This window comes from Euprymna scolopes, chromosome 34 (assembly GCF_053919585.1).
Source record: "Euprymna scolopes isolate OS-2025 chromosome 34, ASM5391958v1, whole genome shotgun sequence".
NCBI classification, from domain to species: Eukaryota; Metazoa; Mollusca; class Cephalopoda; order Sepiida; family Sepiolidae; genus Euprymna; species Euprymna scolopes.
Window position 1 is genome coordinate 70,923,721 of NC_136515.1, and position 288,358 is coordinate 71,212,078.

General features: G+C 34.3%; 4 protein-coding genes across 7 annotated transcripts; 2 read left to right on the plus strand and 2 right to left on the minus strand.

Moving 5' to 3' along the window:
* The first annotated feature begins 17,194 nt into the window (after positions 1-17,194).
* On the plus strand, positions 17,195-92,728 carry LOC145259279 (thiol S-methyltransferase TMT1B-like). The gene is made up of 2 exons (XM_080117143.1): positions 17,195-18,596; positions 83,416-92,728. Exons 1-2 carry the CDS (start codon positions 18,066-18,068, stop codon positions 83,647-83,649), a joined length of 765 nt encoding a protein of 254 aa, XP_079973269.1. The 5' UTR covers positions 17,195-18,065; the 3' UTR covers positions 83,650-92,728.
* An 11,357-nt stretch (positions 92,729-104,085) lies between these two features.
* LOC145259281 (thioredoxin-like protein 4A) lies at positions 104,086-111,869 on the minus strand. 2 transcript variants are annotated; one of them, XM_080117146.1, is made up of 2 exons: positions 111,737-111,869; positions 104,086-104,586 (listed from the first exon to the last, which is right to left on the minus strand). In XM_080117146.1, the coding sequence occupies exon 2, from the start codon at positions 104,562-104,564 to the stop codon at positions 104,136-104,138; it is 429 nt and encodes a 142-aa protein (XP_079973272.1). In that variant the 5' UTR covers positions 104,565-104,586; positions 111,737-111,869; the 3' UTR covers positions 104,086-104,135. The 2 variants fall into 2 exon arrangements, with proteins under 2 accessions (XP_079973272.1, XP_079973271.1); XM_080117145.1 differs by having other exon boundaries at positions 111,719-111,853.
* Positions 111,870-112,089: 220 nt separating this feature from the next.
* Positions 112,090-151,396, plus strand: LOC145259280 (NADH dehydrogenase [ubiquinone] 1 alpha subcomplex subunit 9, mitochondrial-like). Its single transcript, XM_080117144.1, has 11 exons — positions 112,090-112,222; positions 118,225-118,398; positions 120,601-120,698; positions 123,023-123,114; positions 123,332-123,494; positions 128,078-128,186; positions 131,112-131,179; positions 137,345-137,421; positions 138,176-138,271; positions 142,176-142,242; positions 151,084-151,396. The coding sequence occupies exons 1-11, from the start codon at positions 112,177-112,179 to the stop codon at positions 151,258-151,260; spliced, it is 1,167 nt and encodes a 388-aa protein (XP_079973270.1). The 5' UTR covers positions 112,090-112,176; the 3' UTR covers positions 151,261-151,396.
* Positions 151,397-156,582: 5,186 nt separating this feature from the next.
* LOC145259282 (dynein axonemal intermediate chain 7-like) lies at positions 156,583-232,907 on the minus strand. Of its 3 annotated transcripts, XR_013864149.1 has the most exons (20): positions 232,770-232,907; positions 221,258-221,324; positions 217,354-217,448; positions 213,281-213,385; positions 211,243-211,383; positions 204,204-204,290; positions 201,084-201,253; positions 197,902-198,053; positions 194,599-194,684; positions 188,848-188,986; positions 186,438-186,581; positions 182,226-182,565; positions 178,673-178,779; positions 172,556-172,722; positions 168,894-168,980; positions 165,667-165,738; positions 165,286-165,435; positions 161,555-161,653; positions 160,067-160,204; positions 156,653-156,846 (listed from the first exon to the last, which is right to left on the minus strand). XR_013864149.1 is itself a non-coding variant. In XM_080117148.1 (19 exons), the coding sequence occupies exons 1-19, from the start codon at positions 232,770-232,772 to the stop codon at positions 156,709-156,711; spliced, it is 2,319 nt and encodes a 772-aa protein (XP_079973274.1). In that variant the 5' UTR covers positions 232,773-232,907; the 3' UTR covers positions 156,583-156,708. The 3 variants fall into 3 exon arrangements, 2 of the variants coding, with proteins under 2 accessions (XP_079973274.1, XP_079973273.1); XM_080117148.1 differs by lacking the exon at positions 160,067-160,204 and having other exon boundaries at positions 156,583-156,846; positions 201,084-201,223; XM_080117147.1 differs by lacking the exon at positions 160,067-160,204 and having other exon boundaries at positions 156,583-156,846.
* Positions 232,908-288,358: the final 55,451 nt, after the last annotated feature.

A 288,358-nucleotide genomic window follows, 5' to 3' on the forward strand; every position in this document is an offset into this window, starting at 1 on the left:
TGAATCACCTGATTGGATATGCTTGTACATAAATACAAGCCCTCAGTCCAACTCAATCTGATGTCTGTCTTGTGCATAAGCTGGACCCTTGGTAAGTGTTGCTGCTATTATTATTATTGTTGTTGTTGTTGTTGTTGTGTGTTATTGACTAACACAGTTCTTTTGATTATTCTACACGACTCTGATTACGATTCCCCAAAAACTCATGAGTGTCTCCCATATATATTGAGGTATGATGTGGGGTGGCCAATCCTGTCAACACAACTTTCACCGACCTGCCTTGTGACCCCTACTAGCATGCAGGTGTAACACACCCATCAATCGAAGTCAACGAGTTTGAAGCCTATCAGTTTTAACCTTTTGACCGCTTTGCAGTTAACTTAAAAGTTGGTTCAAGATAGTACCGTGTTAACCGCGTTATTGACATACAATACTTTTAAAATCGCTAAAAAATTATAAAAAAGATTTTCTATTTATAACAGAATTTCTTGATTAATTTACGAGAATTTTGGAATATGGAATTTTGGGTTAATTTGAGAAAAGTCCTTCAATGCTTGCTGTGGGCCTGTCAAACTTAAACTAAACATCATTAAAAACGTATCCAATACAAAATAGTCCCAAAATAGTATATTTTTTTTTTATTTTAATAAATCTTAATAATAAATAAGCAAACTTTTGGGAGAATATTCTGTATTGGAGACGTTATTTTTTATGATGCTTGATTTAGTTTGAAGTGCCGGGAGACTTTGCTTGAATTTAACTGAAATTTTTGTTCCATGATGGCTACATACATATTTTTTTAATTTTTTAATTAGGTTTAACTCTGAACTCGTACCTATTATTTTAATTAGGTTGAACTCTGAAATTGTACCTATTATTTTGTATAATGAATTTGTGTTTTGTCCCAAATTTAGGTATTTTTGCTGTTTTAAGAAATAATTAGATATGTTTTTTTATTATTTTTTTATAAATAGAAATTAAATAAAATTAATTAAGTGTCATCGTACATTTAAAATATGAAATACACAGGATGACTTGTTTGGAGTACTCTGCCCTTCCACCCAACTTAATTATTTTTTTAATTAACTTTTAAAACAAATAATCTATAAATATAAAAACAAAAATGTATGTATGTATGTGTGTGTGTTCGCTTTTTCTGTATATCTACAAAGGCTTTTTTCAGAGAAGCAGTTGGTCGGTGCACAACTTTTAAAAACTTTTTATATCACATATAAATCGTAATATCTCAGAGTTAACAACGAAGCTCGCCTGTCTATTTAATTTGCTCGATTTCGGGAAGATAAATATTCAACATTTGTCGCTCGCCGCATGTGGGTTAGTCTTTTTCCTATAACATCTTGAGAAAATAAAAATAAAAAAAAGCGTTCTGCAGTAAATGAAATACTATCCCGCAGTCAAACTTGACCTCATTAACTCATTAAAACGGGCACCTGCCAAATCCAAGTAATTAAATAAATTCAAACGTGTTTCCATTAGCATCTTGCGGTGGGGCAATGGTTAACATCGCATGTTTTTTTTTTTTTTCACACTTTAATTTATTTACAACTTTGCCTCAACAATTCGGGTTCGATCCTCATACTTACTTTTTTTTTTAACCCCACCACCCACCCCCGGAGTTTCCACACACACCTCCAAACACCCGGGCAACGCCGGGTACCTCTCGTTAGTCTATATATACACCGGGAAAAATGTGTGTGTGTGTGTTTGCATGTCTCACAAAAACTTTTGACAGAGGCGACAGATTCTCATCAGATCAGTATTGTTTTGAAGCTCAATGTCTTGGACGCCAAATATAAAAAAATTGGCCAAAAACATTATTTCCTTCACCTTCAACTAGGCAGGTTTCTTCAAAAAGGGGGCGTTTTTTTTTGCGTCACCATTTTTGCAAGTACTCGTATTGGTTGGATTGACTTTGCTTAATTTGAACGCTTTCGACTTCCGGTTGCATTATGGAGCATTCGTAAAACGTCAGATTTTCTTTCACTTTCTTTTCCACCTTCGTGTCATGGGTTCGAGCCTGCCTGTCTACTACGACTTTTTTTTTTAACACCTCTCTCCACCCTGGCTGCCTACAATTGTTTTGATTCCCTCCCCCCACTACTACCATTTTTTTTTTATCCCTCTCTCCACCCCCCCCCCTACTACCACTTTTTTTTAACACCTCTCTCCACCTGGTTTGCTTACTGGTGTTTTCATCCGCCCCCCCGCTACTACCACTTTTTTTAACACCTCTCTCCACCCGGACTTCCTACTGTTACACGCACACACCTCCACACCCGGTCGGTCAATGCCGGGTACCCCTGCTAGTATTGAATAAAATCGAATTGTGTTTTTTTTTTTTTTTTTTTTTTTTTTTGCTATAAATGCATTTTTTAAAAGTCATGATGAAATAATAACAGGGTATTTGCATTGTAGACAACAAAAAAAAACACTTATATAACAAATAAGTCTTGTCAAATGCAAGATATATTACTTTTCTATCTACTCGGATAAGTTTTTTTTGTGTGTGTTTTAACATATTTTGTGAAAGGTCGGTGACCCCCAATAGGGATCTCCTTGTCACATACACATCAATCCTCGGTCACGGACCCTAATGTGACCGTGTTCATTCTTTGGGTTGATAGGCTGCTGCTGCTGCTTTGTCGATCTGTCACACTGGAAATGAATCAATTTCATGCCCGCAAAAGAAAAACAGACTGTTCCGTCAACCATGCAGCATACCAGCTGGTTCTATAGGCTGTTTATCCTTTCCATTCAAGATAGTACCGTGTTAACCGCGTTATTGACATACAATACTTTTAAAATCACTAAAAAATTATAAAAAAGATTTTCTATTTATAAAAAAAAAATCCTTGATTAATTTACGAGAATTTTGGAATATGGAATTTTGGGTTAATTTGAGAAAAGTCCTTCAATGCTTGCTGCGGGCCTGTCAAACTTAAACTAAACATCATTAAAAACGTATCCAATACAAAATATTCCCAAAATAGTATTTTTTTTTTAATTTTAATAAATCTTAATAGTAAATAAGCAAACTTTTGGGAAAATATTCTGTATTGGAAATGAATCAATTTTATGCACGCAAAAGAAAAACAGACTGTTCCGTCAACCGTGCAGCTGCAGCATACCAGCTGGTTCTATAAGGCTGTTTATCCTTTCCATTATTACTGCACCTGTTTGGAAAGAAACACATATAGTTTGAACTCGAGTTTAAATAACAACCACCCACAGGTGATGGTTTTCCACATCAACTTGTCACCCGAGCTATTCCCCTTCTGGGATTTAGAAGTTAAAAAAATTCAAAAAAAGGTCAAAAATTAAAAAAGTTAAAAGTTCAAAATTTTAAGAAAGTCTAAAATTGGCAAAGTCTCGTTTTTCACCAAGATTATAATTTCTCTCTCTTTTTTTTTCCAACACAATTATAGTTGTTTTTTTTTTGTTTTTGTTTTTCAAGATATCATGAGAGTGACTCCTTTATTTTTTATTTTTTCAATAAAAAAAAAAAAATTATAACACAATTATAAAAGTCACCCAATATTTCTCACAAATTTTAAAGTCACCAGATTTTTCAATCGCCCACCATAAGGTTACACATTTTTTTTTTCAATTGGAATTAGAAAAATCACTTGAATGTCCTTTTTATTTTGTTTTTTCATAGAACTATTCACAAAAATTATAAAAGTCAAAAGTCACCCAGAATTTTTCACAATTTTAAAAGTCACCCATCGTTTTTCTTTTCAAAGGATTATAAAAATCACGTTTTTTTGTCATGCATTATTGTAGATTAAATGCTATATATGTAGTTTTTAAAAATAGAAAGATATAAGCCTATTTTGTTTCCTATCAGCGATTTAGCGGGGTTAGAAAAGGTTGGGTTTGATAGGCGTCAGACTTTGACAACCTAGATAGAATGCACTGGAATTTAGGGGTGACACGGGATTGTGGTCATAGGCTTCCGGTTGACGACCACATGTGGAGAGTGGTTTTGGGCAGCAGAGAAACCAGACAGGAGATTTCAGGTCTCTCCCCAACAACCAGGGTCCGAGATATAGGATGGCCTTGAATAAAAGATTGAAGCTTCAGTCCATCTTGTCATTTATGAATCTGCAGTGACTACACCCCAACGAGATGGAGACCAGCGTCCAAGAAGATATTATCCGCTGGCCAAGGCAAGCAGGTATGTTCACTATTGTTGCACATATACACCTCGGAGACTTTCAAGGCAAAAGAAACTGTGTAAGATAAAAACACACCCACACACACATATAACAGTGAACTGCACATAACATACGTAAGAGCATACACACCCACACACATATATGTAAGAACATTGACAAAAATAAACGATTAAATAAATAAATAATAAATAAACACGCAAACACCATTTTTAACATTATGAAAGGTCATTTTTTTCCAACAATTCATAAATAAAAGTTACTCAAAAATCTTTCAATCAAAATTTATAAAAGTTACTCAGTGTTTTTTTTTAATCAAAATTTATAAAAGTCACATGAGTTGATAGTCTACTGCCCCTATTCTGGGTAACTAGTACCCACCTTTTATTGAACTAGTCTACTTTCCTCTCACCTTAACCGGTCACAATCGGGATGCTCCTTGGCAGTTCATGGGTCAGTGTCCTACAAGAATTCCAACAAAACAGAAACGGAGAGAAAAGAGAAAAAAAAAAAACAATCAAGGCCATTCTCAATGAATCCGCATCTCATTCTCAGGAGTGGTTTCGACATGTGGGCTGCCTTCCCTCTGGTTGCTCGTCAGGAACTGGGTTTTCTTCAGGTGGGGTCATCTGAGCTACAGGTGAGTTTGGACCGGAGTTACCTCTGCTATCAGCGCAAACAGCCTTGAGGTGCTTTTCGCAGTATCTCATCCTCACTCAACCTCTTACACATCACACCACACCACTGCCACACTTGTAATCTCAGACCATGACCGAGGTTTGACACGTATTAGGGCTACCGACCTATCACATTTGGTGCTATGACCAGGATACCATAATACTTTAACAAATAAAATAATCATAGCTGCCCGGCATTCTCTAGTGTTTTGGGAGCCTCAGGCCCCCACCCCCAGTTACATCACAATTTTCAAGGACTTTTCAAAGTGTTTAAATGCTTTTTATTTCATTGAAAATATTAACTCCATTTATGGCTTTCAATTTCCAACCAAGATGGCTGCCGTCTTGTCTATTTTGTTTTTGACCTGGCTGGCCTAATTTTAAATTATCACAATTTTATTTTTTGGGGAAGGGGGTCATGATTGAAGAGTTTCGTCTGCAGAAGGAAAATATTTTTAGAGGGAGGGGGGATTTTAGTTATGGCGGCCGCCACTACTCCTCCCCCATTGTTCTCCCCCCCCCAAAATCAAATTATAAATGAGACAAAAATAGACAGAGATTTGAATATTTATTACAAAACTACCCAAGGTAGTTTTCTGATAAAGAAACATAACTCTTGTATCCACAATAATACTCTACAATTTCAGAACAATGTATTTCGATTTTATTTTCAATATTAATAAAATATTTTAATAATATTTTTATTAAGACTTAAAAATAATTTAAGAGTATTTATTGGTTCTCCAACAAAAAGGAGGGTGGACCTGTAAATTTACCCTTGTCCGTTTGTCCGTTCATCTGTGCGCACTTTTCTCAATAACTATGCCTTGGAATTTTCTGAAATTTTGCACAAACATTAAACATGATATGAATAAAAAGTAACAGGACAAAATTTCTGGGAAAACTCTGGTTGCACCCCTAGGAGTGCCTTTCATATTAAAATGGCTAAAATTGACACTTTTGTGCTTATTAAAAAAAATTGGTGCCTTGGATTTTTATAAAACTTTCTGAAAAGTTGTAATTAACTGATTTCTATATAATTTTGATTGTCTATACTCCGCGATAACTCTTGGGTGTGTCCTAGGGGATCTTTTAGGGCTAATAAAAATACTCCATTTTTGGGACCATTTTACTATATTTGTCGAAAATTTTCTGTGCATGTCTATTTAGCAGATTTGCATGGTGTTGAGCTCAAATTTAAATATGTTAAGGTGTCTGGGACTTTTGGGGCTAAATGGTAGGGGGGGTGCAAATGATGGACTTAGTCATTTCTTTTTTTGCATGGTGCAGAACTCAAATTTACATATGTTAAGGCCTAAAACTGCACCGTTTGTTCATTTTTCACCAAGATTTGACGTCCCCTGGGGACTTTTGGAGCTAAATGGGGTGAGGGCAATTGCTGAACTTAGTCATTTTTTTTTATGCCTTGTTCACTGTGCATTCACGAGGGACCATGCATGCTTCACTTGTTCCTATTTTATTTTTAATATTTCGACGCAAATTTTTACTGAACATGAAAAATACAATTTTTAAGGCCTTTTCAAGAAATTTTAAAGACATTTTCCATATTTTCAAGGATTTTTCAAGATAATAATAGAAATAAGGCCTTTGCAAAGCAAAAGTCAAAATTCAAGCATAGTTTTTCTCTTCAAAAGGATTCCTGTGTTCACTTTTGTTGGAACTTCTGCTGTCTGGATCACTTCAACTGTTGCATTTCAGGAGTTGACTTTAAACATCTCCCCCCCTTCTTTTTTATATCCATGCGTGATGCGCAAAAAGTCAAAGTTTCAGTTTCCAGTGTTGTTTTGTTGTGAAAGGACGTGTTACATTCATTTCTAATTCAAGGAAAAATTTCCTGCCTTATTCCAGCAGAAAACCAGGACATAGATATCATTGAAGGAAATGTTTCTGTGAATGAATCCCGTTTGTGAGTGTTAGGGTGGCACACACACAGATTCTAACAATGGACTATTCCTGGTGTCACTTCCGGTAACCAGTTTCTGCTATCGAGGAGTCTGAACTTGAGACTCAGTGGGAGTGCGTCGTAACCTTACTTTGTCCTTCCAGTTGAGCAGAGTCTCACTCAACCAATATATGTATCTCTATTTTCTGTTCATATATATATATATATATATATATATATTTCAGTTCACTGTTTCCAAGCCTTCGCGTTCTTCTTTCAACATTTAAACCACGACAGTGGGAATTTGATTTAATTCTCAGTTGGAAACTTGTAAAAGAAATTACTGTTTCAGTAAGTCATGTTTGTATTAAAACTTAATATTTACAAAAATTTTAAACACAATTAATTAAAAATCTATGTTGTAACAGAACATTTTGAAATAATGGAATTTTAATCGTTTTAATCTTTTAAAAATTAATTAATTTTCAGGAAGTTTCTTTTTCTTGGCAATTCAACTGATTATAGTATATATTAATTCGAAAAAACGCTATTTACAAAAAAAAAAAAAACATGAAATTTATATAATTTTTTTAATTGCAACTTCAAGGTAATTTTTTGTTCAATACGTGTATTTAAATTTTTTAATTTATTTATTTGAACTCTTATGTTTCATAATAAATAGAAATTTCGATAGATTTAAATATATTTTGTTCAAATTTCGAAAAAATAAATAGGGGGGACATACGCACAAAAACAAATATTTCCCCTCATATATTTTACGGAAACTGCATTTTATATGTAATTTCATTCTAAAATGGATAAGTATCGAAAATTTCACGAAAATCTGACGATTAGTTAGTTGATTTTTGCTAGAATTATTAAATACGGGTATGTTTTCACGTTCGGAATGTCTACTACATGGGAACGTTATTTTAAAGTGCCAATTATGTAAACATGAAACAAAAATGTAGTAGGCAAAACAAAAAAGACGTGATTCAACGATAAACGCTAATAAAAGCCCATGGACGCCATCTTGGAACTCTCTCTTTCGCTCAACCCCAAAACAGACGTATCCGAGGTAAGCTCTACTTCTCATTTTGGTTACTGCTAATTCTGCTACACTCCCCCCTGATCTCATGATCACAAACGGGGCATGGGGGCAGTCTTCTTTGCCGGGTGCTTCTTCGAAGAACTGGAGGCAGCACTTCCTCCCTGTCATCTTCCTCATTACCACCGTTATTGCCGCCAGCTTGTTCCATAGGCTGTGTTTTACAATCAGGGCAGGGACAGGGGGGCAGTATCCATCTCTGTCGGGTACTCCTCTGTAAAGGCAAGACGGGTGGTCCCTCTTCCGCTTCTTCCGTATGTGCATTATATGGCTCTTCATCATCCTGCATCATACTCTCTGCTCGTTCAGAAGACATTGTACTGTCTTCCTCTTCCTCTGATGTAACAACATAATGGCGAGGGCACAGATCTTTCACGTGGCGAAGCACACCGTCCACCAAAATCGATTGAGGGCTGATTACCTTGGTCACCTCACCCTTGCCGAAGCTCGTGGTACATCGATTTTGCGGTCTTTTGATCCACACTCGATCTCCAACCTGGTAAGAGCTGTCCTTGGGATCTGCGGACGCAGTTGCGAGATTGGTCTCCTTTACTCGAACTTCGTATCGATAAATCCTGTTGGCAGGCGCAGTGAAGGGAGATGTGTCGTCTCTTGGTGTGATGTTATACCAGTAGACAGCTTCCTGTGTGGGACAGCACATTCTAGCCGCTATTCGTTTCACTGTACGGTGACATCGCTCCACTATGCCATTCCCGGCTGGAGCGTACGAACAACGGAATCGCAAGTGAACTCCCCATTTATGTGCAAATGCTTGCTGCAGAAAGCCGTGTCATTGTCTAAAAGGATTTCGTGCGGCGAGCCACGCTCGAGGAACACTGTTTCCAACTGATGGATCACGCTTGCCGAGTCCTGCCTTGCCAATTTCCTCCAAATGGAGAAACGCGATGGACCAGAGTCTGTTAGAGTTAAAAAATGGAAGGTGCTATAATGCGTGATATCTATTCCAATTCTTTGCCAATTCTCGTTAACTTCCAGCTTTCCCTTTTCCCATCTGACTGGCGCTGGGTCAATGGACTGACATTCCTCACATTTCCGTATGACCGTTTTAACGGTTGCTTTTGTCGTGGTTGGGCAACTTCTCCTGACAAAGTAGGTAGTGCGTCACACCCCCGGATGTCCACTACCTTTGTGAATAGCCATGATTTGACTCTCATCCAGCTCATCTGTGTGAACCGCACCTATCACCGGGTCAGGCCCGTTTTTCTTTTTCATTGCCTCAAACCATGTCTGTGGTACTCGTGTCAATCGGTCAGCAATGTTTTGTGCTGATGGAACCAGCGTTACGTCCACTGTCAGCCCGTACTCTTTCACGAGCTCCTTTAGAGTGCTTAGTCGCCTCCTAATAAGCATCTCGCTTGCTGCTTTGGTGCGCACTCGCGCCTTTCCAGTTAGTGTGTCCGAGACCCAATGGTATACGCAGACAGAATCTACCACTGTAGAGCCAAATTAATACCTTTCAATACGGCATCCAGCTCGGCTAAGTTGATATGTTGAGAGTCACCTTCAGGTTGCAGCCAACATGCATCCTCCAAGACAGTTTCGTGCATCTCCAAGGCTGCACCAATTGCTAGGGAGCTAGCATCGACCCATACATTCAGCTCTTTGTCATCCACACACCAATTTTCCCGGACCGGATTGTTCCGCTGCACAGATTCCAAGGTTTTGAACATCATACGATGCAGTACGGCATCCCTTGCTTCATCGTCCCAGCCCTTCGTTACCGAACTTACTCTCCTTCTAAGTATTCCACTAGCCACACGAAGCCAACTGCACACCGGAAAGTGCCCGACAAGTCGACCACACAGGGAAAACATTGTCCATCGCGTAAAAATGCTGGGAGCTTCTGGAATTGCATTTCTTTGCTTCCACCGTAGTTCACTGTGTTCCATCCAGACCGTCAATCCCAGCATCCGTGCACCGTCCTTCAACCGCTCCGGGTTCTTGCACTCCAACTTAAACTGTGCTAGGTGTTCTCTTACATGGGTCGTTGGCACCACGTCCTCGTTGACAAAAATGTCATCGATGTAAGCAGATGCTGCACGGCTTACAACTTCTTCTTGAGACAGTACTTCGCTGACAATTGCTCTCATGATCAGGGGAGCCACATTCAAACCGAACCCCAGATGGGTCAGGCAATATTTTTTCCCATCGATTTCCACAGTCTGGTATGGCCACAGTGTCTCATGAACCCGGACTTGTAGGTATGCTCTCCTGAGGTCCAGTAGAGACATGTTAGCACCTTTTTGTCTCCATTCGCGCAGCTTAGCCGCACAAACATCTGCGTTGGCCGTAAACGCGTCTACGTAATGATTTAGCTCCCGGTAGTCCATTACCGGGTGCACTTTGGCTTTGTTCTGCTGCATCACAGCCATCAGGGGAATCAGGCCTTTGGGAGGTCCCAATTTATCCTCTGGGTACGGCACGAGCCAACCATTAGCTATCCAGGTGCGGAGCTCCTGCGTGTATTCTTCACGGATTTCCGCCGGCACTGGGTATTCTGACACTCGATTGTGTAGTCTTTCAGGGGGGTGGTCCTCTGACCACTTCCACGATGCGGTCCACGTTCGGTTTTGATGATCAAAGGTAGCGGTGAAATCTGGTTCATTAATAGAAATGGCTGCGCATTTAATATTTTTCCTGTCGCCCAGCCGCACTGATCTTGTAGGGTTGACAACGACACCGCCCAGAGCTTTTATGGCATCGATCCCTAGAAGTAAGTCAAACCCCAGCGGTTTTACACGCACCACCAACACATCGATTCTGGCAGACACACCTTCATCAGTGGACACAGAGACCGCTCCAACACGGCAGCATGCATGGGACATTCCACCAATCGTTTTGACATCTACGTTCGTTTTTCTCCAAGACCGACACCGGTCTGCATGTAAAATAGTCCTAGAGCATCCTGTATCAATAAGCACCAAACATCGCGTCCCGTCAACCTGGATGCTTATCACCGGGAGCGTCGTGCTCGCATCTTGGTAAGGAAGGAGACTGGCGCTTATGCGTCCTCCCTGTGCTCGTTTCCCGAGCAATTCCGAGCCCAATGTCTACTCTCACCGCAACGGTAGCACCATGCTCCACATTTTCGACAGTCCTTTGCAAAGTGGCCTTTCGTATTGCACTTGAAACAGGTCACACTAACAGGAATATTCTGGGCCCTGTGGTTGTTGGGTGAGCGTGTGGCCGCAACCACATCCTGATTGTGTTCCCCAGTCGTCGTCAAAATTCTTGCTCTCGACATTAGTTCCCCCATGGTCAGGACTTTGATGTTCGGCACCTGTTGAAGAGCAATTGAGATAGCGTCAGGGAACCCAGTGACGAAAGTCAATTTTGTGAGTCTCTCTAAGTCATCTCCTGTGAATCCGGCCAATCCAACCAACTGCCTGATTTTGTTGGCGTAAACATCCACACGTTCGCCAGCCCATCTAACCATAGTTATTTTTCTGTATGCTGCAAACGCATCGTCTGTAAATGCCTCCTTTATCGGGCCTCAATCCAGTCTACTTCTCTTTGATCATCCTCCTCCATTTCTATGTAGAGGGCCAGTGCATCACCTTCCAGATATAAAGGTAGCAGACTCGCTACATCATCCACCTGCTGAAGTTGTGCGACAGGTCTCACTTTTTTCAGCCACGTTACAACGTCTCCCTCGCCAGAGAACGGCTTGATAATATCGCTGCTTATCCGCACCTTCGCCATAGTCGCGCAAATATAGCTTGAAACAAAAATGTAGTAGGCAAAAAAAAAAAAAAAATACAACCAAAAACAGACGGAACAAAAACTCGCTTCTCGCAGACACGTGGGTCGTAACAAGCACAATCTACTCGCCAGAATCACCTACACACAATCTGCAGAACGCCCCTTCTCCTTTCCAGTGTCCTGCCTTTATAGCGGCCGGGAACGACATATTTGCATAATCGCGCGAGAGCAGACGTGATTCAACGATAATCACATTGGGTAAACGCTAATAAAAGCCCATGGACGCCATCTTGGAACTCTCTCGTTCGCTCAATCCAAAACAGACGTATCCGAGGTAAGCTCTATTTCTCATTTTGGTTACTGCTAATTCTGCTACAAAACACGATTTTCGTCTCGCAATTTCATTATTTTCGTACGATGAAAAAATGTTTTTTAAATTATTACTAATTTATTTTGCCCTTTTAAATGGTACAAAAGTTATATTGATAATATTAATTTATAATAAAGTTACATCGTTTTACATATGGGGGGGGGGTAATTCTGTGGTGACTTTTGGAGGTGCCTAATGTTCACTCTTCTTCCAAATTCTTGACTTGCCTCAGTCAAGAAGGATAGTCTCTTGGAAAGGCCGTCACCAGCCCTGGAACATGCAAAAAGCACATTGCTTCTGACTGAATAGAGAAATCTGTTCTAGCTTTGTGAATTTCATATTGTCAAGAGTCTTCACACTATTCAGTTAGAATGTAAAATAATCATGGCTGCCATTAGCCTCACACGGAGAACTGTTGATAATCGTTCAAAAATTGAAAATTAAACAAAATACTGGTAGAAATCGACCGAATAAATGTCATCATGGCATTTATTAGGTCGGTTTCTACTGATATTTTGTTTAATTTTCGATTTTTGAGCGATTGTTGAGAATCCACAGATGACCGTCTCATGTCCGCCATATTTTTCTTGTTCTAACTTAAAACTCGTCACTACTTGTGTTTCAAAGTAAATAAACGCTTTAAAATAAGTTAAAACACGAAAACTTATCCAGATAGGTAGAAGAGTAACTGATCTTGCCTTTAGTAACATTTATTGTTATATAGTCTTTTTTTTTTGTTTTGTTTTTTACCACTTTCGCGTATTACTGTCTATATTGCAAAATGCCCTAATGACGTTATTATTTTGAAAGCCATTCTTGAAATGACGTTTTGTAACTATTCTGTTCTTTCACCTAACAATTTAATAAACAAAAACACTGTAAAAATCGAATCTAACTTGAAAATCCTATCTAAAAAAAGAAAAAATTGCGCAGGCATTGCCTTCTCTCTTTGAGAAGGAGGTTTGTTTATTGGTAATCGTCTGAGGTGCACCTATCGAGGAATGCTGACAGGCTGACCAGGCATTTTTTGTGGAGCAGAGTGTCCCTCTCTGGGGTGCTGACTTTTTAATGCCACTTTTTAACCCGTGTGTCACATTTCTTATAAGAGAGAAATAAATACAAAAAAAAAAAAAAGGCTACCAATTCGTTAGCGACTGTCAATCTAATTTTTTGTTCTTGGCACGTTGCGTTTATCCCAAAGTGAATCGGTTCTTCTTCATTATTGTACCTATTTACAAGGCCTCCTCACGGGACAAAGTTCGACACCAGGGTCGTTTTTTAACGGGAGAATAAAAAATTGTCTCAGTCGTGAAGGACTGTTACTCCACTGAAAGAGAACAAGAAATGAAAACAGATACTACACTTTGTTCTTGGCCAAATTTCAAATGAAACCAATGGTATCCACTGAATTGTTATATCACAGTAATAAACATATCCAAAAATTACAAAAAACGACCAGGTAGCAAATTAATTATACATGAAAATAGTTTTCAAAGACAATTAACGAAAACTGAGTTTTGTAAAAAAATAAAAACAAAAAAAAAACACACACATACACACACACACACACACACACACACACATAAAAAACGGATAGAACTAATCGTAACAAAAAAAAGGGAGGTGATAAATATTTTCTGAAAATTTTTAAATCTTTGGCCAATTTAACAAAACTTAATTTTTGCTAATTGTAGTCGAAAACTGTTTTAAATGATAATTTCTTTTTCTAACTTCTCGTTTTTCGTAATTTTTGGATAGTTTCATTACTGCAACATTACAATTCAGTTGATATCTTTAGTTTAACTTGAAATTCAATATGTGGTGCTTCTATATTTAAATAACAAAAAAATATTGAATTTCGAGTAAAACAAATGGTACCTACATAATTGCCATGTCGCAAATAGTAATATATACAAAAATTACAGAAAAGAATAAGGTAGAAAATTAATTATTCATGAAAAACAATTCCAATACATGTTAAAATGCTTTGATAAGTTTACACACTGAGGCGGACATATTTGGTCATGAGACACGGAAGTAACTCAGTTGAAACAGTGTGACAAAATTTATTCAGAAAACAAAAATAAACATAACATATATACATAATTTATGATTTATTAAAAACTAGCCTGGGTGCCCGGTGTTGCCCGGGTGTTTGGAGGTGTGTGTTGAGCAAAAAAAAAAAAATTTTAGTTGGCAGGCAGACAGGCTAGAACCTATATCGCGAAGGAGGAAAAGAACATGAAACAAAAACAAAAAAATGTGACGTCTTTGCTGTTGCGCCCATTGCCAAACCAGAAGTGACGTAGGTTTAAATTAAGGCTAGTCAATCGAAAAGGGGGGATAACTTTTGAAAATATCGTCGAAAAAAGTAGAAAAGTGCCCAATTTAGGCTGAAGGAATTAATGATTTTTTTTTTTTTATAGGCATCACCACATTATCAAGGCCAAGAGGCCACTCAAGGATAAGGGTTAAAGAGTGTACAGTAGAAATTGGACAATATAGTAATCATTAGTAATGAAAATTTGGTAAATTTGATAACTTATATGGAACGGCTCATCAAGAACTTATTTACTTTAGACTTGAAGACAACCATATTGTAGTCAGCCGGAAAGCAGGAAAACGGAAGACAATTCCACATGCGTGCAGTTCTAAGAAAGAAGCTTTGTTCATGGAATCTACGTTTAGGTTTAGGCACAGATAAAGAGTGGGGGGAATTATTGATAGTGTTTACAGCTAGACGAGTGTTTCTTGTGAAAGTTTGGCGAGGGGGGACCATAGATTGAAGCTCAGTCAAACACTTTCCATGAAAATAACGATACATCAGAGACAAACTTGCAACATCTTCAAGTTTAAAGAAAAAAGTTTGACAAGTTTCAAGAAAAAATACACGATTAAACCCGTGTCTCCAACTTCCAATGTAGACCCCTACTACCATGTCTCCTTCTCCAACATCAGGGGTCTACGTTCTAACCTTCCAGAGGTTGAAACCCAATTACAGGAGACTAAACCAGACCTTTTATTTTTAAGTGAAACTGGCATTGGACAGGCTATTTCCCTAGAAGAGTTCGCAATTAAAGGATAATCAAACTTAACTTCTAAATCTGACCCCCAAGATCGCCATGGGCATGGAATATGTGCCTATATTAGGGATAACTTTCCATGTGGTAGCGACATCTCCAGGGAAGATCCTAACTTACCCTATATGTGCTTCCGGGTTGCTTTAGCTCACACTACGGCATTTATATTTACTCTCTATCGCCCCCATAACAGCGGAGTTACTATCTTTCAAAGCATATCTGAGAAAATTGACCAAGTCCTATCTGCTTATCCTTCAGCTAACATTCACGTATGTGGTGACTTTAATGTTCACAACGTCGAATAGTTGACCCACTCTAACAAGACCGATGATGAGGGGAGGTTCTGTCATGATTTCTCCATTGCCTATGACTTCACTCAGATTGTTCAGGAACCCACCCGTGTGCCCGACAATGACGGCCAGTATGCGAGCCTACTAGACCTTTTTCTCACAACTTGCCCTGAACTATGTTCAGTTTCTGTTCTGTCGCCTCTTGGATCTTCCGACCACTCTGTTGTATCAATTAATTAATGATTGTAGCCAGTTTTTCGATATTTATCGTCCGAAGGGTCGAGCTTCAAAACGATACCAATCACATGAAAATTCATCGCCTCTGTCAAAAGTTTTAGGCAGCCATACATACATAATGGCAGCGAACTCGTTCTCAAGTATTGCCATTACTTAATATATCTCTGGCTCAAATGAGGCAGACATGAGCGCAACTAGCAACACATACCAGACGGTCACTTTTATGAACCTTATATATTCCAGCACATCCACTGATGACCGGGCCCAGGCTGTGGTGCCCTGAACACCTGCCAGGCCAGACACTGGAAGTTCCAGAGCCTTTGTTGTCATTGACGCCCATATCTGCATCAGTCTGCATTGAATGTTTTTTTTTTTTTTTACACAGTGGTCACCACTTATCAAGGCCCAGAAGCCACTCAGGGATAAGGGTTATTGCAAGTACGTACATTACGTTAGTGTGGAGATTTGATGAAGTGTTTACTTCAGGGGCGGTTCATTTCAGGCTACAGCCAGTCTTCTCGAGATACACACTGATTGCAAAATGTGTATTCCATTGCATATCAAGTAATGCCTGTGCTTGAAGCTTTTTATAGTGAGAAAAGACTTTGCACTGAGACAATCCCACTCTCTGAACAACTGCCACAATGAACCAAAAAGAATAAGTTAACATCATTGGATGCAGCAGTCGCCGCAGGTTTTATATCAGGGTTTTCCTTCTTCTAGAGAGATTGTCTTCACCACAGCTTACGGGAGCCCTCTCCACCCACCATGCCATTTGATCCATGACTGGGACTTAGGTTGTTGGGCACCAGAGCATACTCCACACGCCGGTGGGTCATGTAGGGCCTAAGTTCCTCTGGAGGTTTCTGTCAGGGTTACCTCACCCTTAGCCTTTGGTTAAAAGAACCTTGGCCGACAAGGCAGTGGAGGTCCATTTATATAGCTCAGGACACTTGCCGTTCATCAGAGCCCCGTCTGTGTGGCAGTGGTCACGACCTGCAGGTGGGGGTTGATTTGTCTGGGAAAAGCAGTGAAGCACAGTATGACGCTAAGACATCTGTGTGCTTTTAACACACATCCACAGCAAACTTTGACCACCGTATACATACACGCATACATACATACATGATGATGATGGTTGCAACGTCTTGTCAGACGAGTGCCACTCCCTCAGTCACTGAAAGTCCATGAGCCCGAAAATAACCTTTTTTTTCTTTCTTTTTTTTTTATAGTCCTGCCAGCGAATTCATGCGCTCAAGCAGACATAACATTGAAGACGGTCCTTGGCATACATACATATATATACATATACACACATACATGCACATACATACCCATAAACATATACACACATCCATACATACACAATACATATAACACATACATACAAACATACATACACACATGCACACACATATACATCTTTTATATATCTTTTATTCACATACATACATACATTTTAAACAGACAGGTAAGATTTATATTATAGATAACTTTTTTTTTAACTGTTTGAATTTATTTTTTTATATTAAAAATAACTGAACTTCAGGTTAGATTTCCGAGAACTTGAAAACTTAATTACCTCCCCTGTTAAACCTCAAATTCGAATCAGAAGATATTGAAACCAAATCGCTATATTTTACAAATGCCTTTCTTTTTTTTTTCTCATGATTAATTAATTTCTACCTTATAGTTTTCCGTAATTTTTGGATAGGTTACTATTTGCGACATGACAGTTACGTAGGTACTATTTGTTTTACTTAAAATTCAATTTTTTTTCGTTATTTAAATATAGAAGAAAAGCACCCAATATTTTATTGTTCGAATTTCGCTACAGCCTACAAATAACAAAGAAGAACCAATGAATTCTTCACCTAGGTCGCAGACAAACACACTCCGGCGTACATGTTTATTTTTATTTTCTACAAATTAAAAACTCAATGTTTATATAAACATTGTCAACTACGGAACGGAACGTTGGCCCATTCGTTTTGTTGGTACTCATCCGTGTGTGCTGCTGATGTAATAACGTTATTATTTAAAAAGCCATTCTTAACATGGGGAGGGGCAGGTGTTTTGTACCTATTCAGTACTTTAACCTTACAATTGAATAAAAAAAATATCATAAAACTTTAATTAAACTTGGAAATACGATTTTTAAAAATAGCGAGGATCACTCTGCCTTAGCACCGTTTTGTTTGTTTATTTTTTATTTTTTTGTTTTTCTCGTTGCATATGCAGTGACTGAAGATAAAACTATTTACGCCGGACAAATTTAAACACGGGACTATTTGCTGATGACAACGGTTTTTTTTTTTTTTTTTTTTCCTACTGCTATCGCACGCAGAGCGCAGTCTATTCGCTGTTGCTGTCCATATCGCTTGTGTTTACGCTGAGCTAAACCTATAAATTCTTACTGCTTTTTAATCGTAGAAAGTAAACAAAAAATATTTATATACATTTAAATTACCTACCAGACCAATGGCTAAAATCGATATAACTATTTTAAACCTGTTCGCCCGTTACGGTTTGCCGTTTTTAATCGGTTACGTGATACTTTTCCATTTATGGAAGCCCGCGTACAACCTCATGAAATTGAAAATCTTGACGCTCGCCTTGAAGTCGTACTGGACGAAGGTTTATGCCTGCAATCGGAAGGAGCTCGAGCAACTGTTCGCCCCTCTCCATGAGGTTGCGCAGGAGGACGAGGGTCGGAAAGAGACGAAGTTGCGCGTTATGGAAATCGGGATCGGCGAAGGTGCCAATTTCGGGTTCTATCCAGCGAACTGCGAGGTGTTCGGCGTCGACCCGATGTCGGCGGTCGAGGACAAGCTGCGGAAGAACATCGTGAAACACGACGGTCTGGAGCTGAAGTCGTTCGCGGCCGTCGGTGCCGAGGACATGTCGCATATCGACGACGATTCCATTGACGCAGTTGTTTGCACGCTCGTCCTCTGCTCCGTAGAAAATCCCCAGAAAGTTGTCAGCGAAGTAAAAAGGATCCTCCGAAAAGTAAGATTTAAAAAAAATACCTTTTTTTTTTTTTTTTTTTAACGAAAGTACCCATACCCAACATAGTATAAACACCCCAAGAAGCTCCCCGTTTTAAGAACGGCTTTCGGACATAAACACCCCAAATCTCCCCATGTTAAGAACGGCTTTCAAGGTTGAGGGTGTTTATTCCGAAAGCTGTTCTTAACATGGGAATGGTTGAGGTGTTTATACGTCGCTGGGTACTCTCGTAAAAAAAATACCAATACCTTTCTATTATTATTATTATTTGGTAAATTTTTACTTTTCACCTTTAACAATCGCCTTTAAATGACGATTTTTTTTTTTTTTTTTTTTAATTTTCGGGTATGCTAAAATGAATATCACATTTAAAGTTTCCGCAAACAAGTAGTTTTCCAGATATTAAGCCATGTAACTCCTTATATTACACTGGTGGCGGGTGGCCATTTCTGTACGTCAAGCGCGTGCGTGTAAAATATGCGCGTACAAAAATGGTCAGAATTTGGGGGGAATTTTTGGCAAGACTGGAGTTTAGGTGGAAAAATAATCTCGAACCTTTTATCACATAAAAGGAACTAATTTCCCTAATCACCGGTACGTTACTATGTCAATAATATATAAACAATATTGGTATTTCAGAAGTTGTTTTTGAAAACAACTTAAAAAAAAAAAAAAAACTTTTTATATTGCTTTTAATTAAAATAAAAAGGTTTTCGTAGGTTACAATTATGAAAAGTTCTATTCATATTTAAATGTCTTATATGTTCCGTGTTTTGTTTTGTTTTTACACAATGAATACGTTTTTTAATGAAGGTGCTAGTGCAGAGAGTGATTCGCGCTATTTTTTAAATCGTATTTCCAAGTTTAATTAAAGTTTTATGATATGTTTTTTATTCAATTGTAAGGTTGAAGTATAGAATATGTACAAAACACTCTCCCCTCCCCATATTAAGAATGGCTTTTTAAATATAACGTTATTATTTACGTCCGGATCGCTGTATGCACTAGTACCTTAATGATAAACAATACATAAATAGAAATAATAAATTATCAGACTTTTTAAAGTTTAAACAATATTTTTTTAATTAAAAATTGAATCGCGTGATTATTATTAAATTACGTGAGTAGTTATAAACGATATAAATTAATTAAATTATTAAACACGCGTAATATCTTGCAATTTATTATTTCTCTATTTCAAATTTAAATTTATTAATTATAAAACCTTCGGTACTTATGTATTTTTGTTACCGTGCTAAAAAAAAAGGTGCTTAAGATATCGTGGAACGTTCTGTTTAAAATTAAAAAATGTTGTTTAAAAATAAAGAAGTAAAAAAATGAGAGAAAAAAGATATCGTGAAAAAAAAGATCGTGAAACGTTTTAAAATAAATAAGTAAAAAGTTGGGCTTCTTTAAGTTGTTTTCAAAAACAACTTCTGAAATACCTATATTATTGACATACCGGTGATTAGGGAAATTAGTTCCTTTTATGTGATAAAGGGTTCGAGATTATTTTTCCACCTAAACTCCAGTCTTGCCGAATTTTTGACACCCCTAACACGAAACTGCGAATAAAATATAAAAAACTCGTAATTTCTCTTTTTAAAGTGGGTTGTTTATTTTGTTTATAGATTATACTTCCAAAATAAGATATTAAAGTTGTTTTAAAAGTAATAGAAATATTATTATTTTTATTTAAAAAAAAAAAAAAAATAATGAAATTAATTGAAATTTACAAGTTCAGTATTTTTCAATTTTTAAACTTTAAAAATCTATGTTTCTATTGATTCTATTTTTACGATATTTTCAGGGTCAACGTGGAATTGTATGCTTTATCCAATAAACCGAATATAATATTTTACACAAACGTTTTTTTTTTTTAATTCACGCCCCCCCATTTTGAAATGTTTATTAAAAAGTAAATGAAGTAAATAATTAATTTACTCACCAAAGTTTTGTCACAAATTGAAGATAATAGATCAATAAATAATATATTCAAATTTAAAACAAAAAAATGTTTGTTTTTTAGAAATTTACATATAAAGTCCTTTTTTTTAACCACGTTGTTTGTTTTGTTTTTTTTTAATGAAACCTTGGCCCTTGCTTCTTTTAATTGAAAAAAAAATTAGGGTTTGAATTACATTTTTCGAGTAGTTGTTATAAGCTTGGAAATACAGGGGTCGAATTATTCAATATTTTTCACGCAGTTTCTAGGTCATCAGTCTTGACATAAGGAATTACGTTGCTTAATATCCGGGAAACTGCCTGTTTGTGGCAAATTTAAATGCGATATTCGTTTTCAGCATCCGGAAAACTGAGTCGTCATTTTAAAGTTAAAGGTGGAAAGTAAGTAACCATTTTGTGGGGGGGGGGGTAGGAGAAGGGCAATATTTACACTTACTGATTCCACTTCACTCCCGGTTCTCACTGCCACAATAAGAAAGGTTTTTCTTATTTAGAATTTAACCTAAATGTTAAAAAAAAATGCAGACAAATACGTCACAAAACGAAGATATCATATTCCCAAAATCACGTAAATTGAATCGAGTATTTTTTTTTTTTTTTTTTTTTGCTAAGAAAATCAAATTTTATAAGTAAACAAAAAGAGGACTGTCTCGCAACGTCACCTTGCAAAAATCAAAGAAGGCAGATAAGTCCACAATAATTCAAACTTACGAAATCAGCCTTGCAGTTCTATACACTGTAACCACTTTAAATTGCTTAAAAATGATTTTCGATGTCTATTCAAATTGGCACTTATGGCGACAATTAAAACTAAAGAAAATACAGAAAAGTCGGTGCTTGTTAAGACAAATATGTCGTTTTAAGCAAAAGCAATGTTACGTACTTGCTTGACATGTCGAAAATAGTAATATATCAAACAATTGCGAAAATTCATCGAGTAGAACTGATATTGTGGTTTTAGTTAAAAAAAAAAAAAAAAAGAAGTCTATCGCTCTAGACAACAAATATTGCAGTCCTATGAACAAGTAATCTAAAATATTCGTTCCGAATCATGCCCCTCTCCAGTCTATTTTATAACGTTTACGAAAAATGCAATTTTACCCAATTTTCCGTATAATTTTTTTAAAACTATAAACAAGATTCTACTCTACGAATTCTCGTGATTTTTAGAGTTCTTACTATTTTCGACATGTGAGTTAACTCCGTAATATTGTTTTTACTTAAAATAACATGTTTAAAAATAAAAAATCGATCTGTCGACTGTATCTTAACAAGCGCCGAAAAGTCTGCATGTCATATTCCAAAAATCATGTAATTTGATCAATAGTTTTTTACTGACATTTAGAATTTAGTTGTCTCCCTGTTATTTCATCATGTGCGACTCTTAGTCGTAAAATTTGATTATCTTGAAACTACTTGATCAGATTACGTACTTTTTGGAATATGATATTTTCGTTCTGTAACGAGTACATAAAGCATACAAACTTTTATGTAGTTTTTTTTTTTTGTTGCTTTTTTACTTTTAATTACTGCCATAAATGCTAATTTGAATAAACACTTTTTCTCTATAAAATGAAATTACGTAATTTTCGGAATTTGATATTTCCATTCCTTGACGGGTACGTACGTCAAAGATTTTTCTGTATTTTATTTATTTATTTTATTTTATTTTTTTTTTTTTTACATTAGGTCCACCTCCACAATTTTCTTTAAAATTACGACGTAATAGGTTTTCGACTATGCTGAATACGAAAATCACATTTAAATTTTACAGAGACAAGTAGTTATCGAGATATAAAGAACTGTATTGTGCACTGTAATTCTCTGGCAGGCATAACGCATACTCCTACTGCGAAATAGACTTGTTTATCGTGCGCATGCGCGTCAAAACCTGGCCGATAGAGAATTACAATGCAAAATACAGGTCTTCATATATCGATAAGTACTTGTCTCTGCAAAATTTAAATGCGATTTTCGTATTCAGCATAGTGGAAAACTTTGCAGGGTCGTCATTTTAAAGAAAATTGTGAAATTTAAAGAAAAATGGAGGTGCGCCTAATGTAAAAAATTATCATTCCTTAATACGAGGAGGTTTGAAATATATATAGTCCTGAAATGAAATTTTACCCATCACTTTGGTCTTCTGACGGGATCAAAGTTCTGGTCAGCCTCAGAAGACCATCCTCCCTGGTATTATCTCTTCGTTTAGAAGGGTAATTTATTGTCGATCACCCAAGTGCCAAATAAATGTCACGGTGACATTTCTACAAGTATTTTGTATATAAATAGTATTTTTACTTGAAATGCGTTTCTTTCAAAATTCACCATTCTACACAAACACATATTATTTACTTATTATTTTTCATATTGCCAGCTGAACTTAGTGTTAGTGGCAGCGTTAAGGGGGGAGGGATCGTTTGACCAGGAACATTAACTATTCAATGGTTATGTTCAGGTTTAACGAGATAAGGCTGTCTGAAGATATTGGCTTCCTGAGACGAAATGCATCTAACATTGATGCTTTTTGTTTTTCCACTTCCTTTTTTTTTTACATGGCGGTCACCACTTATCAAGGCCCGGAAGCCACTCGGGGATAAGGGTTATTGCATGTGTGGGGGTCGCCTGGCCTTTTTTTGGGAACTGACTTCCTCCACAAATAATAAAAATAAAAATAAGAAATCTTATGTGCAACACAAATGGAGGTTTATTTCCGGAATAGAAATAACAAATAATAACAAGTTAAAACATAGTTCTCAATATTTCAGAGTTCTTTTTTTTTGAGTTCATATGAAAGGTGGAGAGTCTCTTTTTTGTGTTCTTTGAATGTTCAAATATGTAACATAGACAATATTAATGCTCGTCTGTTAAAAGAGAGTATTAATGCGCGGAGCAGTGGAAATGAAATAATTGATGTTTGCACGCGTGGTAAGTCCTAATGAGAAAGCGTTGAATGAGTCGGAAGAGTTTAAAGAGACGAAAGAATGCTCGAAAGGCTAAGAGACTAAAGAGAGAGATTTTGTGTTTGTGCATGTTTATATTTGGTTTGATTGGCTCCAAACGAACTCTAGAAAATCAGTTTTAAAATGTGTCCTAGGAGGAATTCCATTGGACGGAAGACATCACATGGGGTGCTTTCAACTACGTACGCACCTTTGGTATATAAAGGTCACGCCGGAATTTGCGTGGGTGTCATTTTTCATTTTTTTAACGCACCGAAACAATCAATTGCACTGCGCGCCTAAATTGTATTTAACGATTTTAAATTTGAATATTAAACTGTGCCAACTGGCACACATGTACAGTAATCAATGAGATAGTATTGTAGTAATCATTAGTATTGGAGATTTGATAGAGTGTCTTACTTAAGGGGGCGGTTTGTCAGGAATTTGTTTATGTTGGACTTGAAGACATCCAAGTTGTAGTCAGGTGGGAAACAGGCAAACGACAGAGAGTTCCACAGTTGTGCACTTCTAAGAAAGAAGCTCTGCTCATGGAATCTACGTTTGGATTTAAGCACAGATAAAGAGTGGGGAAAATTAATAGCAGTAGTTTCAGCTAGATTGGTGTTTTTCGTGAAAGATTGGCGAGGGGGGGGACCATAGATTGGAGCTCAGATGAGCACTTGTCATGGAAATAATGATAAAATAAAGACAGGCTCGCAGCTTCTCTTCTGTGGGAGAGAGGCTGCAGGGAAGAGAAAAGGGTATCCTTTTGCAAAACTTAATTATGTTCTGCAAAACCAAAAAACAAAACAACCCATCTTTTCCCCTTTTTCCGTCTTCCCATTTTTCCTTTCTCTTTTTATCTGCCTCACTTCCATACTGGTTTCCGAACTTAAAATGTACCAAACATTAATATTGTAACCGTTTTCCCTCTCCCATTGCAAAACTCATTCATGTTCTGTAGGGCAGGAAACAAAAAAATTAAAATCCACTATAAAACAACCAAGCCAAACACTATCAAACTAGCGATTGAAGATACAAAAAGCTTGAAGAATTACAAAATAACTGGAGCCAATATGAATACTATTTCCAAAATAACTGGATTGAGCATTAAATAACCCAAAAAGGGTTGATATGCCGTGAAACAAAACATTCAAACCAAACCAAATCTTCAAATTTAGTCACCCTGTATTTGAAAAGGCTTTGTGGTGCTGTTGGCTGTAAGACAAAACGAGTTTTTTTCAAATTGTATTTTTTTTAAATAAATTAAATGAACTAAAAAATTTGGGTTATCAATTAATTTTTGTTCGTTTGCTTATTTAAAAAAAATACAATTTTTGTTGTACAATCTGAAAAAGTGAAAATGAAAAAACTTGTTTCATTTTGTCGCCGAACAAAACCTTTGTAAACACAGGGTGGCTAAACTTGAAGATAACCTGATTATGCAGGGGTTCAATTTATCATAATACCTTCTTTTTAAGTATTGAAAAATAAATATTGAAAGGGAGGCATAAATTTTCACTCCAAAATGGAATTATTATTGAATATAAAAAATAATGCATGTTAAGTAATAACATCGGTACATACTTAATTTGAAAAATGCATAAAACTATATTACATAATTACGTATCATGTCGAAATTAGTAAAATTTCAAAAAATGTTCTTTTTCTGGTTCATTTTGATACAATCTCTTCTTAGTCACTTCCTAAGGCTAGCAGTTTTTAACATGTCAGTGTTACAGCAAAGTATTTTCAACTAATGCCTCAAAAATGTAACACTTATACGTGAAAGTATTAAGTTTTTTTGTTTTTTTTTTACACAGTGGTCACCACTGATCAAGGCCCGGAATCCACTCAGGGATAAGGGTTATTGCAAGTACATTACGTTATTGTGGAGATTTGATGAAGTGTTTACTTAAGGGGGCGGTTCATTAGGAATTTGTTAACGTTGGACTTGAACACATCCAAGTTGTAGTCAGGTGGGAAGCAGGCAGACAGAACAGAGTTCCACAGGCGTGCAGTTCTAAGAAAGAAGCTTTGTTCATGGAATCCATGTTTTGATTTAGGCACAGATAAAGAGTGGGAAATTTTTCACAGTGGATTTGGCTAGACGGGTGTTTTTCGTGAAAGATTGGCGAAGTCAGAAGACAAATAGTCAAAACTTGTCAGATTCCATCAGCCAAAAGGAACCCAAGATTTACTCAACACACCACCCTGGCCTTTGCCTCCCATTTCCTCCAGTGTCTCAAGAGGAAAGAACTCAATGACTTGCACATCCAACCTTAACCCCAATTCATATCAAATGTCAGTGTGGTTCTTGGCACAATATGTAAAGACATTCCAAAGATGGTTTCTAACAAAGCCATGGACAACACCACAGAATAAATAATAGTATTGTTCCTTAACAGAAAATATCTTATTCCGGCATTACTGTAAATGGATTCAAAACAGACATTAGAAATCTTTACGAATAGTAGGGCACAACGCATCTTGGCAGATTTCATTCTCTGCTGGCGAATTGGACAAGACCAACTTTAGCACATCTAATTCCTTGTGCAATGGGACTCCAACTTTTTGAAAATGGAAAAGAAAAATGCTTGCGTGACCATATTTCAAAGAACTAGTCCAACAAACTGTATTTATATGCTAAACTGTTCTGATTAGTCAATCGGTCAGTTTATGGTAAGCTGTCTATCCAAAGAAAATAGTGCATCAAAATATATGACTGCTATCACATCCCTAAGCTCAAGGAAAACCTTAGAGGCTGTCATTATGAGACAATTGAGAAGATGAAAGAGGCTGTAACAACAGTCATTGACACACTCATACAAAAGGACTTACATGGAGCCTTCCAGAAGTTGTTGGAATGGTACAAGTGTATTGCAGCTGGAGGAGATTACTGTGAAGAGAGACTAGAGTTTTATGTTTCTACTATCAGTAAAACTGCCCACGATAAAAGTCTGGAAACTTATTGGAGGTACCTCGTGCTATACATTTTTGCCCCCCGCCCAGCTTTTTCTTCTCTGATAACTCTCTCTCACAGACATGATGTTGCTAGTCTCAGTCTTTTCTGTGAATATTATTATGACGTTTTTTCAGAATTGTCTGCTGTATTTCCGACTTCTTTTGTTCCATGGCATTTGATTCGTTAGTCTAAACTTGGTCTCCTTCAAATCGCTGTTTTAATATATCATTGTAATATAGCTTCCTATTCCTGCAGATTTTTTTTTGATTTTTTTTTTTTGAGGGGGGGGGGTTTATCCCGCTGACTGTTTTCCTCCTAACTATAACTTGATTTTTTTTTTTTTTTTTAAGACTACAGTCAATAGGCATCTTCTGTTTTTGCGATAACCATCTTTCATTCTTGTTAGCTTCTTACTTACATAAAGTGGCTTTACATCTTGTCTGAGACATTTTTTTCAGATTTAGGGAAAATATTTTAAAAAAAAAAAGAACAAGTCAAACACAAAAAGAAAAACTGTTTAAAATCGTAAATATTTATTAAAAAAAAAATTAGTGCGTGTTTTTTTTTTAATTTTTTTTTTTTTAATTTTTTTTTTTTTATTTTTTATTTTTTTAATAGTAAATTTTAAGAAAGAAATGTCAATGAAAAGTAAATCTATCAACAAAGTATTTAATTCTTTCAAATTTCGGTCCATCAATCTGGAAAAATAAAACAATTCTTTATAGTTGACAAAGATTTTTAGTAAAAAAAAACAAAAACAGCGCGTCATTCCATCTAAATTAAAATTGGTTGCCTCTTCTACAGGGTGGAACGATAAATTTGTCGCCCTAAAGAAAACAACACTACAGCTTTATTTTAAAACTTTTGTTGAAAAAATCAATTCAAGTAACTTGATTATGTAGTAGAGCTGACATCTATTCAATGTAGCCGCCTTCAGCCTCAATCACCGCCTCGATACGAGTCCGGAACTGGGAGCATGCCTTTTCCACAAGTGCTGGCAGGAGCTCAGCGAATACTCAGCAGATGGCAGCGATCAGGCTGGCTTTGGTGTTGTGGGAGGTCATGTTGGTGATGTTCTTGACGTATAACCAAACAAAGTAGTCCAGCAGGTTCAGGTCTGGAGAGGAGGGAGGCCAGTGAGAAAAGTGTACAAAGTCGTAGCACTCCTTCTGAAGCCAAGCCTGGTCTCTTTGGACTTGTGGGCCAGCGCCGAGTCTTGCTGCCACACTTAGTGTCTGCCAGTGGTCACCTGATTGCACTAGGGATCACCACACTTTTCAGCACATCCAGGTACACTTTGCCATGACTTTTAAACTGACTTCAAAGATGTGGCCATCAATTGAAACCACACCAAAGACCATAACCATGGCCGGAAACTTTGTTTTCATCATCCTGGGCACGTCTCTGTTATTCGTAGCAGTCCAGCAATGCATTTTGAAGGTGCTGGCAATGGTCCTATTGCCATAACTTGGATCGGTAGAGAGCATGGGTTGTACAGTGGCACATCTCTGATCTTGCTTGTTGAACATTGTGTCACTTTCAGACATGATAGAAGGCTCCTATCACTCTTGGGATTTGTACACAACTGGCCAACTAGTAGATGGTCTGCAACAAAGAAAGAAAACTGATTTTTATCAAACGGAAATGGAATCATGTTGTCTTTTCTTGGGCGACAATTTTATCGTTCTACTCTGTAATTAACACAAGAATTCCAAGTTGCTTGATTAACGTTATTAAATACCAAACAATTAGAGAATCAACAGGAGTAGTTGTTGCACTTTGTCGTACATTTGTCATGCCTTGATTTGTTATATATAATTAGTAAAACCTGTCAAATTAAAAATGACCTGCAAAAAAGGTTGATTTTTTAGAAGTGATTGACGGGATTTGAACCCTAGGTCGATCTATTGCCAGGCAAGAGGATTGGATAATTTAATCGTGTGAATCAGAAGTTAAAATTGGTCGCAGTTTGAGTTTTCATGAGGAAATTATTTTATGCGAAATCCTGTGAAATGGTTTATATGGAGGAGCGAGAGAGACAAAAGGTGTGCATATGTAAGAGTGAGAGGGGGGAGCAGTAGAAGAGGGAGATAGAGTAAGAGCATAAGTGTGTGTATATTAGAGAAAGCGAGAGAGCATGTGTGCATATGAGAGAGGAAGATAGTGAAAATGTATGTATATTAAAGAGAGTGAGTTATAGACGTCTGCAAATGATAACGACTAAGAAAAAATGTTTGTATGAAAGAGAGGATATAGGGTATAGGTGTTTGTTGATGAGTGTGTGTGTGTGTGAGAGCAATAGAGAAAAAGTAAAAGTGTTTGTAAAAAGAACAAGAGAAAAATATAGATGTTTGTATCTGAGAGAGTATGCGTGTGTATGAGATGGAAAGAGTGTGTATTGTGTATGTGTATGAGAATGTGTGTATGAGTGCGTGTGTGTATGTATATGAGAATGTGCGTCTGTGTGTATATATATATATGTGTGTGAGAGAGAGTGAGTGAAAAAGAAAATGATAAAAAAAGGTGAAGGTCGAATGTACAGACTTCCGTTCATCACCAACGGGAAACCTTAATCTCATGTTCAAAACAAGTCATCTAAATACGTATTAAACGTATTTTTATAAAAACTAGGTTATGGTTAGTAGTGGTTTTATTAAAAAAAGATAAATAAATAAAAAAAATAAAAAACGATTTGTCGCCTATATGGTCGAAAGATAATTAAATGAGAGCGTGTGTACCTTAGCTTTTAAGAGGACGTTGTGTCTTAACTCCTATAAAAAAATAAACACGAATTTAAATTCTCAACTTGATGTTTCATATAACTTAATAGTTATGTACTTCAAAAGATTCCACCAAAGTGTAAGGATTATTCAATTCTTGTCCATAAGAAAGTATAATGATTAAAAAAATAAAAATGGGTAGTTACCTTTTTAAATGCTTCCAAAAGCAAACTTCTATCTTTTCACACCCAACACTCTGATCTCCGATTGCCCCCAATTGAAATGGGCGGCTCTTGTCTTGAGCAAGCATTCTAGCATTCTGATTTGACAAACTTCTGGGACTCCCCTTCACTCCTGATCTAAAACGGAAGACTTACATCAGATCTGTCGCCGAAGCTGCTTCAAAAATGGTTGGATCATTCTACTGCTCCAGAAACTATTTCACTCCCAATGCAATTCTTTACCTATGCGAAGGCCAAATACATCCTAAGATAGAATATTGTTGGTTGGATCATTCTACTGCTCCAGAAACTATTTCACTCCCAATGCAATCCTTTACCTATGCAAAAGCCAAATACATCCTAAGATAGAGTATTGTTGCCACATCTGGGGCGGAACTGCGAAGAGTACCCTTTCCTACCTTGAAAGGATACAAAACCGTCCTTAAGATCCAGTGCGCGAGGACCTTTTTACCTTTTTACTTCCTCTTTCTCACAGAAGACATGTTGCTCTCTTTATTTTCATTGCTGATGCTCGACTGAGCTTCAATCTATGGTCCAACTCTGTAAAACATTTGGAACAAATACTCCCCTAGCTAAAACAACTGTCAATAATTTCCATTACTTTCTGTCAATGCATAAAACTAAACGAAAATCCCATGAGCAAAGTTTCTTTCTTAGAATTATCAATTTGTGTTTCACAGCTGACTATAACATAGTCATTTTCAAATACAATGTAAATAAGTTATTGTTGAACCGTTTTGTTAAATAATCAAACCTTGCCCAAGTTCCACCATAACTGATCATCACGGTATTGTCTCGCACTATCTATCAATGCCTAAAATTAAATGAAAATTCCATGAGCAAAGTTTCTTTCTCCATCTCTGGAACACAATACTATGGGGCTGCTCCCCAGCTGACTATTAAATACAATGTAAATAAGTTATTGTTGAGCCGTCTTTTAAATAATCAAACCTTACCCAAGTTCCACCATAACTGATCATCACGGTGTTGCCTTACATACTACTCAACACTCATTAGCCTTTATCTTTAAGTAGGTCTTTACCCTTCAGAAGCGATGACCTCTTAGTTTATATAAAAAACGAATGATCCTTGAAATAAATGCTGAAAAGTTGAAATATGAGTGACATCTTTTGGAGAGAAAGAAAAACAACCTTACCTTAAGCAGACGGCGGTATGCAAATGCATACAAAGTGACGTCAGTGGCAAAAAAAAAAAGACTTTAAAAAGGGAGAGGACGATCATGAGAGAGATATGGAAATTGTTCAAGATCATGTGAAAGGCATAAATGACGCTCGGGAAGACGATCACATGGTTAATGTTACGGTCGTAACGATGAGGAAATATATGTTGTTGTTACAAAGGAGTTGAAGTTCTTTTCTATTCTTTGGCTTGGTCTCCTTTTGTGACGTAGCCTGACACAATGTGTTGGCTAACGTTACACGACCTCCAGTCTGTAGTGGAATGGGATTGTAAATGGATAGTAACATTCAATGCTACTAAGACTAAACTTGTTTCCTTAAACAATTACATGAAACCTTCTGACCACTGAATGCTATAAAAATAGTACCCTACATGAGAGATCATTGTTTAAACGCCCAGCTTAACATTCACAGGCAACATGAATTGGAACAAATGCATCAAGGACATTGCTAAGGCTGCTGCAAAGAATGTAGGCTTCCTTTATCGAGCGAGAAAGTCACTCCTACCTTAGAGTATCCTATACCTCTACAAAACCACCACTCAAATCTAATAGGTCCTGCACTAGCAGCCAACCTCCATTCTCTGTCCCATCACTGCAATATTGCATATTTGTGCCTGTTTTATAAATGCTTTAATGCTGCTTGGTGGGTTGCTTAGGAGTATATACTTTGTCCTCGAATGATTCTTTAGCCTTGATAAGCGGTGACCCCTTAGTTTAAAAAAAATAGGAATAATTCTCAAACTAAACATTGAAAAGTTGAAATACGAGTGACAGCTTTTGAAGAAAAAGAAAAACAACCTTAGCGTAGAAAACGACCTTCAGTCTGTATGGCAATGGAGCCTTAAATGTTTCCTTTAACAATACTTTGAGGGGGCACAAGTGCAATGAGTTCATCGGAGCACATTTCTTTAAAGTACTTGTAAAACAGACACGGGGATTCAACATTGTGGTGATGAGACAGAGGTTGAAGCTTGATCGATAGTGCAGGACTTATTATCATGGAGACCCTTTTGTAGATCCTGCCTTAGAAGAGGAGACAAGTGATAGATACGCCAGCCCAGGTGTGGCAACAGTACTCCATGCATGTCCTTTCCCGACCCCTCTCTCTCTCTCTGTCGTGTCTCTAACACGTCCTTTCCCGACCCCCTCTCTCTCTCTCTCTCTCTCTCTCTCGTGTCTCTAACACGTCCTTTCCCGACCCCCCTCTCTCTCTCTCGTGTCTCTAACACGTCCTTTCCCGACCCCCCCCCCTCTCTCTCTCTTGTCTCTAACACGTCCTTTCCCGACCCCTCTCTCTCTCTCATGTCTCTAACAAATCCTTTCCCGACCCCTCTCTCTCTCTCTCTCTCTCTCTCTCTCTCTCTCTCTCTCTCTTCTGTGTCTTTAATATGTTCTTCTTCAAACACGGGTCTATTTTATTTCTGCTGTGATATCACATCATACAGCCGGCTTGGTCATTTGCATATTGCTGCTGCTGCTAATCCAGTGTTAGTGGTTACGTTACACAAGTTCCTTTTCTTGTCAAATTTCGTGATGCATTATTGTGTTCTGAGTTGAATATTGTGATGCGCATCAATCGTGAGAAAATGTATTGTTGCACTTTAAATAATCACATTTCAGAGAGATTGCCTGATATTGCCCGGAATCAAATGAGGATCAACAAATGTTTTATACTATCATATTTTATTGTCATCAAAATCTATGAAATCGACCATTTTTCAATCAAATCGATTGATTGCCTGCTCTTGTTGAGGAACCCATCACAGTGCGATTGAAGATTTAAATGCCTCTCGCAGTGACTTAGTCCACAATACATTGTAGTCTACATTGCACTGTAGAGAACATACTGTTGATTTTATAAAATTATTTTTACATGATGGCTTAAATTAAAGTTTAAAAAAAGTTAAGTATTATGGTTTGATTATACTCTAAACAAAAGCATTCATTACGAACGTGCCTCTGTCTTACTGTTGATTTATATTCAGTTAGCCTTTGTGCTTGTGTGATGATAAAACTTAATTGCACTTGTGATGTTAGACTGTATAAAAGGGTTTACTTGGGTCAAAGTCTGACTTCCTTCTTTAATCAGATTTGTTCGATTATAGATTTTTCAATATGTATCATAGGCATTCTGATATAAAACCTATATAAGAACGCTCCCAGATACATCAAGTGGATTTGTTTCCGACTTTTTAAAAAGTCGGTCCAGCCGTTTCGGAATCTGTAGGGAATAAACTCTTTCACACACATACACACAAAGTGTTTTTTCTAGAAAAGTAAATATCGAGATCTGTATGGTTACTTTTGAAAAAAAAAAAATATTTTTTAATTTTTATTTTTTTATTTATTTTATTTTTATTTTTTTAAGGGTTTGAGTTTTAGAGAAAAACTTCCCTCATATTATTTTGATTCTTATTTTGAGTGTCATATTCTCAACGTTTCCATAGATGTAACCTCTGACCTTTTTCAAGTATATCTTGTCAAACTTTGAAATGTTTCTGTCAAACTCAGGAATTTGGACGGAATTTCGAATTATTTATTTTTTTTTTTTTTACATAGGCATCACTACTTAGCAAGGCCATAAGGCCACTCGAGGATAAGGGTTAAAGAGTGTACAGTAGACAATTGGACAATATAGTTATCGTTAGTAACGGAAATTTGGTGAATTTGTTAACTTATATGGAACGGCTCATCAAAAACTTGTTTACGTTAGACTTGAAGACAACCATATTGTAGTCGGCTAACGAAAGCAGGCAAACGAAAGAGTTCCACAGGTGTGCAGTTCTAAGAAAGAATCTTTGTTCATGGACTCCACATTTAGCTTTAGACACAAATAAAGAGTGGGGGAAATTATTAATAGTAGTCTCACCTAGATAGTGAATTTTTTTTTTTTTTTTTTTTTTTTTTTTTTTTTGTGAAAGTTTGGCAAGGGGAGACCATAGATTGGAGCTGAAACGAACACTCGCCATGAAAATAATGATAGAAATTAAAAAATTATTATACTTTATTTTTTTTATTTTTTTGAAGGTTATTAAATCGGCAAACATAATTTCACATTTTATTATTACCTTGTATTGAATAATTTTTTCTTTTTTTTTTTTACTCAATTATACCAATTGCCACTCGGAGCATAAGAAGCTACTATTTGAAATCATGCCTAACAGGGGACTGTATGGGCAGTCGATGAGCAAGATGTTTGTTCTCATTACATTTAAATTTCTGCAGGTTAGTACAGTTAGGGAAATTGATTTCTCTACAAATTTTGTTATGTAAACCCTGTCAGGACTCTTGCTAATGATGCTTTCCTGGAATACTGAGGTGCGGCTAATATTTTCAAATTAAAAAAAATCTAGTGTCTATCAGTAGTGTTTAGTTGACTTTCTTCCAATATTCTGATGTTTTCTAATGATCCACCATCTCCATGCATTTCACTTTATTGCTATTAGATATTTTAAACGATTTTGTAATATTAAAAAAAAATCATCAAATTTCTCTAACTGATGGGACGATTCCATGAACAAGGCTTCTTTCTTAGAACTGCACGCCTGTGGAACTCTGTTCCGTCTGCCTGCTTCCCATCGGGGCTACAACTTGGATGTGTTCAAGTCCAACGTTTACAAATTCCTAATGAACCGCCCCCTTAAGTAACCACTTCATCAAATCTCCACACTAACCTAATGTGCTTGCAATAACCCTTATCCCTGAGTGGCTTCCGGGCCTTGATAAGTGGTGATCACTGTGTAAAAAAAAAAAAATAAAATAAAATAAAAAAATAAATATTTTTCTTCATTCTGATACAATTTTTTTTTTTTTTTTTTTTTTTTTAAACTCGCCTTCACCCCAAACAAGACATATTGCTTGGCGTCTTTGGCCTTCGGGTCAAGATCAAAGTGTAGTATCTGTTCTTCAGATGCTGCATTTCAATTTCTTTTTCCCTGTCAGTGGAGGAGAAATCCTTCACGACTGAGACAATTTTTATTTTCGTTCCTTTTCTCCACATTAAAAAACGACCCTGGTGTCTAACTCTGTCCCGTGGGGAGGCATTGTAAATAGGAACAAGGCATATCGCCACTTGGGCGTAAGGGGTTACTAATTGGGACCATGCCTAAGAAAGATCAAATTGTTGGTTTACGTTGCATTTGAACTTCTGCATATCAGTACAGTTTGGGAAGCAAGTAGCAGGAAGGGAATTCCAAAGTCTAGCTTTTCTCAGGAAGAAGCTTTTATAGAAGAAAGCTTTCTGGCATTTAGAGACCTTAAAATTGAAGGGGTGTAATTTTGTTGCTAAGGGGGTTTGTCGGGAATATGTACATCAAGGGGGCACAAGTGCAATGAGTTCATCAGAGCACAGTCCATTACCGATTCGATTCAAAATTCCAGGTGCCGATGCAGTTTTTGATTCTAAAATCACCTAAATTTTTTTTTTCTGCTCGGCTGAGCTCCATTCTATGGTCCCCCCCTCACCAAACTTTTACAAGAAACACTTGTCTAGCAGAAAACACTATCAATAATTCCCCCCCACTCTTTATCTGTGCATAAACCTAAACGTAGATTCCATGAATAAAGCTTCTTTCTTAGAACTGCACGCTTGTGGAATTGTCTTCCGTTTTTCTGCTTTTCAGCTCACTACAATATGGTTGTCTTCAAGTCTAACGTAAACAAGTTTTTGATGAGCCGTTCCATATAAGTTAACAAATTTACCGAATCTCCATTACTAACGGTTACTATATTGTCCAATTTCTACTGCACACGCTTTAACCCTTATCCTCGAGTGGCCTCTTGGCCTTGATAAGTGGCGATGCCTATGTATAGAAAAAAAATTTTTTTCACCCTAAACAAGGCACAGTAGGGGGCTACTATTGGGGACATAAGTTGCAGGGGTATTATGAAGAGAGATGAGTAGCAAGATGTTTGTTCACATTACACTTGAACTTCTGCATGTCAGTACAGTTGGGAAAACAGAATCCCGGAACGGAGTTCCAAAGTCTAGCAGTTCTGGGGAAGAAACTATTAGAGTAGAAAGCTTTCGTGAACCTAGAGATCTCTACTGTGAAGGAGTGTGACTTAGCTGCTTGTCGGGTTTGTCGGGGGTATACTCGTCGAGGGGGGGTACAAGTGCTTGCTTAATTGCCTAAAAAGTAGAATTTCAACTTTTTTTTTTTTTTTTTTTTTTTTTTTTTAGGGGGTGGGGGGTATTTAGTCCTCCTCTATATTTAAATGTAGATAAAATTTTCTTTGTTAGGTTGGTGCAAAAATAATGTCGTTTATATATATATATATATATATATATATATATATATAGTTGAATGTAAAAAAATTGACATTATTTTTGCACCAGCATAATAATTTGACACTATTCTTAATCTTATTTTTTCTATGTATTAAAGATTTTTGATAAAATCAGTTTCAATTTCATCCATATTTTCCATTTGTGCCATTTTGATTATTACCGTTTTTCCTGTGTCTAAACTCTTGTGATCTATAGCTATGTGTAACCATTTACAGTAGCCTCATTTATTAGCATGGAATTGGAGTTAATTCTGACTCTTGGTCAGGGGTTCGGATTGTGCATCTGGTGGCAATGATAATTTCTACCTTAATGATCCTACATAGTTTGGAATAAAACAAGCCAGAATAAGCATTGATTGTCTGATCTCTTCCCTGTTATTTATTTATTTATTTATTTATTTTGTTCCACTTCGTTTGACAAGCTGGTCAAGTAGTCACCATCAATCCGCTGTTTTGATACCTCATTGTAAAACAGCTTACTATTCCACTAACTTATTTCCAAGAACTGCAAGCTTGTGGAATTCCCTTCCTGTTGACTGTTTTCCTCCTACCTGCTCTTTTCACGACTAAAGTCAATAGGCATTTCCTGTCTTTGCGATAATCATCTTTCATTCTTGTTAGCTCCTTACATTAAGTGGCTTCATACCTTGTCTGGGGGCGATTTCAACAAGGACATTAATATTATTTAATTGCAACATAATCCCTCAAGTTAAATCTTTATGATAAACAGTGTTAGTTTCATTGGTGGAAATTAGCTAGAAATTGATTATTTAAGGGGGACAGCTCAACAAGAACTTGTTTATGTTGGACTTGGAAACGACCATGTTATAGTCAGCTGGGAAGCAGCCCTGCGATATTGTGTTTCCACAGAAGGACAACTCTAGAAAAGAAACTTTGCTTATGGAATTTTTCGCTTAGTTTTAGACACAGAGAGTAGGGGAAATTGTTGGCAGTGGTTGTAGCTAGCTGAGCATTTGCTGTGAATGGCGTCTATTGAAGTTCAGGTGCACTTGAGTAAGGAGGACAATATCTTGAGACAGCCTGATCTTGTAGCACCAGATATACCAAAAGAATATGAGATGTTGGACATTTGTTACCTATGCAATGCTGGATACATCAATCCATACAAAATAAATCTGGTCTCAACTTGTAATGCGTTATAATCTGGTTGTCTACAATGGAGCCATGAATTGAAAGTACACAGTTGTTGCACCATTTTGGCCGGTGGTGATGGTGATGGTGGGGGAGGGGGGTACTACTCTTCTGCTTGTATATCTAAAAGCTAGATCAGCGTGATCTGCTCTTTTATGTTTGCCAATTATCTATATCGAATGTATTGCATAACATGGTCGTTAACAAACAATAAGATACGGCACATTAGCTTGCCGCGGAGTGATTACTCTTGCACCGAGAATATATAATAGCTAGAAGTCATTTAATTTCATTTTGTTTAATAAAGACATTTAATTTCTTAATCATAACACCGCTCAGTTCAAAATTGCTGAACTTCTGGAATCTAAACGTTTTGCACATACAAATTAGTAAGCTTTTTATTTTTCACTAGCATGGATACCCGGCGTTGTCCAGGTGTTTGGAAGTGTAAAAGAAAAAAGTGTTAGTAGGGAGGGAGGCTCGAATCCTGTTATATTATAACCCTAACGCCCTCTCTCGTCCAAGGGCCGGGCCGCATCCGTTGCTATCCTGGTTCATGGGAGCATACTTGTGATGTACTTCTGGCCGTGTTCGTTGCTCCCAGTTCACAGGACCATAGATGCAACCCAGCAGGGTTACATTCTTACTTGTCTAGTGGTGGACCCCTCAAGAGTGACCAGACTCTCACTGGTCACTGGAAAATATCCTTCTGCTGTTCAGGGCACGCGAAATGTGCATGACCCTAAGTCCGTGTGGCAACATTATCGAGAAAGAAGGAAAAACTCTGGGACATTTTTATATAACGAAACAAAATAATTATTCATAAATCGTTTTACACTTGTTTATAGCCGAGTTCTTTGATCCAAGCTTCCTGATGCAGGTTGTATAACTTGAAGTTCCTCTAATTAATTTCCCAGCTAAGAACAAGAGCTTTTCGACTTAGCTCTTGTGAGGGTTTCGCCCCCCCCCTCCCAGGCGGGGTGAGAGCGATGTGGACACCTCGATGCCAGCCAGTAAAAAGACCCTAACTCTAAAAAGCCAATCGTTTTTATAAAACTGGCCTCTTCTCCCCTCTGTCATATTGAAGATTACTTTCCCTTTTTTTTCTCTGAACCTCTTTTTTTCTCTATCCCATTATCTTATTCTTTTTCTTCTCTCATGAGCTCCTTTCTCTATCCCTTTATTTTATTCTTTTCATTTTCTATTTTCTTGTGATCCTCTTCTTCCTCTTTCATGACCATATCTCTCCCTAGGTTCAATTTATTTATTTATCTGTCCAACTAACTTATCACTGGCTTGGTGGCCTGGTTGTTAAATACAACAGGTGGACCCAAATGACATCTACCAGACACCAAAGCAGACCTTTTGAACCGAAGTCATTGTACCTGTCTCACTCAATTAGTAGTTAAAATTCATTTTTACCAAATCCAACTAGAAAAACAATCTCTTGTTCCACGAATCCTATTATCAGATTTTATATTTTCTTTTCATTGAAAAAGATACTATTTCTTCTCTGGTGGACAGAAATCTCATAAACATCTGTTTTTCCTTGACCAAGTGTCAGCATGCCCCCCCCTAACCATACCTTATCCTCTCCCATCTTCATCTAGCTGTATAGGATACCTGGCACTGCCTAGGATCCTGTTACAATATCCTTACTTAAAATCAGAATGCAGCAAGAAACACGCGGTTATGGGTGAAAGACAAAAGGGTTTATTTACAAGGGAATACATGTAACATAAGAGTTTCTCAACATATTTTCTTATTCTATTCTTGTCTTTTTTCCTTCTGCCTCCGTCACGTGAGAGGGTCAATATATCCATAGTTCATTTCATCTATGAAGGGATGTTAGGTTATTCCATTACATCAAATCCGTAAGCAGAAAAGAAAGTGAAAGAAAACGTGACATCTTACCGTTACACTACGACAGCATAGGAAGTGAAAACGCGTTCAAATTTAGCGATATCAATCAAAAAGTTGACTTGCTAGCAGGTGCAAAAACGAAGGTTGGCTGAAAGCCAGTTCAGCTTTTGCCATTTCATTTATTTGTTTCTCCATGATGTTGGGGAAACCAAGCTCCTCTGAAAAAGGGGGGAACTCTCAAATGAATAACAATTGTCTGATATGAAGGGTTTTCTCCACATTGATCAACGCTAATTGCTTTCAAGACGTCCCGGCACGAAAGGCTGCTGACGCCTTTGAATTGGTGAGTCTCACTTTATTTATACAAAAAAGACGAATAAACACATGCGAGGAATAGCGTGAATTTTATAAAAGTCGATCAAAATACATCTAGAGACGACGTCCCTTCGCAAATCGTAGATATTATGATCTAGAGAGTATATAAAATGTTCTGAAACATAGTACCCCCCCCCCCCGAGAACCCCCACGAAAAAAGCCTTTGCTGGACATACAGGAACGCGCATGCCATTTTGCCTTTTATTTTATTTATTTATTTATTTTTTTTTTTACGTAGAAGTCACCACTTATCAAGGCCCGGTAGCCACTCGGGGATAAGGGTTATATATATATATATATATATATATATATATATATATATTATCATTAGTGACTCGCAGGGGTACCTGGCGTTGCCTGGGACATATAAAACAAAGGGAAGAAATGTAGTTGCATTTGAACACGTCTAGAAATAAGTTATGTACGCGTTCAGCGTCCTAAATTCACCTATTAAAAAATATTGACAAAATCATGAAAAGGGTTTAATGTCAATTATTTATTTGTTGTGGATAGACTTCATTCGTTCGTTTAATTGGCAAAGAATAAACGCACAAGCGATTGCCATTTACAAGGGGACAAAAGTCAGCGAGAATTTAGGGGCTATGTACAAAGAGAAACTATACAGGAAGGAAAACCTTGGCTTTGTATCTTGAATCATACTAATTTTTAAATAGTATTTACAAACTAAGATAAAGTTTTACGCATAGTGTAAAAAAGAAAAAAAAAGAAAGTTATATTCAACACTTTGCAAACTGCACAACGTTCATAAATGTGTAAGGGCTAAAAAAAAGAAAAAAGTGTGTACGTTTTCAGCATCCTAAATTCACTTTTCAAAAAACGATAATATCAGAAAATAAAAAAAATATTTTAACCCTGTTTAAATGCAAAAGCTTACCAAGATAAACGTTTTCAAAAATATGTTAAAAATAAAAAAAAACAAAATGTCCGCCATAAGGTGAGTGCAAATGCAAACACAAAAATTAATATTTCTCAGTAAACGCTCTAACCCATTTGGCCACGGCGACAGTCATACCATAACATTGCAAATTTATGTACTTAATGTACCTGGGAGACGAAACGGTTCATGCATGTGCATATTTTATAACCGTTTAGAGACGATTTTAACATGATCTCTCCCCATCAGATTCTGCCGTCATTAGAGTAGAAAAAAATTTATATTTTCTTCTAAATTTTACATATTATGCATCAGTCTCTGTCATTTAAGACAGTACCAGAACCATTCTTATTCAATTTGGATTTTAAAAGTTTTAGCAAAACATACAAACACACACACTACCAGACATCTCCCCTTTATATAAAAAAGATGGGACAATTAATCGAAATATAACTTTTTCAAAGTATCAGGAATTAGTGTTGGAGATGAATAATTCAGGTCCGATTCCAATACCAAAACAATACTAAGTATTGAATACAGGATTTGTTGATTTATTCAGCATATCTATCTATTTATCTGTCTTCCACCTACTATTATATTTAAAAAAAATGTATGTGTGTATGTGAGTTTATTGCCTATGGACTTCGAAACGGTTGGGCCAATTTTTTTTTTTTAAATTTCACAAAAATAATTGATGGGTTTGGGAGCGTTCTTACATAAGTTTTGTGTTTGAATGCATATGGTAATAATCGAAACCTGATAATCAAAAAAGTTTGATTAAAGAATGAAGCCCAATTTTGACCGAAGTTAACACTTTTATACAACCTAACATCACAGATGTATTTGAGAAGTTTTATGCATACACATCTATAGCCCCCCCACCCCCACAAAAAAAGAGCAAACTACAATTAGCAGACATTAGCTTTTGCAAGCCCCACTCCTCCCCTATTGTTGAAATTTTGTTGGATTTATTTTTACTTATTTATTTATTTATTTTTACGCTTATACAGTATGAACATAATAACTAGAGTGATATTCGAACTAGTTCTATCGCTCTATCTGTCTTGCTTTCTCTCTTTCTTCCTTTTCTTTCGGTTTCCTCCTCTGTCTCTCTCTTGGAAGTCAATTTCTCAAATTAAAAATGTCCCCCTAAAAAGACCCTTCCCCCCCTCCCTCCCTAACAAATCTGGTTAGAGATAGGTTCGTATAAGCCAATTTCTCAAAGCTATCCAAAACGGGACTACATGTAAAACAAACCTTATCACGACGACGATGATGATAGCACACCACTCAACAAACAAATAATTTATTAAATTTTCTTTTTCTCTCATTTTATGCAAACACGTTATGCTAATTGCAAAAATATTCATATTTGACATACGCATTAATAGCCCCCCCCCCTAAAATGCATGCATCAGCTTTTGCGACCCCATATTCTTTCACCAATGTTGAAATTGCCCTGGAGCTCTTTTAACGTTTTTGTAAAAGATCAAGCACAGTATTGAAACCCTAAACCAATACTTATGCAAATGATCCATCACAAGATAAACACAATCTGTCCTGAATCCAACCGTTTTCTTGACACACCTGCACCAAAGAAACAAGTGACAGCTGGTGATTTTGTTTACAAAGTTTATGTTTTGGTCAATTCTCATCCAATTAGTGACAGTTATTGATTTTGTCATGTAGCGATTCAGTGCGTGTGTGTGTGTGTGTGTGTGAGCGCCATGATTGGTCTCCATTTAATTCTGTCAGAGTTACTCCTCACTACACAGACGGCAAAAGAGACAGAGGAAAGCCAAGGAGAAAGTGGAGAGAAAATGTTTTTGATTGGACGTCCATCAACCAACTTGCATTCATGATGACACGGGATGCGGAATAGGAGATAATTTTCCAGCTTTCTTCATCTTTACTAATGAGGTCACTACTTATCACGGTCAAAAGCCACTCAAGGATTCCACTTACTGATGCATGTATCAACCCTTATACACCTGTGTCATAATCAAAAATAATGAGAAAACTAGTGGGACCTGTGGAAATTCCACAGCGGATGCTTTCATGTGTAATTGATATTGATGTTGGCATTCTATGGATATTCAGAGTAAATGGAAACACCCTGATGTTGTTGTAGCTCTTTTGTTAAAACGGCAAAAGTATTTATTTAAGCTAGCAGGATGCCCTGCTTTACCAAAGTGTAAAATACGCTTAAATATGATAATTTAATTTATGCAGACTTCATATATATTATTATTGAGTCAATTTTCTATCGATTTTGTATATATAATAAAGCTGTGATTTAAAAAAAAAAATAAATAAATAAACTATATTCTTATGACATGGGTACATCAGCTTGAACCGAAACCAAAACTTATGAAGAATTCTTGGTAAAATTATTTATTACAAAAAATGGAATGCCATAACAATAAAACGACAGTCACTCGGAAGAAAAATGGAATGCAAGTGTGATACACAAAATAACACACACGCTATCGTATTAATATGTGGACTAGTAATAGAAGTATAGCTCTGGTGTCAGACAGATACAAATTTTTTTTTGTTTTAACACTCAATGATTAAGGTTAATGACTGCAAAGTGATAGTGAATTGTTCATTAATGGTGTAAATCGGGTAGAATTGGATCATTTAAGGGGACACTAGCATTGATATTATGATCAATCATACCAGTTATCATAGGCGCCACAGGGCTTATGAAGAACCGGAAGTCCTACCTTACTAATATTCCTGGTGAACCAAGTGCAAAAGAGATCCAGACAATTGCACTTAAGGGAACAGTGAGGATACTAAAAAGAGCTCTCGGTTGGTTTCAATAAAAAGTGGGGCAATGTTGGCAGCTGGTTTGGCTGCCCCATACCCAGCATTACAAACTTCAAAGGAAAAAAAAAAAAAAAAAATCAGAAGCTCCTAGTATCAACGCTGACGTTCCTCAGAGTTCCATCTTGGGCCCAACTCTCTTTATGATCTTCATCAATGATTTCCCAAGTCACATTCTTAGGTTATTCGTATACATTTATGCAGATGTCACCACAATCTATGGCAACACTTCAAAGGGCAATAATGGCCAAGATACTTCTGGTTCTCTCTCTAATCTGATTTTGAACATGTGCTACAATGAGGGGGGGGGGTGACTGGTTAATTTTAATGCATCTACAATCGTTCTGACATCCATCAGGCCACAATCGAAATGAATGGCTCTCGTTTTGGAGAAGCACCATGTCTTGATTAGCTCCTGGGACTGACCTTCACTCCTGATTTGAAATTAAACATCCGAGTAAATCAAATTTGTTTCCAAGGTCGCTGGAGAAGTGGTTGAATCATTCTACCGCTCCAGTAGGTATCTCACTGTTGCTGCATTAGTAATAAATAAGATAATTAGTAATAGAAGTAAAAGACTGATTTCACTTACCGATGTAGAAACCGTTATTCCCGTATCATCATCAAACCTGCGGATACAAAAACCTACTCGGTCACCGGTGTTAATTTTATAAAAAAAAAAAAAAAAAAAATAGTGGCTATATGGGCTTCATAGGTTGAATAGCCAATATGGCAGACTGATTCTGACGTCATGGAGGAATTTAAAAATGCAACATGCGGATGTAGAAATGAAATGCATTTAAATAGTTTCTGCCACACACACACACAAAAAAAAAACCCTGGCTTATTTTTTGCATCTTCTCTTTATCAGACAATGTTTTATCAAAATATTTTGAATTTAACTAGAATTTAAAAAAAAAAGGAAGAAAGAAAACAGCAAACGAAAAGGAAGTTGTGTCTGTTTTTATTATGCGAATATAGAAATAAAATATTTTTATGATGCGGATATAGAAATAAAATATTTTTATTATGGGGGGGATATAGAAATCAAATGTTTTTATTACGGGGGGATATAGAAATAAAATGTTTTTATTACGCGGATATAGAAATAAAATGTTTTAATGGTTTTTGATGCAAAATAAATAAATAAATAAATAATGCAGAAGTGGATGTAGTTTGCTTGAAGCATTGTATAGTATGTAATTAAATAGAATTGTAGAAGGCGGTACACTGCAGAAATAACGGAAAGACACAAGCTGAAGCAGGTGAGAAATTTATTAAAACAACTTATAAATACATGTGTATATATTCATATTTCATAAACGCAGTATATTTATATTTGCACAGTGGTCACCCGGGAAAGTCGGTCTGGTGGTATGTACGTGTAATATAATATTTCGAGAAAGATCTCTTCGTCAGATATTTACTTTACTTTGATAAACGTGCTGTTGTAAGCAGTAACTATACCGCAGCAAATCATCGCTCGGAACATGTGGGTAGTATATGGTTAGGTTTTATTTTTTTCTCAATTCTTATTTTATATTTCTAAATTATTTATTTTTTATTATATTTTATTTTATTTGTTTTTATTTATTTATTTATTTATTTTTATATAACTTCTGCATTCTATTTAAATAATGCAGACTTTTGTGTGTCTTTTTCAAACAATTTTTCACCTGGTGTTATACTTAAATGTATATTATAAATTGTTATTATGGAAGTTACGTATTTCGTGTTGGCTTACCATTTTGCTGGTGCTGTCAGACCAGGCTGTTTGCAGATATTGGCTTCCTGACACGAGGTCCTGGATATGACGTAAAATTATATCCGATGGTGAGGCACCACCTTGCGGGCCTTAGGGAGCGTGGAGCCACCCTTTAATCGCCATTGCTCCCAGGTCCACTCTGACCCGAAGTGGTAGTACCTGTTAGGGTCCCAACTATGGGTTAAATAGAATCTGACTAAAAATATATATATATATACTCCATTAAAAATCGTTCCTCAAAATAACTAGATTCGGCATTAAATAACTTGAAAAAGGTTGATATGCCGTAAAACAAAAACAACCAACCAATCCTGACACGAAATGCACCTAACACTGATGCTTTTTGTTTTTCTACTTCCTTTTGCAAAACTTAATAAGGTTCTGCCAAACCAAAAACAGCAACCCACCTTTTCCCCATTTTTCCTTCTTCCCATTCTCCCTTTTTCTTTCTATCTCCCCTCCCCCACCTCCCTAGTATTATCTCCTCGTTTAGAAGGGTAATTTATTGCCGATCACCCAAGTGCCGAATAAATATCACGGTGACATTTCTACAAGTATTTTGTATATGAATAGTGTTTTTACTTGAAATGCGTTTCTTTCAAAATTCACCATTCTACACACGCATATTATTTACTTATTTTTAATATTGCCAGCTGAACTTAGGGTTAGTGGCAGCCTTAAGGGGGGATCGTTTGACCAGGAATATTAACTATTCAATGGTTATGTTCAAGTTTAACCAGATAAGGCTGTCTGAAGATATTAGCTTCCTGAGACGAAATGCATCTAACATTGATGCTTTTTGTTTTTCCACTTCCTTTTTTTTTTTTTTTTTTTTTTTTTTACATGGAGATCACCACTTATCAAGGCCCGGAAGCCACTCGGGGATAAGGGTTATTGCATGTACAGTAATCAATGAGATAGTATTGTAGTAATCATTAGTATTGGATATTTGATAGTGTGTCTTACTTAAGAGAGCGGTTTGTCAGGAATTTGTTTATGTTGGACTTGAAGACATCCAAGTTGTAGTCAGGTGGGAAACAGGCAAACGGAACTTAGGGTTATTGGCAGCGTTAAGGGGGGATCGTTTGACCAGGAACATTAACTATTCAATGGTTATGTTCAAGTTTAACCAGATAAGGCTGTCTGAAGATATTGGCTTCCTGAAACGAAATGCATCTAATATTGACGCTATTTGTTTTTCCACTTCCTTTGCAAAACTTAATTATTGTTCTGCAAAACGAAAAACCAAAACAGCAACCAATCTTTTCCCCCTTTATCTTTCTTCCCATTTTTCCTATCTCTTTCTATCCCCCCCCCACTTCCTGACTGGTTCCGTAACTTAAAATGTGCCAAGCATTGATATTGTAACCCCTTTTTCCTCTTCTATTGCAAAACTCATGTTCTGCAGGGCAGGGAACAAAAATAAAAAAATCCACTATAAAACAATCAAGCCAAACACTACAAATTAGCGGTTGAAGATAAAAAAAGCTTGAAGAATAAGAATCTTCTGCAAAATAATCGGATCCAACATGAATACTATTTACAAAAGCAACTAGATTCGGCATTAAATAACCCGAATACAACCAAACCAAACTCTACAAATAAATATTTTAAGATATAAAGAACTTGAAGCATAAAAACTGTTTCCAAAATAACTGGATTCGGCATTAAATAACTTGAAAAGGGTTGATATGCCGTAAAACAACCATTTTGATATGGATCTGTTACTTTTAAGACTTGAAAATGTCCCCATTGTTTATCTTGATTGATATTTTACCAGTTACCACACAGTTCTCAACAATCTAAAGGAGAGTTTCCCTAAGAACTTCATATATTTTTTAATTGCACAAAAATGTTAAAATATTCCTTGGTTTTGGGATTGAGTTATATTTGAAATAAAAATACTTTGTTTTAATTAGCCATAATTTGCAGACCAAAACGACATGTAACAATTTTCTGGTTTTAGTTAACTCCTATTATTTTTACTCTTTTTAGCCTGTTGTCATTCTGAAGACTCTGAATTGCTGTGTTATTTTATTAAAATTTCGTTAAAATCAGATTTTTTTTTTTTTTTTTTAATTTATAGTTAAAAGAAAATTGTTTTTACTTTGTTTTTATTTTGTGTTTAATTGATTTTTTTAATGTTTTGTTTTTTAATTTTATTTTAATTTTTGCTTGTTTTTAATTTATTTTTCATTTAAAAACATTACGGCATTGCTTGTGTCACAAAAACGAAAAAGTGGTTTAATTTCTTTACAACTTAATTTTTCCCCTTATGCCATAGAATCTCCACTGCTATAATAATCCTTTATTGATAAGATTATATTTGAGCCTTCCTCTACTATTTTTTTCAGGCCCCAAAATCAGAGTTTAGACCTGAGATCTTCAAAGTTTTTGAACGGGGAATGGGGGAGGGGTGAAACAGTGATGACTTTTTAGAACTACGCAGGCCAAAGAAAAATGACCTGGGCGTGTTTTATACTGTTTTTTACTGATTTATTTATTTATTTATTTACTGATTTATTTATTTATTTATTTATTTATTTTCTTTTCTCATGAGTTTAACTTTTTATTGAAACTGGTTCGCCAAAGTTTCGTTCTTTTAAGCATTTTCTGAATAAAAAAGAAAAAACACCACACAATTTTCACACATTACCATTTAAAATAATTTTTTTGAATATTTTTACGTTTTCCATAAGTACTCTGCCGGCTGGATTAAAGATTTTGGTGGACCAGATCTGGCCTGTGGGTCGTGGTTTAAACGATTGTTCTGATGGTCTTTCCTCTGATTTTTCAACCCAACTTTTCAACCCTGGTATCCCTGTGGGAGAGAAATAAATACCATTTATGTCCACTTTTCCCTGCTTCTCCTATGCACACATCCCCCACAACCCATCCCCATAGAATGTCCACCGCCAGTGTTACAATAATCCTTATCGATAAGTCTGAATTTAATACATTTCTCTATTATTCCTTCAACCCACAAATCAATATAGTCTAGACCATTCTTGTAATGGCTTTTTCTGTTACTTTTCAATCTAACTTCTCGACACTTGTGTCAGATTTCTCACTGTGGGAGAAAAATAAAGGCTATCTATGTTCACTTTTGCCTGACCCTCCCCCCCCCACTCACACACATGCACGTCTCCCATAAAATGTCCACCGCTCGTGTTGTAATAATCCTTATTGATAAGTCTAGATTTGAACGTTCTTTTCACCGTTCACTGCTAAATTGTATGCATTGTTATTATGCAGCCTATTGTGTTGCATGTCTATGCGCAGCAGCTGCAATTGACAGTCGCACAAGACGGATGCGATTTGGATTGCTTGTTTCTTCTTAATGGCTAGGCAAACAATAACCAACATTTAATAAAGTTAAAGGTTAAAAAGTTAAAAGCTGTTTTCTGTTCTACATTGATGTATAGAATCTATTGGGTAGCAACTTAAGCTGCTATCATCATCATCACGACTATCATCACTATTATCGTTGGCATCATCACCACTATCATAATCACTATCATAATCACTATCACCATTATCATCATGACTTTTATCATCACTATCATCATCATCGCCACTATCATAATCATCATCACTATCATCACTATCACCATTATCATCATGACTATCACCGCTATCATCACCATCATGACTATTATCACTATCATCATCACTATCACCATTGTCATCCTCATCATTGTCATCCTCATCATTGTCATCCTCATCATTGTCATCATCACCATCATCATCTGTAACAGAATGCGTGTGAGCATGTAGGAAAACATCAGCAGGAGCATGCAAAGAGATTAGCAGCAGCAGTAGCCGAAAAAGGACATATGCAAATTAGGAAGTGTGTGCGAGAAGAAAAAAAAAAGGAGAAAAAATGCAACACGTGCTCAGAACAGAAAAAGAAAGTCAACGTCGAAGAAAATGGACATGAAGCATTTTTTTTTTTTTTTTTTTAGATCAAATGGCTTCATGCCTTGTCTGGAGCGATATATATATATAAAGAAAAAAAAACATTGTTAATGTGTACTAATAGGCTGGGAGATTCGTGCTCAATCTTCAATTCTCAAAAAGTGAACCAAACCAGAGAAAAGAGTGTCGATCTCCCCTACATCTTGCTGTAGTAGCCAACATAAAGGGAAACTGTTTTCTAGGATGGAATCTAACCATCTAACATTTATTGTTGGTTAGTTTAACTCTGAAGGAATACTTTAATTTATTTTTTTATAAGCTTGACTTGAAATCATCATAATCATAACATACGTTTTACATTGCCTCCGTTAAGGTCAAAAAGTTAAGGTTAGTGATGTTATAAGTTCCATGAACTTACTTCATCCCAACCTCTCTTGCAATAACACTAACTTTAATTCTAACCCTAATCCTAGCAATAACACTAACATAACCCTTAATTCTTGCAATAACGCTCACCTTAATCCTAACCCTAATCCTAACCCCCAACTGTTGCAATAACTTTAATCCTAACCGCTAATTCTTCCAATGGCACTAAACCTAATCCTAACTCTTCCTATAACCATAACCCTAACCCTAACTCTTGCAATAACACTAACTCTATCCCTTACAATAATACTAACCTTAACCCTAACACTAATCCTAACACCTAACTCTTGCAATAAAATTATATTTTAAACTTGTAGTATGACAAACCAATGAAAATTATTTTTTAAACTTAATGTTGGATCAACTGACAGATATAGCCTTTCAAACTAACCTACCTTTGATCAGGTCTTTATTTACCCCTCTTTCGATCAAACCCATCCTTATTACTTTCCATAGTATTTTCTGAGGCTTTCCTCTGCCAACTGACCCTCTTTCCTCAAATGTTCTACATCAACCAATCCATTTATACCTACAAGATCTCCTGTTCTACACACATCTCCCTACGCTGTCAAGATTTATCTTCCTCTGAAGTCATCAGATCTAACACTGTCTTTACTAGTGTTAGGACGATTAATCAGAATCAATAATCTGTGAAATCAGGACTTTTGGTAGTATTGGAATCAGTAAAGTTTGTGCCTATTTTCCGATGCCAAAAACGATTCCTTTAATTATCTTTTTTTTTTTTTTAATTTGATTTTGGTTAAAACAAAATCTCCCACTGCTTGAAGTAATAATGAAATAACAAATATTGTATCGGAATGGGGAATTTATTTTGGAATCGGTAATTGTATCGGAATCGGGAAAAATATTGGAATCATCCCATCACTACTTTATGACTCACATTACACATCCAGCATATCATTCTCATCATGCAACGCATATCCTCAACACTTACTGGGTCGGTTTCAATTCCATATATCATTATACTGTGTACACATGTCTAATAGACGTGGATTTTATAAATAAAACAGATGTATGTTTGTGTGTGTGTGTGTCTGTCTGTGTGTAAATATTTAACCGATAAACTCTTAAACTACTGGTCACATAACACTGAAATTAACAGGAAATAGTAATCAAACACTAAGGACGGTTTATGAGTAAAATCTTTGCTTGGATGGATGAATAACATGTACAGAAATACAAAATGTTCATTTCAACTTGCAGATATATTTCTATTACTTTTACGTATGCACAAATTCATTCATGACTTGAAGAGTAGAGAACATGGCTGGAACACTAAATGTTTTGGTTTCAATTCTATCTGATGGCACCCAGGTCATTTATTTGTTTATTTCTTTTAATCTTTTGAAATCAGTACTATATATATATATATATATATATATATATATATATATATATATATATATAAACTACTTAATTTACTCACATAAATTAATATACGAAAGTATAGATTTATGCGTAAACTTTAAGTATTTACTTTAAAAGTGCTCAATACGTAGGTAGAGCTAGTTAGTAATTTATAAAATATATATGGTGATTAAGCTACACTAAATATTCCACGTTTCATCCATTCTAGGACTCTTCAAGCTTATGCATAAGCCTGAAGAGTCCTAGAGTGGATGAAACGCGGAATATTCAGTGTAGCTTAATCGCCATATATATTTTATAAATTTATATATATATATATATATATAAAGCTGAATGTCTGTGTGTGTGTGGTCACGAATAGGCTCCTATATGGTTGACTATTTTAAAAAACTGATTACATATAATGATAGAAGATGTATCGAGACACAGGAATGAGTATGTTTGATCCTGCAGAACAGTGGTTTATTAAAATTGTGGGGTCTGCGTTTGCGCCTGGTCTACAAAGTATGGAAATAAAAAAATTTAAAAATTAAAAAAACGTTTACAAGTGTTTTTGATATAGATGTAACTAAGAATACTTTGATAAGTATGTTTTAACTGAAATAGGGATGGTATAATAAAATTGTGGGGTCTGCATTCGCGCCTGGCCTCCATAGAATGGAAATAGGCACAAACTTTAATAAAGACTTTTCATATCTATCTGCGTAAGTATACTTTAATAATTATGTTTCAGTTTGAAGAAATATAGTATAATAAAATTCTGGGGTGTTCGTTTGTGTCTGACCTCAGTAGAATGAAAATATGTCACAAAGTTTAACAAGGTTTTTTAATATAGATCCACAAAATATTGTGATAAGTGTTTCAGTGTGAACAGGTATGGTATAATAAATTATGGGGTTTATCTATTTTATTTTTACTTTCATCATATTTTGCTTTGGTTTTGATACCCCCAAATTCGAAGCTATCTCTTTACAACCCTTCCTTTTCATAACCTATCATACTTTCATAAATCAGAGTCCATTTTCTGTAGGCTGTTTTTGAATCCAATCAACGACGGGTACTTTTGCTTGCATATATATATATATAGAACAAGTAGTTAATAAAACATGTTAAAAAACACTTTGAAAAAGAGTTAAAAACATATTTAATTTTAAAAAGGAAGCACAAAATAAGTGGATAATCCTTAATCTGCAGCGTTTCGAAGAAATACTTTCCTTCTCATCAGAGGGTAGGATTAAGCAAAATGCGGGATCAGATTTTGCTTGCAAAAGCATTTGATGAAACTACAAGTAAGTCATAGATCTTACTTGGTAACAAATAGTGAAGCAGAGGGAATATGGTGAAGAAAAAGGTGATTTTATGTGAGTGGATAGTCTGGTGAAGGGTAAAATATCCAATAACGGTAAAATCCCAAAAAGTTGGTTAAGTTTCCAATTCCACAAGTAAAATCCAAGGGAATAGTGTAATTGGAGGATGATCCAAAGCAATCCAAAAAGGCAGAAATCCGTAGAATAATTCACAAATGGATACAAGGAAAAGGGAATGAGTTCAAATAGTTTTAAAAGGAAAGATAAGATGTGCTCAGAAAAAAGAATTTAAAATGACTGTTAAGGCTGGGCTGATGAAGAAAAAAAAATTGAATGGTGATTGATATATATATATATATATATATATATATATATTTCGGCATATAAGAGATTGCAACACCCGGTATCTTATGAAATATTGGTTTTTAAAGATGATTTTTTAACTTTAAAGGTTGTCTTATACGCTGAAATATATATATACTAGCTGGACGCCCAGCGTTGCTCAATCGTATAATACACTTAAACATGATATTTTAATTCCTGCAGATTGCGTATGTCTTATTATAGAATCAATCCTCTATTGATTATTATATACTAGCAGGACCCGTTAACCGGCATTGCCCAGTCGTACAATATGCTTAAACATGATATTTTAATTCCTGCAGATTGCGTATGTCTTATTATAGAATCAATCCTCTATTGATTATTATTGATTACTATATATATATATATTATATATATTACAAGGAATAAATTGCCCTGTTGACTAATTCGCAAAAATTCTTTAAATAAAAAATGATGATAATGTCGTTCATCAAATTATATCTTTTCTCGTGAATTGAACTGATTAATAAGAAAAAATTAAAATAAAATAGTGAGGTACACTCTGGCTTGAACAGGGGACCATTCGATCTGTAGTCGAAAACTCCACCATTGACCTATATCTCCAGATGACAATGGTCCTGTTATTTTAGGAAACGATTTGCTGAGAATTATCTCCCTTGGCCGGTGTCATATAAAATATTACTGTGTAAATATTCTCTTCTATCTATAAGGAAAAAAAAAGACTATTTTTAAGATCAGATTTTTTTTCGATTTTCAATGCTTATTGGATGAATTTCTTTACAAAAGATAACGAGACATAAAATATCTTTGTGTGAAATTTGCAAAAGATAGGCTCAGCTGTTTCAAAACCTATGCGGAAGGAATTCACACACACACACACACACACACACATACAAAGTGACTTTAATATATTTAAGTATAGGCCGGGCGCCCACCACTAGTGAATAAATAATATCGTCTTTCCGTTATGCCTTTTTTTTTTTTTTTTTACATAGGCATCACCACATTATCAAGGCCCAGAGGCCACTCAAGGATAAGGGTTAAAGAGTGTACAGTAGAAATTGGACAATATAGTAATCATTAGTAATGGAAATTTGGTAAATTTGATAACTTATATGGAACGGCTCATCAAGAACTTATTTCCTTCACACGTAGGAAACTAACCGACCAATTTATATGCACTCCTAATACTCATGAATGCTTTCAGAAAATCTGCATTCAATCTTCCCTCCGTTCTTATTTATTGTATTTTACCCATTTTCCCAAAACATATTTAAGCATATTTTACAACATGGCAAAGTCGCCCTCCCTTGCTAGTGAATAAATAAAATAATCTTTGAGAGCATTGTACTAATTTAAAAAAGAATTTCTATTGTAAACTAGCTGGGGGGGGGGCAATATTGCCCAGTCGTACAATACGCTTAAACATATTTTAATTTATGCAAATTGTGTATGTATAGAATTGATCCTCTAATGAATATTATGTGTTACGAGAAATAATTTGCTCAGTGGACTAATTCCACAGAAAAAAATAATAATGATAATGCTGTTCATCAAATTCTGTCCGTGTTTGTTTACAATATCATGTCGGCTGATATTTGAGCTTGACAATGAATAACCTAGATAAGTAATTTCTGATTAATGTTTAGTTTTAAAATATGCAAATGAAGAAATGATTTGTGGCGATTTTTAATGATACATCTTCTTTTACCATAAATTGAACTCTTAAGAAAAAATTAAAATAAAATGATGTACACCAGGGCTTGAACAGGGCTCTACCACTGAGCTATATCTCCAGATGATAATTCATGTTTTTTTTTTTTTTTGAAGAAGAAATGATTTGCTGAGATTTTATTATTTCCTTTGGCCAGTGTAACGTCAAATGTTGGTGTCCTTCTGTCTAGATAGATGGAGAATTGCGCCTAAAGGTTGTCATAAGTGGTGGCAACTGTTGCTGTGACTGAGCAGACCGATGCGGGAGCGACAGATTCTGCCAATGCTGAAGCTGTCCTTTTGTGCCTGTCTCTCTTCTCCTCCCACTCTTCATTTCTTCTCTCCTTGCTCAGCCGGACACATTTCTTGACTGTGATCCTCCAAGAGTCACGATCTGCAGCATAAGATTCAAGGTCAACAGGGTTGATGTTGCCGGATTTTAAGTTCCTTTTGCACACCTCCTGAAATCTGAGGAGTGGTTATTGAGAAAAATGAACAGATGAACGATTTGGGGGCAATTTTACCCCTATAATGCCCCCCTAGGGAGGCAATCAATTATCCAGGAAAATACGTTGTGGCAAAAATTTACTTTCACCATGACGAATATTTGTGCAAAATTAAAAAAAAAAAAAAAAAATCCCAGGTGTACTTATTGAGAAAAGTATGAACAAAAGAATGGGAGTGAATTATTAGGTCCAATTCCTCCTTTGTCAAGGGTGGGGGGTGGGGGGGGCAACAAAGCAACTATTCTCTTAACATATGCTTCAAAGCAATCTTTTACTTGGTGCTTGGTGTTGGCCCGGATGAATAATACCCAAAATTTATTAATTAATATACTGCCCTGTACAGAGGTTGAACTCGCAAGATTCAAATTATGAGATTTTTTTACTCCAAACAGCCACTAATATAAACAGAGCATGGGGAGAAGGATCCCCGGGTTAGTGGGGAAGATTGCTGAAGCAATCTTTCACTTGGTGCTTGTATCACTAAGTGAAACATTATTATGGAATATTGAGATAACCTGCCCCACTAGGTGACTGGACAGTACAATGATTGTCTCAAAGATTTTATAGTTGTAATGCAAGCTTTGAATCAATGCCTCCGTTCAGTCTTGAAAGACAAAGGATACCCCCTGTAGGGGCAGCCGCATGTGTAATTGTGAGGCAAGGGTTGCACAATCACCAACCACACCTCTCCTGAATCGGCACTGAGATATCGATTATACCAGTTATTATAGGTGGCATGGGGCTATGAAGAAGAACCTGAAGTCCATCTAACTAATATTACTGGTGAACCAAGTGCAAAAGAGATCCAGACAATTGCACTTAAGGGAACAACGAGGATACTAAAAAGAGCTCTCGGTTGGTTTGAATAAATCGCAGAGCAATGCTCACAGCTGGTTTGACTGCCCCATATCCAGCGTTACAATCTTCAAAGGAAGCAAACCAAAGAAAAACGGAAAAAGCCGTATTCCTGTGAAGTATGTGTATATTCTTTTTCAAAAAAAATCACTGTTGGCTAAACATATGAAAATCACAAGAGGGGGGGTTGGAAGCCATATTATTGAAGGAGACATTATAATTCCAATGCCGATGATGCCTCTGTTCGGTGTTGAGAAGTTCAGGACGACTGGAAACGATGCTGAGATAAGCGGAGAGCACATACAGCACCTGGAAGTCTCAAATGGTCACCGATCTGATACTGGCCAGGCTCATCGCTGCTTAACTTCAGTGATCTGACAGGAACCAGTGTGTCAACGTGATTATGCTGTATAATGAATACGATGAAGATAAAGGACAGCCATGCATTCTTGATGAGAGAGTTCATCTGTTGGAACGACACAGATCATCCGATCATCCTAGGGATAGTGAATAGCTTGCACTGGGAATTTTTTAAATATAACGCTGGTTTGTGTAGAGCCAGAGTCACTCTCTCGTCCCAATCAACCTGATCCAGCAGCAGGGCAGGGTTAAGAGAGCTGGAGACTGTGGGATTTATTTGCTTCCCCACTGAGCAAATTAGGCACAAGGCCGTTTTTTAATGTGGAGATAGAGGGAGGGGGGAGGGAAAGGGGGGACCAGCTCCCGAGAGGTGGGAAATGGGAGCTGGATAGAAACTGTTGGTATGAAGGGTTGCCCCTACATTGACCAAGGTCAGATATGTGGGGTTACCCCCACATATGGTCTTTGCTTGTCATAGCTTGCAGCATCTGTCGGAACAGATACTACACTTTGATCTTGTCACCCGGGCCCTGGAGGGCGTGCGGGCTGTGAGAGAGCTGGAGACTGTGTGAAATGCAGGAGCTGCCAAAAGTGTTTTTTTTTTTTTTTTTTTTTTAATTGCATTTCCACCTCAAACAAAGCACAGTGCCACTTGTTGAGAGCTACTATCTGGGAAATAATTTGCAGGGGTACTATGTAAGGAGTTGAGCAGCAAGATGTCTATTTACATTACGCTCGAACTTCTGCATGTCAGTACAGTCAAGGAGGCAAGAACCTGAGAGGGAATTCCAAAGTCTAACAGTGCCAGGGAAGAAACTATTAGAGTAGAAGACTTTCTTACATCTAGAGATTTCTACTGTGTAGGGGTAAGACTTTGCTGCTTGTTGGGTTTGTCGGGGGGGGGTATTTATGTTGAGGGGGTGCAAGATCTTTTAGTTTGTCAGGACATCTACCATTAAAATAGTTGTAAAACAGGCAGAGCGATGCAACATTTCACAATGGAGCAGAGGTTGAAGCCTAGCTGACAGTGCGGGACCTATTAGGTTGGCGATTCTCTTTTGAACCCTGTCTAAGAGTGAGAGACTAGTAGCAGGTGCACCATCTCAAATGTGGCAACAATACTCCATACATGGGCGAATGGTGGCCTTGTAGAGGTACAGGATACTCTCAGATGTAAGTAATTTTCTAGCACGGTAGAGAGAGCCCACCTTCTTTGCAGCAGCCTTGGCAATGCTCTCAATGTATCTGTTCCAACTCTGGTATCCCCAAATTGTCACCAATCTGGTACTGGCCAGGTTCAATGTTGCTTAATTTCGGTGACGCAACGAGAACTTGTGTGTCAATGCTATTATGGTGTGTATATAAATATACACACTTTTGATAATGCATGTTTGGTAGTAATTGTTGAAGAAAAACTATGCTAAAGTGCTAATACTGTAGTCCACTTGAACATACACTGAACTAGCAGAATACCCGTCCCGGGATGGGTAAAATTAATTCCCTGAACAGAATAGTGGCATTTATAGAAAACTAGTAAGGTCACCCGGCGTCGCTCGGGACCGTATAAGAAAAATTTTTAACATATCTGTTATTCTTAGAATTGAGGAATTTTTGATGTCTATGTATCATTTGCCATCTTGAGCAAAAGAATATTTTACCTATCCTAGGACGGGTATTATATGTATGAGATAATTGTACTTTCCCTAGAACAGGAAATTTACAGCATATATGTGGAAAAAAAATTCCTTGCCTAGGATGGGTAATATACAATACATATTTAAAATAATTTACATAATTTTCTGATGTGCAAACTTTTCTGTGTGTCACGGGTAAGAGTTGGTTTTTACATCAGAGTGCGATAGTGAAAAAGAACCTTATCAGAATTTTCCAGGCAGTTTATGTAAAATGCGGGAAGGTTTTGAACAAAAGTTTTGATATTTTTTTTTTTTTTTTTTTCCAAACGTTGGCCCATTTTCTGTCTTTTTGTTTTCTTTATAATGAAATATGTTATTTCTGTTATTATGTTAGCACATACAATGAATAATTTTGGGGTGGTTTCAAGTGAAAAAATTGACAGAGTAGTTTGATAGAGACCGTTCCTCAGATAGACAAACAATGACACGTTTAGAAAGAGATAGGCATATCTAATTTGTTGTATGAATAGAAATTACACAGTTATACTATGAGCTATTTGTAGATATAACTATTGAAAAAGAAACGCAACAACATATTATATTAAGGACTAGCAGGGCTACCCGGCATTGCCCAGGATAAAAGCGTAACATATTTGTATGAAAACTTCTATTTGGCAGATGGCGGCAATCAGGTTGGATTTAGTGTTGCGAGAGGTCATGTTGGTGATGTTTCTGATGTATGATCTAACGAAGTAGTCCAGCGGGTTCAAATCGGGGGGAGGGGGGAGCTAGTGAGAGAAGGGTACAAGCACTAAAAATATCCTTTGGTCCGAAACTGCTACAGATTTCATCAGAAGGAGAGGAATAGAATGGACAGAGGAGGAAGCGGGGGACGGGGGGGGGAGAAAAAGGAATCATGTTATGTATCCTCCTCTCTATCATTCTTTATTTCTCCCTTCTTCTCTCTCTCCCTACACCCCCCCGCTTTCTCCTTTGTCCATTCTATCCCTCTCTCTAGCTACACACACTCATACAACTCTCTCTTCATATAGATTCCTTGAGTAATGTCTGTTTAAAGGGAAGTAACTCCTTGATTATAAAAATCAGTTATAGGGCTTTTAGTGTGTACATAACCTGACTGGAAAACTGCCCTACCCTCTCTCCTTCTGATGAATTTGGACCAAAGGATGAATATTTTTGGTGCTATCACATTTTTTTCATAGTATTTTCAAGTTAAATTCAATTTTCATGATATACAGCATGTTCCAGAAGTCTTGGACCAATGATATACAGCATGTTCCAGAAGTCTTGGACAAATGATATGCAGCGTGTTCCAGAAGTCTGGGATAAATGATATACTGGGTGTTCCAGAAGTCTGGGATAAATGATATACAGGGTGTTCTAGAAGTCTTGGAGTTTATATCTACTTAATTACATGCTGAAATGATAAAATTGTTGCCCTAGAAAAGACCTGATTCCATTTCCGTTTGATGAAAACTGGTTTTATTTTTTTGTTGCAGACTATCTACTAGTTTGCCAGTTATGTACAAATCCCAAGAGTGATAGGAGCCTTGAATCATGTCTGAAAGTGACACAGTGTTCAACAAGCACGATTAGAGATGTCCGCTGTACAACTTATGTTGTCTACTGATCCAAGTTATGACAACAGGACCATTGCCAGCACCCACAGAATGCATCGCTGCATTGCCACTAATAACAGAAACGTGCCGTGGGTGATGAAAACAAAGTTTTTGGCCACAGTTATGGTCTTTGGTATGGTTTCAAGTGAGGGCCACATCATGCTACCTCACATCTTCGAAAGTCAACACCAAAGTATACTTGGATGTGCTGAAAAAGTGTGATTCTCTGGTGCAATCAGGTGGTTGCTGTCAGACCCTGGGTGTGGCAGCAGGACTCGGAGCTGGCCCACAAGTCCAAAGAGACCCAGGCTTGACTTCAGAAGGAATACTACGACTTTGTACCCTTCTCTTACTGGGTTCCCACTCCCCCGATTTGAACTTGCTGGACTACTTCGTTAGATCATACATCAAGAACATCACCAACATGACCTCTCACAACACTAAAGCCAGCCTGATTGCCGCCATCTGCCAAGTATTTGCCGAGCTCCCGCAGGCACTTGTGGAAAAAGCATGCGTCTCCTTCAGGACCCGTATCGAGGTGGTGATTGAGGCAGAAGGCAGGTAGAATGGATGTCAGCTCTACTACATAAGCAAGTTACCTGAATCGATTTTTTTTTCAATAAAATTTTTAAAATAAAGTTGTAGTGTTTTCTTTAAGGTGACATTTTAGCGTTTCCTGTATATGCTGTAGCTTATGTTAGATGAAAGCAACATGATTTTAAGGTAAATTTTTCAAGTTCAATTTTGTTTGTGTCTGTGTACATTTCCCTACGCTGTCAATTTTCAGTCTACAGGCTCGAAATTTGATATACAGGGTACTGAGATTTGGGAAAATCCTTGTGATCCGTTTTCGGCCAGAAATTTGGCTGTTAAGGGGTCAAAATTCAACGATTTGATCTTTGAGAACTCTACCAAACTCCTCCGACAATTTTGGGTCTAACACTTGAAATTTTAGATATAGGTTCCTTGGACATGGATCTAACTTAATAACTTGATTTGAGCCCAAAACAAAAAATTTGAAGGGATCATAATAGGGTTCAAAGTTTAAAAAATTAACCGTTTTTTTTTTTTTTTAAATTTTTTTTTTATCAACGTACACCTCCGGGCTGAAATGCTATTATATATATATATATATATATATATATAAATATATATAAATCGGCATGCTTTTTATATCCTTAATAGTTTTGAGATATTTACTGTCCAAATATGTTTATGACTTGTGAAACGCCCGGTATTTGTTCATTAAATTATTAGGTGAAAGTACAGAATAATTACAAAACGCCCTCTCCATGTTAAGAAGGGGTTTCTAAATAATGTTATTATTTCAGTACGGTAACATGGATGCACAAGTACCATATTTCTTCCAAATTTTTTGGTATTATTCATCCGGGGCAACACTAACCAAGAAAATATCAACTTTGTGGGTATTTGTTTGTCATTTTGAGTTTTAGCTGGACATACCTATATGTATACGTACACGCAGAAAACTGCTCTTTATATTATAGATTATAAAAAACGTTATTTAAAAAACAGAAAATATTACTGAAAACATACAAGTTATTTTATGGGTGTTACTTAAATGTAAGATAACAAATTAAATCTGGAAGCTGTATATTTTCACAGTTTTTGCCATAGCCACAAGTGTTTTGGTTGCTTTGAAGTATTTTGACAGTCTGAGCAGAGGTGTGGAGTTGGCAATTTTTTCATTGAACTTTGTTTTTATCAAAACTCAACTTTTCATCAAAGTAATCTACTTCATGCACGTGTTGATAAGTTCAACATTCGAACAGAATTCAAACCAATCCAATAAGCAAGTGTCTGTTGGCACTGGTTTAGAATGGTCTGTATTCTTAGATGCAGGTTTGAATCCTGGTTGGATCTTTCTTTCTTTTCCTGGCCCTATCGGAAATTATGAATCACTTCATTTCCAACTCCTCGCCTCTTTATTAAGGAATCCCAAGTTTTCTTGGCTTAGTATTATGTATCTGTTTCAGGACAGGAATTCCAGATAATAATTCTCTCTTGCTCTCACGCACACTGACTCTGCCTCTCTCTCATATACGCATGCCTATACTCTCTCTCTCTCACACACACACACACACATTGATACTATCTCTCTCTCTCATACACATACACGCATTTATACTCTCTCTCATATACACACACATTTATACTCTCTCTCTCTCTTATATACACACACATTTATACTCTCTCTCTTATATACACACACATTTATACTCTCTCTCTTATATACACACACATTTATACTCTCTCTCATATACACACACACACATTTATACTCTCTCTCATATACACACACACACATTTATACTCTCTCTCATATACACACACACATTTATACTCTCTCTCATATACACACACACATTTATACTCTCTCTCATATACACACACACATTTATACTCTCTCTCATATACACACACACATTTATACTCTCTCTCATATACACACACACATTTATACTCTCTCTCATATACACACACACATTTATACTCTCTCTCATATACACACACACATTTATACTCTCTCTCTCTTTCTCTCTCATATACACACACATTTATACTCTCTCTCATATACACACACATTTATACTCTCTCTCATATACACACACACATTTATACTCTCTCTCTCTCATACACACACACATTTATACTCTCTCTCTCTCTCATATACACACACACATTTATACTCTCTCTCATATACACACACACATTTATACTCTCTCTCATATACACACACATTTATACTCTCTCTCATATACACACACATTTATACTCTCTCTCATATACACACGCATTTATACTCTCTCATATACGCACGCATTTATACTCTCTCTCATATACACACACACATTTATACTCTCTCTCATATACACACACACATTTATACTCTCTCTCATATACACACGCATTTATACTCTCTCTCATATACACACGCATTTATACTCTCTCTCATATACACACGCATTTATACTCTCTCTCATATACACACGCATTTATACTCTCTCTCATATACACACGCATTTATACTCTCTCTCATATACACACGCATTTATACTCTCTCTCATATACACACGCATTTATACTCTCTCTCATATACAAACGCATTTATACTCTCTCTCTCATATACAAACACATTTATACTCTCTCTCTCATATACACACACATTTATACTCTCTCTCTCATATACACACACATTTATACTTATATTCTCTCTCTCTCATACACACACACACATTTATACTCTCTCATACACACACACACACATTTATACTTTCTCTTGTATATACGCAGACATTGATACTCTCCCTCATATACACACACCTATATTTTCTCTACCTCTCATATACACACAACCATATACTTTTTCTCTTTATATACACACACACCTATACTTTCTCTGCATCTCTTATACACACAGCCATAATCTCTCTCTTTCTCTCTCATATACCTAACCTATACTCTCTCTCTTTCACCTACACACCCCTATATCTTTATTTCATATGCATGCACTTATACTCTCTTTCTTGTATACAAGCATCTGTATATTCACACACATACACACACACTGCCTCGTTCATATATAAATACACCTATACTCTCTTTTTTATTTTCATAAATAAATTTCATTATTTTATGTGACCTTGCTCTCGTGTTCTCCCTCTCTCTCTGTCTCCTTCAGGGTGGTGTGTTCTTATTCTGGGAACATGTCTACGCAGTGGGAAAGTTTCCTCTAAGTACCTTGCAGTGGGTCATCACCAACATTTTCTGGTTTGTTCCATTCAGCTGCAACCTTACGCAGGAAGTAGGGAACGTCATCGAGCAGGCAGGGTTCTCCAAACACAAATATGTCAAACGTAACATGGCTGTCATGCCATTGGTCAGCCTCACCCTGTTTGGACATGCGATTAAATGAACATTTCTGTTTTATTTATTTATTTTTTATTTTTTTAACTTATTTTTAAACACCCATACAGACACACTAACATCTCTATGCACATACGGACACAAGTATATTAGTTGGCACAAAAAAACAAAAAAAAACAAAAACAATGCCACCTATGGAATTCGTTAATAATATTAACAGTCCTTTCTATAATTCAGCTATACATGGTACAAATAAACTTCAATCTATTTCTGAGTTTTTGTTACGTCAACGGATCATTAAATCTAAGGGAGATAACCAGCATAGACATAGATGTAGCATAAGCATATTTTGCAAGATATAATTTGGGACACTGAAATAATCAGAACAATGAAAGAATGTTAAATAAAATTAAAAAAAGAGAAAAAAATATGATTACACGAATACTATCCCGGCAAGCATAGGGTGAAGTTGAAGTTAGTCCCGGAAATTTCAACAAAAAGAAAAGTTAATCGCCGAACTTAAAAAATAACAATGTTAAGTAACAAAATAAACTTATTAATTAACGTATTACACAAAACAAAAGTAAACAACCTGTTATAATGAAACAATGTTAATTAATTAACAGCAAAAATAAAATAAACTTGTTAATTAATGGAAATGAGAAATCCTATCACATATTGCTCCCTGATGGCAATAATTATAAGGGGTAATACTTCTCCCTTACCATCGTTTCAAACAAGTTTATTTAATTTTGTGCATTAATTAACATTGTTACATTATAACAGTTTACTTTTGTTTTGTGTAATACGTTAATTAATAAGTTTATTTTGTTACTTAACATTGTTATATTTTAAGTTCGGCGATTAACTTCGCTAACTTGTTTCCTTTTCGTAAACTGCTTCAGCAATTTCCGGAACTCGGCTACAGTAATCGTGTAATCATTTCTTTTTTTCTTTTTTATTTAACATTCTTTCATTGTTTTACTGATTGTTTCAGCGTCCCAAATTATATCTTGCAAAATATGCTTATTTTTGCTATGTCTATGCTGGTTATCTCCCTTAGATTTAATGATCCGTAGACATAAGCGCCCGATCAGCTTTAAAAAAATAGTTACTTCCCTTGGATTGACAAGGGGATTAACGCCCTTGGAGTAGAAGTGGAAGGGGGAGGAGTTAGGCCAGGACACCTTTCAGTCGGACATTATATATATGTATACACATAGACACAGACAACTGCGCTTTATATTATATATATATATATATATATATATATAAGTTATTTTATGGATGTCGTTTAAATGTGAAATAACAAATGAAATCTAGTCTTATATTTCAACTTTTTTACACTTTTGCACCGACTTAAACCTAAATCTAAAGTTTCACATGGGTTCGAATACCCGATACATTAAGTTTCATGTCTGTAGACCAAAAACTCTAGGGGTTTGGTAGGCAAAATTTTGTAAACAAAAATATATACATAAATACATATAGAAAGAGGTTTGTGTTTACTATAACCTTTTTAGGTAAATATAAATCGTGTAGAATATCTGCATGAATATAATTACACGCAATAGTTAAAGATGATCACCCCATAAGAAAACCGAAAAACTAATAAGGAATTAAAATAAATGTTTAAAAGACTATACAAATTTGCTAGATTTTTTAGAGATGAATGCAATTCCAGGACCCATATATAACAAAGTTGTGTTTTCTTTTTAAATAAATAGAAAAATAACTTTTTTCTATTGTTCTTTGCTTCTGGGCCAAGATCAAAGTGTAGTATCAAGTAGGACGTCCCACAGTACGAAAGGGTGAATGCGGTATTATGGTGGAAGAAGATACTAGCTAAGAGAAACTTTTGTTTAGTTCTGGAGTGACAAGGATGACCAACGACCCCCATTATCCCCCCTTTTGAGTTGGCCTTGAGCCTAAGTTTTTTGTTTAGTTTGAACTTGCATTGTAATTTTAGCCTGAATAAAGGATTTAATATCTCAAAGTGTAGTATCTGTTCCGATGCTACTCTTAAGGTAATTTGTCTCTGTTAATGGAGGGTAAACCCTCTATACTGAGACAATTATAATTTTTGGTCCCTATCAGAGATTTTTTTGGGCTTTTTTTTTTTTTGTTTTCAGGGAGTTGGTTTAACCCCATATTAAAAACAACCTTGTGTCACATTTTGCTTCCGTGGGGAAGCAAATAAATACTAATAGAAAAAAGGGTTATTCATATGAATATCAAGACACGAAAAACAAAAAATTATAGGAGTATAGATTTTATAAAAATGTATGTGTGTGAGATTTTATCTGTGTTCAACTGTTTCATGACTGCGCATGCGCGGTTGTGACCTATGACTGCTTCCTTATGTTAAGTATGAGTTAGTTTGAAAACACTCTTTGAAAGTCATGTCAAGCTGGTGTAATGGTTATCGTACTTGATTCATTGTCTTTAGGTTTTAGTTTCAATCTCAGCTCGAGTATATATTTTTTTTAATTTACTTACAAGAAATCAACTACATATTATTTAATTGGAATTCATTATTGAGATGGGTATTATTTATTAATTTTTATTTATTACGGACTATTATCCTCATCTTTTCTTAGTTGTTTCATGACGTTTCGGCCAACTATTCCTCTGGCGCAGTTGATAGAGACGTTGAATCTCTACGGCTCCAGGTGAGAATTGTCTGAAGATAGCAGTTTCAATCCTACGCAAAGCTGGCCAGAGGCTTACTTGGCCAAAACGTGGTGAGATGACAACAAATATGGAAGGCAGTAATTGCAGTGGATGCAGTCAGGAGGTTCAGAGTTCCTATCCGTCGTGGTTACCACCTGACGAAGGCCAGAGGAATAGTTGGCCGAAACGTCATGAAACAACTAAGAAAAAGATGAGGATAATAGTCCGCAATAAATAAAAATTAATAAGAAATGAACTGTTTAGGAAAAAAAAATACTCTTGTGCACGGGTTTCAGTTTCTGTCCATTTTTTTTTTTTTTTTTTCTTTTTTTGAAGAATTTAACGTTATGTTTAATAACTATGGTGTTTCTGTTTATAATAAATAAAAATTTATGCATTAATTAAAATATAATATTTATGCATATTTTACGACCGGGAAATGGCAGGTTTATCTTCTCTTATATCTATATATCTATAAAAGTAAGACGGTGTGAGAGGACAATTCTCAACCTATATACTCAACGAATTTTTGATCTACAGACTTGAAATTTGGCATATAGATTATTCAAACGTTTGGAAGGAAAACTTTTTAATCGGTTTTCATCCAAAAAAAAAAGTGCTAAGTGATCAAAATTGAAAAATTGATACTTGGGGTTATCGGATTTTTATCTGTTTGTTAACAGTTCCACGAATGTTCATGCATGAATGGTTCACATTACTGATTCCTTATATTAAGAATAAGTAGGTTTGAAAACACTTTTTAAAGGCTGTCAAGCTTGCCTAATGGTTATGGTACTTGATTCACTGTCTTTAGGTTTTGGTTTCGATCTCAGCTCGAGTATTTTTTTTTTTTTTTACTTACAAGAAGGGAACTGTTTAGAAAAAAACTTGATACTCACATGCACATGTATCAATTTCTGTTTTTTTTTTTTTTTTTTTTTTTTTTTTTTTAAGGAATTTAACATTACATTTAATACCGGGTACATCTGCTAGTAGTTATATATCTCACTCGTAAGTTGTGGATTAAATTTGTTAACCGTACCCATTTATTCTCGTATCATTTTTACGTGTTTGTTTCGCAAACACACATTCATGGAACCCATCAACACTTGTGCACCAACTTTTAGTTGTAAATTTCCAACAGTCTTTGGCCCTGGATATGACCTTGAACTATATCCGATGGTGAGGCCCCATCTTGCAGTCTTTGGAGAGTGTGGAGCCACCCTTTAATTACCATTGCTCCCAGGTCCACTCTGACTCGGAGTGGTAGTACCTGTTAGGGTCCTAACTATTGGTTAAATAGAAACCGACTTGAAAAAAACAAATATATTCTATTAAAAAATTTTTCTTAAAAATCACTGGGTTCGGAATTAAATAACCTAAAAAGGGTTGATATGTCGTAAAACAAAAATAACCAACCAACGGTCTTTATCAATTTTTCAGTGATGCAGGTGAACACTTTGGTGACTGTCTTGACAGACCTAAACTTTTGAACTAATTTTTTTTTTTTCTGTGAGATGATCTCAAAGATAACATCTGTCTGGACAATCTGCAAAATATTACTGACTTGAAGAGCTCCATCACAGCCCAAGACAAGGCGGTACCCCTCCAAAAAAAAGATGTGCTCACATTTACTTGCCTTCATGCAAAGGTAAAGTTAGACATAAGGTCGGTTTTTAATATAGTTAAAATCCAGCCCCCCCCCCACACACACACCAAAAAAAAAGAGGGGCACATTTGGTTTTGAAACTAAAATAAAATTTGCCTCGGTCTAAGAGGATTTATCCTTCATCGTCCGAGGATAGAAAAGATGAAGTGTTGTATCAGATATTAGATACTATGCAAAGTGAATAAATAAAGACTGTTGGACATATATGAATGACACTTGGTTGACAAGCCAAGCATAGAATGAAGTTTATTTGTACCAAATATGGTTGGATTGCAAAAAAAAAAAAAAAAAAATCTTGAACTTTATTAACAATCCCACAAGTAAAATTTATGAGGGGGGGGTCACCCTATATTTATGATGCATGAGTCTTGTAGAAATGTATTATGTTTTAAAATACAGGGTGTTTCAAAAACTCGGTATCATTTCAGATGTAGATAGCATAGAAATTCATGTATCTATTGTTGTATTCCTGTGGTGTTGTGTATATATTCTGTACATGTATATAACGAGTGTCTTATTGAATGTGCATGTGTTCTTCTTGCATGTATTTATGTGTGATCGCCTAGTTTTCAAAATGTCACAAAACAACTTATCTGGTGCATGTTCCCATATAACGTCAAATAAGGGACGAAATAAACAACTTTGCTTCTTGCCAGACAAAGGAAGTACATACCTTCAACAAAATGGACGAATACCATTCTATGGGATTACAACATTTGACCAATTAGGGAACACGCTTGGCCCATCTTTGGTCTTGTTCAAATGTCGGTCACTCACCTTTCTACCTGAGACATCCAACGTTGTCCGGTTATAATGTAATACTAAGCTAGATTTTCTCAACTGTTTTATTTTTACAAATCCCTAGGAGTATAATGGATCGAATGTCAGGTATGCAGACTAGTTTAATATAATTGTTATTTTCGTGTTTTAATATATTGCAAATCTTTGAATGGATACAATAAGAAGCCAAAGAATGAATTATGGTGGCAGGTTGAAGGTTATGAAAGGTTAATGTGCAGTGTCAGACTGATGACTTCAGAGTAAGATTAAATGTGAACAGAGAGATGTGTACAGAATAGGAGACTGATGGTATGGCCACTTTGAAAGAATAGATGAGATTGAAAAAAAAAAATAAATAAATGCTGAATACATTTCAGTTTTTTTCCTAGCCTGGAGGGATAACTTTTTATGAATGTAAAAAAAAAAAAAAAAAAAAAAAAAAAAAAAACCGTAATATGCGGCTTCAGCACTAGACAAGTTTATAGTGTAATTTAAATCTTGTCCATAGCTGAATACTTCATGCTTTGCTAGGGCTATAAAGGATATTTTTTATCATGACACCATCACTAGATGGGTTGCCAACCACAGCTTAAGAGAGGCTGATCTACCCTCAAGAGAATGATAGACCGTGTCAGTTACCTAACCTGGTATTTTACCTTGTGGTACATACAGCGCCTAGCCTTCCTGAATGGTCACCCACCTGGTACTGGCCAGGCTCAATGTTGGTTAACTTTGGTGATCCGGTGTATCAATGTGATTGTGCTGTATGTTTTATGAACACTGATGATGGCTTCTTCAAGAAAAAAAATTTTGCTTCTTGCATTTCAAACATTATACCATGGGGAGATATGTGATTGAGGTAGGCTGAAACAATTGTATTCAGATAAAAACTATTTTCTTTTATTAATTTGTGAAAATTTGTTCCCTACAGTTAGGTTTACTTAATACAGGGTGACCCCCCAAAAAAACGGGCCCCAACTCTAATTAGGCCCCGTTTCTTAGTGTTTTGTCCGAATGGAATGAAACTTTGGTCATAACTAGTTTATTATATTCAAAACATCACATCAAAACACTAGGGTCTTTGGCCTTTTCTTCTTCGTTCTACAGCATATGTTCTAGATGGCCTACATTTAGCTTTTGTTTTTGTTTGGGGGAGGGGTCACCTTGTATTAATGGCAAAGTCATTAAATGACGGTGGCAAAAAAAAAAGAAATTCTGTGTTTTCTATTTTTGTTTAATCTCTATCTTTACTATTATATAAAAGGAACTTTTGGTGTATGAGTTCGTTCCCTATAGACTCGAAAACGACTGGACTGATTTTTTTTTTTAAATTTCACACAAAGGTACTTTATGTGCCTGGCAGTATTCTTAGATAGGTTTTGTATCGGAATACCTTCAATAAGTATCAATAATCGAAATAATCCAATGAAAGGACGTAAAGGCGATTTTAACCAAAGTTAACACCTTACACAGCCTAACATCACAAGTGCATTTGAGAAGTTTTATTACCAGACAAGGTGAAAGGCCTGATATATAACATCAACAGTAAGTTTTTTGATATGACAGGGGTGGACTCAAAATGAATGTTTCTGTTTAAAGCACAATTGAAGCATGATACTTGACCTTTTGATTTTAAACTTAAATGCAAGCCATTATCACCGCACAAGCAGAAAGGCCAGGCATATAAAATCAACAGTAGGTTCTTTGATATGACAAGGGCGCATTCCAAATGAATGTTTCTATTTAAAGCACAATTGAAGCATAATGCTTGACTGTTGTTTGAAACTTTAATTCAAGCCAATATATTTAAAAAAATAATTTTATAAAATCAACATACCTAATACGTATTTATTTTATTTAGAACTAGCATGGGTGCCCGGCGTTGCACGGGTGTTTTGAGGTGTATGCTGAGCAAAACAAACAAAAAAAAAACGGTCAATTTTTTTAACTTTGACCCTTATTATGACCCCTTGAAATTTATTGTTTAGTGCTCAAATAAAGTTAAGTTAGATCCATGTCCAAGGAACCTATATCTAAAATTTCACGTGTTTAGACCCAAAATTGTAGGAGGAGATTGGTAGAGTTCTCAAAGGTCAAATCGTTGAACCTTGACCCCTTAATCGCCAAATTTCTGCCCGAAAACCAATCACATCGATTTTTACAAATCTCAGTACTCTGTATATCAAATTTCGAATCTGTAGGCTTAAAATTGACAGAGTTATTGCGTAGGGAAATGTACACACACACACACACACACACACACTTTCACTTTTATATATATAGATTTTATTAATATATATATATATATATATGAGAGAGAGAAATGGTATTTAATAATAATGAAAATATTCTTGGAAGAAAATAAAACGATGTTGAATTGATTACGATATTAGAATTTAATGGAATGAGTGAGAATTTGTAATGTTATATTGTGAAATGATGTTGAATTATTTTGAAACACCTTTTACATAATTTTCTTTTTTTTTTTTTTTTTTTTTTTTTTTTTTTGGTTTTACGATGTTGTCGCAAATTTATTGGTTGATTGACAAATGTGAAACTTTTGTCCTTTTTATTTTATTTCTAAAATCTCCTCATAATATTTTGACATTTCAGTGTCTGTTTTTTTTTTTTTTTTTTTTTTTTTTTAAATAAATGAGCTAGCTGTAGTTGCAGTGCCTGGATGGAGACATAAGATTTTTTTGGTGCAAGGTTCAATCTAATTACAAAAAATAAAAAATACAGAAAAATATTCACATATGTCATGAAAACAATGTTATATTCCAAAAATAACGTAAATTGTTCAAATAGTTTTTTATTTATAGAAAATCATTTTTTAACGATTTTTATTAGCAGATCGTAGTCATTATAAGGCTGATTTTGATCTCAGTAGTTTGAATTAAGTTGGCTCTTTATTTATTAAACATGGCGGATAAAACAATTTCTCACTTGCTCATAAAATTTTATAATCTTAGATAAAAGTACTTGACCAATTTATGTAATTGTTGGAATATAACGTCTTCGTTTGGTGACAGGTGCATACACAATAAAGATTTTTCTGTATTTTTTTTTTTTTTTTTTTTTAATTAGGTCAAACTCTGGACTTGTACCAATTTCTTTTTGTCATTTTTATAGATATACTAGCAGGCCGCTCGGCGTTGCCAGGTCGTAAAATACACATAAATATTATATTTTAATTAATGCACATTTCTTATTTATTATAAACATGAATGCTGTAAGTATTAAGTGTAACGTTAAATTACTTTAAAGAAAATGAAGTAAAAAAAATTAAATTAAAAAAAATAACGGAAAGAAACTGAGGCGAGAGCATACAAGTATTATGTCTTTTCTAAACAGTTCACTTGTAAAAAAAAAAAAAAAATACTCAAGCTGAGATCAAAGCCAAAATCTAAGCACAGTGAGTCAAGTACGATAACCAATGTGCTAGCTTGATACGATCTTTAAGAAGTTTTTTCAAACCGACTTATTCTAAACATAAATAAGCTGTCATGTGAATGATTCATGCATGCACACTGGAAAAATGGTGGGATCTTTCTATCGATCCGGTAAATATCTCACTGCTGATGCTATTCTCTTTCTATATAAGAGCCAGGTACGTCCAAGGATGGAATATTGTTGCCACATCTGGGCAGGAGCTGCTAGAAAGGACTTGTCCTGCCTTGATAGAGTTCAAAATAAACTTCGTAGCCTCGTAGATGTCCTTTTCTCTTCCTTACAACCTCTATCTCACAGAAGAGATGTTGCGAGTTTGTCTCTGATGTATCGTTATTTTCATGGAAGGTGTTCAACTGAGCTTCAATCTATGGTCCCCCCTCGCCAAACTTTTACAAGAAACACTCGTCTAGCTGTAAACACTATCAATAATTCCCCCCCACTCTTTATCTGTGCCTAAACCTAAACGTAGATTCCATGAACAAAGCTTCTTTCTTAGAACTGCACGCCTGTGGAATTGTCTTCCGTTTTCCTGCTTTCCGGCTGACTACAATATGGTTGTGTTCAAGTCTTACGTAAATAAGTTCTTGATGAGCCGTTCCATATAAGTTATCAAATTTACCAAATTTTCATTACTAATGATTATTATATTGTCCAATGTCTACTGTACACTCTTTAACCCTTATCCTTGAGTGGCCTCTTGGCCTTGATAAGTGGTGATGGCTATATAAAAAAAAAACAAAAAAAAACAGTTGACAATCAAATGAAAATCCGAATGACCCCCCCCCCCTACGTACCAAAATTTCAATTTTGACCCCCTTAGCAGACCTTTTTTCTGGATGAAAACTGATTCAAGTTTTCCACGTGTCTGAATACCCTAAATACCAAATGTCAAGCCTGTAGATCAAAAATTCGTTGAGTGTATAGGTTAAGTGTCCTCACACACACATTCTCACTTTCATAGATATATAGACTAGGTGGCTCTGTTGACTCCCTGTTGTTTTGTAATGTTTTTAACTTTATTTTTTTTTTTTTTTTTTGTAATTTGCCTCAAACAAGGCAATTTTCTACTTAGACATAAGGACATACTGTCAATTAGATATCATGCCTTCAGGGACATACTAAGAAGGGAGTTGAGCAGTAAGATGTTTGTTGAATTATATTTAAATGTCTGCGTGTTAGGATGGAATGGAAATCTAGCAGTTTAAGGGAAAAAGCTATTAGAGTAGGTTTTCTGGCATCGAGAAACCTCTATAGTGAACAAGTTGGGATTTCGCTGCTTGTCGGGTTTGTAATAAACACGAAAAAAATATTTTAACTTGTCCATACGAATTTATTAAAAAGTTAAATCCCACTGTAAAGAAAGGAAAAGAAAGCCTTTTCACTTGCAATTTATAAATAGATGGCATCTTGTTATAAACCAAGTCGGCCCAACTTTGGGTGAGGAGATGAAAGTATATCTCTATATCTATAAAAGTGAGTGTGTGTGTGTGTGTAAGGACACTTCTCAACCTATATACTCAACAAATTTTTTATTTACAAACTTGAAATTTGGTATTTAGGATATTCAGACATGTGGAAAACTTTTTAATCAGTTTTCATCTGGACAAACGGGTTGCTAAAGGGATCAAAATTGAAAAAATTGGTATGTGGGGTCCTTGGATTTTTATCTGATTTTCAACTGTTTCACGAATGTGCATGCATGAATGGTTCACATGACAGATTATTTATGTTTAGAATAAGTAGGGTTGAAAACACTTTTAAAGACTGTGACAAGCTGGCCTAATGGTTATCGTACTTGTTGGTTTCAATCTCAGCTCGGGTATTTTTTTTTTTTTAACTTACAAGAAATGAACTGTTTAGGAAACACATAATACTTGCATTCATGTCTCTTTATAACTTGAAATATAATATTTGTGTGTAGGCAACGCCGGACGGCCTTCTAGTGTGTGTGTGTGTATAAGTACATACTACCTGCTTCTGCCAACTTGCTATAGCTTCACAACTTTTTCTACTTGAAATACTTAAAACGTGTGTGTGTTCTTATATATGTGCATGTGTGTGTGTATTTATATATGTGCATGTGTGTGTGTGTGTGTATTTATATATGTGCATGTGTGTGTGTTCTTATAAATGTATTCTAATTTTTCAATCTTATCAGTTTGTTCATGCTGGAGAATATGCAAGATGGCGTAAAATTACCCAACTAAATTCTCCTAGATCTTTGGTCAGTAGTGCGGTGTGAGGATGAGCATTATCATGATGGCAGACGACGTTTTTTCTGTTGACTAAAGAAGGTCGTTTGCCAGCCAACATTGGTGAAAATATTGCAGAAAAAAACGAATGATGCTTAGTAAAAGTATTAATATTTTGCATCAATTATCTATCAAGTGGACTATGATTAAAATTAGATATCGCATCTGTTTCAGAAGTTAAATATTGTTTTACAAAAATGCTAGTACCTAGGAGTGCAACAATTAATCGGCATGTAATCAGTAAGCTATTTTGCCAATTAATCCGTCAATTAACCAATTAATCAGTCCATTAATTACTTTTCTCTTTCCTATTAAATTTAAACCATTTCACCAAAATGCCAAGTGATTCATCAGATAGCTCGGACACATTAATACAGTAACGGCCAATTTAATTTAAAATTTTAAATTTAAAGTGTCTGGCTGCTATTAGCTTTTTGCCTTTTTTTTATTGAATCAAATACAAAATATAATTTCCAATTTTTAAATGAATATAATTAAACACTTAGATAAGAAAGAAAAGAAGTTACAAAGAACAATTTCAGTTCATAATTTAATAACTATGAGCTGAAGTTCTGCTTCCACTGGAACATGCTTCTTTTTTTTTTTTTTTTTAAAGGGAGTTACCATTTATCAGAGCCTAAAGGCCACTCAAGGATAAGGATTAGTGCATGCACAGTGATAGAAATTCGGTAGAAGTTACCTCTGCTCTGCACCTGCTACTGCTCTACTTCCTCTTCTATTTTTGCTGCCTACCCCATAGTCTCATCAGTATTAGTTTCTCCATGTTCAGGACATAGCCTGTTCCTCGGAGGTTCATACACATTACCACCTCTCACTCTCCATGGGACACTTAAATACACTGAAGTCAGTTTACTCAGCAGTGTTAAGGTCTCCCTGTCTTTTTTTTTTCCACCATTGAAATGGATCATCACATCTTTATAATATTTGAGCTCTGAGTGACCTAAAGTCCTATCCATTGAGCTAATTTTACACTTGCAATATTCATTTGTATCTGGTAGACTTGATATGATAAATCATCGTTTCAACTAAAATGTGACGTATGTTCCAATTTCGTTCTTCACATTCCTTTTTTTTAAATTTTTTTATTGATATTTTTTAAATCTTTTTCAAATATTTATGTGAATTCTTTCTCATATGATCTACTGCAAACAAAATTTTTATGCATTTAATTATTTATTTTTTATTTGTATTTAATTATTTATTTTTTTATTTGTATTTAATTTGGATTTCTTGCAATAAAATATTTTATACTTTTATCAAGATTTCGTTTTCATTTTGATGAGCATGCGCACTTGGATGTCGAACTTTGCAAACTTGATTATCTTTTTCTCTTCGTCGTTATAATTATAAGGCAGTTTACTTCTTTTTTAAGCAACAACTATTCTCCATGTTCTTATCTATAATAAATAATTGTCAGCTAAATTTTTTTTTTTCAAATGTGTCTTTTTTTTTCAAAACTTGCAGGGCTATCCAGCATTGTCCAGTGTTAAATGTTAAAAATGATGTTAAAATGTGTTAAGTTTCTGATACAGTCCCCCCCCCCATCTAAACACCTAGAAGGGTTTTAGTTCTCTCCCAATGCAAGAACTTGGACACCAGGATCAGAAAGTGGGGATTAGCAATAAACTAACCCCTTTTTCAAAGAGAGAAGGCAAAGCCTGGGAGCGTGGACATTCTAGAACTGCACACAGCAATCAACAGGGACAGAGATTATTACAGGAATGGTCTAATCTCTGTTGATTTTGGGGACTGAGGATAAAAATCCGTAGCCGAAGAAGAGAATTTCTTTTACTTATTCATCATCATCATTATCGGACAATTTAATTCTTTTTAAGACAATGACTATTCTGTCATCTAATTTATAAAACTCGCTATGTCTGTCTGTTTGTCTCCATATTTTCAAACTCTATCTCTTCCAAAACTAAAAGTCACAGTGTACAGTAGTCAATAGGACAATGATGTAGTAATCGTTAGTAGTGGAAATTTGGTAAATTGGATTACTTAAAGGAGACGGCTCATCAAGAACTTGTTTATGTTGGACTTGAAGACAACCATATTGTAGTCAGCTGGAAAGCAGGCAAATGGAACAGAGTTCCACAGGCGTGTAGTTCTACGAGTAAAGCTTTGTTTATGGAATCTCTAAATATAAAATCAGTCTCAAATCTTATCAAACATCTGCCAACATTCTCTTCAACCAATCCTGGAACAGGTTCGAGAGCTTTCTCCATCGGACTAGCATATAAGGCTTCTGATCCTGGTTCAATTCCTGTTGTCCTTCTCAAATTTAAAATAATAAAATTGTTAAAGATATAAATATATACTAGCGGGGAAGGGGTCGGCTTTGCCCGGTCATAAAATATGCTTAAATATGATATCTTAATTTGTCCAGATTTTGTATATAATATTATAGAGTCGTGATTTCAAAAGTAAAAATAAAATAAAAAAAAGTATTCGGGTGCCATCAGCTAGAATCGAAACTGAAAACAAAACTGTAGCATTCAAAGCTGGTGACGCTACCAATATACCAGCGTGACATGCATATGAACTTATTAAAAATACACTGAGATGAATGTACAAAGTGTATAACGATTTTTTTTCAATTTTGACTCCCTAAAAACTATTTTAACCGGCTAAAAACCCATAAAAAAATGGTCTATAAAAAACCCAATCATTTGAGGCTCCTAACGCCGCTCTGCAACTTTTAGTTTCGAAAGAGATAGTTTGGAGATATTCAGACAGACAGACAGACGCAGTGAGTTTTATAAATTAGATCTGCACATGCAGACAAATAACACGTTTAGTTGACTTAGTTCTGCCAAGTTCCATTTTTTTTTTCAATTTTGACTGCTTAGCAGCTACTTTTACCAGCTAAAGACCCATTAAAAGAACAGACCACAAAAAATGCAATCATTGATAGAGTACTGTTGCCACATTTGGAGAAGCGCTGCTCAGAACATTCTTTCTTGCCTCCACAGGGTGCAAAACTGACTTCAGCATCTGGCGGATGATCTCCTTTGTCCTCTCTGCAGCTTCTGTCTCATGGAAGGGACATTGCCAGCCTCTCTCTGCTCTACCATTATTTTCATGACAGGCCTTTTACTCACTTTCACTCTATGACCCATCCTCTGTAAGTCTTTCACGGCAAACACTCAACTAGCTACAACAACTACAAGCAACTTCCCTTACTCTCTATCTTTTCATCTGTGCCTGAATCTAAACGAAAACTCCATGAGCAAACTTCTTCCTTAGAGCTGCTCCTCTGTGGAACACAATATCATGGAGCTGCTTCCTGATTAATTATGACATGGTCGTTTTCCAGTGCAACATGAACTGATTCTTGAATAGCTCTCCTCTAAAATAAATGAAATTTCTAAAACAAATCGAATTTCCATAATGGTATCCACTAACCCTTATCCTTGAGTGGCCTCCGGGTCTTGCTGAGTGGTAACTACATAAAGTAAAAATAAAAAAATTTGTCTCAGAGAATGGAGGTTAGAGACACACATAGTGAGTTTAATGAATTAGACTATATACTGCATATTACCTGGCATTCACAGGTTGAAACATACGGGGGGGGGGGGTTAGTCCCATACTATACAGGGTAGAACAATAAAAGTGTCTGCGTGTATGTATACGCACATATGTTCAGCTAAAACTCCAAATGACAAACAAATACCCACAAAGTTGATATTTTCTTGATTGGTGTTGCCCCGGATGAATAATACCCAAAATTTTGAAAAAGTATGATGCTTGTGTGTCTGTTACTGCACTGAAATAATAACGTTATTATTTAGAAACCCCTTCTTAACATGGAGAGGGCGTTTTGTACCTATTCTGTACTTTCACCTAACAATTTAATAAACAAATACAGAGTGTTCCGTAAGTCATAAACACATTTGGACATTAAATATCTCAAAAACTATTAAGGATATAAAAAGCATGCTGATATATATATATACACTAGCAGGGAAATCTGACGTTGTCCGGAATTGAATGATGATCAACAAATATTTCACACTCCTATATTTTTATTGTCATCGAAATCCGTGAAATCGCCCGGGAGGAAGCTTCACATGCCTCCATGCAGTAACTTAGTCAAAAATCTGTTATTCTGTATTGCACTCAAGAGAACCTACTGTTTATTTTATAAAATTATTTTATATAAACTTCTTTCTTCTAACAAAGAAAAACATTAAGAAATTTACATGCAGAGTTTGAACCTACAGACCACGTTATGCAAAAAAAAAAAAACGAAACCCTATCAACTTACCCACAGTAGAATTTTCATGGCCCAATTTTTCTGTCATTGTTGCTAAGTGACGACATGGAAAAAATGGCTTTATCGATAATAGATAAATTAAAATAACGGTTTCAATTATCGGTAATTATCAGGGGTATTCTGAGACAAAACTTAACTAAGATCACTCCCAGACTTATACACTAAAGTTCTATAGATTTTCAAGAAAATCTGTTGAGCCATTTCGGAGTCTATAAGGAACAAACTCGCGCACACACACACACACACACAAATTTGCATTTATATAATTGTAGATATATATATATATATATATATATATATATATCATAAATATTAAAGTTGAACTTGAAAAATTTACCTTTTTAACATATAACAAGGGTGACACTTTTATTGTTCCACCCTAAATAAAACAACACTACAGCTCTATTTTAAAACTTTTATTTTGATTTTTTTCGATATAAGCTTTTTTTTAAAAAAAAGCTGAAGTGTTGTTTTCTTTAAGGTGTCACTTTTATCATTCCACCCTGTACAAAGTTGAGAATTTGTCGCGTTCACCTCAATATTAAAAGCCTACTTTCTCTATTTAACAATTATTAAAACAAATATTTTCTTAATATACTCAGTCATGGATATGTGGGCGACTTCATGATGGTTAACTAATTAACATATTCCTTTGAAAAAATGAACTCTCATTAATTATTCATTTTTTATGGTTTCTTATTGGCCGATTGGTTTAATTTAACTATTACGCACAGTTCTATTTATGCATATTTTCTATATTGTGCATAATTGCATTGCATTTAGGATGAAAAAGTTCATGCACATATATATATATATATATATATATATATATATATATATATATATATATGAAAAGTTTTCGGGGAGGGGGGGCAGAATTTAATAATGGCTAAATATAGACCAATCAATATAATGATTTACAAAAAATAAAAAATGAAAATAAAGGTTAGCTAACCAGATTTCTTTCTTTGCTCAATAGAGCTAAATCGAGGAAAATACAATGAGAAAAAAAAACAAAAAAGAACTCATGAATATGGCGGGGTGGGGGGAGAAAAAAAAACGAAAAATAAACGGGGAAAAATTACATAGAAACTAAATTAAGTCCTAAAAGATTTTCTTTTTGCTTGCAAAGAGAAGGTCTCAAAGACTTAATAAAATTAGTCTCTAGAATTTTTAAATGAAAGGGCGAGTCCGACTTACTCAAGATTGTAAACATGTCAGCACTGAAGTCTGTGGTACATACATGTTTATTTATAAGGTGGTCGCAAATCGCAGAACCATACGTGTTATTCAGAATATCCGAGGGTGAAAAATTTGCATAACGAATCTTTGATGGTACATGTTGTTTCAAACAGAACTCTAATCTTTGCGATGTTCGCCTTACATAGCGTGCACTGCGACTACATTTAAATAAATAAATAATAGAATTATTATGGTGGGGGAGGGGGAGAACATCTTTGCAAATGGATGACAACATGGGTCTAGTTGAAAAAACAACACGTGGATTCAATGCAAAATAACACACACATTATATATATATATTTTGTGCCGTAACCCTTAAATCGGATTACGTATTTAAATAAAAATTGAAATATTCAATTTTTAGGCCAACGAGAAATGTATCGTTTTTTTTTTTTGTTATTTTATTTTATCAAAGGCAAGATGATCATGATTTCCAAGAGAGGAAGACAGTATAGAAAAAAGAGAGAAAGAAATAGTATAGGAGTAGGAGAGAGAGGTGGAAAAGCACTCAAGCTTACAAGTTGACCGCTTCGTGACCCCTGCTAGTTGCTAAGCAATAAATAAAGAAAAGATAGGAATAAGGAATATATAGAGAGGAGAGAGAAAGAAAGGGAAAAAGAGGAAAGGACACCGTTGGGTACAGAAAACAGTTACCGCTTGGCCACCGTGCCAAATGGGCGTGTGAAATTCTCACTTGACAGCGACAGAGAAGCGAAGGAACGACTTGAAACCGTCACAGGAGATAATGCCAGGGAGAAACTCCATATCAACAGCGAAAGGAAATAAATAATGCCTGGGAGAACAAGCCGGCATCGTCGAAATACAGGATGTTAATTTCACAAACACAGGAGATACGATACCCCAGGAATAACCAAAACATTTGATGGATATAGGAATATCACGTCATGAACTGTCGCCCGAGGCAAATAAAACGAAGGTTAAAGCTCACTTTGAAAGTTAAAAGAATAAAAAAGAGAAAAGAAACATAAAAAAACTGTAAGTTACCTCTCTCTCATATACTTAAGTCAACGAGTTCATATTGCCATTGTTTCGTTTGGACTAACATTTTTTTTTTTTGTTTTGATAGATTTCTCGTTGACATCTTCGGATAGTAGACAAAGATACCCATTCCATATCCTCGTAATTTGTTTTATTTTTTTAATTCTATTTGACCTCATCCCCTCCCTACCAAGGTTTAGTGTTTTGTAATAAAATTTAACTTTGAAAGTTACCATTGTATCTTGAGTTTTTGTTATTTTCATGCGCTGTTTGTTTGTCTATTGTATATTTCTGGTTTTGAAAGAGTCTCCCCATATTTTTATTTCAGCAAGGTGTATCGAACCCAGGACATATATGGTTTAATATTCATTGTATTTTGTGAATGTCTTTTGATTATTTTTTTTATTACAAACTCATGAATGTAGTGTTGTTATTAGTGTTCATTTACATTAATAAGTATAGAATTTGTAATAATATATATCTATATATATATATATTTGTAGTCATCAACAAACAATCCTGTTTCGTTGTATCACAACTCGTCAGTGCCGCTAGACTAGCACCTCTTCCAAGCCGAGGATTGAACCTAGAACCATCACGTTGATAGTCAGCAGTTCTACCGATCGACCCACGAGAGCGGTGCCTGCAAATAACCGTGCCAAATTTATATTTTAAACAAACATTTGCCCACCACTTTTATAGTGTTCAAACCGCTTATTTATAAACAAACAGCGAGCCTTGCGTTTTTCAGCCAATTAAGTAGCAAGTGAGATTATTTATGGCAGTCCTCTACCCAAGGAGGTGACTTAAAATATATTTGTAGTCATCGACATACAGTTCTATTTTGTTGTATCACAACTAATCAGTGCCACTAGACTAGCACTTCTCCTAAGCCGAGAATTGAACCCAGAACCATCGCTTTGATAGTCAGCAGTTCATATATATGTGCTCGTTTTACAAGTATTTTAATGGAATGTGCTCTGATGAACTCATTTCACTTGTGCCCCCTCAACGTGCATATTCCCGACAAACCCGCTTAGCAACAAAATCACACCCCTTCATTGTTGAGGTCCCTAACTGTCAGAAAGTTTTCTAATCTAATAGCTTCTTCCTTAGGATGGCTAGACTTTTGGAATTTCCTTCCTGCTACTTGTTTCCTAAACTGTACTGATATGCAGAAGTTTAAATGCAACGTAAACCAGCATCTTAATCTTTCTTAGGCATGGTCCCAATTAGTATCCCCTTGTTTGGGGCGAAGGTGAGTAAAAAAAGAAAAGAAAATGTATGTATACTAGCATGCGCAGAAAAAAAAATGTATAGTTGACTTATGCTAGACCAATGTCAATGTTTTTGGTCCCCCGACAAAAGGAGGGTGGACCTGTAAATTCACCCTTGTCCATTCGTCCGTCCGTACTTTTCTCAATAACTATGCCTTGGAATTTTTTAAATTTTGCACAAACATTAAACATAATATGAGTAAAAAAAAGTAACAGAACGGATTTTCCGGGAAAACTCTGATTACCCTATAGGAGTCGTTTCGGGTTAAAATGGCTAAAATTGACACTTTTGTGCTTCTTAAAAAAAAATTGATGCCTATGATTTTTATAAAAGTTTCTGAAAAGTTGTAACTGATTTCTCTATAACTTTGTTTGTCTATACTTCACAATAACTCTTGGGGCTCTTTTAGGGCTAATAAAAAACACTCCATTTTGGGGATTATTTTACCATATTTGTCCAAAATTTTCTGTGTATGTTTATTTAGCAGTTTTGCATGGTGCTGAACTCAAATTTAAATATGTTTAGGCCTTAGGGACTTTTGGGGCTAAATTGGATGGGGGGCAAATGATGAACTCTTTTTGCATAGTGTGGAACTCAAATTTACAAATGTTAAGGCCTAAAACTGCAATTGTTTGTCCATTTTCATCAGGATTTGACGTCGTCTGGAGACTTTTGGGGGCTAAATAAGGGGAGGGGCAAATGCTGAACTTAGTCATTTTTTTTTTTATGCCTTGTTCACTGTGCACTCACGGGGGACCATGCATGCTTCACTTGTGGGTTTTTTGGTTTTTTTCAATTTTGACCACTTAGCAGCATTTTTTCTGGCTAAAAACAAATCTAAAGTGTGCATTAGGTCCAAATACCTTTTATATAAAATTTCACCTCTGCATATAAAATATTCAGAGAGGAGTTTGGTAGAGACTTTTCGCACATGCATTGAAAAGGTGCGATCATTACTAGGGCTGGAGTGCTAATTGGTTTTGGTTTTGATTCAAGCTCATGGCACAAAAGTTGCTTTTGTTTAACTTTTGAAATCATTAATATATATTGGGTACAATATAATAATCAATAGAGGATTGGTTCTATAATAATAAATATGAAATCTGTATAATTTTAAATATCATATTTAAGCGTATTTTATGACTAGACAACACCAGACGGTCTGCTAGTATACTCTAATAACACAAGATACATGCTAAAACATACTTTAGTTCTAGGATTGAGTTATGTTTGAAAGAAATTCAGTTCCCACGATTTTTCATTCTCTGTTACTGTTGACCTTTGATGTCTTGTCTATATCATTTACTGTCCTATAAACTAATCACTAGGGCTATGACAAGAGAATATTCTTTTCATTGTTTTGACTCTTGAGTATATATCCGACACAGCGTTGCAATATTTTTGACTATTCATGGTGGTATGGTACCTCACAGTTGGGAGATTCTATTTATAAACACTGCTGCTAGGAACTGACTAATCAAATTAATTCACGTTCTGCTACCAACCAATCAGAAACCAGAATTGCTCCATAAAAATTAAATCTTTAGCAGCCTTGCATATTTTTTCTTCGTGTCAATACGGGAAGAATCTTTTGCTCTGTGGCTACAAAATTATAAAGTCAGGAACCTGTGCAAAACAACTGTCTACTGAGAACCAGTCATCTCCAGAACTTGTATAGAACAACTAAGCACCGGAAACTGTTCTGAAACTAAACATGGGTTACAACTCAAGAGTTAAACACAGTTAATCAACTGAGAACCACACCAATCACTCTATCTAAAAACATATAAGATATTAACTGATATATACTCGAGAGTCAAAATAATGAAAAGAATATTCTCATGTCATAGCCCTACTAATCACTAACATGCACTAGCTAGCATAGGTACTAGTTAACTCACCTACCTGAGTATTTACTAAAGGTGATAATAGATAGAAAAAGGTTGGGAACCACCAAGTTTTAAAAAATCTTTCTTCTATTTTCAGGGTGGCATTTTTGTCTTCTGGGAACACGTCCATGCCTCCAACGACAAGCGGGTGGCGAGATTGCAATGGATCCTCAACAGAGTTTGGTATGTTCTATTTGACGGATGTCATTTAACGAGGAAAACGTCGGAAGTCATCCAGGCTGCGCAATTTACTACTCACGATTTCTCGACCATCACTTTGCCCGTGTTAAGTGTCATCAGCACGACTCTTTTCGGCAGTGCGACAAAATAAGGAGTTCTCGACTCCTTGATTTATTATCTCCCTTGAACACTTTTTTTTTTTGTTTATTAAGATATTTTTTTTATTGTTTGTTTTAAGTTTTTTTTTGTTTTTTCATTCTTGTAGATAATTAGATACCTTTTTTACAATGATACCGGTGCGAAAATAAAAATGAAATATATTTTTCTGGTTTACTAATGAGTGACAATTAATCAAGACCAAAAGCAACTTGAGGATAAGAATTAACAAGATCAATAGATTGTCTGCTAAATGATGAAAAATATTATGAGAGGATTGAAGATATATATTTTTTTTTGTTTTTTTTGTTTTTTCATTCTTGTAGATAACTAGATATCTTTTTTTACAATGATACCGGTGCAAAAATAAAAATGAAATAGATTTTTCTGGTTTACTAATGAGTGACAATTAAGCAAGACCAAAAGCAACCTGAGGATAAGAGTTAGCAAGATCAATAGATTGTCCGTTAAATGATGAATAATATTATGAGAGGATTGAAGATATTAAGTGAACAAAGTTTGATTACATTTCTGAATTTTTTAGATGAGGATTGGTTATTCCTATCATTTGGTTTCTTTAAATTACTGTTCTCATCTTCAGTGTCATTTTTATAATGCTTCGGTCGATGTAACCTCCAACCTTCTTCAGGTATATCTTGTTGAACTCTGAAATCTTCCTGTCAAACTCAGGAACCTGCATAGAATTTCAAATCAAACCTTTCATTTAATTCATGAAGGTAGCATGCTCTTGTTCCATCAGCCACGACTGGATAGAGGTCTTAAGTAATTTGCAATTGTATTTTCAGTCGCCCACACTGAGGATTGAACCTTCAACTTTCAGAAGAAGGTCAATTTTACAGCTGATTTTTCCAAGTAGCCTGTGCCATGGGTCATTGTGGGCACTGAAAATAAGGACAGTAATCCGAAGAATACAAATAATATGAAAGTTTAATTAATGAAAAAAATGGTTTATGACAAGTATTTGTTAATATTGGATTTAAAGACAACCATGCTGTAGTCTGCAGAGAAGCAGTTCCACAGGTGAGAAGTTTTTGGAAAGAAACTCTACTCATCGAAATTATGTTTGCTGTTATGTTTAATTTCACAAAGTCGTCATATTGTGTGAGATATATATATATATATATATATATATATATATATATATATATATATATATATATAATTATTTACTATAACAATTAAATACCTGCAGACACTAGTGTTTCATCCTTTCGGGAATCTTCAATGCAGGGTGTCACGATTAACACCAGTCGATAGATTTGAACCCGGTGACACAAGTCATCTCTGGCTTGATTAGCTAAGACCGTATCCATTCGGCTACTGTTAACCACGTGAAATAAGATTGAAATTAAATATTTTATTTTTAAATGTTTGGGTGATCTAATCAATATACAATGATCTATGCATGAGAGCTAAATTGACCAACTTAATTCAACTAAAAGTGCTCAATGATAAGAAACGAGTTTCTTAAAGGGGCTGACATAATTATTAACTATAATAATTAAATACCTACAGACACTAGTGTTTAATCCTTTCAGGAATCTTCAGTGCAGGGTGTCACGATTAACACCAGTCAATAGATTCGAACCCGGCAACACAAGTCATTTCTGGCTTGATTAGCAAGGACCATATCCATATAGACATTTTTAGTTTCTTCATGACAGGCTTATTCTAAAATCAATGTTTTCCCTTGTTTTAACAGCATAAATTTTTCGATTACAATTTGAAATGTATAAAGTATTTGAAAATAAGGAGTTTGTAGTTTGCTATTCCATCAGTTCTTGACGCAGCTGAACTGGAGCTCCACTGCACCCAGGCTGTCCACTCCATACAGAGATCCAGTCCACTAGACGATTGAGGTTGGGACTAGTGTAGCCTGGTGTTGGTGGCTGGTCAGGTATCTTTTCTAGCCAGATGTCCAGTTGTTTCTTGAAAGTGCTGGGGAACACTCTCCTTATATTTCTTATTGTGGCTGGAATACAGTTGAATTTTCTTGTACAACTGTCGATGAAGCTGTGGTGGATGAGGGATTTGATCCTCTGTGTAGTCCCAGGTGTGGTTTTTATATAGCAAATCCTTCCTCGCCGCTGGTGGTTTTTTTCTAGCAAGTCGATAAACCAAACAAAATGTGTTTCTCAGTGTCCATCATGTTAAGTGAGCTGTAAGATGTCTGTCACTTTGCATTTAAATGTCTGCACATTAGTACAGCCAGGGAATCAGGAAACAGGAAGGGAATTTCAAAGTCTAGTAGTTAAATGAAAGAAACTATTAGAGTAGAAAGCTTTCTGGCATCTGAGGGACCTCTGGTGAAGGAGTGGGATTTTGCTGTTTGTTAAGTTAGTCGGAGATGTTTACGTTAAGGAAGGCATCAGTGCTAGGAGTTCTCATCGTTTCAGCTTTGTGGATTAAATAAATGGTTTCCATTTGAAATTCTATGCGGATTCTTGGGTTCATTGAAAAGATTCTTGAGTTTGACAAGAAACACCTGAAAAGGATCGGAAGTTATGTTGGCTGAAACATTGTGAAAATAACATTCACAATAAGAACAGTAGTTCAAATAATCAAAATAATACCAATTGGATGTTATTGTCACTGTAATGTTGTCCGACTACCAACACATAGTCAGTCGCAAAGTGAACAAGAATAGAAAAGAACTTCAACTTGCTTTTTCTTTGCAACAACGACATTTATTTACTCCTTGTTACGTGATCGTCTTCTCTAACTTGATCTTGAATGTTATCTCATTCTGTGCTTCATGTCTCTCCAGTGAGCGTCCTCTTTCTCCTATTTATAGTCTTTTTTTTCTTTACCAGTAACGTCATTTCGCATGCATTTGCTACGTTACATTACAACGTTTCGACCGATGGAATCTCCGACCTTCTTCAGGTAAAAATGTTTCCAAAACATAAATAATATTCACTCATAATATTGAACACACACACACACACACACACACACATTGTAACCTTAACCCTAACCACATCTTGGTGGGGTGCCGCTCAAAGCAGTCTTTCTTGCTTTGACCGAGCACAAAATCAACTTCGCAATCTGGTCTTTGTCTACTTTATTATTATTTTCATGACATAAGCTCGACTGAACTCCAATCTTTAGTTCCCTGCTTCTTCATAAAAAATTCACGATAAAAACTCATCTAACTAAAACCACTGTAAAGAACTTTCTGTTTTCCTTCCTTTTTTTGTCTCAGAAAGGGACATATTTGTTTGAAAGGCTGAGTGGTCTTGGTTACTGTAATCAGGTCGTACATATCGCCTTCATGAACGAGTGTTCGTAGTCGTAGCTGGCAATATGCTTAAGCTTTAGGCTTTCGGCGTATCTTTCAAAGTCTATTTCCCATGTTGCTATACCTGTTCGTACTTATGGCTTGCACCAGACAATCATACTTTTATGTGAAGGAACCCGGTAGTATTTATAATTATTAAGTCACTTCCATGATCAAAGTCTCTTACCTATATCTTTCCATCCATGGAACAAAATATTACAGTGCTGCTTCACAGCTGACTCCAATGTGGTTCTTTTAAAGTCTAATGTTAACAAATATTTAAATCATCAAATTTCAATCATTGGCAAAGGTATGCTTCAATTCTCACTTGCTAAAGTTGGAAAATGTTGAAAGAAAGAAGTATCACTTATCAAGGCCAAGAAGCCACACATAAAACTGAGATAAGGATGATATAACTATTGAATTATTAAATTAAACAACAATAAAGAAAAGTCCTTGCAAAACTGATTGCGTTTGTGGCTTTAAAAGTTCAGCTATAAAGTTTTTTTTACGTCTAAGAAACAGATGGTCCCTTAGAATGTTCAAAGTTAGGTTTTTCTTTTTTTTTAACTTAGGAGTCACCACTTATCAAGGCCCACAGGCCATTCAAGGATAAGGGTTAATGAATGTAAGGTGGTAGTGTAGTTATTGTTAATGGTGTAAATTGGGTAAAATTTAATTATTTATGGGGATGGCTCAACAAGAACTTGTTTACATTGGATTTGAAGGCTACTAGTTTGTATTCAGCCAGGAAACAGACCAGTGGAACAGTGTTCCACATGCAGGCAGTTCTGGGAAAGAAGCTTTGTTCATGGAATCTGTGTTTAGATTTACGCACAATTAGAGAGTGGAGGAAATCGTATATAGTGGTTGTAGCTAGTCGAGTTTTGTATGAAAGTGTGGCAAGGGAGAACCATAGATTGGAGTCAAGCACTTGCCATGAAAATAGCAACAGAGCAGAGACAGGCTTGCAGCATCTCTTCTGTGGGAAAGAGGTCACAGCGAAGAGAAAAGGGCATCACCGGCTAAGTTTCATAGCCGTGTTTTTTTTTTGGGGGGGGGGGTTACAAAGGAATCACCATGTTATATAGGGGTTTCATTAAAAGAGAGTCTTAGAGTTTGTCGTGTCTTGGAGAGAGAGTCTTTTATTAAGAGGGATGTTGTGAGAGATTGTTCGTGTTATGAAGATATTCATATATATTAAGTGTTCGTTACTTAGAAGTGTAGATATGGAAACTCTTGGAGTGAGGAAACAGTGTTCAGACAGTCTTAGTGTAGATATGAGATGTCGAGACGTGTATGAAAAGACATTTTATAACACAGATATATAGACATATAATAACAATATTCACTTTACCTTTTGGCAGAATCACAACACAAAAACGACGTTTACAAAAACACATGATGGGTTTATTTCTTCTCACGACCGGCCGTGGTTTTCTCATCAAGAATTCAAAGCTTCTCATATAAAGTTTCAAAGTGACCGTCTCGCTTCTAGACGTTCGAATTCCAAACTGCAGACTATCGTCTGTCGTTCTCAACTCCCTCTGAGTTTCTCCCCGTTTCTCCTTTCTTAACTCTCAAGTTTTTCTAACTATCTCTAGAACTTTCTATTTTCCATGACGTCATACACACATGTTCTGGACATACGTGTCCAAAACTTTTCCTTTTTTTACAAAAGGAATTTTAACCTATACTCAGTAACCTATATTTCCAATATGTTAAAAACATGTTTATTAAATTATCTTGTAGCTGCATTCTTTCAATTGAATTTTCATAACAAAATTGACAGTGCACATTCTTTTCTTGAAACTATTTTATCTCTAAGCTGTTTTACATTCCATTTTCTAATTCTCACATGTAATCTATTTCTAAACCTAAATTACGAGGTTCGAATTTCGTCTATTGCTATTTCATTTTCATTTTAACTAAATCTCTCTATTTTTATACTTACATGAAAAGGGGACAGCCCTTATCATGTAACAACCATTTATCAAGACCAGAGGGCACTCGAGGATAAGGGTTAATAAGTGTACAGTAGTCAATGGGACAGTGACGTAGTAATTGTTAGTGGAAATTTGGTAAATTAGATTACTTAAGGGAAACGGCTCATCAAGAACTTGTTTACGTTGGACTTGAAGACGGCCATATTATAGTCAGCCGGAAAGCAGGCAATTGAAAGACAGTTTCACTGGTGTGCAGTTTTAAGAAAGAAGCCTTTTTTCATGGAATCCATGTTTAATGTTTAATCTATGTTGAACTCTATCAAGGTTGGATAGGGCACGCCGAGCAGTTCTTGCCAAGATGTAGCAACAGTACTACATTTTAGGGCCCACCTGGCTCTTATACAGATAGGTAGTCGCATTCAAATTAATGAGAGAGAGAGATGTTGCCTTACTTGTTGACTGCTTCCCATTAACACAAAGAATAAAAATGTCATTGGTCAAGGAGAATCACCTTCCCAGCTGACTTCAACATGACCCATTTTAAGTCTAATGTTAACACATACTTGAATAATCAAATTTTTTTTACAAATCAAATTATTTTATTTTTTTTTTTTTTGTACTCCACCTGGTTTTACCTTCGTTTCAAACTTGTGGTGGGAAGCAAGTCGCTACTTATCAAGGCTTAGAGGCCACTCACGGATAAATGTTAATAAGATTGTTGGTTGGACAATAAACAACACCATGAAAGGATTGAAAAGAATGATTGAAATGAAATCTGCTCACCTTGGACAATCGGACAGGGCATTTTATTTATTTATTTTTTTTAGACTAGAATGGCTGGGCAAAAAGAGAGTTGTTGTATTCATATTAATTACATCACTTCTGTATAAACAAACGGAACTTCCATGATCAAAGTTTCTTTCCAAGAACTTCTCATCTGTGGAACACAATATTCTAAGACTACTTCCCAGCTGATGCCAACTTTTCAAGTCTAATGTTAACAAATACTTAAATAATCAAATTTCATCCATTCTTTCCAATCCTTTCATGGTGTTGTTTATTGTTCAACTGATAATCCTATTAACATCTATCCTTGAGTGGCTTCTATGCCTTGATAAGTGGCAAATTGCTTCCCATCACAAGTCTGCAACATGGGGAAACTCAGATTGAGTACAAAAATAACTTAGCATCGAATGGCAATAAAACAAAAACTGTTGAACATTGATGATTGAAACTTAGTGGACAAGTCAGTCATAGACTGAAGTTTATTTGTACCAAATATGGTTGGATTGCAGAAAGGATTGTGAATGTTATAAATGACTAGTAGGCCGCCCAGCATTGCCCGGTCATAAAATATGCATAGATATTATATTTTAATTCGTACAGAAACTGAAACACGTGCATGCGAGTTCTAAATAGTTCACTTCTTGTAAGTAAGTAAAAAAAATACTCTAGCTGAGATTAAAACCAAAACCTGACTGAGTCAAGTACGATAACCAGCTTGACATGATCTTTAAAAAGTGTTTTCAAACCTACTTATTCTTAACATAAGGAAGCTGTCATTTTCACGACTGTGCATGCGCAGTCGAAGAACAGTTGACAAACAGATTAAAATCCGATGCCCCCCCCCAAGTACCAATTTTTTTTAAATTTTGATCCCTTAGCCATTTTTTCCAGATGAAAATCGATTAAAAAATTTTCCACATGTCTGAATACCGTATATACCAAATTTCAAGCCTGTAGATCAACAATTCGTTGAGTATATAGGCAGAGAAGTGTCTTCACACACACATTCTCACTTTTATAGATATATAGATATATTTACATCTCCTCACCCAAAAGTTGGGCTGACTTGGTTTTTAATAAGATTCCATCTATTTGTAAATTGCAAGTGAAAAGGCAAATTGATTCTTCTTTCTTTTCCTTTCTTTACTGTCAGATTTAACTTATTAATAAATTCGTATGGACTTACGAAAATGTTGATGTTCATATGAATAACTGCAAAAGATTTTGTTTTGTGTTAACAGATTCACTATAGAAATCGTTCGATGCCAGAAAGCCTTCTACTCTAATAGGTTTTTCCCTTAAACTGCTAGATTTCCGTTCAATCCTAACATGCAGAAATTTAGATGTAATGTGAACAAACATCTTGCTGCTCAACTCCCTCCTTAGTATGTCCCTGGAAGCATGTCTAATTGACAGAAGTTTTTTTTTTTTTTTTTACATAGGGATCACCACTTATCAAGGCTCAGAGGCCACTCGAGGATAAGGGTTAAATTTGTTAACTTAGGTGGAACGGCTCATCAAGAACTTGTTTACGTTGGACTTGAAGACGACCATATCGCTTTGATTATCATTACTTCTTCCCATTCGAAAATATTGTATATCTCATGAAATCCTTTTGATGCATCGAAAAGATTTAGAGAATAAGGTTTGTGAGTTTGGAGATGATGATTTCTTTTATTTGGACTACTATTCTCATCTTGGATGTAATTCTCACAAGGTTTAGGCCGATGTAACCTCCGACTCTCTTCTACATCTGTTGTTGCTCTCGAAAATCTCCAGGCAAAGTGAACCTTTTATTCAATCTACAGGAGTAGTTGTTTCCTGTTCTGAGACACAGCGGCTATAAGTTCTAAGTACCGTATATTTCGGCATATAAGACGATCCTTAAAATGAAAAAATCATTTTTAAAAACCAATATTTCATAAGATACCGGTGTTGCAATCTCCAGCCTAGGCTAAACAAACATGGTTCCGTGATTTAGCAGTCGTCTTGTACAATCGATATATGATGTATTTATTAAAATTTGCTCCAAATTTGTACTTCATCTCATCTGACAGTCGCCTTATACATTGAAATATACGGTAATAATTACTTTTAAGTGACAGTCTTCTGGGGTTCAATTCTTAGTAGGGGCGATATTAAGAATACAGAATTTGTTGTTGCATAATGGACAAAGTACTAAATGATAATCTTCTGTAAGGTTGAATGTCCATTCTCATGTGTAAGCGATACAGTAGAACCCCGGGAATACGGTATCCATATTATTCAGATTCATCAAACTACTGTTCTCATCTTGAGTGTGATTTTCACAACGTTTCGGTCAATGTAACCTCGGACCTTCTTCAGGTGTATTTTGTCGCACTCGAAAATGTTTCTCTCAAACTCGGGAATTTGGATGTAATTTTGAGCGGAATCCTACATTTACTTCACGGAGGTAGCATGCTCTTGTTCTGTCAGCCATAATGGAACAAGTAATTCGCAATTATATTTTTTGGTCACTCACACTGAGGATTGAACCTTTAACCTTCAGGAGAATATCACTTTTTACATTTGATTTTTCCAAGTACTCTAACCATAGCGCCACGGGCCCTTGCGACTGTACTGTATTTTGCGACTTGTACTGTATATTGTTACTAATTTTTAATGCTGTATCCCAGGGTTCTACTGTATTAAAAATAAAATTATGAAATATTTAAAACTTTTACTGGCATAGCTGATAGAACAGGAGAATGCTACCCTTGTGGATTAAATAAAGGGTTCTGTGCGAAATTCTATATGGATTCCTGAGTTTGACAGATTTCTAAGTTCAACAAAATACATCTGAAGAAGGTTGAAAGTTTCATCGGCTGAAATGTTGTGAGAATAACATCCAAGATGAAAACAGTAATCCAAATAAAGCAAATATACCAAATAACTTTCCATCTATTAGCTGTATAAATAATGCTAGCGTTGAACGTACATCTAAATGAGGAAAGTTTATATAAAATGTATCGTTGCTAAACTAAAGTCTTTTCTGAATAAATATAATTTTCAAATAATGATTTTGTTTTTGTTTGATTTTTTTTTTTTTTTTAACTTCTGGTTCCTGAAGAGTACGACAGCGGTGTGAAAAAAAAAAATGTTTTTGGTAGATGGATAACAATTCCATCCAGACATTAATAATAAATTTAAATATTTTATATTTTAAAATAGATATTAAACAATTTTTTTTTAATTTTAAAGGGAAGTAACTTTGTATACAAAAGCTAAAGTTATCTCCCTTGCCTTCAAAAATCCTTTTTTTTTTTTTTTTTTTTTTTTTTTTTGGTGTGTATGTATAATTTGATCCTGGATTTACGCCAAATAACGGCTATGAGGTTGATAAGAAGGTTCTTGCGGAATTTCGAATTTTGATTTCAAATGATGTATTTTCAAATAAGTTTTCGTTATAATACCGTTACTGTATATATTATTTTATCGCCTCAGTATTTATAAAAAGGATTAGAGGTGGGAAAGGATGCCATAGAGGCCACAACAAAGAATGCATGAAATGAATAACGTTGGAAGTGTGGAGATTCTGACTCCATATAATTAAAGACAGACGAATATTGAAGGTTGAGAACCGATTTTATTTACTACTAACAACTTGTATTAGGAGAGGCAAAGTGTTCGTAGGATGGAATGTGATTTAACGAAGGAGATGAATGTTCGTAAAATGTTTGTAGGTATGTATGACTTGGCAAGGAATGAATGTTCGTAAAATGTTTGTAGGTATGTATGAATTAAAAATAAATGAAAATGAATTAAAATGTAACTTATCTTTTGAACGATGGAAATGGTTAAGGTAGGCCGGTCATCCTGCTGTCGGTGATGCGTGTCCTGGCTTGTAATTGGAAAGCGGGTGACTTTTTCATCAGCAGCTAGCAGCTCGGCGTCTTCGTCTTCTTTTTCCTCCTCTCTTCTTTGGTTTGTATGAATTAGGCAGTGTTTAGAATTGAAGGCGTTTGGCCCATAATATGAGAGCGTAATCGGATTCAGTTCACTGGTGCCTTATTTCTTTTTCTTCTTCATTATGTCTCTTCAGGTTTGGTGACGGAATCCGTCCATACGTTCACTGACGCAGCGGGGCGAGTTCTCTTCTCTTCATCTCTTTAGGTCGGGTGGGAGAATCTGTCCGTGCGTTCACTGATGCAGCAGGGCGAATCTCCTCTCCCCTCCTTTTGGTTCCCTCAAAACCCTCGTTTTATAGTCGCAAACTGGCTCCCAGTGACTGTGATATTTGAGGTGTTTATTTTAGGCGCGGAGCTCTGCCATTCGTCAATAATTATTTTGTGGTTATCTTATTTTTTTCTTCCCAAGCGGAAGTGATGCGTGGAGCCATGTGCAAAAGACGATTTTTCATTTTGTCTCTCTTGGTGGATGCGTTAACATCCGGTTCGCTGCTAATTTTCATCATGTTCCCATAATTTTAAAGAGCGTTTTTTTCGCTGTATCCAACCTATAGAAATGAGACAACAATGAAATGGAAGTTTTATTCTATATTAATAAACTTTATTTGTTGCCTTCGATAGTAGCTTTATTAGAAAAGTACAAGAGAGAAACGTATTAGCAAGAGATTTTAGTGTTCACACGCGCTTATGTGATAGTAGCGAAGAGTTCATTGGTAGAGAGAAAAGTGTTTCATGTATTTAAAGATAGAAATATATATTGCCGGCGTGTTAAGGGAGACAATAATGTTTGTAGCTAATAGCCGTCAGTACAAAGGAAGCCGGCCAAAAGAAAGAAAGGGTAAAGATTTCAGTGCGTTGCCATGTTGTCATGAGTGTGTGTGAGTCGTATCAACGTGGACAGCGCTTTAGCATGGCAAAGAACGTTCGCCTAGGCGCGGCACGCGGAAGCAAGTAGGAGTTTAAAGAGAAATATAGCTTGTAATACTCACGTTCAGCCTGGGGCTGAAGCCCCAGGCGATGTATGCTTCTGGGCAGAGCACCATGAAAGAGAGAGAAGGGTTTGTGATTTTGCCTTTTATATACTCGATCACGTGACTTAGAGCTGGCTTGTGATTGGACAAGCCATGGAGAAATAGATTTCAAATCTTGAAGTTACGAGAAGTAGCTCTGCTTGTTAGTAGCGGCTGTCGGCTGCTGCAAACCGTTTAAATTACAATTGTTTTAAACCAAATCACACAATTTTCTTATTTCAATTCAAGCTGGACCAAAAAGCTGCTGGAACAGCTCGCGATATCAATGAAACGTTTGGCCCAGGAACCATTTCAGAACACAGCATAATTTTTTTTTTTTTTATGGTGGTTTAAGAAATTTTCAAGGTGGTGATGAGAGTCTTGGGCATGATGAACTAGATGTGTCAGAATTTTTTGGGAATTTTTGACACCCTTAACATAAAACTGTGAATAAAATATACAAAACTCGTAATTTCTTTTTTTAAAGTGGGTTGTTTAATTTTTTTATGGAATATATTTCCAAGGTAAACTATTAAAGTTTTTTTCAAAAATAATAGAAATATTATTTTTTTATTTTAAAAAAAAAGTGTTTACAAAGTGCATGCACGCGCTCATGCAGCCATTTTTTTCTAAGTAATGAAATGAATTGAATTTTACGAGTTAAATTATTTTCAATTTTTTCAATTTAAAAATCTATCAAAATTTTTCTATTGGTTCAATTTTTAAGATATTTTGAGATTTAATGTGAAATTTTATGCTCTTTCCAATAAATCGAATATAATATGCTAGATAAACGTTTCTTTCTTAAATTCATCCCCCCACCCCCATTTTGAAATGTCTATTAAAAAGAAAATAATTAATTTTCTCACCTAAGTTTTATATATCACAAATTGAAGATAAAAGATCAATAAATAAAATAAGCTAATTTAAAACAAAAACAAAAGAATAGTTGTGTGCAAATTTACTTGTAAAGTCAAAAGTTTAAAACCTTTTTTTTTTAAAAAAACACATTGATTTTTTTTTATTAAGTGAAACCTCGTATTTTGAAAATATTGTCCTGTAAAAATTGGACACCTACATCAATTTTTTCTATTTCATTCAATGTTATTTTTTTTTTAGATTTTGGAAGAAAAAAAATTCATTGCATAAAGAAGAAATAAAATATTTATATCAAAAACTTGTGTAATTCTTTAAAAGAATAAAAAAAAATGGAAAATTTGTTGGCTGGTTTGTTTTTAAAGTAAACTTAATTATTCAACTGATGAGTGAAATGTGATCATTTTTCAAATACGGTGACCCATAACTGACTAATTTGATTGTTGACAGCAAACACATGTCAGAAATTCAAATAGGAGATAAGACACATATCAACACTTCAAATGTTTGTTTCTTTATATAGTTACTACCGGGATTACTTTTGAAATATATTTGGTCTAATGTGTTGTTTTTATGTTTTGAAATAATTAATTATGGCGGTTTTCGGCCTTCGTATTTCTCAACTGGAAGCAAGAGAGACAACTCCGTTTGTGAACCTCTCCTATAACAATTTAAAATCGTATTTTTTTTTTATCCTTGCTTAAAAAACTCTTTTATTTAAAAAGTACAAATATGAATATGGACAAATTCTTAACAATGAAGAAAGAAGCACTCATTGATTATTTTTTATAGGTAAGTGATTTTTTAGAATTTATATATATTTTTACATTTGAAGTAAGTTAAAATTCGTTGATTTTCTTGAAATCTTTTTGAAAGAAAACCCATTTAAAAAAATAATACTGCAAATTTTTCTATTAAACGTTTTTATTATTTTAAAATTTGGTCTTTGCTCCTTTTATTGAAAATAAAAATTAGGGTTTAAATTACATTTTTCAAGTAGTTATAATCTTCAAAAAGCAATAAGTCTAATTATTCAAATTTTTATCACTCATTTTTAATGGCAACATCTGACACTGCTGATGATAAACGTAATGGTCGGCCATCGGATGTTAACAACGATCAATTAAGAGCCTTAATCAAAGTCAATTGAGAGAGATTGGAAAGACAAAAGAACTTGATAAATTGGGGCATCACCAATTGAACAACCAAAAGAAATGCCGTTATGAAGTGTCATCTTCCCTTCTTTTACACAACAAGAGCAACTCGTTTCTCTACCGGATTGTGACTGTTAATGAAAAGCGGATTCTTTACAACAACTGGCAGTGCTCAGTTCAGTAGTTAGATGCCAATGAAGCTGAACGGCACTTCCTGACGTCAGAGTTGCACCAAAAGAAGGTCATGCTGATTGTTTGGTGGTCTGCGACCTCATCTATTACAGTTTTTTGAATGCAGGCAAAACCATTACGGCGAAGTACTGTCAACAAATGGATGAAATGCATCTAAAACTTCGACAACAACACCCAGCATAAGTCAACAGAAAAGAGCCCAATTCTCCTCCATGACAATGCCCACGTTTTCAATTGTTTTTTTTTTGTGTGTGTGTTTCTCAATGACCAGTTCTTTTGGGTTTGACCTTTTGACTTCAGATCGTTTGGACTTGGTTGAATACTAATAAACGACTGTCATTCAAACCCAGCCGACATGCTCTAACTTTCCCAAACCCACAAGCACTTGCTCAACACATGTGCACCTCACAAGTACAGACAAGGTTTATTAATGTAGAAGCCCCCAGAACTGGTCATTGAAGAACACAAAAACAAAACAATGTTCACGTTTTATGTATGAATCTCTCTCTCTTTTTCTCTCTATTTTTCTATTTCTCTCTCTCTCACTCTTTTTTCTCTCTTTCGATGAAGAGAGAGAGAGAATTAAATATGATTCTATTGCTTTTTTTTAAGCAGTTGAAGCTTGTATTCTGGGGTCAGCAGATGTGACATAGCAGTTTTAGCTGCATGCGTCTGGTTTCAACTGGTCTTTATAAAAATATGCTTCCTATTTGTTAAATGTTAAATAAATTATATATTTTTTATAAAAATGCATTTGTCCGCTATTTTTGTACAAGTGTTCGATTTCAGCATGAGGTCCCAGCCAGTCCCTGCCAACGATGGAAATGTTGCCTGTGACGACGCAATGAAGACACAAGAAGCGACCTATCCCAACTAGTTATAGCTGACGACATATCGACCCGTTGTGTTGAAGTTTCCATGCGCCTATCGTTGGATATCGTGTCTAACACTTGGGGAGCTGGTTGCATTCACAGGACGTTCCTTAACTAAATAACTCTCCCTGGAGAGCAATAGTGTCATATAAAGGCCGACTCATTAAAATTTGAACACTTTTCGCCTGCAATTGATGAGACTGGTGATATCACTGGAATAGCACAACTTGCGGCCTTCATCAGGGCCTGTGACGATGAATTTAACATTTATGAAGAACTGATTGAACTGATCCCTATGCATGGCACTACAAGTCAGGACATATTTGAGAAAGTCGACTAGGTTATTCATGAGTATGCACTTGATTTGAGCAAACTTGCGTGCATAGAGGTTGATGTTTATACATTGATGTACAAAATCAAACTGCATAAGTGCGTTTGTGCGCACGTCATCTAGCAATAATGTTTGAGACGCCCCTGTGTCTCGTAAGATTTTTACAGGTGATTTTTACGTGGTTAGATATAGCGCATTATTAGGCCAAACATTTATATGAAATTACTGCTGCCGTGATGTCCCTAGATTCAACAGAGGCACAAAGTATATCGGATGCCAAAAACTGTTGGAGGAGGAATCACTGCTTATTAACCTCAGCTTTATCACCAACAGCTTCTCCATATTAACAAAAAAATATTGCAAAGTAAGAGACAAAATGGCTGAGTCTTTTAACATTAGTTACGGAGGTCGAAACAACACTTGGGGAGATGGACGACTCCCTATTTCGTAAAAAGCTGAAGAGTGTGATTTCAAAGAAAAACATATCGATACAGATATCAATGGGAAGATTTTTCAAAACAAACAAGAAAATATGGATGACATAGATCATTTTAAAGTTTTAAATGCCGAAGAAATGGCCAGCTTAAAAATATACTGTCATAGTGTCATGCGACGTGGAACAAGTTTTTTTCTCAATATAAGACCGTTTTAGCAGACAACCGCAGAAGCTTCAATTTCGATAATTTAAAGACGTATTTGGCTGAGTCTTTTAACATTAGTTACGGAGGTCGAAACAACACTTGGGGAGATGGACGACTCCCTATTTCGTAAAAAGCTGAAGAGTGTGATTTCAAAGAAAAACATATCGATACAGATATCAATGGGAAGATTTTTCAAAACAAACAAGAAAATATGGATGACATAGATCATTTTAAAGTTTTAAATGCCGAAGAAATGGCCAGCTTAAAAATATACTGTCATAGTGTCATGCGACGTGGAACAAGTTTTTTTCTCAATATAAGACCGTTTTAGCAGACAACCGCAGAAGCTTCAATTTCGATAATTTAAAGACGTATTTAATAGTAAACTGTAATGAATAAAATATTTGTTTAAGCTTTATAGAGTGTTTAACTGTTCAAAGTATTTATAGCGCTAAAATAACCGTTTTTTCTAAATCTTTTCTGGCGTTTTTTATCCGTTTTTGGAATCTTCGATAGAATTTATAAACGACCAAATACTGTGTTATTAACAGCACTTACCAGAAGCTATAGTAAACGCATTTACTATACTATGAAATAAAACTAAACAAATCATTAATATTGCTACTAACGTAAAAGTTACCAAGCATACACAGATTTGCTTGAAGTTTGGTGAAAATATGCGATTTATAAAAAGACTAGCATGGGTGTCCGGCGTTGCCCGGGCGTTTGGAGGTGTATGCTGAGCAAAAAAAAAAAAGTCAATTTTTTTAACTTTGACCCCTATTATGACCCCTTAAAATTTATTGTTTAGGGGTCAAATCAAGTTATTACATTAAATCCATGTCGAAGGAACCTATATCTAAAATTTCAAGTGCGTAGACCCAAAATTGTCGGAGGAGTTTGGAAGAGTTCTCAAAGATCAAATCGCTCAACTTTGACCCCTTAATTGCAAAATTTCTGCCCGGAAACCGATCACGTCGATTTTCCCAAATCTCAGTACCCTGTATATCAAATTTCGAGTCTGTAGGCTTAAAATTGACAGAGTTATTGCATAGGGAAATGTACACAGACACACACTTTCACTTTTATAGATATATAGATATGCGAATATATATAAGAGAATATTCCGTTTCAAAGCAGCATATCATTTTTAATAAGAATATCCCCATGAAAAAAAAAGCATATTCTTAAGCATATGCTTAAAGAATCTTTGCAGCATATCAAGAGAATATAGAACATATATCTAAAAGAATATTGTTACAGCCCTACTGATCAATTTGATAGCTCATATCTTTCAATATCCTTGAAAATTACTTTAATCTTAGTTATATCACTACTAAGACATTTTCTGAATAGATACATGATTTTCCCGATCAACTCAAATATCCAATGATCATACATCTAAATTTTATTTCAGCTGATTACAATATGGTTATGTTCAAGTCTAACGTAAACAAGTTTTTGATGAGCCGTTCCATATGAGTTAATAAATTTACCGAATTTCCATTACTAACGATTACTTTATTGTCCAATTGTCTACTGTACACTCTTTAACCCTTATCCTCGAGTGGCCTCTTGGCCTTGATAAGTGGTGATGCCTTTGTAAAAAAAAAGTTCTTTATATCATTATGACATTATGACCTATATTAAATAGCAACTTTTATCACTTTTTCCCTTAGATAGGAGATAGTATTACAATAAATAATACAAAAAAACTGAACCAATACTCTTTCCAGATTTTAAACGCAAGGCGAAGTCATCTTCCTTTGTTTGAAGTCTGAACATAACAAACATACTAAATATCTACAATTCCATGTATTCATATCTACTGAAAGCATGCCTTATATCAATTTATACTTAATTATACTTAGAGAATATGCCATAGCTTATACTTTATTTTCCAGTCATACCTGTACTGTATTGTAAATCATAAAAATGTTGTTAATTGTATCTATATTGAATATACATTTTATCCTCCTGTCATCTTAAGTATTCAGAGTTTGGGCACCAAATTTTAATTCCTAATATCAAGTTAATCATACTTAAACATGTTATCCTAAACTAACATATAAACTATATCTTAATCATATATTAACTCCTCTTTCTTAAACCAACCTGTTGCAAATTTAGTTGCTTCCACATGAATTCTTACTTATCCCCTTTTTCAGTAACAATGAAAATGGAAAGCATAGTAATGTCCTTTTTAATCACTTTGAGACGTGTAACTTTTCAGTAGATGTATAACCTCTATTAACTAATCCATTAACATTAACCACCCATGCGGTGTTGCAGGAATACCTGGTTTAGGACCTAGGCGCGGGGCAAACCCTCTCAGTACTGATGGATCATAGATCTCCCCAGGTCATCCGTCTAAGAGAAGGAAAACTCTGAAGCTAAACCTAGGGGAGGGAGGCATCTGCAGTCCTGGACGACAACCTTCCTAGAGCTGGTGACTCAAACAAATGACAGGTATGCAAACCTAAACTGCTAAGGAGTAGATAGATAGGCTCTTTCTATTGCCCGGCTTTCATTCTCCTTCTTTGTCTATTAGCCAGGCGCAGAGGTACTATCACAGGAACTCAACAAAAACACCCAGTGGTTGACCTTGTTCCTGACTAGGGAAATGAACGCTGTTTTCCCCGCTCCCATCACATCCCATCCCCCTAAACTGGGCACTGAAGGTGTTTGAGTGCCAGTGCAATTGGATTGGATTGACTTTTGTCTGATGGATTGAGATTCTGGCTGTTGTTTCTGACTGAAAGTACAGGAGCCCTAACTCTTTGGTAGTGCTTAGAGCAGTTGCTCTATCAACAGTGTATAATATTGAGATGATTGTAGTGCCATGTTGTGCATGGAAAGCGACCCTGCGCTCATTTCAGGTGGGCTTTCCTGAGGCCACAATCCTGTAGATGAAGAGTCAGCTGACGGTCTACTTGTGTTGCATGTCAGGTATTCTGCACAATCACTCATTCAGCACCTCTCATCCTAACTGAAACTTTAAAAAAAAAAAGTAAATGAATAAAATGATAGTTTAAGCAAAAATTACGATTAAACCAGGCGTAAACTCAAACAAAACCAACTTGCCTCCTCCCTTGAGGCTTGCATTTATGAATATCCGCAGGCTTAGAACTAATTTAGATGATGTTGAAGCATTTCTCCTAGTAAACACCCCAGATATCTTAGCACTAAGTGAAACTAAACTACACTCCTCCATTCCCTCTAACCACTTTAAAATGCTTGGTTATCTCCCACTCTGCCGTAAGAACTCAGGCAGACATATGCAGGGACTTAAGAGTCTATATCCAAAACAGCCTCCCCTTGACTGGAGAATCAGACGACCAGGCTTTTATGTGCTTCAGACTTAACATGTAACATAACATTAGCTATTTATGTTTTCTCTACCACTCTCCCTCGATCCAGGACTGTACCCTAATAAACAAAGTCTCTGACAGCACTCTCCCTCGATATTAGCAGACAAGTACATGTATTTGGTGACTTTAATATCCACCAGAGTAACTGGCCTGGATTCTCTACTTACACAAACGCAGCTGGTAGAACAATACATAGCTTCTCTATACCTCATCTCCCCATCACAGACGGTTATATTTCCGACAAGTTTCCCAGACCAGCAAGATCAACATGGCTCACTTCTAGATCTATTTCTGACTACAGTTCCCAATGATTGTGTAACGAATGCCTAAGCCCATTCAGGAACGCTGATCATGCTGTGATAATGGTAGAAATCGCCTTAAATTCTTGACCCAAAACTGGAGAGCCACTGCTCAAAATAATGAGGTATTATAAAAAGACTCTTTCTGCTGAACAGTGTGCAAATGAGACGACTGAATGGTTTAAAACTGCAATTGAAGTACGTTCCATGCAGAAATTCTATAGCAAGCCCCACTCTCCCCAATGGCTCACTTCTACTTGTGCAGCTGCCATTGCTCAAAGGCAGCATGTGTACTGCAGGTTTAACCGAGATAAGTCTCTATTTACAATGCCTCCCCATGGGACAAAGTTAGACACCAGCGTCGTTTTTTTAACGTGGAGAAAAGGAACAAAAATAAAAACTGTCTCAGTCGTGAAGGATTTCTCCTCCACTGACAGAGAACAAGAAATTGAAGTGCAGCATCTGAAGAACAGATGGTATTTATTTGCTCCCCCACTGAGCAAATTAGGCACAAGGCCGATTTTTAAAGTGAGGAGTGAAGGGGAAATGGGGACCAACTCCCCAGGGAGTAGGGGAGCTGGATAGTGACAATTGGTATGAAGGGTTGCCCCTACATTGACCAAGGTCTTATATGTGGGGTTGCCCCCACATATGGTCTTTGCTTGCAGTATCTGCCGGAACAGATACTCCACTTTGATCTTGTCCCGAAGGCCAAGGATTGACCGAGATAAGTCCAGTGGAATAAACTTCAACAAAGAATTAAATAATACAAGGGGGGTAAATCAGATTTTAAGCTGTGATGATTTATTTCCCTTACATTGTTATATATTTATTGCTGCAATCATAACGGACTTTGTAACTGGAATGATTTTGTTTCCAAACAAACTACAGCCAAAGATATTTTGGTGTTGTAAAAAACATACTGGAATGAGGGGGAAAAAAAGTGGCTAGGTAGAATCAAAAATCGATGCAGGTCTAAATTCCAAACTTTATACGTTAGGCTCATAAAACAAAAATGCGCAAATTTAAAAAGGCAAAAAAAGAAAAGTAAAAAAAGAGAAAATGGAAAGAATTTCTATATACAAATTTTAATGATGATAAACCGTTTTGGATAATTCCACAGTTCTTCCTTCTCAAAACCAAAATCTCAGGATCGATATTTTGTAGAATAATTTTTAGGTGACATGACCAACCCTCATTCTTTTCTGACACCCTGATATACAGCCTTAATTGTCTTTGAGTGCCCAGTTGATTTTATTGTTGCTGTTGTTGTCAATACTTAAATCAATCACGATGTGCTCACTGCAATAGTATATTTTGTAGCATCTGCAACGGAGACTGTCGATACAGGATAGGCTTGCACAGCCACAGTGAACACTGCAATTCATCACAGAACTAGTCTGACACAGAATTACATTGTCTCCCAAGACATATTTGTTATTTAAAATTGCTGCTATTGTAATAATCTTCCCAACTGGAATAAATTTCTTTTAAAACAAACTCAAACTAAAGTTATTTTGATATTTCTTAAAAACATGCTGGAAGGAAAAAATAATTAATAAAACTGACAAAATGGCTAGGTAGAATCAAATATCAAGACAGCAGATGCAATGTATTTGAGTCTAAATTCTTAACGTTATTATATGTGAGACTCATAAAACAAAAATGTGCAAATTTAAACTGACAAAACATAAAACAAAAAAAAAAAAATAAAAAACAGGAAGAATTTCTATATACAAATTTTAATGATGATGATAAATCATTTTGGAGGATTCAGTATCGATATTTTGTAGAATAATCTTTAGGTGACACGACCAAACCTCGCCCTTTTCTGGCACCCCGATATACAGTCTCGACAATGTCGATAAATTCCTGACAGTCTTCGAGTGCCCAGTTGATTTTATTGTTGTTACCGGTACCCAAATCAATCATAATGTGCTTGTTCCGATAGAAAAACATGACGGTGCACGGGTCGTACAACTCGTACATTTTGTTGAAATCAGGAACCTCTGTAATGTCAACGAGATAGATGACAACAAAGTTTTTGATCTTTTCTGCACATTTGTAGAGGACTTCGTCCATTACCATGCAGGTTGGGTCCCAATCATGTCCGAACCGGATGACGACCACTCTGTCCTCCTCGGAAAGAATCGCCTGGTCAACTTGCCAGCCGTTGTGGAGATGTGGCAGCATGTACGACATTTTGGTAATTTGGTTCCACTTTCTGTAAAAGAGTGAGCGAAAAATTCAGATATTATAACCAATTTTGTATAAAGAATCAAGAAAACAAAAAAATTAAATGAAAAAAAAAATATATATACAATCTTGACATAACAAAAAATTCAAAGAATATGAAATCCTTATTTTTTTTTATTTATTTATTTATTTTTTTTTTTTTTACTTACCTTCATTCCAAACACGACATATTGCCACTTGGACATAAAGGGATACTAATTAGGACCATTCCTAAGAAAGAGTAACAAGATGCTGGTTTATGCTACATTTGAACTTCTGCATATCGGTATAGTCAGGGAAACCGGTAGCAGAAAGGGAATTCCAAAGTCTAACTGTTTGAGGAAAGAAGCTATTAGAGTAGAAAGCCCTCCGACATTTAGTGACCTCAACAGTGAAGACGTGTGATTTTGCTGCTAAGTGAGTTTGTTGAGGATATGCACGTCGAGGGGGCACAAGTGCGACAAGTTCATCAGAAGACATTCCATTAAAATACTTGTAAAACAGGCATAGGAATGCAACATTGCAGCGATGGGACAAAGGTTGGAGCCTAGTTGATAAATTGGGACGTATTAGATTGGAAACCATTTTTTGGACCCTATCCAAGAGGGAGATGCTAGTGGTAGATGCACCAACCCAGATGTGGCAACAATACTCCATGCATGGGCGAATGGTGGCCTTGTAGAGGTATAGGATACTCTCAAGTGTGAGTAGTCTTCTAGCAGGTATGACATCAGGAGTGACTTGACTCTCCAGAAATACCTTGTGTGACTCAAGCCCCCTACAGAAAACATCACGACTAAGAAGTGTATACAAGATCCTATGTAAATGTCGAAATCTATATAAAGACGAAACATGTCGTCCACTTATTAGTGGACGACATGTCTCGCCTGTTGTAAGGTTAGAAGAACATCAAAAAGCCGTAATATGTGGATAGATTGAAAAGTCGTATATGACTGACCATTTTATATGTATATGTAATAGAGTATATTCAGAACATTTTTTTATAATTTAAAATATTCAAAATTATAGTTAATGTTTTGAGTTTTTGAACCTATCCTATCAATATGTGAAAGCTCTGGCTGATATAACCTATTAACTATTGAGCTGATGATTAGCTGCGGTTAACGGAAGAGCTAGATAGATGATGAAACCGTATTATGAAAAGAGGTCATAGTCAGCTAATGCACTTCCTAACTTCTGGTGTACAGCTACGGAAGCAGTGACAAGGCAAATCGGTTCCCTCCCTTTTTTTCTTTCACGCCTATATCTCCTCTGTGCATGTATCCTTTTTTTTTTGCATTACATTTTCCTGATCTTTTTTTAAATTTTATTTAATAATTAATTAAATAATTATTTAAATTTGTTTTATTGACAGTGGTTTCAGATGGACGGGTGTTTTTCGCAAAAGATTGGCAAGGGGGGGGGGAACCAGAGATTGGTGCTCAGATGAGCACTTGCCATGGAAATAACGATAAAACAAAGACATGCTCGCAACGTCTCTTCTGTGGGAGAGAGGTTGCAGGGAAGAGAAAAGGGCATCTCCCACTAAGCTACGAAGTCTATATTTTGTACTCTGTCAAGGCAGGATAGGCTGTTTTTAGAAGGTCCTGCCCTGATGTGGCAGCAGTACTCCATCCCTGGAAGTACTTGGCTTTTATATAGTTAGAGAATTGCATAAGCAGTGAGATATCTTCTGGAACGATAGAAGGATCCCACCATTTTTTCATCGACCTTGGCAACAGACTTAATGTACGTGTTCCATTTCAGGTTAGGAGTAAAGGTCAATCCCAGAAGCTTATCAAAACATGGAGCCTTCCCTAGATGAGAGCCATCCATTTCAATTGATGCCAGATGGGGATCAGAGCATTGATGATGTAAAGATAGGAGCTTGGTTTTAGATGCATTAGAAAAACAGGGTTTGTATTACTGTACACATAGATTCGAAAAAGTTGTCAAAAAACAAATATAGAACAAATAAATGTTATCAAAGGCAAGATAAGTTACTTTTCTACCTAACTGGATATATTTTTTGTGTTTTTATTCAGTGTAACATGTTTATTCAGCTCGAAAAACATGCAGTGTTTACCGATGCATTTGAAAATTCAAAATGGCAGCCGACTGTCTCTCGGAGAGGGTACGTTTGGGAAAAGGTATTATAAATAATAAACTAGACAAAATACTGTTAGAAAACAACCGAATACATGTCAACTTATGTCACGGTAACATATATTGAGCGAATTTCTAACAGTATTTTGTCTAGTTAATTATTTATAATACCTTTTCCCAAACGTACCCTCTCCGAGAGACAGTCGGCTGCCATTTTGAATTTTCCAATACATCGGTAAACACTGCATGTTTTTCGAGCTGAATAAACATGTTACACTGAATAAAAACACAAAAAATATATCCAGTTAGGTAGAAAAGTAACTTATCTTGCCTTTGATAACATTTATTTGTTATATATTTGTGTTTTGACAACTATTTCGAATCTATGTGTACAGTAATACAAACCCCAAAAACATAATACACTCTTATCAAAACATGGAGCCTTCCCTAGATGAGAGCTTGGTTTTAGATGCATTACAAAAACATAATACACGCATATGCCTCAGATTTTGTATGATTAAATATAATATTTTTTTGCTTATTTTACAACCAGGCAACGCTGGGTGACCTGCTAGTTTGTTAGTACTTATTCAGAATATTTGCGGTGTTATCATCAACATATTCCAGGCAAGTTATTTAAACGCTTGGAAGGTGCTGAATGAAAACTGTTTTTTTTTTCACAAAAATGTCGATTTTTAAGATTCACAATCCTCATTACCATACGATATCTACTGTCTTTAACCGATTGAGTTTGTCATCTCTCTTTGCTATTACTGTTACCTCTTTACCTTGTGTCTACTTTCTTAGTTACATAGTCAATTGGCACCTTCACCTTTCGACTCTGCAACAGATTGTTGGATGACATCATCCTAGCGAACGTAAAATCCTACTTGTGAAACCTTAGCCTGAGTTCATAGTGGTGGGATGACTACACCCTTTGTTGAGAAGTACGTATATTTCCACAGTAGGACTTCTCTGAAGTTTGTTTGATCTGTGTTGATTAATAGACATTCTTATATGTGGCATGGTAGGGTGCTTGCCTCACATGCAAGGAACTCTGGCTTTGAATTCTGAGTTCGAATATGTTCAACTGATGAGGTCAAAACTTGAGTTTTGGACTTCCAGTCTTTGGCTGTCATGGTTTGTGTTGTTTCTTATATATTTTTGTACGGATGCAGAATACGGACTGTGCTGAAATAGTAATGTTATCGTTTAGAAACCACTCTATGACTGACTGAGATAGCTTCCGTACTTTATATCTGATCTACCTCTGCATTCCATGTTTAAAAAAGATGTGTCCTCTATAGTATCAGACCTGACCGAATGGTTAATTGTAGGCATAGACCGATTCATACTACCCAAAAGATTCCAACAAAAACCCAACAGCCAGCCATGGTTCTCCACAGAATGTGCTGCTGCCATCGCGCACAGAAATCACTTTTTCCATAGCTACCAACGTAATAGATGTACTGAGACTAAAGCTGCTTTCAGGACTACCAGCAACCACTGCAAAAGAGTAATAAAAAATGCAAGAGAGCTATATGCTCAGTCTGTTAAATCCAAAGTATCTGAGCAGCGGCTTGGTTCCCACTAGTTTTGGCAAATAGCAAACACAAACCTGCGTTCTATCCCAACCATCATCAATGGACCTGAGGTCCTCTCATCAGCATCAGACAAGGCCAAACTATTTGCCAAGAACTTTGCAGCTAATTCTACCCTATGCAACGAAGGCCATCAACTCCCTGTATTTCCTCCTATAATAAATAACATGCTATGCAACATACAAATATCTATGTGAGGTCGCCAAACTAATCAAGAACCTTGATTCCAGTAAAGCAACTGGCCCTGACGGCATTCCAATTATAGTGTTGAAAAAGCTTCAACCAGAACTTGCCCCCATACTTACAAAACTGTTTAAGCGTTGTCTTAAGGAGAAGTGCTTTCCAACACCCTCGAAAAACCTCATCAGTATGCCCTGTATTCAAAAATTCAGGTTATAGGTCATCTCTCTCTTCTCCTGTGTGTCATGAGTAAGTTGCCGGAATCCATATTAAATAAATGACAAAGTTCTCTCTGATTATCTCACCTCTAATCTTAAGCACGTGGTACAGTGGGGGAAGAGGTGGCTGGTTACTTTTAATGCATCTAAAACCAAGTTCGCATCTTTACATCATCTCATCTGGCATCAATTGAAATAGATGGCTCTCGTCTTGGGGAGGCTCCATGCTTTGACAAGCTTCTGGGATTGACCTTTACTCCTGGTCTGAAATGGAACATGTACATCAAGTCTGTTGCCAAGGTCGCTGAAAAAATGGTGGGATCCTTCTACCGCTCCAGAAGATATCTCACTGCTGATGCAATTCTCTATCTATAGAAAACGCAAAGTACATCCAAGGATGGAGTACTGCTGCCACATCTGGGCAGGAGCTGCTAAAAACAGCCTATCCTGCCTTGACAGAATACAAAATAGACTTCGTAGCTTAGTGGGAGATGCTCTTTTCTCTTCCCTGCAACCTTTCTCTCACAGAAGAGACGTTGCGAGCCTGTCTTTGTTTTATCATTATTTCCATGGCAAGTGCTCGTCTGAGCTCCAATCTCTGCTTCCCCCTCACCAATCTTTCATGAAAATCACCCGTTTCTCTGAAACCACTGTCAATAATTTTCCTCACTCTTTAACTGTGCCTAAATCAAAACATAGATTCCATGAACAAAGCTTCTTTCTTAGAAGTGCACGCCTGTGAAACTCTCTTCCGTTTGCCTGTTTCCCCACCTGACTACAACTTGGAGGTCTTCAAGTCCAACATAAACAAATTCCTGATAAACTGCATCTTTAAGTAAGACACTTTATCAAATCTTCATTACTAACGATTACTACGATATTATCCCATTGATTACTGTAGACGCAATAACCCTTATCCCCGAGTGGCTTCTGAACCTTGATAAGTGGTGACTACCATGTAAAAAAAAAAAAACCCCCAAAAAAACTCAAACAAACAAAAACCTATTTAACATGAGGACGGGACTTTTTTCTTTTTTTTTTTCTTAAATATTTTGTACTTTCACCTAACAATTGTTAAAATCGCGTAATAAAGAGTAGAATCAAATGGGGGGGGGGCGGATAGCTGAGAGTTCTCATCTACAAAATTCCTTATTTTGTGTGGCCGGCTTTTAACTGTTGCAACTGGTTACCGGATTTTATTATACCACAACCAATATTGATAAGTGTGAATCCGATGTTTATAATTTTATGGCTATATTTTAAATAACAGCTTTGAAACATAAGTTTTTTATGGTTAGGCTTAAATACATAAAATTAGGCACCGCCAAAACTGGGGGGGGGGGGGAGGTAAGTACTTTTTGACGGACCGTCTTTTTAAAAATCTACCAAAAATCAGGTAATTATCCAATCAATACGAAATTTTCAGCGATTATTAAGAGAAGAATGAACCTTATAACAGTGCACTTATTTTTCATAAACAATATTTATATATATATATATTTTTTTTGCTTACAACCCCCCCCTTGTTTTGAGGGGGTTCCAAATATGCTTAAAATAATCATATGAAACTGAACAAAACATATGTTGTTGTAAGGGACGGGATTATAGATTTAAAAAAAAAAAAAAAAAAAAAAAAAACTTGTTTGCATACCTTATTTTGATGTCTGAATATCAAAACTTCGATTGTGTTTAATTATCCCGCTTTTGAGTTTTGAAGTGTGAAATTCGGTGAATATGTTAAGTAAAATAATTAATTTAACTTAAGCAAAACAAAAAAAATTTTTTTTTGTATTTATACGAAAAAGCCATTTAAAAATCTTTGATAAATAAATTAACAATTTCTTTTTAGCGAGCCGAATAATGCATGACCATTATTAAACAGGGCATGCTTTGAAGAATCGATAAAAAAAAAAATTCGATAAATATTGTGCCCTTTGTGTTAAAAATATAATTATTTTTTCGATCAAGTTTGGAAAAGTTTGCCGCCTTTCGACTACGGTGGACCAAACGCGCTGAAATATTTTTTTTTTTATTCTGCTTTAAACTGCCCCTCCCTCCCCATTTTGGAGAGCCTGCCCCCCCCCCCCACACATGCACATTAAAAACCAACTCATACAAATGGTCACCCATCTGGTACTGGCCAGCCTCAGCGTTAATAATACATTGAAATTTTCGTCACTGAAAAATAAATTTTTTTTTGGCTTTTTGGTCTTCCGTAGTTTGCTTTTTATCACGCACAAATGTAAACAGTAATCAAATCAACTCGAAGTAACTGGTTGCCTATATGAATAAGTGGAATTATTTGAAATCCAGGTACTTATATTATAATATTTTTGCATATTCTCATAGAAAATCACCCTAAATCTTAGTTAGACAAGAAATAAACAAATTAATTCTTTCAAAAACTTTTTCTTTTTTAACTATTTATATACGTTTTTTTGTGCAAAACAAAAAACGCCAATTGTTAACTTTTGGGGAAAATTTAACATTTAAAATTTAATTAAAAATAGAAAAAGTTTTACATTATTCTGCTTTCTATATGATAAAATTCAGGGTTTTATCTTTCTGGAAAAAAAGTTACTAAAAAATAATGGATTTTAATAAATGTAATTTCGTTTTAAAAAACAACTTGATTTTTCGGTCATTTTTGGCGGTGCCTACATAAAATCCTGTACGTCTCCAATGTAGGGACCGTGTTGAAATAATAACATTGTAATTTAGAAACCTGTTCTTAACATAAGGGGGGGGGGGTTGTTAACTATTCTGTACTTTAACTTAACAATTAAATAAATAAAAAATACCGTAAAACTTAAATTTAATGTTTGTATTACTGTACACAGATTCGAAAAATGTCCACAACTCCGGTGAAAATGATCTACACTTACTTCAAAAATTGACAGTTTTAAACAATTAAACATTACAAATTTACAAAATTATCCATTTAGCCATGATCGTTTTAAAACATACACGTAAATATGACACCCTTTAAAAGGACAAAAAATAAATAATAAATCACCTTTAACTGGAATCGTACCTTTTTGATTCAACGTGAAACCAAAACAATGGGAACTATTTTGGGTTGACACCGGTAACTAAAATTATTTGAAAGAATTTCGGGAAAAGGAAAAAAAATTATAATAATTAAATAAAGTATTTGCTATTTTTTTTTTAGATAAATTCATTTTTACTATTTTTAAGTAGAATTATCAAAAGTATTTACTTTTTAATGTTAAAATGTTTTTTTAAAAAGATTTTTTCGTGAAATACTACGGGTTTTCATTCTTTCGGGTATTTTCGTAACTAATTTATTTTTATTATATTAGGATTAAAACGTTATTATGCTCGCTCAAATATTAATTAATATGTAAAAATAATCCTATTATTAAAAAAGGTTTTAATATAAAAAAAAAAAAAAAAAAAAAAAAAAAATTGTTTTTCCCAAATTTCCCGACATTCAAGCGTAGGCCCAAAAACATGGCGGCCATCGCTAGGGCATCGATTGTCCAACTTGGACAATTTGGTGAGTTTATTTATGATTTCTCGCTTATAATAATAATTGTTATTTTTAGACTCATGATTCTGTGCCCGTAATTCACTCTTAAATATTGAAATTAATTTTATTTCACTGATAGAAATGTTGATTATCTTTACCGTCATGTTCTGTTTGGTGTTGTGTAGCTTAAGGTATTTATCATTGGTACCGGTGTGTGGTGTGTAGTGTCACTATTTTTAATAACTCGTTTAAAAAAATAAACATCGAATTTAAAAATAAATGATATATTTCAAAATGTCTTTGATTTAGAATATGTCTATAATTGTCTGTTAATTGTTTTATGTTAAAATATCTAAATGTTTTATTTAAAAAACTGGCATGTTTCTCTTAAACTTTGAAGGTCATTTGAGAAAGTTTTGTTTATTGTTTTTGAGATCATCAAGTCCTTTTCTGACCCTCTCCTTAAATGTTTTTTTAAGTCTTTTATTATATTTTATTTCAGCTGAATCGGTTATTTATGACCCATTCGAGCATTTGTACTGTTTAAATGTAATCTTTTTAAGAGAAAAATAGAGATACTTGTGCCGTTCACGGACAGTGTTTAAATAAAACATTTAAAATGACGACTTTTATAGGTTTACGGCTCTGCTGAAAACGAATATCGGGTTTGTATTACTGTACACATAGATTCGAAAAAGTTGTCAAAAAACAAATGTATAACAAATATTATCAAAGGCAAGATAAGTTACTTTTCTACCAAACTGGATATATTTTTTTTTTTGTTTTTATTCAATGTAACATGCTTATTTAGCTCGAAAAAACATGCAGTGTTTACCGATGTATTGGAAAATTTAAAATGGCGCCCGACACTCTCTTTAACATGGTAAGTTTGGGAAAAGGTGTTATAAATAATAAACTAGACAAAATACTATTAAAAAACACCGAATATATGTCAACTTATGTCACGGTAACATATAATGAGCGAATTTCTAACAGTATTTTGTCTAGTTTATTATTTATAACATCTTTTCCTGAACTTACCGTGTTAAAGAGAGTGTCGGGCGCCATTTTGAATTTTCCAATACATCGGTAAACACTGTATACTGTTCGAGCTGAATAAACATGTTACATTGAATAAAAACACGAGAAATATATCCAGTTAGGTAGAAAAGTAACTTATCTTGCCTTTGATAACATTTATTTGTAGGCACCGCCAAAACTGGGGGGGCAGGTCAGTACTTTTTGACGGACCGCCTTTTTAAAAATCTACCAAAAATCAGGTAATTATCCGATCAATACGAAATTTTCAGCGATTATTAGGAGAAGAATGAACTTTATAACAGTGTACTTATTTTTCATAAACGATATTTATATATATATATATTTTTGCTTACAAAACCCCCCTTGTTTTGAAGTGGGAACAAATATGCTTAAAATAATCATCTGAACCTGAAATCAACATATTGTGTTATTGTAAGGGACAGAATTGTAGATTCAAAAAAAAAAAAAAAAAAAAAAAGTTTGCATACCTTATTTTGACGTCTGAATATCAGAACTTCGATTGTGTTTAATTATCCCGCTTTTGAGTTTTGAAGTGTGAAATTCGGTGAATATGTTAAGTAAAATAATTAATTTAAGTTAAGCAAAACAAAAAAAAATTTTTTTTAATATTTATACGAAAAAAGCTATTTTAAAATTTTTGATAAATAAATTAACAATTTTTTTTTAGCGAGCCGAATAATGCATGACCATTATTAAACAGGGCATGCTTTGAATAATCGATACCAAAAAAAAAAATTCGATAAATAATGTGCCCTTTGTGTTAAAAATAGCATCATTTTTTTCGATCCCGTTTGAAAACGTTTGCCGCCTTTCGACTACGGTGGACCAAACGCGCTGAAATAATTTTTTTTTATTCAGCTTTAAATTGCCCCCCCCCCATTTTGGGGAGCCTGCCCCCCACACACATACACATTAAAAACCAAACGCATACAAATGGTCACCCATCTGGTACTGGCCTGCCTCAGCTTAATAATACATTGAAATTTTCGTCACTGAAAAATAAGTTTTTTTGGTCTATTTGGTCTTCCATAGTTTTCTTATCATCAAAAGAAAACGTAAACAGAGTCGATCTGAACTCTACGTCAACGCGAAATATTTGGTTAGCTATATGAATAAGTGGAATTATTTGAAATTCAGGTACTTATATTATAATATTTTTGCATATTCTCTTAGAAAATCATCCTAAATCTTAGTTAGACAATAAATAAATAAATTAATTATTTCAAAACCTTTTTTTTTAAATATTTAAATACGTTTTTTGTGCAAGACAAAAAATGTCAATTGTTAACTTTTTGGGAAAATTTAACATTTAAAATTGAATTAAAAATAGTAGAAAAAGTTTTACATTATTCTGTTTTCTATATGATAAAATTCAGGGTTTTATCTTTCTGGAAAAAAAAAGTTACTCAGAAATAATGGATTTTAATAAATGTAATTTCGTTTTAAAAAACAACAACAACTTGATTTTGCGGCCATTTTTGGCGGTGCCTATTTATTTGTTATATATTTGTTTTTTGACAACTTTTTCGAATCTATGTGTACAGTAATACAAACCCGAGAATCAACCCCCCCCCCCCATCACAACCTAAGAACGGCTTTCGGAATAAATACCCCTCCCAACCTCCCCAACGGCTTTCGTTTTCTTTTTTGCAATTTTTTCAATGGATTATTATTGATTCGACTCTAACATATAGGGAGGAGTGGTTCTCGTTCAGGTTCGTCTATTTCCCCAATCTATTAATGAATGGGTACTAGTGCAGAGAGTGATCCGCGCTATTTTTTAAATCGTATTTCCAAGTTTAATTAAAGTTTTATTATTTTTTTTTTATTCAATTGTAAGGTTGAAGTATAGAATAGGTACAAAACACCCTCCCTATGTTAATAATGGCTTTTTAAATAATAACGTTATTATGGTAATCTCCAAAAATACCGTTAGAGCTTACAACATGGCCGCCATTGAAGAGTCACGTGATCCGGTTGATCCAAAACATGAATCGCTGTATTACGAAACCGGAAAACGCAAATTTAAAGCAAACTTTGATAAACAAGCATAATAATTAAGTACAAAAACAGTTTTTCAATATCATAATAATAAATAATTTATTTAGAACGGTCATTTAATTTTTTGTTGAGAAACAATCACAGTTTGTTTGTTTTTTAAATGTTTACAAAATGTCTACGAACGTGCGTAGACATTTTGTAAACATTGTTTTTAAAAAATAAAAAATAATACTTCTATTATGTTTTAAACGACTGTAATAGTTTATTTTGGAAGTATATTTCATAAAGAAAATTGACAACCCACTTTAAAAACAGAAATTACGAGTTTTATATATTTTATTCGCAGTTTTTTGTTGGGGGTGTCAAAAATTCCGGCTAAAATTCTGATACACCTAGTCGACCACTTGTTTGTTCTGAATAAAATACTTTTTATAAACACTGTTTTAACTAAAAACAATCTAAGATTGTTTCTCAAAGTTTGCCTATTTTTATAACAACATTATATCAACAAAAAATTAAATACAAACAAATTGTGATTGTTTGTCAAAGTTTGCCTTCAAGGCTGCGTTTTCCATTTGCACGATTCATGTTCTGGATCAACCGGATCACGTGACTCTTCTGGCGGCCATGTTGTAAGCCCTAACGGTATTTTTGGAGATTACCGTTATTATTTACGTCCGGATCACTCTCTGCACTAGTACCAATAAATGTTAATAGTGTTCGTCATTCTTAACATAGGGAGGAGGGAGGTGTTTTGTAACACGCGTGCACATTAGTACTTTTCAGCTGAGGAAAAAACATGACCACCAGTAAAACCTTACATTGGATAATAAAGGTCTTAATATCCAGAATACTTGTCTGCGAAAAATTTAATTGTGATATTCGTTTTCAGCATAGTCAAAAAGCTGTAAAAATCGTCATTTTAAAGGTGAGTATTGAAGTGGAAAGAAAGTAAAAAAATAAAATATCCAAAACTATTTAGAAAGTCGTTCTTAACATGAGAGGGGGCGGTGTTAACTATTCCGCACTAACAATTTAATAAACAACAGATACCTTAAAGATATAATTTGACTTGAACATCCTATCTAAATAAAAATTTATTTTATTTTATTTTATTTATTTATTTTTTTTTTTTTTTAGATAAAAAAAAAAAATTTAAAAAACTGTGGTCCGTAAACTGCACAAGTACCAAAATAGATTTTGGTTCTCATGAACCAATGCATTTCAAATGAAAATGCAGATTCTGCCACACGGAAAAGTGTAAGTTGCAAAGTTCTTTTGGGGGATGGCTACTACACAGTGAGACATGATGGAGTATGTAGTACCTCCACTGGACCATCTGTAAAAATTAAACATCCAATGTTGCAGCAAGTCTTGGGAACATCAACCTGAAAGAATAGTTGGAAATGACTTATATACCATACATTACGACCATGTAATCCTTACAACCACCTACCTTAAAAGTGTGCTTGAAACCAAATCACAACGTAATATTAGGAAAATAAACAAATATTTATTTGTTTGAAATTATCACAAATATATTTCGAAGGTAGCCTTCATCTTCAGTGTGTTCTTTGTTTTTTTTTTCTTTTTCTTCTTTCTTGCCATGTTGTTAATTTGGAGAAAGGAGTCTATATAAAGCTGCGCGTTGTATCTGGCGGTTGTATTTTGAATTGTTTGAACTGTGCGCAGGTAACGCGAGAATAATGTCAAAGAATGAGAGTTCAATATAGAAACGTTGTTTTAATTTGAATAAAATAAAATACGCATCAAATGCGCTTGAAACCAAATGACAACGTTATATTAGGAAAATAAACAAATATTTTACTTGTTTGAATTTATCACAAATATATTTCGAAGATGATTTGGTTTCAAGCGCATTTGATGCGTATTTTATTTTATTCAAATTAAAACAACGTTTCTATATTGAACTCTCATTCTTTGACGTTATTCTCGCGTTACCTGCGCACAGTTCAAACAATTCAAAATACAACCGCCAGATACAACACACGGCAAGAAAGAAGAAAAAAAAACAAAGAACACACTGAAGATGAAGGCTACCTTCGAAATATATTTGTGATAAAATTCAAACAAGTAAAATATTTGTTTATTTTCCTAATATTACGTTGTGATTTGGTTTCAAGCGCATTTGATGCATATTTTATTTTATTCAAATTAAAAAAATACGTTTCTATATTTAACTCTCATTCTTTGACGATATATAGGTATGTCGCAAATTAAATTTTCAACCAATTGGTAACTATTATTAGCTGTATTTTTGTTTTTTCTCAGATTTGCACAAAAAAATAAAATTTCAAAACAAGGCTTCTTTCAGAATAAGAAGATGGTGTCATTTTTTTTTATTTTTTTTCAAATCTACTCATAAAAACTGCATTTTTGAGATCAAATAAAAAAAAAATTAAAAACAACTTAAAAACACAAAAAATAAGCCAACTAGGTATAAAAGTAACTTTTATTGGCTATGGTAACACTTATTTATTGTATTTTTTTTTTTTTTCGCTTAGTCATTTGTTGGCTTCTCTGCTAAAACCCTATATTTTTTATTGAAAAAGAATTGACAGCATTTGTCCCCCCCCCCCTAAAATTTTTCACAAAACTTTTCTTTGGCACTTTTGTGGAACTCTCTTCCATTTGCCTGCTTTCCAGCTGACTACAATATGGCTGTCTTCAAGTCCAACGTAAACAAGTTCTTGATGAGCTGTTCCCCTTAAGTAATCCAATTTACCAAATTTCCACTATTAAAAATTATTATGACATTTTCCCATTGACCACTGTATGCTTATTAACTCTTATCCTTGATTGACTTCCGGGCCTTGATAAGTGGTGACTCCTTTGTAAAAAAAAAAAAAAAAAAAAAAAAAAAAAAAAAAAAAAAAAAAAAAAATTTCATGAAGCTTTTAATTTATCTAAAACTAATCAAAGCCTTTTTTTCTCTTTGTGTGAAGGTCATCATGTTCCACAAGTGGTTGGCTGCACCTACCTGAGCAAAAGGGATTCAAGCACAGGTACTCTGACTGCTTTAAAAAGGGGTAGAGGTGGAAGGTCATCTTTCAGTGGGATTGTGGCCACCGTTTTTGGTGCCACTGGATTTCTTGGAAAGCATGTCGTCAATCAACTTGGTGAGTTTTTTTGTATCTTAGTTTTTTTTTGTATCTTAGTTTTTTTTTTTTGTATCTTAGTTTTTTTTGTATCGTGTGTAATTGTTTTTAAATATATTGCTTTTTTTTTTTTTATACTTATGTTCACCCCTTACGAAGCCTATTGCCACTTGTACGTAAGGGGCTACTATTTGGGGCCATGTCTAGGAAAGATTAACAAGATATTTGTTACATTTAAACTTCTGCATATCAGTACACCCAAGGAAGCAGGCAGCAGGAAGGGAATTCCAAAGTCAAGCTGTTCGAGAGAAGAAACTATTAGAGTAGAAAACTTTCTGGCATTTATGGACATCAACAGTGAAGGGGTGAAATGTTATTGCTATGCAGATTTGTCGGGATATGTACGTCGAGGGGGTACAAGTGAAACAAGTTCATCAGAGGACATTCCATTAAAATATTTGTAAAATAAGCAGAGTGATCCAACATTGTGGCGATGGGACAGGGGCTGGAGCTTAGTTGATAAAGTTGGATCGATTAGATTGACAACTCTTTTTTGGACCCTATCTAAGGGGGAGAGATTAGTGGTAGATGCACCAGCCCAGATGTGGCAACAATACTCGATGCAGGGGCGAAGGGTGGCCTTGAAAAGGTACAGGATACTCTCAGGTGTGAGTAGTCTTCTAGCTTGATAGAGCGAACCCACTTTCCTTGTAGAAATAATTTAATTTTTTTTTTTTTATTTAAAAGAAAAATGACTATTTTGGTTACCTTTCAGTTCTGTCACCCAATATTTATAGAGGTTTTGCCTGGAGATGTCATCTACAAAATGAAAGAAGTTTTTTTTAATTTAAAAAAATTTTTTTTTTTTTCAAATTGTAGTTTTAAAAATAAGTCAATTGGTACTTGTACAGTTTAATCAAGATATTAAAAAATGAAAATATCGAAAAAAGGTTATATTGTACGTATCCGTTATGGAATGAAGTTCTCTGAAAAAAAATTTCACTTAATTTCATCAAGTAGTTTTTTTTTTTTTTATAGCAAAAAAACAATTTGTTATAATATCGAGCAAAAGGTTCGAGTTTTAGGAAGAAAAGCTAGTATTAAAGATGGGGAGAGAGTATTGGCGCTTTAACTAGAGTTATCTCCCCGTGGCGTGTTTAACAAATTCGATAATGGCTGACTTCAACACGCTCTCATAAGAATGTGTTTTTTCGCTGTAAAAAAAACAAAAAAACTACTCGATTAAATGAAATTTTTTTTGAAATTTTCAGTCCAAAACGGATACGTACAATATAACCTTTTTTTTTTTTCTTTTCTTTTTTTTTTTTTTTGATATTTTCAATTTTGAATGTCTTGATTAAACTGTACAAGTACCAGTCAATTTTTCTGTTTGTTTTCTTATTTTAAAAAATACAATTTGAAAACAACAACAAAAAAAAAAGAAATGAAAGATAACTCCTTTCATTTTGCAGATGAAAGCTCTGGACAAAACTTTTGTAAATATTGGGTGACAGAATTTGAAGATAATCACTTTTTTTTGTGTGTGTTTGTTATAAAAAGAAAAAAAACACTTTATTATACAAAAACATTTATGTCTAGTGTTTAGTTTGAATAAAAGGAAATATTGAATTCATAGCTTATGAGTGAGAATTAACTATACAATCTAAGCAAATCTACAAAAATAATAAAAGATGAACCAAACATTTATTCAACAAATAAACTTTCAATTGCAGTTCAAATTATATACACTAAAAAGTAAATACGCACAAGAATTACTGATCAAAACGGGAACATGTCTGACGTTAATAACCACGTAGTGTTTGTCTCGGCGACAAGTTGATTAGTATATTTTGGATTTTTTGGGATGAGTTTTGATAATTTGAATGATCCGAATTACTTTTCCCATCTTATTCTCGCAACATTTCGACTAATGTAATTCTTGCATATCATCAGAGTCAGGAAATCTGCATGGAAAGTATGGATTAAATAATGAGTTGCATTTGAAATTTCATACAGATTCCCACATTTAACAAGATGTGCTTTAAGAAAGTGAAAGGTGGCATCGGCCAAAATGTAAGAAAAAAAATCCAAAATGAAAATAATAAATTACCAATTATTTTAATACTAATCTGGTGAAATTGAGCTTTAATGGTCCCATTGAAGTTCAAGTATAAATGGTGCCCTGACCCAATTTCAACTCTTTTAATTTTTATTTTTATCCAGGCAAGATCGGCTCCCAAGTGATTATCCCATATCGGGGAGATGCGGCTGAGGTTTTGCGGCTGAAACTCTGTGGAGATCTTGGTCAGATTCTCTTTTTTGTAAGTTTGACACATTTTTTTTTCATCTTCCACCCCATCCTATTTAAAGTTGGCATTTTTCTTTTCCAATTCAAATAAATGAAGGTATTCCTCTATCTTATAATCTTTCAATCTTTCCTGTAATCGCCAATATGTTTATTATTCAATTTTTAATTCAATTAATAAAATTATCTTTTAGTTCTTTTTTGTTTACCACTTGAAGAATCATATGGAAAATTAATCTATATCTATAAAAGTGAATGTGTGTGTGTGTGTGTGGACACCTCCTAACCTATATACTGAACAAATTGTTGATCTACAGACTTGAAATTTGTTATATAGGGTATTCAGACATATGAAAACCTTTTTTTAATCAGTTTTCATCCGGAAAAATTGGCTGTTAAGGGCTCAAAATCGAAAAAATGGTAGTTGGGAGTCATCGGATTTTTTCTATTTGTCAACTGTTTCACAAATGCACATGTGTAGCTGTGAAATATGACAGCTTCCTTATGTTAAGAATTAGTAGGTTTGAAAATACTTGGAGATCATGTCAAGCTGGTCTAATGGTTATCATACTTGACACACTGTCTTTAGGTTTTGATTTCGATCTCAGCTCGAGTATTATTTTTTTTTTCTTACAAGAAGTGGACTGTTTAGAAAAAAAAAAAACAATACTTGCATGCATGTTTCTCAGTTTCTTTCCGTTTTTTTTTTTTTCTTTTTTTTTTTTAAAGGAATTTAATGTTACATTTAATACCAGGAAATGCCAGGTATATCTTGTAGTTAAATAATAAATTTGAGATGAAAATATCCACTCTTTATTAAAATAATTAAACTGAGCATGAATACAAGAAAATTAAATGATTTTAAGTTGAACAGGTCACTTTATCAAGTGAATAAGTCGGAAGAGGCAAAAACTTCCCAACTGAAAATCATGACCTTTTTCTGAGTGATCGTTGCTGTGTGAGGTCTTGCATTATCATAATGAAGTATTAATCCTTTCCTCTTAATACGGTGTGGCTGTGAAAAGGCTGTTCTTCAGAGCAGTGGTGAAGTCTGTTCTTGTTGATGGCGCTACGACCTGGACACTCACTAAAAGATTGGGAAGCAAGCTAGACTGCACATACACCCGTATGCTACGAACAGTGTTAAATATATAATGGTAAGATCATCCCATGAAGCAGCAACTTTATGGCAACCTACCTACCATATCTACTACCATCACAGAGTGACATCTATAATTTGCCGATTACTGCCAGAAGAGCAGGCAAGAGCTGGTGAAAATCTATTGCTGTGGATTCCATGGCACAAACATGAGACAACTTCGATCCATTCAGCAAGTTGCACCTGCCAACTGTGGTTCTGAGGGTCTGAGGCAGCTGATGGGAGACAGGGAAGTCTGGAGAGTCACATCAGATAGATTGAGTAATGCAAGGTGTTTTTTGTTTTTATTTCTTTGATAGAGCAATTTTTAGATCACCCAGCTGCAAACAATATTTTACTGCTGTGATTGGTTGAAAAAGCTGAGCACGAATACAAGAAAATTAAATAATTTTAAGTCTTAAATGCTTCAAACCGAACAAACTTAGGCCAAAAATACTCATTCTTTATTAAAGTAGTTTAACTGAACAACAAAATAATATATTCATACAATAACTCATTTTAACAAGGTTGTCTCCATAACGTTTTGGTCAATGTAACCTTCCAGTTGTCCAAGTCATTATTTTTTTTGGTAGAAAAAAAAAAAAAAAAAAGATGGTAGCTCTGCACTCTAAGGTTTCGAATTTTTAAATCTAGTTGAAAGTAAGTTTGCATGAAGTATAAATTTAATTATCAGGGAACTCTAAGGCATGTAATTTTTAACTTATGATTAAATTTTTAATTAAATCCATCAACGAATTGTAAGTTCTTAGAAACATATTTACGAAACTAAAGGGTTGCTAGTTTCAGTATGGTTAATCGCGTGTTATTCATTTTTTTTTTTTACCAGATGTAGTTTTTAATTTTTTGATATGTTATCATTATGACTGAAAAGAGATACCTGATGAAGGTCGAAGCTTACGTTGACCAAAACGTTGTGCAGAAAATACTCATAATCAGAACAATTGTCCGAATAATCTATTCATACCTCATCTCAAAAATTCAGAACTGTAAAGTTGTCTTCCTTTAACTAGGTAAATGAAGCCAAAGCCAGAATGCAGAGATTAAATTAAATTTAAAATAAAATATATTTTTATTATAAATATATGTAATTAAAAAATTCAACATTTAAAATATTAATACTCACCCTGCAATATTAAGTTTAATATTTAACAAAATTATCTTTCTTTTTTTCTTTGCTGTAGCCTTACCACTTGAAGGATGAAGAATCCATACGGAAAGTGATGAAATATTCTAATGTTGTCATTAATTTGGTAGGACGAGATTGGGAAACTCGGTAGGCATTTTCTTTTTCTTAAATGAAATTTTCTTATTTCCCCCACAAAAAAAGCAAACTTTTTTTCATTTCTTAAATGAGATTTTCTTAGTCCAAAAAAAAAAAAAAAGCAAATTTTTTTTTTTTATTTCTTAAATGAAATTTTCTTATTAAAAAAAAAAACAAATTTTTAAAATTTATTTTTCATTTATTTTATGTATTTTTTTTTTAATTTCAGAAATTTCACTTTTGAAGACGTACATGTTGATGGCGCACGTTCCATTGCTCGCTTGGCTAAGGAATCTGGGGTCGAAAAACTTGTGCACTTGTCCTGTCTGAATGCAAGTCCCAACCCTCAACAAATCTACATGAAGACTGGCTCAAAACATCTCAAATCAAAAGTAACATTGTTTTTTTTTATTTTTATTTTTTTATTTATTTTTTTAAAATTTATTTTTACATTCTTTTATTTATTTATTTCTTTTTTAAAATTTATTTTAACATTTTTTTTTATTTATTTATTATTATTTTAAAAATTTTTTTGTCTTGTCCACTTAAATGTAGAGCCATTCTTGTAATAGGAAAATGTGCTTTAAGCAAAAACACACAGCATCGTCAATTCAGTTATAGAAACTTTTCTAGATACTGAATTAATTCAGTCAGGATGTTACGTAGCGGGGTGTGTGTACATAGCAAGTGTGTTATGTACATGTGTATATATTCTGTACCAGATTATGCAGATGTTATGTTGTCGGTAGCAAGCCAAATCTTATTTAAAATTACCTGTGGTGCTGACATGAAACGATCACGTGAACGTATTGGCAATGAAGAAAATAATCGCACTTGGTTGGCCAAATATAAGTGAATGAAAGAATGTAAATATGATTGTTGACAGACATATTGTTTTTTTTTTATGTAACTTAAAATGACTTTTCCTGTTGTCAGTTAAGTTTTTTTGTTTATTATATCATCGGTAGCAGTGTCAGAAATTTCGTGAAAATAGCGAATAATTCCACACCATCTTTCCAAGCTTATAACTCCTCGAAAAATGCAATTCAAGCCCTAATTTTTTTTTTCAATTAAAGGAGCAAGGACCAAGATTTCATTAAAAAAGAAAAAAAAAAAAAAAACGTTTTTTTTTTTAAAAAGGTTTTAAACTTCGGACTTTACAGGTAAAATTCTACAAGAACAATATGTTCTTTTTGTTTTAAATTTGAATATATTATGTATTGACCTTTTCTCTTCAATTTGTGAGTAAATAATTATGTACTTATGGGGGTCTAAATTAATTATTATTAGACATTTACAAAATGGGAGGCGTGAATTATTCGACCCCCTGTCTTTCCAAGCTTATAACTCCTCGAAAGATGTAATTCAAGCCCTAATTTTTTTTTCAATTAAAGGAGCAAGGACCAAGGTTCCATTAAAAAAAAAAAGAAAAAACAAATAACGTGGTTTAAAAAAAAGGTTTTAAACTTCAAACTTTACAGGTAAAATTCTAAAAGAACACTGTCTTTTTTTTTTTAAATTTGAATATATTATGTATTGACCTTTTCTCTTCAATTTGTGAGTAAATTAATTATTTACTTTCGGGTTACTAAATTAAGTATTTACTTTTTAATAGACACTTAAAAATTGGGATGGGGGGGGTCGTGAATTTAAAAAAAAAAAAAACGTTTGTCTAAAATATTATATTCGATTTATTGGAAAGAACATAAAATTTCACACTGACCCTGAAAATATCGTAAAAATAGAATCAATAGAAAAATTTTGATAGATTTTTAATTGAAAAATATTGAGTTCGGAAAATTCATTACTGTTTAAAAAAAAAAAAAAAAAATATTTCTATTACTTTTAAAACAACTGTAATAGTTTATTTTGGAAGTATAATCCATAAAGAAAATAAATAACCCACTTTTAACAGAGAAATTCCGAGATTTTTATATTGTATTCGCAGTTTCGTGTTAGGGGTGTCAAAAATTCCTACAAAAATTCTGATACACCTATATTATCGGTTATGTATCAGATTTTGTTTGGAAAAGAAGGCCTTGAAAAGCTTTGAAAATGAGCATTGAAAATCTGTATGAATGTAACGTGGTATATATGAGCGCGTGGGGAAAATAGCAGCAGCAGCAAAGGATGGCTGGCTTGCAAAGAGATTAGCAACAGCAGGAGCTGAAAAGCGTGCATAGGCAATTAGAAAGTGCGCACGAAAAAGGAAAACAAAAAAAAGGACAGCATGTGCTCAAGAGAGAAACAAAGTGGACATCGATGAAAATAGACATGTAAATGGCTGCTGCTGCTGCTGGCATGAGGTTGAAGAAGAAAAGTGTACCTAGGACGAGATGGACGATAGCGAGAGACTGTGAAGTGGTGTCAACAATTATGACGGTAATAAAATAACTTTTGTTAAAAAAGAAAAAATGCTGACCTTTATTTTATTTATTTCCAGTTTTATTTTTATGAATTATTAAGGTTTTATTTTTATGAATTATTAAGGTTTTATTTTTATGAATTATTAAGGTTTTATTTTTATGAATTAAGGTTTTATTTTTATGAATTATTAAGGTTTTATTTTTATGAATTATTAAGGTTTTATTTTTATGAATTATTAAGGTTTTATTTTTATGAATTATTAAGGTTTTATTTTTATGAATTATTAAGGTTTTATTTTTATGAATTATTAAGGTTTTATTTTTATGAATTATTAAGGTTTTATTTTTATGAATTATTAAGGTTTTATTTTTATGAATTATTAAGGTTTTATTTTTATGAATTATTAAGGTTTTATTTTATGAATTATTAAGGTTTTATTTTTATGAATTATTAAGGTTTTATTTTTATGAATTATTAAGGTTTTATTTTTATGAATTATTAAGGTTTTATTTTTATGAATTATTAAGGTTTTATTTTATGAATTATTAAGGTTTTATTTTTATGAATTATTAAGGTTTTATTTTATGAATTATTAAGGTTTTATTTTTATGAATTATTAAGGTTTTATTTTTATGAATTATTAAGGTTTTATTTTTATGAATTATTAAGGTTTTATTTTTATGAATTATTAAGGTTTTATTTTTATGAATTATTAAGGTTTTATTTTTATGAATTATTAAGGTTTTATTTTTATGAATTATTAAGGTTTTATTTTTATGAATTGTTAAGGTTTTATTTTTATGAATTATTAAGGTTTTATTTTTATGAATTATTAAGGTTTTATTTTTATGAATTATTAAGGTTTTATTTTTATGAATTATTAAGGTTTTATTTTTATGAATTATTAAGGTTTTATTTTTATGAATTATTAAGGTTTTATTTTTATGAATTATTAAGGTTTTATTTTTATGAATTATTAAGGTTTTATTTTTATGAATTATTAAGGTTTTATTTTTATGAATTATTAAGGTTTTATTTTTATGAATTGTTAAGGTTTTATTTTTATGAATTGTTAAGGTTTTATTTTTATGAATTATTAAGGTTTTATTTTTATGAATTATTAAGGTTTTATTTTTATGAATTATTAAGGTTTTATTTTTATGAATTATTAAGGTTTTATTTTTATGAATTATTAAGGTTTTATTTTTATGAATTATTAAGGTTTTATTTTTATGAATTATTAAGGTTTTATTTTTATGAATTATTAAGGTTTTATTTTTATGAATTATTAAGGTTTTATTTTTATGAATTATTAAGGTTTTATTTTTATGAATTATTAAGGTTTTATTTTTATGAATTATTAAGGTTTTATTTTTATGAATTGTTAAGGTTTTATTTTTATGAATTGTTAAGGTTTTATTTTTATGAATTATTAAGGTTTTATTTTTATGAATTACTAATGTAAAGAGTAATGGCCATGTTACATGGACCCTGCCTCATCAAATTTGAAAACGATAGGAAAAAAATAACATTTATTAAATATCAATTACAGTAAAAAGAAAATGGAAAAACAATAAATACAACAACAATCTACCATATGTTTCATGAATAGATTTTTTTTTTTTTTTTTTTCAAATAAATAGAAACATAATTTTCAATTTTTCAAGAAAATTTTAAAGAAAATTTGACTTAACTTAAATTAAAAATTTTTTTTTTTTTTTTTTTTAACGTTTATTGCTAGAAAAACTTTTGAATTTCTTTTTTTTTTAATTTTTTTACAAAAGTAGGAATTTTTAGGAAAAAACTGACATTCTTTTATGGTTGGACTGATTAAGTTTGTGTGTGATTTAAAAATAAAATTGTTTTCCTGCAATTTATTAAAAGTTTATCACTTTTTAGTCCCCGAACAAACGAGGGATTGGGCCTACTAATTCACTCCCGTTCGTTTGCTCGCACTTTTCTCAATAACCATGCCTTGGACTTTTAAAACAATTTGCACAAACATTAGTCATGGTGAAAGTAATTTTTTACTAGAATGGATTTTCTAGTATAACTGATTGCTTTCTTAGGGACTATTATAGAGGTAAAAGTGCCTCAAAATCGTTCGTTTGTTTGCTCTTTTCTCAGTAACCATCTCTTGAATCTTTGAAAAAAAATTTGCACAAACAATAGTCATGGTGAAAGTAAATTTTTGCCAGAACGGATTTTTCGGTATAACTCTGGTTGCCTTCTTAGGGACCGTTATAGGGGGTAAAATTGCCTCAAAATCGTTTGTCTGTTAGTTTATACACAGTTTTCTCAATAACCACTCCTTGAATTTATTTGAAATTTTGCACAAACATTAGTCATGGTGAAAGTAAATTTTTCATCTGTGGAGGGGGACCCTGTATGCTCAGCTTGTTCATTGGTTGATCAACTTGATCAGTGCTCTGCATATTCCTGAGATTCACGCCAACTGCTGGTTGAGCCTGTGCCAACATTTACAGAAATCCAGTGCACAAAGGACAAACGTATAAAACGGATTATTATTATATTAGACATGTCTATTGATTAAAGAAATATTTATTTTCTGATTTACTTATGTCTCTCTCTTTTGTTTCTGAAACAGTATGCAGGCGAATTGGCTGTAAGAGAAGAATTTCCAGAAGCCATCATCCTCCGCCCTTCTGATATGTACGGCTCTGAAGATCGGTTCTTAAGATATTATTCCGATATGTGTAAGTCATCTGAACACATCTAAATGAATAAATGTGAAAGTGTTTTTTTTTTTTTTTTTTATTTATCACTCCTTGGTTTACTGTTATTGAAATCAATAATATTTTGAAATACTAATAGCGGAAACACAATAAATAACTCAACAAAATTTTTCAGACAATGTTTTCATTTTTACTGTTTTCAAATTTTATTTAAATCTCGCTTCCCACATCATATATCTTTGGAGATCAAATAGTTGTCCTAAGAATACTTTAAAAGAAAATAAAAACGAAATAATATGAATTCAAAATTTCTGCATTTTATTTTTTTCACATATCATTAATTTCATTAATGATACTCTGCATCACTATTGATATTGAGTTATATAGTTTTTATTTCGTAAAAAATTACAAAACAAAATATGAAGCGCAAGGCCACTGAAAAATTGGAGGGGGTGGGTTATGGTTATCCCCGTCACTGTACCATTGGTGGTGTTTTTTTTTTTTTTGTTGTTTTTTTTTTAAAATTGTATTTTCACTCTAAATAAGGCACAGTGCCACTTTGGCTACTATCTGGGACATAATTGCAGGGACACTATGTAGGGAGTTTAGCAGCAAGACGACCGTTTACATTACACTTGAACTTCTGCATGTCAGTACAGTCGAGGAAACAGGAACCTGGAAGGGAATTTCAAAGTTTAGCAGTTCTAAGGAAGAAACTATTAGAGTAGAAGGCTAGTTCTTGTTCACCATAATACCGAAAACACACTGCGGGTTGTCCTACTTAAGATTCCCAAATCACATCGTTTTTTTTTTTTCTTATTTCTTAAAAAAAAATATATATATATATATACTAGCATTTCAGCCCCACGTTGCCCAAGTGTTTGAATGTGTATGTTGAGCAAAAAAAAAAAAAGTGGTAGCAGGAAGGCAGGCTCGAACCCGTACCGCAAAGGAGGTAAAACCTAACGTTTATGCTGTTATGACCACCGCCAAACCAGAAACGACATTTTTTAAAAGTAAGGCTAGACAATCTAAAGGAGAGGGTAACTTTAAAAAATATTGGCGAAAAAAGTGCCCTCCCCCCTGTAGAAAAGTGCCTAGTTGAAGGGGAAGATATTAATGTTTTTAGCCAATTTTTCGATATTTGTTGTATGAAAGGTCGAACTTTAAAACGATACTGATCTTGGTAAAATCCGTCACCTCTATTGAAAGTTTAAGGCAGACATGCAAACATACATTTATATATTGGTAACTAAAAATTTTCGACCCAAACTGATGAAAAAGCTTGCCCTATCTCTGAATACCCTTTATGTAAAATTTCAAATATTTAGGCCAGAAATTGTCTGAGTAATTTGGAAGAGACCGCAGAGGTCAATATTTTTTTTTTTAACTTTGACCCCTATTATGACCCCTTAAAATTTATTGTTTTGGGCTCAAATCAAGTTATTAAGTTAGATCCATGTCCAAGGAACCTATATCTAAAATTTCAACTGTTTAGACCGAAAATTGTCGGAGGAGTTTGGTAGAGTTCTCAAAGGTCAAATCATTGAACTTTGACCCCTTAATCGCCAAATTTCTGGCCAAAAACCAATCACATCGATTTTCCCAAATCTCAGTACCCTGTATATCAAATTTCGAGTCTGTAGACTAAAAATTGACAGAGTTATTGCGTAGGGAAATGTACACAGACACGTTCACTTTTACATATATATATATATATATATATATGTATGTAAAGAATAGAATTCTGTAAAAGTTAAATTTATTTAAATTTCATTAATGTTATGTGAGTACACATGTATAATAAGAATAATAATAATAGCAATAGTCGTTGACAGCAAAAAATCAGTGGTAAGCAGCTGTTGTGGTAACGCCAAATTCTTTGCAAAGATTACCAGAAGAGGTGGAGAGAAACTGGTAAGACTTGTCACTCAGAGCTCAGGGAACACCACCAGTTATTATCAATGAGTAATCTCTGGTGATGACCTGTGTGAGAACAAGTGAACAATAACGACGAATATCACCATCACGTGTGTGTTGCCACTGAATTCAACAATAAAATATGAAACATTTTTATTTTTATATTTTCTCTCATATTTGTTTTTTTTTAACCTAACAATATTTTATTTTTAACATAAATTGTAAACACTGTAAATTACACACCTTAAAACATTGTGCCAGTAAAATGTCAATTTTTTATGGTTGTTTTTCTAGAATCACCCATCAATTTTAAACGGTTAACTTCGACACATTGTATAGATATATATATGTCTCCTCAATAAAAATTAAATTGTTGATTTTAAAAATAGAAAAAAATAATTGGCAAATTAATTTTTTGCTGTTTAATTCAGTGGGAACACGTAGTTATTTCTAAACACGTGTTATTTTTCTAAACACATGTTATTTCTAAACATGTGTAGTTATTATTAATGTTATCATCATCTACTTACTGTATATTTTTTTCAAAATTCCAACACAAGAAAGGAAAAAGCAAAATTTTTTTTGGTGGGGGGGATAGGCTTTTTATGACTAGAGTTAATTATAGGATCATAAATTTGCACTTAATCGAATTTAATCAATGAAATTAGTTGAAAATTTTTAAACGTTTTATTTATTGTAAATAAATTGTTGATTTTATCCACTGATGCGTGTTTCTTCGTCTACGACTTGTCAGAGTGGCTGAATAACGGTCATTAAAATGACTAAAATAGCACAGAAATTGGTGGAGGTTAGGTTCAGAACTTGTGAATGATTTTTGGTAATGACCACAGGAGGAGATAACTTTGGTTTATTAAAGTAGTAATTATGGAACAAGGGGAGATAATTCTGACTTATTTCTTGACTATTTTTTTTATGTGTATTCCTCCTGCTAATTTTTTGTTCCCTGTATTCGTTTTAACATTCGTAATTTTTGCCAGTTTTTACTTGTTTTTAATTCTTTTGCAGGGCGTCGAGGTCGTGATAGTATTCCCTTGTGGAAAAAAGGAGAAGCTACTATTAAAGCTCCAGTGTATGTAAGTATTTTCTTTTTTTCTTTTTTTTTTTTTTCATCAGTATCTTAATTTATCAATCTAATATATATATTCAGGCAGACATTGTTAAAAACAGAAAGCTTCTGTTTAGTTATAACTTGTTTTATTTTTTGTATTTTTCGTATTATATTTTTCGTATATACATCGAATGTATGGTCCAAGCATTTTTTCTTCTCGAAGTGTCTGCGGTTTTAACTTTTTGTGAAATCGTCTTCACATTATCAGGAATGTGTGTGTGTGTGTTAGTCTCGGTAAGGAATTATGGGAATTTTTGTGTATGTACATCGAACATATGTATATATTCTGTTGTTTTTAATAATGTTTGACTTAATGAAAACTTACTTCCTATATACACACAATATATATGCATGTATGTGTGTGTAATATCTGCTTTTAAAATCTAGGGAGTTTATACCTAAATAATATTTCTTGTATTTCCAATTCTCTCATTTGTTATTGCATTATGTACATTAATTATCATCTAAGTTTAAGGTTATTTTTATAGAAAATTTTGTTCAAGGGATTTGTTATAGAGAAATGTTTTTTCAATGAGAATATACATATATATATATATATATTAATACATAATATAGTTATTATATATATATATATATTAATACATAATATAGTTATTATATATATATATATTAATACATAATATAGTTATTATATATATATATATTAATACATAATATAGTTATTATATATATATATATTAATACATAATATAGTTATTATATATATATATTAATACATAATATAGTTATTATATATATATATATATTAATACATAATATAGTTATTATATATATATATATTAATACATAATATAGTTATTATATATATATATATATATTAATACATAATATAGTTATTATATATATATATATATATTAATACATAATATAGTTATTATATATATATATATATTAATACATAATATAGTTATTATATATATATATATTAATACATAATATAGTTATTATATATATATATATAAATACATAATATAGTTATTATATATATATATATATTAATACATAATATAGTTATTATATATATATATATATTAATACATAATATAGTTATTATATATATATATATATTAATACATAATATAGTTATTATATATATATATTAATACATAATATAGTTATTATATATATATATATATATATATATATATATTAATACATAATATAGTTATTATATATATATATATTAATACATAATATAGTTATTATATATATATATATATATATATATTAATACATAATATAGTTATTATATATATATATATTAATACATAATATAGTTATTATATATATATATATTAATACATAATATAGTTATTATATATATATATATATATATATATATATATATTACATATAATAGTTATTATATATATATATATATATATATTAATACATAATATAGTTATTATATATATATATATATATATATATATATATATTAATACATATATATATATATATATATACTAGCGGGGGTACCCGGCGTTGCCCGAGTGTTTGTTTCCGGGGGGGGGGGGTTAAAAAATGTTATGGTAGGTAAGTAGGAAGGATCAAACCCGGAGTCATGAGTAAAAGTAGGAAGATAAAGTGTGTGGGGAAAAAAAACAAAAAAAAAAAAACATCTGCAACGTTAACAATTCGGCCACCAAGAAAAGTCCATTCCAGTTGTTTAGGAAAAAAAAAAAAAAACGACTACGGTAGGTCGGCGCGAACGTGAAAATATAATGTGAATTGTCCAGCACGCTAACCACTATGCCACAGAGCACTGCAGCTTAGTTTAGTGATTTTAAATAACTTCACATGAAAGAACTACGAAGCCAAACCGGTGTTCTCTTCTCAACTGTTCCTTGTGAACGATCCCCAAACGGTGTTAAGTGGTGGCAGGGGAGGAGGAATTTATTAGAGAGAAAATATTTTACCCCTTCCATTGATCTTAACCGATTTTGGCCGTGACTTCTCAGCAGAAAAAGTATAGAAATCTAAGATTATCAAGGAATTTGAGAAATAATAAGCCTATAACACACCTCAGATATTGTTCTGCCGTTTGTGCACATTATATTTGCATGAAATATCTTGATTTTTAATCCTATTAAGGTCAAAATCCCACGGGAAAAAATGAGTTCATTTTATTTATATATATATATATATATATATATATATATATATAATATAGTTATTATATATATATTAATATGTAATAATTATACTAACCTTGAACGACCATGCATGAACACAGAAAAACATAAATAATCCACCAACCTGATTGAATACTTGTTTATGTAAGAAAAATTATATAAAATAAAAATTAGCATCAAACTCTTCTAATTTTATTTAAAACTGATTTAATTACTTGTTTTGGTACAAGTCCACACTTCAACTTAAATTAAAAAAAAAATAAAAAATACAAAAAACATTTTTAATGTACATACCCGTCACAGAACCAAAACAGCATATTCCAAAAATTACGTAAATTGATGAAGTAATTTTTTTATTTTTTTATTATAAAGAAAATCATTTTTTTTAAGTGATTATGAAATCATTAGCATTATAAAGCTGATATTGCAAGTTTGTGTTATGGAATTATGTGCCCTTGTTTTTTCAAGATGGTGATGCAAGACCGTCCCGTTTTGCTTACTTGTAAAATTTGATTTTTTTAGTTTCTTGATAAATTTTCATGATTCTTGAAATATATCTTCATTTCATGACTGGTATGTGCACCATGAAGATTTTTCAGTTATAGTCAGCTAACGTACTTCCTAACTTCCGGCGTAGCTGCTACCAGAAGCAGTGATAAGACAGATCAGTTTTTTCACTTTTGCTCTTAAGCGATTTATTGAAATAGAATTGAAGAAAAGGACATTGTTGAAAAGTATACAATAAAAATTAACAAAATTATACAAATAAAAGTAACACAATTAGTCAAGAATTCCTATGGTGACGGGGAATCAAAGCCAACTATTTTGGGAATATTATGTATTGGATGTTTTATTATATTTTATGATGTTTGAAATTTTGTTATTTTGATTTCGATATTATTTTTATACTTTCGTAAACATGTTTATTATATAAATTCAAATCAAAACCTTTTTTTAAAATTAAATTTTTCGTTTTATTTTTATAGTTTCATAAATATATTTCTTATAAAATTTGAACTAAAATGTAAATTTGTATTTTTAAATTTTTCTATTGGAAGTGCTAATAAAGACTAATTGCGTTATTTTTATCTAATATAATTTTGTTAATTTTTATTTTATACTTTTCAATAGTGTCCTTTTCTATTTTTTTTTTTTCAATAAATCGCTTCACAATAGAAATACTTTAGAACGATAAAAGTGAACATACTGATTTGCCTTGTCGCTGATTCCAGTAGCACTACATTAGAAGTTAGGAAGTGCGTTAGCTGACTATAATGATTCTTTTTTTTATATTTTTGTTTTTTTAATTGTGTTAAATTCTAAACAAGAACCCTTATTTTTAACCAAAACATCATCATCATGATGCGCTCTTTGCCCGGACCAATGTGACTCTTCCTCTCCAGAGTTTCCTGTCTTCCATCAGTTGCCTCAGACCTTCAGGTTCACAGTTGGCGTTGTGTGCTATTTGTTGGATGTACGTGGATCTAGGTCATCCTCTGCTTGTGCGTCCGTGTCGTGGAGTCCGTAGCAATACATCACTCACCAATTCATGCTTGCTCCTCAGACAATGACCGGCAAATCGTAGGCGTCTTTCTCTGATGGTATTAGATATGGCAGGTAGATTGCCATAAAGTTGCTGCTTCATGGGATGATTTTGCCAAGATATATTTAATATTGTTCTTAGCATACGGGTGTATGTGCTGTCTAGTTTTCTTTCCAATCTTTAGTCCATCATCTTACAGATGCTAAACTTCTGACTGACCAACAATATGGATTTAGACAAGCCTGTTCCACAGCAGACATCCTAACTATAATCTCTGAATGTATATACCTTTCACTGGACAAAGCAGGGGAAGGCAGAGCGGTAGCTCTAGATATATCTAAGGCTTTTGACAGGGTATGGCATGAGGGTCTCCTCAGGAAAATTAGATCATCCGGTATCACTGGTAGAATACTTAACATAAATCCTTCTTAGATAAGAGAAAAATCCAGGTTCTCCTCGACGAACAATATGATATAAATGTGGGAGTGCCCCAGCGGTCTATCCTTGGACCTCTACTGTTCCTGATATTCATAAATGACCTCCCCGACAAAATTGCCTCTGAGATATGTATATATGCTGATGATACCACACTCTATAACAGGCACAACAGGAAAACAAATGAACACATATCTAAAAAAATGGCAGAAACATTAGAGGATGACTTCCAATCTGTAGTGGAATGGGGACAAAAATGGATGGTCACGTTCAATGCCATCAAGACTAAACTAGTTTCATACAATAATTACAAGAAACCTTCTCTACCACCTATAGCAATGGCCAGCGACTCTTTATCTGAGAGTACATCTTTCAAACTGCTTGGCCTAACGTTCACAGGAAACATGAGTTGGAACAATTACATTGAAGGCATTGGCAGGGCCGCTGCAAGGAAGGTGGGATCTCTCTACCGTGCTAGAAAACTACTAACACCCGAAAGTATCCTGTACCTTTATAAGGCCACCATTCGCTCATGTATGGAGTATCGCTGTCATATTTGGGCTGGTCCATCTGCTACTAGTCTCTCGCTCCTTGACAAGGTTCAAAAGAGAGTCGCAAATCTGATAGGCCCTGAACTGGCATCTAAGCTTCAGCCTCTGTCCCATCGACGAAACGTTGCATCCCTCTGCCTGTTCTACAAGTATTTTAATGGTGAATGCTCTGGCGAACTGCAAGCACTTGTGCCCCCACGACGTGAACACCCTCGACAAACCCGACAGGCTGCTAAATCACACCCCAACACTGTAGAGATCCCTAGATGTAAAAGATCTTTCTACTCCAGTAGTTTCTCCCCCAGAACCGCTAGACTTTGGAATTCCATTCTAGGTCCCTGCTTCCCCAACTGTACTGACGTGCAGAAGTTCAAGTGCAACATGAACCGACATCTTGCTGCCCAAATCCCTACATAGTACCCTAGTAGCTGTTGCCCCTGATAGTAGCCTCCTACACCAAAGTGGCAATTTGCCTTGTTTGGGGTGAAAATGTGATAAAAAAAAAGTTTAAAAAATGCAAATTAACCTCTCATGAATGTTAAAGAGCTTTTCACATCACTTAGTCTTGTGCCCATGAGGCATTTAGATTTATAGCCCTCCCTGCATGGCCAGCTGCAACAAGCTCACCATACACACGCAAAAATAAAAGAATCTGATTCTTGAATTGTAATAACAATTATTCATGAGGTGCGTTTATGTGTGTGTGTGTGTGTGTGTGACATTGTTTTCAATCACAGTTTTTACCAGTTACTGTCTTCAATCTCTTTGGCAAAATATGATAACCTGATTGATACCGAATGCAGAATAAATCATTTCCGAATCAATAATCACCAAATAGCCCCCAATGCAGAAGACAGGAAGAAGGAAATCAGCTTCCATAAGAGGAAGAAGGAAATCAGCTTAAAAAACAAATATACTCTATTAAAAAATTGTTCTTCAAAATCACTGGATTTGTTATTAAATAACCCAAAAAGGTTGATATGCCGTAAAACAAAAACAACCAACCAACCAATCTGTAAGAGGGCATTTTAGTCTGATAAAGAAATAGCGGATAATGGATCTAGAAGTATTCCCTGGTAAGAGCGTTTCAGACTATCTACAATAGCTTTTATTTTATCCTTTAACCCTCACATTCCATGTGCAATGTTTTTGATAAAGGAGAAAGAATTGTTTTTTTTGGGGGGGGGGGCACAATATATTATACACTCGATTGTGTAGTACCTGTTTCCTTAGCAGAACCATACAACTGGATGTCAGGTTGCTCAAACTAATAAGCAGATGTTTTATTCGATCAAATTTCAGAATTGTTTGATAGTTTGCTATTTTCGAAATGACAATACTGGTTTTGCTTAAAAGGACGTATTTTAAAAATTTGCCGTTAAACATAAAAATTGTTTACCTTGTTAATAAAAAAAACTCGCATTTCTTTCCTTTCTCTTTTTTAGGTGAGTGACGTTGCCAGTGGAATTATGAATGCGATTAAGGATCCAAGTGCAGTCGGAAAGACATTTGAAGCCTTTGGGTAAGAAGACATTTTTGTTTCTTTTAATAATTTGGTCATAATAATAATGAAGTGCATGATTTGGCTTTGGAAAGTTTTGACTTTCTGACATAATTTTACAGTTCAATTGACACATTCAAGTTTGTATCGGACTACAAGAAGGACATCTATGTTATAAATTTTTGCCTTGATTTTGTACGGTATGTGTGTCCGAAAATATTTAAAAGTTAAATAAAACATTTTTGTAGAAAAAACATCATAAATAGTTACATTAAAGGTTAAGTATTTTTTTTTAAATTATTTCATTTCTAATCCATTTATTTCATGCTTTATGCCGTACGTCAGTTTTTTTAGTATATCTTGAGCTTTGTCTGGTGCATGATTGACAAATTTAACAAAAATACTATATTCCAAAACTCACGTAAATTGATCAAGTAGTTTTATTTTTATAAAGAAAATTTTCATGCGGTTAATAGGAATTCATAGGCATTACAACAACAATCTTACAAGTTTGTCTTATTATTGTGTTACCTCCCTTGTTTGTTAAGATCATTTTCATCATGGTGACCTCGGTCATAACATTTGATTTCTTAGTAAAAAATAAAACCACTTAATCAATTTATGATTTTTGGAATATGGTATTTTCATTCTGTCCTGCATACAGATATTATAAAGATTTTTCTTTATTCTTTTTTAATATAGGGGGAATTCTGAACAAGAACCAAATATTCTTATTTTGATGACAAAGATTTTACAAAATTTGTTTCTCTTTCAGCCCGAATCGTTATTACCTTTCCGATCTGATGGATTATTTCTACAGCATCTTAAGATGGAGAGGCTACAAAAGGGTTCATATTAATCCGCTCTTTTTGTAAGTAACTCTTTTAATTTCTTTACACACATTACAAGACATTGCCAAGGCTTCTGCAGAGAAGGTGGGCTCCCTCTACCATGCTAGAAAATTACTCGCACTTGACAATATCCAGTATCTCTACAAAGCCATCATTTGCCAATGCTTTATACGCATTACAATTACAAAAATGTTTTTTATTCCTTTTTTTCTTTTTTCTTCTCCTTTTTTTTCATTAATTTTTTCTTTTTTCTTTTTCTTTTTTTCATTAATTTTTTTCTTTTTCTCTTTTTCATTCTCTTCTTTTTGTCTCTTTTTCCTCATTTTCTTTTTCTCTTTAGATCTTCCTCTTTTTTCTTTTCTTTTTTATTTCTTTTCCTCCTTTCTCATTTTTCTTTTTCCTCTTTTTTCTTTTTTCTTATTTCTTTTTCCTCTTTTTTTTCTTTTTTCATTAATTTTTTTTCTTTTTCTCTTTTTCATTCTCTTCTTTTTGTCTCTTTTTTTATTTTCTTTTATTTTCTTTTTTTTATTTCTGTTCCTCCTTTCTCATTTTTCTTTTTCCTCTTTTTTCTTTTTTTTTTTTTCTTATTTCTTTTTCCGCTTTTTTTCTTTTTTTTTCTGTTCTCATACACTCAGGAAAACGGAGAGAATTTCCAAAGCAAATAGTCCAATGAAAATAAGCTATCATAGTAAAAAAAATCTTCCGGAATGTATATACCTCCATAGTGAAGAGGTGGAATTTAGCTGCTAGTGGGTTGAGAGTAACAAGTTTATGAGAGTATATTCCGTCAAAGTAGCTGTGAAACAAGCACACTGATGCACTCTTGTGGCAGTGTGGCAGGCTGGAGAACGAAGTCTTAAATAAGATAAGAAAATTTTCCAAATATTTGCAAAAGTCGTAGAATACAACATTGTAAAATAATACTAAATACTACAAATTTGATTGCTCTATATTGAAAACGAATTACATTCAATGAGGGAAAAACAAATGTACACGTATCCAAGACAATGGTTGAAACTTTAGAAAATGACTTTCAGTCTGTAACAAAAATGGACAGAACAGAAGAGGACAAAAATGGATGATAACATTTAATACTACTAAGACTAAGCTTCTTTCCTTTAAAAATTACAAAAACCTTTTCAACTAGGGGGGGGGACTAATAACACCCTACCTGAGAGCTCATCGTTCCAATTCCTCAGCTTAACATTCACAGGCAACATGAATTGGTACAAATACATGAAAGACATTGTTAAGGCTGCTGCAAAGAAGGTGGGCTTTCTCTGTTGTGTTAGAAAATTGCTTAAACCTGTATCTCTACAAAGCCTACATTCACCCATGCATGGAATATTCTTGCTACATCTGGGCTGGTGCATCAATCACTAGTCTCTCTCCCTCCTAAATAGGGTCCAAAAAAAGGGTCACAAATCTAATACGTCCGACACAATCAACCAAATTCCAACACCATCGACGTTAGATCTATGTCTGTTTTACAATTATTTTAATGGAATGTGCTCTGATGAGCTCCTAGCACTTGCGCCCTCTCAATGTAAATACCCCCTCATCTAACCTGACAAGCAGCAAAATCCCGCCCCTTCATCATAGATGTACCTTGATGCTAGAAAGCCTTCTACTCTAATAGTTTCTTCCCATGAGCTGCCAGACTTTGGAATTTTCTCTGTTTCTTGCTTCCCTAACTCTACTAGCATGTTGACATTTAAATGTAATGTGAACAGTCATCTTGCTTCTCAACTCCCTACATAGTGGCCCCATGGACATGGCTTCATAATACATCCAAGTGATAATATGCCTTGTTTGGGGTGAATAATAGAAAAAAATATTAAAAATAGAAATAATTCTTTTAATAATAACAAATTAATTTTATAAATTCTCATGTTTTTTCAATAATTGTATCTTTTTAGTTTTATTCTGTTTGTAATATGGAATGATCATTTTAAGTTTTACACATTTTGTGTTGTATTGTGGGCATATGTATAACACGAGTAGGAGGTGAATTGTGTACATATTAATTTCTATTATCGTTTTGTGTATGTGAGTGCATATGTGTAACTGTGTTCGTCTATGACCATATAATACAGTGAACATCTAATCTAGAGTTCGTTGTGTGTGTATGTACATTTAAGTATACTTCATGATGGAACAATAATATATATATATAAATACCTTTACAACACAGAAGACGAATAACATTTATTTGGGGTTTCAACATCTGGCCAATCAGGAAACATATCTGGTCCATCTTGCGTCTTGTCTTGACCGAAAGCTGCAATGAAAATTCTCCCCAAGAACGATAGAGCCTCGAGTTTTATTTTTGGCAACTTTTTATTCCAAAATGTTTTGCTTCCTTTTAGAGAGTTGCAATGCTGATCCTAGATTAGTATATTTGATAGGCATTGAGCGCCTGCTCCCTGAGTGTTTTGAGCCATCACGACCGGTCAGCTCTTCAACTCTAACTCTTTCAAAGTGTGAACACTAACTAATTTCCGCATATCTCAAAAAGGGCATCTCCTCCTCTACATGACGTCCTTAGTATATGTCACTAAGATAATCACCTGATGTGTTGTCATTATTTCTAGGTTGCCAAATAAATCGTTATGATAACATTTTTTTAATTAACATTTCTAATGACTATTAAATGTAAATAAATATCTACATATTTTGATTATTTTAAAACATATTTTAGCTGACAAAACTTTTTGGCTTGAATAATCATAATAATCGTCAACAAGCACACGTTTCGACATTGCCTGGTCAATATCCAACAATTTGTACTACAATGTATGGTAATAGTGAATAAAAGGAGAGGCTAACTTTCAAACACACCGGAAGTTGGTACCCGTGTCTAAATTCAGGTATGGAAACACAGAATCGATACAATTTTCAAATATATTTTATGCTTATTTTTTTTTTCACCCTATTATAATAAAAATATATAAACTTTTATCAATTATTTTTTTTTATTTTTTAATCACACACACACATGTGTGTGTGTATAAAACATATTAACTTAATTAAACATGGTTACAACTGTAAAAAATATGACACAGTCATAGGTTTTTTTCATGTTTCTGAAAATAAATATATTTTTAAAATATCCAAATAGTTTGACAAAATATATAACATTAACTTAAACATAGTTATTTGAAAAGATATACGATTAAAAAATGTAAAAAATTAAGAAAAGTTTATGCATTTTATATATTTTTATTAGAAGGGTGTGAAAAAATAATTGAAAATTGTATCGATTCTGTGCTTCCATACTTCAATTGAGAAATGCGGGTGCCAAGTTCCAATGTGTTGAAAATTAGGGTCTTCCTGTATTCACCATTACCCAATGTACTTTTTTCATTCGGCTCATAACACCAGATTACTCCTTTCTCGTCACGTTTTGTTTCCTGATAACCTGCTGCTACTACACGTAACTGTCTAAAGATACTTTCTGATCTAAAATTCATTGATGTTGTTCTTTTTTTCCTTTTCCCTGTTCGATGTTAAAAATAAAAATTTTCCTTTCTCCAAACAATCCGACCAAATATCATGAATAAATATTTAAAGATATAAAGAATTTGAAACGTAAAAACTTTTTTCCAAAATAACTGCATTCAGCATTATAACCCGAAATATACCCGAAAAGAGTTGATATGCCGTAAAACAAAAAACAACCAACAATCACCCTCTATATAGTCTAAAGAACCTAAAATGGTGCAAAACTTGGTGTTAAAGGATGCTGCACAAATTAAATATATTTTAAACTCTTTAATTTATATAAGTTTGGATGGGTCCTATTTTTGAGATCGTGATTGAAAAATACAATGATTAACTATAGGAATCATTTTTTAAATTTTTTTACTTATTTATTTATTTTTCCAATAGTACATTTAAATATATATTTTATATATTTTCCAGGGCTAAAGTGTTTGTCTTGTCTCAGTCACCTTCCAACAAAGTCCTGAATTTTGAAAAACTTGAACGGGTAAGTTTGGTATACATTTCTTTTTTTTCCCCTCTACCTCCTGCAAAAAGTCCAATCCTGCCATAAACTGGAAATGTTCGGAACTGAAAGATTTGAATTCTTTGAATGTCCTCAACATTTTATATTATAAAAATATAGACAATCCTATCAAAGGGACTTAACTCTTTTTTATAGATCCACTTCTGACACTTGTTTTATCAAATTCTCTGACATTGATTGAAGAGATTATTATGGCCACTGTGAATGTAGTGTTATTTCCATGTTTTTTTTTCTTCTCATTCCTACTTTTATCAATGTGCACACACACACATATTAGGTTGATGCAAAAATAATGGTTTTTGGTGTTCAATTTATAGTTTAAAAAACGACATTATTTTTACACCAACCTAATCGGAATTGGGAATTGGTAAAATCAGAACTTTTGCGGGAATCAGAAAAATTTGTGCCTACTTCCCAATGCCAAATACAATTCCTTTAATTATCTTTCTTTTATTTGATTTTGTTTGAAACAAAATCTTTCACAGTTAGTAATGATGAGATATATTTATTGATTTTAAATTACCAGTAAAACTAAAATCTATAGCCCCCCCCCACACACACACGTACATGCAGAAGTGTGTTCTTACATTTGTGAAAATATCTGCACATTTAATGTGTTTTTATAATAATCGGAAAAAATAAGAACTTTATAGTTAAGTATATAGAGATTTCTAAAGAATTGAAAATGGGAATTTAGTACAGAATTGATAATTGTATTGGAATCGGGGCGGGGGGCGGGGGTTTTAAAAATATTGAAGTCATCCCATCAATAATATAAATACATACATATACACTTTTATAATATACTGCTTCCCTGTGTATAGGCGCTCATTTTTATTGAAGACAGATGCTTTTAGCAGATGAGTTGTGAATTTGCAATATTTTCTTCATTAGATGCAATTGTTAACATTAATTATATTTATTTCAGTTTTTAGTTTATATTTTTTTTATTTGATTGTTTCAATAAATGTATAATAGGTTTTCCCATCCAAGAATGTACTAAATTTATCTGACTAGTTGATTTTAAATATAACCTAAATAGATCCGACAATTCTATTCTCTTCACCCCCACCCCTGCACCTCGCATCCCTTAAAACAGTGCACAAGTCCCACTACCAAGCGATTGCACATTACAACATTTTTTTTTTTATTTATTTTCAATTAGTGAGAGGGAATCTATCACCTCTATCACCATACTTTTCTTCTAAACATGTCAATTGAACTTATTTAGTATAATAATATATATATATATAGTAAGTATACTTAGTATTTATTTATTTTTAATGGAGAGTAGACAATGCATTGTGCCATAACTCTTGCATCTCCTAATTTGTCTTTCAGTCCTCGTTTAGATCGAGTGATTTTTCTGACAAAGGGAAAAGAAAAAGCTGTATTCTAGGTCGGCAGTATTTTTTGTATAAGCAGTCGCTTGAGATGTCAGAAATTTTCTAGGTCTCTCCTTGTAGCCATGTCACTAATAAGGGTGATGGAGGTAAACGTTTTAACTAGGCTAACGTTATTCACCTGATAGTTATGGACCCGAACCTTGGATTAACCACTAAGGAGGCTGTCCTATCACCAGGTACAGAGTACTAGGGCTGCTGTATTGTTGTTTGGTGAATGGATTCTGGACCATGCAGCAGTTTCTGGTGGGACTTCTCGGTGCTATATTCCTTGGATACAGACGCTCATTTTTATTCTCACTTCAAAAATGGTTTAGTTTTATTTACTATTCAAGGATTTCAGTCCTTTACTGATATTGTTAGATATAGTTCTCTGCATATATACAGAGCTCTGCGGACAAACTTATCTTTAGTTGACCTTTGACAACTAAATATTTTCGTTTACTAGCCAAATATAAAAATTACTTGCGAAACCAACATGATTTTTAGAATATGACATGTTCGTTCTGTGACGAATATCTACATCATAAAGGTTTTTTTTTGTTTTTTTTAACAAGTGTAATTCTAAATATACAACAAATTTTATGTTGATACTTGACGGTATAAACATTCTAATTTTTTCAGATATTTTTTTAACAGCCTTCGTTAAAAAAAAAGAGTTTATTGTTTTATTAAACTTTTATGACACTTGTACAGTTTAATCAAGACATTAAAAAAAATGAAAATATCGAAAAAAAGGTTATATTGTAACGTATCCGTTTTTGATTGAAGATGTCCGAAAAAAATTTTCACTTAATTTGATTAAGTAGCTTTTTTTTTTTTTTTTTTTTTTTTATTTTGTTTTTTTTTTCCAGTGGAAATACACGGTATCATAAATTGTTTTTTCGCTATAAAAAAAAAAAAAAACTACTTGATGAAATTAAGTGAAATTTTTTTTTTTCGGAGAACTTCATTCCGTAACGGATACGTACAATATAACCTTTTTTGGATATTTTCATTTCTTAATGTCTTGATTAAACTGTACAAGTACCACTTTTATTGTTTAAATAATTTAACTTTGTTTTATATAAAAAAAAAATGTTGAAAAATACTTTTCACTCAGTAGTGAGCTTTGGAAGATTGTCGGTGAAAGAAATACAATCGCCAAAAGATAAGCGTTTCATTATTTATAGTCACCACTTTGAAAAATCACTTGCAAATGCGACTGATTCACTCGCAATGTAGAACCCTGATATATATATATATATATATATATATATGTGTGTGTGCTAAATTGCAAAATTAAATCCAACCACAATTAATATTTTGCTAATGTCTTTTTCTCTGAGGAGATGAGCCTACATCGAAAATCCATGGATTAAGGAAATTAATATAAATATTGTATTCTTTGTCAAAACAATAAATTTTTAATAAAATAAAATACGCATCAAGTGCACTTGAAACCAAATCACAACGTAATGTTTGGAAAATAAACAAATATTTTACTCGTTTGAAATTTATCACAAATATATTTCGGAGGTATACTCCATCTTCAGAGTGTTGTTTTGTTTCTTTTCTTCCTTTTTCTTCTTCCTCGCCATGTTGTAAAGTTGGAGAAAGAAGTCTGTATAGAGCCGCGCATTGTATCTGGCGGTTGTATTTTGAATTTTTTGAACTGTGCGTAGGTAATGCGAGAATAACGTCAAGAATGAGAGTTCAATAGAAACATTTTCGATTGAACTCTCATTCTTGACAATAAATTTTTGTTTTGAAAATTATATTTTTCTGAATGAAATTTAAAAATATTTTATTTTATCCATATCAGTGGATCATTTATTAGCACTAAAAATAGACATTAAAATCAAATAATAAAAGTCACTTCGATCTGGAGATCTTTCTCGCAAACAATTTCCCAAAATAGACTTGTCAACTGACCACATTCATGCGATTTAATCCCATTAGATTATTTTCTCTGGGGATATATAAAGTCCTATATCTACACTGATAAACCAGACACAATAGACCACTTAAGACAACATTCAATACAGTATTGCCTAAATACAGCCTAATTTCATGCACAGAATTTGTGAAAATCCTTTAGATTATACCATACACGTGTGGGGTCATATGGCCAAAATTGTATTCAAATCATAAATGCCAAAATTCATCTTTGTGTTACATGATAAGGGCTGTCCCCTGTTCATGTAAGTATAAAAATAGAGAGATTAGTTAAAATGAAAATAAGAGAAAGCAGAAATCGAACCCTGGACATAAGTTTTAAAGAACAATAGGTTTAAATGGAATGTCCAGTAAATTGTTAATTCGGATGAAATAAATAATAAATAAACTATTCAATTGTTAAAAGAATGTGGATAATAAAATATGGGTTAAATAAATTAGATATGTAGGTTAAATTCCTTTGTGGAAACAACGCAAGAAAAATAGGTTATTGGGAAATCAATGTCGGAAACGTGCAAAGTCGCGCATGTTGAAACACGTGAATTTTGCTCACGTGGCCGGGATGCATGGATTTCTCAATATAGGAAGTGGGAGTTAGTTGGTCGCGGAGAGAGTCAGGGAGACAGTCAGAGAGACAGTCAGGGGAGACGGTCAGTGAGAAAACTCAGAGACAGGCGGACGTCTGAAGCGAGACGTCACTTCAGAAACTAAAATGTGAAACTTTGAGTTCTTAATGAGGAAATCCCGACCGGTCGTAAGGAAATAAATTCATCATGTGTTTGTGATAAAGCTCATCTTTGTGTTTGTGATTTCTACAAAAAGGTAAATTGTATTGTTATTATATGTCTGTGTTATAAAATGTCATTACATACACGTTTCGACATCTCATATCCACAATGTGAATCTACATCATATCTACACTAAGACTGCTGAACACTATCTCATCATTCTAAGAGCTTTCTTCATATCTACATGTCTAAGTAATGAACATTTAAAATATAGGAATAGTTATAAACGAACAATCTCTCTTACAACAACATCTCTCTCTCTAAGATACAACATCATATGTAATAAGACAAGAACTCTCACTAAGACTCATATCTTTACTAATAAGAACTCACGTAACATACGCGCACAAGTGGTATCGTCTGATAATACTAATAATAATAACTATATAACAAATCACAATTTGGTGTTCGTGAACCTTTTGCATCAGCGATGCAGAAACCGAACCTGGGGTCGATACCACGAAAAAAAAAAAAGAAAAAAAGAAACACAACGTTTTAAAGGGGTCCAACATAATTTAAAAAAATAAATAAATAATACCACGGAAAAAGAAAAAATTACACGATCACAGAATTCGAAAAAGAAAAAACACAACGTTTTAAAAGGGTCCAACATAATTTAAAAAAAATAAATAAATAATACCACGGAAAAAGAAAAAAATTACACGATCACAGAATTCGAAAAAGAAAAAGAAACACAACGTTTTAAAAGGGTCCAACATAATTAAAAAAACATAAATAAATAATACCACGGAAAAAGAAAAAAAAATTACGCGATCACAGAAATGCGAAGAAAAAAAAAAGAAAGAAAATTGAACACACACGCACACAGAGAACAAAAGATACAAGAAATATTAAAAAGAAAAAGAAGAAAAGGCCGATATGCCGTAAAAAGAAATTTGTAGTAATGAAAAAAAAAATAGTAAACAAGTCACCATGCGTAATTCATTGATAAATGAATTGGTCTGTTAAAAAAAGAACCACACACACACATACACGCAAAGGCAGAGATTGTGTAATCCATTATTATTGTTTTGAAATTTGTAGAAGTGTCATTAGAAAATCTGTGTCAATATGAAATCGTTTGGACGAATTGTTGAATTTAATCTGTCAATCAAAACAGGAATTTTTGAAAGGTCGCATGTACTCTCTGAAACAGGTGTAAATTGTTTGGAAATGCATTTTGTGTTCATAGTGAACTTTTTGGCTTTTGTGTGTTCATTTTGTTTTTGAAAAAAAAAAAAAAAGGGACAATTGTTTTGGACAGACTGTTGAATTGTTGTTTGTTACAGATGATTTTTTTTTTTGTTGTTAAAAAAAAAAAAAAAGTTATAACTGTTGCAAAATGTTTAAATGTATTAAGGTATTTTTTTTTTTTGAAAATGTTTTTATGATGTTGAACAAATATTGTAAATTGTCTTATGTATGTAATGTTATGATTTTCACAGCAAGAATTCAAAGTTATCTGTAAATATACATTAGATTAAAATGATCTAGTAGAAAATAAGTTAAGACGTATGGTTGGCTTACAGATTCAGTTAGAATTTTAGAAGGGGGACAAGAATTAAAATTACGTAAACGGGTATTTGGAGAGTTTTTAGATGTGATAAGCCGTAAGAAAGATGTTTTGTTTTAGTATTTGGTTTTGTTGTTTTTTTTTTTTTTTTTTAGAGATCCTAAAAATTTTTCTCCAAGAAAAGTTACTTGGTAGGGATTGATAAGCACAAGAAGTGCCCCTATACGAAAAATTTGGGAACCTGGTTAATTAAGTGCTTAAAATAAGCTGGTTGCACGTACCGACTCCAAGCAAAGTAGTAAGTCTTGGCTTAATTAATAAACAGGCGTTGGAAAGAATACGAAAATTCTTAAGGGGACCAGTAAACCGATGAGAGGTAGTCCCGAGGCAATCACATATAGCTTAATGAAGTAAGAGACAGGCAAAAATATGCCGTAGATTACGTAAGAAAGATATAACCTTGTATTTTTCTTTTAGAGAAGCATGAATGTGGGATATATCTGCTGGATCTTGGAAGCCCTGGTGAGAGAAAAGAAAAATCACAAAAATAATCGGGCAATTAGATAAAATTTAGGCGCAATTAAGGTGTTGGGCGTGAAACGTGTTAGTTAGTTAGGGGTGATATTTCTAAATCCTCGTCGAAGTTTCAAGAATCCAAGCAAGGAAATCCGAGTGAATCTGTATGAGAGAAAAAAAGGTATATCTTAAACTTCTGAAGCCAACCACAAAGATTTAAGTATATGAGCTTTGGTATGTCCCGTATGAGATAGTTATAGAATAAAAAACAAAGCCATACTTGATAAGACTAACCATGCGGAAAGAGAGATCAGAGCACTTTTGAGACGAAGGAAGTCGTCCATTTCGAGAAAGGTGAAAACCTCTAGTCTGCGGCATATGGGTGGCTGGAAAATAGCTGATGTGAATCATAGGTAAATACCCTACATCCAAAAAGTAAATGCCACAAAGATCAGAAAGGTTCTGATCTTATAAAATAATTAAAAATTGTGAAGTCGGCCGTGAAGGGCTGACTGAAAGAGATTTTTTTTTTTGTGTTTTTTTAGCCTGATCTTTCTAGCCGTGTGGTTGTGTAGATGTAAAAATAAAAAATGTACTAAAGTTAAAAATGCATACATTTTTTTTTTTGTGAAATATGGAAGGGAGGGATGTTACATGATAAGGGCTGTCCCCTGTTCATGTAAGTATAAAAATAGAGAATGAAAATAAGAGAAAATGAAAATAAGAGAAAGCAGAAATCGAACCCTGGACATAAGTTTTAAAGAACAATAGGTTTAAATGGAATGTCCAGTAAATTGTTAATTCGGATGAAATAAATAATAAATAAACTATTCAATTGTTAAAAGAATGTGGATAATAAAATATGGGTTAAATAAATTAGATATGTAGGTTAAATTCCTTTGTGGAAACAACGCAAGAAAAATAGGTTATTGGGAAATCAATGTCGGAAACGTGCAAAGTCGCGCATGTTGAAACACGTGAATTTTGCTCACGTGGCCGGGATGCATGGATTTCTCAATATAAGAAGTGGGAGTTAGTTGGTCGCGGAGAGAGTCAGAGAGACAGTCAGGAGAGACAGTCAGGAGAGACAGTCAGGGGAGACGGTCAGTGAGAAAACTCAGAGACAGGCAGACGTCTGAAGCGAGACATCACTTCAGAAACTAAAATGTGAAACTTTGAGTTCTTAATGAGGAAATCCCGACCGGTCGTAAGGAAATAAATTCATCATGTGTTTGTGATAAAGCTCATCTTTGTGTTTGTGATTTCTACAAAAAGGTAAATTGTATTGTTATTATATGTCTGTGTTATAAAATGTCATTACATACACGTTTCGACATCTCATATCCACAATGTGAATCTACATCATATCTACACTAAGACTGCTGAACACTATCTCATCATTCTAAGAGCTTTCTTCATATCTACACGTCTAAGTAATGAACATTTAAAATATAGGAATAGTTATAAACGAACAATCTCTCTTACAACAACATTTCTCTCTCTCTCTAAGATACAACATCATATGTAATAAGACAAGAACTCTCACTAAGACTCATATCTTTACTAATAAGAACTCACGTAACATACGCGCACAAGTGGTATCGTCTGATAATACTAATAATAATAACTATATAACATTTGAAATAAACCACATATTTGTATGATAAAAATATTTTTCTGTGATTTCTTTAATTTATTCAACTGTTTCCATCTTGAGTGTTATTTTCATATTTCAGTCGATATAACTTTAGACCTTCTTCAGGTGTATCTTGCAAAACTCTTTAATCTTTCTGCCGAACTCTTGAATCTAACGAAATTTCAAACAGAATTCTTTATTTAATCCACAAGGATAACATATCATTCCATCAGCCATGACTGGGTAGAAGTCCTAGTAATTTTTAATTATATTTTAAGTATCGCCTGCACTGAGAATTAAACTTTCAACCTGCAGAAGAGTGTAACTTACGACTGAATTTTACCAAGTACTTTATCCACCATGCCACAGGTCTTTTACTGAGTCATGGCTGACGGAATGAGAGCATGCTGCCTCGTATGGATTAAATAAAGTGTTCCGTGCAGATTCCAATGTTCAGCAGAAAGTCCTTGTGTTTACAAGATACAACTGAAGACGGGTTGAAGGTTACATCGATCAAAACATAAAAATAATCAAGATAAGAATCCAAATAATACGTTTTTTTTTTTCATCTATAAAAATTTGATTTTTTTTTTTTTTTCATCTATAAAAATTTTTTTTTTTTCGTCTATAAAAATTTGATTTTTTTTTTTCGTCTATAAAAATTTGATTTTTTTTTTTCATCTATAAAAATTTGATTTTTTTTTCATCTATAAAAATTTGATTTTTTTTTTTCATCTATAAAAATTTGATTTTTTTTTTTTTTCATCTATAAAAATTTGATTTTTTTTTTTTCATCTATAAAAATTTGATTTTTTTTTTTTTCATCTATAAAAATTTGATTTTTTTTTTTCATCTATAAAAATTTGATTTTTTTTTTCCATCTATAAAAATTTGATTTTTTTTTTTTTTTTTTTTTCATCTATAAAAATTTGATTTTTTTTTTTTTTTTTTTCGTCCATAAAAATTTGATTTTTTTTTTTTTTTTTTTTTTTTTTTTGTTCCTGCTAGGAACATATTACGGACGTGATGACTGGTTTGCCGACCTTAGAAGATCTTGGAGTGAAGCTGACTCACATTGAGAATCAAGCCCCTTTTGAGTTGAAGCCATACCGCATGTATGCGTATTATTATGATCAGATTGGTGAATTTGCCGATCCCGTACCGCCACCAGTTGTAACTTCTTGAGAATAATCGATCGTAGACATTTTTGTTCCGTTGACAATTCTTCGGTTGATCTAGAAAATGCAAGAAATGCAAAAATTTAGATTTTACAAGATCATTGTAAATATTAAAACTGAAAAAATAAAAAATTGAAAAAATCGATTGGTAATTTTTTTTGTGTTTATAATTTTTAATATTTTTTTATTTTTTTCATTTTCTGTTTCTTTTTAATTTTTAATTTTATTTTAAATTTTTATAATATTTATATTTTTATTAAAAAAACAACACTTTTTCTTGTTTTCTTTTTCGTTTTTTCATTTTTATATATATATATATATATATATATATATATATATATATTTTTATTTTTTTTTTTTTTTGTACTTTTCTAGTTTTATCTCGATATTAAAAAATCTCACTCCTATAAAGAAAATAAACAAAATGGCATAAATTCATTAAGTTTTTTTTTAACCAGAAAAAAAAACACATTTTAATGTTGAAATGTCTCAACTGCCACTTTCTGTTTATATTAAGGTCAATGGCCAAGGGACATAATTCAGCATACAATCATCATAAAACTATACTGGCAAAAAATCATTTACCAATCAAATTTGATTTTATTTTTATAAAAAATGACAATGAATGAATTTGCATAAATTTTGGCATACAGCCATTTTTTTTTTTTTTATCTAAATGTTTTTTTTGCAATTATAATTTTTTAATATTGGAATAAAACTGGATGAGAACTATTTTGTTAAAATATAATCACAACAAAAAGGAAGAGGGAGAAAGACAAACAATTCTGAGCTTTCTGGGTAGGAGGAAGGTGTAGTATCTGTTCTGAAACTATGCTTTATCTTTTTCTGTCCTTTGTCAGTGAAGTAGAAATACTTCTAGACAAAGGCAATTTTTAGTTTCGTCCTAATCCAGAGTACCCCTTTTTTTGGGAGATTGACTTCTCCATATTAAAACCGACCATGTGTCTACCTCTCCCCTCGTGGGGATGACAAATAAATAGAAATCCTTGTTTTTTTCAAAACACAACGCTATTCTAAAATCAAAAAAGGTGCCAATAACTGTTAAAGTTTCTTTAATTTATGTCTTCCCATTTATGACCTTGATTGTATCACATGGACTAAACAACTAGCCAATTGCATTGAGGGCGTTTCAAAATCACTTAATTTGTTTCATTAAGAAACATCGTCCGATCAAAAAAAAAAAATATATATATATATATATGGTACTCCTGCAGTATTTTACCCACCGATTTCACGATCTTAGCCGAGCGTTGACGAACGCTTTCGGCGTTAACGCCGACGAAAGCCGAGAATTCGGAGCTACTACGGTGCAAGAACGCTAAAAGTATGTGAATAGCAACAACATTACAAGGAAAAGATATTACACACACAACAAAATGGATAAAATTGATACAAAAAATTTGGATAAAATAAATCACAAACACTTACCGTAAGTTTTTTTAAAGTAAAATAAATTTATTTTGTTGAATATTTTTTTTTTTTTTTTTTGGTTCATTTTGTTTTCCGATAGCTTTTTTTTTTGGGGGGGGGGTAAGCAACAGTAATAAACACTTCAATGTTTTTTTTTGTTTGTTTGTTTTTAACAAAACGTTATTAAACAATAACAACAATGTTTTTTTTTTTTTTTTTTTTTCAGTAATGTTTGTAGGGGGGGGGGGGACACAACAATTACTGTTTATCTTTAGTTCCGACTGGAAGATTTTCTACTGACTGTAGAGAGGCAAAGTAGGGACCAAAGGGTTTTCAGAGGATGTGGAAAGAAGCTCCTTCCCAAACCGGGTAGCCTTCCGCGATTTGATTTATTATGGAGACAAAAGAAGGGTTGTGTCCAAATTTTTGTCTCCACATAAATTCGCATAAATATGTTTCCAACAGCTCCCGTTTTTTTTTGTTTTTTTTTATCGCTAAATTAAATAGCTGAAATGAAAGGCTGTGTATTTTTACTTTGAACAATAAAATAACTGAAATGAAACGCTATGTGTGTAATATCAATGAAAATTATTCGTCTGCTGCGCGTTCGTTTGAAGCGCCCTGATTGGCTGATAGAGTATCGTACCGCTCGCCATGTTCCGGCGTTTTCCGACGGATGTCGATCAACGCTCGGCTAAGATCGTGAAATTGGTGGGTAAAATACTGCAGGAGTACCATATATATATATTTTTAAGTAGTTTGACAGAGGTTGGAGATATATATATATATATATATATATACTTGTTTATTGTTATATAAACATGCTCACATCCCGCTGCTACAAATAGCCACTTGTTTCAATCAAACAACAGATATCATCAGGCAGCGACTTGACTATTCAAAAGTTCAATGAATAAACCCGAGTATATATATATATCTCCACCCTCTGTCAAACTACTTCCTTATCCCCTTTATTTGATAAAATCAAAAGTAAAACCCTTAAACATTTTGTCAATGTCAAATGATTAACCACTGGCCTGTCAAAGTTATGCTTTGAGGGTATGTTAGAGGGCAAAAGAGGCAGAGGGAAGCCAAGGAGAAGATGGAGAGAAAATATTTTTGATTGGACATCTCAACAGTTAAATGTTCATTGACCAACTTGCCCTGGATCGGAAGGAATGGCAAAAAATAAGTCACGTGGGTTTTAAATCTGCACCAAGCGGAAGATGCAATTCCTGATGATGATCTCCCAGTCAACTGACTCTGCTGTCTTAACTGTTTTGCATCTACTAACTCAATCACTTTCATCCATTATTTTTAAAGTTATCAATCCAACACTTCATCTTATAATGTTCAGATTTAATTGCAAAGGTCGCTGAAAAAATGGTTGCATCATTCTACTGCTTCAAAAGGTATCTCACTCTTGATGCAATCCTCCCGATGCATAAAAGCCAAATACATCCTAAAATGGAATATTATTGCCACAACTGAAGAGGTGCAACTTGGAGCACCTGTCTTGACAATGCAAAACCGGCTTCAAAATCTAGTGGGGGGCGTCCTTTTCTCCTCTCTACAACCTCTTTCCCGTAGAAGAAACGTTGCAAACCTGGTTCTGCTCCATTATTATTTTGATAGCAGATGCTTGTCTGAGATCACCCTCAACTGCAAACTTTCACAAAAAGCACTCATCTAGCTACAACCACTATCAACAATTTCTCCCACTCTCTATCTGTACCTTAATCTAAACACAAATTCCATGAACAAAGGTTTTTCTTGGAACTGCCTACCTGCGGAATTCTGTTCTGCTGGCTTTCTTCCTAACTAACTACAACATGGTCTTTTTCAAGTCTAATGTAAACAAGTTCTTGTTGAGCAGTCTTTGTAAATAATTAAATTCTACCCCATTTCCACCACTAATGATCACTAAGCTGCTGCCTTAGATATTTTCGTACACTCATTAACTCTTAGCCTCAAGTGGCACTTAGGCCTTGATAAATAATGAGTCCATTGTAAAAAAAAAAAAAAAAAAAAAAAAAAAGGGTTGGCCTCTGAGGTCATCAGATCCAAACCTGCCTTTAAAACTCGCATTACATTGTATTATTCTCATCGTTTCTTTCCATGCAACGCATATCTTCAACCCTCAATGTTTCACTTCCATACATCATCAGTACTGCACACACATGCTTGATAAGCTTTTCTCATAGTCGACAATGGTATTGCTCTGTTGGCTTGTAATGACGGAAATTCCCTGAAGTTACTTGATCCACTTTTAAATCTTACAGTTACACCAACACCAGATCCTCCCTGTGTAACGAAGCCACTGACACATATGCAGCAGCAGCAGCATCTCACCTATGCAAATGACCAGGCCGTGGTATGAGATAACATCACGTTAGCGGAAGAAGAAGGAAAGAAAAGAGAAGATAAAAAAGCATGTGGCAGAGAGAGACTTTTAAGCAAGTGTCGACACAGCAAAGTGTTTTTAACAATATCACAGAGCGACAAGAATTTTTAAACAACATACAGGGTGGATGTGACAAAAATTGTGGGAACGCATGCTTACCTCTTAAACGGCCTCGGTGTGCGTTTTGCCGACGCAGCGTCATGATGCTGAAAAGGGTCAAAGACGGCGCCTCTGGCCTTATATAACCATGCAGTCTCGCAGAATCTTATGTACTCTCGCACATGTATGCAAATTTGGAGGACTCTGTCTTTTATAAAAACAGGCCACTGGAGCAGATGGGACGGACGTGAAAACGAGTCTACAGAAAGTACTGACGGACAACGTTGCTGCAGTGAGCTGAGGTTTTGTGTACCCTTTTTTTTCTTTGGAACAACAGTGGAACAATTAAATTGTCATCCTGGAAAAGATGACATGATTCCATTTCCGTTTGCTGAAAAACGTTTTTCTTTTTTTTATTGCAGATCATCTACTAGTTGGCCAGTTGTGTACAAATCCAAACAGCGATAAGAGTCTTCTGTTATGTCTGAAAGTGACACAATGTTCAACAAGCAAGATCGGAGATGCGCCGTTGTACAACTCATGCTCTTTACCGAGTTAAGTTATAACAGCAGGACCATTGCCAGCAACCTAAAAATGCATCACTGGATTACCACAAATAACTTCAGAAGCCGTCTTTAAAGATGAGGTGACATGATGTAGCCCTCACTTGAAGCCACACCAAAGACCATATCTGTGGCCGGAAACTTTGTTTTCATCATGTTCCTGTTGTTCATGTCGTCTTTTCTATGGCAACAATTTGATTGTTCCACCCTGTATTTCGCAGTCATTGTCATAGGCTAAAACACTTTGCACGTTTACAAGTATCTTATATTTTTGATAAAAGCCACCATTCGCCTGTGTAGGGAATATTGCCGCCACGTATGGTCTGGTGTACCAAGCATTAGCCACTTGGCAGAAGTACAAAAAAAGAGTTTCTATGAGATTTCCTTCCGCACTGTCTGCCAAGCTTCAGCCTCTGTTGCATCGCCACAGTGTTGCATTTGTGTGCTTGTTTTACAAGTTCTTCCGTGGCGTATGCTCTAATTAACCTCCTGCACTTCCCCTCCCGTGACCTGCTCAACTGGAAGCAAAATTCCACCCCCTCATAGTAGAGTTTTCCAGATTTGAGAGGACTTTCTACTCTAACAGCTCCTTTCTTTGCGTCGCTTGTCTTTGGAATTCACTACCTTTTTCCCTGACCATACAGAGATACAGAAAGTTAAACGCAAACAAAAATATTGCTGCTCAACTCCCCACTCAGGTTGCCCCTTATAAATCTGACTGCCAATCACAAGCGTCCCTTATACTTCAGTGGTAATGTGCTTTATTTGGAGAAAAGAAAAGAAAAGTAAAAAAAAAAAACAAAAAAAAACGAATGTTTTTAAAAAAAAGTCATTGTCTCAAGTATTGGAATTTTTTATTTTTATACTTTAATCATGAAATTATATCCAGTGATTTTTTTTTCTTTTCTTCAGAACGACTTCACAATAAAAGCTGCCGAACCTGATTTATCAGCAACATTTATGAATATGTCAAAACTTTAATTGCGTCTAACATTTTATGGATACAATCTCTGAATTCTTGGTTTGTATTATTAATCCTTAAGGTTGCTTCTTCGGATCCAGTTTTCTTCATAAAGTGATAGAGATTAGAATAATACTGAAAAAAAAAAAAATGTATATATAATTAATAAGGCCAGTTGTCTGTTTGTTAGTATGTTCAGCTAAAACTTCAAAAATACACAACAACCCCCTACAAAGTTGGAATTATTTTACTCAACATAAACCTTGAAGATAATATCTTAAATTTAGGAAAAAAAAAATTTTTGCTGGTTAAATAGCCATTTGTCTTATTTAATGTTAGCAGGTATTAAAACATAATTGTTGATGTTATCAAGAAGCAAACACACACACACACACACACACACATATATATAGTCATCCACATACAGTACTGTTTTGCTGTTTCACAGTTCATTAGTGCGGCTAGACAAGCAACTACCTCAAGCCAGGATATAATATATTAATACTGTCAAGGAAATAAGTTAGCATTTTTTTCAGTTGAAAGACGTTAACTTAATTTAATTTATTGTTCTATTGTCATTTTTCTACAAAGATGTGAGAAACTTCAATAGCGCTCTGAAGGCTTCCGAAGTTTCATTTTTTTCACTCGTCCCATGAAAAAAAAATCTTTTCTAGGGAAAGCCAGAAGCTTAATACTATTTAACATATTTTTTTTTTTATAGCTTCGGGCAATGTCGGGTAAGCCCTGTTAATATAATACATAATATACATGCAGTTGGGTTTGGTTATTTTTAAAGATTTTGGAATAAAATTGGATTGAAAATTCTAGAATTATATATGAATAGCAAAAAAAAAAAAAAAAAAAATACTGTGACATTTGCATGACAGAAAAACTAATAATTTTACCAGATTTTTCATCTTCCAAAAATTACTTTAGTTCCAGGCTTTGTCTTTTTTTAAAACTTAATTAAGTGGAGAATTTTAGAAGTAAATATAAGAAGGGGACAAAAATTGGCTACTACCGTATGACAGGCTTTCATCTTGAGACACAAAGAAATCAACGTTAATATATTGATATGTGCATTTTTATAATTTTCTGTACTTGTATTTGCTACACAAACGAGTGTAGATTATCATAAAATAAATGTTTGTTGAGATTTAAAACATATATACAGGGTGACCCCCCCCCCCAAAAAAAAAATGGACCCCAACTCTAATTAGGCCCCGTTTCTTCGTGTTTTGTCTGAATGAAATGAAACTTTGGTCATAACTAGTTTATTATATTCAAAACATCACATCAAAACACTAGGGTCTTTGGCCTTTTGTTCTCTTTCGGTGGAGGAGAAATCCTTCACGACTGAGACAATTTTTATTTTTGTACCTTTTCTCCACGTTAAAAAACGACCCTGGTGTCTAACTCTGCCCCGTGGGGAGGCATAGTAAATAGGTACATCATATGTTCTAGATGGCCTCCATTTAGCTTTTGTTTTTTGGGGGGTCACCCTGTACAATTGCCCCAGGGTCTTCCAAATTTAATGACTGTCCTCAATATGGATAATCTCAAGACAGTAGTTTTTTTTTATGGTCATAGATCAGCAGTAGATTGCTCTTTCAAGTGGATGCTGGCTAGTAATTTCAATCCAAACTTAAATATTTCTCTCATTGTTTTCTGACCTTGATTCTTTGATTGGAATGTAGGGGTGACGTCATTGTTAGCAATCCGATTTGCATCTGGTTTTGCCTGGATCTGATATTTTCCGGCATTGTATGTTACCTATGCAGCATATATATCACTACTATTATATAAATGTCAATGTGTGTGTGTGTGTGTGTGTGTGTGTGTGTGAGTTCTTTCTTCACAAGTTCACACAGAACTGATTTATATGTCTGGCAGTGTTCTTAGATTGTATAGTCTAGAAATTCATCCGATAAATATCAAAAATAAAAAAAAATGTGATCTTAAAATTAGTTTTCTCTCTTATTCACAACGGAATATTTTACGTTACACCGGCCAAAGGGAAATAATAAAATTTCAGCAAATCATTTCTTCTTAAAAAGAAAACAGATTTATCATAATCTGGAGATATAGATCTCCTGTTCAGGCGTTGGTGTACCTCATCATTTTATTCTAATTTTTTCTTGTTAATGAGTTCAATTTATAAAAGAAGAGGTACCATTTAAAATCGCTGTAAATCATTTCTTCATTTGCATATTTTAAAATTAAACATTAATCAGAAGTGACCTTTCCAGGGCATTCATCGTCAAGCCCAAATATCAGTTGACGTAATATTGTAAACACAGACGGAATTTGATGAACAACATTATCATTATTTATTTATTTGTTTTCAAGACTGAACGGAAGCATCGATGTACATATGAACGAGGTGCCTTCAATACGTTTCCAGACTGTTTTGTATGAACACTTTTATTTACACATGAAATTCTAATCCCCTTGAAAGTAATCTCCTCCAGCTGCAATTGTGTGTGTATGTTAATGACCCTCATCGCAACTTCTTTCATCTCCTCTAAGGTTTTCCTAGAGCTTAGAGAATAACCAAAAGTTATAGGGAGTAAGGTCCGGACTATAGGGAGGGTACAGAACTGTCTTGATGCCCATCTTGGTCAAACAGTTTGTGACAAGAATGGAGTTGTGGACTGATGCATTCGTGCAAATCTTCCGCATCTTCAGTTCCTCACAAATAATTGTGTGTACAGTTCCCGCACTGACATCAAACTGCGCACTTATTGTCTCTATAGACACATGACGGTTCTTATCCAAGAAATTCTTTATTTGGCCAATCACCTCTGGTGTTCTGACTTCCTTACTCCTCCCACACCTCTCATCATCCCTCACAGACTCCCTGCCTCCCTTGAATCTTTTATGCCTCTCAAAAACTGATCTGCGATTCATGCTAGATGGTCCAAAAGCAGTCTGAAGCATTCCATACGTTTCTGTGGCATTTTTTCAAGTTTAAAACAGAATTTTATTGCATATCGTTCTTTTAAAGTGTCTTCACATCCAGATTGCATTTGTGAAATTCATCAGCTGTGACAATCAAGCTTTAGTAAGGTGTATTCCATTTCCTGCCGTAGCTGTTCATTTGAATCATAAAATTGGTCAACAATCTCATAAGAAGTATAGCCAATAACATACTGAATTTTCAAGAGTCTACAACAATTTTAAATGCCTGTACAAAAAAAGTCTGCAAACTTATTAAAGGCACTTCGTAGATGTAAAACAGTTGTTGTTGAGCATGATTCATTCATTTCGTATGAATCAGATGATTATTGTTGGCATTCATTTCCCTGATATCTTTCTAGTTAGAAATTTCTCTAAAAAGACATTCAGTACTTACAGAAAGGACCATGTGAAGGTTGCTAAGTGAAAGTATTTCCATGGAACCAACTGGATTCGAACTTGGCACACCCAGGTTTCCAGTTCATGCCATTAACCATTCAGCCACCATCACCACCTAGTGGTGTAACAGGGTCAACTGACAGAGAAAGGTCAAAGTAAATGTGGATGGAAGTGATAACAATGGATTTGAGAGAAAGAGGGATAAATAAAGCCATGGGCAGAGATAGGCCAGTTTGGAAGTCAATTTCCAGAAGCCGTCCAATACATCATCATCATCAGCAGCAGCAATGGCCCAGCTGTTTTTAACAGTTTTGGCGACCATGGCTCTCCAAATTGTAGAGCCATGGTCATCCTGGGAAAACAAGTACAGACAATAGTTTCCCGTTGATTAGTCTTGATTCGGGGATGTTTCCCCCCCAGTGAGTTAAACACGCCCCCAGATAACAAACTGGAAATTTCTATGACTCGGCACGGTACATATAGTGCCTAGCCTTCCGAAATGGTCACCCATCTGGTAATGGCCAGGCTCATTGTTGCTTGACATCAGTGATCTGGCAAGAACCAGTGAATCAACATGATTGTGTCCAACACGTGCAAGCATGTAAAAAAGGCATGAAACCAAATGTAATAATGATTTTTTGTTGTCATATTGGGTGGAAATAGTTGTGTTATTTGGAGTCTTCAGACTACTGGTTTTTTTTTTTTGGTTTTTTTTTACAAGGTGGTCACCACTTATCAAGGCCCGGAAGCCACTCATGCATGAGGGTTATTGTAAGTACAGTACGTTAGTGTGGATATTTTAGAGTCTCTACTTAAGGGGGCGGTTCATCAGGAATTTGTTTATGTTGGACTTGAAGACATCCAAGTTGTAGTCAAGAGGGAAGCAGGCAGACGGAACAGAGTTCCACAGGCATGCAGTTCCAAGAAAGAAGCCTTGATCATGGAATCTACATTTTGATTTAGGCATAGATAAAGAGTGGGGAAAGTTTTTGACAGTGGATTCAGCTAGACGGATGTTTTTTGTAAAAGATTGGCGAGAGGGGACCAGAGATTGGAGTTCAGACGAGCACCTGCCATGGAAATAACGATAAAACAAAGATAGGCTTGCAACGTCTCTTCTGTTCTCAGTTTGAGTGTTATTTTCAAAACATTTCAGTCACTGTAACTTCCGACCTTCTTCAGGTGTATCTTGTTGAACTTTGGAATATTTCTGTCAAACTCGGGAATCTTTCCATTAAACTCGGAAACCTGCATGGAATTTCGAACAGAACATTTTATTTAATCTACAGCGTTAGCATGCTCTTGTTTCATCAGCCATGACTGGGTAGAAGTTCTAAGACTGAAAGGTTGTGAAAATACCATCCAAGATGAAAACAGTAGTCCGTAGAATCCGAATAATATGGATAATCAATCCTCATCTCAAAAATTCAGAGATGAGGAAAATAGTTGGAAATTAAAAATTTAAGATAGAAAAATGATTTCTTACATTTGTTGCATCCATTGGTTCCACGTTGAAGTATTCATCGAATTCAGTTAATTTCAACTGCACAACTTGTCTTTTATTAACCATAATGGTCTGCAACTCCTGCGGCAATGAGAGATCAAATGTATTTAAGGGAGATGAAGCAAACATCTTACATCATACGGCATAACCACGTTCACATACCGGTTCTTGTTAGACTAATAAAGTTAAGCAACGTTTAGCCTACGCAGTACTAAAATGGGTGACCAATTTGTGAATACCATATATATATATATATATATATATATATGTGTGTGTGTGTGTATAAGCAAAATAAATCAAGAGTGCAAATTAAAATTTACAAGAAAAATTTAATTTGCAGTCTTGATTTCTTTCCTTATGCCAAGCTCTACTTCCTATTGTGTTTGTATTGAGCTTTTTTCTATTTGGTTGGGATTAATATATAAATATTAATATATTAATTTTAAAACACTTGCCTTTATCGGGTAAACATTTCATTTCTATTGCCTGAATTGATATATATATATATATATATATATATATATATATATATATATATATATATATATAAAGGAGATTAGAATAATAGTCTAAAGAGCTAAGTGTATTTTAATGTAATAGTGAAATTACTAGTTTAATTAAAATACAGGAAATGCTCGTTGTAATTTAGATATATAATAAGCTCGATAGTTAAATGTCCTAGAGCTAATTCAATATATATATATATATATATATAATAAAAATTACAATTAAATACAATTTTTTTTCTCTCTCTCTCTCTCTTCTTTACTGATTTTTTTAAAAATTACACTTTGTTCACGGCAGGCATGTTAAAAGCATATCTTATTTTTCTTTTATTATTATTGGAATTTTCCCCCTTTTCCTTGTACATATTTGTGAATTATTCCATGGAGTTCGGCCTTTTGGATTATTTTGGACCATCTTCTAATTATGCAATTTCCTTGGATTTTACTTGTGCAAATGGAAAATTAAATTAACTTTCTTGGATTTACATTTTTCGATTTTACCGTCCTTGGATACCTTACCTTTCACCTGACTATCCATTCATGCGAAATCACCTTCACCATATTCCCTCTGCTTCATTTCTGTTATCAAGTAAGATCTTTGACTTTCTTGCAGTTTCATCAAATACTTTTGTATGCAAAATCCGATCCCGCATTTTGCTAATTCCTACCCTCTGATGAGAAGGAAAGTATTTCTTTGAAACTTTGCGGATTAAGGACTATCCATTTATTAAGTGTTTCCTTTTCAGATTAAATATCTTTTTAACTCTTTTTAGAAGTGTTTTTTAACATGTTTTATTAACTATTTGCTCTTTTATATATATATATATATATATATATATATATGAAATAGAATGGAGGTGGAAGGACTTGAATACTCAAGGTTTCGCCCGATTTATGTGGGCTTTTTCAAGAGGGATGGTCATTGATATATATATATATATTGTTTAATCACATTGACACATCAGTTCTCATTAGAACACGGAATTTAAGAAACGTTGAGCTTGGTCAGTGCGTGACCAATTTGGTAACACCAGGCGCTGTGTGAAGGGGGATGTAGACACCTTCTTGCAAGAATTGCAAATTCTGAATGTCGTCATCCCACCTAACGAGGATATACATGTGACTGGGGATGACTTTGGATTTTATATTCCTATGAAACTTCCTCCTTTAGAGGAAGCCGGTTAAACATGCTTTAGGGTTAGTGCCGAGTTTCATTTTCATTTAATTTCAAACAAACACTTAACAAACAAGCACTTAACAAACAAACACTTAACAAACAAGCACTTAACAAAAAAGCACTTAACACACAAAGACTTAACAAACCAGCACTTAACAAACAAACACTTAACAAACAAACACTTAACAAACAAGCACTTAACAAACAAACACTTAACAAACAAACACTTAACAAACAAGCACTTAACACACAAAGACTTAACAAACCAGCACTTAACAAACAAGCACTTAACAAACAAACACTTAACAAACAAGCACTTAACAAACAAACACTTAACAAACAAACACTTAACAAACAAGCACTTAACAAACAAGCACTTAACACACAAGCATTTAACACACAAAGACTTAACAAACAAGCACTTAACAAACAAACACTTAACAAACAAACACTTAACAAACAAACACTTAACAAACAAACACTTAACAAACAAGCACTTAACAAACAAACACTTAACAAACAAACACTTAACAAACAAGCACTTAACAAACAAGCATTTAACACATAAACACTTAACAAACAAACACTTAACAAACATAGATATCAGTTAGGCACTGGGTGTGTGCATGCCACCATTTATGGGAAATGATCCTTTACACATTTTGATTGTCTGTTAACATCTGATCGTCTCAAATTATTTGAACTTTTTCAGAAAAGTAAAGGCTCACTCCTAGACAGGGTTCAAAAGAGAGTCGCCAACCTGATAGGTCCTGAACTGTCATCTAAGCTTCATCCTTTGTCCCATCAACGGAATGTTGCATCTCTCTGCCTGTTCTACAAGTATTTTAATGGTGAATGCTCTGACGAACTACAAGCACTTGTACCTTCTTGATGTAAATACTTCCGACAAACCCGACAAGTAGCTAAATCCCACCACTACACAGTTGTAAGAAAGCCGTCTACTCCAATTGTCTCTTCCCCAGAATTGCTAGACTTTGGAACTCCCTTCCGGGATTCTGCTTTCCTAACTGTACTGACATGCAGAAGTTCAAGTGTAATGTGAACAGATATTTTGATACTCATCTCCTTTCATAATGCCCCTGCAACTTATGTCCCCGATAGTAGCTCCCTACTTCAAAGTGGCACTGTGCCTTTTGTGGTGAAAATTGAATAATAAAAATAAATAAATAAATATGTTCTATTAGGTACTTACAGGTTCACATTTGTGTGTATACAATATCGAAAAAAAAAGAAAAAAAGAATGAAAAAATCGATCCATATAAAATAATTATTTATTATTAACAACTTGAAGTAACGTCAATAGTGTCACACCATATCACTGTTCTTATGTGCTTATTGTATTCAATTTATGTTATAAAAAGAAATTGAAAAAACCGTGAGAAGCAAAGACATTTAATTTATTTATGGTTTGTCTACGACATGTTATTAAACAAGCACTTTAATTGTCACCATTTCAGCTGACAGATCACCATTTACGGAAAAACGATCCTTTACACACGAAAACATTTTTGTTGTGTGTTAACATCAAATCATCTGGAATTAAGTTTTCAGAAAAGAAAAGGCAATTAAATAGGTACTTACAGGTTCACATTTGTGTGTATACAATATCGAAAAAAAAAAGAAAAAAGGAATGAAAAAATGGATCCATATAAAATAATTATTTATTATTAGCAACTTGAAGTAACGTGAATGGTATCACACCACATTACTATTCTTATTTGCTTATTGTATTCAATTTATGTTATTATGCAAAAAAATAAATACTGTATAAAAAAAACCGTGAGAAACAAAGACATTTCATTTATTTATGGTTTGTCTACGACATGTTATTAAACAAACACTTTAATTGTTACGATTTCAGCTAACAGAAAATTGAAAGTTCTCTGGTCTTTCTTGTCTGTTTCATAAGTAACGAGCATGTATAAGGGTGACGTTTATATGGAAAAACTCTGTTACAATCATTATGATTAAAAAGATGATTATATACAAAAAATATGCACTAAACTGACCGATCGCAACGGTTCATCAAGTAACCATTCAATGGCTTGAAATATAAAGTTTTCTCTTTCAGTGCATCCATTCCAGCGAGACCAAGTAAATCCCATGGCCGAGGCAACAAGAGACATTTGTTGGTAGGTATGCTCTTCAAGGATAGTACTCTAGATCGGAAAGAAAGAAAGAGAAATGAATTATAAATTATGTTTAAAAAAATTTTTTTAGATTAGACTTGATAACATCCATTATTTATTTCTCGTTATTCCTTCGAACAATTACACCACAACCACTACACATAATTTTTCGCTCTTTTTTTTTTCTCAAAGTAGATTGGAGTTTATACACAATGGAATTTCCTTACATACGATGGAATTTCCACCAGCGTAAGAACGTACCTTGTTTTGCCTGCAAACATATTTGAATGTGTCGATGGACGGGAAAATGTTGACACCACACCATTGAAGTTCCTACAAACAATAACGAAAATAGAGAATTATATTAGATAACAAAAGCACAATCTTATCTGAGCTTTACTTCTACATGTTATATGAAGTATTTCCAAATTGTCACGAAAACGTTGATAACTCCACAAACTATTTAGGAAACTATACAGAGTTTCGGGAATTTAGCAGAGAAGTCAACAAACGAAAAGAGGGTTAAAAAAAATCAAATATACAATAAATAAATATTATCATAACCAATAAAAATGTGGGCCGAAATGCTACTAAAGGCAAAATAAGTTGCTCTTCTGTAATTAAATACTTAAAAGATTAGTACAAACCTGTTTGTGCTCAGTCTGTAGAGTTCCGTGCAGACGAAAAAAAAAATTTTTAATTAAAAAAAAAATGGCCGACTTATCTTTATATATGCTTGCAGTATTGTCATCTAATATGCAAATTAGATGCTTCCGGTTGGATATAAAAAGCCTGATTTTTTCAGAGACTGGGTTAATTTTGGATTTGGATGTCAGAGTAGCAAGTGTTGTCAGTAGTGCGCCGTGTTCTAGACTTAAGTTTTGACAGCAGAGTGTTGAGATTTGGAGTAGCGAGTTTTTGGCAGCAGTGTGTCGAAATCCCACTCCTACACGGTAGAGATCCCTAGATGTAAGAGAGCTTTCTACTCCAGTAGTTTCTTCCCCAGAACTGCTAGACATTGGAATTCCATTCCGGGTCCCTGCTTCCCCAACTGTACTGACATGCAGAAGTTCAAGTGCAACGTGAACCAACATCTTGCTGCCCAACTCCCTACATAGTATCCCAATAGCTCATGTCCCTGATAGTAGCCCCTTACACTACAATGCGCTGTGTTTGGGGTGAAAATGTAATAAAAATTAAAAAAAATAACATTTAGTTGTTTAAACCATATAAAAATTACTTATTTTCCTGTTTTAAATGCTCCTTTTTCATCTCAAATATTCACTTTTTTATGATGAAGGGATTAGCAAAGATGGCCGCTGACATTCTTCATGTGTCAGCAGCCAACTTTTGTTTGCTAATCCCTTTGTAAAAAGTAAATATTTGAGATAAAAAAAGCATTTAAAAATGAGCCAGATAAATATACAAGTAACATTTAAACGGTGAAAAAAAAAAAAAAATAATCAACAAAAAGTAAGCGTCTTATTATTTCCAGTCGCAACCTGAAAAAAAAAAACACTTGCAAATGTGACTGTTTCACTCGCAACGTAAAGCCCTGTGTTTTATATTTGCATAGAGAAATCAGTTTTGTGGGATGACCTGATGCAGGATTTGGTCTGATAAAATGAAATATTACTATTTCATTTTATCAGACCAAATGCTATAGTACATGTACTTGCCTGCATCAGGTCATCCCACAAAACTGATTTCTCTATGCAAATATAAAACACAGGGCTTTACTTTGCGAGTGAAACAGTCACATTTGCAAGTGTTTTTTTTTCTAAGACAAAAATCTCTCGTCCATTCTGTATCCAGTCATTTACTTTCAGCTAGCAGACTCACTCATTTTTCCTAGGCCTAATTCAACTCTTTCTCTCACAGATTTCTCAAAGATGAAGGAATGTTGATAAATTGCTAACTCACAGTTCATGACCAGCTACATCAATATCAGAGTTTTGCTGGTCTTTAAATTTATCATTTGGACGCAGCATGCAACATTCATGGCCTCTCGGATCGAACTCAAATGATGTTTAATGCCAAGTCACACAAAATACGGCAGTAAGTGATTATTTGAACCACAATTTAATCACGTTTTTTTTTTTTTTTTTTCACCAAACAAGGCATATTGCAATTGGGACGTGATTTGGGATCATGTCTAACAGAGGATTGTGGGGAATTGTGCAGCAAGATGTTTGTTCACATTACATTTAAACTTCTGCATGTTAGTACAGTCAGGGAAGCAGGAAACGGGAAGGGATTTCCAAAGTCTAGCAGTCCGAAGGAAGAAAGTATTAGAGTAGAAGGTCTTTAGTATCTAGGACCTCAACAAATACTGTTCATTTTAAGAATAAAGCAGATGTTGGTGGCATGGCTACGTTGAAAGAATGAGTGAGGATTCCTGGTTGATGTAAAACAGGTTTTTTTTTTACTCATTTTCATCCCAAAATAAACATATTGCTAGTTGGAGCCGAAGGGTCTACTATTTGGGATCGTGTCTAACAGGAGACTGTGGGGGTTCAGCAGCGAGATGTCTGTTCACATTACATTTAAATTTCTGCATGTTAGTACAATCAGAGAAGCAAGAAACAAGGAGGAATTTCCAAAGTCTAACAGTCCGAGGAGAAAAAAATGATTATAATAAACGTAAGATTTTGCTGCTTCTCTGATTAGTTGGGAGTTTGTACGTCGAGGGGACACAAATGCTAGCTGTTCATCAGAGCACATTCCATTAAAGTACTTGTAAAACAGACACAGTGAAAAAAGAGCAAAAAGAAAAAAAAAAGAGTCTATTCGGTATGTTTGTGCAGTGTGCTGATACATACAAGTGAAACATAGCTAATATGGGTTGAGGACATACGTTGCATGAAGAGAAATGATATAAGATTGATATGATGTATGTGTAATGTGAGTCATAAATAAACGCTTAGATCTGATGACCTCAGAGGAAGATTAAATGCAGACAGCATAGGGGAATGTGCATAGAATTGGAGACTTTGCTTAGTCACATTTGAAAGAATAGAGGAGAGTTCTTCAATAGAAAGCGTATAACAGTTGAGGTAGTAGGGTCAGCTGGTAGAAAACGGTCAAGGAAAACAAAGGGGGGGGGGAAGTAATAAGGATGTACTTGAAAGAAAGAGGGATAAATGAAGACCTGACCAGACATAGGTTGGTGTGGAATCAATTGCCAGTACAGTAGAACTCCGGGATGCACCATTAATCCGTTCCGGGGTTGGGATTGTAAAGTGAAATCGACGTATGGCGGGGTTTAAGCAACATTTTATACAGTATATAAATTTTATACGGTATATAATAAAAATTAGTAACAAAAGACAGTACAGTATATAATACACATGTATAGAATCAAATAACATTATAAATAACAAAGTATGCAAGGCAAATACCATAATCGAGGGCTGGAAAAAAAAATTGTATCGTAATGATGAGATGATGATGTAGTAGTAGTAGTAGTAGTAGTAGTAGTAGTATACCTTGATGAGTTGCTCCGGCTTCATCCATTGATCCTTAATGTGGGCTATTCCAGGAGTATCTGGTAGTGTAATACAGCAAAGGCCATCCTGAAGGTCAAATAAAATGCAGAAGCAGTCAATCAATTAATCAACCAATCAGTAACTTTTATTTGCAAAGAAAAAAAAAGAAAACCTCAAAGTGCAGAAAGCCATGCAAAACAACAATTAGAAGACACTAGCAGGGCTACCCGGTATTGCCTGGATCAAAAATGGTAACATAACTTCTATCCCTCTCTTTCCCCCGTTTTCTCCCTTTTCACCCTTTTCACTCCCCATCCCACTTTCTTCTCTGTTCAGTCCATTTCTCTGGACATGCACACATAACATGAGTTGGCATAAGGGAAATAAATCCGTGAATAAAAAATGAGAGTTACTTCCTTAGCATGATCACATTAAAAGACACATGTATATCTTGATAATATTAAATGATATCTCTTGAGTATATTAAATGATTTAATTTTCAAATAATAAATTTAAGCAATTTTTTTAGATATTATACACCCAGGGCTAAACCAATAAAAATTTACCAACTTTGTGGGTGTTTGTTATATATTTTTCAAGTTTTAGTTTGGCATATTAATGTTGCATACTGTGTGGAGTATATATTATGTACGTGTGTCTGAATTCATGCATTGTCTAGTGGTATAAAATGTTATTCTAATGAATGTGTGTATACAGAGTGTATATACGTTTGTATATACGTGCCACAGTCATCCATATGACGTGTGTATATACGTGTGTTCATCTATGACCGCCTTGCATTAAGATCGTTTTTCTTTTGTTCATTGAAATGTATAACTACTACGACAGTGTTGATATATTAATAGATAAAGTTTAACAACAAACATGTAACATTTACAACAGAAAAGGACACATAACAGTTTCTGAGGTTTTACGTCAGACAATGGAAAAACATACCTAGCCCATAGTCTTGATTTGACGGATCCTCGGAAAAGCTGCAAATGAAGATTCATGCGACTTGAAATCTTGGTGGTATTTACAGCAGCTTTATTCCGGAAGTTTCCCTCATTGGGAAACTGCAACGCTAGTCCTAACTATCGCCATTTCTGATCTCCTACACTCGGAGCCATCTGAAGATCATCTCTTCCTCTGACTACCAACTCGGTCTGCTCTTTCTGACTCCCGACTCTTGACTAAAAAATGATAAATGTCGTTCAAGCTCTTTCCTAAAGTCCACGTCATCTTAGGTGACCTCTACATAAAACCATGTCAGACTGTAGAGGTGAGACCTATTTTTAAATTATTGTTTGTGTTTTAACATTCTTTTCTATTAAAAGATTTTAACATAAATAATTTTATTTGCAAACATTTATCCAACTACTAGTAGGACCCGTTCACTGGCGTTGCCCAGTGAAAGCGTGACAGATTCAGAACAGAATCGTTAGAGACCCCCCTCCCTCCTCGAAAACAAATTAAACTGTGGTCGTTGTTCGTGGTCACTGCCATCCCTGGAAAATAGCCCAAATTAAATAATCTGGCTTCCACTGTCAGGTATTGTTTTCCAATGGCAACTAGTGGAAGCCACTGTCTGTGATTGTCAGCACTGTTGGTTATTGGCGATTAGTGATGGCTTGGGCGATAACCGGCAGGTACCAGCTGATTCTAAAGAAAGCATTTATTAACCCTTTAGATCGAGCGAAAACAGAGTTAGATAACTGCCTTATACCGATGACAGAATCTTGCAAGTCTGCCATCGTTGTTCTTCTCGGTATACTGCATGCATTTTTTTTTTTCTAAAAGTAACTCTAGCACATCTTCTAAATAATAAAATACTCCACAGAAAGTAAAAGTGATTAAAAAAAAACAAATATATAACAAATAAGTGTTTTTGTAGCCAATAAAATGTACATTGAAGTCTATCTGAAGAAACGGTTGGGCCGATTTTTATGAAATTTCAAACAAACGTACTTTATTTATCTGGCAGCGTTCTTAGATAAATATTAGAATGCATCTGATAATTGAAAAAAATGCAAATAAAAAAAAGAAACTTTTGACCAAAGTTAGCATCTTATTCAGCCTAACATCACAAGTGCATTTGAGAAGTTTTATTACGGCACAAACAGAAAGGTCCGTCCAGTATATAAAATCAACAGTAGGTGCTTTGATATGACAGAGACATGTTCGACACGAATGTTTTTGTTCCAAGCACAATTGAACCATGAGCTTAACTTTTTCATTTAAAACTTAAATTCAAATCAGTATCACCGCTGAAGCAGAAATGTCAGGCATATGAAATCAACAATAGGTTCTTTGATATGACAGGGGCGCATTCGAAATGAATGTTTTTGTTTCGATACATGTTCATGATATTTGATATTTGCATTTTAAACTTTAATTCAAGCCGTTATATGTCAAATTTAATATATAATATATGTAATGTTTAAAAAAATTTTTTAATTTAAATATATAATTTCATAAAATCAACAGTAGGTTCTCTACAGTGCAACCATGCGTATACATAGCCCTTACATTTTTTTGTAGGCCAGAATGCTCTTCTTTTAGGAAAGGGTTATTTTAGTTCTAATAACCTGAAGCGTGTCTATTAGGGAATGCCAATGGGGTTTTCCCAGACTTTTTGTACAAGCCAGAGTTCTCTTCCTTCTGGACATTAGTTCTTCAAATCCCACTTTTCGCCCCTTCTGCATCTTTCTTGATGTGTGTCCAAGTGACTACTTATTCACTTTAGCTGGCAGGAGAAAGGCTTGCATGGTCCTGTTCTCAGCCAACCATTGAAGACAGTGGGTTCAATTGTTGGATTCTCCATGGACCAAAATATCCTGCCTTGACAGAGTTCAAAATAGACTTCATAGCTTAGTGGGGGATGCACTTTTCTCTTCCCTGCAACCTCTTTCCCAAAAAAGAGACGTTGCGAGCCTGTCTCTGCTTTATCGTTATTTTCATGGCAAGTGCTCGTCTGAGCTTCAATCTATGGTTCCCCCCCCTCGCCAAACTTTCACGAAAAACACTCGTCTAGCCAGAACCACTACCAATAGTTTCCCACACTCTTTATCTGTGCCTAAACCTAAATGTAGATTCCATGAACAAAGCTTCTTTCTAAGAACTGTACGCCTGTGGAACTCTCTTCCCAGCTAATTACAATCTGATTGTCTACAAGTCCAATGTAAACAAGTTCTTGATGAACCGTCACCCCAAGTAATCCAACTTACAAAAATTCCACTACTTGTGTTTACTATGCTATAATCACATTGACTTATGTATACCCATTAACCCTTATCCTCGAGTGGCCTCCGGGCCTTGATAAGTGGTGATTCCTGTGCAAAAGAAACAACAAAAAACAAACAAAAAAAACGAAAACTTATATGTCTTTCTTTAGCTGGTCAGAGAAGAGTTTGCACTGCACTGTTCTTAGAAAGTCCTGGAATGTAGTGGCAGATGAAATTCTAAAATTTGAAATTTTTACTTTGTGTAATAATAACAGAAGACCTATAATGTAGCAATGTAATATATCACTGTGAATCCGTCTTTACTTCCCTCCCATAGCAGAAAAATATGGCACAAGACCAAATGGTGGGAAGCATAAGCAAATGCACACAAAAAAAATAAATTAATTAAAACAAACAAACAAACAAACAAACAAGAACCTTGATCTCAAATTCCAACTCTAAAACAGCAGCGGTGATTGTCAGACAAACGTGATTAAGTCCCTTTGGTCGCATTTCCCATGACTGGAACGGCATATTGATGTAACGATCTTGTATCAACGAAAACACTCCAAATGAGGTCATCTTAAAGTGTAAAATATTTGTATCTGTAAAACAAAAATTTTTATATATATATATATATATATATATATTAGTGTTGGGACGATTAATCGGAATCAGAATTGGGAATTGGAAAAATCAGAACTTTTTGAGGTATCGGAATCAGTATTGAAATCGGGAAAAAAATCGTATCTATTTTCCGATGCCAAAAACGATTCCTTTAATAATATTTTTAATCTGATTTTGTTTAAGACAAAATCTTCCAGTGTTGATAGCACTAATATAATGATAAATGTTTATTAATTTTAAACTACCAGTAAAACTAAAATTTATAGATCCCCTTCCCCCACACAAGTGTATTTTTATGTTTGAGAAAATATATGCACATTCAACATCTGTTTCTGCGGTGATTGTAAAAAATAGAAACTTTACAGTTAAATATTTAGTTTGTTTGTTTGGTTGGTTGGGTTTTACGGCATGTCAACCTTTTGGGTCATTTATGCTGATTATCTCTGAGTTTAAGAGGCTATTACTCTAGCTGACATGTGTAGTATGTTTTTTTTTTTTTTTTTTGATAAAAGCTCATTTTTTTAAGGCATGAAAGTATGATGTGGGGTTTATTTTTCTCAAATAGATCCTTCATGCTTTTTCTTTAATTAAACTATACCTCATTGTTATAAAGTCAGTGAACTCAAATAGACTGTGTTTAATTGTGAGAGGAGTCTGACATGGTATACAAATGGGTTGATTTTCTTTTCTTGTTAGTGTTTTTTTCTTTTTTTTTTTTTTACATTTTCACCTCAAACAAGGCACATTGCCACTTTGGTGTAGGTAGGCAACAACTACTGGGGTGCTATGTTGGGATTTAGGCAGCAAGATGTCGGTTCACGTTACACTTGAACTTCTGCATGTCAGTACAGGTGAGGAAGCAGGGACCTGGAATGGAATTCCAGAGTTTAGCAGTTCTGGGGAAGAAACTACTGGAGTAGAAAGATCTTTTACATCTAGGGATCTCTACTGTGTGGGGGTGGGATTTAGCTGCCTGTCGGGTTTGTCAAGGGTGTCTACGTCGTGGGGGCACAAGTGTCTGCAGTTCGCCAAAGCATTCACCATTAAAATACTTGTAGAACAGGCACAGGGATGCAATATTTCGTCGATGGGATAGCGGCTGAAGCTTAGATGCCAGTTCAGGGCCTATCAGATTGGCGACTCTTTTTTTAACCTTGTCTAGTGTGATTTCTTTATTTCTGTTTAGTTTAGTGCTTTCTTCCTGCTTTTTAATTTTTGGCATTATTTCGTATAATTTATTGTTTATAAATATTTAGAGATTTCTAAATAATCTGTATTGGAATCGGAAATTTCATATGGTAACGGTAATCATATCGGAATCAGGGAAAAATATTGGTTAGTTAGTTTTGTTTTACGGTATATCAACCCTTTTCAGGTCATTTAATGCCAAATTCAATGATTCAGAAGAAAAACTTTTTGATAGAATATATTAGTTTTTTTCAAGTCGGTTTCTATTTAACCCATAGTTGGGACCCTAACAGGTACCACTCCAGATCAGAGTGGACCTGGGAGCAATGGCAAATGAAGGGTGGCTCCATACTTTCCAAAACTCGCAAGCTGGGGCCTCACCATCGGATATAATGTTTAAGGTCATATCCAGGACCGAAAAATATTGGTATCACCCCATCACTAATATATATTTATAAATATTAATAATTATTTTCATTTATGATTATTTTTATTTTTATATAAGTATAAAAATAAAAATAACTGAAAATAAAAATAAATACTAATATTTATATATATATAAAATTAAATATAAAATTGAACAAAACTCTACCCTCCCCCTGTTCCACACTGAATATTATTGCCAAAAAGAAAATCATCTATCAACCAAAAATAATCGCCTCGAAATGTTTGAGAATTCGTTGACATTTTTTTTTTTTTTTTTTTTACATGGGGGTCACCACTTATCACGGCCCGAAGGCCACTCAGGGATAAGGGTTATTGCGTGTACAGTAATCAATGAGATAGTATTGTAGTAATCATTAGTATTGGGGGTTTTGATAGAGTGTCTTACTTAAGGGGGCGGTTTGTCAGGAGTTTGTTTATGTTGGACTTGAAGACGTCCAAGTTGTAGTCAGATGGGAAACAGTCAAGCGGCAGAGAGTTCCACTGGCGTGCAGTTCTAAGAAAGAAGCTTTGCTCATGGAATCTACGTTTGGATTTAGGCACAGATAAAGAGTGGGGAAAATTATTGGCAGTAGTTTCAGCCAGACGGGTGTTTCTCGTGAAAGATTGGCGAGGGGGGGACGAGGGATTGGAGCTCAGACGAGCACCTGCCATGGAAGTAGCGATAAAACAAAGACAGGCTTGCAACGTCTCTTCTGTGGGAGAGAGTTTGCAGGGAAGAGAAAAGGGCATCCCCCACTAAGCCACAAAGTCTATTTTTTACTCTGTCAAGGCAGAATAGGCTGTTTTTAGCAGCTCCTGCCCATATGTGGCAGCAGTACTCCATCCTTGGACGTACTTGGCTTTTATACAGATAGAGAATTGCATCAGTAGTGAGATATCTTCTGGAGCGGTAGAAGGATCCCACCATTTTCCCAGCGTCCCTGGCAACAGATTTGATGTACGTGTTCCATTTTGGTACTTATGCAGAACACGAGTTGTACTGAAATAAAGTTTTATTTAGAAAACCATTCTTAACATGGAGAGGGGAGTCATTTTTAACTATTTTGTTCTTTGCATTATTTGGATTCTTGGGGTTACTGTTCTCATCCTGAGTGTTATTTTCGCAACGTTTCCGTTGATGTAACCTCTGACCTTGTTGAGGTGTATATTGTTGAATTTAGAACTTTTACCAAATCGTCTATCCACTGCAAAAGAACCTGTGGCACAGTTGATATAATACTTGGTAAAATTCAGTGGTAAAAGTTACACTCTTTTGGAGGTTGAAGGCTAAATCCTCACTGTGGGTGACACCCAAAAATACAATTGCAAATTTTCAATTTTATTGAATCATCTTTGAATGGGAAAGAGAAAAGTGTTAGTCATGGAAAAAGGTCAACAAGAATGGATGGAGACAAAAGGGTTACAAAGTCCATGTGGTGTTCAAAGAATGTCTCGTTGATAGGGAAGATAAAAGTGTCCGTTTCTGAAGAAAAGAATGAATTGAACTCCAATCTATGCCCCCCCCCCTTCGCACTTGCCAAACTTTCATAAAAACACTCGACTAGCTACAACAACTATCAACAGTTTCTACCACTCTCTATCTGTGCCTAAATCTAAACACAGATTCCATGAACAAAGCTTCTTTCCTAGAACTACCCGCCTATAGAATACAATTCCATTGCTTCCCGGCTGGCTACAGTATGGTAGCCTTCAAGTCTAATGTAAACAAGTTCTTGTTATACCGCCCCTTAAATAATCAAATTCTACCAAACTTACACCATTAACGATTAATACACTGCCACATCACACTCATTAACCCTTATCCCCGGGTGGCCTTCGGGCCTTAATAAGTGGTTACCCTCTTGTAAAAAAAGTGCTCATTTATGAAGAATATATACTGTACACTGGTATTGAAGTCAGAGCTATATAAGCATGTGTGTGTGTGTGTGTGTGTGTGTGTGCGCGCGTGCATGTGTGTGTATGGAATGGAGTGATGGCAGTTGTGTGGGTCATTGGAGATAACTCAAATAGAAATGTGTAACAATTATCTCCCTTGAATGCTAAAGTTTTTCATAATTGACAATTCTCTAAAAAGAAGTGGTAGTAGGCAGGCTCAAACCTGTACCACGAAGGAGGAAAAGGATGTGAAAAAAAAACAAAAAAAATGACGTCTTTGCCGTTGCGTTCATTGCCAAATTGGAAGCGGCGAAGGTTTAAATTAAGGCTAGTCAATCGAAAAGAGGGGGTTACTTTTTATAAATATCGAATCAATGTTTTTAACCAATTTTTCGATATTTGTTGTCTGAAAGGTCGATCTTTAAATCGATATTGATCTCGTGAAAATCAGTCACCTATGTCAAAAGTTTAAGGCATACATACATACATACATACATTTAAACAGACAGGCAAGATTGATATTATAGATTATTATATACTTATTACTATACATATTAACTATCAGCTATAATTAATGGCTCTTATATGGTGTTAAATTCTATACTTGGCCTACTTAGTAGTTGATCGTCAACCAGCATATGTGCTACTTCTTTGAGTCGTCTTACTCTCAACCATTCTTCTCTGTCTATGATTCGAACTTCATCCCATAAGGAGAGATGCTTTCCCTTTACCTTCCATATATGGTCAGCCATATCTGTCTTTCACTTTCTTCATGTATCGCAGCTTTTTAGTGTTCTTCTAACCGTACATTTAATGGTAAACTAATGGAAGTGTTTATTTGATGTATCTATAACATATATGTAAGTCGTGGTACGTTGATAGCAGCAGCAGCAGGGAAGTGATGGTGGCTAAGGGGTTAACAACACGGACTTACAACCTGGATGTGCCAAGTTCAAATCCAGTTGGTTTCGCAGAAACACTTTCATTTAATAGTGTTGACAGTCTTCACGTGATTAATGTGAATTAGGAGCATCTTGATTGGGGAGTTGTGCAACGAGACACTTTTTCACATTACATTTAAATTTCTGTATACGAGTAAGATCAGGGAAACAGGAAGAGAATTCCGAAGGCTAGCAGTTCGAAGAAATAAGCTATCGCAGTAGCAAGTCCTTGGACATATTTATACCCCAACAGTAAAAAGATGGAATAATGTTGATTAGGGTATTTTTTATGAGGGTGCACGAGTGCAGCAGATTCGATACTTCCATACTTGTAAAATAAGCACAGGGATGCAATATTGTGACGATGAGACACAGTTCATAGCTTGACTCATTGGTTTGGGACTCTTTATTGGACTCTGTCTAAGCGTACAAGACTACAGGGTGAAACGATAAAATTGTCATCCTAGAAAAGACGACATGATTCCATTTCCATTTGATGAAAACCGGCTTTCTTTTATTGTTGCAGACCATCTATTAGTTGGCCACTTGTGTACAAATCCTAAGAGTGATCGGAGCCTTCTATCATGTCTGAAAGTGACACAATGTTCAACGAGTGAGATCAGAGATGCACCACTCTACAACTCAAACTCTCTACCGATCCAAGTTATGACAGCAGGACCATTGCCAGCACCCTCAAAATGCATTGATGGATTGCTACAAATAACAGGGACGTGCCCAGGGTGATGAAAACAGAATTTCCAGCCACAGTTATGGTTTTTGGTGTGATTTCAAGTGAGGGGCACATCATGCCACCTCACATCTTTGAAGTCAACTTGAAAGTCAACACCAAAATGTACCTGGATGCGCTGAAGAGTGTGGTGATCTGATGCAATCAGGTGGTTGCTGGCAGACCCTGGGCAGTAGGACTCGGCACTGGTCCACAAGTTCAAAGAGACCCAGGCTTGGCTTCAAAAAGAGTGCTACGACGTTGTACTCTTCTCTCACTGGCCCACCTCCTCCTCCAACCTGATCCTGCTGGACTACTTCATTTCGTCATACAGCAAGAACATCATCAACATGACTTCAAAGCCAGCCTGATTGCTGCCATCTGCTTTAAGTTCATGACCCGTATCGAGGCGATGATTGAAGTTGAAAGCGGCTACATTGAATAGATGTCAGCTCTACTACATAATCAAGTTACCTGAATTAATTTTTTTCAGTAAAATTTTAAAAATAAAGCCGTAGTTTTGTTTTCTTTTGGGCCACAATTTTATCGTTCCACCCTGTAGTGGTTGGTGCGCCAACCCAGACGTGGCATCAATACTCTATAAATTGGTGAATGCTGGCTTTGTAGAGATATCATACTCGTTAACTTAACCTTTACTTATTGGCATAGGATCCCTGATATATACCATGTAGAGATATAGGATACAGGTAAGTGTGAGACGTGCAATAAGGTTAGTCGAACGATACATACCTTCGGCATACTTGACGTCTGTGAATCCTTCTGTGACCCAGGCATTATGATGTTCATTCCATTTTGCAGGTATCGGATTTTCAGAAAATAAAATATTTTGGGTAATTCTACAATTGCAAGAAATGTGAGATCAGTTTCAATGCAAAAATTAATAAATCCAAATTTTTTAAATTGAGAACTTAAACAATTGTTGATATATATATATATATATATATATATATATATATATATATATATATATATATATATATATAGTTTGTTTCTTATACAAACATTATTTGTTACATATGTGCATACATGTTTCAGTGGAATCCCAATTCAAGGATAACACTTCATCAGACCAAAAAAAAAGATTTTTGGTCTGATGAAGTGTTATCCTTGAACTGGGATTTCACTGAAACATGTATGCACATATGTAGCCAATAATGTTTGTATAAGAAACAAACTATATACCAGCTGTGTCGTACATTGAGCATTCTTTAATAATCAAACAAGTTTCATCCATTCATCTAGGAAACCAATCGATACATGTAATCGATCAATTTCTTAGAATATTCTAGTCTATCCATTAACAAACATATATCGATAGGAAGAAGGTCTTGCTATGGGATCACCATTGTCTCCAACACTGGCCGATGCATATGCAGAATATTTTGAGGAATTGGCAATAGGATGAACACCACTAAAGCCAATAAAAGCAACACCAAAGTAATGATACAGTATTAACGGATAGAGCGGAATATTCCAAGAAATTTGCAAATCTAATAGGATTTGGATTATTCGGACTACTATTCCCATCCTGCTTATGATGTTTACAACGTTTCGGCCGATGTAACAGTTGGGAATCTTTAGACTGAATGCTGGAGCCTTTACAGAATTTTGAACTGATTAATGATTCAAAATGAAAAAAAAAAAAAAAAATAAATAAATAAATAAATAATAATAAAAAAAAATAAAAAAAATAATAATAATAATAATAATAATAATAATAATAATAATAATAATAATAATAATACTCAACATCTCAAACCATTAACATATACTACTGCAATCTAAATCAAACAAACGTAGAAAAAAAAAGACGCCTCCGTTCAGTCTTGAAAGACAACGGATACCTGTGTAAGAGTGGTTGTGTGTGTAACTGTGAAGTAAGGTTTGCAACAATCTCCAACCTCCTAAATCAGCGCTGCTTGAGTTCAGTGGCAAGTAGAAGTCCACGACGACTGGAAACAATGCTGAGATAAGCAGAGAGTACATGAAACTCCTGGAATTCTCAAATAGTAAATCATTTTAGAATTTACCAAGCTTAACGTTGCTTAATTTTGGTGATCTAATGGGAACTATCCCATTGATTACTGTACACGCAATAACCCTTATCCCCGAGTGGCTTCTGAGCCTTGATAAGTGGTGATTACCTTGTCAAAAAAAAAAAAAAAAATGCCATATACAACTTACAAGAAAAGACTATAAAAATATTGTACACAGATACATATCCCCAAATGACAATAATAGTAAAATTATACTCATTATTTATTATAAGAAATTTCAGTGTTTATTCAGATTGTCACTTATGGCGATTAACAAAAATGAAGGAAAAACTTTTATCGTGTACCTACTTGTTATGGAATGAAGATGATATATTCCAAAAATCACAAAAATTGATTAAGTAGTTTTTTTTTTTTTTTTTTTTGAAAAACAAACTTGCTGTTTTTTTTCCAATAAGTGAACGCCGAAGCTAGTTTAATAATCTTTACATTTTGTTTTTAACTTATATAAAATGACCCTTCAAAAATAATGGTTTTGTTATTTGCAAAAAATTTTTCTGAAAAATAAGAACTTAAAAAAAATACACGTTTTGTTGATAAATTATTGTTTTTGTTTTAAATCGTAAGTTTCAGTTGTCTTTCCGACATCATTCAAAAACAACAACAAAAAATTTGAAATGAAAGTCGGTTGTCTGCCCTTGATTCCTTCATGAACGTTGCTCATCCCCACCAACCTTCATTGAAATTGACACTGGAATTGACATTGGAATTGACATTAAATAAAATTTGATTTTCTTGAAAACAAAAAAAGACAAAAAAAAAATCTACTTAATCAAAATACAAACTTCTCGATATTTTCTTTACATTTAATTGCCGCCATAAGTGCCAATCTGAATATGCACCAAAATTTCTGACTCAAAATCTTCATAGTAAAAGTTCAACTCTAAACCCTTTATGATCTGGTTGAACTAATTCATTCAGTCGAAAATAAATTAATATAACGGCATAAATAAAGTGGGAATTGATTCAAACACACCTTGTACGTATTAGTTCAGTATCTTGGTAGATGCTAGATACCTCCAGATTGTGCGCGAGCCTTTTCTAGTCTCACACAAAAACATGCGTTCACATCTCAAGCCATATTTCTTGTCATATACATACGCGCACACAAACATATGCGCGCATGTCCACACACGTACATATATTCACGTTCGCATATATACACTCACATTCACGTGTATACACACACACACGCTAACGTACACACATGTACTCACATACGCGCACATGTACGCACACATGGACAATGTCACTTCCCCTTTCAAAGGAAATCCACACATGCGCAAAAGACCACCGGAAACAACTATAAAAACAAGAGCAATAAGCAGCTTCTTTCTTTTCCAACTTGCCTTCCGAGGTAAGTGGTCTATGGATCAGCCGCCGGCGTTTCGGCAGGCGCGCACACGCGCACCTCACGCCACTTGCTACTATATGTGGGGCAAAAAGCTAACAAACAGTACGTACACTTTATACGCTTTCTATCTCCATAACCTTGATTGACTTTCTCTCTCTCTCTATCTACAACTTGTACCAGAGAACACCTCCGCGTAGCTGACCTGCTAACATGGCACATAGCTTTACTAATGTCAACCCGCTATCTTTTTCTTTGTCTACACGCTGGACTATCATTCCCATTTCCACTACATTGCTCACTTCTCTTTCGATGCGCGAACAAACGATAGTGACCCAAACGTGAGATGAACACACATTTCCTTTTCTTTCTACACCACCAGTCCCGCAACAAACGATGGTTACACCCGAACGCGGACATGAACACATGTTATCCCTAAAACATTCATTTTTCAACATTAAATAAAAGACACGTTTATTTTATCTAGCAATTAAGTTTTTGTTTCCTTCATTCCATTCGTTTCATTATTTTCTTTTGTAACGGGATTAGGATATATATATATATATATATATATCCTAGTCCTTTACAATTGCAACTGGAATTGCTTACATTCAGTATGCCGCAATCTGTCTCAGAGAGTGGAGGATTTCGTTTGTTGTGAGTAAAACACTTTTTTCAAGCACTAATAATAATCAAGGTAAGTTTATGAAATGCAAAAATTCTCAGTGGTAGTTTATCATGAAATTACTCAATGAACTTCATAATTTTTCCAGTTTGAAGACAATCATATCATCATTATCGTTTAAACTAACTAAAATTTAATCATCTACATCATAATTCAGGTCATAAAGGGTTAATTGACGAATGGGGAACTCACTTAAGGCTGACTGCAATCGGCGGCTTTTCATCTCTTTTGGGATCGACAACGGGAACTTCTTTTTCCTTTTCTTTCTCTTTCCCGGTCTTTGCATGTTTTTCTTTTGGGTTTTCTTTCTCTTTCTTTGTTTCTTTTTCTTTTATGGCTTCTTTCTCCTTCTTCGTCTCCTCCTCAGCCTTCTCCTCCTTCTTGGCAGGTTCCTCCTGCTTCTCGGATTCTTCTTTCGTCTCCTCCTTAGCTTCTGCCTCTTTGCCGATTTCTGTGTCGGCTGCCGTCTTGGGCATTATCTCAGCCCCATCAGCAATGTAGTCCATATGATGTAACTGGGGAGGATACGTCACTAAAAAACAAAAACAAAAAAAACAATAACAAACACGAATCATCATGACGTTTGTGAATTTTTGAGATGAGGATTAGTTACTTGTATTATCTGCTCTCATCTTGAGTGTCATTTTCACAACGTTTTGGTCCATGTAACCCCCGACTTTCTTCAGGTGTATTTTGTCGAACCTGGGAATGTTTCTGTTGAACTCGGTCATTTGGGATGAAATTTTGAACGGAACCCTTTATTTACTTCACAGAGGTGACATGTTCTTATTCTGTCAGCCATGACTGGATAGAAGTCCTAAGTACTTGGCAATTGTATTTTTCGGTCGTCCCCACTAAGAATTAAACCCTCAACCTTCGTTTTTTTTTAAATAATTTTTATAAATATTTGATGATGGAAGTTTTTCTTTCTCTTTCTTTGTTTCTTTTTCTTTTTTTCCGCAACCTGCGACCAACCCTCTTTTGCTTAGTAGAGAAAAAGAAGCATGGTTTCAACATCCGAAGAAGGTCGCAGGTTGCAGCGACCGAAACGTTGTGCTAATAATACCCAGGATGAGAATAATAGTCCGATTAATCAACATAAAAGTTTTTATTTGAAATTTTAGAAGAAATATATTTCTATGGAATTATAAGAATAAAAGTTTTTTATTGTGAATTTTAAGAATAGAAGTTTTTTATTTTGAATTTTAAGAATAAAGTGTTTTATTGTGAATTTTAAGAATAAAAGTTTTTTATTTTGAATTTTAAAAATAAAAGTGTTTTATTTTGAATTTTAAGAATAAAAGTTTTTTATTTTGAATTTTAAGAATAAAAGTTTTTTATTTTGAATTTTAAGAATAAAAGTGTTTTATTTTGAATTTTAAGAATAAAAGTGTTTTATTTTGAATTTTAAGAATAAAAGTTTTTTATTTTGAATTTTAAGAATAAAAGTGTTTTATTTTGAATTTTAAGAATAAAAGTGTTTTATTTTGAATTTTAAGAATAAAAGTTTTTTATTTTGAATTTTAAGAATAAAAGTGTTTTATTTTGAATTTTAAGAATAAAAGTGTTTTATTTTGAATTTTAAGAATAAAAGTTTTTTATTTTGAATTTTAAGAATAAAAGTGTTTTATTTTGAATTTTAAGAATAAAAGTTTTTTATTTTGAATTTTAAGAATAAAAGTGTTTTATTTTGAATTTTAAGAATAAAAGTGTTTTATTTTGAATTTTAAGAATAAAAGTGCTTTATTTTGAATTTTAAGAATAAAAGTTTTTTATTTTGAATTTTAAGAATAAAAGTGTTTTATTGTGAATTTTAAGAATAAAAGTTTTTTATTTGGAATTATAAGAATAAAAGTTTTTTATTTTGAATTTTAAGAATAAAAGTTTTTTATTTTGAATTTTAAGAATAAAAGTGTTTTATTTTGAATTTTAAGAATAAAAGTTTTTTATTTGGAATTATAAGAATAAAAGTTTTTTATTTTGAATTTTAAGAATAAAAGTTTTTTATCTGGAATTTTAAGAATAAAAGTTTTTTTTATTTTGAATTTTAAGAATAAAAGTTTTTTATTTTGAATTTTAAGAATAAAAGTTTTTTATTTTGAATTTTAAGAATAAAAGTGTTTTATTGTGAATTTTAAGAATAAAAGTGTTTTATTTTGAATTTTAAGAATAAAAGTGTTTTATTTTGAATTTTAAGAATAAAAGTTTTTTATTTGGAATTTTAAGAATAAAAGTTTTTTATTTTGAATTTTAAGAATAAAAGTTTTTTATTTGGAATTTTAAGAATAAAAGTTTTTATTTGGAATTATAAGAATAAAAGTTTTTTATTTTGAATTTTAAGAATAAAAGTTTTTTATCTGGAATTTTAAGAATAAAAGTTTAATATTTTGAATTATAAGAATAAAAGTTTTTTTTTGTGAATTTTAAGAATAAAAGTTTTTTATTTGGAATTTTAAGAATAAAAGTGTTTTATTTTGAATTTTAAGAATAAAAGTTTTTCTATTTGAATTCGTAAAATACATATTTGTTTATGAAGTATAAAAAGAAAAAGGTCGGAAAAACGCAACTAAAATAAGTGTACTTGCAAAAGAAAAATATAGGCGTGAGAGAAAAAAGCGAAGGAACTAATTTGCCTTGTCACTGCTTTCAGTAGTACTACGCCAGAAATTAGGAAGTATGTTAGCTGACTATAACCAAAAATTAATATAACAGTAATATATATATATATATATATATATATATATATATATATATATATATATATATATATATATATATATATATATATATAACTACTTCATTTACTTACATAAATTTAATATACGGAAGTATAGATTTATGCGTAAACTTTAAGTATTTACTTCAAAAGTGCTCAATACATAGGTAGAGCTAGTTAGTAATTTATAAAATATATATGGCGATTAAGCTACACTGAATATTCTGCGTTTCATCCACTGTAGGATTCGTCAGGCTTATGCGCGAATTCTGTGGTTGCTTCTTGTTTTTATATATGTTGAGGATTTCTAGTTAGCCAATCAGCTTTCTAGTATCCACCGCGCCCCTTCCTATCAGCCAATGGGCATGCATTTTATCGAAAAAAGGATCTGTTTTTCAACTAGATTAGTGGTTTTAAGTAGATCTTTTCCCTCCTTTTTTTTTTTTTGTTATATATAACCTAGTTCAAAAACAGATCCTTTGTTCGATAAAATGCATGCCCATTGGCTGATAGGAAGGGGCGTGGTGGATACTAGAAAGCTGATTGGCTAACTAGAAATCCTCAACATATATAAAAACAAGAAGCAACCACAGAATTCGCGCATAAGCCTGACGAATCCTACAGTGGATGAAACGCAGAATATTCAGTGTAGCTTAATCGCTATATATATTTTATAAATTACTGTATATATATATATATATATATATATATATATATATATATACAGGGTTTCTGTAAAGTTACTATACAGTCTTATTGTTTTATTGTATTATATTTGTATTAATAGTTAATATTTATTTTTTTACAGGTTTATTTAATCAAGCATAAAGGTGTTATTCCTTTTTATTTCTTTTGTTACAAATAAATATTTTAATACAATATCTTACTGTACTGTTAATATATTACAGGGTGTCTGTATAGTAACTTGTAAGACTGTATAGTAACTTTACGGACACCCTGTATATATATTATATATATATATCCACCTAATTAGCATACGTGGATTGTCAACCATATAAATATGGTTGGTATTGTAAAGACGGGAGACTCAGAGAGACAACGAGACCGTGAGTCAACGACTAACCAGCCAACACCTTCTCCAGGGATGGCCTCCCCATGACTATATTAATGGACTGTATGTAGATATTGTATATACTTTCTTGCTATCAATATATCTGTTCTTTTTTACTTTTGTGTTGTAGTTATTTATTCCATGTGTTCAGTCGAGTTTCAACAATATATATATTTATATATATATTTATATTTTTTTCAAGATGTCTTTTAACATGTTTTATTAATCATTTGTTCATATATATATATATATATATATATATATATATATATATATATATATATATAAGAGCAAATAGTTAATAAAACATGTTAAAAAACACTTTGAAAAAGAGTTAAAAACATATTTAATCTGAAAAGGAAACACTTAATAAGTGGATAGTCCTTAATCTGCGGAGTTTCGAAGAAATATTTTCCTTCTCATCAGAGGGTAGGAATTAGCAAAATGCGGGATCGGATTTTGCATACAAAAGTATTTGATGAAACTGCAAGTAAGTCATAGATCTTACTTGATAACAAAAAGTGAAGCAGAGGGAATATGGTGAGGAAGAAGGCGATTTCACGTGAATGGATAGTCTGGTGAAAGGTAAAGTATCCAATGACAGTAAAATACTGACCTTCAGTGAGCATCCATTCTTGGCAGTAGTTCGGTTGTGGCGGTAAGTGCAGCAGATTAAATTGGTAAATCCCTCCAACTATGGAAAACGCACGCAGATCAACAACCTCATCAGGTTCATCGAAATCTTCATATTCCACACACACTGAGGACATAAAATAAAGGAAACTATAGTAGTAATAGCAGTAGGAGTAGTTGAAATAGTTGTAGTAGTACAGGGTTGAACAATAGAATTATAAAAAGAAAAGATGAAATGATTCCATTTCCGTTTGATGAAAACCGCTTTTCTTTTTTTTTTGTTGCAGACCATCTACTAGTTAACCAGTTGTGTACAAATCCCAAAAGCGATAGGAGCCTTCTATCATGTCTGAAAGTGACACAATGTTCAACGAGTGAGATCAGAGATGCACCACTCTACCACTCAAACTCTCTACCGATCCAAGTTATGACAACAGGACCATTGCCAACACCCTTAAAATACATTACTGGATTACCACGATTAACAGAGACGTGTCCAGGGTGATAAAAACAAAGTTTCCGGCCATAGTTATGGTCTTTGGTGTGGTTTCAAGTGAGAGCCACATCATGCCATCTCACATCTTTGAAGTCAGCTTGAAGGTCAACACCTAAGTGTACCTGGGTGTGCTGAAGAATGTGAGGGTTCCCTGGTGTAGACCCATTTAAAATTATTGTAGACCCATTTAAAATTATTGTAGACCCATTTAAAATTATTGTAAACCCATTTAAAATTATTGTAGACCCATTTAAAATTATTGTAGACCCATTTAAAATTATTGAAGACCCATTTAAAATTATTGTAGACCCATTTAAAATTATTGTAGACCCATTTAAAATTATTGTAGACCCATTTAAAATTATTGTAGACCCATTTAAAATTATTGTAGACTCATTTAAAATTATTGTAGACCCATTTAAAATTATTGTAGACCCATTTAAAATTATTGTAAACCCATTTAAAATTATTGTAAACCCATTTAAAATTATTATAGACCCATTTAAAATTATTGTAGACTCATTTAAAATTATTGTAGACCCATTTAAAATTATTATAGACCCATTTAAAATTATTGTAGACTCATTTAAAATTATTGTAGACCCATTTAAAATTATTGTAGACTCATTTAAAATTATTGTAGACCCATTTAAAATTATTGTAGACCCATTTAAAATTATTGTAGACTCATTTAAAATTATTGTAGACCCATTTAAAATTATTGTAGACTCATTTAAAATTATTGTAGACCCATTTAAAATTATTGTAGACCCATTTAAAATTATTGTAGACTCATTTAAAATTATTATAGACCCATTTAAAATTATTGTAGACTCATTTAAAATTATTATAGACCCATTTAAAATTATTGTAGACCCATTTAAAATTATTGTAGACCCATTTAAAATTATTGTAGACCCATTTAAAATTATTGTAAACCCATTTAAAATTATTGTAAACCCATTTAAAATTATTGTAGACCCATTTAAAATTATTGTAGACCCATTTAAAATTATTGTAGACCCATTTAAAATTATTATAGACCCATTTAAAATTATTGTAGACCCATTTAAAATTATTGTAGACCCATTTAAAATTATTGTAGACCCATTTAAAATTATTGTAAACCCATTTAAAATTATTGTAAACCCATTTAAAATTATTGTAGACCCATTTAAAATTATTGTAGACACATTTAAAATTATTGTAGACCCATTTAAAATTACTGTAAACCCATTTAAAATTATTGTAGACCCATTTAAAATTATTGTAGACCCATTTAAAATTATTGTAGACCCATTTAAAATTATTGTAGACTCATTTAAAATTATTGTAGACCCATTTAAAATTATTGTAAACCCATTTAAAATTATTGTAGACCCATTTAAAATTATTGTAGACTCATTTAAAATTATTGTAGACCCATTTAAAATTATTGTAGACTCTTGAAAATTATTGTAGACCCATTTAAAATTATTGTAAACCCATTTAAAATTATTGTAAACCCATTTAAAATTATTGTAGACCCATTTAAAATTATTGTAGACCCATTTAAAATTATTGTAGACCCATTTAAAATTATTGTAGACCCATTTAAAATTATTGTAGACTCATTTAAAATTATTGTAGACCCATTTAAAATTATTGTAGACCCATTTAAAATTATTGTAGACCCATTTAAAATTATTGTAGACCCATTTAAAATTATTGTAGACCCATTTAAAATTATTGTAGACCCATTTAAAATTATTGTAGACTCTTGAAAATTCAGTATGTTATTGCTATGCATTTAATGAGATGATTGACCAGTTTTTTTTATGATTTCAGGCCCAAATAAACAGCTGCAACCCTGGAAGAAAGAGTGATTGGAAGTAAAGCTATTCTTTATTTTACATACCTGGAGTTGGGGGAAATGGGAACTCTTGCACTTCCTCATCGTCATCGTCTTCCTTTTCAGTATTACTTGACTCATCAATAGTGTCATCATTGTCTAAAAGGCTTAGTGGATACTGTTCCTGAAGATTAGTGAGTAATTCCTGTGAATAAACAAAGTTAATAAAGTAAATCACAAGCGGTCATCGTGAATCGAATGATATATACAAACATTGATCACAATTTTTAGGGTCCTGGATATGGCCTAAAACTATATCCGATGGTGAGACCCCACCTTGCGGGCTTTGAGGAGTGTGGAGCCACCCTTTAATCGCCATTGTTCTCAGGTCCACTCTGACCCGGAGTGGTAGTACCTGTTAGGGTCCCAACTATGGGTTAAATAGAATCTACGTAAAAAAAAAAATATATATATACTCCATTAAAAATCGTTCCTCAAAATAACTAGATTTGGCATTAAATAACCTGAAAAAGCTTGATATGCCGTAAAACAAAAACAACCAACCAACCCAATTTTTAGATAATTGAGAACCATAATTATTTTTTTTTGTAAATATTTATGAAACATTGCATGTCTTTACTATTTAGTGAGTTAATTTTAACAAATTGGAGCGGGACCTAATTTTTCTTTTCAGCATATGTTGTCCCCCTCCTCCTCCCTTCGATCACTATTACTTCCACAAGCAATGCACGAGTTATTCCTTCCTGAAGTTACTACTAGTTGAATAAGTAAAGCAATCACAACTACTTAAAGAAGTAATGCATAAGTTATATCCCACTGCTATCACTACTACTTGATTAAGTAAAGCGTGAGTTATCTTCCCCTGTGATCAGTATTACTTGAATAAAGTAACTGTTTGCGATCACTACCTGAAATAGTAAAGCATGAGTTATCTTCTCCTGTAATCAGTATTGAATAAGTATGAGTTATGATCCTCTGTGATCAGTATTAATTTATAAGTACAGCATGAGTTATCACCCATTGTATTCACCACTACTTGGTTAAGTAATACATGAGTTACCTTCTCCTGTGATCACTAGTACTTAAATAAGTCAAGCATTAGTTATTTTTCTTTGCAATCGATACTATTTACTAAGTGCTGTGGTGGCACTCACTCATTTACATATGTGGATAATATTACACATAAATAGCAAGACTCGGTTAGTCTGAGTGTGTGTTAACCAGAAGCCACCGAAGGCCGAGCTGAGAACAAATATGTTCTCCAGCCAAGACTCTCTTACTTGACAACCATTATGTAAATATACTGTAAATATACTTTTCCTAATACACTTCTTATTGATCTACCTTTGTTTTGTTGAGTCTCCATTTGTATTTCCTTATACGTTATTTGGTTCAATCTGTAAACATAACAGTTGGCGACGAAGATAAACATCAAACATAACACTAAGTAAAGCATGAGTTATCATCCCTGTAACTACTAATACTTTCATAAGTAAAGCACGAGTTATCACCCCCTTGCAACCACTACTGCTTCACTGGTGAATCAGTTATGTCGTCCACAATCTATATAATTTTAAGCTTGTTCTTACCATAGTTAGTCTGTACATTCTGCTTTGAAAAAAAAAGGCCAAATATAATTTTTGAATGCCAAACTGCTTTAAAAAATAAAAATTTGCAAAATTTGGCTTTAAAAAGATGAATCTGCCAACCCTGGGCAAAAATATAAGAGTGGCCTCCGTTTGATGTAGCCTGCACGAGCCTTTTTTAAAGTCTCACACGCAAACATGCGTTCACATTTCAAGCTTTATTACTTGTTGCATACATACGCGCACGCAAACATACGCGCCCACGTCCACACATGTACATATATTCACATTCGCATACATGCACTCACATTCACGTGTATATACACACACGCTAACGTACACACATGTACTCACACATGTGCACACATATGCACGCATGAACAACGTCACTTCCGCTTTCAAAGGAAATACACACATGCGCAAAAGACCACCGGAAACGAGTATAAAAGAAACAGACATTAGCGGCTTCCTCCTTTTTGAGACTAGCCTCCTAGGTGTTTGGTCGCCGTGCTAGCCGTCGCCATTTTGGCAGGCGCGCACACACGCGTACCTCACACCACTTTCTACTATGTGGGACAAAACGCTAACCGACCGTATGTGCACATTCTCACTCTTTCTCTCTCTATCTACTACTGGTCCCTGAGAACACCTTCGCGTAGCTGACTACTAACTGACGTCAACTCTCATATCTTCTTCTTTGTCTACACGCTGGACTATCATTCCAATTTCCACTACAACACTCACTTCTCTTCCCATGCGCGAACAAACGATAGTGACCCGAACTTTAGATGAACACACATTTCCTTTTCTTTCTACAACATCAGTCCCGCAATGAACATTGGTTACACTCTTGCGGACATGAACACATGTTATATGTAAAACATTCATTCTTTCAACAGTAAATAAACGACACGTTTATCTCATCCATCAATTGAGTTTTTGTTTCCTTCAATTCCATTCGTTTCATTATTTTCTTGTGGCGAGCTAAGGTATTTTATATCCTAATCTCCTGCAAGTAAATGGGCATTACCCATTAAAAAATCAAGACGGTGACTTGAGAATTTGTGGAAATTATAAAATAGGGGTGAATCATAAAGTCTACGCCGACTTATACCTTATTCTGAATGTGGAAGTAGCTTTACATAAACTTGCTGGAATGAAAGTATTTTCGAAGATAGACCTAAAATCAGCTTACCAGCAAATACCTATAGATGAAAATTTTAAAGAAGTGACGACCATAAACACACCTATAGGCCTGTTAAGCTGGAAAAGGATGCCGTTTGGCATAAAAACGGCAAGTGCAATTTTTCAAAAAGCTATTGAAAATGTAATAGGAAATGTTAAAAATACCATCTGTTATCAAGACGATATTTGTGTTGGAGATTTAAATGAAGATGATTTAAAGAAAAAAAACTGAAAATATACTGAACCGGCTAAGAGACGCAGGCATGACAGTAAATACAAAAAGTGTGTAACCAACAGTAATGAAATATCATCCTGGTCCGTTACAAGCCTCATTTCTGAATATCATTACGGTAATATTGTTGTAACAATGTGAGAAGGGAGCTTGTAGAAATTTCAACATGCAGTGGTTTGTCACCAAAGAAAGAAGTCAGCTAAACATTATGTAAAAAAGAGGGAACAATCAAAAGAAACAGGGCAAAAAAAAAAATTAAAAAAAAGGGAACAATCAAAAGAAACAGGGCAAAAAAAAAATTAAAAAAAAAGGAACATTGTCTGCAACGAGGTGCTGGACTGAAAGAGTAAATTAAAGATTGTTCCTTGCATTGAACTATGTAGCACAATATTACTTTCTGATTAATTATTAGCACTTATTAATTTATCTCAATTGTTTTTTTAAAAAAAAAAAGCTATATTTAATGCGATCCCTGCTCTTCGTGCTTTTGAATCAATTCTTAATATTCAATAACAAACGTTTTATTTAGTTTCAATCTTAGCGTTCTTCTTTCATTAACATTCAGTTTCTCTTTTTTGTAAAGATGTCAACAACAGCTGAAAAGCCCGCTTCTGCTAGCCAGGTTGTTGGAAAGCATAATATGTTGAGTTCAACTAACTCATAAATTTGTGGATTTGTTGATTTTATTTCAATATATCTAAAAAACCTTAATCTCGAACTCTTCTGGACAATTTTGAATTTTCTTTTAAATAAAAAAGTTCTTGAACTACTTAAGGTTCCATATATCTTCAGGTTCAAAGTTTGCTTAATCTTGAAACCACAGTGGATAAGTTGTGTTGATGAGTTGCTCATATCTTCTCTCGAAATCTTTCTTCAGGCCTTTCAGATGTTCAGCACATTCTATGATACATTCTGGACTTGAGTTTATGTTATTTAAATTTTAAACAATGATAGAGCTTGATACAATGATAGAGATAGAAGTTGTGTTTTCTAATATTTCAACTTATTTATAAAACCTTTAATCTTTTGTGAGCAAGTGACAAGGTCAGATTTCTCCTGATGAGATGATGTCCGAAAGGGCTCTGGAGAGATTTCCGCTTATTTTCAAATGTATTCATAAATTCTGTACCTCCAAACACACACACACACACACACACACACACACACACACACACACACACACACACACACACACACACACACACACACACACACATATGTATGTATATATATATATATGTATATATATATATATATGTATATATATATATATATATATATGTATATATATATATATATATATATTGAAAACAATATAGCTGACGAGAGCCTAACATTATTTACCATTAACTGGTCCCCTTTATGTTAGACTTGAAACCGACGGTACCAATGTTTTTCTGGTCTTCTGTACAGTTTTAAATAAATAAATATTAAGCTCTTATATTGAAAATTTTTTCTTTGTAATCGAGCACTTTGCTGAAATTCTTTCCCATAAAACAGTATATATATATATATATATATATATATATATATATATATATATATATATATATATATATATATACACATTTTAGTGGACTTAAATTGTTTTAAGTTAAGATATAAGAAATTATTTTTTGATAACCAAATCAAGCTGTGAACCACCAAAATTCTTTTATGGACTATGTTGAACATCACTGCTATAAATTCACTGCTTATAAAAGCCCGGAAGCCACTAAAGGATAATAATAAAAGAGGGTCAGGTGAACAACACTACAATGATCGGTTATGGTGGAAATTAGGTAGAAACTAATTATTTAAGAGGACAGCTTAACAAGAACTTGTTTATGTTGAACTCGAAAACGACCATGTTATAGTCAGCTGGGAAGCAGCTCCATGGTATTGCGTTCCACAGACGAGCACTTCTGGGGAAAAGCTTTGCTCATGGAATTTCAGACACAGATATAGAGTAAAAGAAATAAGATAATGGTTATAGCTAGGCGAGTGTCTGCCACAATTGTTTTATGGGACCATCACGTGAAGCTCAGTCGAGTACTTGCCTTGAAAAAAATGATAAAGAGATAGACTAGCACCATCTCTTCTGTGAGACAGAGGTGTTAAGGAGGAGAAAAGGAGATTGCTCACTAGATTTCAAAGTCGGGTTTGTCCTATGACCAGCCAGGAAAGGATTCTCTGAGTAGCTTCTCGCCAGATGTTGCAACAGTACTGCATCTTAGAATGTATTTGGCTCTTATACAGGTAAAGGATATTTTCTGGAGTGGTAGAATGATGCAACCATTTTTCTGGTAACCTTGGCGACGGATTTGATGTAAGTGTTCCATTTCAGATCAGGAGCGAAAGTCAATCTTAGAAACTTGTCAAAGTAATGTGTTTCCTCAAGACAAGAGCGATTCATTTCAATTTGGGCCAAGTAGAGATGAGAAAATTGAAGGGGTTGTGCCTATCTATTACCCATGGGATGGAGGGAGCTGGCCGTGTCGTGCAAGAATGTAACAGTCTTTCCACAGACATGGAGACACTAAATTACACTTCTCGGAAAATGATCAGGTTTCAACGGAACCATGTTAGCGTAGAGTTTGCGTAGGTTATAAGGTTGGGAAATGAGGTAGACAGAAAAAAAATAAAATAATAAAAAATAACAAAACGAGAAATAAATTGAAAAAGGTAAAAAAAAAAGTGGGAAACGATGGATTAAGGAGATGGAAGCACCTAGCCTAAGGGCATCTGAGGCAATTTAGTGTCTAAGATCAAATGAGTATTTTGCGAAATTGTGTGTGCAAATGCATCTCTCACCACAGTTGCGATACTTTCATCTGTATTGTCCATATCTCCCATCTCCCCTTTTTCCAATTCTTCCAAAGCGATTTTGTCTTTTAATTCTGTCAAACAATTAAAACATCAAAATATTAAAATTAAAGTAATTTGTATATTTATTATTTTTTTTTTTACGGACAGTTATTTTCATCTTCATAGTTATCGCTATTTCACCACGTTTCAGCCAACTAATCCTCTGGCCTTCTCCAGGTGGTTAACTGCAATGACATAAGAATGCTGAGTCTTGTAACTGTATCCACAGTAATTACTGCTTTCCATAGTTGTTGTTGTATTATCACGTTTTGGCTAACTGATCCTCTGGCCTGCTTTGGGTAGCACATTGGATAGATGCGTTGAATCTTTATGGTTCCAGCTGACTGTTGTCTGAAGATAGCGGTTTTAATCTTACCCAAAGCAGGCAAGAGTATTAGCTAGCCAAAACGTGGTGAGAGAACGACAACTATGGAAGGCAGTAATTACTAGGGATACAGTTACAAGACTCATCATTTTTATCCTGCAGTGGTTAATGACCTTAAGAAGGTCAGAGGATGAGCTGGCCGAAACGTGGTGAAGCAACAATAACCATGGAGATGAGGATAACAGTCCGCAAAAAATGGATGCACCAATTATGAAACCTCATCTCAAAGGATTAAAATATATATATACATATATATATATATATATATATATATATATATATATATATATATATATATATATATATATATGTATGTATATGTATAAGGAATGTAAAAATACCAGCGGTGGTTGACGTTATGTTTTGAATGTTTTTCAAAACATATATATATATATATATATATAAAATGGGATAAGAAATTTCAACGAAAGAAAGATGTATATTTAAATAAGGGGGTGGTCACCAACAATGTGTATTTTTTAACATTATTTTATTATTATTATTATTATTATTATTGTAATAATGTTTTTAAATCATTGAAATTGTTTCTAACGCGTTTCAGACGTTCTGTGAAGCGTCCTCTTCAGAAATGATTTAAATTCTAATCATTTTTAATACTTTCTGAAGAGGACGCTTCACAGAACGTCTGAAACGTGTTAAAAACAATTTCAATGATTTAAAAACATTATTACAATGATCTAAACATAATTTTCCATGAAAAACCAAAACACGGAATAATAAAATAATGTTAAAAAATACATATTGTTGGTGACCACCCCCTTATTTAAATATATATATATATATATATATATATATATATATATATATATATATATATATATATATATATATATATGTACAAAAGTAATAATTTATGAAAATATTATCAAAATATAAATGGACTGAATTATCAAAACATTTAAATATCATTAAATTAAAATATTAAAATATCAATATATGCAAATATTAAGATAATCAAATATCAAAACAGCAAAATATTAAAATGCTAAAATATAAATATATTAAATTAATCCTATGTTAAAATATATTTAACTTGCAAAATATGATAATATTCAAATATTCGATGTTAAAATATTAAAATTGCAAAATATCATAAAATGCAATCATTCTAATATTAAAATATTAAAATATTCAGCAAGGTAAATTGTCATTTGGAATGTAAAGGGCTACTACTTGGGATCGTGTCTAACAGTGAACTGTGGGAAGTTGGGCAGCAAAATGTCTGTTTACAGTACATTTAAACTTCAGCAGGTTAGTATAGTCAGGGAAGCAGGAAACAAGGAAGGGATTCCAAAGTCTAGCCGTCTGAGGAAAGAAACTATAAAAGTAAATGGCTTTCCAGCATCTAGGAACCATAATATTGAAGGGGTGCGATTTTGCTGGTTTTTGGGTCAGTCGAAAGTATTAGGTTGGTGCAAAAATAATGCCGTTTTTTGACGTTCAACTTCATATAAAAAACGACATTATTTTTGCACCAACCTAATATTTACATCAGGGGTGCACAGTTGCTATGAGTTCATCAGAGCACATTCATTAAAACACTTGTTAATAGACACAGAAATGCAATGTTGCAGTGATGTGACAGGTGGGACGTATTAGATTTGAGACTCTTTTTGGACTTTGTCTAATAGTGAGAGACTAGTGGTAGATACAAATAGTATTTGTTTTAGCCCCTTACACTAAGTGGCTTCTTTTCTTGTCTGAAGCGATTACAAAAAAAAAAAAAAAAAATATGCAGCAGACCAAATGTAGCAACAATACTCCATGCATAGCAAATTGTGGCTTTGTAAAGATATAAGATATTCTCTGGTGAGTGAGGAATTTTCTAGCGCAGTAAAGATACCCCACCTTGTTTGCGGCAGCCTTGGCAATGTCCTCAATGTATTTGTTCCAATTCAAGTTGCCTGTGAATGTTAAGCCGAGGAGTTTGAAAGATAAGCTTTCCAGAATGGTCATTGCAATTGGAGGTTTTGAAGATATTTTGTTGTTAAAAAGAAAATAAAAATGATTATTTTTAGGTTGGTTGGTTCGGTGTTTTTGTTTTACGGCATATCAACCCTTTTCAGGTTATTTAATGCCGAATCCAGTGATTTTGAAGAAAATTTTTTAATAGAATATATTTGTTGTTTTCAAGTCGGTTTCTATTTAACCCATAGTTGGAACCCTAACAGGTACTACCACTCTGGGTCAGAGTGGACCTGGGAGCAATGGCAATTAAAGGGTGGCTCCACACTCCCCAAAGTCCACAAGCTGGGGCCTTACCATCGGATATAGTTTAAGGTCATATCCAGGACCGATTATTTTTAGTAGCATTAAATGCTACCACCCACTTATGGCCCATTCCACTACCGACTTAAGGTCTTTTTCTAACATTTCCCTTGGATATGTGTACATTTGTTTTTCCCTCATGTCTATTATAGAGCATGGTGCCTTCAGCAAATGTACTCATCTCGGATACAATTTTATTAAAAAAATTTTACAGTTATTTCACCCCAAACAAGGTGCAGTGATACTTGGACGTAATATTTGGGATCAAATCTATAGGGATACTATGTAAAAAGTTAAGCAGTAAGATGTCTGTTCACACTACACTTGATTTTCTGCATGTCAGGACAGTCAAGGAAGCAGGGGCCCGGAAGGGAATTCCAAAGCCTAGCAGTTTAGGGAAATAAGCTATTAGAGTAGAAAGCTTTCTGGCATCTAGAGATTTCTACAGTGTAGGGGTGGGATTTTGCTGCTTGTCGGGTTAGTCGGGGGTATTTTTTCAAAGGGGTACACGTGCCTTGAGTTCATTGGAGCACACTCCAAATTAACTTATAAATGCAATTTGCTACAATATTTACCTTCGACCTTCTTTCTCACGCTGTAGGACCGAGATCTTGGGGAATAATTGTCAAAAGTTGTGTACAGGAGTCGGATGGCGCAGTGTGTCAGGGCCAGAACTTTGGGGATTTCAAAAGTGAAATTAAGTTCTTTGAATTCAAAATGTTTGATTCTACAAAAAAAAAAGAAAAAAAATTAAAAAAAGAAATGGAAGAATCTCAATCTTGGAAATTTTGTGGTTGTAAAAAAAAATTAGAAAGATGAATGATAGAAATAATGTGTATATATATAATAATACTTTATACAAGGCAATACAGTGCAGGAGTGTAAGGGATAAACACGAACTGAATCACATTAAGAGATGCTAGCAGGACCTGTCTCTGTTGAAAAAACTCAGATACTAGATAATTCCCTGTATCTAAATTAGTTTCCTTCATATATTTTTGTTTTTCTCAATGCGCCTTTGTATAATTTGTAACCACTTATATTTTGTGTATGAATTATGTGCACATACTTTTATAATATACCGCTTCACCAGAAAAAAAAATTTCTATACTGATTTAAAAAACGTTACAGCTTCATTAACTAGATATGAGTACAATTGCTTTGTTCCATTACTGGTATTTTTATTTATAATAGTTCTCTGCATATGTTTCTCTTTATTAGTCTTATACCAATAAGGGAACACCTTAGTGCAAAATATGCATAAAAAACATGTGATTTAATTATTATTTAACTAGTGGGACCTGTGGAAATTCCACAGGATACTCATTCATATATAATATATTGATGTTGGCATTCTGTAGATGTTCTGTGCTGATTTTTATACATACATTTCAAGACTCTCTCATTATCTCTCTCTCTCTGGTAATTCAGTCAGACAGATGGAAATCAGATCTGAGACAGACCCTCTCATTTACCACATCAGCTTAGGCACTTCCTGTTGCTGTGACGTTACTGCTGAGACACATAGATGTTACAACTTCAAATTAGAAGATTCCATTTTTACCAATTTTTAACATTTCCAAATGTGTCTTTTCAGCCCGATTGCTTCTTGCGTACACTTGAGGAAAAATAGTGCCTACTATTGTCTCTGTTGAAAGCAACTCAGCTACTAGATAATTCTCTGCATCTAAATTAGTTTCCTTCATATATTTTTGTTTTTCTCAATGCGACTTTGTATAATTTGTAACCACTTATATTTTGTGTATGAATTATGTGCACATACTTTTATAATATACCGCTTCACCAGAAACAATTTTTTATGCTGATTTCAAAAACGTTTCAGCTTTATTAACTAGATATGATGGCAAGGGAACAACTCACTACAAAATATGCATAAAGAACATGTGAATAATTATTATTTAACTAGCAGGACCTGTGGAAATTCCCCAGGGGACTCATTCTTATGCAATATATTGATGGTGGCATTCTGTAGATGTTCAGCATAAATGGAGACACTCTGATATTATTGTAGCTCTTTTGTTAAAACTGTAAAAGTATTTATCCAAGGTAGCAAAGGTGCCCAGCGTAACCAGGTCGTAAAATATGCTTACATATGATATTTTAATTCTTGCAGATTTCGTATATATTATTATAGAGTTAATGTTCTATTGATTTTTATATATTATAAAGTTGCGATTTCAAAAATAAAAAAAATTATCTATAGGAATTGGCTTGATCAGCTATAATCGAAACCGACACCAAAACTTATGAAGAATTCTTGATAAAACCATGTTTTCCTTTTTCTTTGTCTTTCAACTCACTTTACTATTTCTATGCTTCTACACCGACCAACCCAAGAACTACCGTCTATTCTTTCAATGTGACTATATCAACAAAGTCTCCTGTTCTGCATTCATCTTTCTATACTGTCCAGATTTTATTTTCCTTTGTGGTCATCAGATTTAAGCTGGTTTTCAAGATTTACATTACATATCCATAAGATCATTCTCCTATCATTTCTCTTCATGCATCGCATGTCCCCAACCCTCTAGTTACATTTCACTTCAATACATTATAAAATGTTGCATATATACCTAGTAGTCTCTTGGTCGACAGTGGTAATGCTCTGCTGATTAGTAACAGTAGAAGTTCCCTGAACTTATTCCATCCATTTCTAACGCAATCAGACCAGCACCATCACCTGCTCCTCCCTGTGCTCCAATGACATTACAAAGGTAACACAACTTCTGAACAAATTCAATAACTTGGCCATCCAAACATATAGACGTTATCATGTAAATAATGATCACATAGTCTTAAAGTATTACAGTTCATTATACAGGGTGGAACGATAAAGTTGTTGCCCCAAAGAAAACAACACTACAGCTTTATTTTAAAACTTTTATTAAAAAAAAGAAAAATCAATTCAGGTAACTTGATTATTTAATAGAGCTGACAACTATTAATTCTGAACAATATAGAGAGATGAGTGCATAATAGGAGACTTTGTTGGCATGCCTTAATACGGGCCCAGAACTGGGAGTATGCCTTTTCCACAAGCACCGGCGAGTGCTCGCGAATACTCAGCAGATGGCAGTGATCAGGCTGGGTTTGGTGCTGTCGGAGGTCATGTTGATGATGTTCTCCACATATGACCAAACGAAGTAGTCCAGCGGGTTCAGGTTGGGAAGGGGGAGCCTAGTGAGAGGGGTACAAAGTCGTAGCTCTTCTTCTGAAGCCAAGCCTGCTGCCACATCCAGAGTCTGCCAGTGGCCATCTGATTTCACCAGGGGATCACCACACTCTTCAGCACATCCAGGTACATTTTAATATTGACTTTCAAGCTGGCTTTGAAGATTTGAGGTGGCATGATGTGGCCCTCACTTGAAACCACGCCAAAGACCATAACCGTGGCCATAAACGTTGTTCTAATCATCCTGGGCACGTCTCTGTTATTCGCGGCAATCCAACAATGCATTTTGAGGGTGCTGGCAATGGTTCTGTTGTCATAACTTGGATTGGGGTGCATCTCTGATCTCGCTCGTTGAACATTGTGTCACTTTCAGACATGATAGAGGCTCCTATCACTCTTAGGATTCGTACACAACTGGCCAACTAGTAGATGGTCTGCAACAAAAAATAGAAAACCGGTTTTCATCAAACAGAAATGGAATTGTGTCGTCTTTTCTATGGTGATAATTTTATCGTTCCACCCTGTACGCCGTCTCTATGAACCATAGCGATATATTCGATTTACCTGAGGTTTTTACTAAGGTTTCCCCAAATGCAAAGTGTTATCTGACTGTTTTTTTCCCACAGCTGAAGGTTTGAGGTTTCCTGATTTGCATTTTTGGAAGCGTTGCACAACTCCAAATGTGTACAAGAATCCAGCTTGAACTGCAGAAGATTATAAAGATTGTTGATTGTCTGCAACAGAAATTTGTAATTTGTAATTTGCAATTTTATATCAGATGAAAATAATGTAAAACGAAAAAAAGAACCTATCCTGCATTGAGCTTATACAATATCATAGCTTCCAAGGGCCTATATGGTGTGGTCCCTGGCCTTAGCTGTCTTGGGGCATCTTTCTATTTAGCCAAGAATCATGCTGACATTTAATATGAGTTAGAGTAAAAAGTTATGAAGAGGATATATATATATATATATATATATATATATATATATATATATATATATCGTTTAAAATATAATTATCCGCTGACACGTGTTTCATCGTCAACGACTCATCAGAGTGGCTGAACCTAGCGAGATTCGAAATTGGGACCCCGAGCAAAGAAGCCTAGACTTCTATCACTGTGCTATCTCACGTAACTGCTGTATATGTTGCGATTTATGTATATATTATTTGTTTTTGTTTTGCATACTTTTTGAAGGAATTCAGTTATTTATACGAAAGTGCATTTTTACCTTAATGCGAGTTGGGAATAGTTTTCAAAACAAATAAATAACATCTATATATAGTTAAAAATGCACTTTCATGTAAATAATTGAATTTTTTCAAAAAATATCACAAATGAAAACAAATAAACAACATCTACATAAAAAACGCGATGATCCAGCAGTCGTGCGAGATGGTCCGGTGGTAGAGGTTTAGGTTTCTTATCATGAGGTCCCGATTTCGAATCTCTCTAGATTCAGCCACTCTGATGAGTCGTAGACGACGAACCACGTATCAGTGGATAATTATATTTTAAAAACATTATATATATATATATATATATATATATATATATATATATATATATATATATATATTGTTTTTAAAATATATATATAAATAAGATTTTTAGTCATTCAATGAATTTAAAAATTTATGACGCGAAATGTTTGAGTTTCAGATCAAAAGATTTTTAATATGCTATGTAAGACAAAGAATACATTAGAAGTATTTTAACTCCTTATCCTATTGGATTTCGATGTCTAACATCTCTTCAGAGGGGAAAATATTAGCAAATAGTTATAATGGTTTACACCTTATTTGCTAAAGTCAGTGAGACATGGAAAATCACAATAAAAAATTGATTGACGAATTAAAAGTCATAGAGTAAGGGAAATTAAAGAAAAAGATATAAAAGTTATTTATTTGCTCTATCTTCTATATCGAGCAATTCTTATTTAGGTGGGATAATACTTATAGAATATTACTGCCAGTAATATCTTGTAAATCTTATAATCACAGGTTTCCATACTAGCTGATTGTTGGATAATTTTATTCTGAAGTATATATATATATATGTATATATATATATATATATATATATATATATATATATATATATATATATATATATTTAATTATTATAGTAAAAAAATAATTATGACAGCCCCTTTAAGAAATTCGTTTCTTATCGTTGAGCACTTTCCGTTGAATTAAAAGTCGGTCAATTTAGCTCTTATGCGTAGATCATCGTATAACGATTTGATCACTGTCTGGTCTGACGTAATGAACATTTAAATCAAAATGTTTAAAATTCAACGCTATTTCACACGGTTAATAGTAGCCGAATGGATACGGCCCCCGCTAATCGAGCCAGAGATGTCTCGTGTCGCGGGGTTCGAATCGTTCGACTGGTAGTAATCGTGACACCCTGCACTGAAGAATCCCGAAAGGATGAAACACTAGTGTCTGTAGGTATTTAATTATTATAGTAAAAAAATAATTATATATATATATATAAAGGAAGAGAATAAAATCAATTCTTTAAGAGAAAACTTATCGGGATAATACAAAGATCAACAAAATGTTTTAGAGCTTATATAGGAGGCAATAAAGAGAAAAATAATGAAGGCATAAAAACTACACAGTGGTATAAAGAATTCTTACTTATTCAAGACCCCTAATTGATGGATACACTTATTAAATAAATGAATAAATCTCTATATATATCACTACGTTTTTATACCTTCATTTTCTCTCTTTAGAGTATTTGTACTGTTTGAATATATACTTAAGTGGCAGTTTTTGTCATTTAGAACTGTTTAAAAGCTTATTATTACAGTTTATAGATCACCTTCTAGCTATATTGTGAACATTTTCTTTTTCAATTTTCGTTCCGTAAAACAAAAGTTATGATGAATTCACTGGTGTTCAAAATTGTAAGGAGGTGAGCGACGTTTTTTTTTTTAACTGGTTTCCATAGCAACCATGTTGCTTCAGCGACTACTGTTGCTACCAATTCACGGCTCTCGCGAAAAGAAAAGTAACAAGTGAAACAGAGAATGAAAGAATGAAAGGGAGATAACTGGGGGAATTTTATTGCAAGCAGACGAGTGTTGTACATTGTTATTACATATGTGTATGTTATGTTTATAGGGGCAAAAAAAATAAGGGTGAAATTAAACAAAGAACAAGTGAATTTTCTGGAAGTCTGGAAAAATCATTGATTACTATAGAAAAATTTGAGCATGAAAAGTAATATGGTTAAACTTAAACATGAAAAAGAAAAGGACAAGATATTCTCGTAAAAAATATAATAAATTTATAACTTAACATATTGCAGCATTAAGAATTTTTTTAAAATTCAATTTATAGCATTATATAATCGTAAAAGCAATAAACGGACTTCTACTTTCTGATTATCTGCCCCAGCAACAACATGGCAAAAAGATAGAAAGAAAGACATACTGAAAATGAGGGTTTGCCTTAAAATATATTTATGAATTTCAACAAAATAAATGTCTGTTTATTTTGTAATAATGCGTTGTTTTTGGTTTCAAACGTATATAAGACGTATTATATATATATATATATATATATATATATATATATATATATATATATATATATATATATAATATACATATATATATAAAGACTCAGTTATACATTAATACCAACAACACCATATTTACTGACCTCTTGGAAGCGGACAATATCTTTTTCCGTTAATTCTTCATCATATTTGGAATCAGAAGCCATCAGACCCTCCAGTTCATCGATCAGCTGTAAGAAAAGACGAATTTAAAAATCTAAAATTTAAGCAAGTCAATAGATGCAATCAGTCAGATTTGGCTTTAAATCCACTGGAAAACATTAGTGTATGGTCCATTAGTACACACATATATTTACTTATTCAAACGTTGCCAACGTAAACAGAAAGCCCTTATATTAAAGTAACGTGACCTGCTGACGTCACAGAATAAAGTACGATGGCCACGATTAGGTGATAGGTGACTATTGCGATGATTATTATAAAACGGGTGAATTTTAAAATTAATAATTAAATTAGTGTTGGGACGATTAATCAGAATTGTAATCGGGAATTGGAAAAATCGGTACTTTTGGAGGGAATAGAATCGGGAAAATTCGAGCTTAATTTCTAATTCTAAAAACGATTCTTTTCTTTCCTCAGTTATTTATTTTTGTTTAAAACTGAATTTCCTGTTGCAGACCCAAGAGAAAAATATATATGAAAATATCGTGATAAGTTTATCAAACGTTTAGATGCAATACATATAAAAGAGAAAAACATTAAGTTTTTTCAAATTAAAAAGAAAAAATTATCTATCTATATAAGAGCCAGATACGTCCAAGGATGGAGTACTGTTGCCACATATGGGCAGGAGCTGCTAGAAAAGATTTGTCCTGCCTTGATAGAGTTCAAAATAGACTTCGGGGCCTGGTCGGAGATGTCCTTTTCTCTTCACTGCAACCTCTGTCTCACAGAAGAGATGTTGCGAGTTTGTCTCTGCTTTATCGTTATTTTCATGGAAAGTGTTCAACTGAGCTTCAATCTATGGTCCCCCCTCGCCAAACTTTCACAAGAAACACTAGACTAGCTGAAAACATTATCAATAATTTTCCACACTCTTTATCTGTACCTAAACCTAAACATAGATTCCATGATCAAAGCTTCTTCCTTAGAACTTCACGCCTGTGGAATTGTCTTCCGTTTTCCTGCTTTCCAGCTTTCTATAATATGGTTGTCTTCAAGTCCAACGTGAACAAGTTTCTGATGAGCCGTTCCACTTAAGTTAACAAATTTACCGAACTTCCATTACTATATTGTCCTTTTGACTACTCTACACTCTTTAACCCTTATCCTTGAGTGGCCTATCGGCCTTGATAAGTGGTGACGTCTATGTAAAAAAAAAAAAAAAAAGAATCTACATCTCAAAGTAGATCAGGATTCTCTGCTACCTTCTCATCCCCTAACAGAAAAATGAAATTCTATTTGTTTTATGTGATTTTAGTATCGAAATCGGAATTAGTAATTGTATCGGAATCATGGGAAATATTAGAATCGTCCCAACACTGAATTAAATACACTTAAAAAAATAAAATGTTACTACAGTACTTTCCTGTCACCCCCCCCAAGAAAATACAATCATTTTTAGACCAGTTTCATAAATCCTTTAGTAATTTCCTTGAAAATTGAAAAAGAAAATAACAATCCTCACAATAGTCGTCTATCGTAGGGTTTCCCAAACTGGGCTCCAAAGCTTGCTACTTACGAGGTGCCTTCAATAAGTTTCCAGACTTTTTAGTACAGGCATTTTAAATTATTGTAGACTCTTGAAAATTCCGTATGTTATTGTTATACATCTTAAAGAGGACCAAATGCTTTATATAGAAAAATAAAATGGCTACAAACATTTAATTATTGAATTTTTTTTCTTTTTTCTTTTTACTGGAAATAGATATGATACATAATTACAAAGTTTCTGGATGGTTCATGAAAAATAAAATAAAAAAATGAATTAATAAAATAATGCAACAATTTTTGATTAATCAAAAACAAAAAATGGTCGTAAACATTATCATTAGACAGTGTTAGCAGTTGAAAGTAAAGTTTTTCATATTTATTTTATAAATTATCTTGTTGGTGCTCCGTGAAAAACATTTGCCCTGCTCAGGAGCTCCATGGTGTCCAGCTCTATCGCGTGATCGTAGCCGTTGTACTTTATTCTCCAACGTCAGTAGGTTACGTGACTTTAATGGAATGGCCTTCTATTTATGTTGGCCACGTTTAAATACATAAGTATGCATGTTTACCGCTTTGTTAACCTTTGTTTGCCGACCATAAAATTTATTTATTGATTTAGTTATTTTTATTTAAATCTAAGTTTATTATAGCTTGGGTACTACATAAATAATTTCTCCAACTTATGAGGTGCGTTCAATAAGTTTCCAGACTTTTTTGTACAGGCATTTAAAATTGTCGTAGACTCTTGAAAATTCAGTATGTTATTGCTATACATCTTATGGGATGACGGACCAATGAACCAGAAAATCTTAGAGGCTGTCGTTATGAGGAAACTGAGATGAAGGAGGCTGTGATGAGGATCATTGACACGCTCACACAAGAGGACTTCCATGGGGCCTTCCAGAAGTTGTTGGAATGGTACAACAAGTGCATTGCAGCCGGAGGAGATTACTTCAAAAGGGGACTAGAGTTTCACGTATGTACCATCAAAAAAAGTGCCCGTACGAAAAAAGTCTGGAAACTTATTGAAGTGACCTCATAAGTGGACTATTGCAACCAAATTAGTTTAGCGCAAATATTTGATAAAAATCACATTTGAAATAAAATTATGAATTCTACATAACTTCAAAAATTATATACATCATAAGGAACTATGGTGGAAAAAGGATTAATATTGTTTCATACAAGTGTGTGCTTCGCAACGAATTTTATTATGGTAATTGCCGAATTTATGACTGCCAACAGAGCACAATCATACTAACACACGTGTTCTCGTTATACCATCGAAGTTAAGCAACGTTAAGCCTGGTCAGTACCAGATGGATGTCCAATTTAAGAATACCAGGTGCTGTATGTAGGAGGACTTCAACACCTACCTGCAAGAGCTGCAAAAACCTATCATTTCCATCTCCCCTGACAGGGGTATATATGCGACTAGGAACTGCTTGTGAATTTCATGCTCCCATGAAACTTCCTCCTTTAGAGGAAATCAATTAAACCTGCCTAGGATTAGTGGCACTTTAGATGGATAGATGGATCTGTCAACTGTTGGGACTATATGATGACTGCTCGTCTGAGCTCCAATCTATGGTTTCCACTTGTCAAACTTTAATAGAAAACCCTTGTCTAACTACAACCACTATCAACAATCCCCCCCCATCTCCGCATCTGTGCCTAAACCTAAATGTAGATTCCATGAACTAAGCTTCTTTCCTAGAACTGTCCACCTGTGGAACTCTGTCCCTCTGGCTTGCTTTCCAGCTGACTACAATATAGTCGTTTTCAAGTTCAATGTAAACAAGTTCTTTTTGAACCCCACCTCCAAATAATCCATTTCTACTCCATTTCCACCACTACCTATAAATATGCTATTGTCTCAATAACTACTGTACACTCATTAACCTTTATTCCCGAGTGGCTTTCAGGCCTTGATAAGTTGTGACTCCTATGTAAAAAAAAGCTCTAAAAGTCAGCAATATACCCCCCTGTCCTCCTTAAATAATCAAATTCTACTCAATTCGCACAACTAACAGTTACTACACTATTATCTTTATAACTACCATGCATTCATTAACCCTTATCCTCGAGTGGCCTTCAGACCTTGATAAGTAGTGACCCACATGTAAAAAAAATTGTTTGTCTTATACCATATAAACTTTCTATATAATGTTGTGTCATACACTGTATTTATAAAATAACTATGTAATAAGTTCTGTAAAATTATTTTATTGTATCCTTTGATTTTTCTTACACAGGCTGATGTTGATTTTATTTAATTATTGAATCACAAAACAAGTACAAAAATATACAAATAGTATATAAAAAAACGGAATGGACCCAGATTTATTACAAAAACAAAGAAAGTGCTCGTCTGAGCTTTAATCTCTGATCCCTCCGCGCCAAACTTTCACAAAAAACACTCGCCTAGCCAAAACCACTATCCATAATTTCCCACACTCTTTATCTATGCCTAAACCTAAACGTAGATTCCATGAATAAAGCTTCTTTCTTAGAACTGCACGCCTTTGGAACTCTCTTCCGTTTGCCTGCTTTCTAGCTGACTACAGTTTGATTGTCTTCAAGTCCAATGTAAACAAGTTCTTGATGAACCGTCCCTTTAAGTAATCCAATTTACAAAATTTCCACTACTGTTTACTACGCTATAATCACGTTGACTAATATATACCCATTTACCCTTATTCTCGAGTGGCCTCCGGGCCTTGATAAGTGGTGATTCCTTTGTAAAAAGAAATAAATAAATAAAATACGAATAAACTTAGCGCTATGTTCACCATTCACTAATAACATCCAGTGTGAATGCACCTGAAGACGGTCGGAGATTACATCGGCCGAAACGGTTTGAAAAAAAAAACAAAAGCAAAAAAAACAACCAAGACGAGAACAATAGTCCAAACAATCGAAATAATACAAAAATAATTATAAAGCCTCATCTAAAAAAAATATACAAACATCATATAAAAAAACGGAATGGATTCGGATTTATTAAAAAAAAGAAGTAGACTTTGCGCTATTTTTCACCATTCACTAATATCATCATCATTATCATCATCATCACGATGATGGTGATGATGATGGTAGTCAGGGTCTCAATGCTTTATCCTACAGTGTTGTCCACGGCGCCAGCTTCGGCGGCCCGAGCGACAGGATCAAAGTGTAGTATCTGTTCCGGCAGATGCTGCAGGCTATGACTAGCTATGACTGGCAAAGACCAGATGTGGGGGCAGCCCCACATGCCTGACCTTTAACCAGCTCCCATTTCCCACCTCTCGGGAGCTGGTCCCCTTTTCCCCTTCCCCCTCCCTTCACTCCTCACATTAAAAATCGGCCTTGTGCCTAATTTGCTCGGTGGGGGAGCAAATAAATACCATCTGTTCCGGCAGATGCTGCAAGCTATGACTAGCAAAGACCATATGTGGGGGTAACCCCACATATCTGACCTTGGTTACTGAAGGGGCAACCCTTCATACCAACAGTTTCTAATCCAGCTCCCATTTCCCACCTCTCGGGAGCTGGTCCCCCCTTTCCCTCCCCCCTCCCCTATCTCCACATTAAAAAACGGCCTTGTGCCTAATTTGCTCAGTGGGGAAGCAAATTAATACAAGTAGTGTATGGATAGTTATCAGGGTTTTGCCCTCGGTAATGTTTTTGTTCATATCTGGCCTTTATTTTTGCCTCTATTTCTGCCTTTCCTTTGTGAAGGCTACTGCGCCAACAGCTTTGGTCTGCTGCTAGCTCCTCACAATTTTTCTCGTTCATATTCATTGCCTCTAGGTGGCGCTTTATCACGTCTTTGTAGCGAAGTTTCTGTCCACCAATCTTTCCGTACCCATTTTCCAATTCATCATACAATAGGATTTTTGGGATACGATAGTTTTCCGTTCTGGTCACATACACTCTTTAACCCTTATCCTCGAGTGGTCTCTGGGCCTTGATAAGTGGTGATGCTTATGTAAAAAAAAAGAAGAAAATGTCCAGTCCATCGCAGCTGTGTGATGGTGTGTACGGCTTCTATGCTGTCCATGTTGGCTTTGTTGGGTACTTCAACACTTGATATAAAATTGTACCGTTTAATTTTCATAATTCACCAATAACATCTAGTGTGAATGCACCTGAAGACGGTCGTAGGCTACATCGGCCGAAACGTTGTGGAAAAAAAAAACAACTAAGATGAGAACAATAGGCCAAGCAACCCAAATAATACAAAAAATAAGTACAACGTTAACTTTAAACCGTTTTCGGTACTTGTGCATAATTTGAACCAAACGTAACTCAGCGTCCGATCGGGCGATCGGCTTTGCTCGGAACATGAGGTAAAAAAAATAAAAAATAAAAAAAATAAGTAAATAACTTATCTGTTCTGTTTGGAACTTTTTCGTTGTAGAAAAAAAAAAAAAAATTACAGTAAACAAAAAATTATTTATTACGAAACTATTTTCTTATCTTTCTTACTAAAATATTTTGTTATCCTTATTACTAAAATACCATTCTTTCATTTTTTTCCATAAGCACCCTCTAATTATTTTAACTTTTTTTGGTAAATATGTAGTTTAGCGGCGTAAATTATTTGATAAACAAAAATTTACAAAAACTATTTTTATATAAGACACATTATTAGACCTAAAGGCTGAAATAAAACCATAAAAATTCATTTTTATTATTTTTTTCACCCTTTTTTTATTAGACTAAATGTAAGACAATCGAAACCGCTGCATTTAAAATTTGGCCTCTTTAAGGTTTGACAGATTGGCCCTTTTAAGGCCAAATTTAGCCTTTTTTTACGCTCTTTCATTACAAAAAAAGATGGCAGGCAAAAAACATAGTTCATGAAATAGCATAAAAAAGGCAAAATTTGGCCTTATAAAGGCCAATCTGTCAAACCTTTAGAAAAGCCAAATTTTAGAAAGAATATGGCGATCTCTATTGTCGTACACTTAGCCGAATAAAAAAAGTTGAAAAAAATAATAAAAATGAAATTTTTTTTCAGGTTTTATTTCAGCTTTAGGGTTTAATAATGTGTTTTGTATAAAAATAAATAGGTTTTATAATGTTTTATCTGTCAAATAATTTACGCCGCTAAACTACACGTTTGCCCAAAATCCAATGTTGCTTTCATTATGAAATTGTTTTATTAAAATTATATTTTGGGTACTTGTGTATAATTTGAACAAGACGTAATCCAGCGTCCGATCGGCTTTGCTCGGAACATGAAAAAAAAAAAAAAATTGCTTATCTGTCTTTTTTTTTTCTTCTTCTGTTAAAATTATTATGTTTACTTGTTTCCTTCATTTAAAATTTTTTATTTTTTTATTTTTTGAGTGGCGTTTGTTACGCTTCCATAATCGGCGACGCTCGTCGAAGTTCGTCATGTTCCGAGCAAAGCCGATCGGACGCTGAGTTACGCCTGGTTCAAATCATGCACAAGTACCCTGCTTCCAAATCTTTGCTTACCGAAAGATCCAACTCTGTTTGTTTTATTATTTTGGGAAGATCATCATATTTGTTATAATCGGACTGAAGGTTGATGTAAGTGTTGATGTCGGCCTGAATTGTAGGATCCGGTGTTCCGTCGCACCTCATATAACGTTCCCACTGCAAAAGAAAAAGAAAATACGAGGTGCCTTCGATAAGTTTCCTGCCTTTTGTACACGCATTTAAAATTGTCGTAGACTCTTGAAAATTCAGTATGTTATTGCTATACATCTTATGGGATGACGGACCAATTTTTTTATGACTTCAGGTTCAAATGAACAGCTACAGTAGGAATTGGAATACACCCTACTAAAGCCCGATTGTCAAAGCTAGTGAATTCCAAAAGTGTAATCTGGACGTGAAGACATTTTAGAAGAATGATATGCAATAAAGTTATGTTTTAAACTTGGAAACAATGGCATAGAAACGTATGGAATGCTTCAGACTGCTTTTGGACCATCTTGCATGAATCGAGCATCAGTTTTTGAGTGGCATAAGAGATTCAAGGAAGGCAGAGAGTCTGTGAAGGATGATGAGAAGTGTGGGAGGAGTAAGGTAGTCAGAACACTGGAGTTGATTGGCCAAATAAAGAAATTCATGCATAAGGACCGTCGTGTGTCTATAGAGACAATAAGTGCGCAGTTTGATGTCAGTGTGGGAACTGTACACACAATTATTCGCGGGGAACTGAAGATGCCGAAGATTTGTGTGAATGTACAAGTCAATCCTGTAGATTTTATATATATATATATATATATATATATCACAGAGAAGAGAGTTCCTTTTAACCCAAGACGTCTTTCGCCAACCTCATCAGGGGTGAACGATGGCATTTTGATTTTTAAAAGAAGTAGGGGAAGAAAAAAATAAGGTGAAAATGAGAAGGACATATTTACAATTACCATAAAATAAATATGTATAGCGAGAAAGGAAAGGGAGACGAGAGAGCGAGAGAGAGAGAGAGAGAGAGAGAGAGAGAGAGAGAGTGAAAGAGAGAGAGAGAGAAAAAAGGAGGAGATTATATATATATATATATATATATATATATATATATATATATATATATATATATATATACTAGCATGGGTGACCGGTGTTTGGAGGTGGTATGCTGAGCAAAAAAGAAAAAAAAAGGTCAATTTTTTAAATTAAATTATGACCTCTTAACATTTATTGTTTTAGGCTCAAATCAAGTTATTAAGTTAGATCCATGTCCAAGGAACCTATATCTAAAATTTCAAGTGTTTAGACCCAAAATTGTCGGAGGGGTTTGATAGAGCGCTCTCAATGGTCAAATCGTTGAACTTTGACCCCTTAACAGCCAAATTTCTGGCCGAAAACCGATCACATAGATTTCCCCAAATCTCAGTACCTTGTATATCAAATTTCGAGTCTACAGACTAAAAATTGACAGAGTTATTGCGTAAGGAAATGTACACAGACAGACACACAGACACGTTCACTTTTATATATATATATATATATATATATATATATATATATATATATATATATAGAATGGATATTATTAAAGGAAAAAAAACTTGTAAAATAATACGAGTGAGGAATGATATATCCCGCTTATAAATATACGGGAAAGAAAACAAGAAAAAATAGAGTCGGGGTGGGGTGGGGGGCATTTGTGTGTGTGTGTGTGTGTGTGTGTGTGTGTGTGTGTGTGCGCATATATATATATATATATATATATATATATATATATACATATATATATATATATAAAACAAAATCAGCACATATAACGAAATAAAATCACATTGGCTTCCTGAAATCTGAACTTACGCATAGGAGGAGCCCCCATTTTTTGCTGGGAAACAATATGTCACAGGTTTTGATAATTATAAAATTGGTGCTTATAGAAAGTTAAAAAAAAATGATGAAAAATACTAATCCGTATTTCAGGTGTGACAGCAGGAGTTTCTAGGTTTCATCAACTTTCCCAGATAGCATCAGAGTATGGGTCCTACTACAAATAGTTGTAAACTTGATTGACACAAACCTTAGCATTTTTACGCCTTTCCTTGGCCATCGTACAGAAATGTTTTTTCTGTTCATCTATTATTTCTGTGATCTCCGTCAATTCAAACACCCGGACTTTTCGTTCCTAGAAAATAAAAAATAAAAACGAGAATTTGACAAGAAATTTTCTTTACAAGCTCATGAAAGACATCATCATCATCATCATGATCATGCAGTGCGTCAGTTTTGACGATGACAAGTCGGGGACTCAGTGCTTTATTCTTCGGTGTTGGCATAGTCCTCTTTCTATGTGAAACATCCGGCCACAGGCACCGCATATATAGGTGCCAGGGTTGTGTCATCTATAGTGCCTCAGCTCTAAGGCTTCTCCAATCTTTCTCTCTATTTCTTTCTTTCCTTTGTGGAGACTGTTCCGCCAACCACTCCTTTCTTTGGCTTGTTCCTCCCAACTCTCGACATTTATATTCATAGCCTTCAGGTGCCGCTTTGTTACATCTTTTTAGCGAAGTTTCTGACCTTCTACCTTGTGGGTTCCATTTTCTAGTTCCTGGTAGAAGATCATCTTTGGAATTCGGTTGTCTTCCATTCTGGCAATGTACCTGGTCCATCGTAGTTGTATAGTAGCAAGGGTAGCTTCCACGCTATCTAGGTTTGCTCTCCTGAGAACTTCCGTGTTTGGTATAAAGTCACTCCATTTGATCTTCATGATCCTTCTAAGGTGTCTCTGTTGGACAGCTTCCAATCTCCTTATGTGTTCTCTATACAGAGTGTAGGTCTCTGCTGAGTACAGCAGGGCTGGCAGGACGATGGTTTTGTAGATGCTGCACTTTATGTCTAGCCGAATACCGGCCTCTTTTCTAACTTGCCAAAGGAGGCACGTGCGCTTTGGATTCGGCAGCTTATTTCTTTGTCAGCATGGTTATCAGTGCTTAGAGTGCTTCCAAGATATTTGAAGTTTTCAACAACTTTTAGCACCTTGCCCTTGATTGTTATTATAGGCTTGTGCGGGTTGTTGTTATCTGGTGAGGGCTGATCCATCACTTCTGTCTTCTCTATGTTGATTTGTAGGCCTATCTTCCCGGCTGTTTGAGAGAAGGTATCAATTATCCTTTGCATCTGAGCTTGATTGTAAGCTATCAGAGCAGTGTCTGTTATCAGCTCCTTCCTTGTCTTGGTCTTGGCCCTCAGTCTTGCAAGGTTGAACAGTTTCCCATCAGAACGTGTGTGGATGAAGACACCTTCTTCGATGCTTTGATGAAGCAGCATTAGGACGGTTGTCAGAAATAGGGTGAACAGTGTTGGGGCCAGTAAAGAATAATCATTTCCAAAATGAAAATGTTCTTAATGGAAGTTTATCTCCACCCTCTTCAAATATAGAGTGCTCCCCTCTCTCCGCCACCGTCCAAAAGTTCCCTAATTGAACCGTTAATAATATTCCAAATCCTTTATTTAATCCGACTATATGTCATCATCAACCTTTACATCCAGTAGTGTGTTAGGCAGTAACAAAGCCCCTCCACCTCCGCCTATCCTGAGCCAGCCTAGCCAGTGAACCCCAAGAATGCTGCATAGCTTTCCACTCCCTTTCCACCGTTCAAGTTGCTCTCGACTGCTGGTAACGTTCTCTCGGCTTTGGCCACCAGCATTCATACGAATTTCAATTAACTCAGAAGGTCCCTCATACACTGAAGAAGGGGTTCTCTTTGTTGCTGTTTCTGTAACATACTTGTCTTACGAGAAAGGGTCGTTAGCACAATGCTCAACCCCAAACCTGGAAGACCAGGGATCACTATTTGTCTGTTTTCTATCCATTGACCTTTCTGGCAAGTGTGACCCTGCCAGGAGCTTTCGCTCCTGCCAGCATAGCTCTAGGGATCATTGAAACGCTCTGGCTCCTTCACTGCGACAAGGTGGTAATCCAAGAAAGAGCCGACTCTATGTACAAATAAATAAATAAACTTCAGTTTATGCCTGAATTGTCCACCAACTTGTAATCATGAACGCCCAACAGTCTTTGGTAACTGTTCAATAATTTTGCACATCTGGATACGATGTGCAAAATTATTGAAAACACTGGCCTATTCTTGTTTCGCATATTGAAGAGCAAAAAAATTATGAAAGCTGGTGTATGACGAGAAAATCAGTTATTTTGAGAGAACATAAATAGTGAGAGTTTAACATAATTAAATTTTTGTAAAAAGAAGATATATATATATATATATATATATATATATATATATATATATATATATATATATATATATATAATAATAATAATGCTCCCTACCATGAGTTGAGCATATTGGGATATGATATAGAAATTACCATTAGCATATTAAGCGATGCTCTTTGTGTAAACAAATTGAGCTTAGGTATATGGGCAATGTCAAAACATTATCAATTCACTGCCTGCATAGCAGCAGCTGAATAGCGCAACAGTTAGAAGCTCTGACTGTCCTTTGGGTGATACTTACATACATACGTATATATATATATATATATATATATATATATATATATATATATATATATATTAATTATTAATTAATTATTACTATGTGCATAAAAGTAATATAGATGACTTACTTTTATGCGTGTAGTAATTATTAATTATTAATTAATAATTAATATTTAATAAAATAAAAAAGTAAATACGTTCTAAAAATGTGGGCGAAGAAAAATGTAAACAAAGGGCAAATAACTCCTTCCTTATAATAAAAACGTTCAGGGAGTGAAGTAATAAGAAAGAAATTAATCGCCAATAAAAAGATAAATAAAAATTCAACAATCCTATATATATATATATATATATATATATATATATATATATATATATGTGTATTAAAAAAGGCTTCCTTCAGTCTTGACAGACTATGGATATCCACTGTAAGGGTGTCTGCACGTGAAACTTTTGTGACAAGAGTTGTGCAATCTTCAACCACACCTTTCCTGAGTCGACATTGTTGAATACCAGTGGCAATGTGAGGTTCAAGACGACTGAAAACAATGCCAGGATAAGCGGAAAGCACATACAGTGCCTAGAATTAACAAATGGTCACCCATCTAGTACTAGCCAAGCTCAATGTTGCTTAACTTTCTTTCTCACTTTTAGCCGGAACTTTCTTTAGGAAGGGATTTTTCTTTCCTCTCATTGTTTTCTCTGCTTAAGCAAAAGTACAGTCACCTATCCATCTGAGTTCGGACTTTTATTCCTCTCAAATCTCGGAAATTCTCGCGGTTAGTCTCACCCTCTTTCCCATAAAACCAATCACGTTTACTGCTTCTTCTTCTTCTTCTTCTTCTTCTTCTTCTGCTTCTTCTTCTGCTTCTGCTTCTTCCTCTCCCAGCCCCTGGGCGTAGACAACAAACAGAGCAGACTTTCTGCCTTGACAGAGTACAAAATAGACTTCGTGGCTTAGTGGGGGATGCCCTTTTCTCTACCCTGAAACCTCTCTCCCACAGAAGAGACGTTGCGAGCCTATCCTTGTTTTATCGTTATTTCCATGGCAAGTGCTTGTCTGAATTCCAATCTCTGGTCCCCCCTCGCCAATCTTTCACGAAAAACACCCGTCTAGCTGAATCCACTGTGAAAAATTTCCCCCACTCTTTATCTGTTCCTAAATCAAAACGTGGATTCCATGAATAAAGCTTCTCTCTTAGAACTGCACGCCTGTGGAACTCTGTTCCGTCTGCCTGCTTCCCACCTGACTACAACTTGGATGTCTTCAAGTCCAACGTTAACAAATTCCTAATGAACCGCCCTCTTAAGTAGACACTTCATTAAATCTCCACACTAACGTACTGTACTTGCAATAACCCTTATCCCTGAGTGGCTTCCTGGTATTGATAAGTGGTGACCACCGTGTAAAAAAAAAAAAAAGAATTACTACTACAGTTATGTGCACGTATTCTTAAGATATTCAGTATATTTTATGGAGCGATGCCGGTTTTTGATTCGTTGATAACAGAATGTAATTCCATCTGATTGGTTGCTTCTTATCACCCTTGTTTATTAATATAACCTTCCAATTTTTTGTAGCCATACCATCACAGAATATCAAAAAATATTGCAACACAAATAATTACAGATACCTTGTTGTCTTGTTTTCTTCGATCTTTCATCTGAATCAGTTCGATTTTTCTTCGCTCTGCAGCTTCTTTCTGTTCTTGGAGCAGACGGAGTTCCTCTAAAAATAAAATGATCATCATTAAAGTTATTGTAAAACTGCAAAAAAAAAAAAAGAAAAAAAAAATTTCCCACGTAAGTTTTTGCAAATCTATTTTTGTCTTTGTTATATTTCTGCTGTGCTAAAAAGTGGAAAAGAAAGAGAGTAGCAATTAGGTATATTTGCTTTTTAGTGTTCATTTGACTCAGTGAGTACCCGTTGACTAGTTATAGTGTTAACTATTCTGCACTTGCCCTTATGGATTGCTAACTATTCTGCACTTTTAAATTATTTTTATAAGAGAGTCACCACTTATCAAAGCCCAAAGGCCATTCGAGGATAAGGTGGTAATTGTTTATGCTGAAAATGGGGTATAATTTGATTATTTTAGGGAACGGCTCAACAAGAACTTGTTTACATTGGACTTGAAAATTACCATATCGTAGTCAGCTGAAAAGCAGGCCAGCGGAATAGAATTCCACAGGCAGGCGGTTCTGGGAAAGAAGCTTTCTGAGGTTAAATTTGACACACTGCTGTAAAAATCTAGCTACCCCAAATCTTGACACCTTTCTGCTGTCAAAACTTGCAACTTCAAAACTTGACCCACTGCCGTCACAACTTACGACTCCAATGCCAAAATTAAGTGAGTCTCTGAAAAATCAGGTTTTTTATTTAAACCAGAAACATCTCCTTTGCATATGAGGTGATAAAATCACAAGCATATAAAAAAAGCAGCAGCCATTTTTTCTTCATTCTTTTTGTCTACACCAGACACCACAGGCTGCACAAAACAGGTTTGTACCGATTTTTAAGGCATTTAATCACACTAGAATAAATATTAATTAAATATATTTTTGCCCAGATAAAATTGTAAACAGGATATGCTCCAGACAAAGGTCTCAAAAGGATTGACTATCTCTCTTTCTCTTCATTTCTCTACTTTGACTTTGTGTTCTATTTCTGGTGTGTTTAAGACACTGACGTCACACTGATATATGAAAATATGAGGTGCCTTCAATAAGTTTCCAGACATTTTTGTACAGGCATTGTCATAGACTCTTGAAAATTCAATACGTTATTGATATATATTTTATGAGATGACTGACCAACTTTTAGGATTTCAAGTTCAAATGAACAGCTACAGCAGGAATCGGAATACACCTTACTAAAGCCTGATTGTCACAGCTGGTGAATTTCAATCTCGACGTAAGGACACTTCAGAAGAAAGATATGCAATACACTTCTGTTTTAAACTTAGGAAAAAAAATGCCACAGAAATGTATGGAATGCTTCAGACTGCTTTTGGACCATCTTACATGAATCAAGCATCAGTTTTTGAGTAGCATAAGAGATTCAAGGAAGGCAGGGAGTCTGTGAAGGATGATGAGAGGTGTGGGACGAGTAAGGATGTCAGAACACTTGTGTTGATTGGCCAAAGAATGAATTTCATCGATAAGGACCGTCATGTGTCTAAAGAAACAATAAGTCCATAGTTTGATGTCCATATTTGTGTGAAGTTTGTCTGAAGGGTACTCAGTGAAGATCAATTCAGATCTCGTAGATCTTGATGCTCTGGTAACCTGCGATGAAAGTTGGATCTACTGCAATCACCAGAGACCAAGAGTTATTAGTGGAAGCATGCTGGCTCTCCCAGACTCAAGAAGGCCAGACAGAGCAAATCCATCCAGAAACTTATGATGATTCCTTTTCTTGACAGTACAAGCATTATCTGCATGCGCTGGGTTCCCACTGGACAGCCAGTCAACAAGGAATACTATATTGAGGTTTTAAGGGAGTTCAGGAAAACATTCCGTCAGAAGAGGCCAGCACTCTTCAAATTGGGTCAGTGGCATTTCCACCAAGACAATGCACCAGTCCACAATTTCATCCTTGTCACGGACTATTTGACCAAGATGAGCATCATCCTCTCTATAGTTCAGATGTTGCTCCCTATGACTTTTAGTTATTCCCTAAACTCAAAGAAAACCGTTATAAGAAAATTGAAGAAATGAAAGAGGCTGTGACGAAGGTGATTGATATGCTCACACATGAAGGCTTCCATGGGGGCTTCCAGAAATTGTTGGAACAGTACAACAAGTGCACTGCAGCCAGGGGAGATTACTCCAAAGATGACTAGAGTTCCTTTTGTGTACTATCAATGAATATGCCCATACGAAAAAAGTCTGGAAATTATTTAAGGCATCTCATGAAGCAAAATATCTTTATTGTCGGTGAGAGTTATAGATAGAATAAACCTACTGTTTATTTTATACTTTTCTGCTTGTGTTCTGATAAAATTGATCCTTAGCGGCCATTATTATTCTCTCCTGATCATAGTGAAGAGATCCCTTTTTTCAAACCAATCTACAGAGCCTTCTTTATCTACATATTTCTGTGATAGTTCATCGTGGAAATACTTGGCACGCTGTCGGTTAGCCCATTTTTTTCTAGTTTTCTGCAATGAAAGGTCTTAGAGTATTTTTCTTGGGTATAAATGTCGATGTGCGTTTTAAGACCAAAAATTGTGTCATTTTAGGTATTACCTGTGTATAAGTCGACTGTAGATTTTAGACAAGTTAAATTGTCCGTCTCATGGCTTTTCCTTGCACAGATAATTTCCTTTTTAGTGTTTTTTGTTGTAAGATAAGATAAATTGTTTCTTGGCATCCATGAGCGATAATAGTGTTGTCTATTCGATTTTCATATATAGAACAAACCTGCAGCACACACACATGTAATAAACACAAATGTTGCTAATCAGACATTCTGATCAATAATGACATGCTGTAGATTCCAGGTGCAGTTACAGTTTTTAGACATAATTTATGTCATGTACTATAATAACATAAACGCATAGATCGCACAAACCATAATACACTGCAAGAATGTTAACACATGCGTTAAGTGCCATTAAATGGTTGCATTAAAGAGTTATTAAATTGTTAAAACTTGTTCAACTTAGGGGAGAACGAAATATCATAAACACTAAATTTCCTAACCTACTACAAAAACGTCATATCATCACCGAATTCATCATATCAAACTTAGGCCTTTAGCCACGTCTAGAGAGAGACATTGTGAGAGCTATTCCAATTATTAAAAAGCCTCCCTCTGAAAAATCATGAATGTGCTTACGTGCTGGCAAACACACCGCAGTGGGGTTCAGCAGGAGTGTAATTAATTACTAGGATTACCGGTATATACCGAGTGCACAAACAAAATGGCGTTTTCTATGTTATGATCGAGCACGGAGTCGCTTTTTAATATTTCCAAAAACATTATTATGTATAAGCCGACCCGACCAAAAGAACCCTAAAATCGTCTCCCAGAAATTGGACTTATACACAAGCATATACGGTATGTAAAAAACAAATGTGTTTACATTAAATGTACAGTTACCACTCTAGAACTGCACGCCTATGGAACTCTCTTCTATTTGCCTGCTTCCCAGCTGACTACAACTTAATTGTCTTCAAGTCCAACATAAACAAATTCCTGATGAACTGCCCCCTTAAGTAATTCAATTTACCAGATTTCTATTACTAACGATTACTATAATATTATCTCGTTGATTACTGTACACTTTATGACCCTTATCCTCGAGTGGCCTCCGGGCCTTGATAAGTGGTGACTCCTATGTTAAAAATCAAAAATAAAAGCTACTCTATTGATGAGAAATTTGAGACATGAGATGTATTCCGGACAAAAAGCTTCATCCACATTCCATTAAATGTATGCCTCAATAAAATTATTTAATTTAATAAAATTTAACATCTTTTTCTTAAAAAAAAAAAAACAAAAAGAAGAAAGCTGATAATTTCAAAACTCACCTTCTTCTCTTGCTTTCTGTTCTGCCTCTTCTTTTTTTTTGGCTTTGTCTTTTTTCTTTTTTGAAGGCTGTGGTATGTAATATTATTTATATATATATATATATGAGCAAACAGTTAATAAAATATGTTAAAAAAACACTTTGAAATGAGTTAAAAACATTTAATCTGAAAAGGAAACACTAGATATGTGAATAGACCTTAATCCGCGGAGTTTCGAAGAAATACTTTCCTTCTCATCAGAGGGTAGGAATTAGCAAAATGCAGGATCGGATTTTGCATGCAGAAGTATTTGATGAAACAACAAGTAAGTCAAAGATCTTACTTGAAAACAAAATAAGTTAAGCAGAGGGAATATGGTAAAGAAAAAGGTGATTACACATGAATGGATAGTCTGGTGGAAGATAAAAAATCCAGTGACGGTAAAATCCAAATGTAAAACTTCAAGAAAGTTAAAAGAATTTCCATTTGTACAAGTAAAATCCAAAGACATCCCGTAATTGGAAGAAGATGGTCCATAATAATCCAAAGGCAGAAATCCATGGAATAATTCACAAACATGTGTACAAGGAAAAAAAATAATATTAATAAAAGAAAAATAAGATGTGCTTTTCACTCTACTTCCGAGACATAACTATAAATAAAAAAGATCTAGGAAGAAAAAGGAGAGAGAAAAAAAAATGATAAAGTTAAATATAAAATAAAGGGAAACAAAAGTCAAAACGACCCAGACAGGAAATGTTAAAGGCGCGAAAATATATATAGGGCAAAATAATATAGGTCAACTGAAATGTACAGGTTATCACTTAAAAAAATGTCAGCAAGAGTTATTAAACGACACTAAAAGGAAAATAAAAAAAGGAAAATAAAAATAAATAAATAAATATATAATAAATAAATAGAAAATAAAGAATAAATAAAATATATATATATATATATATATATATATCTATATTTTTATAAAGTAATATGGTTCGTGTGTTTCTGTCTGTGTGTACAGCTCTCCATCATCAACGAAATATAAAGGAGGTAAGAGGGTAGATCTCTCCTGGTAGAGAAACATTAGAACCCATTTTAGGATGTTTCTGTTATAGGAGACATAAGAATATTTGCCTAGTTTCTTTATATACTATTCTACAAACCACCCCCATATCGAATGACTTATGCTCATTTGCATATCACATTATATTAAATCTCTTTAACTAATTACCTCGACCTTATTACATATTGGAAATATTCTAATCATTTCAACTGTACTATTTACAAAATCTATTTAACATTTAATCTATCTATCTATATATCACATTATATTAAATCTCTTTAACTAATTACCTCGACCTATATATCTATTAAAACAGAGATGTGTGTGCCACAGACGATTTCTGATTGGTTAATCCAATAATCACATCTCCTAAAAAACAATCGTTTCTACGCTCTTACCTTTACCATAAAATATTATGGCTTTATTTATTGTCCATCTTGGAAGGGTTTAATTTTTTAATAACTTGTTATTTACAAATTAAAAAAATACGAAACTATTATACGAAACTAAACTACACGAAACGCGCACACACGCACACACACACGTTCACTACCGTCACGTTGTTATGGCAACCAAACCCGCTGACTTTTGGCCTTTTGGTCAAGATCAAAGTGTAGTATCTGTTCTTCAGATGCTGCACTTCATTTTCTTGTTCTCTTTCGTTAGAGGAGAAATCCTTCACGACTGAGACAATTTTTATTTTTGTACCTTTTCTCCAAAAACGACCCTGGTGTCTAACTCTGTCGCGTGGGGAGGCATAGTAAATAGGTACATAAACAGTAAACACACACAGTAAATGTGATTTTCTTAAATTCATTTCGGGTTTGTATTACTGTACACATAGATTCGAATAAGTTGCCAAAAAACAAATATATAACAAATAAATGTTATCAAAGGCAAGATAAATTACTTTTCTACCAAACTGGATATATTTTTCGTGTTTTTATTCAATTTAACATGTTTATTCAGCTCGAAAAGCATACAGTGTTTACCGATGTATTGGAAAATTCAAGATGGTGGCCGATTCTCTCTTTAACACGGTAAGTTTGGAAAAAGGTGTAATAAATAAAAAACCGGTTAAAATACTGTTAAAAACTCGCTCAATATATGTTACCGTGACATAGGTTGACATATATTCGGCGGGTTTTTAATAGTATTTTGTATAGTTTTTTATTTATAACACCTTTTCCCAAACTTACGGTGTTAAAGAATGTGTGAGACGCCATCTTGAATTTTCCAACACATCGGTAAACACTGTATTCTTTTCGAGCTGAATAAACATGTTAAATTGAATAAAAACACGAAAAATATATCCAGTTTTTATCGGTTTTTTACCTTCTCTGCAGAAGTACAAAAAAAAAAAACAAACAAAAAAAACGGAAGGTACTTTTACAGAATGTTAAACTAACCCTAACCGATGTTTTATGTTTAGTTTAGGAAAAGTCAGAAGAAACAAAAGTCATTATTGCATGAAATATACGTATTTAGTTGAAGTATTGTTTATGTCAATTCTTTCGAAGAAATTTAGCAAGAATACCTGTAAACCAGGAAATCGGTAAAATGTCATCATGGATGAATACTTGTCTATTATAATTTCTACCCTTGACAAAAACTTAGCCATAACAAAAGAGATTTATTGTTCAGATTGTTTTTGAGATTGATTTCTAAAAAGATATTTTATAAATAAAATCGACTTTAAAATTAAAGACTTAAATTACAATAATTGAATTTAAACATTCTTATTTCAATATTTGGCACATAACACCTGCAAAAATGATCACAATGTCAGGATTCCATTTTATTTCAGAATCGATGGCAAATTGTGTAGATTGATATCTCATTATATTAAATACTAATATTTAACATTAGTTTATCATTTAAGCCGATAAAAAGCCCTTTTTTTTTTCGAGTCATAAAAGGATTTGGAGTTTCCTAATCAAACTTTCGGGTGCAGTTGCACGCTCTCAAAATAACTAAAGTGTTGGCTTTAAAAAAATTGGTTCATTAAAACTAAACAGGTTTAGTTTTAATAAAAAAAAAAAATGGTAATTAGATATGTCGTATGGTTATCCCTAATCGCTGAATAAAACCGCTAACGAGTTGAATGATTACGACATAAAATTAAACTCGGGTTCCTGAAACGGAAACTTCGTTTGTTTTTGTTTTTTTTCTTATCAATATATTTACATTGTTATTTTGTTTTCATTGTCAATCATTCGAACAGTTTTCTTTTTCAAGTAATCCAAGTTACAAAATTCCCACTGTTTACTATGCTAAAATCACAATGACTAATGTATACCTATTAACCCTTATCCTTGAGTGGCCTCTGGGTCTTGATAAGTGGTGACACCCATGTAAAAAAAAAATCACTTGAACAGTTTTCTTTTTATAATGTACAGTTTTAAAAGTTTAAAAACTATATAGTTTTTACTTCAGGAAAATTAATGGGTCAGTTTTTACGATGTGCCCTGTTAAAATACTGTTAAAACCTCGCTCAATATATGTTACCGTGACATAGGTTGACATATATTCGGCGGGTTTTTAATAGTATTTTGTATAGTTTTTTATTTATAACACCTTTTGCCAAACTTACGGTGTTAAAGAGGGTGTGAGACGCCATCTTGAATTTTCCAACACATCGGTAAACACTGTATGTTTTTCGAGCTGAATAAATATATTACATTGAATAAAAACACAAAAAATATATCCAGTTAGGTAGAAAAGTAACTTATCTTGCCTTTGATAACATTTATTTATATATTTGTTTTTGACTATTTTTTCGAATCTATGTGTACAGTAATACAAACCCACGATATGAATACTCCCGTTGTTATATATATATATATATATATATATATATATATATATATATATATATATATATATATATATATATATATAATGAGATTATAGCAGTTAAAAAACATTTTTAAAACACACACACACCTTTTTCAAAGTGATCAGAAATCGTATAAAAGTAAAAAGGGTAAATTTTTACTTACTTTCCAACTTAATCACCTTTAACGTGACTTTTACAGTTTTTTTTTAAATGGAATTCATTTACCGATACAAAAGAAATGATAAGTAAATAAATCCATAAATAAATATTATAAATGGTTTATTTTAATACTTGCCAGGATGCGGAGGAAAATGAATGAAGAGGGAGGGGAATAAAATAAAAACATTTTGGAAACAGAGTAAGTTTGAAAGAATTGCTTTGCACAGAAAGAAATTAATGAAAAAATAAAATTAAAATTTCTTTTCTTTCTTGATTTTTTTTTAGTTTTTTATGAAAAAGGAAGTCAAAATTAAGACTATAAAAAACACTTTTTTATTAAGAGCGAACCTCAGTCGTCAGGTCTGTAAAAAAAGACGTGGAATAATAAATGTTTTCTAATACAAATTGTTTTTACTTATGTGTTCATTTGTCTCTTTGAAGTTCGTTTGTTTAATATATCGGTTTGCAATATAATTTTGTCATTCTGTCAGACTCAAATTTTAAATCTATATATCTATAAAAGTGAAAGTGTGTGTGTGTGTGTGTGTGTCTGTGTACATTTCCCTACGAAATAACTCTGTCAATTTTTAGTCTACAGACTCGAAATTTGATATACAGGGTACTGAGATTTGGAAAAATCTATGTGATCGGTTTTTAGCCAGAAATTTGGCGATTAAGGGGTCAAAGTTCAACGATTTGAGCTTTGAGAACTCTACCAAACTTCTCCGACAATTTTGGGTCTACACCACTTGAAATTTTAGATATAGCTTCCGTGGACATGGATCTAACTTAATAACTTGATTTGAGCCCAAAACAATAAATTTTCAGGGGTCATAATAGGGGTCAAAGTTTAAAAAATTACCCTCTTTTTTTTGCTCAGCATAACACCTCCAAACACCCGGGCAACGCCGGGCACCCATGCTAGTATATATATAAAGTGATATATAGTAATTAGTATATATATATATATAAAGTGTATATAGGCTATACATATACACACACGCACATATATATTTATATGTATATATAATATAAAGCTGAATGTGTGTATGTGTGTGTGTGTGTGTGTGTGTGTGTGTGTGTGTGTGTGTGTGTGTGTGTCTGGTCACGAATAGGCTCCCTATATGGTTGACTATTTTAAAAAACTAATTACATATAATGATAGAAGATGTGTCGAGACACAGGCATGGTTCATTAAAAATTGTGGGTCTGCGTTGGCGCCTGGTTCAAAAAGTATGGAAATAAAAAATTTAAAAATTTAAAAAAAAAAAATGTTTACAAGTGTTTTTGATATAGATGTACATAACAATACTTTGATAAGTATGTTTCAACTTAAATAGGGATGGTATATTTAAAATTGTGGGGTCTCCATTCGCACCTGGCCTCCATAGAATGGAAATAGGCACAAACATTCATAAAGACTTTTCATATCTATCTGCGTAAGTATACTTTGATAATTATGTTTCAGTTTGAAGAAATATGGTATAATAAAATTATGGGGTGTTCGATCACGCCTGACCTCCATAGAATGGAAATATGTCACAAAGTTTAACAAGGTTTTTTAATACAGATCCACAGAATATTGTGATAAGTGTTTCAGTATGAACAGGTATTGGTATAATAAATTATGGAGTTTATCTATTTTATTTGTACTTTCATCATATTTTGCTTTGGTTTTGATACCCCCCAAATTCGAAGCTGTCTCTTTATAACCCTTCCTTTTCATACTTTCATAAATCAGAGTCCATTTCTGTTGGCTGTTTTTGAACCCAGTCAACGACGGGTACTTTTGCTAGTATATATAAAGTGATTGAAAACTTTCGATTGAAAGCTTATGTTTAAATACTGTGTGCGTAAAAACAAACAAACAAACAAACAAACAAGCAAAAAAAAAAAAAAAACGGTTTTGATACCTAGTAAGCAACGCCCTTTTCTCTTCCCGGCAACGTCTTTCCTACAGAAGAGATGTTGCGAGCCTGTCTCTGCTCTATCATTATTTTTATGGCAAGTCCTCATCTGAGTTTCAATCTATGTTCCTTCTGCCAAACTTTTACAAAAACACTCGTCCAGCTACAACCACTATCAATAATTTCCCCCACTCCCTATCTAAACACAAATTCCATTAATAAAGCTTCTTTCCTAAAACTGCCCACCTATAGAACTCTGTTCTGTTGGCCTGCTTTCAAGCTGACTACAATATCGTCATCTTCAAGTCACATGTAAACAAATTCTTGTTAAGCCGTCCTTTTAAACAATCAAATTATACCCAATATCTACCATCAACAATCCTATGCTGTTTTCCTGGTGACCACTGTACACTCATTAACCCTTATCCTCGAATTGTCTTTCGACCTTGATAGGAGGTAATTCCCTTGTAAAAAAAAATTAAATATAAATCCCACGAACAAAATCTCTTTCCTAGACTACCCATCTGTAGAACACAATACGAAAAGGCTGCTTCCCAACAGACTATAACATGGTCGTATTGAGCCGTTCTCTTAAGTGATTAAACCCTACCCAAGTTTCATCATTACTGATAATCATGGCATTTTGTCACCAACCACTTGACACTCATTAATCTTATTCCCAAGAAGCTTTTGGGCCTTGATAAGCAATGACCCTCACTAGTCAAAAAACAAAATAAAACAAAAAGCACTATTGTATAAATTGGTAGTTCCTGCTTTCCAACTGATTACAGTATGGTAATCTTCAAGTCCAATGTGAACAAGTTCTTGATGAGCTATCCCCTTAAGTAATCCAATTTACCAAATTTTCACAACTAACGATTACTACGATATTTTCTCATTGACTACTGTACACTCTTTAACACTTATCCTCGAGTAATCTCTGGGCCTTGATAAGTGGTGACTCCTTTGTAAAAAAAAAAGTTCAGTCAGGGTCAACTCTCTGAAGTGGAAGTTAGAATTACTAGACTGTAGGAATTGATAAAAACAGATGTGATACCACATGGCTCAAGGAGTGAGTGTGCAAGAGAAGTTTGCAGTTCTTTGGAAGCACTACATGTGTGAACATATTAATTTAAAACGTGCTGATAAAATGACAGAAGGGTATGGCCACTAGAATTTAGGTGGTTCTATTTATAACCATCTGTTATAGAAATGAACCAATCAGATGTCAGAAGAGTTTTATAAACTAGCCTAAACCTTGTCGAATTCTTCAGTGATTTCTTTCCGACTTAAAATGGGAAGACCACTACGTTTCTGCTGATCATGACTGGGTCAATTTTCTTACTCTTTTTCACCCCAAACAAGGAATGTTGCCACTTGGAATGTAAGGAGTTACTATTTGAGATCCTGTCTCACAGCAGACTGTGGGGAGTTGAGCAGCAAGATGTCTGTTGACATTACATTTTTATTTACTCTGTTTCATCCCAAACAAGGCATATTGCCCCTTCGGATGTAAGGAGTTACTGTTTGGAATTGTGTCTACAAAGGAGTTGAGCAGCAAGGTGTTTGTTCACATTACATTTGGACTTCTACAAGTTAGTACAGTAAAGAGAGTAATAAACAGGGAAGGAATTCCAAAGTCTAGCAGTCCGAGTGAAGAAACTATTAAAGTTGAAAGTTATGAAGAGGCAAGATTTTACTACCTACTACATCGAAGTGACACAAGAGCTATGAGTTCATCAGAGCACATTCCATTAAAGTACTCGTAAAACAGGCACAGTGTGCAGCACTGTGACGATGGGACAGAGGTTGGGGTTTGGTTGACAATGCGGGAGCCATTAGAGTTGAGACTTTTTGGGATCTTGTCTAAGAGTGAGAGGATAATGGCAACGATACTCCATGCATGGCAAATTGTGACTATGTTAAGATGTAGGATACTCTCTGGTGAGGGAGTAATTTTTGTTTTGTCACGGGTGTCTGCAGCATACAGAACTTTTTTTCATTTTTGTTTTTTAATATGGAGGGAATTTTGAACAAGAACCTGTCTGCAGCATATAATGTAGGAGTTTGTCCCGAATATCGTCTCGACATTATCAGGCCACTGCACACCGCTGGAAGTACCTTTCCAAGATGGCTTACTTGTGGTATCCTCAGCCGGTCTGCCTGCATCTCTGCATCAGGTGATGAGCCAAATACTGCCTCATTGCTTAGTGAACATTGAAGAGCAATATCCATGCTAACCCAGCATTGCCCGGGAATCTATTTGAATTCCTTTTTGTTTTGACATTTTTCCTTTCATTTTGTCGTCTCTTTTTAACAAATTATTGAATATGTAAAATTTAATTATTATGGTGCAGAGTTTTTTAAATGTTTTTTTTTTTTACAAGGTGGCCATCATTTATTAAGGCCCAGAAGCCACTCAGGGATAAGGGTTATTGCGTGTACAGTATGTTAGCGTTGAGATTTGATAAAGTGTCTTACTTAAGGGGGCGGTTCATCAGGAATTTGTTTATGTTGCGCTTGAAGACATCCAGGTTGTAGTCAGGTGGGAAACAGGCAGACGGAACAGAGTTCCACAGGCGTGCATTTCTAAGAAAGAAGCTTTGTTCATGGAATATACGTTTTGCTTTTGGCACAGATAAAGAGTGGGGGAAATTTTTTACAGTGGCTTCAACTAGACGGGTGCTCCTTGTGAAAAATTGGCGCGGGAGACCAGAGATTGGAGATCAGACGAGCACTTGCCATGGAAGTAACGATAAAACAAAGACAGGCTCACAACGTCTCTCCTGAGTTCTGAGAATGCATCCAACAAATCTCGTAAATGATGTTTTATGACAAAGATTTTATGTGGATTGAAGAAATAATAAATAGTGTTGGGACAATTCCAATATTTTTCCCGATTCCAATACAATTACCGATTCCGTGCTAAAGTCCAGATTCCAATACAATTACTGATTCTAATTCCCATTCTTTATAAATCTCTAATTCTTTATAAATCTCTAATTCTTTATAAATCTCTAATTCTTTATAAATCTCTAATTCTTTATAAATCTCTAATTCTTTATAAATCTCTAATAAGATTGCTATTTCCCCGATTTTCATAGAAAAAAAAACTTGTAAAATATGCAGTTATTTCCCTAAACATCAAAATACACTTTTTAAAGGATAATCTATCCATTTTAGCTTCACTGGTGGTTGAAAATCAATAAATATTTAGTATTTCATCATTTTTACCAGCAATGGAAGATTTTATTTTAAACAAAATCAAATAAAAAAAAAAAAACAATTAAAAGGAATTTTGGAATTGGAAAATAGGCATCAATTTTTCCGATTCCGAAGTTATTCACATTTTTTAATTTTATATAGATGAGGATGTGATCTGGTGGAAACCTTCTGTAAATTGGAGATCTCGTTAAATTTATCTTTAATGGTCTCGGTGATACTCTACTGCTTTCGATTTCTAGCGATTCCTGCACCTGCAACCTTGATCTCAAAAACTGATAGATCCCAATTGCAAATTGATTATCCTACCAAGCTGCGTTCCTATAATCTTATACTTTTAGTTGAAATTCAAATTTTCGACTTCCAACTTTGATTATTATTCCGAAGAAGCAGCCTTTATTCTTTTCTTTTCTTTTAACGGAGCATTTCAACTAGCGTGGCGTCCATAAAAATATGCTTAAATATGATGTTTTAATTTATGTAGATTGTGTATCTATATATAATTTTAAATATATTTATTTATATATATATATATATATATATATATATATATATATATATATATATATATATATATATAGAGTCAATTCTCTATTGATTATTATATTGTGTCCAATTTTTTTTTTTTTTACACAGTGATCACCACTTATCAAGGCCCGGAAGCCACTCAGGGATAAGGGTTATTGCAATATATAGTAGTGATTTCAAAATTTAAAAAACAAAAAATGACTTGGATGTAATCAGCTAGAATCGAACTCAAAACATTTAGTTTTCCAGCCTTTACCGCTTGAGCTATCGTAATAGAAATAGTAAAAAAAAAAAAAAAAAATTACTTACTTTAACATATAAATGTATAAATTTGTGCATGCGTACAAGAGCACTATAAGGCAACTTACCAAGTTCCAAAATTTTCAATTTTTACACCTTAACAGTTCTTTTTAATGGCTAATTTCCATAAAATAACGGTCCACAAAAAATGCAATCGATTTGACTCGCCTTGCACTGCTCTACAACCTTGCATCTTGGACGAGATGTAGTTTAAAAAAAAAAATGGTAACAGACAGACAGACATAGTTTTATAAATTAGATTTATTTTTTAATGGATGTAATTTTTGCTACGCTAAGCACTAGTATCATCTGACTTTTTACAATTCTTTTTCGCGATATCAAATCGTGAACTCCTTAGGCCATTTCCAGGACTGACTTAGAATTCTCCTTCGATACTTTAGACTGACTACATAAGTAGTAAAATTCTCTAAATACTCATATCTTCTGCGCCTAAATCTAAACGTAGATCCCATGAACAAAGCTTCTTTCTTAGAACTGCACGAGTGCACGCCTGTGGAACTCTGTTCCATTTTTCTGCTTTCAAACTGACTTGAGCATGATCATCTTCAAGTCCAACATAAACAAATTCTTGATGAGCCACCCCCTTAAGTAATTTAATTTACCAAATTTCCACTACTAACTGTTACTATGAGATTTTCCCATTGAGTACTGTACACTCATTAACCATTATCCTCGAGTGGCCTCTGGGCCTTAATAAGTGGTGACTCCTTTGAAAAAAAAAAAGAAAAAGTTTGTTTCGCATTTTTTTTTTTTTTTAATTCAAATAAATAATCGGTTCATAGTCAATAGAAACACAAAGATAATAATGGGTATTTATTTCCTTCCCAACGCTGGAGGAGGTGACACAAAGTTAAGAAAGTGAGCGAAGTCAAAACAGCACCCATAAAAGGAGGAGCAAGCACTCTGGCCTTTAAAACATTGTCTGGGCAGTCTCGTCGGCATTTCCCGACAGGGATGCCCCAGGCAATAAGTAAAGACGACGAACATATATACACACACGTAAACAAACAGGTACACGAAAAAGTTGTCTAAGTTTATTATTGTAGAGGTTATTTAATTATTATGGAAATTAATTTCTGACTCTAACAGCAACGTTTTAAAATTTTCTTTTTCAACCTTCGTAAAACAAATCCACATAAATAAATATTTTAAGTAAACCAGAAGAACAGGTGACTCAAAGTCCACAACAAACAGTGTCAGATAAAAAAAACAAAAAACAAAAAAAACACAAACAAACAAAAAAAACAAACAAAACAAACAGAACAAAACATATATTTAATTATTTTTTTTCTCGTCTAAAATAATAAATAAAATCTTAATGTTTCATTGTTTCACTGTTTTGAATTTGTTTTTTTAGTATTATAAAAACATTATTTTGATAGATTTATTTATGTATTTATTTTTCTTTTTAGAAAAATATAATAAAAAAAAAATCTAAAGTCGTTTGCTGCGGACTTCGAGTTACCTGTTCCGATCCAACATATTTTATTTACTTACCATTGTTCAATAAAAATGGATTTAAAAAAACCCTACACAATTTAAATTTTCCTTCGTTCCAATGTCGTAAAGAAATTTATAAACAACTTTATCCGGTCACCATGGCAACCAGTAGCAACTGCCGTAAACCGATTTAAACATTTTTTTTTACGACATTGATTAACAACACTTACACAATATCTTTATGTTTCGTATATTGACGGAAAACAGGGCGCTTTTTGCTATATTTACTTGCCTTCCCATAAAGGCTGAGTTCGACACAATAGGTTCTTAATGAGTAGCGTTGTAAAAATCACAACCAATGCAAGGGAGATAACTCAATTTTACTAAGCGATTCATCATTTACTGAAAAGAGAATTTGGGACGTTGACTATATATATATATATATATATATATATATATATATATATATATATATATATATATATATATATATATATATATATATATATATATATATATATATATATATATATTAAATAAGACCACAACAAATATGAATTAATATATTTTTGAAATTACTATTATTCAACCGGTTTGTAATTTGCATTCAAGGATCCGGGATGCAATGGTTAGAATACTTGGAAAAATCAATTGTAAAAGTGATATTCTCCTGAAGGTTGGAGGTTCAATTCTCAGTATATGCGACCGAAAAATACAATTGCGAATTACTCAAGACCTCTATCAAGTCATGGCTAACAAAACAAGAGCATGCTACCAAGGAAAATATGCCTAATTTTGGTCCGCTTATGCTGGTTATCTCTCTTAGATTGGACTTTATTGTTGACATAGCACCTATTATTTTATAGCGGAAGAAGAAAATAAAGGATACATCTTTATTGTTTAATAACAGAACAGATACTACATTTTTCTCTTAGCCAACCACAAAGAGGACAAAAATCGCATAAAATAACCGATTTGTTCTATCTTCTAAATTAATATACTCACTTATTTTTAAATTTTTAAAATGATTATTACGTTCAAGGGAGGTAAATATAAAAATAAGTAAACGAGTTAACTCCCTTAGAGATTTAACGAAAACAAAAACACAAACAAAAAACTATTATTAGACTTTCAATTTAAGCACTACGCACCACAAAGCCACAACAAACATAAAATCAACCTGCAATATTGCATAATAGTTAACAGCTCGAAAAATCGTAAAATAAACAAAGAAAGGCAGGATTGCAGTTTACAGGGAAATCAAGGGACGCAACTCCTGCCAAACTAAAAAGGACGCAAACAGAATCACCGGGGGGCACCTGTTTCAATTTTTAAATTACGAATTTTAACCGAACCTACTACACGTGGAATAATATAACAAGTTTTAAGATTTCTTTTGAATAGTTCATTTCTTTCTAATTCCTTTGTTTTTTATTCGTTTTACTTCTAAATTATTTTCTTCTTTAATTTTTTGTTTTTACAATCTTTTATTATACTTTTATTCTTTACGTTTTTATTTTTTTTTACCAAAATGAGAACTACTATCGTTGACCACGTTATGTCTACGACTGAAGTGGAAGAGCAGAAGTGGACCTATGAGCATTTGTATAATTTGCTGCTACCAAATAACGAGGTACAGTTACAAACAGCGGCCTCATTGGGACTCATACCGAATAGGAGTTTCTGCAGCTCGTGTGAGAGAGATCGAATTCTCTATAAAAACGGAGCCAAAGGGGATGGTTTTGCGTGGAAGTGTCCTGTCTGTAAGAAGGGTGGTTTGCCAAGGATGGATTCCTTCTTACAGAGAAGTCATCTGACAATAAAGCAGATTTTAGTTATTTTGCTCAGTTGGAGCATGGAGATGCCGCAGATTAAAATTAAACAGGAAGCAAGTGTGAGTAACCATACAATCGTAGATTGGATGTCATTCATAAGAGAAGTCTGTGAACAGGACATGCTGAACCATCCCATCATGTTAGGTGGGAGAGACGAACATTCGACACCTAAAGAAGTGGAGGTGGATGAGTCATATTTTTTCCGACGAAAGTATAATAGGGGACGTGTGAGGAAGGGCGTTTGGCTTTTTGGCGCAGTGGAAAGAGGCTCGAATTTGTGCAATTTCGCAATAGTGGAAAATAGGGATCGAGATACCCTGTTTCCAATCATAAATTCATGGTGCCTGCCAGGAACAAGAATTATTTCTGACGGTTGGGCGGCTTACCAAGGACTTGATCGACTCGCTCAGGAAATTTATGAGCACGACACTGTCGTCCACGAAGACAACTTCGTTGATCCGTTGAACCCTTCAGTGCACACACAGACTATTGAAGGACTATGGTCACACGCCAAAAAACATATACGAAAGTTCGGGAATCGACAAAATATGTTCGGCTTGCATCTGATGGAATTTTTATGGCGAAAAAGAGAGAAGGGTGAATGTTTTCCACGAATCATCAGAAGCATCCGCGAACAGTATTCGTTTTAAAAATTAACTGTTTAATAAAGTTCTATGTTCTTAAAATAATTCTATGTTCTTCAAATAATTCTTTCTTAAAATAATTCATAACTGTTTTTCGTTTTAAAAATTAACTGTTTAATAAAATTCTATGTTCTTCAAATAATTCTATGTTATTAAAATAATTCTTTCTTAAAATAATTTATACCTGTTTTATAAAGTTCTATGTTCTTCCTTTGTTAAAAAAATAACTTATTCAAACAGTTCATTTAAATTAACAAGAAAAAGAAAAATTGAAACAGGTGCCCCCCCGGTGATTCTGTTTGCGTCCTTTTTAGTTTGGCAGGAGTTGCGTCCCTTGATTTCCCTGTAAACTGCAATCCTGCCCAAAGAAACATTTCATACTAAATGCAGTAGAATTGTTTCGTAATTATCGCTTCTTTTATTTTGATTTTTAGACTTACTTCATATCATGAACAATGTTTTTGAAAAAGGGGGAAGAATTGCTGTTTACTGGATTGAAATCTATCCATCCAACACTTAGTTTTAACATTTAAGTATTTTTTGTTTCTTACATTATGTGATTTAATGCCTTATTTGGAACGATTTCCATGAAAAAATTAAATTATCTACCGACCCATATATATTTTAATATGCTTAAACTGTTTATTTTTAAAGTCACAAATTTTATTCGTTTAAAATGGTCTTTACGGCACACGAGAGAACAAAAATAGCATCCATGTAAAAGTTGTATTTTTAGAAACAAAAATGTCATTTAGTTATCTCCCTTTTCGATCCCCCCCTTTACGCTTAGTCATTTTTTTTTGTTTTTTTTTCAGAAAATTGAATGCGATGGTTGGTGGCGAAAATTGACAAGGAAGATAACAGAAAAAAAATTATTGTTTCTGAAACTTCAGATTGGACATGGACGCCATTTTTTATTTTTTATTTTTTTATTTTTCATAAATATGTAAACAATGATAATAATAATAATAATACTTTGTAGCTGATTTAATTCTTTTTCCTGTTCCGATTTTACTGATGTTTTATTCCTTTTTATGTCATTCCTTCGGTTTGTTTTCTTTTTGGAAAAGTGACATTAGTCCCGAAATTATCAAATATGTTACACACACACACACACACACACACACACACACACACACACACACACACACACACACGCACGCACGCACGCACGCACGCACGCACGCACGCACGCACGCACGCACGCACGCACGCACAAAATTATGTGAACTGTATTCCCTTACTCTATTACATTTAAATACTTAAACAACTTTTAATTGTGATTTTCCATGTCTCACTGACTTTAGCGAATTAGGTGTAAACCATTATAACTATTTGCTAATATTTTCTCCTATGAAGAGATGGTAGACATCGAAATCCTATAGGATAAGGAGTTATAATATTTCAAATGTATTCTTTGTCTTACACTGAATAATAAAAAATATTTTGATTTGAAATTCAAACATTTCACGTCATAAATTTTTAAATTCATTGAATGACTAAAATTTGATTTATTTTGTATATCGAGCAATTCTTATTTAGGTTGGATAGTACTTATAGAATATTACTGCCAGTAATATCTTGTGAGACTTATAATTATAGGTTTCCATACCAGTTGATTGTTAGATAATTTTATTCTGAAGTGTGTATATATATATATATATATATATATATATATATATATATATATATATATATATATATATATATATGTGTGTGTGTGCGTGTGTGTGTGTGTGTGTGTGTGTGTGTGTGTGCATTTACTTTTCTCCGTTAATGATATCTTGACAAGTTAACCAATCGATTCTACGTGATTTCGCCTAACTCGTTTCGAATCGTAAACGCGTTAATTTCCACCAAAGATAACGGCAACAATCGCTGATGAGAATTCAAAACCGGGATGATGTGATTACGCCTCTTTTGAAAATCGTTTTGAAGAATCCAATTTCGATTTGATTCCCCTATTCTTCTTCAAGAATCCCAAATCAGCCAATTCATCTGGTCGTGGCTTCCAATGGCCGACGGCTAATCAAACCGGCGTCATTCCTTATATCGATTTCGTTCGAGGATTGTTAACCTGAACCGGTCCGATAATGGAAGCCAAATTTGAAAGAAATCGTTTTGAATATACATGAGTCAAAATTATACGGCATTTTTAACACTAGGAGTGAAAAATGACTACTAAACGTATAAATGTTACCAAAGGCAAGATAAATTACCATTCTATCTACTTGGATAAGTTTTTGTGTTGTAACTTATTTTAATACATTTATTTACTTTAAAAATAAAATTAGTGTCAAGTCTGTGGAGTTAGAACGAAAAAAAGTCGTCTCGTTACAGTCATTTAAACTCACAATAATCGCCCAAAAATCAAAAATTAAACATATCATGCGAAATCAACCTAATAAATATCACCAGTCGTACGAAAATATTATGTTTTCCCATTATTTTGTCTATTTTTCGAGTTTTGTAAATTCTGTAAACAGTCTCCGCATTCGTAGAAATTAATCACACACGTTCTAATTTTGATAAAATGAAATAGAATACAGGGCTTTACGTTGCGAGAGAAACAGTCGTATTTGCGAGCATTTTTTCCAAGTGACGACTAGAAATAATAAAACGCTTCTCTTTTGGAGATTGTGTTTCTTTCACAAACAATCTCCCAAAGTTGATTATGAGTGAAAATGTATTTTCACTCCCACTTAAAAAAATAAATAAATAAATAAATAAAACGAAAACTGTCAAATCATTTAAACAATAAAAGGTTTAATATAACAACATACATATTTTCAAAAACGGCTATTTAAAAAAACATCTGAAGAATTTTGAATGTTTATATCTACAAGTCTTAACATAAACGTCTGAGCATATTTAGAATTCCGCTTATTTTAAATAAATAAAAATACAGAAAAATCTTTATGTACATACTCGTCACGAAATGAAAATGTCATATTCCAAAAATCATGTGGGTTTGGCTAGTGATAATTTTCAAAGTCAACTCAAGATAAATTTGTCCGGAGCGTCCTGTAAAATATTCTAATTTTACAAGACAATCTCAAACGTGCTAGAAATCGAATTATTAATCAATAGTGGAGTAAATAAATAGTTTGATCTTAAAAAAGGATAACAGATTTCATATATAAATAATCCTTTAATATTTTTTGTAATGTCAGTATTGCTTTATAGTATTCATTTTACTTAATACTAATGATAATTCTTTTTGATACCAAGATACCAATATACTCGATCAGTACCTATCATTTAAATCATCACGACTGTGTGTTTTCAATACAAACGTGACTCGTGTGTATGTTTATGACTTGTACCTATTTACTATGCCTCCCCACGGGACAGAGTTAGACACCAGGGTCGTTTTTTTTAACGTGGAGAAAAGGTACAAAAATAAAAATTGTCTCAGTCGTGAAGGATTTCTCCTCCACCGAAAGAGAACAAGAAATAGAAGTGCAGCATCTGAAGAACAGATGGTATTTATTTGCTCCCCCACCGAGCAAATTAGGCACAAGGCCAATTTTTAATGTGAGGAGTGAAGGGAGGGGGAAGGGAAAAAGGGGACCAGCTCCCGAGAGGTGGGAAATGGGAGCTGGTTAATGGTCAGGCATGTGGGGTTGCCCCCACATCTGGTCTTTGCTAGTCATAGCTAGTCCTAGCTAGTCATAGCTTGCAGTATCTGCCGGAACAGATACTACACTTTGATCTTGTCCCGAAGGCCAATCACGCTTTCAGACAGGAAAAACCATTAAACTTTGAATTTCCTAAAAGCTTGAACGGTAACAATTAAAATATTTTATCTGAGAGTACATCTTTCAAACTGCTTGGCCAAACGTTCATAGGACACATGAGTTGGAACAATTACATTGAAAGCGTTGAGGTGGTAACCGCGACGGATAGGAACTCTGAATCTCCTGACTGCATCCTCTGCAATTACTGCCTTCAGCAGTTACTGTTGTTTCACCACGTTTTGGCCAAGTAAGCCTCTGACTGGCTTTGGGTAGGATTGAAACCGCTATCTTCAGGCAATTCTCACCTGGAACCGTAGAGATTCAACGACTCTATCAACTGCGCCACGGGCCCTGAAGGGTGATCAAGGTTGAACTTTTTTGTCTTATAAATTCATGTTTATTTATTATCTTCCGTGGTCGGGTCCGTACCGAATGGTATATATTATTCAAGTGGAATTCTTTATTGAGGTGAGTATTGTTTTATTAATTTTTATTTATTGCGGACCATTATCCTCATCGTCGTGAAACAACTAAGAAAAATATGTAACCAAAACGTGGTGAGACGGAAACAAATACGGAAGGCAATAATTGCAGGAGATTCAGAGTTCCTATCGGTCGCGGTTACCACGTGACGAAGGCCAGAGGAATAGTTGGCCGAAACGTCATGAAACAACTAAGATGAGATGAGAATCATAGTTCGCAATGCATAAAATTAATAAATATCTTCCATGGTCGCGTCCGTACCGAATGGTATATATTATTTTAATAGGAATTCGTTGAGATGAGAATTATTTATTAATTTTATTTATTGCGGACTATTATCCTCATCTTTTCTTACTTGTTTCACGACGTTTCGGCCAACTATTCCTCTGGCTTTCGTCAGGTGTTATTTGTCGTCTCACCGTGTGAAAGTTGTCAGAAGATAGCGGTTTCAATCCTACCCAAAGCCGGCCAGAGGCTTACTTGGCCAAAACGTGGTGAGACGACAACAACTATGGAAGGCAGTAATTGCAGTGGATGCAGTCAGGAGATTCAGAGTTCCTATCCGTCGCGGTTACAACCTGACGAAGGCCAGAGGAATAGTTGGCCGAAACGTCGTGAAACAACTAAGAAAAAAAGATGAGGATAATAATCCGCAATAAATAAAAAATAATAAAACAATACTCATCTCAATAATGAATTCCAATTAAATAATATAAATCTTTTATGTTACACCGGCCAAGGCAGATAATACAATTTCAGCAAATCCTTTCTTTATAAAAACCCAGATTTCTTAATGGCAGAGCATTCGACTAAATATCGAATGTTCCCCTTTTCAAGCCCGGGTATACCGCACAAGTTTATAATAATTTTTTTTTAATTAATAATTTCAATTTATGATAAAAGAAAAGGTACCATTTAAAATCGCTGCAAATTATTTCTTCGTTTGCATATTTTAAAACTAAACATTAACCAGAAGTGACTTTTTCAGGGTATTCATCGTCAAGCCCAGCTATCAGCTGACGTGATATTGTAAACAAACACAGATAGAATTTGATGAACGACATTATCATTATTATTATTTTTTTTATTTACAAAAATCTTTTTGCGAATTAGTCCATCGGGCAAATTATTCTTATAATATATAATAATCAGTAGAGGATTGATTCTATAATAATAGATACGCAATCTGCATGAATTAAAATATCATGTTTAAGCGTATTGTACGACCGGGCAACGCCGGGCTGCCAGCCAGGCTTCACTATTTGGCACATTAAGTTTCAAATAGCAGCCCCGTTCGTCTTTCATATCATATTAAGTTTTAAATAGCACCTTCGTTCGTCCGCCACACGTCACACGTGGTATTACGTATTTTTCATTGATAAACGCGCAGATTGAATAGACGTATCACTCTAATATCCGTTAGTACTTTTGCTTTCATGGTGTGGTTTTCTGTCGATATGATGTGAGTGACAGACAATTGAGTCGTATGTATAATATTGGAGGTGTACGTGATCGAAAGTGCTTCTGTTCTCCAGACGTGTCTCGAAATTCGACAAATAAGAAAGAAATGTCTAAACACGCCAATTATAACGAAGCTGAAGACGCCCGAGTTAGTGCTTGTCTATCGTGAGACTATCCGGGTGAATTAAAAGTGACAAAGTAACGAAAAAACACGCTAAAAGTGTCGGAGAAGGAATCTCTTAAAAGTCTAAAATAAGATAAGTATTTGCCGATTCTACAGATTCATTGAAATTTACGTGCTCTTAGTTTTTTTTTTTTTACAAGTTTTTCCTTTTTTCTTATCCTACCTATTATTCTGTTTATTGTTCTCTCTCGTTCTCTCTCTCTCTCTCTCTCTCTCACACACACACACACACACACACACACACACACACACACACACACACACACACACACACACACACACACACAGTAAGTTATAAAAATATATATGGCAATTAAGCTACACAGAATATTCCGCGTTTCATTCTCGTGAGAATTCGTCAGGGTCATGCAAAAAGTTGTGGTCAACGCACGTTTTTATATACGCACATGGTATTGAATTTTAGCCAATCAGCTTCCTAGTTTCCTTCGCGCCCATCTTAATCAGCCACTTCCATAGCATGTGCGTATATAAAAACGCGCAGTAACCACAACTCTTTGCATAAGCCTGATAAATCCTCACGAGAATGAAACGCGGAATATTCTGTGTAGCTTAATTGCCATATATATTTTTATAACCTACTACATAGCTCTATCTATGTATTGAGCACTGTTGAAGCAAATACTGAAAATTTACGTATAAAATTATATTATTTTCCTATATCAATTTATGTGATTAAATGAAGTATACATATATATATATATATATATATATATATATATATATATATATATATATATATATATATATATATATACACACACACACTGGCGCTACCAGATCAGGCTGTCTGAAGATATTGGCTTCCTGAGACGAAACGTTGATGCTTTTTTCTACTATCTTTTGCAAAACTTAATTATGTTCTAATAAAGCAAAAACCAAAAACAACCTCCCCTTTCCCACTTTTCCTTCTTCCCATTTCCCCATTCTCTTTCTATCTCCCTCACTTCCTGACTGGTTTCCTAACTTAAAATGTACCAAACATTAATACTGTTATCTGTTTCATTTTTCCATTGCAAAACTCATTCATGTTCTGCAGGACAGGGAACAAAAACGATAAAATCCTCTATAAAGCAACGAAACCAAACCAAACACTACAAACTAGCGATTGAAAATACAAAGATCTCGAAGAATAAAAATCTTCTACAAAATAACTGAATACAACATGAATGCTATTTGCAAAATAACTGGATTCGGCATTAAATAACCCGAAAAGGGTTGACATGCTGCAAAACAAAACCACACACACACACACACACACACACACACACACACACACACACACACACACACACACACACACACATATATATAACTACTTCATTTACTCACATAAAATTAATATACGAAAGTATAGATTTATGCGTAAACTTTAAGTATTTGCTTCAAAAGTGCTCAATACGTAGGTAGAGCTAGTTAGTAATTACTAATTACTAATTACTTACTAATTACTAATTACTTACTATATATATATACATGAAATATATATATATATGCATGAAATATATATATACATGAAATATATATATACATATATATATATACATGAAATATATATATATATATACATGAAATATATATATATGCATGAAATATATATATATATATATATATATATATATATATACATGAAATATATATATATCTCCTACACACAGGGCAAATAACATTTATTTGAGGTTTCAACATCTGGCTAATTTTGACTTGACGGAAAAGCTGCAATGGAAATTTTCCCCAAGAAACGACAGAGCCTCGGGTTTTATTTTCGGCAACTTTTTATTCCAGAGTATTTTTCTCTTTTGGAAAGTTGCAACGCTGATTCTTACACTTTATAAGCGTTGGACGTCTCGCTTTCCCGGATACTTTGAGCCATTATGACCATTCGGCTCCTCAAATTTCCGTCTGTCCCCTTCAAGGTTTAAACACTAATTTCCACGTATCTCAAAAAGAACATCTCCCTTTTTAAATGACGTCATTAGTATGCGTCACTAAGATAATCGCCTGATGTTTTTACGTGTCATTATTTCTAAGGTGTCAACTAAATTGTTATAACATTATTTTTAAGTTCATATTCCTGGTTACAATTAAATATAAATAAATATCTAAATATTTTAATTATTCTAAAAAATCTTTTAGCTGACAAAACCTTTTGGGTTGAATAGTCATAAAAATCGCCGACCAGCATCCTTTCAAAGTTGCCCGATCAATATCTAACACAAGAGAGGGTTCAACTCGCGTAAATGATGAGGTATAACCTGGAAAGAACTTTCTTCAGAGTGATGTCGTTATCCTTCCGTATGCATTATTTATTTGCTCCCCCCACCGAGCAAATTAGGCACAAGGCCGATTTTTAAAATGAGGAGTGAAGGGGAAATGGGGACCAGCTCCCCGGAGAGTAGGGGAGCTGCATAGTGAAAATTGGTATGAAGGGTTGCCCCTACATTGACCAAGGTCTTGCTGGTCTTTGTTTGACACTTGTTGCCCAGGCCCCGAAGGGCGAGGGCCGTATGCATTCCCTGAAATTCTCAAATGATCACTCATCCGGTGCTGGCGAGGCTCATTATTGCTTAACTATGTCAAATGTAGTATAAGTATAAATAGTTTTGAAGATCGTAGTGATAGTATACCGTATTATTTTCATGTGTGTTATCTAGTCATAAGCATAAGTATTGTTTATGGGACGCAAAATGTCCAATCTGTTGCACGATCGACATAAATAACACAATGGATCAATCATATAATGTTTTATCGATATTGCTGTCTAGAACTTCCCGGCAACACGTCCTGATGGTTTACGAGGTTATGTATCTCTCCCTATCTTTCTTTCCCTTTCTCCCCCTCTCTCTCTATCTATCTGACACTTCTTCTCTTTCCTTTAGACCTTACACATTATAACTTAAAACATAACTAAAAAAACAACAGAAATAATGACAAAAGAAATAGAAAAGCAAGGAAAAGAACAAATAAGATAGTAAGATATCTATCTATCTATCTATCTATCTATCTATCTATCTCTTTCTCTCTCTCTCTATATATATATATATATATATATATATATATATATATATTAGATAGATAGAGGGAGAAACAGAGAGAGATAGAGAGAGAATCCGGATGGTAAAAAAACAGTAAATAAAGGAACAGTAAATAAAGGAAAGAGAGAGAGAGAGAGAGAGAGAGAGAGAGAGAGAGAGAGAGAGAGAGAGAGAGAGAGAGAGAGAGAGAGAGAGAGAGAGAGCACAGACAAAAGAATACAAAATTAAAATGAAACAAACAAACAAACAAACATGATATTAGTGGCCTGGCAAGGCCACAGAGAAGACAATCGAAGCATCAAAGCTGAAGCTACCTGCTAGCACACTATACATAAAAATGTAGGCAAATTTGGGAAAAATTTTATTGGTTTGAAAATATGGTTCTTATTTACCAATTGTCATAAAATTTTAACCATAATCGTATCATAATCTTCAAAAAGCCTTCAAATTTTCATGTAGTTTCGCCTCATAGAACATATGAGCATTTCAATATTCAAGTTGGCAATGAGTATATATATATATATATATATAAAATATATTTTAGTCATATATATATATATATATATATATATATATATATATATATATATATATATATATATATATATATATATATATATATATATAAGACGACGTTTAGAATCCGCACTAATATTAAACACTAATACTATTACGCAAAGAAAGGGCTTCTACCATTTAGTCCCTAGTATAGGGAAAATAATAATCAAATAACAAAATATCAAAACAGATCCTGGTTAACAGTTTTCCTTAATCCTTAAATATTTCAACAAAATGAATAAGTTTAGAGAGAGAAGAAAAAGAAAAAAAGAAAAAAAAAGTGTACATATTTATTTGACGGATTTTTAAAAGTATATACATAGACATTGAACAACCCAACCTTCCTATACACACACATGTTTTTCCTTCCCGATATGGGTAGGATTCTAACACTATTTTCTTTTCATTTTCATATGGTCTATGATCATTTTCTTTTTTTGCATTTTTCCTTTTAATATCCTGAAGATGTCCTCTGCAATAGGGACGAAACGTTGATTATTTCATAAATTCATTCGGTTTTTTCTTTTTTCAAAACAACACACACACACATACATATATATATATACATATATATATATATATATATATATATATATATATATATATATATATATATATATATATATATGTGTGTGTGGGGGGGTACCAAGTTGGTTAAAGGGAAAATTATTCCCAACTGGCATTTAGGTAAAAATGCAATTTCGTAAATAAATGAATTCATTCAAAACATATCGCTGAAACCAAAACAAACAACATCTAAGTAAATCGCGATATATCCAGATAGTCGTGCGAGATGGATCAGCGGTTAGGGGTTTCGGTTCATTACCGTGGGGTCCCGATTTCGAATCTCGCTCAGATGAGTTGTAGACGACGAAACACGTGTCAGTGGATAATTATATTTTAAGTATAATATATATATACCGCTCCCCATGTGGGGGTACCAAGTTGGTTAAAGGGAAAATTATTCCCAACTGGCATTTAGGTAAAAATGCAATTTCGTAAATAAATGAATTCATTCAAAACGTATCGTTAAAACCAAAACAAACAACATCTCTCTCTCTCTCTCTCTCTCTCTCTCTCTCTCTCTCTCTCTCTCTATATATATATATATATATATAGTGGCAACAAAATATATATATATATATATATAGTTGCATATATATATATTTATATATATATATATATATATATATATATATATATATATATATATATATATAGTGGCAACAAAAAGAAAGTCCATCCTTGTCATTTTTCAGAAACTGCAAATTTAAGCAAAATTGAATGTAACTGTGTAAACAACATATGCCTAATTTGATTCGCCTTTTATTCATCTATAATTTTGCACGACTATATTTGACTTTTAATTCAAGTGTCTTTGTGTTCATAGCAATTAAAAAAAAACCCTCCAAATCGAGAAGGCATATCTCCCTCTATGTTTTGCTTATCTTCTTATATCAAGTGATGATATGAAAGGAAAGCAGAGAGTGACAGGGTTGTACAGCGAGGTAAAGGACATATTCAATGAGCAAAAAGATAATAGCATTGTTGCATTTAGGAGTACATATTGGGTACATGTATAAGGAGGACTCAGAACAGATGACGATAATAATGAGGGAGACATTTATATCAGATTGGGATGATTCTTGGAGGTTTCATATTAACACGGACTGAGAGATATGATGCAACAGTTCTTATACACATATAGAGGGGGTGGGGAGATACTTCACTTATGATGATGGTGGGGAGGATTCATACTACCTTGAAGGGTTACAAAAGAGTTCGTAATAAGATGATCAGAAAACACATTTACCTTTTTGGTTGTGAGGAATGACAACACAAGACAAACAGTTACAAACAGAGTTGGTTTCTTTATTCTTCAACCGGCCGATCGGTGACGTCAGGAATTCAAACTTTGATTTACATGGTTTACTCCTCCCCCACTTCGCTTCTAAGGAGCTCTCACTCTCCAACTGACTCTCTCTCTCATCAACTCTTGACTCATCAACTGCCTTCTAACTACGAACTCTTAGATTTCTATATTGAGAAATCTTTTTTGTTTATGACGCCAAAAGCGTGGTTTTCAAACGTGACTAATTTTCACGTGGATTTACATATGTTTGCCCAAACACACTTTTGGCAAACAAAAGAATCCTCAATTCTAATTCTAACCTATTTTTAAACAATATATTTTAACTCGCATTGTGCATTCATTTAACTGACATATTTAATATCCGGATTTCTAAAAGAATGGGCAATCGACTATTTAACTACGAGGGGCGTGCAATAAGTAATGCCCCTGACCCACTTCCCATAGCAGCAGAGCAACGAAACTTGGCACAGTTAATAGTCTTTCTCTACATAGGAACCATCAGAGTTATGCATTTCTCTCATCGTTTGATGCAGCTCTGGAGACCGTTTTTGTAGAAAACCCCAGGTTGGTCCTCCAACCACGACGTGACTTCAGAAATAAAGGCCGCATCATCTGGGAAACGCTTTCCTTTCAAAAACAACTCCATGGCTGGGAAGAGGTGAAAGTCAGAAGGTGCAAGGTCAGAAGAGTAGGGAGGATGGAGAGAATTTCATAACCACACGCCTGTGCTTCTGATCTGGCGACATGCGAGTTGTGGACCAGAGCGTTGTCCTGTAGGAGGAGAGTACCTTTGCTAATCTTGCCCCGCCTCTTGATTTTGATAGCTTCCCTTAATTTCCTCAAAAGTGAAGCATAATAGACTCTTGTAATTGTGGTACCCTTTGCCAGGAAATCTGTCATCACTACTCCGTCCTGGTCCCAGAAGACTGTGAGCATGACCTTGCCAGCGGAGGGCTGCACCCTTGTCTTCTTTGGAGGTGGTGAGTCCAAGTGCTCCCACTGCATTGACTGGGCTTTGGTCTCTGGATCATAGTGATGGACTCAGGTTTCACCTTGTGTAATCAGTTTTTTGAAAAACTTTGACTCCTCTTCTTGGCACATCTACAAATTCATCCTCGAGCACTCGACGCGTTCTCGCTTCTGGAATGGTATGAGCAACCTGGGAATCCATCTGACAGACACCTCATTCATATACAAATGGTCATGAATGATAGTTTCCGCAGACCCTGTACTAATCTTGACATCTTGGGCTATTTGGCCAATAGTAATGCGCCGATCTTCCAAAATGGAAGCCTCAACTTGACGGACAGATGCTTCATCAATGGCAGAAGGGGAGCAACCAGGTCTGGAAGCTGTTTCCACAGACTTCCGGCCATGTTTGAATTCACGATGTCAGCGTTTTACAAGGTCATATGATGGGGCATTATCACCATAAGTTTCTTTCATTTCATCAAAAGTCTGCTGTTATCTTTAAAACTTGCCTACAGGGTTCGATTCTAACCTTATCCTAATATCATTTTCACTTATCTAGTATGTCTTCTTACTTACATGAGAAGGGGACAGCCCTTTTCATGTAATAGTATAAGTAGGTGATAAAAGATAAGGAGATAGTTGGACAGAGGAAATAAAATAACATTAAATATTATAGTGAAACAGATATAGATGCGAATGAGGAAAAAAAGCAAAAAGATTATTTAAAGAGATACAAATGTAATCTTCTATAATATAAATCTCACCTGCCTGTTCAAATCTATGTGTGTATGCATGTATGTATGTATGTATGTATGTATGTATGTATGTATGCATGTATGTATGTATGTATGCATGCATGTATGTATATCTCGCAAAATCTTTCGACAGAGGCGACGAATTTTCACGAGATCGGTATAATTTTGAAGCTCGACCCTTCGGACAACAAATATCGAAACATTGGGCAAAAACATCAATTCCCTCACCCTATGTCGAAAGTTTTAGGCAGACACACAAACATACATACATGCACACACACTAACAGACAGGTGAGATTTATATAATAGATTATATATATATATATATATATGTATGTATAGTAAGTTATAAAATATATATAACTTACTACCTACGTATTGAGCACTGTTGAAGTAAATACTTAAAGTTTACGCATAAATTTATACTTTCGTATATTAATTTATGTGAGTAAATGAAGTATATATATATATATATATATATATATATATATATATATATATATATATATATATATATATATATATATATGCTGGAATGAAAAGGCTCAAAAATCAAAGGATTATAGTCCGACTTTCGCCAAAGTAGAGATTCCTGTATGACGGTAGAAGCGCTGTCAGCGGAAGATGTCAAGACCAGACAGAAATAAAGCATACAGCAACTGTTGTTCAGGCAGGAACATTGAGTAAGTGTATCCTGAACTTCCAATTATATGAAGGGCAAGTACAGGTTGTGACCGATTGAGCGGGTCAAATTAAATGGATATTTTAAAAGTTCAAACACAAGTTTCATCATAGGAGTCCATAGGGTCCAATTAACATACTCCAGCTGAAGTAGTTCACGATATAAGTAAGGTCGTGCAAATCTCTACATTTATAGAGAGAAAGAAAGACTAGAACGAATGATATAGAGCAGAATTCTAAATGACTCCGCATCTAAGATTGGAGACTCAGGAAGATGCCAGTGGGGGAGGTGGAGGAGGTGAAGATAGTATAAAGAGCATATAACACTTTCCCTAATTGTAGTTTTCTCTTATTACATCGACAAATAAATCTATTTATACAATATATATATATATATATATATATATATATATATATATATATATATATACACACAGAGTGACCCCCCCCCAAACGGGCCCCGACTATAATTAGGCCCCGTTTCTTAGTGTTTTGTCCGAATGAAATGAAACTTTGGTCATAACTAGTTTATTATATTTAAAACATCACATCAAAACACTAGGCTCTTTGGCTTTTTTTTCTCCTTTCTACAGCATATGTTCTAGATATACGTTGGCAGCGGGGGAGAAAACATCGTTTAAAAACGTGGTCAAAAGACCATAAATTAACAGCGAGGATAAAAAGAAAAAATTGTATAGGGAATAGGAGAAAAAAGACGGAGAAACAATCTCAGCAAATACTCATAAGTTCTAAATTATGGGTATACTCTCTTTGCTTACACAGAGATGGATGGGTGCAAATTAATGTATACAGCCTCGAGAATTTTTAAGTGAATTCTCGAGCGCGCTCTGTGTAAAACCGAGAAAGATTCATCCGTGTATCCTTCAGTTCAAATTTGGCACTGTAATAAATGTTCACCAATGACCGACCTATGAGTTGGTAAACGCCCGGATGTTGGCCATTTTTTGTGCCTACGTATCGAAGGGGGGACATGTTATATCTTGAAAAAGGTTTGGCTGAAAGACGTCTAGATAGTGTTTTTTTTTCTTGTCCCACCCCTTATTTATCGTCTTTTATCTAATGTAGACTTAGGAGAAATATACTTTAGAAGTGTGTTTTGGTCTTTTTGAAAGTTTCTTTTCAATGGTTTATGTTTAAACTACAAAAAAGTAATTAATTATGGAACAACGTTCGGCGTTCTTTAAAAGTATTATAAAATTATGCACCCATAAAAATCTTTATATATATATATATATATATATATATATATATATAAACTTACAATATAACCCGGTTATAAGAGATCCGAATATAAGAAAAATGGATATAAGATAGATTTTCTTTGGTTCCAAATTAGAGCTTGTGTTAATGTACAGTGTAACCCGGATATAAGAACCCCAGTTTAACCCTGATATAAAAGTGTTGTAGGAACCGGAGGAAGGTCTCTTATGTCCGGGTTACACTATATATATATATATATATATATATATATATATATACAATGTAATATATATATTTGGGGTGGAGAGGGCTCCAGTAAGCCGTTGTGAGGGCGACCTTTCTAGGAGCAGCAAATCTCTGACTTAAAAAAAACCATAAAGGGGGAGACCAGTACTCGCATTAAGCTGGTCTGCAGTTTGTTGCTGGCTATCTTGCTCTTGCTTGTTGCTGGATCTCAACATTTTGAACCGAGAAAGAGAATTAGCTGTCGTACAAAGCTAAGACTCTGTAACATCACGTTTGTATAGATACTCCCTCAGGTATTTGGGCTCATGGACTTTAAGTGTCTGAGGGAGTGGCACTCGTCTGACAAGACGTTGCAATCATCATATATATATAAATTATTAAGATATAGGCACACGTTATATATTTTATGACATAAGTGTATATACATGAATATATATATATATATATATATATATATATACTGTGGAAGCAAAATCAAGACTTCAAAAAGGGTGTTGATGGCAACAAAAAGTGTATTTCATTTTACGTTACAATTGTTTTCATGTCCAGTCGAACAATTTTACACATTATATCGTTTGAAAATTTTCCAAAACCAGCATTTCTTCAGACTTTATGAATGAACACAGTTTTGACAATAATGCATTTTTGAAGAAAAGAAAAAAGAAAAATTCCCTTAACGGGAAAAGCATGTGAAAAACATTTTGCTGTAGTTAAAGTCCATTTAAATATGCTCTATTGTCAAAAGTGTGTTTATTCCATCAACACCCTGTTTGAAGTCTTGATTTTGCATCCACAGTATATAAATGCTCAATTATGAAATATGATAATTTTGTAGCTTACTCCTTAAGTCAACTCTTTTTGGCTTAAAACTCATTGGTATATGAAAACTTACTGAATTACACGAACTCAGTATATTACATATACGTCTCTCTCTCTCTCTCTCTCTCTCTCTCTCTCTCTCTCTCTATATATATATATATATATATATATATATATATGAATAAGGGGGTAGGCACCAACAATGTGTATTTTTTAACATTATTTTATTATTCCGTGTCTTGGTTTTTCATTGAGAATTATGTTTGGATCATTGAAATCATTTTTACGCGTTTGAGACGTTCTGTGAAGCGTCCTCGTCAGAAATTATATATATAGCTACTTCATTTACTCACATAAAATTAATATACGAAAGTATAGATTTATGCGTAAACTTTAAGTATTTTCTTCAAAAGTGCTCAATACGTAGGTAGAGCTAGTTAGTAATTTATAAAATATATATGGCGATTAAGCTACACTGAATATTCGGCGTTTCATCCACTCTAGGATTCGTCAGGCTTATGCGCATAAGCCTGGGGAGTCCTAGAGTGGATGAAACGCCGAATATTCAGTGTAGCTTAATCGCCATATATATATATATATATATATATATATATATATATATATATATATATATATATATATATATATATATATATATATATATTAAATTGTAATTCAATGAATTTCAAAAAACTCTCATTGAAATGAAATGAAGTGGTTGAGTTTCATATCAAAGAATTTTTATTATTTTAAGCAAGACAAAGAATGTTTTAGAAAATTAATCTCCTTAACCTATAGGGTTTCGATGTCTACCATCTCATCAGAGGAGAGAAAATATTAGCAAATAGTTATAAAGGTATGCACCCTATTTGCTACAGGACTTCTGATAAATGTATTATTTTCACTTTGACTTTCCATGTATCACTGACTTTAGCAAATAGGGTGCATACCTTTATAACTATTTGCTAATATTTTCTCTCCTCTGATGAGATGGTAGACATCGAAACCCTATAGGTTAAGGAGATTAATTTCCTAAAACATTCTTTGTCTTGCTTAGAATAATAAAAATTCTTTGATATGAAACTCAACCACTTCATTTCATTTCAATGAGAGTTTTTTGAAATTCATTGAATTACAATTTAATTTATTTGCTCTATCTTGCATATCGAGCAATTCTTGTTTAGATGGGATAACTTATAGAATATTACTGCCAGTAATATTTTGTAAACCTACAATCTCACGTTTACATAACCACTGATTGTTAAATAAAAACTATTCCGAAGTATATATATATATATATATATATATATATATATATATATATATATAGAGAGAGAGAGAGAGAGAGAGAGATAGAGATAGAGGGAGAGACAGCTAACGATATAAATAGATAGATAGATCTTAAACGAAAACTGAAGCCAAGAAAAAGACAAAGAAACTCAGTGAAGAACAATGATAAAGAAAAGCCCGAAGCGAAGAATCTGCTAATCTAGCCACGATTGCACGCAATAGAATACCAGAATCCGTTTCCTTTTCTTCCCATCTATCCCAGGAACTTCCTATCTAATCACGTACGACTCAAAAGAAAGCGCAAACGGTTGAGGTCAAAGAGCAGGTGCAATTGCTAAACCAGGTGCATGATGATGCCATTAAAAATGGTAAAAGTCGCCCTGGTCAGATGGAACAAAAGCTGGATTAGCGTCGAAAGCAGCGCGGGTAGCGGTAATCGTTTAGGGCTCATACGGATCGCAATTCAGTCTTTTCTCGTAGCTGAAAAGCGGCCTCTGAAAGTGCACAAAGTGATCATTAATGAAAATTAATACGGATATTTTAACACACGTCCATTTAATCTGTGCGTTTAGTGATGTAAATGGCATCATACATATACTTTTTGGATTTTCTTAATAATCGAGTATTCTGCTGGGGTCAACTCCCACTAAACCCACATAAACATATACACACATATTTTTGTCGTTATAATGTTTTAAAATAAATATTAACAATTTTATACTGACACACATTAGTGTTTCATGCTTATGCAACAGTCAGTGGAGGAAGTGATGATTACTGCTGATCTAGAGATTCGGACAGAGTCAACCAAGCCACCATTGACTTTACGGATTAGCATTTTTCCTATAGGGCACCAGCCACTAAAACATAAACGGAAGGAAACTAAGAACTTATTAATACTATGCCGATGGGCATTCAAAATAAAATAATCAGAAGACGTTGGAATGATACGTTTTAATTAAAAGTTGACCCTTTTTTCTCAATTCTTTGAATAGTGTTCAACTTTTATTTTCTCGAAGGGACTCTCTCTCTCTCATATATATATATATATATATATATATATATATATATATATATATATATATATATATATATGAGAGAGAGAGAGTCCCTCGGCTTAACGTTCACAGGGAACATGGGTTGGAACAGATACAAGGAGAGCATTACCAAAACTGCTGCGGAGAAGGTGGGCTCTCTCTACCGTGCTAGAAAGTTACTTACGCCTGAAAGTATCCTGTACCTCTATAAGGCCAGCATTCGCCCATGTATAGAGTATTGTTGTCACATCTGGGCCGGTGCATCTGCTACTAATCTCTCCCCTCTGGACAGGATTCAAAAGAGAGTCGCCAACCTGATAGGTCCTGAAATATCATCTAAGCTTCCACCCTATATATATATATGAGAGAGAGAGAGAGAGAAGAGAGAGAGAGAGAGAGAGAGAGAGAGAGAGAGAGAGAGAGAGAGAGAGAGAGAGAGAGTCCCTTTTTTTTCTTCCTCCAAACAAGGCACAGTACCATAAAGTTGTAAGGAGCAACTATGCGGGATCAGATTAGTATATATATATATATATATATATATATATATATATATATATATATATATATATATATATATACTAGCAGTATTACCCGGCCTTGCTCGGGGGTTGCTTTGATGCATTTTTTATTCTTATTTTCTTATTATCTTTGGTAATTCCAATATTTTCTTTTTTGTATGTAATCCTAAAATCATTTTAGTAGATTACGGTTATATTGACACCTTTCTGATCTACGTAGCCCCACGGGGTGGATGCAACTCCTCGGCTTAACGTTCACAGGGAACATGGGTTGGAACAGATACAAGGCGAGCATTACCAAAACTGCTGCGGAGAAGGTGGGCTCTCTCTACCGTGCTAGAAAGTTACTTACGCCTGAAAGTATCCTGTACCTCTATAAGGCCAGCATTCGCCCATGTATAGAGTATTGTTGTCACATCTGGGCCGGTGCATCTGCTACTAATCTCTCCCCTCTGGACAGGATTCAAAAGAGAGTCGCCAACCTGATAGGTCCTGAAATATCATCTAAGCTTCCACCCTTCGACGAAATGTATCCCTCTTCCTGTTTTACAAGTGTTTTAATGGTGAATGCTCCGACGAACTACAAGCCCAAGAGCCCCCTCGACGTACATACACCCGACAAACCCGACAAGCAGCAAAGCCCCATCCCTACATAGTAGAGATCCCGAGATATAAGAAAGCCCTCTACTTTAATGGCTTCTTCCTCAGAACTGCTAAACTTTAGAATTCTTTTCCGGGCTCACGCTCCCACAACCGTACTGACACGAGGAAGATCAAGTGTAATGCGAACAGACATTTCGCTGCCCAACTCCCTACACAGTATCCCTGCAAATCTGATCCCGCATAGTTGCTCCTTACAACTTTATGGTACTGTGCCTTGTTTGGAGTAAAAAAACAAACAAACAAACAAACAAAAAAAAGAAACAGTAAAAGAAGTTCCACCATTTTCACGGTGTTTACTCATTTACCCTTATGTTCGAGTCGGCTTATTTTTACATGGTGGTCAGCACTTATCAAGGACCGGAAGCCACTCGGAGATAAGGGTTATTGTGTGTACAGTAATCAATGGGATAATATCGTAGTAATCGTTAGTAATGGAGATTTGATAAAGTGTCTTACTTAAAGGGGGCGGTTTATCAGGTATTTGTTTATGTTGGACTTGAAGGCATTCAAGTTGTAGTCAGGTTGGAAACAGGCAAACAGAAGAGAGTTCCACAGGAATGCACTTCTAAGAAAGAAGCTTTGTTCATAAAATCTACGTTTTGATTTAGGCACAGATATAGAGTGGGGAAAATTATCGACAGTGGTTTAAGCTAGACGGAGGTTTTTCGTGAAAGATTGGCGAGAGGGGACCAGAGATTGGAGCTCAGACGAGCACTTGCCATGGAAATAACGATAAAACAAAGACAGGCTCGCAACGTCTGTGGGAGAGAGGTTACAGGGAAGAGAAAGGGCATCCCCACTAAACCACGAAGTCTATTTTTTAGTCTGTCAAGGCAGGATAGGCTGTTTTTTAGCAGCTCCTGCTCAGATGTGGCAGCAGTACTCCATCCTTGGACGTACTTGGCTTTTATATAGATAGAGAATTGCATCAGCAGTGAGATATCTTCAGGATCGGTGGAAGAATCCTACCATTTTTCCAGCGACCTTAGCAACAGACTTGATGTATGTGTTCCATTTCAGATCAGAAGTAAAGATCAATCCCAGAAGCTTGTCAAAACATGTAGCCTCCTCAAGACGAGAGCCATCCATTTCAATTGATGCCAGATGGGGATCAGAGCGTTGATGATGTAAAGATAGGAGCTGGGTTGTGGGCTCTCTTGTAAAAATATGTTCAATAACGCCGTCATCACTCCTCGTTCATCTTCACCGTTGCATTAATTCTTCGTGTAGTGGTCGATGCATTCAACGGGTGGATGGTGATCGTATTATCAGTTTAGCTTGACAAATCAAACTTACTTTCACGAAGAAAGAATTTCTAAGATTTTATTTCTGGAAAAAATCGACTTACACAGGAAAGATAGAAACTAAAGCTCTCTTAGCTAATTAGGTTGTTACTTAATTGAGTGATATGCAAACAGATATCATTGAGGTTATTTCACTCGTGGCGATATTCCAAATTTCCCTACAGAATTATCGACGGCGTGTCTCGCACCTGCTTTCACAGACAACTGATTTGAAAACTTTTGCTTTCTCTCAGCTCGATAAAACGTGATATCATTGCTTTAATTTCCTCTAAAAGAGAAAACTATTTTTAAGATCGTTTTTTTTTCGATTTTCTATACTTTCTGTACTAAATATATCTAAGAACACTGCCAGACATATATAAATTAGCTTTGTGTGAAATTTGTAAACGATAGGTTCAGTCGTTTCGGAACCTGCGAAGGAAGAACTCTCTCACACATACAAAGTTACTTTTATATAATAGTAGAGATATATATGCTGCATAGGTGACGCACAACAACGGAAAATATCGGATCCGGGCAAAACCAGATGCAAAATATCAGGAAACAATGCGAGAAACATTTAACTCTAGATTGAAATTGGTAAAAGTATTTAAAATAAAAAGCTAAAACAAGAAAATAAATGAAATTCTGAAACAATGTAAATATAAAAACAAAGGCAAAACAAAGACACTGACAGAGAGAAAGAACAAATCCAGCAACACAATTCCACAGTCATCCATACCGACAAAACCACATACACACCACCACCTATAATGATCCGAACTCTCTCGCCTGTCAGATTATCATTTTGTAAAATAAATAAACTTTGTTGATTTAACAAGTTGTTATTAATTACAAATACCACTGTCGTCAAAGTGTATACATTTTGTAAAAATGCGTCTATAAAATATATTTTATACGAAATGTAACAGTTTGATCTGTCGCACCTTGACTCAACCTTACGTCATCTATCTATGAAATTACTCTACTTTGCAAGTCCCGGGCCACTATGATTTTTTTTGTGTGAGTTTGTGTGATGTCTTTCGGCGGTCAAAGCCCTCCAAGGCCACTGCGGCAAGCGGCCTCCAGTTGGGACGGTATAGGCGGCGTCGAATCAATAGACCGCTGCACCTTTTCGCTGTCCCTCTTTACACAGACAAGCATGTGGCGTAAGCTATTGGATTCACTGCGTCTCATAGCGGTATAACCGGGGATCTAAGGTTCGTCTGGTAAAGACTTCAGCCAGGTATCCAGCGCCGACTTGAACGATTCTGTTTTGCAGTTCGTGATCTCTCTGATGTTACGTGGTAGGCAATTGAAGAGCGTAGGACCCCGGGAATTTAAACTCGATTCCCTGAGCCGTCGGATCCAGTTGTCCCTGGCACTGGTTAGGGGTGATACCACACACCTTCTGCCACGTTTTGAGATATGGTGCTGTATACCAGCGTTGGGCACCTGGTTCTCCATCATACGCCAGGTATAGATGATTGAATATCTTTCTTGCCTGCGTTGAATCGATTTGATAATCAACGTATCCAGCAGTTGCCAATAATTCAATTGACTATAACCAGTTATCTTTCTTAGAAACGACTTCTGGATGGCCTCTAATGCTTGAATATGACCTTTTCTGTCCGGAGTCCACAGCTGACAACAGTAATCAATGTGCGGCAACACCAGCTACTTCCAGAGTGTCAGCATTAGTTTTTTTTTGTCTCGTTTTGAAAGTGCGTAGAATCCAACTGGAAAGGCTCCGTGCAGTTGAACAAACTTTGTCGATCTGGGAGTTGAATGTACCATCAGAATCCAACGTTACTCCCAGATCGCGCACAGTATCTTTGGTTTTAATTAGCTTCCCGTCTTGGGTCGAGTACTTAGATGCTTCTCTCAGGTCCTTCCTTCTACCGTATTTGATACACTCGAATTTCCCGGAGTTAAACTGCATATTGTTGTCATCCGCCCATTGGTAGATAGCGTCTAGATCATCTTGGAGAGCCTGTACATCAGAAGAATCTTTTATTTTCCTGCCAATCCTGGTGTCGTCGGCAAAACTTGAGACGAAAGACGATTTGACTTTTTCGTCTATGTCGCCGATTAGTACGAGGAACAGCAGCGGACCAAGTACTGAACCTTGGGGAACGCCAGATAGCACTTTGGTCGGGGGAGATGCAGAGCCATTTACTACAACTGTCTGGTAGCGATCTGTTAGGAATGATTTAATCCATAGGATCAATTTACCTCCAATTCCAAGATGGAGCTTTTCGATGGTTACTGCAAAGTCCACTTTGTTGAACGCCTTTGCAAAGTCTAGGTATATCACGTCGACATTACATTCATTGCCTAGAGTATTAATGATCCTATCATGATGGATTAGAAGCTGACTTAAGCAGGATCTTCCGGTTTTGAATCCATGCTGCTCTGGATTGAACAGACTGTGGTTGTTGAGGAATTCCACCAAGTACTTTCGAAGGACCTTTTCGAATACTTTTGTAATGTGGGATGTTAGTGCCACTGGTCGATATTGCTTGGGGAGAGATCGACCGTCACCTTTGTATATTGGGATAATGTTAGCGCGCTTAGAGTCGGCTGGGACTATCCCTTTGTCCAGTGATGCCCTCCATAATATGAATAGTGGCTTAGCCAGCTGCTTTTTACATTCCTTAAGGAGTAGCGCTGGGAAACGGTCGGGACCTGCCGCAGAGTTGGCTCTGAGTTCATCTATCGCGTCGGTCAGGTCTCTTTGTGTAAACGTAACATCAGTAAGCATTGGTTTAGTGTCGTCATCTGGTTCAGGTTCAGGTTTTGACGGTATTGGTCTAATGGGCTTACTATGACACGCACTAAGTGCTTAACTATGCCAAACTTTATACTAGCTGACACACTGACTATTGATACAGGGTCGCTAATATATAACTTTAAACCATAACCATGATAAACGAACCGGTAATACCTTGTTTGATATTAACCTTCGACGATCTATGCCTGCTTCCTTCGAAAGAGGAAGTTTACAGGAAAAACAAAATTTACAATCAGTATCCAACCGCATGTATATTCCAGTTATGGAAAAATGACATACAGCGTCTAGAATTCCCAAATGGTCACTTATGTGGTACTGGCAAGTCTCCACGTTACTTAACTTTGGTGATTTAACGAAATTCAAGGGGTATTAAGATTTGGGAAAATCTTTTTAATCGGTTTTCAGCCACAAATTTGGCTCTCAAGGGGTCAAAGTTCAACGATTTGACCTTTGAAAACTCTACCAAACCCCCCGTCTAATTTTGGGTCTAAACACTTGAAATTTTAGATGTAGTTTATCTGGACATGAGTTAAACTTTTTAATATATATATATATATATATGTATGTATATATATATATATATATATATATATATATATATATATATACTAGCAAAAGTACCCGTCGTTGACTGGGTTCAAAAACAGTCTGCAGAAAATGGACTCTGATTTATGAAAGTATGATAGGTTATGAAAAGGAAGGGTTGTAAATTTGGGTTGAATTTGGAGGTATCAAAACCAAAGCAAAATATGGTGAAAGTAAAAATAAAATAGATAAACCCCATAATTTATTATAACATGCTTGTTCACACTGAAACACTTATCACAATATTCTGTGGATCTATATAAAAAAAAACCTTGTTAATCTTTGTGACATATTTCCATTCTATGGGGGTCAGGTGCGAACGAACACCTCATAATTTTATTATACCATATTTCTTCAAACTGAAACATAATCATCAAAGTATACGTACACAGATAGATATGAAAAGTCTTTATTAAAGTTTGTGCCTATTTCCATTCTATGGAGGCCAGGCGCGAACGCAGACCCCATAATTTTATTATGCCAACCCTATTAAAGTTAAAATATACTTATCAAAGTATTATTATATAAATCTATATAAAAAAACACTTGTAAACGTTTTTCTTATTAATTTTTAAATTTTTTATTTCCATACTTCGTGGACCAGGCGCGAACGCAGACCCCACAATTTTAATGGACCACCGTTCTGCCAGATAAAACATACCCATTCCTATCTTGTCAAACTGCGTCCGCACGTTGATTTACAGACCAATCAACAGATATTACAACAATATTTGTGTGGTCTGCGTGTCAGCACAAACCCATAAAATTGTTAGTCTTGTCTATATACAATCTGAAATGTGTTTCTCAAATGTCTTTTTATTTCCATAAGTGTCCGTTTCATTTCTTCTCATCTTCCCATGCGATATATATATATATATATATATAGTCATTCACATACAGTACTGTTTCGCAGCTCATCAGTGCGGCTAGACAGGCAACTACCTCAAGCCAAGATTGAAACCCGACCGTCTGTACGGCAGTCAAGGCTCCTCCTAACCAAAAGGCTATTGGCGGCTGCTGAACGAGTAATGAATTTAACGATTTTTTGACATCGTCCGAAATAAATATATATATACATGTATGTATCTATGTAAGTGATAAATATATATATACATGTATGTATCTATGTAAGTGACCTTGTCGATGTGTCTGCGGAACATCTCTACAAAAACTCCTATATATATATATATATATATATATATATATATATATACATATATATATATATATATATATATATATATAAACTTCTTCGATGTTTATGAATTAAGATACAAACAGGGCGAAATATCTCGAAGACTGTGCCGAATCCGGATCTTTGTTTCAACCACGGAAATGTCTACCGCGCGGGGAATTAGATAAGAAGCGCCACCTGGCGTCGTCAAATCCTCGACAAAATGTCTTATTTTCTTCGATTACTTATGAGGAACATTTTAGCTGTTAAAACAGAAAAAAAAAATAGGCAAGATTAGTCTAGCATGGCCAGAATCGGTCTTGTTTGTCAGAAGTCAGTTATTGTGTGTATAGCTGTAAGTAGTACTTTGTCTCTGTGTACCTTTACACACGTTTACACATGTTTACACACGTTTGAACACCTATACACACGTTAGCACACGTTTACACACGTTTGCACACGTTTATACACGTTTTCACACGCTTGAACACCTTTACACACGTTTGAACACCTTTACATACGTTTGCACACGTTTGAACACCTTTACACACGTTTGCACATGTTTGCACACGTTTACACACGTTTGCACACGTTTACACACATTTGAAAACCTTTACACATGTTTGCACATGTTTGCACACGTTTACACACGTTTGAACACCTTTACACATGTTTGCACACGTTTGCACACGTCTACACACGTTTGCACACGTTTGCACACGTTTGCACACCTTTACACACGTTTGAACACGTTTGCACACGTTTACACACGTTTGAACACCTTTACACACGTTTGCACATGTTTGCACACGTTTACACACGTTTGCACACGTTTACACACGTTTGAATACGTTTACACACGTTTGCATACGTTTGAACACCTTTACACACGTTTGCACATGTTTGCACACGTTTACACACGTTTGCACACGTTTGAATACGTTTACACACGTTTGCACATGTTTGCACACATTTACACACGTTTACACACGTTTGCACACTTTTACACACGTTTGCACATGTTTGCACACGTCTACACACGTTTGCACACGTTTACACACGTTTACACACGTTTAAAGACGTTTGCACACGTTAACACACCTTTACACACGTTTACACACGTTTACATACGATTGCACACGCTTGTCGAAACCCCGAATCCAACACGTTTTACGCAAAATACGTCTCAAAGAAACATACGATAAGTAATAACTCGACTCCTTTTATTTTGTACAACGACATTTATTTCTGGGTATTTTCTCGATTCGACTGTGATCCTGCTACTTCTCTCCGTCCACTCTCCTTTCAAACGTGCTCTCATGTGTGTTGAAAGTGATCGTCAACCTGGGCACACGCTCTTTTTACAGTCTTTTTCTTTGTACACGCCTCGACATTTGCATACGCGCGTCCTCGTTGTGTGACGTCTGTTTGCCTGAATGTCCTTAGTATGTAGTAATGCGCACGCGAAATGAATAAGACGGTTATCTTAATCATTGAGCCCTATTCGTCTCATCCGGATCCGAAGTGTTAAAAAGAAGGTCCATTTCGTTCGTCCGACTTCAGCTCATAAAAAATAGGAGGCAATATTTTTGGAACTTTCCTCGTATACTTATATATATATATATATATATATATATATATATATATATATATATATATATATATATAAATATAACACGGAAATTACATAATTACATAATTACATAAATAATTATGTAATTTCCGTGTTATATTTTTATGTTATTGCTCTGTTGAGCTCTCATACCCGGATTTCCTCTGGAATTATTCCATTATAACACTATATATATATATATATATATATATATATATATATATATATATATATATATATATATATATATATAAGCAATTAAGTGAAGCCCACTATTTATTTGTTTGTAAACAAATGATGATTTGAGCACTGTCTGCAACTGGCGGTTTTGGAGTTAGTACACACTCAAGAATCCGTGGTCCGATGGTTAGAGCTGTCGACTCTGAACGCGGCGGTTGTAGGTTCGATCTGCGGCTGGGGGGATGTATGTCTATCCGCACTGATGACTTTTGATACAACGAAACAGTACTGTATGTGGATGACAAATATATATATTTCTGCATGCGTATATATTTTTATTTTAAAAAAATTGCTTACCAAACTCTTCCGTCAGTTTTTGGTCTGCAGACATGAAACTTCATATACAGGGTGTTTGAAGTCAAGCTAAACTTTACATTTGTGTTTTAGCCGGCGAATATCGGTGCAAAAGTGTGCAAATATAAAAAAAATGAAATTTGCCAAGTAAAAATCGAATGACGGCATTACGAATATGCATGCGTGACGTAATAGCTATTGGTTCATGTTTTCATGTATAGCTTTTCAGTAAACATGTCTTCATAGTACAGCTATTAACGTCAAAGAGAAAAGTAAATCGTAACCTAGAGGTTTTGGTTTCGATTCTCGGTAGTGGCACCTGAGTCATTTTTAAAAAAAAAACTTTTTAAATCATTACTATATATTGAGTCCAATGTAATATAATAATAAATACGAAATCTCACTTAATTAAAACATCATATTTAAGCGTATTTTACGACCGGACAATGCCGGACAGCCTGCTGGTATATATATATATATATATATATATGTATATATATATATATATATATATATATATATATATATATATATATATATATATATATATATATATATATACCAGCATGCCGTTCTTGTGAAAATTGTCGAACCATATAGGGTTTGAATTTGTCCGAATGGTCTTGAAACAATCGCAACGAACTTTGATGTCTTCATTTTGTTAAAACAATATATATATATATATATATATATATATATATATATATATATATATATATATATATATATATATATATATATATATATATATCTCGGCAGCATTTTTTCTATGGACCTTGTATAGTACTAAGTATAAGGAAAACTATTCTTATTTTTTATTTTTATTTATTTATTTTTCTTTTACATAAAAATTATACTGTAGCACCTCGAAACTAATACATACGATTGCACACGCTTGTCGGATGTTTTTGTTTACTTTCAGGAATCTGAAACCGAAACTGAAACTGCATTGACTACATTGACAGACTGCATTGACAACATTGAAACTGAAAATGGTTTAGAAAAGTGTGATCTCAAACCAATGTGACTGATTTTACAAGAATCTGTTCTTCTTGTGTTTCTTTTTTGGACACGTATCTTAGATTGACGGACAATGGAACGCAAATGCACAAATCATCCTGATAGGTTCTCTTACATATGTGGTAATGTGATTCTTTCTTGTCTACTAGAAAATATAACTGATTTTGTGAAGAAGGAATATCATGCTTTTTTTTTAAATACATTTTCACCCCAAATAAGGCATATTGCCACTTTGGTGTAGGGGGCTACTATCAGGGGCAGCAACTACTGGGGCACTATGTTGGGATTTGGGCAGCAAGATGTCGGTTCACGTTGCACTTTAATTTCTGCATGCCAGTACAGTTAGGGAAGCAGGAACCTGGAATGGAATTCCAAAGTCTAGCGGTTCTGGGGAAGAAACTACTGGAGTAGAAAGATCTTTTACATCTAGGGATCTCTACTGTGTGGGGGTGGGATTTAGCTGCCTGTCGAGTTTGTCGAGGTTGTCTACGTCGTGGGGACATAGGTGTCTGCAGTTCGTCAGAGCATTCACTATTAAAATACTTGTAGAACAGGTAGAGGGATGTAACGTTTCGTCGATGGGACAGAGGCTGAAGCTTAGTTGCTTACTTTGGAGTTAAGCTTGGGGACCAGGACAAGCCATTTGCACCCAATGTTAGCTGCAAAACACGTGTCGAGAACTTGCGTGATTAGAGAAAAAAAAGGAAGAGTATGCCATTCAATGTTTCAATGGTTTGGAGAGAGGGTAAAGATCATGGACCAGACTGCTATTTCTGCATGACTTATCTTAAAGGAGTCAACCGCAAGAACAAGCATTGTATTCAGTATCCTAATGTTCCGTCTGTCATACGACCAGTTCCCCATGGTCCAGGACTGCCCGTTCCCGAGCCAGATGTTGCAATGGAAACTAGCTCTAAATTGGAATCTGATAACGCACTAGACAGGGCAGAGGGTAGAGCATACATGCCAGAAGAGAATGACCAACCAGTGCCTCTAACACAAGCAGATCTCAATGACCTGACACGGGATCTAAACCTATCAAAGGAATCAGCACAGCTTCTGGGTTCTCGTCTTCGCGAGAAAAAAATTTGCTAGCACCTGAGACAACATTGTTTTGGTACCGAGAGCGCGAAAGAGAATTTAGACAGTTCTTTACAACCCAGAAGGACTCGGCATTAGTTTACTGCAACAACATTTCTGCAGAAGTCTCAAGGCAGCCCTCTTTCACAACGGAAATAAATACTCTCCAATTACAATCGGTCATTCGGTGCAAATGAAAGAAAGTCATAACAACATGGATCAGCTACGGTCTGCTCAGAACTACAATGACCATGGTTGGTTGATCTATGGAGATCTTAAGGTAGTTGGATTGGTTTTGGGACTACAGAGTGGGTAAACAAAGTATCCATTCTTTTCGTGTTTGCGGGATAGTCGGGCTAATGATCAACATTTTGTCAGACAAAACATGGCCATCACGACAACGTTTGGAACCTGGTTCATACAATGTTCAGGCTCATACTCTTGTTGGACCAAACAAGGTGTTACTCCCACTTTTACATATTAAACTGGGACTGGTGAAGAACTTTGTGAAAGCAATGGACAAGGACGGAATGGGATTTACTTCAGCAGAAGTTTCTTCGGATCAGTCTGGAAAAGCTTAAGGCTGCCATCTTTGATGGGTCTCAGATAAAGGAACTTATGTAGGTCTCAATATTTGACGATGCACTGAATACAACTGAGCTGTCCGTTTGGTGGTCGCTTAAGACAGCGATAAGAAACTTTCTAGGAAATCACTGAAGTGCAGAATACGAGAAAGAAGTCGATGAGCTCTTGAACAGCTATAAAAAAATTAGGGGCTCGCACGTCAATCAAAACTTAGACTATGTCCTTTAGAACTATAAAGACTTCAGTGAGGAACAAGGAGAACGTTTCCACTAGGATATTCGTGCCATGGAAGAATGGTACCAAGGCTGGTGGTATGTGAAGTTTCTTGCTGACTACTGTTGGTGTTTGAACGAGACGTGGTGGCTGCCCAACACAAGAGAAACTCACTAAGAATGCCCTTCATCCATAATTAGATTTTTTCTAATATATCCTATTTATCGTCTGAACTATGCAAGAAAAAAATATTTCTTTTGTCAAGAATTTTTTTCCAAAATTAAAGGGAATAAATACCACTAAATAGTGTTTTTAATTATTTTACCGCCTCATATCTCAAAAACGTGAACTGATTGAACAAAATGAGTGTGATTTTTAGATTCTGCATAGCAAATTATCACAGAAACACTTATCAGATGGTTTACCTTTGAAACTTCGTAGACCAGTGTCCTTGGTCTATTTCAGTATAGATGTGTTGTCAACTATATATATATATATATATATATATATATATATATATATATATATATATATATTCATTTATTTATTTTTTAATTTATTTATATACGCGGATTTCCAACAGTCTCGGGCACAACAACTGGTCAATAGATATAGTTAGTAAGAAAGAATCTGTTGACTTAATTTTCCAACAAGACGGGACGCCACAACACTGGATTCTCAAGGCTAGTGAGTTTCTGAACACAACACTGCCAAACATGGATTGGACCATTTCATATGCTTACCTCCCAGATCTCCAGATCTCACGCCCTTCGATTCTTATTGTTGGGATTTGTGAAAAGACTGGTCTATGTGCCTCCTATGTAAAGAGATGTGGGTGAGTTGAAGGCCCGAATAAACGAAGCAATTGCAACCATTGACAACGCAATGCTGGGACGCGTTTAGCAAGAATTAAACTATCGACTTGATATGTGGCTTGTGATCAATGATGCTTACATTGAATATCTTGAGACTACACGTTCTGAATAAACCAGATGCGTTTTTATAACCTTAATATGTGCCCAAGACCTTTAGAACTCTCTCTCTCTCTCTCTCTCTCTCTCTCTCTCTCTCTCTCTCTATATATATATATATATATATATATATATATATATATATATAAAATAAAATAAAAATTAAATTATGTCTCGGCAGCCGTGGCAAACGCATATCTTATTTTTCTTTGATTAATATTATTGGAATTTTCCCCCTTTTCCTTGTACATATTTGTGAATTATTCCATTAAGTATATATATATATATATATATATATATATATATATATATATATATGTGTGTGTGTGTGTGTGTGTGTGTGTGTGTATATATACATGCATACATTTCTTATCGTTGAACACTTTCAGTTGAATTAAAAGTCGGCCAATTAAGCTCTTATGCCAGATCATCATATAATAGATCACTCTGACAGACGTTAAAAACATTTAATAAATAAATGTTAAAAATTCAACAGTATTTCTCGCGGTTAACGGTAGCCTAATGGATTGTATCCTTGCTAATGAAGTCAGAGATGGCTTCTGTCGCCGGGTTCGGATCTAGCGACTGGTGTTAATTGTGACATTCTGCAGTGATTATTTCCGAAAGGATGAAACACAATTGTCTGTAGGTATTAATAATTATTATAGTAAATAATTATATATATTTCGAAAATATCGGCAAAAAAGCTACCCCTGCCTGTAGAAAAGTGCCCAGTTGAGGGCGAAGAAATTAATGTTTTTAGCCAATTGTCGTCTGAAGGGTCGAGCTTAAAAACGATACTGATCTTGTGAAAATCCGTCGCCTCTGTCGAAAGTTTTAGGCAGACATGCAAACATACATAAATAGATTTATATATTTGTAGCTCAAATTTTCGACCTAAACCGATTAAAAAGCTTGCCCTGTCTCAGAATACCCTTTATGTAAAATTTCAAATGTTTAGACCAGAAATTGTCTTTAGTAATTTGGTAGAGACCGCAGAGGTCAATTTTTTAAAAACATTGACCCCTATAATGACCCCTTACCATTTATTGTATTGGGATTAAATAAAGTTATTAAGTTAGATCCATGTCCAAGTAATCTATATTTAAAATTTCAAGTGTTTATACCCACAATTAGCAGAGGAGTTTGGTAGAGTTCTCAAAGGTCAAATCATTGAACTTTGACCCCGTTTACAGCGAAATTTCTGGCCGAAAACGGATTACAAAGATTTTCCCAAATCTCAGTATGTAAAATTTCGAGTTCGTAGACAGACACTTTCATTTTTATAGTTAATTATTTACTATAATAATTTATTTACAACAATCTCTCTCTCTCTCTCTCTCTCTCTCTCTCTCTCTCTATATATATATATATATATATATATATATATATATATATATATATATATAAAGTTGGTGCAAAAATAAAGTTTTTTGACTTTAACTTTTATATAAAAAAAGGCAATAATTTTTGGCACCAACATAATATATATATATATATATATATATATATATATATATATATATATATATATATATATATATATATAGTAACTTATAAAATATATGCGCAGAAGCCTGACGAATCCTAGAGTGGATGAAACGCCGAATATTCAGTGTAGCTTAATCGCCATATATTTTATAAATTACTAACTAGCTCTACCTACGTATTGAGCAATTTTGAAGTAAATACTTAAAGTTTACGCATAAATCTATACTTTCGTATATTAATTTTATGTGAGTAAATGAAGTAGTTATATATATATATATATATATATATATATACATACATATATATATATTTCTAACGCTAATAGTATCCTCAGTCGTAACAATTTACAACGTACGTTGCATATATATATATATATATATATATATATATATATATATATATATATATATATATATATGCACACACAAATTATTTAGCTCCAAAAAAGATAAATGTAATGAAATTCAATGACGGATTGTCACCATTAAGCAGCACAGATAACCGTTTTTGTCAGAAACTTTCATCGACTGCGAATGTGTCCGATATAAGCGCATTATGTCCTTTGTAGCAGAAATGTCTTGGAGACCACGAAGAATGGAATTGGTTATTGTCTTGGAATAAAAGTTACTGCTTTTTTTTCTTTAAATGATGATTTCATGAACGACATAAACGCATTACTTTTGCTTTTATAATGGAAATACATTAGGAATAAGAAACGTACGTTGTAAATTGTTACGACTGAGGCTACTATTGTCGTTAAGAAAATCGTCATTATATATGACAAATAAATAAAAAAAATCTCTAACAATGCAACGTAAGTAAATCATGGTATTGTCCGTTTTATGACTTCTTATCCTTTTGAGGGTCATTTTGTGCCGAATTACAATGTTTACGAGATAATTTCAATAAGTTTCCAGACTTTTATTTTTGTACAAGCATTTAAAATTGTCGCAGACTCTTGAAAATTCAGTATGTTATTGATATACATCTTTTGAGATGACTGCTCAATTTTTATGATTTCAGGTTCAAATGAACAGCTACAGCAGACACTGGAATACAAACTACGAAAGCCTGATTGTCACAGCTGGTGAATTAAAAAAATGGACGATATGCAATAAAATTCTGTTATAAACTTGGCAAAAATGTTACAGAACGTGGCGATGATGACTTACATGAATCAAACATCAGTTTTTGAGTGGCATAAGGGATTCAAGGAACGCAAGGAGTCTGTGAGGGATGCTGGGAGGTGGTAGAGGAATAAGAGAGTCAGAACACCAGAGTTGATTAGCGAAATAAAGAATTTCATGGATAAGAACCGTCGTGTGTCTATAGAGAAAATAAGTGCACAGTTTGGTGTCAGTGTGGGGACTGTACACACGATTGTTGGCGAGGAACTAAAAATGTTGAAGATTCGTGCGAAGTTTGTTCCAAGGGTACACCATCCTTATCACAGACTATTTGACGAAGATGAGCATCAAGACAGTTCCTCACCCGCCCCCCATAGTCCGGACTTTGCTCCCTGTGACTTTTGGTCATTCCCTAAGCTGAAGGAAAAACTTAGAGGTTATGGTCATGAGAAAATTGAGGAGATGAAAGAGGCTGTGACGAGAGTCATTGAAACGCTCACTCCAGAGGACTTCCATGGGGACTTCCAGAAGATGTTCGAACGGCAGAACAAGTGCATTGCAACTGCAGGAGATCACTTCGAAGAGGGCTAGAGCTTCATCAATAAAAGTGCGCATACGAAAAACGTTTGGAAACTTATTGAATGCATCTCATATTTTTTTTACCGCAAAAAGCTACAATACCATTTAGACATGAGGAGCTTCTATTTGGGACAATATCTACATGATCATTGTATAGAGAGTTGAGTAGTGGGATGTCTGTTCACATTACATTTACATTTCTGCATGTTATAACAGCCAGGGAAACAGGAAACAGGGAGGGAGTTCCATAGTCAAGCAGTGCGATGGAAGAAACTATTAGAATAGAAAGCTTTCCAGCTTCTAGGGACGTAAAGAGTAAATGGGTTGGGATTTTACTGCTTGCCGGGTTAGTCGGGGGTATTTACCGTGAGTGCTCACAAGTGCCACGAGTTAGTTAGAGCACATTCTATTCAAATAATTGTAAAAAAACAAACAAACAAAAAAACAGAGATGCAACACTACGGTGATGGTACAGATGTTGGTGCCTGTTCGATAGTGCGGGACCAATTAGGTTAGAGACCCTTTCTTGCACAGTGTCTAAGAGAGAGAGAGAGAGAGATAGAGAGAGAGAGAGAGAGAGAAAGAGTAAGCGAGAGAGAGAGAGAGAGAGAAAGAGAGAGAGAAAGAGAGGGTGAGAGATAAAGATAGAGATAGAGAGAGATAGAGAGACTAGTAGTTAATGCAACAACCAAGATGGGGCAACAATGTTCCCTACTCGGGTGAATCGTGGCTTTGTAGATATATAGGATACTCTTAGGCGTGATTAGTTTTCTAGCATAGTAGAGTAAGAGACCCCACCTTTTTGTAACAGTCTTTGCAATGACTTTAATGCATTTGTTCCAATTCGTGTTGCCTGTGAATGTTAAGCCGAGGAATTTGAACGGGAATATCTGATGTAGCGTATTATTAGTGATAGCAGCATTGGAATTTTCACTTCGTTTGTTTTATACTGATTTAATATCGGGCACAATCGTATTACGAGTCTATACTTGCCGTGAAAAATAATAAAAACAATTATACTTCGCCAGTGTTCACAGTAATATTTAAATTTTTATAAAACAACGTCTGAATCGGTGAAGTTAAAATGAAATAAAAAATGAAGACGTCTTGATCTGGAAAGTTTAAAACATAAAGAAAGAAAAACGTATAACTCAGTATTGAAAACGCAAAGACAAAGCAAATAAATTGAAGGTGGGGATTGTCTGACTTGCTATTTATTTTCTTAATTCTCACCCGTACATAAAATAAACAGTTCAGTTCGAAATTCCGTCAAGATTCTGGAGTTAGAGATAAAGATTCCTGGATTCGAAAAGATGAACTTGAAGAAGGTCCGAGTTTATATTGGCCTAAAACGTTGTCGGAATAACATTAACGACGATAAAATAGAATGTATCCATTTAATCATGGCAGCCGTTTATGAAATAAGTAATTGCTATTTTCCATTATTTTGGGAACAGTTAGTTTTTTTCTTGAAAACGATATGGCTGACGAGAGCCTAACATTATTTACCATTAACTGGTCCCTTTATGTTAGGTTTGAAACCGACGGTACCAATGTTTTCCTGACCTTCTGTACAGTTATATATATATATATATAGGCACCAATTTATATTTAAATGGGAATAAATAAAACATTAAAAGTATGGAAGGGTCACCAGTTAGCAAGTGCTAACAAAACATAAATTGTTTTGTAAATGCAAAAATTGAGAAAAAAAGTAAATTTTAAAATTTTATAACAAGACACTTTTATACAAGAAATAAGAACATGAAAGTTATTTTTAATCGTGGGAATGTTCATTTATGAAACCTTTTGTTTGATGGAGAAGGTTCGATTATTAGTCACAAGTCAATACGTTCATAGTATGGATAATATGTGTATATAATTAATATGTACTAGCGTGGTGGTGCGCTCGGCTTTGCCCGGTCGCAAAATATATTAAATATGATATTTTAATTCGCCCAGATTTCGCATATATTATTATAGAGTTGTGATTTCAAAAGTAAAATAAAAGTAGTTGAGTGCTATCAGCTAGGATCGAAGCCGAAAGCATAACTGTAGCATTCAAAGCTGGTGATGTTACCACTGTACCAACGTGACACGCATATGAACTAATTAAAAATACATTAAGATGAATGTACAAAATGTATAATGCTTTTTCAATTTTGTCCCATTTTTGACCCGTTAAAAACTATTTTAACCGTCTAAATACCCACAAAAAAACGACCCATAAACCCTCAATCATTTGAGATCACTAGAGCCGCTCTGTGACTTGTAGTTTCGAAAGAGATAAAGTTTGAAAATATAGTGACAGACAGACAGACAGACAGACAGAGTCAGTTTTATGAATTAGATTAATACGTATCTCAGTATTTGGCACGTGGTATTTGTGCGTTGTGTTATCTTGTTCTTATTAGTGCATATATACATGCGAGTAATAATTCATTTTTGTGTGCACGAGACGAATAATGCTTATATGTGAGTCATTGAAGATTTCTTTATGACTTATTCCTTCTCCGCCAGCCAATGGCACGTGGAGACTGTTGAGTTGACGGTTTTGTAAAGTTTCTTTTCGGCGTTTGCGTTATCGTTATCTTCATTTTTAAAGGGCAATGTTCGTTTAGGAAATTTTTTGTTTGTTGAGTTATTAGTTACAAATCAATGCGTTGATAGTATAAATAATACGCGCATGTAATTAATGTACTATGTGAGTATTTGGCAGCAAAGTATTGTGTATGTGTGCGCGTTGGATTACCTTGTTTTTGTTAGTGCATGTATAGCTAAGAGCAACAATTCGTTTCTGTTCACTTGACTCTCGGTAATGTGTAGTAATATGTGCACGAGACGAAGAATGCTTATATGTGAGTCATTGAAATTTTCTTTGCGACTTACCTCCTTCAGCCGATGGCACGGGGAAACTGACGTTCTTGGTTTTTTTTATCGAGTTGGTGAAGTCTCTTTCCGGCTTTTGGCTGTTTATTTTTTTATTTTATTTATTTATTTTTTTAAAACGAGTTTCTACGTTAACACTGGTTTATTATTTTTACATAGTTATTGTTTGAAACGATTTTCATTTATTGAAAATTGTTTTGTTGCATATTACGAACCGGATTTCTCGTAAATGTTCGGTATGGCTGAACCAACAATGAAGGGTACTTGTACATCTATGTCACCGCGCTGAAATAACGTTATTATTTAGAAAGCCATTCTTAACATGGGGAGGAAAGGGTGTTCTGTAACTATTCTGTACTTTAACCAAATAATTTAACAAACAAAAATATAAAAATTGAATTGTTCGAGAACACACACACACACACACACACACACACACACACACACACACACACACACACACACACACACACACACACACACACACACACAAATGAACGGTTTTCTCAGCTTTTTTAACGGCGTTCGGCATATTCCGGCGGCGTCGTGACATGTCGGTTGAGTCCGAGCGGATATTTACGAGAAATCCGGTTTATAATATGCACAATTACACACTTCCGTTTCGTACAATGCCCTAGCACCTTAAAAATACCTTGAGTTAACATGTTCTTGTGAAGACTAACTTGCTCTTGGAAGTGACGAAAAAAGTAACTCATAACAAGCAGAGAAAGAAAGAGTGTAGCAATTAGAGCCACGTGTTATAAAATGTGAATTTGTAATATACTTAATTTATTTTTAAATCTACATCTATGAAAGACAACCATTAAAGTATTTAATTTTTTTAAAATAAAAACTTTAAAAATACCTTTAGTCAACATGTTCTTGTGAAAACTAACTTGCTCTTGGAAGTGACGAAAAAGGTAAATCATAACGAAACAGAAAAAAAGAGTGTAGCAGTTATAGCCACGTGTTAGAAAAAGTTAACTTGTAACATATTTATTTTTTAAAATCTAAATCTATTAAAAAAAACCATTAAAATATTTAAATTTCTTTAAAAAATAAAAACAACATTGTAATTATAAAGTAACAACACTCGCTCATCTCCACATGCGATTATTAATTGAAGATTCGTGTATAACAGACCGCATAAAGTTATTGTTAACATACTCGTGATATTCTGCCTTTTATTACCATTTCAACGTATCCTGATTTCTAAAAACTGGCACAATGCTACAAATAGCCAGAAATGTAGGTTACCGATTTTTAGCTCCAAATTGAGTTCCATAAGTCAGCAGACATAAAAGAAATCTCGGAAACAAGCGCTGAAAAACTATAGTGATTGCAAATGGTTCCCAATTCCGAACAGTCTGGGAGAACATGCCTGTTTTGCGTATCATACTAAGAATGCATTATGTCTTTTATTAGAGAAGCTTCGTTGAAAACCAGGAAGAAAAGAATCGTCTGTCATCTCGTAATAAAAAGTAATACCATTCTTACTTAAAATAAAAAATTAAATGAACGAAATAAATGCATTAAGTTTGAATTGCACAAGGGAAATACATTAAGACAGATATAATTGGAGATAGATTGGAATATAGGCCACACCTTCCGCTGTATAAAAGCTATCACCATCATCACCATCATCGTCGTCACTGTCATCATTGTCATCATGATGATGGTCATCATCGTTGTCGCCGACGTCGTCGTCGTCATCATCATCATCATCATCATCATCATCATCATCATCATCATCATCATCATCATCGTCGTTGTAACCGTCATCATCATCGTCATCGTCGTCGTGATCATCATCATCATCTTCATGATGATGATGATCATCATCATCCTCGTCGTCATCATCATCATCATTCTCGTCGTCATCACCATTATCATGATGATGATGATGTTCATCATCATCAACATCAGCAGCAGCAGCAACAACAATAATCAATTTTACATGGCGGCATGGGTTGGACGACTTTAAGAAATTAGCTACTAAAGTGAAATCTCTGACCAGGTCTTTATATATCCCTTTTCCCCCCAGGGCAATTTTTATCACTTCCTCTCATGTTTTCCTTAGACCTCTATTGTTAACCAGACCTGCTATCTAAACTGTTCTACGTCTACTAACGATAAATCAGTTTAACTGAAAAACGAACGATCAATTAGTTAAACTAAAAAACGGACGATAAATTATTTTAACTGAAAAACCAATGATAAATTAGTTACACTGAAAAACGGACGATAAATTAGTTAACCTGAAAAACGGACGATAAATTAGTTTACCTGAAAAACGAACGATAAATTAGTTTAACTGAAAAACGAACGATAAATTAGTTTAACTGAAAAACGAAGGATAAATCAGTTTAACTAAAAAATGAACGATAAATTGGTTTAACTGAAAAAAAAAAACGAACGATCAATTAGTTTAACTGAAAAATGAACGATAAATTAGTTTAACTGAAAAAAAAAAAAAAACGAACGATAAATTAGTTTAACTGAAAAACGAACGATAAATTAGTTTAACTAAAAAACGGACGATAAATTAGTTGAACTGAAAAATGACCGATAAATTAGTTGGACTAAAAAACGAACGATAAATTAGTTTAACTAAAAAACGAACGATAAAGTAGTTTAACTGAAAAAACAAACGATAAATTAGTTTAACTGAAAAAACAAACGATAAATTAGTTTAACTGAAAAACGAACGATAAGTTAATAAAAATTAAATTCAAACAATGTTAGTATGAACAAAGTTACTAATGCAATTATTGTTAAAAAATCTATTGTAGAATTTAATTAAAAGCTTGAATCTTTCTTTTTCTGATCTATATTTTTTTTTTACTTTGCCACAAAAATGTTTATAAAGGCATTCAATCAACTCCATATCAGCATTTTTGGAATTATTTAATCAATAAATTCAAGTTTTACGATATCGCTTTTATTATTTTGTTAGGTGAAAGTACAGAATATTTACAAGCCTCCTCCCGATGTTGGAAACATTGTTCTTATTTAGAATTATTTAATCAATAAATTAAAGTTTTACGATATCGCTGTTATTAATTCGTTAGTAGAAAGTACACAATATTTACAACACCTCCTGCCGATGTTGAAAACATTTTTCTTATTTAGAATTATTTAATCAATAAATTCAAGTTTTACGATATCGCTTTTATTAATTTGTTATGTTAAAGTACAGAATATTTATAACACACTCCTCATGTTAAATAATAAGTTTCTAAGTAATAATTTATTATTTACGCAAATAAGATAAATAACATGCAAGATCATTCTTTTATATCCATAATTTCATTTTTTTGAATGCGTTCTGAAAAAAATGTACTCATAAGAAAAAGATAAACATTTGAGATAATGCGTTTTTTTGTTTCTTTTCTTAGTCTCAAGCATTTGATAGCCTCATTTTGCTGTATGGAGATGGTGTGAAATTTGTAATTCCTTGTCTTTCAGAAATGAAAAAAACCCCCCCATTAAATTTCGGCCCCTTTTCGTTGTTTCTTGGCAATTTGGATCGCGTGGCCATGTTAAAAATTTAACCCAGATATATATATATATATATATATATATATATATATATGAACAAATGATTAATAAAACATGTTAAAAGACATCTTGAAAAAGAGTTTAAAACATATTTAATTTTAAAAAAGGAAACACAAGATAAGTGGATAGTCCTTAATCCGCGGAGTTTCGAAGAAGTACTCTCCTTCTCATCAGAGGGCAGGAATTAGCAAAATGCAGGATCGGATTTTGCATATAAAAGTATTTAATGAAACTACAAGTAAGTCACAGATCTTACTTGGTTAAAAAAAGGGTGAGGTAAGGGAACAGGAGGCAAAAGAAAAATGATAAAAAGATTTCACATGAATGGACATATATATATATATATATATATATATATATATATATATATATAAATGTTTAGAGGTACAGAATTTAAATAAAGTTTTAAATATAATGGGCGGAAGTCTCTCGAGAGCTCTTTCAGCTATCATCTTATCAGGAGAAAATCGATAGCGTAAAAATAATACTATGTGCTGTGCCGATAGATATAAATTGAATGGTTTGAGGTGCTACATAGAGCGGGCCCTAGAAACCATTTAAAGATTTTGGAGTCAGTCTCTATTGCTGTGCGGAAACCTTCTTTGTGCCGACGGAAAGAAACATCTAACACATTGTTTCTCTTTGGGGAACTGTGAATCTTTTCTCCCGTATTTTTGTTGTTTTTTTTCTCTCCTCGTTGTGCCATTATTTTAATCGTTTTTTAAACGTTAATAAACTTTATTTTAGTGTCCCCGTAATTTTTGGCATATTGAATAGTTCCCCATCAGAACTCTTTATTTTTCGACATAGTATTATTATTTTTACGCTATCGATTTTCTTCTGATGAGATGTTAGCTGAAAGAGCTCTCGAGAGACTTCCGCCTATTATATATATATATATATATATATATATATATACACTTCCGGTTAAGATGTGGGACACGTGACGAGATTTCACACGACTAAGGTTCATGACGTCAGCAAACTAAATTACATTAGTTAATAGACCATCTCTTACGATAGTCATGGTATAGCTCATCAAGAACTAATAACGCACTAGATATTATTGGTTCCGATTTTCGGTTTGGGTTTCCGGTGGAGCGCATTTGATGGATAAAACGCCGGAATCCTAAGTCAAGGCAATGCATCACTGATTATCGATGGATTACTATCGATCTAAAATCGAATGATAAAACCATAAAACATTCCAGTATCTGCCAATAGATGTAAGATCGATATATAAAGTATTAGCGGGTCGTTTGAGTTATGACCTATCATCCCCTCTCATAAAGATGTCATTCTTCATCCTACTTGAGGTACACTTGTGAGAGGGAGTGGATGAGGCACTAGAATAAATCGAGTTGATTACAGATGGCGATATTTAGACTTTCAACAACTATTATTATCCAGCAAAACCTTACCTCTTCACTGTATAGGTCCCTATATGCTGTAACGCCTACTAATCTACCAGCCTTTCCTCGGACTGCAGGGCATCAGGAAGAAATTCCTGGTGTCCTACTCCCCTGATTACTGCCATGCAGAAATTTAAATGTAATGTGAACAGATATCTCGCTGCTCAACTCTCTACATAGTTTTCCTGTAAATATGGTCCTAAATAGTAGCCTATTAGATGCCGGTAGCAATATGCATTGTTTAAAGTGAAAAAAAAGTCTCGAAACGTTGAATGAAGAATCTATAAATAGTTTTGATTTTGCTTTTTCATTCACCCCTCTCTCACTCTCTCTCACACACACACACACACACACACACACACACACACACACACACACACACACACACACACACACACACACACACATATATTTTAATTACATTTTCACCCCAAACAAGGCACATTGCCACTTTGATGTAGGGGGCTACTATCAGGGACATAAGCTACAGGAGAACTATGTAAGGAGTTGGGCAGCAAGATGTCGGTTCACGTTACACTTGAACTTCTGCATGTCAATACAGCTGGGGAAGCAGGGTCTCGGGGAGGGAATTCCGAAGTCTAGCGGTTTTGGGGAAGAAACTACTGGAGTAGAAGGCTCTCTTACATCTAGGGATCTCTACTGTAAAGGGGTGGGATTTTGCTGCTTTTCGGCCTTGTCGGAGTATTTACGTCGATATACAGCATAATCAGGCCAGATAGACCGGTTCTCATCAGATCATCGAAGTTAAGAAACGTTGAGCCTGGCTAATACCAGATGGGTGACCATTTGGAAATTCTAGACGCTGTATGTGCTTTCCACTTATCTCGGCATTGTTTCCAGTCGTCCTGAACATCCACTTGCCACTGGTCTTCAATAATTTCGACTCAGGGACGTATGGTTGAGATTGCGCAACTCTAGCCACAAAAATCTCACACGCAGGCACCCTTACAATGGGTATCCATAGTCTGTCAAGACTTAAGAAAGCCTTGTTTATATATATATATATATATATATATATATATATATATATATATATATATATATATATATATATAAGAACACTATTTAGGACTGTAAATTATATTTTACATGAATTTTTTCGACCGGATACTCAAATAAAAGATATTACGTCTATCTATCCATTACTTTCTTTTCAGAGAAAAACCAAACTATAAGGTTGATAAGAAAAGTTTGCGGAATTTTAAATTTTGATTTCAAATGATGTATTTTCACACACACACATACACACACACACACACGCGCACGAATTAATATCGATCTAAATCAACTGATAAAACCATAAAATATAACATAAGTCTTCCGGTACATATGAGATCGATTTATAAATTTTAGGTTGTCGGCCACTTTACTGTGTCTCCTCTCTTTCTATATTGCCCACAGTAGTATTAGCGGACCATAATAAATACCATCCACCATCGATCTTTGGAGGATTTCGGAACATTGAGAACGTCAGATAAAATGAAAATCATTCAATCATTCAATCTATCTATCTATCTATCTATCCGCTTGATTTTATCATAATATGTTTACATATATATATATATATATATAATATATTATAATATATATATATATATATGCATACACACATGCATACATATATATGTGTGTGTGTATGTGTGTGTGTGTGTGTGCGCGTGTATGTGTGTGTATACGTATGTCTTTATCATTTTAATTGCATACCGATTTATTTTTTATTACTTATTTTTAATTTCTCCTCACTCCTTCTCCATTACGTAGTCAATCTTACGCAATGCAGCATTCAGATATCTGTCATTGAATACTATCAAATTGTTTACTGTCTATGTTCACCAAATCACTATTCATAGAACCTAATTTCGTTGCTTCTCATGCTAATTCCTGGTAGCTTGGGAGTTGAATACCAGCCTACAAAGTAAAGAATGAATTTGCGACTCGATTCGTATTACATACATAATACATACATACATACATACATACATGATGATTGCAACGTCTTGTCAGACAAGTGCCACTCCCTCAGACATTTAAAATCCATGAGCCCAAATGTCTGAGGGAGTATCTATACAAATATGATGTTACAGAGTCTTAGCTTTGTACGACAGCTAAGTCTCTCTCTCGGTTCAAAATGTTGAGATCCAGCAACAAGCAAGAGCAAGATAGCCAGCAACAAATTAAACTGCAGACCAGCCTAATGCGAGTAATGGTCTTCCGCTTTATGTTTTTTTTTTAAATCAAAGATTTGCTTCTCCTAGAAATGTTGCCTTCACCACGGCTTACGGGAGCCCTCTCCACCCTAATACACATATACACACACAAATATACATACATACATAATACATACATACATACATACATACATACATACACACACACTGTGGATAGCAAAAGTATTTGGTACATTGTTTTTTATTCATATTTCTAAAAAAATATCAACTTTATTTGAATGAAATTTACACTCTATCTCTGAAGAGATATTATCTATCTAAAAACATAAGAAAATTAATATATATTTATTTGACACATATTTATTAACGAAAAATCAAATTACCCATATGCAAAAGTATTTAACACATTTATCAATATTCAGTTGTATATCCTGTTTTGCTTTTTCATAACTTCCTACTAGTTTCTTACAATCACTTGCTAATAGTTTCAGCCATTCTTCTTCGCAAACTTTCTTCATTTCCTTGATATTCTTGGGATCTCTTGACTGCGCTTTTAACTTCAAAGTTTTCTACACATTTTGATGGAATTTAGGTCGGGTGACTGGCTAGACCACCGCAGAACACTAATCCAATCATCCTTAAACAATTTCATAGTTATTTTAGCCTTGTGCTTGGAATCATTTTTTTGCTGGAAGATAAAAATCACGGCCCAATCCTAAATCTGCAGCGCTCTTGAACAGATGTGTTGGCAAGGTTTTCTTGTATTTTGTCGCATTCATTTTCTTTTCTATGTTTAAAATTCCTCAAGCTGTATTTGCAGAAAATCAGCCCCTAAATCATTGCACTTCCACCTCCAAATTTTACAGTGGGAATTGTATTTGATGATTTAAATTTTACAGTGGGAATTGTATTTGATGATTTAAATTTTACAGTGGGAATTGTATTTGATGATTTAAATTTTACAGTGGGAATTGTATTTGATGATTTAAATTTTACAGTGGGAATTGTATTTGATGATTTAAATTTTACAGTGGGAATTGTATTTGATGATTTAAATTTTACAGTGGGAATTGTATTTGATGATTTAAATTTTGTGCCCTTTTTTCTCCATACACGGTTGCGCATGTTTCTTCCGAAAATTTTAGTTTCATCTGACGAAATAATTTTGTTCTAGAAGTCATCAGATTCACATTGATATTTATAAACAAGATTTAAACGCTCGTTCACATGACTAGGACTCACCAATGGAGTCTTTCTCAGTGATTTAGAATACAGGCCCGTACGATTCAATGGTCTCTTGATTGTGCCCTTGCCTATTTCAATACCTGCTTTCTGCAAATCCTTCTGAATTTCTGAACAAGTCAGAAATGTTTATTTCTTCATGTCACGAGCCATGCAACGAGCAGTAACATTTAATTGACGTGTCCGACCATTTATTGAGTAATTTTTAGTATTACCGCCCGTTGTTTTCCAATTTCTCACGACAGCACTAACTGTACTCACCACAAAATTTAGAAGCTATTTTCCTGTATCCCTTTCCACCTTTACGCCTTCCTATGATTTCCTGGCGCATATCATTAATCAATTCCTTTGTTTCAATAATTTTAAAACAGTAATGAAAGAGGCAACCTGCGCAGGGTCTGAGAGCTGTTATTAACTGATCTACAAGCAGCCCAAACAGTGGGATGCCTTCTGATTGGGTGAAATATTGTAGCAAGATAAAATGACTGTTTAAAAATGACATTTCTGATTGGTTGAGGGTATTGTAGAAAGTATTGTAGCAAGATGGAATAACTACTAAAGAATGAAATTTGCATATGAGTAATTTGATTTTTTGTTTATAAATATTTGTCAACTAAGCATATCTTTATTTATGTTTTACTTTTTAAATGAATAATATCTGTTAAAAGATTGAGTGGAAGTTTCATTAAAATTAACTTTATATTTCTTGAAGAATACGAAAAAGAAAAAATGTACCAAATACATTTGCTACCAACAGTATATGTATGTATAAACTTTATTGAAATGATATAAAAATGAGATAGAAAATGAAAAGGAAAAATCAGAATTACTTTATATATCAACATTTTGTATATATAATATATATTATATATATCAATGTTTTGTATATATTATATGTATATATTATATATATATCAACGTTTTATATACGTAATATATATATTATATATATCAACGTTTTGTATATATAATATATATATTATATATATCAACGTTTTGTATATGTAATATATATATTATATATATCAACGTTTTATGTATATAATATATATATATATCAACGTTTTGTATATATTATATGTATATATATATTAACGTTTTATATATATAATATATATTATATATATCAACGTTTTGTATATATTATATGCATATATTATATATATCAACGTTTTGTATATATTATATATATATTATATATATCAACGTTTTGTATATATTATATGTATATATTATATATATCAACGTTTTATATATATTATATATATATATTATATATATCAATGTTTTGTATATATTATATATATCAATGTTTTGTATATATTATATGTATATATTATATATATCAACGTTTTGTATATATTATATATATATTATATATATCAACGTTTTGTATATATTATATTAATATTATATATATAAACGTTGTGTATATATTATAGGTATATTATATATATAAACGTTTTGTATATATTATATTAATATTAAATATATATAAACGTTGTGTATATATTATATGTATATTATATATATAAACGTTTTGTTTATATTATATGTATATTATATATATCAACGTTTTGTTTATATTATATGTATATTATATATATCAACGTTTTGTTTATATTATATGTATATTATATATATCAACGTTTTGTTTATATTATATGTATATTATATATATGCCAACATTTTGTATATATTGTATGTATGTCATATATATAAACGTTTTGTATTTATTATATATATAAACATTTTGTATATATTATATATACATTATATATATATAAACGTTTTGTATATATTATATGTATATTATATATATATACACACACCGTTTTGTATATATTCTATGTATATTATATATATATCAACGTTTTGTATATATTATATGTATATATTATATATATCAAAATTTTGTATATATTATATGTATATATTATATATATCAACGTAAAAAAAAATTATATGTATATAAAAAAATTATATGTATATATTATATATATCAACATAAAAAAAGGGTAAGACTAAAATCACATTATCTCCTCCCTAACAAGCCCTCTTACAAACATAGACGCTTACACTGCATGAACTTCACCCACCCTCTTTATCCATTAACAAGTAAATAGCATGTACCTAAATCACTTTGAGGAGTGTAACTAATCAGTAGAGATATAATCCCCCACAAACTAACCCAGTAACACTAACAACGCGGGGTCGCAGAAATACCTGGATTAGAACCTAGGCGCGGAGAAAACCCTCTCAGGGCTGACGGACCCAGTAGGTCTTCCCAGATCATCCGTCTAGGAGAAGGAAAACTCTGAAACTAAACCAAAGGGGAGAGAGGCCTCTTCAGTCTTGGATGACAACCTTCCTAGAGCTGGTGACGCAAACAAATTCACCGGTTTGCAAACTTAAATTGCTTAAGGAGTAGATAGGCTCTGTCTATCGCCCGGCTTCCATACTCCTTCTTTGCCTATTAGTCAAGCGCAGAGACACTATCTCAGTGATTCGACAGAAACACCCAGCGGTAGATCTTGTTTCCTGGTTAGGGCAATGAACGCCGTTCTTCCCCATTCCCAGCATGCCCCACCCCTAAAACTGAACATTTGGGAGTGCTTGAGTATAAGATATGCCTGAGCGATTAGATTGGGTTGACCTTCTTCTAAAGGGTTGAGGGTACCGGATTGACAGTTCCTGGCTGCTGTTCCCGACTGGTAGTACAGGAGCCCTAACTCTTTGGTAGCGCTTAGAGCGGCTGCTCCATCAACAGTTGAATAATATCGGGTTGTTTGCAGTGCCATGACGCGCATGGAAAGGGACCCTGCACTCATCCCCGGTGGGCTTTGCCGAGGCCACAATCCTAATTAGAGAAAGGTCAGCTGATGGTATACTTGTGATGCATGTCTGAAGCTCCGCATAACCTCTTGTTTAGCTCCCCCTTACCGAAACTCTAAAAAAAGAAATATGACGACAGTACAATCTAAAAATAAGCTTAAACCAGGATTAGGGACAAACAAATTCAACTTGCCTCCTCCCTTGAGGCTCTCATTCACAAATATCCGTGGGCTTAGAACTAACTTAGCTGATGTTGAAGCATTTCTCTTAACAAATACCCCGGATATCTTAGCACTAAGTGAGACTAACCTACACTCCTCCATTCCCTTTAACCACTTTAACATGCTTGGATATCTCCCACTCTGCCGTAAGGACTCTGACAGACATATGCACGGACTTGGAGTTTACATTCGTAATACCCTTCCCTTGACTAGAGAAACAAACCTAGAAACAGATGATCAAGCCTTTATGTGCTTTAGACTAAACGTGCAACACAGTATTAGCTACTATTATTTTCTCTACCGCTCTCCCTCGACTCAGGACTGCTCCATAATAAACAAAGTATCTGACAGCATAGACACGGCACTGTCCCTCGACACTAGCGCACAAATACATGTGTTTGGTGACTTTAATATCCACCACAAAAACTGGCTTGGATTCTCTACTCACACAGATGCAGCGGGCAGCACAACCCATAGCTTCGCTATATCTCACTCCCTATCACAAATTGTTACGTTTCCAACCCGTTTCCCTGACCAGGAAGAACAACACGCATCACTTCTAGATCTGTTTTTGACCACAGTTCCCGATGACTGCATAACGAAGGCCCACAGCCCACTCGGGAACGCTGATCATGCAGTGATAATGGTTGAAATCGCCCTAAACTCTAGACCCAAAACTGAAGAGCCAGTGCTCAAAACAACGAGATATTATAATAAGGCTGACTGGGAAGCCATCAGGGAACTAATTAGAGATGCTCCATGGAAAAATATTTTCTCTCTCCCTGCTGAACAATGTGCAAACGAGACCATTGACTGGTTCAAAACTGCAATCGAAGCGCATGTTCCCATGCGGAAATTTTATAATAAGCCCCACTCTCCCCAATGGTTTACGTCGACTTGTGCAACTGCCATTACTCAAAAGCAGCATGCATACCGTAGGTTTAACCGACATAAGTCCAATTCAAACAGACTGAAGTATATAGAAGCTAGAAATAACGTTAAGAAAGAAATAGCGACAGCTAAGAGAGAATTTACAGAAACCACTAAAAAGCGCATCGAAGCACAAAAACTAGGAACTCGAGACTTCTGGAAAATCTACAACAGTGTAGTAAATAATGGGCAATCAACAATTCCCCCACTAACCAACAATCACGAGGTTGTCTCCTCAGCAACCGACAAGGCTAACATGCTTACCAGTCGGTTTACCTCAAACTCCACACTGGACCCTTCCAACCACCCCCTACCTGACTTTCCTATGCGGACAGACGCCACACTAGAAAACCACCCTTGCTCAGGTGCATGCTATCATAAAAAACCTTGACACCTCAAAAGCATGTGGACCCGATCTTATCCCAGCTGTGCTATTAAAAAAGTGCTCAGCCGAAGTAGCTCCAGTTCTCTCCAAACTCTACAACAAATGTCTTAATGAAGCTTGCTTTCCGGGCTGTTGGAAAACTGCTTCTGTTGTACCAGTATTCAAGAATTCTGGCGAAAGGACAGACCCATCAAATTATCGCCCCATTAGCCTCCTCCCACTTTTTGCCAAAATATTTGAGACCATAATTAACCATGCTCTAGTCCATCATCTTACAGATGCTAAACTACTGACTGACAAACAATATGGATTTAGACAAGCCCGTTCCACAGCAGACATCCTCACTGTGATCTCTGAACGTATATACCATTCACTGGACAAAGCGGGGGAAGGCAGAGCGGTAGCTCTAGATATATCTAAGGCTTTTGACAGGGTATGGCATGAGGGTCTCCTCAGTAAAATCAGATCATACGATATCACTGGTAGAATACTTAACATAATTAAATCCTTCTTAGATAAGAGAAAAATCCAGGTAGTCCTCGACGGTCGCACATCTAAACAATATGATATAAATGCGGGAGTGCCCCAGGGTTCTATCCTTGGACCTCTATTGTTCCTGATATTCATAAATGACCTCCCCGACAACATTGCCTCTGAGATGGGTATATATGCTGATGACACTACACTCTATGGCAGACACGACAGGAAGACGAATGAACACATTTCTAAAGAAATGGCAGAAACACTAGAGGAAGACCTCCAATCTGTAGTGGAATGGGGACAAAAGTGGTTGGTCGCGTTCAATGCTGCCAAGACTAAACTAGTTTCATTCAATAATTACAAGAAACCCTCTCTACCACCCATAGCAATGACCAACGACTCTTTATCTGAGAGTCCATCTTTCAAACTCCTTGGCCTAACGTTCACAGGAAACATGAGGTGGAACAATTACATTGAAGGCATTGCCAGGGCCGCTGCAAGAAAGGTAGGCTCTCTCTACCGTGCTAGAAAACTACTAACACCCGAAAGTATCCTGTACCTCTATAAGGCCACCATTCGCCCATGTATGGAGTATTGCTGCCACATCTGGGCTGGTGCATCTGCTACTAGTCTCTCGCTCCTTGACAAGGTTCAAAAGAGAGTCGCAAACCTGATAGGCCCTGAACTGGCATCTAAACTTCAGCCTCTGTCCCATCGACGAAATGTTGCATCCCTCTGCCTTTTCTACAAGTATTTTAGTGGTGAATTCTCTGACGAACTGCAATCACTTGTGCCCCCACGACGCGAGCACCCTCGACAAACCCGACAGGCTACTAGATCCCACCCCCACACTGTAGAGATCCATAGATGTAAAAGATCTTTTTACTCGAATAGTTTCTTCCCCAGAACCGCAAGACTCTGGAATTCCATTCCAGGTCCCTGCTTCCCCAACAGTACTGACGTGCAGAAGTTCAAGTGTAACGTAAACCGACACCTTGCTGCCGAAATCCCTACATAGTACCCCAGTAGTTGTTTCCCCTGATAGTAGCCCCCTACACCAAAGTGGCAATTTGCCTTGTTTGGGGTGAAAATGTAATAAAAAAAAAAAAAAAATTTTTGTATATATTATATGTATATATTATATATATCAACATTTTGTATATATTATATGTATATTATATATATCAACATTTTGTATATATTATATGTATATTATATATATCAACATTTTGTATATATTATAAGTATATTATATATATCACCATTTTGTATATATTATACGTATATTATATACATACCAACGTTTAGTACATATTATATGTATATTATATATAACAACGTTTTGAATATATTATATGTATATTATATATATATCAACATTTTGTATATATTATATATATATTATATATATCAACGTTTTGTATATATTATATGTATATTATATATATACATACCAACGTTTTGTATATATTATATGTATAGTATATATATATCAACGTTTTGTATATATTATATGTATATTGTATATATCAACGATTTGTATATATTATATATATTAACGTTTTTTTATATTATATGTATATTATGTATATCAACGATTTGTATATATTATATGCATCTTATATGTATCAATGATTTGTATATATTATATGTATATTATATATATTAACGTTTTGTTTTTATGGTATGTATATTATATATATCAACGATTTGTATATATTATACGTATATTATATATATTAACGTTTTGTTTATATTATATGTATATTATATATATACCAACATTTTGTATATATTGTATGTATGCTATATATATCAACGTTTTGTATATATTATATGTATCTTATATATATCAATGATTTGTATATATTATATGTATATTATATTTATTAACGTTTTGTTTATATTATATGTATATTATATATATCAACGATTTGTATATATTATATGTATCTTATATATATATATCAATGATTTGTATATATTATATGTATATTATATATATATTAACGTTTTGTATATATTATATGTGTATTATATATATCAACTTTTTGTATATATTATATGTATATTATATATATATATCTACGTTTTGTATATATTATATGTATATTATATACATCCACGTTTTGTATATATTATATGTATATTATATATACATCCACGTTTTGTATATATATAATATATATATTATATATATCAACGTTTTGTATATATTATATGTATATTATATATATATATATCAACGTTTTTTATATATCATATGTATATTATATATATACCAACGTTTTGTATATATTATATGTATATTATATATATACCAACGTTTTGTATATATTATATGTATATTATATATATATCAACGTTTTGAATATATTATATGTATATCAACGTTTTATACACATATCAATACTTTCTCAT

What these genes read in the sequence shown, in the direction of transcription:
- LOC145259279 (XM_080117143.1), top strand. Translation starts at nt 18,066, where the DNA reads ATGGCTAAAATCGATATAACTATTTTAAACCTGTTCGCCCGTTACGGT. An exon ending in TAAAAAGGATCCTCCGAAAA is followed by an intron (nt 18,597 to 83,415) that starts GTAAGATTTAAA and finishes TTCTATTTTCAG; the next exon opens with GGTGGCATTTTTGTCTTCTG.
- LOC145259281 (XM_080117146.1), bottom strand. Translation starts at nt 104,564, where the DNA reads ATGTCGTACATGCTGCCACATCTCCACAACGGCTGGCAAGTTGACCAG.
- LOC145259280 (XM_080117144.1), top strand. Translation starts at nt 112,177, where the DNA reads ATGGCGGCCATCGCTAGGGCATCGATTGTCCAACTTGGACAATTTG. An exon ending in GCATGTCGTCAATCAACTTG is followed by an intron (nt 118,399 to 120,600) that starts GTGAGTTTTTTT and finishes ATTTTTATCCAG; the next exon opens with GCAAGATCGGCTCCCAAGTG. An exon ending in AAGACATTTGAAGCCTTTGG is followed by an intron (nt 137,422 to 138,175) that starts GTAAGAAGACAT and finishes TTTCTCTTTCAG; the next exon opens with CCCGAATCGTTATTACCTTT.
- LOC145259282 (XM_080117147.1), bottom strand. An exon ending in GAAGAAAACAAGACAACAAG is followed by an intron (nt 213,386 to 217,353) that starts GTATCTGTAATT and finishes TTTATTTTCTAG; the next exon opens with GAACGAAAAGTCCGGGTGTT. An exon ending in ATATTGTCCGCTTCCAAGAG is followed by an intron (nt 201,254 to 204,203) that starts GTCAGTAAATAT and finishes TTTCTGTTGCAG; the next exon opens with ACAATCAACAATCTTTATAA.